General features: G+C 34.9%; 5 protein-coding genes and 1 non-coding gene across 10 annotated transcripts in view; 4 read left to right on the forward strand and 2 right to left on the reverse strand.

The window, feature by feature from the left end:
* Positions 1 to 15,471: 15,471 nt before the first annotated feature.
* Positions 15,472 to 86,644, forward strand: LOC136026556 (secreted frizzled-related protein 3-like). Its single transcript, XM_065703241.1, has 7 exons — positions 15,472 to 15,613; positions 53,812 to 53,984; positions 57,087 to 57,294; positions 61,642 to 61,755; positions 72,991 to 73,152; positions 82,329 to 82,438; positions 86,487 to 86,644. The coding sequence occupies exons 1-7, from the start codon at positions 15,538 to 15,540 to the stop codon at positions 86,571 to 86,573; spliced, it is 930 nt and encodes a 309-aa protein (XP_065559313.1). The 5' UTR covers positions 15,472 to 15,537; the 3' UTR covers positions 86,574 to 86,644.
* LOC136026721 (U5 spliceosomal RNA) lies at positions 30,431 to 30,542 on the forward strand. The gene has a single exon (XR_010617403.1). It is a non-coding gene; the product is annotated as a U5 spliceosomal RNA (small nuclear RNA).
* An 11,608-nt stretch (positions 86,645 to 98,252) lies between the features above and the next one.
* Positions 98,253 to 134,878, reverse strand: LOC136026557 (uncharacterized). The gene is made up of 5 exons (XM_065703242.1): positions 134,752 to 134,878; positions 117,302 to 117,413; positions 112,835 to 112,982; positions 105,641 to 105,719; positions 98,253 to 98,539 (listed from the first exon to the last, which is right to left on the reverse strand). The coding sequence occupies exons 1-5, from the start codon at positions 134,756 to 134,758 to the stop codon at positions 98,439 to 98,441; spliced, it is 447 nt and encodes a 148-aa protein (XP_065559314.1). The 5' UTR covers positions 134,759 to 134,878; the 3' UTR covers positions 98,253 to 98,438.
* Positions 134,879 to 145,889: 11,011 nt separating this feature from the next.
* LOC136026558 (transcription factor 12-like) lies at positions 145,890 to 165,562 on the reverse strand. 4 transcript variants are annotated; one of them, XM_065703244.1, is made up of 2 exons: positions 165,533 to 165,562; positions 145,890 to 148,215 (listed from the first exon to the last, which is right to left on the reverse strand). In XM_065703244.1, the coding sequence occupies exon 2, from the start codon at positions 147,844 to 147,846 to the stop codon at positions 146,302 to 146,304; it is 1,545 nt and encodes a 514-aa protein (XP_065559316.1). In that variant the 5' UTR covers positions 147,847 to 148,215; positions 165,533 to 165,562; the 3' UTR covers positions 145,890 to 146,301. The 4 variants fall into 4 exon arrangements, with proteins under 4 accessions (XP_065559316.1, XP_065559315.1, XP_065559318.1 ...); XM_065703243.1 differs by having other exon boundaries at positions 165,328 to 165,551; XM_065703246.1 differs by having other exon boundaries at positions 165,419 to 165,549.
* Positions 165,563 to 171,636: 6,074 nt separating this feature from the next.
* LOC136026560 (S-methyl-5'-thioadenosine phosphorylase-like) lies at positions 171,637 to 213,760 on the forward strand. Of its 2 annotated transcripts, XM_065703247.1 has the most exons (7): positions 171,679 to 171,735; positions 180,548 to 180,640; positions 189,596 to 189,741; positions 195,730 to 195,897; positions 201,467 to 201,722; positions 205,754 to 205,963; positions 213,622 to 213,760. In XM_065703247.1, exons 1-7 carry the CDS (start codon positions 171,724 to 171,726, stop codon positions 213,673 to 213,675), a joined length of 939 nt encoding a protein of 312 aa, XP_065559319.1. In that variant the 5' UTR covers positions 171,679 to 171,723; the 3' UTR covers positions 213,676 to 213,760. The 2 variants fall into 2 exon arrangements, with proteins under 2 accessions (XP_065559321.1, XP_065559319.1); XM_065703249.1 differs by lacking the exon at positions 180,548 to 180,640 and having other exon boundaries at positions 171,637 to 171,735.
* A 13,890-nt stretch (positions 213,761 to 227,650) lies between these two features.
* Positions 227,651 to 288,358, forward strand: part of LOC136026561 (uroporphyrinogen-III synthase-like) — a 69,392-nt gene continuing 8,684 nt past the window's right edge. The window contains exons 1-3 of the mRNA XM_065703250.1: positions 227,651 to 227,878; positions 271,236 to 271,457; positions 277,602 to 277,774. Coding sequence (XP_065559322.1) covers positions 227,659 to 227,878; positions 271,236 to 271,457; positions 277,602 to 277,774 — 615 coding nt within the window. The 5' untranslated portion in view covers positions 227,651 to 227,658. The remainder of the gene's footprint in view (positions 227,879 to 271,235; positions 271,458 to 277,601; positions 277,775 to 288,358) is intronic.

Consider the following 288,358-nt stretch of genomic DNA (forward strand, 5'->3'; position numbering starts at 1 on the left):
ATAAAAAAAATTTACCACTGGTACTTTTGTTTAATTTAAACTATTCACTATTTGGCACTTTTAATTGTTCATCACTTATTATTTTGGAATATTATTTTCACACCAATCACAATTTTCGTGTCCTTGCCCTATTTACTGATTGAACTAATATAATGTCATTTATTAATCGATCACCTTTAAGTGTTTTTGTTTCTTAAAAATTAGCAATTGTAAGGTCTGTCTTGTTTTTATGCTAAAATGGGAAGTGCAGGACTTGGAACACCTATCCCCAGCAGTTGAAGTACAAAAGTACCGCCGGTACTACGGCTCTTCCATCCCGTTCCCGCTCTCTTCTGCATTTTAAGCGTTATTTTTATTGTCTTTAATTCAATCGACTGAGGTAGTATTTAAGACCTTACTTTGTGGTTGATTCCTAAGTTTTTGAAACTAGGATTTAGGATGTTCTCTTATAGATGTTCATCTGGGTCTGTGACGTTGCTGATATTGGGTTTCCATATTGAATTAGGCTATCATCTGTGGTGTCTTCGTGGGTATGTTGTGGTTGTACCCGCTGGCTGGATGTTATGTCTTCTCTAGTCTACATTTCTGGGTCGTAAAAATCATTCCTCTATTAGCAGACGTTCCTCAAGGGTTATTTATTATACAATGCATACATTGTACTTTTTATATGATACAAATCTGTTAGATAAATGCCTATTCGTGATTTTCACTTTCGAAAGTCACGGCTAGCAATTTTACCCCTCAGAGTTTTGTTGTTTTGCCAGGTACTAATTTTTGTCTTTTTGTTCATACGCACGGATTTAAGCTTTCAAATTTTAAGTTTTTAGGATGTATATTTATTACAGAATTAGTATTTTTTTATGGCACGACGAAGCTAAAATTTGGTAAGATTAAAATTTTTTGCGCTTTTATCTTTTCCGTGTTACTCCCCTTTATTTTTGTTTTAAATTCGCGTCTGATTTGGTGATAAACTGTGGGTTGAACTTCAAACTGATTTCGTAAATATATATGCTATTTAAAAAAAAATAAGAATTTTTATGTATATACATAAAAAGGAGTTCAATTTAAAGATACTCAAAGTTTTTTAAGGCTGGCTTTTATAATAATTAGGTTATTCAGTTTTATTTATAAACGTATTTGGTTTGCGAGGTACTTATTTTTATACTTGTAAACAAAATTTTAATTGTATTAAAAGACTCATATAGGTTAGTTACTATGCCATTAGTGACGTCAAGAATTATTAAGCTTATAGCAATGATATATATATATATATATATATATATATATATATATATATATATATATATATATATATATATATATATATATATATATATATATATATATATATATATGTTATAACTAATCCCCGTTTATAGTTACCTGCTAATTGTATTATCTATTATATTTTCTCGTTCCAAATTCTTACAGATTTCTTTAGTTGTTTTTTCGTCGAATTTAATTTCGGTTAATATTTCATAATAATTTTCTTCGTTTTTTGGACCGTGCATAGAGCAAAATTGGATACTTCCTGCGGATTCGACTCCAAATTTTATATTTTTAAAAACAGATGTTATGGATGTGTTAAGTTTTTTCGCCATCCTTCTTAACCTAGCGACTTTTCTTATGTTCATTAAAGTCAAGTGAGGCTTCCAGCATTCCTGGTTTGCGAGTTGTATCCCGCTTTTACTGACTTTTTCAGTAATTTTTTCTAAAACAGGACTTAAGTGAGCTTTAAATTCTGCCTCATTATTTAACTGGGCATATAAAATTTGTTCAGAAAATTCTCCGACACCTTGAAAGTCGAGTAGTATTTGATTCTCGCTAAATTCTAGTTGAAAAGCAGATATTGCTCTTGTGAAAGCATTTTTCATTAGTTCAACTTCACTTATATTTTTTAGGTGCATAACCTTTAATGTAACATGGAAAGTGCTGTGTTGAATTAAAGCCTGTGATAGACTAGGATCGATATTAATCAAGTAGTTTTGTATCTCTGAGGCCTTTCTCTTTATTTGCGCGCTTTTTAATTCAATTGCAAAAAAAATAATTTGGTGGATGGTTACTCATTTTCCTTGACTTTCCTTGACAGATATCACCCAATTTCTAAAAAAAATTAAGTTACATTAACTTAATGGTTTTTTAGGTTGATACTTTAATCCAAATTTTTTGAACTTCCAATGTATAATTTGTCGAAAAGTAATACATTTGGTATCATAGCCTTTCAATCATTATGCCTTGGAATATTTTCAACTCGGAAATAGAGTAGTAAAATTACAGGATACGACCTCTTAGATCTCTTGCACATAAGAAAACAAAGGAACGAGTTTTTTTGTGCTTGTTGGAAGTCTATATTTTTTTTCGTTATGAAAGATCAACAATTACCGTAAAAGAAATTAATTTATTATTAACCTACTGTTTAAAAGTAATAGTAGTTAGATTAAATTTGAACAGTCTAATTCATGGTCATATGGAATACTTAATATTGGCCTGTGGCCTGAAGTCTGGTTTATTTCAGATTTTAATAGGTGTGGAGTCATAAATGTCAATCGATATTCTTGGCTGCTATTTCTATGAATATCTTCGACGTGTAGTAAATAACGTTTTAGGGTTTCCGGGAGTGTTAGATTAGCCAAAGTGTAGTGAATGTCTGTTTTTCCCATCATTACACGTATGTTTTTTCTACACAACTGCTTTAAACTTGAGTTACTTGGAGTAATACGGACTCTTTTGAAAATCAGTTGTTTATGGAAACATAGCGGACTTGTGCAGTTTATTATTTTTTCATATATTATAATATCTTTCCCTTTTACTAATTTTGACCCAATGATTTCGTCTATTGTATAAAACTTACTAACTAAACGTTTTAATCCTTCGTACTGTCCTAGATATAAGTAATGAATCGAGTTATTAATCCAGTAATAATTGTGTATATTATTATTTTCGTAGATTTTAGAGAGAAGGTTCTTGTCAAATATCCTATAATCTACCTCCATTAGCATTGTTAAGAATTTTAAAGGCCAAGGTAACTCATAATTTTCCTCTGTAAGTGGTGTTAACCAAAAATTTTCACATATTAGAGACGCAATTAACGGATATTTTTTTGAGGGCATTGAACAAAGAAGTACTGCAAAATTGTAGAGGGCAAATCTATGTCTGTATCCATAGTATTTTCTCATTACCTCTGGCGAAAAGGTACCTATTAGCAATATAACCATTATTTCAATTATCAAATTATCACTTGGGATAATCGGAACGCGCAGCAAGGAACGGAGAATATCGTAACGCAAGTTTCTTACTGCATTTTTTATAGCGGATTTTTTCGTTTGCCTCATGACTTATTTTTGAAAGATCTGGTAAGATCTGGGTTTTATTTGGAAGCCAAAAGTCTCGTCTTGTGGGTGCTTGGTTTTGGACGAATTCCAAAGGTCTTAAAACATTAGGATCTGTATTGTATAAGGTTCTTTTATACGACATTTCCCCTGGTTAGTATAAGCGGTTAGTTGAGTGGATCTTTACCTGATTTGGGTTCCTTCTGGTTACAAATCTAAAAATAATATTTTGTACTTTAGAATTTAAAATTTTTTGGAAGGCAACACGTTTTTATATGCGTCTTTTTTTGATTGTTTAGATTTTTTTCGTTTTAAGAAAATTTTATTTCCCTTTAAGGCATATTCTTGTGCGCTCGGGTCGTATAAAAACTTTGCGTAATGCCGGATTTCCTATAATGGATGATGTAGCCCTTCATATTTAGTGCAATTTATATTTTCTTCGATTTTATAGCATATTTCGGGTTTTTACATTTATCAATTAAAAGGAGGTCTGTTTGGGTCGGGCCTCTGCAAAACTAGTAGCAGATATTAAATTTTTTCTGCAATTTTCTTATTCTTAATTGTAGACTTGTTAAGTTCTTCCCTTTTTTGCTTTTGTTCGAGTATTTGTTTTTTACCTCCTCTCTTGCGGGTCAATATTTTGGGCTGTTTGCAAATTTTAGCCCAAATTTATACGTATGAGGTTTAAATTTCGTTGAATCATAATTTAGGTACCAGCTTTTCGCGAATACTTCTTTACCATTTTCGTCTTGAACTAACATCGCGGCCGAATAGATTATATTTTCTTTAGCATGTATAATTGAAATAAATTCTGTGTCTATAATTGCTTTAGCCATAATTACGGAGCAAATGAGATAATTAATTAATAAAGCTGGAATTAGTAACTAAGAAAATTGATATTGAAAAAGTATTTATGCACGACCTTAATATTTTGGGGAGGATTGGATGGGTTTTCTTAGGAGATTTTTTGTGTGAATAATAAGTTGTTTTTACTTTGTCGGGTAAATTATCCGACAATAATTTCAAAAGGTTCTATATTCGAGTAGAATTACGAGTCTTAATCTTACTTGAACAAAGTAGACTCGATGCCAAATGTGAATGCCTGTTAGGTATCGCAAGTTATAGCTGCATTCAAGACGTTTTTAGTTAAAAGTTAATTTGTCTGATGCCACTAATTTATTCAATAGCAAGAAAACGAATCAAGAATATGCCAAAAGGGAGTGTGGGAATAATAATTAAAAAGTATTGCAAAGTAACTTGGAACAAATTTGGCTTTGAACACAATTCACGAGGACGCTTGTTGTCACTTGACTATTTGTAATTTATTAATTTTTTTGTTTAAGGCTACTAATGAGTTATAGTTGACTATGTTTGATGGTAATCTCTATAAGCCTTTATGTTTTGCAATATTTTTATTTTTACGTTAGATACGAGGACAGCGATTCCTGAAGGGCAAGTATTAGTTATAGTGGTGTTAATAAGCTTTTGCGTTAAGGAATTATTTTTGTTAACAAAATAGTAGCACTTTTATTGATTATTCTTGTTTAAAAAAATAATTCAGGACCTACTCACAATATTGAGCGCTTTTTGATAAAGCAGGCCAATTTTTCAATTTTTGAATAGGCAGACTTCCTGAAAAGTATTTTCTTTAGGGATATTTTATTACGGGGTGGTTTCTTAGCGAAACCAATTAACAATTAGCGAAAAAAAGACTATTTTTTCTATTTTACTCCAGGCTGATAGATTGCTTATTAAAAATCTAATTTATCTGGTTTTTTGACAACTCGGCCAGATCGCGTTCTTACTATTTCTTCAGTAGACTGAGTTTTTTTCTTTGGTTTCGCTAACGATATTAAATCAAATTTTCTATATTGTCTCTTAAGACCTTTCAGTTGTGTCTTTTTAGCCTGGGCAGTTGCACTCTGTGGTCTTATTCCTTCCACGTCTTTGAGCTTATCTGCGCCTGATTCACTGTCAGTATCTGAGGAACTAGTAGTTTAGATTTAGTATCTGGTTCTCTTGAAGTAGAAGCTTGAGATTTAGGTGTCGACCCAGCCTGACCTTCGTAAATTTCTTCTCCTCGCGAAGTAGAGGGTTTACTGATTGATTCGTCCTGTTGGTTTCTTGGCTCGGGAGAATTGAAGGATTCTTGGGAGCTTTGGGAGGATTCAAATGTCTTCTTGGGGTGCCTCCATTGCTTGAAAGCCATATCTTCCGGGGGGTGGGGAACTGATTGCATTAAGGTTTCCTTCCAGAGATACCCAGTCCTTTGGTTTTGCCTTTGAAACGGTTATATCTCGATACTGGTGTTCATCAGTAACTGTATTAGTATTAAATGTACTTTGTCTAGTCTTAATTGGGTAATTAATAAGATCCATGGCTTCTCGTAACGTTTGCCTTTCGGGCTGGTTGCCCCTCTCTGACTCTATGTCCCTAGGAGTCTGTATAGCCTTATTTAATTCATCGTGTAATGATAAAGGTCTGTCTATCGGTGAAACAGGGTTTACCAAATTGTCGGGGAAACGTTTTGGAGGATAAGGGGTTGAAATTTTATTCGGAAAAAATTGTGTTTGTGGAGAAATCGTATAGTCCAATGCTTCCGACTCCTCACTTGAAGATGAATCACTTTCCTTCCGTCTCTGCGTAACGGGGGTACTTTTTTGGGGGATAACGATATTTGTCATTGTTAGAAATTCATTAAATTTTTCCTCGTCACTACTCTTCCCAAAATATCCTTGTTTAAAATTAAAAGGTTTAAGCTCACTTAGTCTAGAGCGAGGTGGATCACTATCGTCCTGCGAGGTATTTGATGTTGAAGGTTGAGGGGTCCATGTTTCTGTGAATTTTGCCCTTTTTATACGACTAACATGCGTTTTATAGGTTTTTCCCGTTTTTGGTTTTAATAGTTTAAATGTAACATTATTTTCATATCTCTTAATTATTCTGTAAGGGCCACTGTATCTATTAGAGAGCTTTTTGCCGTCCGATTTGGTTTCATTTTTTAAGTAAACGCAATCTTCTACTTGAAAATCGAGTTCATCTTTAATATTTAGGATATTTTTTGCTTCTTGTTTCCTTTTTGATTTTTCTATTTCTTGTTTTACGAGTTTATAAGTTTTTCTCATTCTATTGATAAATTCTTGTTTATAATCTTCGGAGTCATTATAGTATTGTCTTGATTCTATAATTTCATTATACGGGATTCTAAAGTCTCGTCCGAATAATATATAAAATGGGTTATCACGTATAACCTGAGAATAAGCTATATTAATGACGTTTGTTAAATAAGGTAAAGTTTCGTGCCAATCCCTGCGATTTTCTTTCGTATAAATGCTTAAAATATTAGAGAATAGCTTGTGTCTGTTCTCGATTTTTCCATTGGCCTGGGGGTGATAGGGGGTCGTTACCAATTTATTTATTTGAAGAAAAGACATTAAATCCTTGGTTACTTTTGATACAAAATTAGGGCCATTGTCGCTTAATACCGTATTAAGAATACCGAAATTAAGAAATATTTTAGCAAGAGCTTTTGATGTCGTGTAAGCGTTCTGATTTTTTAATGGTTTAGCAAATGTGAAACCGGAAAAATGATCGATTACTGACAGTACGCAGGTGTGTCCTTCATTAGACGTGGGTAATCCTCCGCTAGTACCATATAAATCAAAAGAAACTATATCAAATGGAAACTGGACCGTAGGCGTTCTTCCTATCGTGGGATTAGGGTAGACTTGAGGATTTTTTCTTAAATTACATGTTTCACAATTATTAACATAATTCTTTAACTTTGTTAAGGCTGAAGTGACAAAGAAGTATTGTTTTAATTTATGGCAAGTCTTATCTATTCCCAGATGACCTCCCACTTCCGAATGAAAAAATTCAAAAGCGGGTTTTTCTAAAATTTGGGGTAAAACTGGTACAATGGAAGTTTGATTTCTGTTATTGTCAGTCATTATTCGACATAGTATTTTTTCATCTATATCATAATAATAATTATCAATTTCTTTTTAAAAAGATTTCATTTCATCAGGTAGCTCTTTATCATATAAGAAATATTCTATTAGAGCGGCACAAGTATTGTCTTTCTTTTGATATATTTTTATAGAATTTAAGGAAAGTGAGCTTCGTTTTCAGTTTCTACGGGGGTATTATCTGGAAATCCACTTAGATAATCACATGGGGCGTTTTTTTCCCTTAAGATGTTCAAATTCATAATCTAAATCTTGAATTTTTAATATTCATCTCGCGAGTATTCCTGTTGGCTTTTTGAAAGTTTGTAGGTATTGAAGTCTTTTATGGTCGGAACGTGGTTTGAATTTCCTTCCTACCAAGTAATGTTTAAACTTTTCTAAATGGTGGATAATCGATAATAATTCAAGTTGTTTCGCAGAATAATTACTTTCTCCGGGTGTAAGAGTACGAGAAGCGTATGCTATAACTTTTCCTCCCTGTTTATTATTTGGGAGAGAATTTAAGGAAAGTGGGCTGTCTTTCTATTCTTTTTCAACCAAATTATTCTTAACCGATTTTGTTTTTAAACCCTTATTCTTTGGAACATATTTTGCTTTTATTGTGTTGACTTCTTCGTTTTCATTTTCTACGGGGGTACTATCTGGAAATCTACTTAGATAATCACATGGGGCGTTTTTTCCCTTAAGATGTTCAAATTCATAATCTAAATCTTGAATTTTTAATATCCATGTCGCGAGTATTCCTGTTGGCTCTTTGAAAGTTTGTAGGTATTAAAGACTTTTATGGTCGGAACGTAGTTTTAATTTTCTTCCTACCAAGTAATGTTTAAACTTTTCTAAATGGTGGATAATCGATAATAATTCAAGTTGTGTCGCAGAATAATTACTTTCTCCGGGTGTAAGAGTACGAGAAGCGTATGCTATAACTTTTTCCTCCCCGTTTATTATTTGGGAGAGAATCGCCCCGACCCCCTTGGCTGAGGCATCCGCTGTAACAACGAATTGTCCTGTTTGGAATTCGGGTAATGATAAAACAGGTTCTGAAGTTAAAGCCTTTTTCAAATGATCTAATGAATTTTGAGGTATTTTAGACCACGTAATTTTTTGTGGGTTTCCTCTAGTGAGGTCCGTGAATGGTTTTGCTACTTGTGCATAATTTCTTATAAATTTTCGAAAATAACTCATTAAACCTAAGATTCCCCGTAATTGTTCAATGGTTTGGGGGGTTTTATATTTTTAACAGATTTTATCTTTTCAGGGTCTGGGGAAATTGGTCCTTGTGTTACAACTACTCCTAAAAATTTTAGTTTGGTTTGAAAAAGATTTACTTTTTCAGGTCTACATTTAAATTTCCTTCTCTGAATTTCTCAAATACTTTTGCTAGGGTTACTAAATGGTCTTCCGTATCTTTGTCCATAGCTATGACGTCGTCAACAAAATGAATTATGTTATTTAGACCTCTTAATAAATGAAGGAGGGGTCTACACAATGCGCTTGAACTGGTTTTTAGTCCAAACGGTACTCTTAAGTATTCATAAGAGCCACAATCTGTTGTTGAAAACGCTGTTTTAAAAACATCCCCCTCTGCTATTTTTACTTGATGATAGCTTTGTGTCAAATCTAGGGAAGTAAATGTTTTATTTTTATTTGATATGGAATCTAGAATTTCGCCTATTCTAGGTAGGGGAAATTGGTCACTAACTTCCTGTTTATTTAAAGCTCTATAATCTACTACTAATCTAAGGTCATGGTTTTTCTTTGGCACTAATATAAGGGGGGCAGAATATGGACTTACGCTCGGTCTTCCGATTTGGTTTTTTTCGAGTTGCTGTATTTTGTTTATTAGCCATTCTTTATGTTTATAAGGAATACGGTATGGTTGTTTTGTCACTGGCAGCCCCGTAGTTTGGATTGCATGTTCATAAAATGGGATAAGTCCTATGTCGTCTTCAGATGTCGAAAAGACATCTCTGTATTCCCATAATAAGTCGCATAATTTTTGTTTCAATGAAATGTCGGTTATGTGACTTAGTTTAAATTTTTCAAGAAATTGAGGTCTTGTTAGGGGGTATTCCTTGTCAACGTGAACATTGATATTATTCACTAAGTTTTTTCCGAATTTTTCCAATTATTAATATCGGCTTCCGATACTACTTGTATCTCTACTAAGCGTGTTCCTTTGCTTAGTGTAATCAGGTCATTTTCGTGGGTGTTCGTTATCCAAATGTAACCTTCACCCTTTTCGTAATTTATAATTTGTTCTTCACGGAGTATATATTTTGGGATATCCGCCGACGATGCTACCAAAATTTCATTTTTATCATTAACTGGTTCTAACATTTGTGATATTTGGACTCTCTGCATTGATTTAGGGGGAACCTTAGTTTTTCGCACTACAAATCCATAATATTTTTCGTTATTATTTTCTTCTATTGAATTTAGAATATTATTTGCTGGTTTTTTCCTGGGAGCTTCTATATTTGCTAGTTTTCTCCATAAATAGGAAATTTCTTGAATTTGTTTCTTTCTATAATCCTTTAAGTTGCCTATGTTTTCCTTTACCTTGTTTGCTTGTATATAATTTATTTCTGATTTGGTTCTTGTCGGATATTTAAAAAAAATTAGCTCCCATTATCGCCTTGTATGGACAATTCTTACAAACTATAAATCGAGTATAGAAATTTCTGTTATCTTTTCGCAAGCCTTGGTACAGAGTACCTTTTACATCCAGATCATGTCCAGTTACGCTTGATAAATTGGGACAGATATTACTCGTTCGTCGTTTAATATAATTGGCTAATTTGTTAAATACTGATGTATTTATCACATTTACTGTTGCCCCTGCATCTATAAGGGCTGAGAAATAAATATTTCCTGCATTAAAATTTTCAAATACTGGTAACATATTATTATTATTTGCACTCAAAAATGGTATAATCACTGGTGGGGACCTATAAATTATTTTGCCACCAAATTTTGGTCCTATGAATTTTGGAGGCTTGTGTCGTTTCCCTGGGGTTCCCAGATTTCAGGAGTAGAGTTTTCATTTGTTCTGCTTTGGTTTTCTTGATCATTAATTGAAATTGAGCTGTTATATTGGTTCCGTCGGCTGATATAATTACCTCTTGTGTTTCTATTCCAACCATTGTTAGGTTGGTTTGTCCTTTCGCGATACCCTCCGCGATACTGATTCGTACTGCGATGGAAATTTTGGTTTTGGGTTGGGTAGTTACCTCTTTTTAAAAAGGTGTTCCCTCGATTGCCTCTAGGGGCGTACCCAGTATAGTTTGTCCCCCTAGACAAACTGTTGCTCGATCCCCTAAAATAAGGGCGATAATTATTGTTTGTAAAACGATTTCTGGCAATATGGCCTATTCGGTTACAGATGTAGCACCTTAGTTGTTCATTATTGGTTTGTGCTCTCATTTGATTATTTGGGGCGAAACGTACTTGTCTTTGAGGTGTGGTGGTTCGAATTTTCTTTCGAATGGGTTTTGGCGATGACTCTCGGGAGAAAAATCGCGAAGAGGAATCTCTTGATTTTATAGCTGTTTTGCTTTCTACTGCATTCATTGACAATTTTTGATGCTGCAGGACTATGGAATCTATTTCCACGGCTCCCTCTATTTCCTGAACTGCCAGTTCTAAGTCGTCGATATTTTTGGAAATTAAGAGACGATATAGTTTTGGGTTGAGTCCCTGTTTAAATGCGTTTAGTGTTATTTTTTCATACAATTCCCCTTCACCTGGACCGTATCGCGCTTCTGTTGCGATTCTAATTTTATTTAAATATTCTCTGACGTTTTGGGTTTTTTCGAATGTTACTAATTCATGTTTTAGTTTGTTCAATGAACTAGTATCGATGAATCTCTTTTGAAAAGCCTGTTGCAATAACTCTATTGAGTTAATTGACGAGGTGGCTTCTGTTCCTACGGTATTTTCAATTTGTTTTAAAAACGTCAATGCCTGTCCTTTTAGTCTTAAGAGTAGCATGTTTTTTAATACTTTTAAGTCAATTTTTGTCATTTCTACAAATTGTCCTAAATGGATGTTGAATTGATCTACATCCGTATCCCCTTCATACTCAGGTAATGATTTGGCAATTTCTGCCGAAGTTGCAATAATTTGTTGCGTTTTTAATAATTCATCTTGTTCCTGAGCCATACTTGTTATTTCAGTTTTTCTTTAAAGAATTATTAAAGGTATGCGGTATATAAATTTTTTTTTTTTTTAAATTTTATTGGTATTTTATTTTAACTATTAAAGGTTCTAATTATTTTTAGATGGGATACACACAAAAAAACACATAATTAGAAATAAAATTATACTGCACTTAAATAATTTAAAATTAAATGTACTTAAAAATCAAAAAATAATCTGTAAACAATCATATTTGTCTAGGGTAGCAGGCAATCATGTTGCCAGGTATATACAGTTCCTTTAATGTCTTTATTGAAGGCTGCGCCACTGTTACGGGGGGGGGATTACTTATAAAGTTATTTTATGTGGATGTTCGGATCTGAACATGGGAGCTTAGTAGTTAAGGATTTAGATTGGGAGGGTTCAATTGACAAATCTCTATAACCATGGAGACAGAATCATTATTATGATGTTCAGGTCTCCCGAGTTGGGCAGATTCCCTTGGGAACGATCCAATAGATATTAGGAACTTTACCTGATACCTTGACTCAAAGACAAACACAATTATTGACAATAATTTTATTTTCTTACTTCATATACAACTTCAGGTAAAATGACTTCAATGTGAGTTAGCAGTATAATACGCATCAAAGACAGAGTACTGAATACTGAATCATCTCCTGACTTCCAGGTCCACCTTATATATCCAGAATCAACCCGGATTTCTAAATTGAGCACTGGGTAGACTGACCTCAGAAATGTTGCAATACAACTCTTCTTTTAATTATCCAGCATATGGCCTAACCTCCTTGCAAAATATTTATTACAACAAGGATTTTCACCTCTAGTTCGTTGACCAAACCAGTAATAGAAATCTGGTTTCTAATTGGCTTTAATCAAAAGTTACATTTTATAATCCAATTTTGATAGTTTAAAAAATATTATTTTTGCTTGCTGTAAAACTTATGCCAAAGGTAAAAAGCATATTTTTTGCTTCCTGTAAGACTTGTGCCAAACGCGCAAATCCTATGAAATGATGAATTTACATTTTAAAATCTTTAGATGTATAAGAGATTCTTTTTTTTAAACTTTCTAAAGTGAACAAATGAGGGACTAGGTTCTGAGTTCTGTAAGGGGGAGGGGGGTTGCTGGTCCATATGTTACACTATATGCAAACACTGGTCAAAGTTTGTAACTTGCAGCCCCTCCCACGGGGACTGTGGGGGAGTAAGTCGTCCCCAAAGACATAGTTACAAGGTTTGTTGACTACGTTGAATAAAATGGCTATCTCAGAATTTTTATCCGACGACATTGAGAAAAAATGAGCTTGGGATGGGGCCTAGGTGCCCTCTAATGTTTTCTGTCACTTAAAAAGGGCACTAGAACTTTCCATTTCCGTTCGAATGAGCCCTCTTGCCAAATTCTAGGACCACTGGGTCGATATGATCACCCCTGGGAAAAGAAGAAAAAAAACAACAAACAAATAAACACGCATCCGTGATTTGTCTTCTGGCAAAAAATACAAAATTCCACATTTTTGTAGATAAGAGCTTGGAACTTAAGCAGTAGGATTCTCTGATACGCTGAATCTGATGATGTGATTTTCGTTAAGATTCTATGACTTTTAGGGGGTGTTTCCCCCTATTTTATAGAACACGGCAAATTTTTCAGGCTCGTAACTTTTGATGGGTAAGTTTAAACTTGATGAATATATTTAAAATCGGCATAAAAATGCGATTCTTTTGATGTAACTATTGGTATCAAAATTTCGTTTTTAGAGTTTTGGTTACTATTGAGCCTGGTCGCTCCTTACTACAGTGTGTTACCAAGAACTGTTTGACTCTACTTTTTTAAAACAGTAAGACACTTTAGCGTAAAGAGCGGGGCGTTGATGAGGAAGCAGCCCTTTTCATATACGAAGTAATTTCTGTTCGTTTTAAGTGTTTATGTTGCTCCTTACTTTCTGTTAAAAAAACTTGTTTTTTTATTTAATTTCAGAACATTTTGAATCAATGCATGTTTTGATTTTTGCTCTCCGCAGATGAATAATTAAAACGAAACTTGCATATTTATTTTTTTGGCTAAATGGCTTTTTCATTGTTTTGATCGAACGATTTGGAGAAAAAAGCAGCGGGGGAGGAGGCCCAGTTGCCCTCCGATTTTTTGATTACTTAAAAAGGCAACTAGAACTTATAATTTTTTACGAATGTTTTTATTAGTAAAAGATATACGTAACTTACAAATAAGCTTACTTAACGAACTTCTCTATTTTCATGTTTTTATTACGTATATGAAGGGGTTCACCCCCTCGTCAGTACCTCGCTCTTTACACTAAAGATTAAATTTTTCCCAATTTCTTAAGAATGACCCCTGAATCACAAAAGCTGTAAAATAAATAGTTGAAATTACTAAAAATAATTTACTATAAAGAGCGAGATATTACAAGAAGGTGAGCCAATCATATGCGTAATAATTTCTGTTCGTTTTAAGTTTTAATGCTTCTACTTACTTTCAGCTAAAAAAAACTTTTTCATATTTATTTTTTCATTTTTTTAAAATAATGCTAGAAAATCCAACGCTCCCTTCATGAAAATTTTCTTCCCCCATGACAAATTTCTCCAAGGGAAGTTCTCCTAACAAATCCTCCTTTTATCAACCCTCCCCCACAACCTTAAAATCCCCCTGAAAACATCCTTACACTTCCAAATAACCATTACTATATGTAAGCACTGGTCAAAGTTTGTAACCTGTGGCCCCTCCCACGGGGACTGTGGGGGAGTAAGTCATCCCCAAAGACATAGTTATAAGGTGTTTTGACTACGCTGAGTAAAATGGCTATCACAGAATTTTAATTTAGTGACCTTGGGAAAATAATTAGCGTGGGAGGGGGCCTAGATGCCCTCCAATTTTTTTGGTCCCTTAAAAAGGGCACTAGAACTTTTCATTTCCGTTAGAATGAGCCCTCTTGCAAGATTCTAGGACCACTGGGTCTATACGATCACCCCTGGGAAAAACAAAAACAACAAAAAAAACAAACAAATAAAGACGCATCTGTGATCTGCCTTCTGGCAAACAATACAAAATTCCACATTTTTGTAGATAGAAGCTTGAAAATTCTACAAAACTGTTCTCTGATACGCTGAATCTGATGCTGTGATTTTTGTTAAGATTCTATGACTTTTAGGGGTTGTTTCCCCTATTTTCTAAAATGAGGCAAATTTTCTCAGGCTCGTAACTTTTGATGGGTAAGACTAAACATGATTGAACTTATATATTTAAAATCAGCATTAAAATTCAATTCTGTTGATGTAGCTATGGATATCAAAGTTCCATTTTTTAGAGTTTTGGTTACAATGGAGCCGGGTCACTCCTTATTACAGTTCGTTACCACGAACTGTTTGATTGAACTAAGCTTGGATACCATCTATCCACATTTATCGCAAACAAAGCATTAGAGTTCTGTGATAAAAATAGCTGTGATCAAGATTGCCCTGGAGCATGGTCTCCGCTCCCTAAGGAACACAGTGCAATTTTTCTCATCTTCATTGTGATCCCCTTAGACCAAGGATTTGAGAATACAAGTTTTGACCTGAATCAGAGAGATCAGTTCTTTGGCCTTTTTTACTGTTAGTAAACTGTAGAATACAAAAGCAACGTTCTAAAAGACATGGTTCTTCAAGAAGGGGACGGGACCGCGATAAGATACATTACACATCTCTGAAGAGACTCAGAAAAGAAGATTATAAGTCTCTTGCAGTCCTTCTCCCTGGTAGGAAAATCACCTTTCTTGGAATGTTAGTCGTGTGGCTATGCAATACACTAACAGAAAACAATAAGCAAATTACCAAGATACTTCAAAGCTTCTTTTTGGAAAAAGGCCAAGGTGGGTTGCCCCAAGAAGTATCATAGGAATCCTTATTTTATCCATTCCTTAATTGATGCATAGTTCTGACTTCTTGACATAATAACGTATTTACATGTCGTCCTATCTCTGAGATTCTATTAATATATAAGGCTTCTTATTGTATCGATGTTTCCGATTTCGCTACTTCACAAAGAAAGAAGAGTGTGCAGTTGAGTTATTTTTTCCTGGAAGCTCTATGAATAATAAAAAATTGATAATGGTTTTTGTAGTTAGCTGTGTTACAACTCCTCCTTTATCTGCAAAGAAAGAAGGTAAGTCTTTTTCTGTGCTGCAGGACTATCCGTGATATGGGAGGTCTTTCGCGAACTTTTCCTACTCATGGCCCTTTTGAGGGTTTAATGTTCTTTTTCGAATCCCATCCCCTTCCTTACTAAACGTGTTTAGATCATAGTGGAGTAAAACCAACCCAATTTTCTTATTTTTGTAACGTATCAATTTCTTAATTCAAATTCCAAATACATTATATTTGTTACTTAGTCACCGCTTGACAACTACGCCATGATAAAGGTAAAAGGCGTTATAACCATGTGAAACGATGCTGTAATGATGGCAAAAGATGCTAATGATTTAGAAGTTTACTACTCTTCAAGAGTATTAACCATTGTTATTACCCGTATTTACCGTATTAACCGTATTTATTAACCGTTAACCGTAGTTATTCAGTATTACCGTATTAAGAGTATTACCGTATTACGTATTACCGTATTAAGAATATTACCGTATTAAGAGTATACCGTATTAAGAGTATTGACCGTAGTTATTCAGTGGGATTTTTCTCAAATAGGTCTTAACCGACTTCCTTAGTTTTTAATACCAATACTGAACCTAAAAAGTTAGTGATAGCCTCTAAAATTGTGTCTTGTGAGACAGAGAAAATCCTGAGTGACGAAAAGACTACTACGATTCCATAATTCGGGAATATTTAAACTAGTTTTCAACAGGTGAAATGTCAACTTAATTTAGAAGTTAAACAAAAGAAAACACATTTTTTTTTAATTAAAAGTAAGGAACAACATAAAAACAAAAACGAACAGAAATTATTCCGCATGCGAAGGTTTGCCCCTTCCTTGACGCTAAGGCTGTTAATACTTTTTGAAAATATTCCTATTTTAATTATATGGTCCCTGTGTTTCAATAATCATTCTTAATAAAATGGGACAAACAGTCGAACTTTAGTGTAACGAGCAAGGTATTGAGGAGGGGACAACCCTTCATATACGGAATAATTTCTGTTAGTTTTGAGTTTTAATGTTGCTCCTTACTTTCAGGTAAAAAATAGGTTGTTTTGATTTAATTTCTGATCTTTTTTCAAATAATGCAGGTAACTCTGGCTCACCTTCATAAAATATAACCCCTCCTCTCAAGAAAAATTCCTTCCTGGAAATTTCATCCAATGTAAAGTGCGCCCCAAACCTGTCAAATTATCTCCAGAAAGTTCCTCCCCGAGGAACCCCCCCATCCTCTAAAATTTCTTCCAGACGATTCAGCCTGAAAAATTTTCTTTGGTTTCATTTGAAAAAGACTGTAATTTCTAATCGGTTTCACGATCACTCAGGAAATGCCCGTTCTGAGGACATTTTTCTCCAAAAATCCAAAACTCGCGATAAATAGCCTCCATATAATTCCCTTGGAACATCTCCACATGTAAAATTGAGTTGGCAAGGGTAATCAAAAACCAATTCATAAAGGAATTCTGTCAAATTTCTTCAGAGTAAAATTGCCCCCAGAAAACTCACCCCCTAGAAATATTTCTCCCCATTTTCCCTATGGAAATCCACCCCAAGCACAAAATCCCCCCTCCTAAAAAAATGTCTGTATACTATCCAATGACAAATACTATACGTAAATAATGAGCAAAATCCATAGCATACAGGCCTCTCCTCACGGACTTTGGGGAGTCATTTTATTACTATAGACATAATTGTTTGGTCTTTCAAAGATACTGAAAAAATAGATATTTCAGAAAGCTGAATTGAGCCATATTTTCCGTAGAATTTATTGGTTAGTCAGTCGGGTGACGAAAATAATGTGTTGGTGATCTTTGGAAAACATCCACAAAATCATTCTCCGTCTTTTGAACTACCCATACCTCATTGCTGTGGCTTCTAATATTTTAATCTTGCTCCGCTGAATTATATTTCTACTCTTCTAGACTTTTCCCCTAAGCCCATTCCTTGGACACTAAATAAGCTTCTTTATTTTAATATTGCTCTTTGCTTTCTTTTCATAAAATATGTTATTTAATTTATTACTAGTTCAGCTTTAATGCCACACCAAGGGGTTCTTTCGAAGAGAAATTCGCCTTTTCTGTTTCATTTGGGTGGAATTATACCATAGAAATGCTAGTCATAAGAACATGGGAAAAGGGACACATTTTTGGCTTTCTACTAAAAAGAAGCATATTTCTTGCCAGTATTTTCATCAGTCTTCAGGTTCAACCCTAATCATTTAAGTCCTCTCCTAGATTTATAGAACCACTTCTGCCATAAGAACTGTATAAGTTACAACCGTTTCCCCGGCCTCTTGGGGATTTTGACCCCAACATTTTTGCTATCTGATCATTGGACTATTTTGAACTAGCTGGGCATCTCAAAATTTTGATCGGATGCGTTTTGGGAAAAGAGTGTGTGTGTGGGTGGGTGGGGAAAGGGAAGGGGGATAGATGCACTCTGATCGCTTTGAATAATAAAAATGTAGCTATAACTTTCGATTTCCAATCAAATGAACCACCTCCAAAGTTTATGCGACGTCCCTGTCATAAAAACCGAATATGTCCCCAGGGCATAACTTAAAACACTTGCCCCAGGGTTCTGGGGTCTAGTGTCGACCCCAAACCTTTTATTATCAGACATTTGAACTATTTTTAATAAAATAGCTATCTCAAAATTTTATCAGATGCGTTTGGGGTAAAAAGGGTGTCGAATGGGGGGGGGGCTCGTTGCCCTCCGATCTCTTTTGACTCTTTAAAAGTGAACTAAAAATTTGAATTTCCAATCAAATGAGCCCTCTCTAAAATTAAATTGAGCATCCCTTCTATTGGAACCATATATGCCCCAAGGCATAACTTATTATGCCTGCCCCAGGTCCTTGGGGGTTGTGTCGACTTTAAGTTTTTTCTTTTTTATTTGATCTTTGAACTATCTTCAATACAATTGCTATATGAAATTTTTTTGAATGTATTTGGAAGGGGGGAGAAAGGCGTTAGGGGTAGTTGCCCTCCGATCACTTTTTACCCATGGAAAGGGCAGTAGAACTTCTGATTTCCAATGCAATGAGTCCCCTTTAAAGCTTATAAAGCAATCCCTTCAAAATGAAATGCCTCTAGAGAAAAAAAATCTAAACACTAGAGCCGTATTTTTTTCGCTTCTTCTTTCTCTCTCTCTCTCTCTCTTTCTCCATGTGGTCCATAAGAGTTATTGAAGTTGAATTCCTTCTTTTTTATTAAAACATAAAACGAACAGAAATTATTTCGTATACAAAAGGGGTTGTCCCCTCGCACATGACTAAATAAAACGAAATTTAAATTTTGCCAATACCTCACTCTTTACACTAAAGCTTTAATTTTGTCCCACATCTTTAAGAATGACCCCCGAATCACAAAGGCCATAGAATAAATCGTTGAAATTACCAAAAATACTTTAGTGTAAAGAGCAGGGAATTGTGGAGGAGACAAACCCCCTTATATAAGTATTATTTTATGTTTGTTTCAAGTTTTAAGCCTGCTCGTTACTTCCAGTTGAAAAAAATGCATTTATTTTCTCATTGTTTTTTTTTTAAATAATGCTAGAAAATCCTGCATCCCCTTCATGGAAGTTTTCTTCCCTCGTGATAAAGTCACCCATGGAAAAATCCTTCCACGTAACCCCCTTCATCCAACCCACCCCACCCCAACGCGAAAAATTCCCCCCTGAAAACGTCTGTACATTTTATAATATCAATTACTATATGTAGACAATAATCAAAGTTTCCAACTTGCGGCCCCTCCCACGGGGACTGTAGGGGAGTAAATTGTCCCCAAAGCCTTGTTAGGTTTTTGACTAAGTTGAACAGAATGGCTATCCAAAGTTTTGATCCGGTGACTCTGGGGAAAAATGTGCGTGGGAGGGGGCCTAGATGCCCACCAATTTTTTTGTCACTTAACCAGGGAACTAGAATTTTTAATTTCTGTTTTAATTAGCCCTCTCGAGACACTATAGGACCACTGGGTCGATACAATCACCCTTGGGGAAAAAAAAACAAACAAATAAACCCACATCCGTGATCTGTCATCTGGCAAAATATACAAAATTCCACATTTTTGTAGATAGGAGCTTTAAACTTCTATAGTAGGGTTCTCTGATACGCTGAATCTGATGGTGTTATTTTCATTAAGATTCGATAAGATGAGATTCGGCAAATTTTCTCAGGGTCGTAACCTTTAATGGGTAAAACTAAACTTGATGAAACTTATATATTTAAAATCAGCATTAAAATGCAATTCTTTTGATGTAACTACTGGTATAAATACATTCTGAGACCATACTGGCTATGCATGACGAGTGAAAACAAAGAAAGGAAACAATAAATGAAAATAGAAAAATCAAATACGAGGATTTTATCAGCCAGTAGCAAAATATGAAAAACAAGCAAATATTTCGACAAGGACCTGGCCAAGTCGTCCTCAGTGCAAAAGACAAAAATAAGAAAGAGGAAAAAGAAAAAAAAGAAACAAAGAGGAAACAACAACAAAATCTAACCTTCTTAAGTGAACTGTACGAGAGGAAAAAAGACACTGAATCAACCAAACAAAAACCAACTTGAAATCAATGAAAGAGAAGTTACCAATTAGATTGAATAAGTATCCTTTGCCTTGCAACAGATTTCGCCTGTCTACAATTTCGGTTTTCATTAGATATGGGGACAGGTTGTCTTAAATTAGACTGGGCGAAAATATTCATAGTCTTCTATTATTAAATTGTTGCAAATTGGGCTTAAGGAAATATCTCCCGTGTCTCTATAGCCAAACATCTATTTATATGGTTTTTTTTTTATCTCAATTGCCTCTTTAAAAGATTGTGGTAGGCCATTTACGGTAGATATTAAAGTTGCCTCTTCAAAAAGAACTAAATGGTCAGGATTTTCGTATATATGCTGAGCCAGAGCTGAATCAAAGTTGTCATTTTTATTCTCCAATCTCAGCGACTTATCTATTGAAATTTTGTGTTCATGCAATGGTTCCCCTAGTTGTCGATGGTTCCTGCCAATGTACAATTTCCACATGAACACGGGACTCTGTAGACACCATTACCTAGTATAGGGTCCGTTTTATCCTTTCCCAAGTTGAAAAAGTGGTCAACTTTTTGTTTAGCTTTGAAAGAAACAGAGAGATTATGTTTTTCTTAAATTTTTCTAAGTTTGTCGCTGAGTTTCGAGACGCATGGTAATGTAGTGAAAGTTTTGTTTCTCAATTGCCAGTGTAACTGAATCAAGGGGGACGGGCTCCCAATTTTCCTGTTTTACTTTTTTTAATCGTCTATCTATTATGTTTTCAATGAGACTGATTGGGTAGCCATTTCAGAATAAAATATCTTTAACATAATCTAACTCAGATTTTACGTGATTACGTGAACTTATTTTTAGAACCCTGTCGACTAAAGAAATTACTATCCCTCTTATTACACAAGGAGGATAATTTGACGAGAAATGTAGATACCGATCATTATGGGTAGGTTTTCTATATATAGAAAATTCAAGGCTAGGAATATTTTTTATAATCAAAACATCCCAGAAAGGGAGCTTTCCTGAATCTTCTAGTTCTATTGTAAATTGAAAATTCGAATCAAAAGAATTCAAATGTGCCAAAAGATCTTTTAGAGAGCCCTGACCATGTTCCCAAACAGCAAGAATATCATCAACGAAACGAAACCAGAGAGAGTGTTTTAAGGGGAAACTATTCAAAGCAGACTCTTCTATGAAATCCATATAACAGTCTGCTTTGAATAGTTTCATCCCAAATAGGATGCATCCCAAAAAGTTGACCTTTTTGAAAGAGTCATCCATTGGTTTGATGCTAATTGCTTTGGCCTAAGTGCTGCTAAGTCAAGTTTCTTATATTTTTATGGCACTTGGTATTAACCAAGTAACAAATAGCAATCGCCAATTCTGTCGGTCTGTCTGTCTGTCTGTCGGTCTGTCTGTCTGTCGGTCTGTCGGTCCCGGTTTTGCTACTTTAGGCACTTCCAGGTAAGCTAGGACGATGAAATTTGGCAAGCGTATCAGGGACCAGACCAGATTAAATTAGAACTAGTCGTTTTCCCGATTTGACCATCTGGGGGGGGGGAGTGGGGGGCCGGTTAATTCGCAAAAAATATAAAAAATGAAGTATTTTTAACTTATGAGCGGGTTATTGGATCTTAATGAGATTTGATGTTTGGAATGAAATTGTGCCTCAGCGCTCTTATTTTAAATCCCGACCGGATCTGATGACATTGGGTGGAGTTGGAGGGGAGAAACCTAAAGTCCCGGTTTTGCTACTTTAGGCACTTCCAGGTAAGCTAGGACGATGAAATTTGGCAAGCGTATCAGGGACCGGACCAGATTAAATTAGAAATAGTCGTTTTCCCGATTTGACAATCTGGGTGGGAGTGGGGGCCGGTTTTTTCGGAAAAAATAGAAAAAATGAAGTATTTTCAACTTATGAGCGGGTGATTGGATGTTAATGAAAATTGATGTTTGGAATGATATTGTGAGTTAGAGCTCTTATTTAGAATTCCGACCGGATCTGATGACATTGGGGGGAGTTGGAGGGGGGAAACCTAAAATCTTGGAAAACACTTAGAATGGATGGATCGGGATGAAACTTGATGGGAAAAATAAGCACAAGTCCCAGATACATGATTGACATAATCGGAACTGATTCGCTCTCTTTGGGGTAGTTGGGGGGGAGTAATTCTTAAAAATTAGAAAATATGAGGTATTTTCAACTTACGAACGGGTAATCGGATCTCAATGAAATTTGATGTTTAGAAGGATATCGTGTCTTAGAGCTCTTATTTTAAATCCCGACCGGATCTGGTGACGGGGGCGGGGAGTTGGGAGGGGGAAATCTAAAACTTGGAAAACACTTAGAGTGGAGGGATCGGGATGAAACTTGGTGGGAAAAATAAGCACAAGTCCTAGATACATAATTGACATAACCGGAACGGATCTTCTCTCTTTTGGGGAGTTGGGGGGGGGGCTAGGGTTAATTCTGAAAAAACAGAAAAAATGAGGTATTTGTAACTTACGAAGGAGTGATCGGATCTCAATGAAATTTGGAAGAATATCGTGTCTCAGAGCTCTTATTTTAAATCCCGACTGGATCTGTTGACATTGGGGGGAATTGAGGGGGGGCCTAAAATCTTGGAAAACGCTTAGAGTGGAGGGATCGTGATGAAACTTGGTGAGAAAAATAAGCACAAGTCCTAGATACGTGATTGACATAACCGCAACGGATCCGTTCTCTTTGGGGGAGTTGGGGAGGGTTAATTCTGCACAAATTAGAAAAATGAGGTATTTTTAACTTACGAAGGAGTGATCGGATCTTAATAGAATTTGAAGTTTGGAAGTATATCGTGTCTCAGAGCTCTTATTTTTAATCATGACTGGATCCGGTGACATTGGGGTGAATTGAGGGGGGGACCTAAAATTTTGAAAACGCTTAGAGTGGAGAGATCGGGATGAAACTTGGTGGGAAAAATAAGCACAAGTCCTAGATACGTGATTGACATAACCGGGACGGATCCGCTCTCTTTGGGGGAGTGGGGGCGAGGGTTAATTCTGAAAGATTAGAAAAATGAGGTATTTTTAACTTGCGAGTTAAGAAGGAAACATGTTTGAGAAGGAAGCATGATAAGAATACAATATGCATAACAATTGTAACAAACAGATTTTGCATGGAACTCCCTATATTTTATCCCCACCCCCTTAATGTGTAAATATACAGTCAAAATTATATATTTCCCATCTATTCTCCCAATGCGTCTCTCTTGTTTCATACCTTGTACTTATTAATTGAATTAACTGTTTAAAAGAAGAACCGGAAAACAAGTGATGGGTGACAGAATGCATTGGTTTTATATAATTTGGACTATATATTTGCTTTTTAGGGGAAGGTGGGTTGGCGGTAAAGTATAGGGGGGATCCATGCAAAAGGTGTTAGCTACAGCTATTTGCGTATTATGAAATGTTTTCTTAACATGTTTCCTTCTCTAGGCTTATACCCCTAAGCTGTAACTATTGCTGACGAAATTGGAATTCCCTAAGAAGCAAAGTCCTGCGGATGTAACTGTTCCAGTCATCTATGCAGTCAGCACAGTAAAGGGAAAATATTTTTACACTGTGACAGTCATCAATGATGATTTTACATTCATGAACTTAGCTATTGACTTTTAATTACTTCCCATGTCCTTTGGGCACAGACAACACGGACCCCAGTTATTGCTCACCTGTTTCAAAGGCCGCCTTTTAAAATGCGCAATTAAAATACGTATTTAAAACGTTTTCCATGAATTTGATGAGCAGGTCATTCAAAGAATCTATGTCAAAAGATAAGGATAAAATTGTAACTGAAATGTATGAAAAAATTCCTACCTATAAAGAACGGTATCGATAATTCAAAAGGGCAAGGTAATCATTTTTGATATTATTCTAAAGTCGGGTGTTGAATATTTCCATAGCCTTGCAGACTCAAAGGACTGCAGGTACATACACAGGCTCTTGGTTCGTTTTTTAGGGGGGGGGGTGATTAACTTAAAAAACAACGAAAATTGGTTCTATTAGTCTGTGGCCTTTTGAAAGAAAATTACTGGTACTTATGTATAATACCTAACCTACTCAGGAAGTGTAGTTATGTTAATCATAATGAAATACACCAAAACATGATGTAAATATAATACTTTAGTTTATACAATAGTATAATTGGGGCTATATATTTGCAAATTAGGGGAGGGGGAGAGAATATATCTCAGAAATGGGTTAAAAACCTAACCTTACCCCCACCCCCTGCCTATAATACCCCAAATTTCACGTCTTCCAAAATTTCCGGTTTCCCCCTCCAACTCCCCCCAATGTCACAGGATCTGGTCGGAATTTAAAATTAGAACTTTAAAGCACAACTTTAAAGAACTTTAGGCGATGGGCCTAAAACTTGAAAAAAACCTAAAACTTGAAAAACACTTAGAATGGAGGGATCGGGATGAAACTTGGTGGAAATCATAATCACGAGTCCTAGATACATGATTGACATAACCGGAACGGATCCGCTCTCTTTGGGGTAGTTGGGGGAGGGGTTAATTCTGAAAAATTAGAAAAAATGAGGTATTTTTAACTTACGAACGGGTTATCGGATCTCAATGAAATTTGATATTTAGAAAGATATCGTGTCTCAAAGCTCTTATTTTAAATCCTGACTGGATATGGTGACGTTGGGGAAAGTTTGGGGTGGGGGAACCTAAAATCATGGAAAACGCTTAGATTGGAGGGATCGGGATGAAACTTGGTGGGAAAAATAAGCAGAAGTCTTACATACGTGATTTACATAATTGGAACGGATCCAATCTATTGGGGGGGGGGTTAATTCTGAAAAATAAGAAAAAATGACGTATTTTTAAATTACAAAATCTCAACCGGATCAAGCGTAATTGGGAGGGGCAGTTGGGGGGGGGGCGGAAATCTTAGAAAATACTTAAAGCGGTGAGATCAAGATGAAACTGGATGGGAAGAATAAAAACCTGTCTAAGATACGTGACTGACATAACCGGACCGGATCTGCTCTCTTTGGTGGAATTGGACGGGAGATAATTTTGAAAATTGAGTTATTTGTAACTTACGAAAGGGTGACCAGATCTTAATGAAATTTGATATTTAGAAGGATCTTGTGCTTTAAAGTTCTTATTTAAATTCCGACCAGATCCTGGGACGTTGGGGGGAGCTGGAGGGGGAAACCGGAATTCTTGGAAAACGTGAAAATTGGGGTATTTTCATCTTACGAATAGATGATCGGATCTAAATGAAATTTGATTTTTAGAAAGAACTCATGTCTTAGAGCTCTTATTTTAAATCCCGACCAGATCGTTTGGCATTGGGGGGAGTTGGAGGGGGAAATCTTGGAAAAATACTTGGAGTGTAGGAATCGGGATGAAGCTTGGTGGATAGAATAAACAAATGTCCTTGATACGTGATTGACAGAATCGTACTGGATTCGCTCTCTTTGGGGGAGTTGGGCGGAGGGGTTCAGTGACTTGGCGAGTTTGGTGCTTCTGGACGTGCTAGGACGATGAAAATTGATAGGCGTGTCAGGGAGCTGCAAAATTTGACTTGATAAAGTCGTTTTCCCAGATTCGACCATCTGGGGGGCTAAGGGGAGAGGAAAAATTAGAAAAAATTAGGTATTTATAACTTACGAGTGGGTGATTAGATCTTAATGAAATTTGATATTTAGAAGGACATCGTGATTCAGAGCTCTTATTTTAAATCCTGACCGGCATTAAGCCTCTTATTTTCCTTTTTAAATCAATCTATTGATTTATAGAATTTTGTTAGACCTCATACCATATGATCTCTTGGCTCTTAGCTCTTCTCGCCTCGTCACAAGTGCCATATGAGCTCTTAGCTCTTGTTTTTTCCGTATTTCTCAGGCTTGCCAGTTAACTGATAACCAGTTGTCAAGGGGTTCTCTTTGTATACCAAAGAATAAGACGTCCTATTTCTTGGTATCTTTTTAATGAAAACCTTGCATTTAGGATGCATCTCATGTTTGGTACTTTCAAAAGAATCTTAAAAAAAAGATTTAAATGTCTTGATGACCTATATTTATTAATTATTTGATTTACCTTTATTATTAATATTATTATTTTTATTATTATGGGACGGACGGCTCTGGGTCGAGTTAGAAATTTTTGCTTTTAGGTGTGTTTGGTATATGCTTTTTATGCTGCGTTTTACGCTAGAAAGATTATTTTACGTGAGTGTCTGCTCATTTTCGGCTTAATGAAGCTCTTTACTTTTCTCTGAAAAACTTTTTTTGTTAAAAAATATTTTAAATTAATTGAAAAAAAATGGCTACCAAAAAATTTCTATAGGATTCATTTGGGGAAAAGAGAACGTAGGGGGAGGACAACTAGGCAGCGCTATTGCGCTGCCTAGTATTTCTGATCATTTTCCAGATATTGAAGGGAAATCTGGCACCAATAAGAAAATGCCTTACCTCATGGGAAACTCTTCCTTTTAAATTGGCTCCCACGTAAAATATCCACCTCGGAAATTCCTTCCAGACAGTTTCATCCCTGCTAAAAATTCTCCCCGTACAATTCATTGCGGATGATTCTGCCAAAAAAATTTTGCTAAGCATACTTTTATTCAAAAAAATCTTGAATTTATAGTCATGTTTCAAATCATCCTGGAAATTCCCCTTCTTTGGAAATTTTTTCTCAGAAACCCCTTTCCCCCTAGTTTGAAATTACTCCTTCGAAAATTTCCCCACTGAGAATTTCTCCCGCAGAAAAATCCTTCAGACAATGCCAGCTACGCTTAAATTACCGTGGATGATTCTCCTGGAATATCTCCACATGGAAAATTGAGTCAATAAAGAGAAATATAAGATAAATAAAAGGATTTTGTGCACAATTATGTACACTTCCCAATAACAAATACTATACGTAAACAATTAGTAAATTTCATAATTCATGGTTTGTTCCAGGGACTCTGGGGAGGGGATTTCATTCCTAAGTGTCTAGTCGTTGGATCTATACTAAACAAAATATGTATTAAAAAGTTTGATCGGACGACTTTTGGAGAAGAAAAAGGGCAGGAGGGGGGCGAGTTGTCCTTCAGTCCATCTTGTTACTAAAAAGGGGCTATATAACACTATATTTCTGTTTGATTTAACCCACTCATGATTATCTAGGATCATCGATTCGATACCATCACCCCTGAAGAAAAAAAAAAAAAAAAACGAAAAAAAGAAAAAACAAAAAACAAAAGAGCTCGCATTCATTCTTCTGGCAGAAAAAAATCCACAGTTTTGCTGATGAGAGCTTGAAACTTCAAACATTAAGGGTTCTCTGATACGCTGAATCTGAAGGTGCAATTTTCGTTAAGATTTCTTGAGTTTTTAGGGTGTTTACCCGCTTTTTCGAAAATCAGGCAATTTTCTCAGCTTCGTATCTTTTGATTGGCAACACTTTTGGATACTTTTCTGTTATAGCGACCCCACTCAAGAATTACGCTGTGTAAAATTAGAGAACAAACTAATAACCGGTTTTTCACCTTTCTGTATTAAGAGACGATTAGCTTACGCTGAGTGAAAAACAAGCGGTAGGTGACAGAATACATTAGACTTATATAATTTGGAATATATATTTGCACATTAGGGGGGGGGGGGTTTCAAGTATTTGGACAGCAGGACGTTGGAAAACAATTATTATTTCATAATATGTAGAATAATTGCAGCTGACAAATTTTGCATGGAGACCCGCTATACTTAATCCCCATCCCCTATAATGTGGAAATTTAAAGTCCAAATTTGTTTCTGAGGTACCATATTTTCCACTTGTTTTGTTATTTTTCATTAGGATTAACCTACCTTCACTTCTTGAGTGATGTTGCTATAACAGATAAGTACCGTTTTCGAATTAGCATAAAAAGCCGATTCTTTCGATGTGCCTATTAATCTCAAAACCCTGTTTAATTGAGTTTTGGACACTATTATACTTAAACTAAGTTACCACAAACGGTTTTATAAATTTATGTACAGTGCGGTATAATAGCGCGGCAGATTTTGTCAAACGTTACTGAACTTGAGACATTAAAATCTGAAGTTCTTTTATCTACATTAAAATGTAAAATCCTAAACAAAAAAAAAAACGTACTTTTCAAGTTTTAGCGGTGCAAAATTGACAAAGCGTGTCGTTTGAATCACTGCAAAGTAAAAATGTTTCAAATTCACTAGTCTGAAGACGGCTCAAAATAACTGTCCTTACATCCCCCTTAGATGAATTCGCTTCATTAAGCAATAGGTACAAGTCAGCAGTTATGTATGCTCAATTTCGTTTCCTTAATTCCGAAAAAACTTTAAAAAATCCTAAAAGATATCCTCAGCTCATTTTTAAAAATTCTTCACTTCACTTTACTACCCCCCCCCCCCGCTAATGTTCAAATATATATATACACTTTGTTTTCCATCCATTTTACTGTCTCTTGATTTCGCTAACATGGCTTCTTTGCTATGAAATCTATTTGAACAAAAGAGTGACGCCTGACGAAACACATGGAGCGTTTACAATAGGGGTTGTGTATTTGCAAAATAGGATAAGAAGAGAGATTAAAGTACCGTGAAGGGCTCTTAGGAACGATACAATTTAGGTTTTTAGAGCAATATAATATCAAGTTATATTACTGTGTTTGATCAGATTTTTATTTGCATCTAAATATTAAAAACGAATGTTTCAGGGCCTTACAGCAAGGACGTTCAATAGGGTTGGGGTCTAGCCATCCTGTGCTTCCACGCACCCTTCTTGTTTACCTTCCCAAAATCTCTCCAGGTACCAATTTAGAGCTGGGTCAACTTTGGCTCAGCTTACAGAGTCACGCCACTGACCCCCCATTTAGTCCAAATAACAAGCAGCAACATCAAATTTAGCGCGCTAACAACTCGGCTATCTCTTTAAAAAACTAGTTTAACGCTCATATATTATAAATATTCGAAGATCTTCATTCAAAATAAATCGATGATAGCCTAATTTTCTCCCCCATTCATTTTTTTTTTGCTGTTTTGTTACTATAGCTCAAACTACCTTAGAATATCCAAACATGCTAGCCTACTAATTGAAAAGATTACCTTGATTAGGGATTGGCACCTTGGAATTTCTGGTTCTAACTCTTCTACTTTTGCTTCAATTGCTTTCATTGGAATTGGTTTCAAATATTCAAATATTCAACGCCACTTTCCCAATCCATTGCCAAACAAAATTTTATTTTTACTTTGTAACCAAATCGGAAAACCAAGGCATAACATAACGGAGTAACGATGAGTTATCAAACCAGATTTTGTTTTCTTTAAATCGTATATTCTGCGATTCTTTTGCCAAAATCTTAACAAATCCGTAATAAAATTATTTATTCTGTATTCAAAGAATAATATTAAAAAACTGTATATTTAAAAATAATTTGCTTCTTCCATTAATGGTATGTTACAGTATCAAATTTTTCTTATTGTTGTCACATGGAAATCAAAGTGAACAGGGTTTTCGCCGTTGCTTTATAGGACAAGTATTAAAATTACATCTATCAATTGCCATTAATACTGAAGATTAGAGCCCTATTAAACCTATTAATTAATAAGCTGAAATATTTGAAATATTACGGAGAGAGTTTAGCGTATACTCTACAGAAAATGGTTCTGGAATTTTCTCCTGAACGTCTTTTAATAAACATATTTTGTTTTTCTTAGTCTTGCGTTAAGGCAAATGATGGTATCAATGACCAATTGCCATAATTAAATTAAATTGCCGAAACTGATTGAATGCCTGATGCATTTTGTTTTTGAAAATACTCTTTAATTATATTACACCAAGTTTCAAATTGAACTAGGAATCAAATTAAATTGCTGAAATTTAGATTAAGTCACAAAGGCTAGTCTTAAACAGTGAAATGCCCTTGTTCACAACACATTTCATCAAGTCAATTGCATTGGTAACGTATCAAACTAAGAATTCCGTCGCTACCGCTAAGCTTCTTGGAATATTTAAGTAGGGGGGTCCTTGGCTACAACAATTGTTCAACTTCTCAGTTACTTTACAATTAATTTTTGGGCCTGTTTCCTGAATATTTATGTTATTTTCTTTGGATGTAGTTTAAAGTACCATTTCATTAAAGTTGCCCATGAATTGCTGCTCATTGAATATGTTTTCTCATCATATGATTTTTTGGTCCGTATTTAATTGATTGAACATTGAATTTTTTTATTGCTTTTGAACCTTGTTAAAAAAAAAACAAAACAAGATTTACTAGGATTTGTTTTTATATACCTAAGTCAACCTTGGCAATTGTCATATCTCTGGCCTCTCCTCAAATCGAATTAATCTTTCACCTTTTACTAAAGATTACCGTGGGGAGGGGTACTTGATGAGTCTTAAAACATTTTTGAAAGCCGACAGGCAGACTAGCCTATACTGTTGAATGTTTTGATATTTTAAGATTACTTATTTGTGTTGCGAGAGTAACACTGTAATTTTGTCCTGTTTTTTTTTCCCATGCCGCCGATCTCAGCTTATTCCTGGAAACTGGTAAGGGTCTAACCTGTTCGGTTTTTACGGAAAGTGTGGACCTTAGGCAGGATTGATGAATATGAAATTACATTTTGGAAACCTCCGCAAAACTCTTACCTTGGGCCAAACAGGATGGTTTTTGCTTGTCCACGAGAAAGAGTTTATGGTGTGCGAAGTGAAGTGGAGTTATGCAGCCTATGTCAGAGAGGACTATCTGAAGTTGTGCAGCCAAGCTTTCGCTTCATCAAACCATTTTCTGCTTTCGAGTAGAAAGCTCCATTCTAGCAGGCAGGCACCAATTTCCAATTGAAGATAGACTAAACTCTATAAGTGTTAACTATATGCAGCAGTTACCCGGCCCCACAGCCAATATATCTTCTTTGAGTGATAAATAGAAAAATTTACAGAAGCAAAAATTTGGCATTTTCCCACGGGTCCGAAAGTGCTGCCATCTATTATTTCTACCCATTTCTGTTCGTGATTTCAGCTGAGTTTATCATTTGGTTTTTCAAACTTGGGATTACGGGAGAAATGGTATCAGATATGCCTAATAAACTTTAAAAGTTCTCTCATTGCTAAATAAATTGGAGCTTATCCTTTGCTCCTTTCTAAGTGGTGACTTTAGAAAGTTGGCCTACGGAAAAAAAAAAATCAACTTTTGAACTAAGACAGATAAAATTTTTTTTTGACGGCAATCGATAACTCTTAATGAGCTGATCCAAATTGTGAGACATATAGATAACTTGTAAGCAACAGTCGGCTGTAAGGTAATAATTACCTTCGGCAGTGAGGGGTTGGCAACTTTTGCTAGTTGGTGTATCTATTATTTGTTCCCAGTGTATTTGATGGTAAAACTAATTTGGTTCCGGTGATAAGACATATAGGGGACTTGTAAGTAATAATCTGCCGTTAGGCTACAATCAACTTCAGTGATGAGGGGTTTACAACTATGCTAGTTGGTGTACCAATTTATTTGTTTCCGGTGAACTTGATGCCTATCACGGGAGAGGGACTTATAAGTAAGAATCGGTTCACTCTTGGTAAGAAACAGCTGTTAGCTCATAAGCATTTTCGGCAATAAGGGGTTTGCCACTTTTGCTAGTTGGTGTACCTATTATTTGTTTCTGGTGTATTTGATGGTTAAACCAATTTGATTCCAGTGGTAAGACGTGTAGGGGACTTGTAAGTAATAATCGGCTGTTGGCTATAATCATCTTCAGCGATGAGGGGTTTGCAACTTTTGCTAGTTGGTGTACCCATTTATTTGTTTCCGGTGAACTTGGTGCTTATCACGGGAGAGGGACTTATAAGTAAGAATCGGTTCACTGTTGGTGAGAAACAGCTATTTGCTCATAAGCATTTTCGGCAATAAGGGGTTTGCCACTTTTGCTAGTTGGTGTACCCATTTATTTGTTTCCGGTGAACTTGATGTCTATCACGAGAGAGGGACTTGTAGATAACAATCTGTTCACTTTGGGCTAGAAATTTGCGCAAATAGGTGCCTATTGTATTTGATCTCTTTAAGTCTAATAGAATTAAGTGTTTACGCAAGGGGTAAAAACGATAACGTGAAACAATGAGGTAGTTTTGTAATAATTAGTGTCACCTATGGTATTTTAATCCTGAAAAGTTACGGATAGCTTTATAATACCAACTAGATTATATAACATATTGTTCCAAGTCTTGATCCGTCACGATGTCTACGATTGAAAAGGATAAAGTTCAACTGGCTGCAAAGCCAATTAGTCCCTTCTTTCGATATTCTTTTGTTATTTTTATTTTCAACGCTGAGGAATAGCCTTTGATCATGTGATTACTGATCACGTTCTTCTTTGAACATAGCTCGGAGCTGATAAAAAATATGTCATAGTAGTTTCTTCATAATTAATAGTGTCATTTAAGGTATTTTTATCCTGAAAAGTTACAGATAGCTTTATAATACCAACTGGATTATATAAGATATTGTTCTAAGCTTTCATCCGTCACTTTGTCTACGATAAAAAGGTTAAAGTTCAACTGGCTGCAAAGTCAATTTAATCCCTTCTTTCGATATTATTTTGTAGTAGTTGTTTCTTCAACGCTGAGGAATAGCCTTTGGTCATGTGATAACTGATAGTGTTCTTGTTGGAACATACTGTTTTAAAAACTTTTATAGGCTGACAACTTCATCATTTAACCGATAAAGAAGAAACAAGCACAAACGAAAATGTAAAACGATGAGATAGTTTCGTAATAATTAATGGAATGTCATCTGTAGTATTTTGATCCTTAAAAGTTAGGGGTAGCTTTATAATACCAACTAGATTATATAAGACATTGTTCCGAGTTTTCATCCGTCACCATGTCTACGATTGAAAAGGATAAAGTTCAGCTGGCTGCAAAGTCGATTTAGTCCCTTCTTTTTATACTATTTTGCTGTTGCTTTTTTAACGCTGAGGAATAGCCTTTGATCATGTGATTACTCGTCGATAGCAAAGAAACAAAACCAAAGTGTTGCTCTCGCAACACTTTAGTCGGCGAAGCCGGACAAAGGTTGCCGCAACACTTCACGTTTCCCGGGCAACATAGGTCTAGTTTCTTGCTTAGGGTTGTCAGACAAGTAGCCCCTGAAAAAGCAGGACAATTGGAGTCATATATGAACAAAAATCCAATCTTTTCAAAACTATAAAACAAATTGTGAAGTTATGGGCTTATAGCAGAAAGACTGATTATGCTTATCCACTCTCCCATCTTCTATTATATTCGGCGTGGATCTGACAGGAGGAGGGCGTATACATTAAAGTAATCAATCAGTGCTAGGTTAACATTCATGCATAGATTCTGAAACTCTTCGTGAATATACCAGAAAAGACATACGGAACAAGTTACATGCACCTTTTTTCGTGGTCGAAACTTTGACAACAATCTTGTCTACAAGCCAAACTACCCTAACTAAATAAGAAAGTATATTTATGGCTGTGGAAAAAGATTTCGGACATAAAAAACAAAAAAAAATGAATAATATTCAAAACAATTAATACAAATCTTTTTGTATGACGGTTCTTTTGTTTTTGCCTTACTTTTCTTGTTAATACATATAAATATTTGCAAGTTTCTATAACAAATCAATTTCTCTTCTTTAAAACGTATTAAATTTTTGAATAGCTTCTCGGATAAAGAGGTGGATATCTCCCGCCTCTTTGAATGAAGCTTCAACTGGACTGTCAAGTTTGATGACTATGCTCTGTAATTGCCAATATTTGCTAGTGCAATCAACAGTGGTTGAGTGGTACAACTGTACCATTTTGGTGCATTTCTCCTCTAAAGTACATTCTGATCAGTGTTTCTCCTTCATGTCCGCAAGTTCTTCGTTTTGGTTGAACAAAATTCTGACGACTAAGAACAAAAAAATCCATAACAAAAATCTGTTCAAATAGAACTCTTGTGGTAAGCAGTTGTTACAAGTAGAACAGTATGCTCTGCTGAAATACTTCCTGGAGTTCAATACTGCCTTCAAAGAAGATTCCACCACTCAGTGGGCAGTCAAACAAGAAAAAAGGAGCTAAAAATTAAATTTATTCATCCCTTGAAAAAGGTGGTGTGAACGGGGATAGATAAAAGGGTTTGACAAATACTGCGCTGGCTATTTGGATTTAACCTGAAATATCGCCAAGCCGAATTGCGGATTAGTAAGTGCGTTCTTACCCAAAGTTTTCTTCCGAGTTCGCATCTCGTTTCTCCCTTTTTGTATTTTTAACGTAACTAATGATCCCCCCCCCCACGAAGATACCAAAAGGGTTGTAACACTGATGTTTACAAGTTAACGGATACTTTTCATATAGTCCAGAATATCGCATTTTTCAGTTTATAGACTAGACTTTCTATCTGATCGTACAGCTCGAACATATAGTATTCTTTTAAGTGGTATACGAATTAGCCCGTTGTCTGAATAATTAGGCAAATAAGCTAACTCAGTAAAGATTGTCCTTTTATCGTGATAGACCACGATCTGCAGTTACTTTGGGCTAAAAGAGCTCTAAAAATTTGATTTTTTACTATAGATCTGTTAAAACCCATGAAGGCCAATAACTCGGAAGCTAGCTCCTTTGAAAGCCTCTAAATTTTGAGAAAATACACGCTTAGTGACTAGAACGGATACGGATATCAATTAACTATAATATATAATGCTGTATAAAAAAACAAACAACCATTTTCGAGGGTACTGGGATACAAAAGAAATCAGCTACCACTACATGTCAGTGGTGACATCAGCTCCGGAAACAATAGCTTCACGATGTATATTAACTAGTGTTTGACACTCTTCAACAGTCGCGTTTGCCTTGACCGACATAATTCTTTTGGTCCACTTTTTGTCCAGGGTAATCGATTTGGATTGAACGTTCATCCTTCTCATCCCTACCTTCGTTTGCATTCAAGTCTTTAGCGAGATGGATGAGAAACGATTCCAAGAATCAGTTTTGATGTTTTTCTAGGACACTCAACGACAGCGGTTGAGAATGAGAGCGAAAGCAAATGCCTAATCACAACCATGAAATTTGCAAACCTCGGACTTCCAGTATTCATCTCGGAAATCTTTTAGAAGTCCCAAGTTTCAGTAATCTTGGGGAGGTCTGAGACCAGCATTTCCCGCCACTCGTCATGAGTTCTTTTAGCACTCCAGTTTGGAAGCTTGTATTTGCAAAGAAATTTTGATAGTTTTATTGGAGCAGCCGAGTCGGTAGCCATCATATGGTCTAAAAGATCAGCGTATACGAACTTTTCGTCGTCAAATATGAATCTTCCTGTATCTGATTAATCGCCTCAGCGTAAAGACAATAGGCTCACTCATACATCAAATTAACAGAAACGTCGTCAGTGCGAGTTCTTCAGTCTGACTGCAACGTCTCCAGAGATTCATACGCGTGTATCCTAAGATATACCTCTTCCAGAGCAAAGTAATCCTGAAATTTTCAGGGTTCAACTCTAACACAAATGTCCCTCTGACGTAGGCTGCTCTCATAAAGCTCATTGCCAATTTACGGATCAGCAGCTCCACTACTGATTTTATATGATGGAAGAGCGGCTTCTTGCTCTGGAAGAGTTTGTTAAAAGCATTGAATCATTCAATAGCATAGCTTTCAAATTCAAACTGGATTCTCAGAAGTGGGTTAGTCAACGTTTGTGCAGCTCGATCGTTAGCGTGAGTAGGGTCTTCGAGAGTTATATCTTGGAAGTAGAGTTGCAAATGGCTCCACTGTTTAAGAATCCTATCAACGCACAATTTAAGTAAGAGCCACCGTGTCTGCCCTGGCGAGAGCATTTGATAGATAGCTGTGTCCGTAAATGTTTGGAAGGCAACAAAGTCGCTCCTTCTCTTAGCGCTCACGTTGAAATGGGCATACATGGTGCGACATACTTCTTCTAACCCCTTTGGTAGCCTCTTACAGGCATAAGATGGTACTAGATGTATCATATGGCTACTACACTTTACACAGGTTATCAGGGATACTGTGCCTTGATCCTGCTGAAAACTGAATTGTCGGAGCCAAATATGGTGTTGCATGTATCCAAACAATAGTCGATCCAGCTCTCGAGTGGTGTCTTTCTATCTTTGATAGCTTTCTCAACTATCTCAAACGCTGTCTCTGCTCTTAAGTCAGGACATTCAATCATGTCCAGCAGGTCAAATTTGTTTCAAGTTCTGATTTGCAAAATATGACGGCAACAGCAAGTAGTTTCAACACACTGACATCAGTGGTCTCATCAATAATGACCGTGAACTGAGTTGACTCGAGTTTTCCACAAAGCATCTAATTGAAATAAGGTCTTAGTCCTTCATGAACAATGTTAGTTGCTGTCTATTTTCCAGGAGCAATCTTTTTAGTTACAGACTTATTTAGCAGGCTTTTCACAAGTGGTACTAGCTTCTCTATCAGGGAGAAAGCCAAGTCATTCTTGAAAAGGAAGCCAACCAGTTTGGTTTCTGTAGTCTCAACGTCTTTACAATCAACTACAGACACATGATTGATGGGGACAGTGGCTTTTTTCGCAGAGTCTATACTCCTCACTAGTTACTGATGCTTTGCAGATTTTGCATGTTTACCAAGTTTAGTTTCTCCACAAATAAAGCTCTTTTTACAGTGCGTACAAAATCCCTTTTCGTCACTGACTTTATTTCTTGTAAGCCAAGTTGAAAACTCGGGCATTCTCAGCCAACTAGACTGAAATTTGGACCCCGGTCGGGCATATTTTGTCTTAGCTTACATTGTTTCTCTTCTTCTTCTTCTTCTTCTCACATCTTCTTCACAACCTATCTCTATCGCACTAGCTGCATCTTCACCGTAATTAGTATCGGCCTCATTGTCAACTATGTTTGAAGACATGGTAGCTATATTTTGCATCTAGACAAAATAGGCTACTTAGGAGTGTGGAGTGTACTCTGACAGTTACAAGGACGTAGGAGAAAAAAAAAAGGTGCATTAGATAATAAGAAGTATAACTGGTCGAAGTTGAACTGAATTAAAGCTGAGCCCCATTGCGAGGGACAAATCCGCAATGAGTATATACATTTTGCAATTTTTAGAAGTAAGTATAGTCAGTAAAATCAGCAAACAATTTTGAAGTTCATTAAAATGTAAAAAAAAAATTACGAGAGTAAATTATGCCCGGAATGTTCTAATATAAAATGCATAGAATCCTCTTCTTTGTTCTTTCCCTGAAAAATATCCCTTTTTTTTACCAAAATCTAATCAGTACTAATAGAACAAAATCACACTGAAAGATCCTATACCATTTTGATGATCGAAACATTAAACAATTTGACATATTTGCAAAAGGGATAGACCCATTTCGCTACTCCAATTTTTTCCAAGCTACCAAACTTTTCACAGTGATACTTTATCTAACCCTGCTCCAAAAAAAAACATTATAATAAACTGTATTTGTTATGGTAGCTAAGGTAGCTGACTACACAACAGCTGATTAGATTAGAGTATAACTAGGCCCTACAGCCTAGTTGTATTGCGAGAGCAACAGTCGGGTTTGTCCCCCCTTTTTTTCTATGCCGCCGATCTCAGCTTATTCCTGGAAACTGGTAAGGGTCTAACCTGTGCGGTTTTTACGGAAAGTGTGGACCTCGGGCCGGATTGATGAATATGACATTACATTTTGGAAAGCTCCGCAAAACTCTTGCCTGGGGCCAAAAAGGGTGGTTTTGCTTGTCAACGAGCCAGAGCCTATGGTGTACGAAGTGAAGTGGAGTTATATAGCCTATGTCAGAGAGGAGAATCTGAAGTTGTGTAGAGCCAAGCTTTCGTTTCATCAAACTATGTTTCTACTTTCGAGTGGAAAGCTCCGTTCTAGCAGGCAAGCAGGCAGGCACCCCTTTCAAATTGAAGATAGACTAAAATCTATAAGTGTTAAATATATGCGGCAGTTACCAGGCCCCAGAGCCAATATATCTTCTTTGAGTGATAAATAGAAAAATTTACAGAAACAAAAAAGTGGCATTTTCCCACGGGTCCGAAAGCGCTGCCGTGATTTTGGCTGGGTTTATCATTTGTTTTTTTGGGCTTGGGATTGAGATAAAGAAATTTTATCAGATGTACCTCTTAAAGTTTAAAAGTTCTGTCACTGCTAAAGAAATTGGAGCTTAACCTTTGCTCCTTTCTAAGTGGTGACGTTAAAAAATTGGCCTACGGCAAAAAAATCAACTTTTAAACTAAGACAGATAAAAAAAAAATTTCGACGGCAATCGATAGCTCTTGATGAGCTGATCAAAATATGTGTCATCCAATCTTTGGTACAGAAATTTCTTCATGAGATATACTAGTTAGAAAGTTTCAAGGGGTTGACAACTTCAGTAGTAGGGTACACACCGAAACCAAAAATTGGCTGATACCAATTGCGAGACAATTAGAGGACCTGTAAGCAACAGCCGAATGTTAGACTATAATCATCTTCGGCAATAAGGGGTTTGCAACTTTGGCTAGTTGGTGCACCTATTATATGTTTCCGGTGTATTTGATGGTAAGACCAATTCGTTTCCAGTGGTAAGACATGCAGGGGACTTATAAGTAAAAATCGTCTATTAGGATACAATCATTTTCAGTGAAGAGGGGTTTGTAACTTTTGCTAGTTGGTGTAGCCAACCCATACTCACTGTAACCTAGAATTAAGTGTTTAAGCAACGGGTACAAACAAAAACGTAAAACAAGGGAAAGCACTAAGGGGTTTGTAACTTTTGCTAGTTGGTGTACCCATACTCACAGTAATATAGAATTATGTGTTTACGGAACGGGTACAAACGATAACGTGAAACAATGAGGCAGTTTCGTAATAATTAATAGAGCTTCATCTATGGTATTTTGATCCTCAAAAGCTACGGATAGCTTTATAATACCAACTAGATTACTTAAGATATTCTTCCAAGTCTTGATCCGTCACGATGTCTACGATTAAAAAGGATAAAGTTCAACTGGCTGCAAAGTCAATTTAGTCCCTTCTTTTGGTAATATAGCTCGTGATGAGCTGACCAAAGTATATGTCATCCATTTTTTGGTACAAAAATTCCTTCATGAGATATACCAGTTGGAGAATTTCAAGGAGTTGACAACTTCAGTAGTAAGGTACACACTGAAACTAAAAATAGGCCGATGCCAATTGTGAGACATGTAGGGGACTTGTAAGGAAAGGTCGGCTGTTAGCTCATAATCATCTTCGGCAATGAGGAGTTTGCAAATTTTGCTATTTGGTGTACTTCTTATTTGTTTCCAGTGTATTTGATGGTAAGACCGAGTTGGTTCCAGTGGTGTGACATGTAGGGGACTTGTAAGCAATAATCGTCTGTTAGGCTACAACCATCTTCAGTGAGGAGGGGCTTGTAACTTTTGCTAGTCGGTGTAGCCTAACCATATTCACTGTAACCTAGAATTAAGTGTTTACGCAACGGGTACAAACGATAATGTAAAACAACGAGGCACTCTCGTAATAATTAATAGAGTGTCATCCATGGTATTTTGATCCTGAAAGTTACGGATAGCTTTATAATACCATCTAGATCATATAAGATACTGTTTCAAGTTTTCGTCCGTCACGATGTCTACGGTTGATAAGGATAACGCTCAACTGGCTGCAAAGTCAATTTAGTCCCTTCTTTCGGTATTATTGATAGCTCATGATGAGCTGATAAAAAATATGTCATAGTAGTTTCTTCATAATTAATAGTGTCATTTATGGTATTTTTATCCTGAAAAGTTGCAGATAGCTTTATAATACCAACTGGACTATATAAGATATTGTTCTAAGCTTTCATCCGTCACGATGTCTACGATTGAAAAGGATAATGTTCAACTGAATACAAAGTCAATTTAGTCCCTTCTTTCGATATTCTTTTGTTATTGTTGTTTTTTCAACGCTGAGGAATTGTGTTTGATCATGTGATTACTGATCGCGTTCTTCTTTGAACATAACTTTTTAAAAGCTTTGATAGACTGACAGCGTTTAACCGATAGCAAAGAAACAAAACCAAAGTGTTGCTCTCGCAATACTTTATTCGGCGAAGCCAGACAAAGGTTGCCACAATACTACACGTAGCTCAGGCAACGTAGGTCTAGTTATCTCTAATAGATCTATGTAGCAAACTTCTGCGACTGAAAAATAAAATAAAAATAAAATATTAGATCCTAGCTCAGTGCTTTAGTACCTTGGTTACACTGGTAAAGAGTGTCCTTGAGACTCAGTGGTTGATCCAAGAGGGGGAAAGGGTGTGGTCTCCCCTCCCCTTAGACACCCTGATTTAATTCTTTTGTATCTTGGCTAGAATTTTTTCAGTGCGCAGATTGGACAAATCTTTTTATTGCATTACTCGAATATTAAAAAAGATTTCTATTTCAATTTGTTTTGTCAAAGCAAGTTCAAGTGAAATTCAGTGCTTCCACTTGTTTGTCTTTAAAAATCTTGCCGGGAATCTTAGAAATTCTGAAAAATCCTACTCTAGAAGTTCAAAAATCCTGTAGAAACTCCACTTTTACAGAACTTTGATAACTCTGTTGTGTGACTGAAGTATTTGAAAGAATATACTTCTTTCTTTTTTACCAGGAAATTACCTATGAAATCAGAAAATTTCATGAATTCAGACATCAGTTAATGATACTGTCCACTTAATGAAATGCAATAAATAGACTAATAGTTGGCACTACATAGAAAATAGCTTCTAGGCCTCATATGATTTGTAAGCCATGCTTATGATAAGCACTAAGCAGATGAAAGCAAAATTAGTGCAACCTTTCTCTTCTATACAACCTTGACACAAAGCATAGCACAAGATAAAATAAAAGTAAGCATCGTTGTATTTTGATTTTGTTTACCATCTTTCCACTATAGGTATTTCAAAGTAGTGAAATAGTCCAGGTAATTCACAGATTTTCAGATTTTTCCGCGGTCTTTTTGCCGTACAGTTAAAACTGGACAAAGAATTAACATGGAGCTTCTGTTATGGCTACTTTTCTTACTAAAATCCTAATTCTCGCTGCAAACGGCATTCTGTATTTTCAAAAATCAAAAAAAAATCCTATCAAGGTCCAATAATCCTAAATATCATGATAAATCCTGGAAAGTTGAAGTATATCAGTGTATCTAATGGTCAACCACCATAACAATATATTCAGCCTCTACAGTTCAGGGTTACCGGGTGGATAAGATACCAGCCGGTTAATACCGGCTAAAAGGTGATTTCTGCCGGTATGGTTAAAATCAAGTGGCACGGATAAAATCAAATAACTGGCTAGAATCAAAATTATACCTGCTACTATGTGATTTTGGTAGCATTCCACTATTCTATAACTGTCATACTTCTTTCAGGTATTGAAGAAACCGCGTATAACATACTGTCAGTAAACAAGAAGGAAAATCTATGAAATTACAAATTAAATTCGTGAAATAGCATGTTTACTAACCGCGTATTGTATCAACGTATACAACAAAACGCCCTCTCAGTTTCCAATAGCTTCCTCGCTTTAATATAACACAAATAACTCCCGGTATAAATAAATCGAGGGAATCAACCTGACCTGATGACTCACTGCATAGCTCACAGCTGCTTGAAAAGTGCATGCGACTTGAACATGCTAATCCCAAACCGGTTTCTAGACTGGAGTAGGCGAGCTAATTAGTCCGGGAATCAACCCCTGTTGAAAAATAGTCGGAACAGGAAACAGCAAAGAAACAACAGTAAAGACTGATACATAGAAAAGATCAGTGTGATTTGAGTTTGAGAATTGAAAATAAAAACAACTAAATTTAATTCTTGCGTAAAATCTTTGAAAATCCGGAAATCCAACGAATATACTTCTTATCCATCGAAGACCCAAAAAATCTGTTTTTGACGGAAAAATCCGTCAAAGTGAAAACGCTGATTCTGGTACAATCACAAACTTCCCGGTACATTTTACAAAATCTGGTACAATAAGATTTGACTGGACGTCAGACATAGAGTTATAAGTTTTCCTTTACACATTTATTTAAGTGCTTGTTGTAGGCCTCTTGCGGTCACAATATAGTGTGAAGCAGCACAGCCATCTGTATGGTAAGTACAAAATAGGTGGAAAGCGGAAAACTCTAAATTCAAAACTCAAAAGATATATAACATTGATGGTTTACCGCGCGGTGTTTATCTAATCAATGAAAGCCACTGAAATAGATTACAAAAAATTGAATGCAAAGCACAAAACCTTGACATAGGCACATTTATTATTTTTTTCAATCCAAGTAGTTCCTATGTCTCTATATTTTGTTTCTTGGCAATTAACTAATTTCTTTCTAACCCTCATGAAGCCCGACTTTGTTATGCAGATTTGAGGTTGGATCCTATCCTGTAAGTTCCATCAGTCATCATATAACTTTTTGATGGAGATTTTGCGGAAGTGGCCATACCATTTACTTAACATAGCAGTAGAAATAGTACCTAGGCTAGGAAAATCAGGATTTTTGTAGGGAAACTCAGGGTCAAAACCAGGTATCAGTTCTAGTTCATCTGAGATATTTATTTGCCCTCTTAAAGTCTCAAATATGATTTGTAGTCCACTCGGGCTGAAGCAAGATTTTGCTAATTTGTTTATTCTGCCTGTGAACTTGTTGGGTACAGCATGAAAACCCTGACCCATTTATGTTCACTAAGCTGAAGAGTTATGTTATTTTTTGATTATAAAAATTATTTTAACCTTTCTTTGATATTAGGGTGTCCACTGTTATAAAACAACAATATCAAAGGGTTGACTAAAAATGTGAAACTCTTTGACTCTATAGGCCTACGACAGTCTATAAAATACATTGAAGGAAATACGCTACATTGAAGGAATTACGCTTACATGGTAATAAAAGAAAACTGTTGCTCTTTATTTTCTTCTTCTTTTTTTTAGATAGCACCAACCGAGATCTGGTTTTTGAGTTTTCTAGTCATAAGTTTTATTTACTATATTCTACAACATATACCAATTCAATTGGTCTAATTAATCATAACTCCGGTAGCTAACTAACTTATTTCATTCAACAGAGCACAATTCACCACTCCATTATATCTGACTTTTTAGTCTCTCGACACGAAACGTGATCTATATAATAAGTTGGCAAATTATTTTAGATAAAATTACCACAACCGAAAACCCCTGATTTTTGGATACCCTATGCCAAACTCTAGGTATATCTAGTGTTTGACATAGCCTATGCTATGTCACCCTCCCCCATATGTGTAAATTTGAGCCTATATTTGGAAATGTTAATTCAGTTTTGAAGATAAAAAACTAAGGTCGTTAATTGTTCGTTATTGAATAAAATTTCTGCCATTTGCAGGAATGACGCCAAAATGGTCTCTGCTGGGAAAAAGAGATCTTCCAAATATCTTTGAAAGAAAATATCTGATACTTTGTTCTCTTTATTGTAATATACTTTTCTGATCGTTCGCGTGTTGCGTGTAGTGCCAAAAAAATTTTGCGTCTTGCGTGTAGCGCAACACACAAAAAAATAGACATGTTACTATTTTGATATCATTGGTACAATTCTATGGCGTATGGCGATACTTTTTCTTGCAAGGCATTGGCAACACTGCTTAAGAATCTTATGAGATATATAATGCTTTAAAACCATTTTTAAAAGTTGACTAAACTTGAAGGTAGGTGATACTATCATGAAGAGTCAGCCACTGAAACTTCTATGAAGACATAGTCGGATTATAGTAGTTAATCACAGACAGCAGCGCCGACAAGGTTAGTTCGTAAAGTGCTATAAATACCCAGACTTTCGTGCTATGCACAATTTTGCCACCTGTAGCATAAAAGTGCCTTTTTATCGGTATTTATTCTATGTGTAACACTTGCTGTGAAAAATACCACGAAAGTGCTATTTTAGCATTACAACTGTCTTTTTTTAAACTAAAGCACAAAAAATGGCTAAGTAACGCACAAATTTAGGAAATTGTAGTACTTTAGTTACTGACCTGGGTGGCAACCGTGGCCAAACAACAATTTTCGGTTTTAGAGTTCAAAAATTATTTGTTCGTATCTTTGCGTGTGTAGCGACACCCGCATGGTTTGTTTCAGTATGCTTGGATTAGTTTTGGTGTAATTTTTTTTTTATTGTAAAGGAGAAAAATTCTATCCGGAGCTGATCAGAGTGCAAAATGAGAAAATATACGTACACAGGCATATCCCGTATCTAAGTGTATATAGGTTATTTTCACGCATAAAGCATGCTCCGACATATGTTTTAATGTGAGACATCCTGTAATTGCAGTCTATATTTTCAATCTTATAATATAAGAGAAAAAGTGCTATACTCAATGAAACACTTGCTAATCTGCTACAAGTGATGAAATCGTACTAAAATAGCATTTTTGTGCCAAAGGGGACAACCCTATTCATAGGACAACCACTGTCGGTGATCGCCTTAAAAACCAGGGATTTTTTCATGAAATCGCTTATTTGTTTGTGCTGCAATAATTAATGTTTGCACACTTCTAATATTCATCTTGTAGTCGTAGCATTTGTTTGAGCATTTAAAGAAAGTCATTAAATGTTGTCAATTCAAAATTTTTTTCTTTTCAGTTCCAAATCTAGTATAATTTATTGCGTTCAGTTCAAGAAGAAGTAGGAAAGCCGTAAATACAAGTCACATCCCAGTTATATCTACTATGTTTTCTTAAATAAAAAACGGAATGACGTTGAGGTCTTGTTCAATGAATTCATTTTTTAGCTCCTCACTCATTTTCTTTTATTTGGGTAAAATATTTCATTGGATAAAGGTCAAATTTAACAGTATGTATCTGTTATTTGGAAGTTCCTCTATTTTTATGCCGAGGACTATTTTCTTGGACAAAGATAAAGTGTTGGAAAGGTATTTTCAATATTTTCCCTGGAAGTCTGTTCCGCTTTTCCTAGATTAAGTGACGAGCCAGTTCTCTCAAAAAGGACACTGCTGGGGTATAGCAATATTGTTTTGTATTTGTGAAGGGGGTTAACGCCCTCAAAAGTCAGTGAATCGTAATGAAAATTGCATCATCAGGTTCAGCGTATCAGAGAGCCCTACTGTAGAGGTTTCAAGCTCCCATCCGAAAAAATGTAAAATTTTGATTTCTTTTTCTTTTTTCCAGAAAAATGATCATGGATGTGGGCTCATTTCTTTTACTTTTTTTTCCCAGGAGTGATGGTATCGAGCCAATAGTCCTAGATAATCACAAGTGGGTGCATTCAAACGGAAATACCAGGTTCTAGAGCCCCCTTTAAGTGACCGAATAGATGGATGGGCAACTTGCCCCCCCCCCCTCTACCCTTTTTTCTGCAAAAGTCGTCCAACCAAAGTTGTTTTTAATTTTGTTCAGAATAGGTCCAATAACTATGCCATTAGAGATGACATTGCACCTTCCCCTCCCCACAGTACCTGGGTAAAAGACCGAAAATTATGAATTTTACCAATTGTTTAAGCATAGTATTTATTATTGGTAATTATAAAGACATTTTTTGGGGAAGGGGGTAGAATGGAATTTCCAGCTTAGGGTGGGTTTCTATAGGGAGAAATTCCGTGGGAAGGGAAGTCTCCTGGAGAGAACTTTCCATGACAAATTTACACCGGGGAATTTGGAGAAATTCCTATACGAAAATGATTTTATTTGTATTATATTTCTCTTTGTTAACTCAGTTTTGCATGTAGAGCTGTTCCCGGGGAATCATACGGGGGAAATTTTAAGCGGAGTAAGAATTGTTTGAAGGGTATTCCTGCGGGGGAAATTCTCCATGGGGACATTTTTTCGTGGGAGTAAATTTCAGCTAGGGGGGGGGGGGAGGTTTCGGGAAACATTTTCCAAAGAAAGGGAATTTCAAGGACGATTTGAAAAATGACTTTAAATTAAAGGTTTTTTTGAATCTAAGTATGCTTAGCAGAATTTTCTTGGCGGAATCTTCCGTGTGAAATTGTACAGGGATAATTTTTAGCAAGGATGGAACTGTCTGGATAATATTTTCCGAGGGGGGAATTTCACGTGGCTGGAAATTTACAAGGAAAAGTTTCCCCTAAGGGTAGGTAGTTTCTTATTGGTACCAAATTTCCCGGCATTATCTGGAAAATGATCAGACATCATAGGCAGCGCAAAAGCCCTGCCTAAGTAAAGAAGGGTGTTGGTGAAATATATTATTTATCTAATTTTTTTGGCTTTCAGACCAGGATGCTTCGTATGGAAGGAGTTGTGGTAGAAACTAAGAAAGGGACTCATTTACTTTGGAATTGATAGTTTTAGTGCCCTTTTTAATTTTCAAAAGTAATTCAAGGATTACCAGTTCCCCCCAACCCGCAATGCCAATCATTTCTTCAAACACATCCAATCAAAATTTTGAGATAGCCAGATTGTTCAGCATAGTTGAAAGTTCCAGGAACTACATCTTTGATGATGACAACCCTCCCGACAGCCCTCAGGGTAAGGGATTTAAGTTACACTAGTTGTCCATTATTAACATATAAGATTTTTACTGAAGGACCAGTTGTAGAAACTTCAAAGTGTGCTGATTGGATTGGAAATCAGGAGTTATAATGTCCCCTTTAAGAGTTAGAAGTAATTGAAGGGCAATGGCCTCTCCCTACGTCCTTCTCCTTATATGTTATTAACATATAAGATTTTTATGGAAGGACCGGTTGCAGAGACTTCAAAGTGTGTTCATTGGATCGGAAATAAGGAGTTATAATGCCTCCTTTAAGAGTTAGAAGCAATAACACCCCCCCGTATGCCGTCTTTGCCCCAAATGTATCCTATAGAAATTTTGTGATAGCCATTTTGTTCAATTAATTAAAAAATACTTTATCAGCAAAAGAAGTTTTTCAGAGAAAAGTTAAGAGCTTCATTAAGCCAAAAATGAGCAGAAATCAAAGTCAAATAATCTTCCTAGCGTAAAACACAGCATAAAAATCATATATCAAACACACCTCAAAACAAAAATTTCGCAAACAAAAAGAGTCGCACCCATAATAATAATACAAATAATAATAATAGGTGTAAATCAAATAATTGATAAACATCAGTCATCAAGACATTTAAATGTTTTTTTTTTAAAGTACCAGAAAAGTGATGCATCCTGAATGAAAGGTTTTATTGGAAAGATACCGAGAAAGATGACATACGTCATCTTTTGAAAGTACCAGACAAGTGATGCATCCTGAATGAGAGGTTTTTATTGGAAAGATACCGAGAAAGATGACATACGTCATCTTTTGAAAGTACCAGACAAGTGATGCATCCTGAATGAAAGGTTTTTATTGGAAAGATACCGAGAAAGATGACATACATAACGTCTGGTATATCAAGAGAACCCCTTGACAACCGGTTATCAGTTAACTGAGGCCAATAGTGAGAGATGAGCAAGAAAAAAAAACTTGACTTCGCAGGACTTAGGCAAAGGCGATTAGCACCCAACCAACGGATGACTCTCTAAAAAAGGTCAACTTTTTGGGAAGTATCTCAGGCTCCATTCCTACTACAATAGCAAGGGTACTGTCGTCAGCGAAAGCAACCAGAGCGTCCTCCTCCTGCGAAGGTGATGGACTTTTTGAGCATTGAAAGATTCAGGATTAAAACTTTGCTAAATTATAATTAATAATTTCGGATTTCCATTATTTATCAGAAGCAATGCTATAGTGTTGCCTATAGTAACGGCAATAAGGCTCTAATATTTTTTTTATATTTTCGATCAGATTCAGTGTATCAGAGAACCTTATTGTAGAAGTTGCAAGCTCCTATTTACAAAAATGTGGAATTTCGCATTTTTTGCCAGAAGACAGATCACGGATGCGTGTTTATTTGTTTTTGTTTGTTTGTTTTTTTTTTCAGGGGTGATCGTATCGACTAAGTGGTCCTAGAATGTCGCGAGAGGGCTCATTCAAACGGAAACTAAAAGCTCTAGTACCCTTTTCAAGTGACCAAAATAATTGGAGGGCACCTAGGCCCCCTCCAACGCTCATTTTATCCCAAAAGTCACCGGATCAAAATTCTGAGATATCCATTTTATCCAACATAGTCGAAAACCTAATAACTATGTCTTTAGGGACGACTTACTCCCCCGCAGTCCCCGTGGGAGGGGCTGCAAGTTACAAGCTTTGACCTGTGCTTACATATAGTAATGGTTACTGGGAAGTGTACAGACGTTTTCAGGGGGATTTTTTGGTTTAGGGGGGAGAGTTGAGGGGGGAGGTTACGTGGGAAGATATTTCTATGGAGGAACTTCTCATGGGGGAAGAAAATTTCAATGAAGGGGGCGCAGGATTTTCTAGCAATACTTGAAAAAACAATGGAAAAATAAATATGGAAAGTTTTTTCTATTGAAAGTAAGGAGCAGCATTAAAGCTTAAAACGAACGAAAGTTATTACGCAAATGAGGGGTTTACCTCGTCGTTATACCTCAACCTTTACGCTAAAGTATTTTTAGTAATTTCAACTATTTATATTACGGCATTTGGGATTCAGAGGTCATTCTTAAGGAATTGGGACAAAATTTAAGCTGTAGTGTAAAGAGCGAGGTATTGACGAGGGTAGAACCCCCCTCATATACGCAATAAAAACATACGAATATAGAAATTCGTTACATAAGTTGATTCGTAGTTACATATTTTTTTTTACCAATGAAAATGTCTGTAAAAAATTAAAAGTTCTAGTTGCCTTCTTAAGTAGTCGAAAAACTGGAGGGCAACTAGGCCTCCTCCCTCGCTCCTTTTTTCTGAAAGTCTTCCGATTAATTGCAATTAATTAATATGCAAATTTCGTTTTAATTATTTATGTACGGATGGCCAAGATCAAAACATGAATTAGTTCAAAAACGTCCAGAAATTAAATAAAAAAAACAAGTTTTTTTAAATAAAAGTAAGGAGCAACATTAAAACTTAAAACGAACAGAAAATACTCCGAGTAATCTCAAAATCTTCCGATCAATTGCAATTAATTAATATGCAAATTTTGTTTTTATTTTTTGTGCGCGGAGAGCCAAGATCAAAACATGCATTAATTCAAAAACGTCCAGAAATTAAGTAAAAATAAACAAGTTTTTTTTAATGAAAGTCAGGAGCAACATTAAAACTTAAAACGAACAGAAAATACTCCGTATATGAAAAGGGCTTTTCCTCCTCAACACCCTGCTCTGCTAAAGTTTCTTACTGTTTTAAAAAGTATAGTTAAGCGAAAGAGTCAAACTTTAGCGTGAAGAGTGGGACGTTGAGGGAAAAGCCCCTTTCATATACGGAGTAATTTCTGTTTGTTTTAAGTTTTAATGTTGCTCCTTACTTTCATTTAAAAAAACTTGTTTTTTTATTTAATTCACGGAAAAGGTGGCCGTATGAACTACAAAAGAGACACAAATAATTAGGAATTGAAAGTTATTATTCCCTTTTTAAGAGTAAAAAGTTCTTCGATGGTACCTTGCCCCCCCCCCCACCACCGAACCTCTTTTCCCCAAATACATTCGATCAAATTCTTTATGCAGCAATTTTGTTCAAAATAGACCAACTCAAAATTTTGACCTGATGCATTTGGAGAAAAAAAGGGTGGGGGTCTCTGGTTGCTCTTTGATCATTTTTAACTTATTTCCAAGGGTTAATAAAACCATATATTGTAACAATAAGAAGCTTGCATAACTTAGGGCCCTTACCATGGTGGCTGGGATGGGGGTTTCAACCCTGGAAGCATAGTTATTATGTCTTTAGAATATTATGAATAAAATGACTATCCTCGAAATTTGATCGGACGCAATTGGAGGTAAAAGAGCACGAGGAGCTGACTGCCCTTTGATTACCTTGGGCGCTTGAAAATAAAACTACGACTTTTGACTTTCAATCGAAGGAGGCCCTTCAAAGTTTGTATGACCCCTTTCCATGAAAACTACATAGATAGAGAGATGAGTGTATTTCAAAAGCCCATGGGCCATTTACACACAAAAATATAAATAAATAACAAACAAGCAAGGAAATTAAACAAAAGTACAAATTACAAAGACGTGCAGAAACAGAATATAACGCGAAAATACCTAATCTAACAGCAAAAGAAATTAATCATATAAACTTCTTCTTCTTAATAAGGATTTATCTATATACACTCCCACCCGAAATATTGCGGTTGGTTTACTATTTTGCAGAATACTAGGAAGCATCAAATTAATCCCATGCAAATAATTTTCCCGTAAATCAAAGAGCAACGGACATTTCTGGAGAAAATGATCAAAGTCTTCATCCGTATCTTTACAAAGGGGATAAACATACCGCCTATCAGGACCAGCTATAATTTTTTTTTTGTCAAACATTTTTTGCCTGTTCTGGATTGGAAGACAATTCGCCCTAAGCTGAATCCAACGACGTAGAATCATTGCCGGTAAATTAAATTTAAAATAAACCTCATTTCCAAAACTAGATTTTGCCTGATTATAATGTTGCAGAGTTGTAGAATTTAAAACCAGCGCTTGCCGATGCTGAATTTCCTGACTCTGTAATAAAAATCTTACCTGGATTTCTAAATATGTTGGTATATCACTGGAACAAAGATCATTATTCCATAAGTAAGGTATTCCTACTTTTTCTAGTAATGATTTAATTTGAGATGGCCACGAGGTTTCTAAAGCCACTTTTCAACATCTGATCATATGCCATTCTTGCTAGTCCATCTTCATTACTCTTAGTTAACTTCAACCAGAATCTAAGCATCAAAATATACCTACGTAGCTCTACAGAAAACAGGCCCATATCACCTTTCAGAATCTGTGAATGAGTTGTCTGATGTAGACCAAACACTCTTTTATAATACTGAAGCTGAAGGGACTCCAGTTGCTCCAGAATCTGTGAATGAGTTGTTTGATGTAGACCAAACACTCTTTTATAATACTGGAGCTGAAGGGACTCCAGTTGCTGCTCCGTTTCTCCAATCCATATCTCTGCTCCATATTATGTCACGGGTAAAATTTTTGTATTAAATACTCTTTTATGCATTTTTAAGTTTTAATCCCCATTATCGTCGGGTTTCTAAAAATTGCAGACATGGTCACTTTACCTCTCTTAATTATTTCATCAACATGACTCTTTAGGCTTTCATTTTCCAATAAGATAAAGCCTAAATATTTTATTGTTTTACTTATAATTAGTTCCTTATTATTAAATTTAATCTATACTTTTCTTCGTCACCTACACTCTTTTTTTAAATAAAAACTTCGCTCTTTTCAGTATTCAGCCTTTTTTTATCTGGGAATATTCTTCTATGAGGTTCAAAAGCGTATGTAGATCTTGCGGTTTATTAGCCACCAAAGCAATATCATCTGCAAATAATAAAAGAGATAGTTTTTGAGTCCCTAGACTAACTTTTGGAGCCCATCTATTCTCTAAAAAGTTAACAACATCATTTATAAAAATAGTAAACAACTTAGCAGAAAGGGTGCTGCCCTGTTTTACTCCCAGCTTAATATCATAAATACTTCGAAAACCTATTACCACCTTGTACGATTCCACTCACGCAAGTATACATGCTCGCTATCAAACTAACAAATAAATGGGGAAGGCCAATTCTTAGGATGGCATCTTTCAATAACTCTCTGTCGACACTGTAGAAAGCCTTATGGAGGACCAGAAATCCCACATAAAGACAAGTTTTTCCCGTTCCGTGTTTATCTGTTAATGCCTTTAAAATAAACACACTATCTGTCGTCCCATACCCTGTCCTGAAGCCTCCTTGTTTCTCATGTATTAAATTGTTTTTATTTAACCAATTGGAAAGCCTGGTATTTAATACCTCACTTAAAGCAGGGACAAGCACAGTTAAGCGATAATTCTCAAGAGCCTTCAGGTTTTCTCTCCTAAAAAGTGGTATAAACAATGATGTCTTCCAAGTGCTTGGCCATTGCCCTGACGTTAACATCTCATTACAAAGAAAAACAATTATTGGCATTATAATACAAGGAAAATTCTAAAATAACTTTATTGGTACATCCGCTGCGGTACCACCTTTTAAATTCTTAAATTTCAACTTTATCTCTTGGCCATTCGTGTTACCCGCTAAATCACAATCATATTCTCTCATAAGATAACTAACCATCTCTGGGGCATTTGCTACCTCCTGAAGATCTACATAATCACCTTCAAAACTTTTTAGGTACTCAGGCCATGAATCAGCCATGAACCATGCTGGGGCCCGGCAGTGAAGCCGCCGGGAACCAGCACTGTCTGCGGTTAGAACACAAGGGACAATGAGATTCCATATATAGAAGCCTGCCACGTGCCATGCTGGGACCCGGCGGCGAAGCCGCTGGGACCCAGCTAGTCTATATATATATATATATATATATATATATATATATATATATATATATATATATATATATATATATATATATATATATATATATATATATATATTATATATATATATATATATATATATATATATATATAAATGTAGAGTCCGATACATTATCGTTATTACCGTTACACGAGCTAAAAAAATTGAAACTCTTTTTAGATTTTATTAAATTGCTTAAAATGTAAAAAACTGGTGACTGCACAAATATTTCAATAAATTTTGACAATGGATTAAAGCAGTTCGAAAACCTTACAACAGAAAACCAAAAGTTTGAAGTTTAGTCTATAAAATCCAAGTAATTCGAAAACCTTAAAACAGAAAACCAAAAGTTTGAAGTTTAGTAGAAATTGTTGAAGTTTATAATGCTTGCTGCTCAAAGAAGATTTGTAAAACTGTCAATTAACGTCAAAAAGAAATTATTATTAAACTGCTTAAAATGTAAGAAACTGGTGATTGAACAAATATTTCTATATATTTTGACAATGGATTAAAGCAATTCGAATACCTTAAAACAGACAACTAAACCAATTTACGGCATTAATTCGATCCAAAAATGACATATATATATATATAGAATACATATATAGAAGCCTGCCGCGTGCCATGCTGGGGCCCACGGGGACCGGTGGCAAAGCCGCTGGGACCCAGCACTGTCTGTGGCTAGAACACAAGGGACAATGGGAATCCATATATAGAAACCTGCCGTGTGCCATTATGGGGCCCGGTGGCGAAGCCGGCGGGACCCAGCACTGTCTGCGGTTAGAACACAAGGGACAATGAGAATCCATATATAGAAGCCTTCTACGTCCCATGCTGGGACCCGACGGTGAAGCCGCCGGGACCCAGCTAGTATTATATATATTTTGACTATTCAAACATAAAAAAAGAAAATAAAAAACAATACCCAATAAACCATTCTTACTTACACATTTTTACATTTAAAACTTTAATTTACAATTATCTAACAGGGGAGGAAGAACCTGACAATTTTTACAATACAATTCATGCATTGCCATGCACCCACATATACTACACCATTCATTATTTTACAAAACATTAATTAGGCCAGTATCCTTTACATATTGTCCTAAATACTTAACTGTCTCTTTTTGTATATCCTTTGCAATCTTTCCTAACAGTTCTTTTATTCTGAACTGAATACCTCTCTTTTCTGCTTGTTCCTTTAGTCATGACCTAGCAGTCTCATGCTTTTCTGCATTCCATAATTATATGTTGTAAATTTTCCTCCACTCCACATACATTGCAGTCAGATGAGTCTGTCATATTCCTGGAAGAGGTTCGATATTGTAAAGACCTTGTTGTGTTTTAGGGATGAAATCGGTTGGTGATCGATGTCAGCCTATAGAGGTTCCAATGTGTCGTAACATGCCATACAACCTGACAAGCTTTCCCAACTTTCTTGGCCACGAAAACCAGGCTGAAGTAATGATTGCAATGGAACAATATTCTATTTCAAGTTGGACAAACTGCTCTCCCTATTTGGTAGGTTTTCCCTTCCTTATCAACTCGTTTCCTAATATTTTGTTTCTTGAAAGAGAAGGATGAAGTCGATTTCTTCCAAAACACGTCTGATATTTATTACATTTTGTATTTATTTTTTAAATAGCTATTATACCATCTCAAAAACATACAAAATTTAAATTTGATATTTTATCATCCAGGAAAAAAGTTCGCTATAGTAGTAGCAATAATTTTATTTTTTTTAAGTAGTATTTATTTTGTTAATAACTACTATACCAATAAAAATCCCAGGATTTGATATTTTACCATACAGGCAGAAAGTTCAGTTTAAGTAGTAGTAATATATATTTTTTTTAATCAATCGGAAGCACATCAAAAGTTTGGCTGGTGAAGATGTACTACTAGCAGGAAAATAGTAATAACAACTAGTATACAACTAGTAACAACTAGTAACAGCTAGTATACCCATAATAAGTTGGAGGGTGAAATCGTGTAACGAGAAATACAAACGTGAATAAATCACACAAGATAAAACTACATAACATTATCATTCCAAAGCAACAATAGTTATAAATTATTAGTAAAAACAAACAACTCAACAAATAAAACATGTTTATCTAATATATTTTCATAAGTTTTATACCCATTTAGTTTCAATATGTTTTGAAGGTATGTTTACTGTGCAGCCCCATACACAGCTCGGATTTAAACTGACCAATGCGTAATTATTTAATGCTAGGTTTAAGCTTATTTCAAAACTGAGCCCTTCTATGAATGACTGAAAAAGACATCTTATTTGAAATTAAATAAAAAAAAACAAGTTTTTTTAACTGAAAGTAAGGAGCGACATTAAAACTTAAAACGAACAGAAATTACTTCGTATACGAAAGGGGCTGCTTCATCATCAACGCCCCGCTCTTTACGCTAAATTTTGATTCTTTCTCTCAACTCTTCTTTTTAAAACAGTAAACAACTTTAGCGTAAAGAGCGGGGCGTTGATGAGGAAGCAGCCCCTGTCGTATACGAAGTAATTTCTGTTCGTTTTAAGTTTTAATGTCGCTTTTTACTTTCAGTTAAAAAAACTTGGTTTTTTTTATTTAATTTCTGAACGTTTTTGAATCAATACACGTTTTGATTTTGGCTCTCTGCAGAGGAATATTTAAAACGAAATTTGCATTTTTTTTCTGGCTAAATGGCTTTCTCATAATTTTGATCGAATGACTTTGAGAAAAAAAAGAGTGGGGGAGGAAGCCTAGTTGCCCTCAGATTTTCGGTTAATTAAAAAGGCAACTAGAACTTTTAATTTTTTACGAATCTTTTTATTAGTAAAAGATATACGTAACTTATAAATTAGCTTACGTAAAGAACTTTTGTATTCTCATTTTTTTATTACATATAGGAGAGGGTTCGCCCCCTCGTCAGCACCTCGCTCTTTACACTAAAGCTTAAATTTTGTCCCAATTCATTAAGAATGACCCCTGAATCACAAAAGCCGTAGAGTAAATAGTTGAAATTGCTAAAAAACACTTTACCGTAAAGAGCGAGGTATTAGGAGGAAGTGAGCCCCTTATATGGGCAATAATTTCTGTTCGTTTTAAGTTTTAATGCTGCTCCTTACTTAAAGCTGAAAAAACTTTTCCATATTTATTTTTTCATTTTTTTTTTAAGTAATGCTAGTAAATCCTGCGCGCCCTTCATGGAAATTTTCTTCCCCCGTGACAAATTCCTCGATGGAAAGTTCCCCCAGCATATCCCCCTCTTCTCAACCCCTCCCCCAACCAAAACATCCTCCTGAAAACGCCTGTACACTTCCCAATAACCATGGCTATATGTAAGCACTGGTCAAAGTTTGTAACTTGTAGCCCCTCCCACGGGGACTGTGGGGGAGTAAGTCGTCCCCAAAGACATAGTTATAAGGTTTTTCGACTACATTGAATAAAATGGTTATCTCAGAATTTTGTTCCGTTGACTTTGGTAAAATAATTAGCGTGGGAGGGGGCCTAGGTGCCCTCCAATTCCTTGGTTACTTAAAAAGGGCACTAGAACTTTTCATTTCACTTAGAATGAGCCCTCTCGCAATATTCTAGGACAAATGGGTCGATACGATCACACCTAGGGAAAAGAAAAAAAAACAAATAAACACGCATCCGTGATCTGCCTTCTGGCAAAAAATACAATATTCTATATTTTTGTAGATAAGAGCTTGAAACTTCTACAGAAGGGTTCTCTGATACGCTAAATATGATGGTGTTATTTTCGTTAACATTCGTTAAGATAGGGGGTGTTTCTCCCTATTTTCTAAAATAGCGCAAATTTTCTCAGGCTCGCAACTTTTGATGGGTAAGACTAAACTTGATGCAACTTATTTATTTAAAATCAGCATTAAAATGCGATTCTTTTGATGTAGCTATTGGTATCAAAATTCGATTTTTTAGAGTTTTGATTACTATTGAGCCGGGTCGCTCCTTGCTACAGTTCGTTACCACGAACTGTTTGACTAGACGAGAAACTTCAGTATCTTTTGTTGTCATAGCACCATGATAAAGAATTCTCACGAAACCCAATCAAATAACTATAGGCTATTCTCATGTCAAAATCTATGCACGTACAGGCAAGTTCGAACCAGTATTTAAGATCTAGGTTTTTGCTAAAAGGATGAAGTTTCTATGGAGGATAGGATGCCTTTTATAGGATAGGAAACATTATAAACTGTTTCCTATGCCTGAACTATTTTCTAAACTGTTTTTGATTAACTAACATAGTAAACTAAGTGCTGCTGGATGGAAGCAATCCAAAGCGTACAGGCCTACTATGATTTTACTTTAAAAACTCAGCTTTTGCAACTAAATCCTGAACTCGTCAGCTGGTGTCAAGGTTTGAACTATAAAAAGAAAAAATTAACATGATAGATTATTCAAGATTCCTAGACTAGGGACAAATTCCACATTCGAGTTAATTCAGATCTATAAACTTGATGATGATTTACAAAAATTTATGGAAAAGGGTGAAATTACATAACAAGAATGTCAACAAAATATTTTCTGAGGAGAGAAATAAAAAAAATCACAAGAAAAGGATCGCTACCGTTAGCCGCCCTTGCAAAAATAACATCTTTCCTTTCAGACGTTTTTACTGTGTTCCTTCTATATACCCCTTTGTACCTTCGATTTCACGTCAAAGCCAATACCTCCATGTAGAGAAGTCTGTGAAGCTGTTTTAGAAGATTGCAAAGATATCCAAGGGCTTCTTGAATTTCCTCTGCCATCGAGAATTGATTGTGACAGCCTACCTCCCAAAGATGGAGATGTCTGTATTGCTCCCGAGACTCAAGGTTAGTAACTAGTATTACGAAGGAGCCGAGGAACTATTTTTAATTATTCTCAGAACCGAAGTCCTTTTAGATCTACTTACTGGCTTAACATTTTGTACAAAAGAATCAATAAGGAAGATTTATTTTTTTCATTCTTACTAATAGCTTAAAATGTCACGCCAGAGTGCTTATGAGATGAATTTTACTTACCGTTGTTTTTGCTGGGCTCCAGGTTTCAAAAAGAGACACAAAAACTTCATTTTCTGCCACACGCTTAAGGACATATTGACAGTATACTATAACGTATACAAAATACGTTATAGAGTTGCGTCTGTAATATTTTTTGATTTAAGTCTGTAAAATTAAACTAAAGCCCATTTTCTAATCTTGAACTATTGTAATAAAAAACCTCTCTTTTTCCCTTTACTAGTATCTTAGCATTAGCCAATATATGGTACATTATTCCAGTAATAACAAATATATAGTAATAGCGCAAATACGGTGTATTATTCAAATAATCTCTTTTTATTTTTTTTCGTACCTTAGTATTAGCTAATATATGGCGCATTATCATAGTATTAATCAATATATGATGCATATGTGGTGCATCAGTGAAATAATCTACTAATACTTCTACTAATAATAATAACTCCCTTGCAGCACCAAGCCACCTGAGGCCAACACAGCTACGCACGCTCCTCCTCCGACCTAATCTATTCAAGGCCTCCCTCTTTACAGCCTCCCAGGAAGTTCCCATCTCCTTTAAATCTATATTTATGACATCGTCCCAATCTAGATGAGGACAACCTGCTTTCCATGTAGCCAAAGGCGGTTAGCAAAAAGGACAATCTTCGGATATCTGTCATCCTTCATCCGCAGAACGTGGTCTATCCCTCTCAACCTTTCTTTCATTATAGCCCAAGAAAGCCCTAGAATTTACTAGTATCCTAGTAGTAGACCATATCTGGTGCATTGTCTTAGCCTTAGACTAATCTATTGTGCATATTATGTGCATTAGCAGAATAATCGCTCATTTTCTATTCACTAGTATCCTAGTATTAGCCAACATATGGTGCGTATATTATGCGTTAGTAAAACAACATCACTTTTTCCTTTTACTATTATCTTAGTATTGGCCAAAATATTGTGCATTCTCTTAGTATTAGCAAAGATATGGTGCACTAGGGGAAGCACCAAGCAATTTTAGGTTACCCTAATTAAAACAATGTATAAGAAAGGCGATAAGAGTGAGTGCGTTAGTTATCGAGGCATGGTCTCTGTAAATAAAAAATTACTTAGTTATATGATACTTTTCAAACAGTTCGTGGTAACGAACTGTAGTAAGGAGCGACCCGGCTCAAAAGTAAACGAAACTCTAAAAAACGGCTTGTCCCCTCCGCAATCCCTCGCTCTTTACGCTAAAGTTTGACTCTTTGCCACAATTCTACTTTTTAAAACAATTAAAAGCTTTAGCATAAAGAGCTAGGGATTGCGAAGGGGACAACCCATTTCATATAAGGAGTAATTTCTGTTCGTTTTAAGTTTTAATGTCACTCCTTACTTTTAGTTAAAAAACCTAGTTTTTTTATTTTTATACTGAGAGATGAACAGTGATAAGAGAAGAATAGTGTGGTTTTAGAAAGGGCAGAGGGCGTGTCCACAAAATTTTCACTCTTAGGCTAAAGTGCCTGAGTTATCAAACACCTTTGGTTCTCAGTTTATAGATTATGAATAACACTAGTGGGGTTAAGATAGACAATGAAGTTAGCAGTTGGTTTCGTTTTTAATCAGGAATTAAGTAGGGTTGTGTTCTATACCCCTTTATATGGATCATTTTGATGGACTTTGTCTTAAGGAGTACAGGAAAGGCAATGGGAAAACACGGAATCAAATATAAAGGACAATTTTCGTTGGACTTAGAATATGCTCAGATTAAGCATCCTAGAGGAAAATTTAAGGAAAAGGAGTGAACTTTTAGAGATTTTTCGAATTCAGGGTGCTACAAAAGGTTTGAAAATTTATTTTATGAAGACAAGTTAAGACAAGTGAAGACAAGCTAAGGCTAGGAATTAGTGAAGATGAAAAGGTTACGTTGGGTAACGAAAAGATTGATCAGGTGGACAGGTTCACTTAACTTTTTAGTATTATTAGTAAAGAGTATATTAGTATTATTAATAAAGGTGGGAGCAGTGAAGATGTGAAAAATAAAAGTAGAATACTCAAGGCCTAGGGTGTTTTTTCACAGTTGAAAAAAGTTTGGAAGGAATAAAACCAAGATTAGAATATGTTCAGATGACAGTGATTGTCATCACTACAGTGATGACAGTGGTCAAATATGGTTCTGAAGCATGGCCACTCCGAAAAACGGATGACTATTTGATAGATATTTCCCCGAGAAACTGCCTACAGATCGTTCTGGGTACCCGGCTGACTGATTGTATTTCAAACAGTACTGTACAAAAAGTGGAGTTGAATCCCGCTCTCTAGGGTTGTAATGAGAAAAAGTATGAAATGGCTTTGGTATATTCTGCGGGTGAAGGATGACAGATTGCCGAATATTCCTCTTTTTGATCAGCCGTCAAAGGCCAAACGAAAAGCAGTTCATTCATGATTAAAATGGAAGTACGCATAAAGAAAGATTTAAGAGAAATGGAAACTTCCTGGATATGGGTAAAGAGGGAGGTTTGAATAAATTGGGATGAAGGAAGAGTGTGTGCAACTGTGTCGCCCTCAGGTAGTTTGGTGCTGCGGTGAGTTGTAAGTACTAGTAGTAATAGTATCTCAACATTTACTTCTGTTATGGTTTTCCGAGCTGAAATGTTTGGAGTAGGACAGGCAGCTTGACGATTTTTTATCGAAAAATTGCATTATAAATTATTGTTTCTATGTAAGTGATCCATATCCGACATTTTAGGACAAGTGGTCCCTGAAAGAAACTCATCCATGACCATATTCTCGGGACAAGATCAATAAGTAATCATTTCCTTTGCAATTCAAGCGTGAAATCACAATTTAAAAACAAATTAAATGTTGAAATATGTAAGTGGGCTTTTACTCACTCAACTCTCCTGTTTCTTTTGCAAAAGTTTGCTTTTGTTTAGCTCACAGAGCTTAAATTTTAACGGGTGTTTCAAGCATTTAATTACAGATTTCATCTACTGATTGGATTAAAAAACCAAAGAAAATTTTATTGTTTGAAGCATATTCGAATAAATATGTCTTTTTATTCTCAAAATTTCATGGAAGCATATTTAAATGACGCTCTACTTGGAAATACTTGGCAAAGTCCTGGATTTCCTTCCATCTCTCGCAAGGCTAGGTGACAACTTGTCCGTGTAAAAAAACAGCACCTGAAATGCTAAATTGACGTCCTATAAAAATATTTGGATAAAGACGAGATAATTAGCTTTCAAATGGAGTAATCAAATTGGGACGGAAAAGACTAACAAAAGCTGGTAAAGAATTTTATTTGTCTTTACTGTCATTCAAATTTTTATGAAGATATCTCATTAGCTATTCTTAGCTCTTTACGCTAAAGCTTCCATAAAGAAGGTTTACCAAAAGGAACATGCAACAAAAATTTTCAAAAGGCATATTATTTTCGAGAGCAAAAGGGCATATTTGCTCTTGTTTGCTATAACTAATAAAATTATTATAATAAAACCTACGCTTTTGCGGTTATATCGCAGCAACATAAAAACTTCTCATGATTAACTGCCGTGATAGTGACTTGCCAATATAATTCGCCAATATAATGACTTAATAGAGCCAATATATATTTCGCCAATGCCAATTAATTCGCTTAATGCCAATATAATTCGCCAATAACTTGCCAATATAATGATTCGACCAGTTAATTAAAGTTAGTGCATGGCGGTCTTTTCGCCATGTAAAGCCAATAAAGCCAATATATAATTCGCCAATGCCAAATAATTCGCTTAATGCCAATATAATTCGCCAATAGCTTGCCAATATAATGATTCGACCAGTTAATTAAAGTTAGTGCATGGCGGTCTTTTCGCCATGAAAAGCCAATAAAGCCAATATATAATTCGCCAATACCAGATAATTCGCTTAATGCCAATATAATTTGCCAATAGCTTGCCAATATAATGATTCGACCAGTTAATTAAAGTTAGTGCATGGCGGTCTTTTCGCCATGTAAAGCCAATATATAGTTCGCCAATGCCAAATAATTTGCTTAATGCCAATATAATTCGCCAATAACTTGCCAATATAATGATTCGACCAGTTAATTAAAGTTAGTGCATGGCGGTCTTCTCCATATTACACGTTTCTAGCGTTATTTATTATTGATTTATTTACCATTTATTATTTCCTGAGCTCATTCCATTAACTTTCGTTTAGAGTTGCCTCCAGACAATGCAATGATCATCAATGATGGTTTTGACTTCGAGTGCCGGTGCTTCAAGATACAACGGCTAAAAAAGCAGCTATATTACAAGAGCCACTTCAAATATGGTATGTATTAATTAAGATAAAATATTTATTTTGAAAAATTTCTATCACAAGCCCGGAAGGATCGAGTTTGAATTGTGGAGTAATAAGAAATAAAACATTAAAAAAACAAAAGAAATGAAAAAATGTCAAATAATGCCAAAACAACAATAAGAGAATGAAAAATCATTCTTTAGTCAAAATAATTAAAATGTAGTGTCAGATTAAGCCGCAAAGGTAGAAAACTGATATAGGGATGACAAACTAGATAATATATATAATTAAAAATATTTGGAATAATAGATAAGAAAGGGGGGTGGGGACAAAAGAAGCGAACCAAATACAGAACTTGGGCAACACCAGTACGAAAGAATAAAAAAAAGGAAAAACTAGAGGAATATCTTGTTAATTTTTTTTGCAATGAACGGAACAAATGTTTTTTTTCACATCTGCAGATAAATCAGTAAATGAGGGAAAAGATGAGAATGAGTTCAGAAGAAACCTGAGGTGGTTGGAATCTGATTGGGGAGTGTCTATATATTTAAGATGTGGGTTGACATACAAAGTATTAATCTTTAAAGAACTAAAATAAAAAAAAAACAAGTTTTTTTCTCTAAAAGTAAGGAGTGACATTCAAACTCAAACGAACAGAAATTATTCCGTATATTAAAGGGGATGTCCCGTCCTTAAGGCCTTGCTCTTTATGCTGAAGTTTGATTCTTTCTCACAACTCTACTTTATAAAACAATAGTAAACCTTAGCGTAAAGAGCGGGACGCTGAGGAGGGAACAACCCCTTTCATAGAAAGAATAATTTCAGTCCATTTTAAGTTTTAATGTCACTCCTTTCTTTCAGTTAAAAAACTTTTTTTTTTGTTTATTTTCTGAACATTTTTGAAATAATGTAGGTTTAAAATTTAACTCACCATACATAAATATTTAAAACGAAATTTGCTTATTAATTTTACTTTTTCAAACTAATAATAACCTTATAATAATCTAATTTTTTTTTCTAAAAACAACCTAAGTTGTTTGAGAATTACTCCTGAATCACAAAGGCTTTTAAATTAGAATAATAAAGAAATCTTAAGAGTTAATAAAGAAATATTAGCGTAAGAGAGAGCTACTGAGGAGAGGCTCATATACGTAATGTCTCATATACCATCTCATATACGTACTATTTTCTGTTCCTTTTAAGTTTTAATGCTGCTTCTTGCTTTCAGTTGAAAAAAAACTTGTTTTTATTTGATTGCTGATTGTTTTTAAATAATGTCAGGAAATCCATCTCAACCTCGTTGAAAAATGTCCTTCCCCCATGAGAAATTTCTGCATGGAAAGATTCTCCCACGTTACTTAAATTAGGGATATTTGCGTATTCGTTACGTAACTAATATTATTGATGATAATTTTAATGTTCCTCAGTACTTTCAGTTGAAAAAAAAATAAAAGGAAGGATAAGAACCTTGCATATAAGGATTCAAAGCTCTCTGCTTACTCATTCCGAATAGTAGCAGTAATTTTTTTTTGGCTCTAAAAAAAAAATTGCTCCTTTTTTCTCTGTTATGCACTCATCTTTAATAATGCCTCTTAATAATGCCTTTAATAATAACTCATCTCTGTTATGCACTCATCTTTTTAATAGCCTAACGGCTCTATAAGAAATGATCATAATAGAAACTTTTTCATATAAATGTGCTATTATTCCGGCTAATCTGCTTTATTAATTTTCCTGAGCAGCGAATCAGAATCTTGCAGTTTCTTTGGTACTAAGCTTCGGGAGTACAGGGTTCAAATCCGATACCCCCCCCCTAGACACAGTCTTGCATGCATATTACCTTTTTTTCTCTTAGGCTGCTAATTTATAGTATACTGCCTCAGATCCTAGTCATATATAATTTCTGAGACCACACTGGCTAATCATGATAAAACATAAAATCGCGATGAAAGGAAGAGAAAGAGGACAATAAACAGCCAATGATAAAATTGAAAGATTATGCAAATATTTCGGTCAAGACCTCCACTTGACCGTCCTCAGTGCAAAATAAAATGGATTAAGTATAAAAAACCAAACCTTACAACAAAACACAAAATCGTATATATATATATATATATATATATATATATATATATATATATATATATATATATATATATATATATATATATAAATGACGACTTATACTTATTGACGACATGACTGCCTGTCCATGGATTATTCTTTATGGTTGATTGTGTGTGGCTATGCTGTTTGACCTATGTGATTGTATGGATGAGTAGGGTTAAGGCCTCATTCAAGTGCTGGTCTATATTAATCACTAATTTAGGAAAACAGTCTTCCTTTTCTCCTTCTGTCTCTTTTTTTTTTTTTTTTTTTTTTTTTTTTTTTTTTTTTTTTTTTTTGTGTTTGTGCTGTAGCATTGGTGATTTCTCTTTTCATGATAAATATACATATATACATATTACTCCGTATATGAAATGGGTTGTCCCCTCTGCAATCCCTCGCTCTTTACGCTAAAGCTTTTAATTGTTTTAAAAAGCATAATTGTGGCAAATAGTCAAATTTAGCGTAAAGAGCGAGGGATTGCGGAGGGGACAACCCATTTCATATACTAAGTAATTTCTGTTCGTTTTAAGTTTTAATGTCGCTCCTTACTTTCAGTTTAAAAAACTAGTTTTTTTATATAATTTCTGAACGTTTTTGAATTAATGCATGTTTGATTTTGGCTCTCCACACATAAATTATTAAAATGAAATTTGCATATTAATTCCTTTTTTGGCTAAATGGCTTTCTCTTATTTTTGATCAGACGATTTTGAGAAATAAGGGATGGGAAAGGAGGCCTAGTTGCCATGCAATTTTTGGGTTACATAAAAAGGCAACTATAAATTTTAATTTTTAACGAATTTTTTTATTAGTAAAAAATATACGTAACTTAAGAATTAACTTACGTAACAAACTTTTATATTCATTAATTTTTATTATGTATATGAGGGGGTTTGTACCCTCGTTAATACCTCGTTCTTTACACTAAACCGTAAGTTTTGTCCTAATTCTTTAAGAATGACCCCTGAATCAGAAAGGCTGTAGAATAAATAGTTGAAATTACTAAAAATACTATAGCATAAAGAGCGAGGTATTTAACTCCTCCTAAATACCTCGCTCTTTATGCTAAAGTATTTTTAGAACCCCGCATATGTCTGTTTTAATCTTTGTCCGTTTTAAGTTTCAATGCTACTCTTTACTTTCAATTGAAAAAAAATTCCATGTTTATTTTTTCATTGTTTTTTTATAGTAATCTTAGAAAATCCTGCGCCCTTTTCATTGAATTTCTGTTCCCCCATGACATATTTCTCCAAGAAAAGATCCTCTCACATAGCCCCCCCTCAACCCCAGCCCCAAAACCAAAAAAAAATCCCCTGAAAACGACTGTACACTTCCCAATAACCATTATTATATGTAAACACTGGTCGAAGTTTTTAACTCGCATCCCCTCCCCCAGGGACTCTGGGGGAGTAAGTCATTCCCAAAGACATAGTTTTTATGATTTTTGACTATGCGGAACAAAATGGCTATTTCAAAATTTTGATCTGTTGACTTTGGAGAAAAAATGAGCGTGGGAGGGGGCCTAGGTGCCCTCCAATTTTTTTGGTCACTTAAAAATGGCATTAGAACTTTTCATTTCCGTTAGAATGAGCCCTCTTGCGGCATTCTAGGACCACTTGGTCGATACGATGACCCCTGGGGAAAAGAAAAAAAAAAAAATAAAAAATAAACACGCACCCGTGATTTGTCTTCTGGCAAAAAATATGAAATTCCACATTTTTGTAGATAGAATATTGAAAATTTCACTATAGGTTTCTCTGATACACCAAATGCGATGGTGTGATGTTCGTTAAGATTCTGTGGCGTTTAAGGGGTGTTTTCCCCTATTTCCTAAAATCAGACAAATTTTTTCAGGCTCGTAACTTTTGATGACAAAGACAAAATTTGATGAAACTTATATATTTAAAATCAGCATAAAAATCTGATTCTTTTGATGTATATTTTAGCATCAAAATTCCGTTTTTAGTTTTGTTTACTATTGAGCCGGGTCGCTCCTTACTGCAGTTCATTACCACGAACTGTTTGATAAAAAAAACTAGTTTTTGAGACTGCAGGTAAGGAGTGACATCAAAACTTAAAACTAACAGAAATTATTTCGTATATAAAAGGGGTTGACCTCTCCTCAACGCCTGGCTCTTTACGCTAAAGTTTGACTATTTCTCTCTACTCTACTTTTTAAACAATAAAAAAATTTAGCTTAAAGAGCGAGCCGTTGAGGAGGGGTCAATCCCTTTTATATATGGAATAATTTCTGTTCGTTTTAAGTTTTAATGTCGCTCCTTAGTTCTTTACAGTAAAGTTCTTTACAGTAAAGCTTGAATTTTTTCCAAATATTTAAGAATGACCCCTGAATCGCAAAAGCCTTAGAATAAATAGTTGTAATTACTAAAAATACTTTAGCGTAAAGAGCAAGTTATTGTTATACGCTATGTTCGTTTTAAGTTTTAATGCTTCTCATTGCTTCCAGTTGAAAAAAAAATATTTATTTTCTCATTGCTTTTTTTTAAATAATGCTAGAAGATCCTGCAACCCCTTCATAAAAATTATCTTCCCTCATTAAAAATTCCTCCATGGAAAGATCCTCTCACGTAACTTCCTAACCGAGACCCACCCCCACACCAATGCGAAAAAGTCCCCCTGAAAACGTATGTAGGCTACACTTCATGATTAACAGTTGCTAACTGTAAACAATGGTCAAAGTTTGTAACTTGTAGCCCCTCCCCCGGGGACTGGGGGGATAAATCATCCCCAAAGACATATTTATTAGGTTTATCTCAAAATTATGATCCGGTGACTTTGTGGAAAAAATGTGCGTGGGAGGGGGACTAGGTGCCCTCTAATTTTTTTGTCACTTAAAGAGGGCACTAAAACTTTCAATTTTCGTCAGAATGAGCCCTCTTGCGACATTCTAGGACAACTGGGTCGATACAATCGTCCCTGGAAAAAAAACACAAGCATCGGTGATTTGTCTTGGCAAAAAATACAAAATTCCACATTTTTGTTGATAGAAGCTTGAAAATTCTACAGTAAGGTTCTCTGATACGTTGAATCTGATGGTGCGATTTTGTTAATATTCTGTAACTTTCAAGGGATGTTTCCCCCTATTTTCTAAAATAAGACAAATTTTCTCAGACTCGTAGCTTTTGATGGGTAATAAAACATAATTATTTAAAATCAGCATTAAAATGCGATTCTTCTGATGTAACTATTGGTATCAAAACTCCGTTTTTAAGAGTTTCGGTTACTATTGAGCCGGGTCGCTCCTTACTACAGTTTGTTACCACGAAATGTTTGATGCAAGTCTCGGAGCCTTTCAAAGAATGCTGAGAAAGGACTACTCGACGATACAAAGGCCTACGTAAAATCTTTGTGATACATTGGACCAACGAAGTAATCAATGGCTAGATAAGGGCAGATACAGAACAACCACCGGTGACCGACAAGATCAGAATAAGAAGATGTGACCCATATGAGCAAAGGATGCCTCCCATACAATGTAGGGTGTAGGACTCCACCCGGCATTTGAAGGAGTGGAAAATAACGCAGTACAGTTGGTCAATCCCTGGAGAAAGAGACGATGAGTCTCCAAACGACACTGAATGAACTTTGGTCTTTGGCACAAGATCGGCCAATTTTGCGGTCAACCGTCGCTCCCCTATTCACCCCCAGACGTAGGAGGATCTAAGTATCAGTAAGTCTAGGGAAAGGACTGTAAGCTACGGAGAGTGCCCACTGTTTGCATGAGGTGTTTTTTATTGGAAAATATACGGAAATTTTGCGGAGGGGAGGGATTTCTGTGGTAAGGGATATTAGAGGGATAATATATTGCTGAGAGCAGAGGGATTTCCCGGCTAGAACTGAAAAACGATGAGAAATTGAATATATTTTTTTTTATTGAAAGTAAGGAGCGATATTAAAACTTAAAACAAACAAAAATTCTTCTGCCTATGAGAGGGGTTGTTCCAATTTGTAATCTCTCCCTTTTGCGCTAAAGTTTGACTTTTTTTCCACTTTTATAAAATCAATTTCCGAAATTCAAGGGTCGTGTATTTAGAATAAGAAGCTTTTTTAAAGCGCCAAGAATTTTTGATAACAATCGAGAGACTGAGGAGGGGACAACCCTCTTCATTTAAAAACTGGAAAACAAATTGTAAATTTTAACTTTAAGTTCCATTTGTTTTGCTGCATAAGACTGGAAATTTTTTAGTCACTTTTCATTAATTTTTCTTTTTATAAAAAAAAAAACATATTGGAGCGAACTAATTTAAAGCAAACAAATTTTTTCCATGGGAAACCAGCTTTAGAAGCTAAAAACTGGGGATTATAAACTAGTTTAATTAATCAAAAGTTAGAGGGTTTTAATTGAAATATCTACTGGTTAACTTTTTGTATTTAGGCATATGCATGGGGAAAAAAATCTCATTTTCTTGTAAACATTCTGAAAAAAATCACATATTGAGACATTAGATTCCTACCCTTAATTTAAAAGACAAATCAGTATTTGCTGCTGTTATTTGTTTTTTGGGGTGTTTGGGGGGGGGCTATTATTTTGTCAACACACATCTTTATTGATAATCCGCAAAATTTCTATATTGTTGAATTAACTCATGTTATAGTGGCGGAATGGATAAAGGCCTTTTGTTTACGACACCGTACTTTTTCGTAACACATAAGGTACACTTCGCACGACCCGTCAACTGTGTATAATGTGCACTATTTGGTGTACACAATTTTTTAAAGTAGACAACCCATCATAATAAATTTCTTGTTAAGTTGGGGTCTCTGCCAAATCCCCCAAATATAATAGGTTGAATCAACTGATTAAGTTTTTTTCTTTATTTGTTGTGGTTCCTAGGATTTAGGTAGTCTATTTCCTTAAATGTGTTATTAGATATACTTTATGTGAAATTTTATTAGTTCAGGAATTCTTTATTACAAGCGATACGTACTTTCAAACTATTAATACTTTTTACTATAATAGTAAAAAAATTCATCTATCAAATTATCCTTTTGCATGAGATGAGTTATCAAGGTAGTAGCCCCTGGCATGGCTAAATTTACAAGTTTGAATTTTCGACAAAATGTGTTTATTATTTGAAATAAAAAAAACTATTGGTGCTATTGCTTGTAATAAACATTTTATAAATCAATAAAATTTTATTTGAAGTATATCTAATGGTTGACGTTCAAAATGATGCTTTATTTAGGGTTTTTGGGTATCTAAAAACACTTGAAAAGGGACATATAAATACATATACGTTTTCAAGTATACCATTCTTGCCTATAATGAGTTTAGTACAATTTTTGAAGAGCTCTAATATTGAGGAAAGGCCGTAAGTCCGATCTCTGTCAAATTAGAGTTCTGGCATGATCCAATCTAATCCATGCCTTAATTCAATTAATGTTTTATTCTTTATTAGTTTAATAGCTTAAAATGTCTGCAACCATAATTGGTGCCATCGAATCAACGATAAATAATTTTTTTGCTTATTTGAGTCTAAAACTAAGATTGAATATCTCTAGAGAAAAAATAATTTCACTTGAATAATTTGAAGGTTGCAATTGATAGCCTTTATTTCTCCTAATCCACCTAGTTTGTCAACTTATTGGAAGTAAGGAGGTAATAACACATTTGAGGACATTTTTAAATCGTAGGAACCACATAAAATACAGAAAACCAACTTAATCAGTTTATACAACCTATTAAATTTGGGGGTTTAGAAGGAAACCCCAACCTGACAAGGATTTTCTCATGAGGGGCTGTCTATTTTCAAAAGCTGTGTACACCAACTAGTGTACATTATACACAGTGAAAGGGACGGGTGATGTGTACCTTGTGTGGTGCAAACAAGTATGGTGTTGTAAACAAGCGACCTTTATCCTTTTCGCCACTATAACATGCATTGATTCAAAAATATAGAAATTTTGCAGATTATCAATTAAGATGTTTGTTGACATAATGATAGCCCCCTCCCCCGTCCCAGAAAAAAACAAATAACAGCAGCAAATACTGATTTGTCTTTTAAATTAAGAGTAAGAATCTAATGTTTCAATATATGATTTTTTTAATGTTTGAAAAAATTCGATTTCTTTTTTCTAATAAAAGGAACATTAATAAAAGCGGCTAAAAATTTCCAATCTTCTGCAGCAAAACAAATGGTACTTAAATTAAAATTTAGAGTTTGTTTTCCATTTTTTAAATGAAGAGGGTTGTCCCCTCCTCAATCTCTCAATTGTTATAAAAAACTTTTTGGCGCTTTAAAAAAGCTTCTTATTCTAAATCAACGGCCCCTGTTTTTCAGACATTGTTCTTATAAAATCGGGACAATAAATGTCATACTTTAGCGCAAAACAACTAGAACTTCAAATTTCTTACAAACGTTTTTATTAGTAAAAGATATACTTAACTTACGAGTTAGCTTACGTAACGAGCTATCCCAATTCCTTTTATTCACAAAGGCAGTAGAATAAATAGTTGAAATTACTAAAAATGCTTTAGCGTAAAGAGCAAGGTATTAGGAGGAGATGAACCCCTCATATGCGTAATAATTTCTCTTCGTTTTAAGTTTTAATGCTGCTCCTTACTTTCAGTTGAAAAAAATTTCGTATTTATTTTCTCATTGTTTTTTTTTTAAATAATGCTAGAAAATCCTGCACTCCGTTCACGGAAATTTTCTTCCCCCTTGACAAATTCCTCTATGGAAAGTTCCCCGAACATATCCCCCTCTTCTAAACCCCTCCTCCGACCACAAAATCCCCCTGAAAACGTCTCTACACTTCCCAATAACCATTAATATATGCAAGCACTGGTCAAAGTTTGTAACTTGTAGTTACTCCCACGGGGACTGTAGGGGAGTAAGTCGTCCCCAGAGACATAGTTTAAAGGTTATTCGACTGTCTTAAATAAAATGGCTAACTCAGAATTTTGATCCGGTAAGCTTGGGAAAATAATTAGCTTGAGAGGGGGCTAGGTGCCCTCTAATTTTTTGGTCATTTAAAAAGGATACTAGAACTTTTCATTTCCGTTAGAATGAGTCCTCTCGCAACATTCTAGGACCTCTAGTTCGATACGATCACCCCTGGGGAAAAAACAACAAACAAATTAACACGCATCCGTGATCTGCCTTCTCGCAAAAAAAAATTCAAAACTCCACATTTTTGTAGATAGGAGCTTGAAACTTCTACAATAGGGTTTTCTGATACGTTGAATCTGATGATGCGATTTCTGTTAAGATACTATCGATTTTAGGGGGTGTTTCCCCTTATTTTCTAAAATAGGGCACATTTTCTAAGGCTCGTAACTATTGATAGGAAAGACTAAATTTGACAAAACATATATATTTAAAATCAGCCTTAAAATGCAGTTCTTTTGATGTGGCTATTGGTATCAAAATTCCGCTTTTTGAATTTTGGTTACTATTGAGCCGGGTCGCTCCTTACTACACTTCGTTACCACGAACTGTTTGATAGTAAACAATTTGCGCTTAACAACAAAAAGGAAATTTTCAAGAGCTCTTAGGGACCATAAAATCATGCTGATACTGAAAAATGTAGACAATATAGCGAGTAATCCTTCCCTTTTGCGAAAAAGTTTTAAACATTCCGAGCAATTAAGTGGATTGATTATTATAAAACTGATTTTTCGTCACTTGATCCGTCAACTATCTTGGCTAAAATCCAGCGGTCTAACTTCTCAATTACTCCTTGTGATGTAAAGTGCGCTTTAAGAAAGATCAAAATATTTTGTTGATCTGTTGATCTGGTCTCTGCTAAAAATTTTGAAAATGCTAGTGATTTGCTTGTGCAGCACCTCTCGCTGTTGTTTCAATTGTCAATTTCTTCAGGTGTGGTGCCAAAATAGTTTTGCATTGGCCAGATCACTCATATTCCCAAAAGGGGAAAAGAGATGTTGAAGATTGTCAATAATGCCGCCCTATAACCGTTTCGTGTACCTCGTTCAAAATTTTTGAGTCTATTATTTTCAGTGAAATTTCTTGTAAGTGTTATGCTCCTCTCATCAGTTTGGTTTCCAGAAAGAATTAAACCGGGGGCATGCTCTTTATGCCCTTTTGAATGTTCTAGCTGATGTGGAAGGATTTGGTGATTTCCTTGTTCTTTGCGCACTTCACATGACTAGAGCCTTTGATTTGTGTATATTTGCCCAGATTTTGTCAGAAGTAATAAAAAGAGGGGTTGATCCTTCTTTTATTAATTGTCTCCGTTATATGTATAGTCATCTTAAAGTTAAAATCTTAAGAGGTTCGAATGTTTTCAACATATTTAAGGGTGTCAGACAGGGTGGTTTAACTTTCCTTGCTCCTTTTAATAACTCAGTTTCTGCTGACCAATACTCTGTCGAGTGCACGTGTGCTTATGGTTGAATTCATGTTTCGTTATTTACAAAGGCTGATGATATTTTGAATTTAAGCCGCACCTTTTTGAGAAGTAAGGGAACTTTTCCTAACTCCAGCATCAGTATCAGCAAATCAGTCTGAATTTTAATGTTGATAAAACTGTAGCATTCACTTTCAATCTTTTGGGTAACTCAGACATGCAACTTGAACTATCTGAAACATCTATTCCACTTTCTGATAGCCTTATTTATCGTGGTATGTCCATTGGAATAAGTATTAAAGAAACCATTAAGCTTCTAATTCGAAACCTCGCTAAAAAGATTCGAATTGCATATGCTTATCTAATATCACAAATCTTAGTCGGTTTCACCTTTCCAAACTTTACAACAATCTAAATGTGCCCAATCTTCTTGCTATGTCCCCAATTTGGAATTTTTTCAAAAACAGCTTCAAATAGAAAAAATTAACCAAATCTATTTTAAATTCGCCAAGTATCTGCTGCATCTGCCTCATTGGATCAGTAATTCTTCTCTAGTACAGAAATTTAAATTGATTCTGCCTGCAAACATTATTGATACAAGAGTGGAAGATTTCAAGTCCTCCGCTAGAAAACTCAACCACCAGTGGTCTTCCCTCTTCGTATAACATGTAGTTATGTTTGTGTTTGTTGATTGTAATCTCTCTTTTCGTTGATTGTTTATTTTCTCTTTTTATTTTTTTTGTCTTAATCTGTCACTAGGGCTTTGGCTCTTTTTGGCTCTCTCTCTCTCTCTTTTTCTCTTTCTATTTTTTTCACTTTCTAGCGATCAGAGGTCGTTGTAAGGCAATACAAGTTTTTGGTGACTTGACAGTGACGAATATTCATGTATACGACGTATTTAAACAGTCGAAAGTCAAGATTATGCCCAACGCTGAATATACCTTGTGGACAAACAGTTCCTGTCTATGCCCTAGAATTGAGCTAGGTAAGCTATTTAATTAGACTTTGAATTCATATTTGGGTTCTAAAATAGATTTTTAATTATTATAATAAATTCCTCAGTTCTTTATTTAGTTTCAATTTTAAAAATATTTTTTTTTAAATTAAACTGAATTATAAAATAACTAATTCATTTTTTTTTAATCTCTTTTATTCGTATAAACTAGGACCCTAAATTTTTTTACTTTCCCATATATATAAATATTTCTCTTTTTTAATATGTGAGTTACTTTTCATTTTGCCAAAATTTATTTTGGTTACATATGCTACTTATTTTGTTTACTTGTTTGGTTTTATTTAAATTATGGGACACAATTCCTTTCTTTGTGCTTTCTCCCCTGAACAATATGTAATCTCAGTTCAAAAGGAGCAATATTTTTACTTTTAATGTGCTTAAAAATTTCCAAAAGATTTAGCTAGAATAACACATTTACTTCAAAATAAACATTTTAGATGTAAAATGACGACAGCATTGCTGATAACAAGACTGGACTTTATCCATATCCCTGGAAAATAAAACAACAGAAGACTCACATTTTTGTAATATGAGACACAATTTACTATTTCCATCCCAAAATCTTTATTTTGAAACCAATCCTCTTCTTTGAAATTTTTAAGCTTCCGTTCCTTCCGAAAAAATTCTTATAATCACAATTCCCCTGGAAGTACTTTTGAGGGCATCTTTGGGTGACAATTAAATTAATAAGAAATGGATAAAAGGAATATAGGAAAAAAATCATTTATTTTTATAGGGCAAAGAATATTAAGAAGCGGGGAGATTATGTGAAAGTGTCTCCATATAAACCCAAATAAGAAAAAGAAGAATATTGATGTAAAACAATTTATAAATTATTCGACTGCAATGAACCATGTTATAATTTTTTTTCAGAAGTTAAAATTAGCCTAATCCCTCTTAAAGCTTGTGAAAATTTCAGAAAAACTAATTTTTCAATCGTCAAATAATGTCATACTATATGTTTTTACCATTTTGTCAGACTATGCAAAAATCAGTTCAAAAAAATCAGTCACAATGATCAATTGTCAAAATGAGCAGATTTGAGATTTTCCCCAAATACAAACTTGTATTTATGATGGGATTTACCTCATACAATGTGATACTGCGTCTGAGATTTTTAGTTTTGGGCACAATGTGATAACCCATTCACAAAAATCACTCACAATAAAGTGAATTTGTCAAAATAAATGGATTTGATATCTTGTTCTCTCTATTTAGAAATTTGTGCTTGTGACGAGATTTATTACCTGAATTGAAAATTTGCCAAAACATTTTTATTTACTCACATGAACTAAACTGAAAATATTTCTGAAATCTATTTCAAATTTGTTTCAAAATAATGAAGATCTTCTGGAGCCAATGATGACTAATAGGGTGTCAAATCGACGTTCCAGTTGCTAGGTCTTTTTTATAAGGACAGGTAGTAGGCATATCCCCCAACCTTTTGGCAGCGGGCATTGAACCTTTGATGCCGTTTTGGCAAGCAGAGCATCAGCCCACTTTCCTAACGCAGGGTGAAAATATCTTTAGTGACACTATAATTGTGAGTATATTTCAAACTTTGGGAATATCAGTAAGTAATCAAACTTGTGTTTTTTAAACACATAACTGTATTGTGTGTATGCCGATCAAATAAAATAAATTTTTATATTTATAAATAAAATCCATATTGTGAATATAAATAAAACACGAAATAAAAAACTCATCAGTTATCCATCTGCTATAATCGTTTGACTATCGAACCTGAGCAGAGACAATCCCGTTTTTTGTATGTTATTACATAAAAAAAACTAGTTTTTTTAACTGAAAGTAAGGAGCGACATTAAAACTTAAAACGAACAGAAATTACTCCGTATATGAAATGGATTGTCCCCTCCGCAATCCCTCGCTCTTTACGCTAAGGCTTTTAATTGTTTTAAAAAGCAGAATTGTGGCAAAGAGTCAAACTTTAGCGTAAAGAGCGAGGGATTGCGGAGGGGACAATCCATTTCATATACGGAGTAATTTCTGTTCTTTTTAAGTTTTAATGTCGCTCCTTACTTTCAGTTAAAAAAACTAGTTTTTTTATGTAATTTCTGAACGTTTTTGAATTAATGCATGTTTGATTTTGACTCTCCACACGTAAACTATTCAAATGAAATTTGCATATTAATTCCTTTTTTGGCTAAATGGCTTTCTCTTAGTTTTGATCATACGATTTTGAGAAATATGGGATGGGGAAGGAGGCCTAGTTGCCATGCAATTTTTCGGCTACATAAAAAGGCAACTATTAATTTTAATTTTAACGAATTTTTTTATTAGCAAAAAATATACGTAACTTTAGAATTAACTTACGTAACAAACTTTTATATTCTTTAATTTTTATTATGTATATGAGGGGGTTTGTACCCTCGTTAATACCTCCTTCTTTACACTAAATCGTAAGTTTTGTCCCAATTCTTTAAGAATGACCCCTGAATCAGAAAGGCCGTAGAATAAATAGTTGAAATTACTGAAAATACTTTAGCATAAAGAGCAAGGTATTTATCTCCTCCTAAATACCTCGCTCTTTATGCTAAAGTATTTTTAGAACCCCTCATATGCGTAATAATCTCTGTTCGTTTTAAGTTTCAATGCTACTTCTTCCTTTCATTTGAAAAAACGTTTTCATGTTTGTTTTTCATTGTTTTCTTATAGTAATGCTAGAGAATCCTGCGCCCTTTTCATTGAATTTTTCTTCCCCCATGACAGATTCCTCCAAGGAAAGATCCTCCAACATAGCTCCCTCTCCTCAGCCCCACCCCCAAACAAAATCCCCCTGAAAACGTCTGTACACTTCCCAATAACCATTACTATATGTAAACACAGGTCAAAGTTTGTAACTTGTAGCCCCTCCCCTAGGGATTGTGGGGGAGTAAGTCATCCCCAAAGACATAGTTATTTTGGTTTTCAACTATGCTGAACAAAATGGCTATCTCAAAATTTTGATCCGTTGACTTTGGGAAAAAAATGAGCGTGGGAGGGGGCCTAGATGCCCTCCAATTTTTTGGTCACTTAAAAAGGGCACTAGAACTTTTCATTTCCGTTAGAATGAGCCCTCTTGCGACATTCTAGGACCACTTGGTCGATACGATGACCCCTGGGAAAAAAAACAAACAAAAAAAACAAACAAATAAACACGCACCCGTGATTTGTCTTCTGGCAAAAAATACAAAATTCCACATTTTTGTAGATAGGAGCTTGAAACTTCTACAGTAAGGTTCTCTGATATGCTGAATCTGATGGTGTCATTTTCGCTAAGATCCTACGACTTTTAGGGGATGTTTCCCCCGATTTTCCTAAATAAGGCAAATTTTCTCAGGCTCGTAACTTTTGATGGGTAAGACTAAACTTTATGAAACTTATATATTTAAAATCAGCATTAAAATGCGATTCTTTTGATGTAGCTATTGATATCAAAATTCAATTTTTTAGAGTTTTGGCTACTATTGAGCCGGGTCGCTCCTTACTACAGTTCGTTACCACGAACTGTTTGATTACATAAAAAAAATGATTTTTTTAACTGAAAGTAAGGAGCGACATTAAAACTTAAAACAAACAGAAATTACTCCATATTTGAATTGGATTGTCCCCTCCGCAATACCTCGCTCTTTACGCTAAAGCTTTTAATTGTTTTAAAAAGCAGAATTGTGGCAAAGAGTCAAACTTTAGCGTAAAGAGCGAGGGATTGCGGAGGGGACAACCCATTTCATATCTGGAGTAATTTCTGTTCGTTTTAAGTTTTAATGTCGTTCCTTACTTTCAGTTAAAAAAACTAGATTTTCTTTATGTAATTTCTGAACGTTTTTGAATTAATGCATGTTTGATTTTGGCTCTCCACACATAAATTATTAAAATGAAATTTGCATATTAATTCCTTTTTTGGCTAAATGGCTTCCTCTTAGTTTTGATCAGACGATTTTGAGAAATAAGGGATGGGGAAGGAGGCCTAGTTGCCATACAATTTTTGGGTTACATAAAAAGGCAACTATAAATTTTAATTTTTAACGAATTTTTTTCTTAGTAAAAAATATACGTAACTTAAGAATTAACTTACGCAACAAACTTTTATTTTCTTTAATTTTTATTATGTATATGAGGGGGTTTGTACCCTCGTTAATACCTCGTTCTTTACACTAAATCGTAAGTTTTGTCCCAATTCTTTAAGAATGACCCCTGAATCAGAAAGGCCGTAGAATAAATAGTTGAAATAACTAAAAATACTATAGCATAAAGAGCGAGGTATTTATCTCCTCCTAAATACCTCACTCTTTATTCTAAAGTATTTTTAGAACCCCTCATATGCGTAATAATCTCTGTTCGTTTTAAGTTTCAATGCTACTCTTTACTTTCAATTTAAAAAACTTTTCCATCTTTATTTTTTCATTGTTTTTTTATAGTAATTTTAGAAAATCCTGCGCCCTTTTCATTGAATTTCTGTTCCCCCATGACATATTTCTCCAAGGAAAGATCCTCCCACATAGGCCCCTCCTGTCAAACCCCACCCCTACAACCAAAAAATCCCCAGAAAACGACTGTACACTTCCCAATAACCATTATTATATGTAAACACTGGTCGAAGTTTGTAATTTGCAGCCCCTCCCCCAGGGACTGTGAGGGAGTAAATCATTCCCAAAGACATAGTTATTATGGTTTTTGACCATGCGGAACAAAACGGCTATCTCAAAATTTTGATCTGTTGACTTTGGAGAAAAAATGAGCGTGGGAGGGGGCCTAGATGCCCTCCAATTTTTTGGTCACTTAAAAAGGGCACTAGAACTTTTCATTTCCGTTAAAATGAGCCCTCTTGTGACATTCTAGGACCACTTGGTCGATACGATGACCCCTGGGGAAAAGAAAAAAAAACAAATAACAAATAAACACGTACCCGTGATTTGTCTTCTGGCAAAAAATACAAAATTCCACATTTTTGTAGATAGGAGCTTGAAAACTTTGCTATAGGGTTCTCTGATACGCCGAATGCGATGGTGTGATTTTTCGTTAAGATTATGTGACTTTTACGGGGTGTTTTCCCCTATTTTCTAAAATAAGGCAAATTTTTTCAGGCTCGTAACTTTTGATGACAAAGACTAAATTTGATGAATCAGCATGAAAATCTGATTCTTTTGATGTATATTTTAGCATCAAAATTCCGTTTTTTAGAGTTTCGTTTACTATTGAGCCGGGTCACTGTTACCACGAACTGTTTGATTAAGTAAAAAAAAAAGTTTTTTTAACTGCAAGTAAGGAGCGACATACGAATAGAAATTATTCTGTATATGAAAGGGGTTGTCCCCTCCTTAAAGCCTGTCTCTTTACGCTCTTTCTCAAAAAGTAAAAAATTTAACTCTTTCTCACAACTCCACTTTTTAAAACAATGAAAGACCTTAGCGTAAAGAGTGAGGCGTAGAGGAGGGGACAACCCCTTTCATATATCGAATAATTTATGTTTATTTGAAGTTTTAATGTCGCTCCTTACTTGCAGTTGAAAAAACTTGTTTTTTAAATTTAATTTATTAATGATTTTGAATTAATGCAAGTTTTTATTTTGGCTCACCGTACATGCATAAATAAAACGAAATTTGCACATTATTATTTTTTTGCTAAATGGTTTTCTCATAGTTTTCATCGGACGATTTTGATAAGAAAAAGGGGTGGGAGAGAAGGCCTAGTTGCCCTTCAATTTTTGGTTACTTAAAAATAAACTAGATTTTTAATTTTTTACGAACATTTTTGTTAGTAATAAACATGCGTTCCTTACTGATTAACTTACGTAATTAACTTCAATATTTTTGTATTTTTATTACGTATATAAGGAGGTTCGTCCCCTCGTAAATTCGCTCTTTACACTAAAGCTTGAATTTTGTCCCAGATCTTTAAGAATGACCCCTGAATCACAAAGGCCGTAAAATAAATAGTTGAAATTACTAAAAGTACTTTAGTGTAAAGAGCGAGGTATTTAGGAGGAGATAAACCCCTCATATGTCTAATAATTGCTGTTTGTTTTAAGTTTTAATGCTAGTCCTTACTTTCAGTTAAAGAAAACTTTTTCATATTTGTTCTTTCGTTGTTTTCTTTTAAAATAATGCTAGAAAATCCTGTATCCCCTTTAAGGAATTTCTTCTCCTCCATGACAAACTCCTCCAAGGAAATATTCTTCCACGTAGCTCCCTCCCCTCAACCCCTTCCCCCAAACCAAAAAAAAATCTGCCTGAAAAAGTCTGTACCTCCCAATAACCATTACTGTATGTAAATATTGGTCAAAGTTTGTAACTTGCAGCCCCTCCTCTGGGAACTTCAGGGTATTAAGTCGTCCCCAAACACATAGTTATTGAGTTATTGACTAAGTTGAACAGAATAGCTTTCTCAAAATTTTGATCCGACGACTTTTGGGACAAAATGTGCGGAGGAGGGGGCTAGGTACCCTCTTGGTCACTGAAAAAGGGCACTAGAACTTTTAATTTTCATTATAATGAGCCCTCTCAGGACATTATAGGAACACTGGGCCGATATGATCACCCCTGGAAAAAAAACACGGGTCCGTGATCCGTCTTCTGGCAAAAAATACAAAATTCCACATTTTTGTAGAAAGAAGATCAAAACTTCTCTAGTAAGGTTGTCTGATACGTTGAATCTGATGATGTGATTTTAGTTAAGATGTTATGACCTTTAAGGGGTGTTCCCCCCTATTTTCTAAAATAAGGCAAATTTTCTCAGGCTCGAAACTGTTGGTAGGATAGACTAAACTTGTTGAAAATTATATATTCAAAATCAGTATTAAAATGCAATTCTTTTGATGTAACTATTGGCATAAAAATTCCGTTTTTTAGAGTTTCGGTTACTATTGAGCCGGGTTACTCCTTATTACAGTTCGTTACCACAAACTGTTTGGCTCTACTGTTTTCAGTTCTTGTGTATTTCAACATGTAATCGAACGTTGTTTAAAATTGTTGATCATAAAAAAAAAACGGATCACAAAATTAAAAATCGACAACCGCGTTACGTTTTTTTTAGTGAGCGGAAATATTAAATAATTTCTTACGAAATATCATTGCTGATACTGTGAATTTTCCACGTGAATGAATAGTAGTAACACCTCCCATTGTGCTACAGTGGGTCCAATCTTAGCTTGGTAATGATTACTCATCAGATAGCCAATTCACCATACCAATATATTTTTTGGACTGAGAAAAAATAATAGCATTATTCTTTAAAAAAAACTGCGACAGTTTCATTGCAGTCCTTGGGAATTTCTGGTTGCAATCAAAGCTGATTTCAGTATTGATGCTCACTGAATGGCAAATTCACAACCAGAATGATATAACACAGGAAATGAAAATTTTCTTACACACATTTTTATGTAGTCATGGATGACTTAAACAGTTTCTTTGGTATCTAGGCCAGTGCTCCTCGAAATTTATGGGATTGGAGTTTATCAATTTCAGAACTCAACGGCGTCTAAATTCGCAATAAAAACTTGTTAATTCTGGTATCCTACTAAGTCTACTAAGTCTACTATATGTCTACTAAGTTGTGTTTCAATCCTAACAACCATTTTTTTTTGTCTGGGCTCTAAGGGGTGGGACATATTTTCCTCTAGAATTTTTAATCAGTTAGAATTCCTACGGATGCTTAATTGCACATTTAAACATTTATTCCCATGACTTTATTTTTTTTGGTTCTTGGATGGCAGAAGATGTGTCGACAGAGATCCATCCCCAGTTTTTTCATCTATATTATAGACTTGTTTTATCAGAATATAAATTTTTTAGATCGTAATAATCCTATTGGTACCTATAATCAGCATCGAATTTAGCAGCCGGCATTCTCAATTTGTGCATTGAAATTAGCAAATTTCTGCCCCGATTTAAATTCATTGAGTTCTGACCGGGGAATCGATGCACCAACTTTGGCTTTTTCGATTGAGTTTTTAAAGTTGTTGAGCATCTGTTTGCATTTAAAGTAAAATTAATATTGGAGTTCACCAAATAACAAATTAATAACCGCAATACGATTTTCGGACTTATAAGAAAATAATATGATTTTTGTGGTAGTTTTTTTTTAATCACAGTCGTTGGAATTATGTGCTTGTTAACAAAGTTTAATTACTATTGCAGCTTGCTAATTCAAATAATCCGAAATGCGTTACCGTTTTTTTACTCAAAAGAGCAAATTATTTTAATTTCTGAAAAAAAATTTGCTGTCGTTCAAAGTTGCTGTTTGCACTAAAAGTTGAAACAGCATTGGACCTTATCTGATTAAAAATTTACAACCAGAAATACGGTTTTGGACTGAGATGGGAAAATAGAAAAAAAAACATTTCTGTACATTTTTGCTGCAGTCGCTAGGAATTAGACCCAATTAATGACACCAATTAATTAGACCAGGAATTATATCAATTAATAAGCAAAGATTTTTAACCAATAATAGCGAAGAGGGAAATGCAGACGTTTTGAAGCTAATCTTCAAGAAGATAATGTAAACGAATATGGGCAGTTATAATAAGAAAAGGAAAACTCGGGTGCGATATAAGCCACTATATACATTATTTCTCTAATTTTCGCTTATAGCTTTGTGAAATACTAGCCTAATTAAGGAACTATTCGAAATTCACGGAAAAACTCTTTAAGTTACAATCTTTCTGCGTGGCATTTAAAGTAAGTGATATGCACGAATTACAATAATCATATTGTAAAGTAATTAGAATAAAAATACCTGCCTAATACGCCTAAAAATACGCCTTATGAGAGGACTTGATTACTACTGTTTCTTTGTGCCCTATGCATCGAATAAGGTGCTTCAGTTTCTACTGGTGTGGCAATCTAATACCTAACTAACGTGCTTAAGATCATCAGAGGGGATAAGAATAATATGGTACCGCGTGTTAGATAGTATATTCTTTTCAGCAGCTGAATGGTTCTTTTTCGACCTGAAAATCTTTTCCTTTTTTACCAGATAATCGAAAAAAAATATCGGCAAATCAATAAAAAACAATTCCGTTGGTAACATAACGACGAAATACTTAAGTTATATATTCTTACATATTTTAAATCTTTTAATGTTGTGTATATTTTTTGGACACTAAGGTGTCATGCTTTCTATTAATATAACTGAACAGTTCTTCATAGGACGCGAATATCTTCTTCTTGGTTTTGAAGATATTGAAAATCAGCGTCTTTTACATCTTTCAAATAGTATTGCTCTCGAATGGCATAAACAACATGCAGAAAAAATATTGGTATGGATGCCTTATTTTTTAGTCTCATTTTGCCTGTATTTTGTCCTGGACGCTCTCTCCCTCCTTCTGTCTTTCCATCTCTTTCTCTCTCTCTCTCTCTCTCTCCCTCTCTCTCTCTCTATCTCTCTCTCTCTCCCTCTCTCTCTCTATATATATATATATATATATATATATATATATATATATATATATATATATATATATATATATATATATATATATATATATATATATATATATATATATATATATATATATATATATATATATATATATATATATATATATATATATATATATATATATATATATATATATATATCTTTATCTCAATCTCACTTTCTTTCCCTCTTACTGCCCCTCTCTCTCTCCATCCATCTTACTCTCTCTCCCTCTCACTCCCCCCCTTCTCCCTCTCTATCTCTTATGCCATTCTTATATGTCCCATTTTGTGTAGTAATATTAAGTTTTCATATTTTAGTTTCATTCATAATTTCTATTTCAATTAAAATAAGTTTAGTTTAGTAATACCTGGGAATATTTTCCACCCTTTTTTGTATCACTTTTTTGTCTAAAGTTGGTATCTTCAGATTTTGAATCTTATCTGTTGGCTATACCTGCAGTCTAATAAATAAGGAAGCTTAGCCAACACCAACCAAAAAAAAAACATGTTTAACCAATTTTTAATCTTAAAATAATTGTAATTTGACACTGATTCAGAAATAGTAACTACTTGTTAAACTTGAGAAAACAAGTAAAAAAAAAACAAATAGAAAATTGTTGATAAAATTGTGGAAAAGCACAAAGAGCCTGTATTTTTCTGAAACCCGAAATAGAGTGGCACAAAATCAGAAAATTTGAGTTTGCACGCTGATTCAAAATTATCGAAAAACAATCTGTTGAACCTTTCAGTTTCAGAGGCAGTAGCACGTTGCGGAGGCAAATTCGTTCCTAGTGAGTCAAATAGTCCATACAAACAGAGCAGTTCCTAGCCTTGGTGGTGCCCGGAGAAAACTTAATTGCGGCACCCCTCCCGACACTAATATAAGCAGAAAAAGCCGAGTCAAAGCAAAAAATTTGATCGAAGTGGGCAATCCAATTTTTTCTGAATACCTCCGATCAAATTTTTTAAATAACCATTTTGTTCAGAATAGACCAAGTAAATCCTTGATTACCCAGTATTAGACTTTTGCAGTTGAAGAAGCGCACAGTAGCTAAACTCTTGCTTATATTGAAAATTGCATGTGTCTTGAAAAGTCTTGTGTGTCTTTAACTAATAATATCAAACTCAACATTTGATGTATAATGATATTAATTGCTGAAAGCTCATCAGTTCAAGATTTTGTTTTATTACAATTTTCATTTTAAGCTCCATGTTGTAATAAGTACAAAAGAAGATATTTATAATATATTTCGTTTTCGTAGGTTTGATTACATTAATTCTTTAGTAGTAATTTCTAGTCGTTAGCAGCTTAAATTATTTTAATTTAAAAATTCTTTTTAAAATTTTTTTAATCAATTAAAGAAAGAACTCCACTTTCAATAATGGCTATGCTAGCAAAAATGTGTTTTTTTACAAAAGTAAATCCTATTTTAGCGATATCACTTTTGAATCTTTAAATGAACAGTGCAACTTTCAATTGCCAATCAAATAAGTCATTTTCTAATTTAATTGTTGCTAAGCTCGTTTCTACGATAGCTCCTTTGTTTCGTAGCGTTTTTGTCCCACTGTTGCTTCTTGAGTTCATTACAGCATTTGTTTCGGTATTCGTTTTTCTGTTTGTTCATATGCTTGTGTTTCTTCCTGTGATGCATCACTTTTGTGTTCCTTTCATTCCTGCCTTGCTCCAGTGTTAGGTTCTCTGTTTCCTATTGTCTTTGCTATTGTATTCTTTTGCTTTTCTGTTCATGGCTCTTTTCCTATACTATTTCCAACTTTTCATTGGAAGTGTTTCCAACTCTTCATTACTTAGTGTTTACCCTCTGTTTTCACTAAGAATTTAACAGGAGGGTATTATGGCATGTGGCATGATCATGCATTTTACTCTAGTCCTGTTACTTTTAACCCTTAAAACAGCTCTAAAACTTTAAATTTACAATCAAATTAACCATATTCTAAGTTTCTACAAGCATTCTTTTATATGATGTGCCCTGAAAATCGTGATTGTAGCAATAGCTGAAACCTAGTGAAAACGAACACATCCCATATTAACCAAAATAATTAGCCCAAAACCACTAAAAATGGTGTAAGCTCACATTGAAAATTACGCCACTGAAATTGTCTTGGCTGAAAAAAATATACAGGAATATTAAAGCCCTTTGGGTTGAACAGCAAGGAAAATCTTGGCATGAGCAAGAGGGAATTTTTTTTTTTTTAGCATGAAAATTACCATCACTTGCCTCTTTTTTTCCTCCGCTGCTAGTGGAGCACTGGAACATCATAGAGGGATATTTAAGAGCTTATTTTAAAGACAATAACAGATCGAAGCCAAATTGTTCTTTTCGAAATACTCTCTGCTTGGTTTTTTGGTACTAAATTGGTTTTTGGTACTAGGTTTTTAGTTTTTTGGTACTAATATTGATCGACGACTTTAACTAAGTTTTCAAAGTTTGTCCAAAATATAAACTATGATACAAAATTTGAATTTTGAATCAAAATACTGAAGAAATAAATATTTTTAATATTAAGCAACAACAAAACCACATTAATTAAAAATAAACAAAATTAGTATACCAAAACTTTTCCACACAGAAAGTATTTCAATGAAGATTAAAAAACCGCATGGCTTTTTAAACCAAAATTTCCTATTGTCGAATTTTGGTCAATATTACCACGAACCGTTCTTGACCTACTCTTCATCAGCGTCGGCTAGTTGACAGTTTAGCCAACTAGTTTTGGCAATTTAATTTTTTTTTTTAGAATATGATACACGACCTTTGAGTGTGACGACAGAGACAATTTGCAATTTGAATTGAGAGAAGACTCGTAAGAACGGAAATTAAAAGTTCTCGTGCCCTTCTTATTTAAGCAAAACAACTATGCAACGGAAAAAAGGATGATTCTGCCATTTTGAGACAATAAATTATGATTTTGCCCAATGAATGATCAAGTTCTTATTGATTGAAAATTCTGAGATAGCCAATCGCTTTTAAAGTATAAAATACCATAAATTGATCTTATAATAAAAATATACAAAGCGGGCTGTATATTGATCCATCATAGGATGGGGGTAAAGTGAAGCCATTCGCCTTTAGGAATAAGATATAAGTATTTATGACTCTTTTAAAACAGCCATCAGAATCTCTTAGGGATTTCTTCAAATGTGTCCATAATCTTTTACCCTCACCAAAATTTGCTCTGACCCTTTGGTTGACTAATGAGCCATTCAAAGGCTCATTGCTATTACAAAAATATGTTCAGATTTTTTTTTGTGACTGTATTTTTGAGTATATCTTACTTGAAATTTCGCTGTCGATGAATTCTGTGCTATTATATTCTCTCTAAAATTAATTTAAAAATACATCTTCCTAAAAATTTTCATTCAAAAAATGCCAAAAAATATCCTTGCCCCTTTACCTTTTTCGTTGAGTGACACCCTGGGTAAATCACATATCCATTTTCTAATTGAAAATATTGTCTCACAACTGCTGACTATCTGCATAAAAATTTTTACAATATTGCAGTTATGTCAAATACCATATTTTGAAATACCTTAACCAGCATATCTCAAAACGCAAAATTGTTTTTCTGCCTTCCAAAAATGATTCTTATTTGTATGTTTTTAAATAATAAGTATAATGAGAAAATACAATAATAATAATAGAAATAATATAATAATTAAACATTATAATTTTAACGATAGTAATATAATAATAATAATAATAATAATAATAATAATAATAATAATAATAATAATAATAATAATAATAATAAGAATAATATTAAAATAAGGGCGGTTGATTGAATTAGATTACATTGAGAAGCGTATCAAATTTTGTAACCTAACTATGGTCAGAATTTTTTTAAATTTGTTTTATTGTACTCTAGAAATGGGACAAGTTGCCATCTGCTGGTATGAGGGCTAACACGCAGAGAAAGAAGAAGCATAGAAGGCGCAAACAACTTGAGGAGTGATATTCAGTGTTTTTTTTAATGTGGACAACAAATTTTGTAAGTTCAGGGTACAAGAAAATATTTAGAATTGATGTTAAGAACATTAAGTCACTTAGACTAAGAATGTAGAATTGTTTTTTGGGGCAGAGTTTTTTTTCTAAGTTGAAAAGAATTTTGGAGAACCGGGAGATATTATTTTAGAGAGCTTATTACCTTTGGATATTTCAGTCCCATTCATTTTTCATATAGATTTTTCATTATCTTTTTTCCTATACAATCCGAAACAGAAGAATAGATCAATAGAATTAAATCCCACTTTTTAGCACGGAAGAATAGGGTAATAATTTTTTTCTCTGGCGATAATAACTTTTTTTTTAAATTCCGAATTTAACCTTTGGGTTCACAAAAAGAGGCTGAAGGAAATTCAAGATGAAGATGAGTTATATTTTTCATATTTTTTTTAAATTTAAGTACCTAACAAATAGTTAATAATATATAGCAAAGACATACGCGTTGAAAAGGAACGACTCCAATGAAATAGCAACCCCATTTGTTTTTCATATATGTTTTTCATTATTTATTTTTTCCTATACAATCCGAAACAGAAGAACAGATTAATATAATTAAAGCCCACTTTTTAGCACGGAAGAAGAGGGTTATAAATTTTTTCTCTAGTGATAATAATTTTTTTTTCAAATTCTGATTTTAACCTTTGGGCTCACAAAAAGAGACTGAAGGAAATTCAATATGAAGATGAGTTATATTTTTTTTTAATTTAAGTACCTAATAAATAGTTAATAATATATAGTAAAGACATACGCGTTGAAAAGGAACGACTCCAATGAAATAGCAACCCCATTTGTTTTTCATATAGGTTTTTCATTATTTATTTTTTCCTATACAATCTGAAACAGAAGAATAGATTAATACAATTAAAGCCCACTTTTTAGCACGGAATAATAGGGTAATAAATTTTTTCTCCAGTGATAATAATTTTTTTTTTCAAATTCTGATTTTAACCTTTGGGTTCACAAAAAGAGACTGAAGGAAATTCAAGATGAAAATGAATTATATTTTCATTTTTTTTTAAATTATACTTTTATTTGACGAAGGGAAAAAACGCTCAAAATGTGTTACGCGAATTAAAAATTTTTGAATAAAATTTAAAGCAGAGCGGAACCCTTATAAGGAGGCAAAGGTAAAACAGAAGAGACTTCATCTGAAAGAAGAGATATCAATAAAACATCTGTCGAACTTGGTTTCTTTGATGAAATCTTTTTGATCAGCTTGGAGAGACGACCGGATAGGCTTACAAGGACGGAATATAATATGAACCTGCTTAGCCTCAATTTTATGCGAGTCAGTCCTGTTGACAGAAAGAAAGAAGTTTATTTTTTATCTTTTTATTACAGGGCATCTTTCACCTTAATATAGGCATATGGTTTTTAGAAATCCAATGTAGGGATAATTTTTTCAATAAAATGAAACTCTTGGTTGAAAATAAACATAGCCACTTATCAAGAGCAAGGAATAAGTTTTCTTTTCCCTTTTATTAGAAATGAGAGATCAAGACTAAGTTTAAGATATAAAATTCCTGAGATTGCAAATAAATATAAACTACTTGATTTAATAAGTGAGTCACCATCACTCTATACATATAAAAAGAAATTGAAAGAGATAGTTCTTTCTGCCTATAATAGTGGGGACTGAATGTAAAGTGATTTATTTATAAATTAGTTTAAAAGTCCCAATCCGTGTCTACATGAGTCAATTTTTTTTCGCTTCTCTCTCTCTCTCTCTCTCTCTCTCTCTCTTTTATGTACTCCGTGTGAGTTATTGAGGTGTAACTCCTTCTTCTTTTTTCTCACTCTATTCTTAAAGGAGACAAAACAAGTTGCCTCCCTATCTCCTGTGTATAAGATTTATGTATATCGTTTCTTGTTTAATAAAGTCAAATCAAGTCATCCCATTCATCTCTGTAATACTAAATATTTGGACTATCTTAAACTATCGACTATAATAATCCATGAAATGAATTTTGAATGGAAATTTCTGGAATTATTTTGTTCCAACTGCAAACACTGAATTGTAATATCTTAAAAAGATTTATATAATTTCTTATATAAGATGTCTGTGTGGTTAGAAGAGGCTTGAAAATTGTGGCTAAGAACCTTCCTACACCTGTAGCTGGTGAACTATAACATGCTACGACAGGACGTGACGGAGTACCCTTCTTATGAATTTTGGGTAAACCATAAAATTTTGGGGCTGAACAATCTTTGGGGTGAAATTTTCTGTACATTTGAGGAGTGGTTGGTCTATTGTATTTTAAAATATCTAATTCTTTTTTCAACTGCTGTGTGTATTTATTTATCTGTGGAATCAGTTTTTATTTCTTTGTAAGTAGATTTATTCAATAAAAGGGTATTTATTTTATTTTGATAATCTTCAGAGTCCTTAATCACAACTGTGTTTCCTTTATCCACTCTTGTAATTACTATTTTTTTTATCTTTTTCAATTTTCGGAGGATTTTAATTTATTCCTTTGATTGAGTTAAAAGAGATCATGACGGCTTATAATCAAGAATGTCTTTTACTATTTCTCCTCTTAGTAGGCCTGGATTTTCAAATTCACTGCGAGAGCTAAAAATACTGGACTCCACACTCGTAATAATTTCTTCTTTTTTTTACATGTGTCTGAACCTTTACAAATTTAGGTCCTTTAGATAGAATACTTACCTCCTTGGGTGTGAAAACCTTGGAGGATAGATTTTCCAAAGGAGGGCCAGGACAAAATCTAGGAAGGAAAATCCGTGTTTGTTAACAATGTTGAAATTCGAGTTTTGAAAATGTTTCTGATAAGCGAGTTTCGCTAAATTGAAAACCTGTCGAAAAGACCTTTGTGAGATATTTAAGATTTGGGAACAGATAAAGCCTGATGTAGTAAAGATTCGAAATTAGATATTTTATAACTAAGGACACATCTTTTGAGTTTATAGTCTCTTAAAATATGAGTTAGAGTTTTGAAACTCATTCTCTGGATAAACGGGCCTTCAGATTGTATACCTAAGCGTAAATTGTAACGTAAAGAAAGAGGAAGGAATTTGATTTCTTTTGCAGGTTTCGAAGAAATTGAATTGACAAATAAGATTTGCGTGTTTTATACACAATTTAAAAAATTCAAAACAATATTGGTCAAATGCTCCCCGTAAGCTTCAGGTAAATGCGTTCTGAGACCATACTGGCTATGCATGACGTACTAAATCAAAAAAATAATAAATGAAAAGAGAAAAATCAAATCGGTGAAAAAAGAGGATTATGTCAGCCCTTAGCAAAATATGAAAGACGAAAATCAAGCAAATATCGAACAGTTCGTGGTAACGAACTGCAGTAAGGAGGGACCCGACTCAATAGTAACCAAAACTCTAAAAAACTGAATTTTGATACCAATAGTTATATCAAAAGAATTGTATTTTAATTCTGATTTTAAAAATATAAGTTTCATCAAGTTTGATATTACCCATCAAAAGTTACGAGCCTGAGAAAATTTGCCTTATTTCAGAAAATAGGGGGGGGACCCTCTAAAAAATATAGAATCTTAACAAAATCGCACCATCAGATTCAGCCTATCAGAGAACCCTAGGGTAGAAATTTCAAGCTCCTATCTGCAAAAACGTGGAATTTTGTATTTTTTCCAAAAGGCAGATCACGGATGCGTGTTTATTTGTTTTTTTTCCCAGGGGTGATCGTATCGACCCAGAGGTCCTAGAATGTTGCAAGAGGGGTCGTTCTAACGGAAATAAAAAGTTCTAATGCCCTTTTTAAGTGACCCAAAAATTGGGGGGCACCAAGGCCCCCTCCCACACTAATTATTTTCCAAAGTCACAGAATCAAAATTCTGAGATAACCATTTTATTCAGCATAGTCAAAAAACCTTATAACTATGTCTTTGGGGACGACTTATTCCCCCACAGTCCCTGTGGGAGGGGCTGTAAATTACAAACTTTGACCAGTGCTTACATATGGTATTGGTTATTGGGAAGTCTACAGATGTTTTCCGTTTTTTTTTTGGTTTTTGGGGAGGGGTTGAGAATAGGGGGATATGTTGGGGGAACTTTCAATGGAGAAATTTTTCATAAGGGAATAAAATCTCCATGGAGGGAGCGCAGGATTTTCTAGCATTGTTTAAAAAAAACAATGAAAAAATAAATGTGAAAAGTTTTTTCAACTGAAAGTAAGGAGAAGCATTAAAACTTAAAATGAACAGAAATTATTAAACATATGAGGGGTTCACCTCCTCCAAATACCTCGCTTTTTGCGCAAAAGTAGTTTTGGAAATTTTAACTATTTATTCTACGGCCTTGTGTGATTCAGGGGTCATTCTTAAGGAATTGGGGAAAAATATAAACTTTAGTGGAAAGAGCGAGGTACTGACGAGGGAGTGAAACCCCTCATATATGTAATAAAAACATACGAATTCAGAAGTTCGTTACGTAAGCTAATTTGTAATTTGTAATAAAAAACTAAAAGTTCTTGTAGCCTTTTTGAGCAATCAAAGACATGGAGGGCAACTAGGCCTCCTCCTCCGCTCCTTTTTTCTCAATATAATTCGATCAAAACTATGAGAAATCGATTTAGCCAAAAAAAAAAATAGTATGCAAATTTTGTTTTAATTATTCTTATGCGGAGAGTCAAAATCAAAACATGTATTAATTCAAAAACGTTCAGAAGTTAGATTAAAAAAAAAACAAGTTTTTTCAACTAAAACTAAGGGGCGACATTAAGACTTAAAACGAACAGAAATTACTTCGTATATGAAAGGGGCTGCTCCTTCGTCAACGCCCTGCTCTTTACGCTAAAGGTTTTTCCGGTTTTAAAAAGTAGAGTTTAGAGAAAGAGTCAAACTTTAGTGTAAAGAGCGGGGCGTTGAGGAGGGATCAGCCCCTTCCATTTACAAAGTAATTTTTGTTCGGTTTAAGTTTTAATGTCGCTCCTTACTTTCAGTTAAAAAAAGTTGTTTTTTATTTAATTTCGACAAGGACCTCCGCCAAGTCGTCCTTAGTGCTCAAGCAAAAAAAAAGAACAAAAGAAAGAGAAAACAAAACAACAACCAAAATCTAACCTTCTGAAGTGAGCTCTGCAAGCTGCGACAAGAGGAAACACACTGAATTAAAAACAAATATCCTTTGCCTTGCAACAGATTTTGCCTGTCTATAATTTCAGTTTTCAGTAGATATGCGGACAGGCTGTCTTAAATAAGACTGAACGAAAATATTGATGGATTCTTTTAATATCAAGTTGTTATAAACTGAGGTTGAGGAAACATCCCCCGTGTCTCTATTTACAGCCAAATTTATGCTAATATATATTTTTATATCTCAATTGCCTCTTTAAAAGATTGCAGTAGGCCATTTACGGTAGATATTAAAGTTACCTCTTCAAAAAGTTCTAAATGGTCAGGGTTTTCGTATATATGCTGGGCCAGAGTTGAATCAAAGTTATCGTTTTTATTTTCAAATCTCAGGGACTTATCTATTGAAATCCCTACCAATGTAAAATTTTCAACATGAACAAGGGAGTCTGTAGACACCACTACATAGTATATGGTCGATTTAATCCTTTCCCGAGTTGAAAAAATGTTCAACTTTTTATTCAATTTTGATAGAAACAGAGAAATTATGTTTAAAAAAAAAATTAGTTTGACGCTGAGTTTCGAGACGTATGGTAATGTAGTGAAAGTTTTGTTCTCAATTGCCAGTGTAACTGAACCAAGGAAGACGGGATCCCTATTTTCCGGTATTACATTTTTAAATCGTTTATCTATTATGTTTTCAATGAGGTTGATTGGGTAGCCATTGCAGAATAGAATGACTTTAATGTAATCTAACTCAGATTTTACGTTATTGCGAGAACTTTTTTTTAGAACCCTGTCGAATAAAGAAATTACTACCCCTCTTTTCACAAAAGGAGGGTGATTTACAAAGCAACTTTAATATCTACTGTAAATGGCCTACCGTAACCTTTTAAAGCGGTAATTGAGATATAAAAAAGATTTAAGCTTTAAAAATATACTAAACGTAAATATCCAAAGGTGTGAGCTCTACAAAACAATATCTTCCGGTTCTCCAAAACTCTTTTCAACTGAGAAAAAAACCTCTACACCAGAAAACTCTAATGTTCTTGATTGGTATTCTTCAAATTTTATTGCTTTGAATGTATCAAAAACTAGTTTCATAATTTACGGCAGAAAGTCAAATATCTGCCCTCGTATTACCCGAGTTACATCTTCAAAATATCTATTATCAATATCTCGGGTGATAACGATAAAGTACCTTGGACTTGTGATTGACGAAAACTTATCTTTTAAAACACACATTCAAAATCGACGCTTAAAGATTTCAAGGTATGTTGGTTTAATGCGAAGGTTGAACCTTTGTTTGCCCTACTCTGCTTTACGAAGTATAAATTTTACTCTGATTCAGACTAATAATAATTATTGTTCTCTAGTACATTTGTCTACAATTAAAAGCCATATTAAGCCAAAACAGATTTTACAAGATAAAGCCCTAAAAATCTTTAAACTTTTTGTTCCATCACCTATTGAACTTCCAAATGAGTCTTCTGCAGCATCTTTATATGCTTATCTAGACATACTTCCAGTTTCTCAACAATTTATTTTTGGAGTAATTCTTTTCAAATTCAATTATGACATTAAGAAATTACCGCCATATTACCTCAATCAAAGTTAGTTCTCGCAATTTAAAATATATAAGTTTCATCAAATTTAGTCTTACTTATCAAAAGTTTTGACCCTGAGAAAATTTGCCTTATTTTGGAAAATAGGGGAAAACACACCCTAAAAGTCATAAAATTCACCCTAAAAACACACCCTAAAAGTCATAAATTTTTCACCGTTTTAAAAAGTAGATTTCAGAGAAAGAGTCAAACTTTAGCGCAAAGAGCGGGGCGTTGAGGAGGGAACAACCCCTTTCATATACAGAGTAATTTCTGTTCGTTTTAAGTTTTAATGTCGCTCCTTACTTTCAGTTAAAAAAAAAACTTGTTTTTTTTAATAGTACTGAGAGATCTGAATTCGCTCCGTTTGTGTCAATAGCTCGGTGCTGGGATGCTCACAAGGATCTTATTGATAAATTTTCTTCTATCCATATAATAAAAAGAAGACTTAAATTTCATTTAGTTCAGGATTATTTTCAATTAAGCATCTTTTTAATAAGGCAAAGTTATTTGTAAGGTTTGTTGCTCTGGTTGAATGTGGGCCTCTCAGCTATCTTCTAGAATTAATTTACATAATATTGAAATATTTAATTTTTTTCAATAATATTAAAAGATCCTGGGCTAGCTGCTACTTTCATATTATTGTTGTGTTATTTTATCTTTACCGTCATGTTTATCTGTGTATTATAATGTAATTTGTTATTGTATCTTTTTCTAGCCCTAGTTTTTCGAGCATGTCTCCCCATGGGCCTATGTCATATACATACATGTATTTGTGATTAATAGATAAGTAAAATTGAACATACAGCAGTCTATCACCACATACATATTATCAAATTTCTACAGTTTTGATTTAAAGGTAGAGTACACAAAGCTATTAGCTACACATTCAGTGAATTAGATTTCTGAAAAGATTATTAAGTTAATATATTATATATATACAGATTTGACTTTTGATTTGACAGATTTGACAGATTGACTATATATACAGATTTGACTTTTTGCCGTAAATTATGAAATTTGTTTTTGATACATTCAAAGCACTAAAATTTGAAGAACACCTATCAAGAACATTAGAAAATGCAGTATCCAGTTGTGCCTCCAACTCCTCGTCATTCCTCTCAGAAATTGAAACTGCCGTGTCATCAGCAAAATGTGTGTTGAGCCACGGGAATGTAAAAGCACGGTGAACATCACTTATATAAACTAAAAAAAGCAGAGGACCTAGGACAGAGCCCTGAGGTACTCCAAACTTTAAAGACTGGGATACTGGCGAAGATAGGAAATTGCCTCCACCTAATCGTTGCTTCCTCGTATCAAGATAAGATTTAGTAAGACCCAACGCCGGTCCGCGCACACCACATTTTTCCAATTTACAAAAAAGTTTACAATGGAATACTGTACCGAATGATTTTTTTAAATTTAGATATATCGTTGCTGGAATTTCACCTCTATCTAGGCATTCATGAATATGTTGGATGTGTGAGCAACGTTAGCATCTTCAGTATTGTGTCCTGACTGGAAACCAAACTGGACGTTTGTGAAGAAATTAGACGATTTAAGAAAGTCATAAAACCTCTTATAAAATGCCTTCTCATATATTTTAGAAAATGCTGACAGAATAGAAATAGGGCGGTAATTAGATGGGTTTTCAAGGGAGTAACCTTTGTGAAGCAGAATTATCCGCGCTTCTTTAAGAGCAGATGGGAAAACTCCAGTTTTAAATGAAAGATTAATTATATGCTGTAAATGGTAATATTACTGCAGACAATATTTCTTTAACAATTATGGAACTAGACCCGTCAATTCCCACTGAATTAACTGGATTTAGATCACAAACTATTTTCCTTATTTCACACTGAGCAATAGGTCCAAGAAAATTGAATTACTTTGAGGAGATGGAAGATATGAAGAAAAATGTTTATTACTACGTGAATCAAACTGGTTCATTATTGATGAAACAATTTTCTCTCCTATATTAGCAAATTAAGTATTGAAAATATCAGCCACTTTCTCTGATTTATTAGCAGTCGATACATTTTCTAAACTAATAATTTCAGGAAACTTAGACTTCCTTTCTTTAAAAAAAAATTAATTAAAGAGCACGTTTTGCACGGAGAATTTTGAGCTTCTCCGAAAGACTCTTTACAATACCTATGTTTCGACAATCGTATCAGTGTAGTTAATTTATTTTTGACAATTCGAAATTTTTAATATTATAATCAGTTGGATTCTTTAACTGCTTTTTAAATAACTGATTTTTTTTCTTAACTGATATCAAAATTCCAGACGTTATCCATGGCCTTGTGGGAAATTCTTCTCTACAAATTTTATTCGTAACAAATGGGTAACTAGAATCAAGGCAGCAATTGAAATTTCTTAGAAAATTATTAGTTGTCGCATTTGTATCCTCCGTGGATATTCTCCGTGGATATCCTCCGTGGATATCCTGCCAATCCAACAGTCCAAGGCTTTCGTTCAGGTGCTTTAATATTATTTTATTTATTAACCGTACTTGACGTTCCTTACTTACCTGTGGTATTTAATAAGTAAAGGCTAAATCTGAAACCAGCAGGAAATGATCCGATATCACTTAAAACAGCAAAATTTGCTTGAAATGGGAAAGATATAAAAATATTATCAATGAGAGAAGCAGAACTAGGTGAAATTCTTGTAGGTATCAGGCAAGTAGGAAGCAGATAAGCAGAAAAGCAAGAAGACAATAACTCAACAGAAGATTCATTTGAAGTTTCTAAAAGGTCAATCTCTTGAAATCTCCAGAAAGGATAACATCTTTACTTTGAAAATGAGGTTGATGCAAAAAATCATGGAGTTTAGAGAGGAAAGATTTGACTGGAGAAGAAGGCGGTCGAACACCATTACTTCAAAAAGCATTTCCTCGTGAGAACCTTCCAGACTTACAAGGCGTCGAAAAGAGACACCTTCTTTAACTAATACCGCTAAACCACCTTGGTGCCCAGTCAATCGGTTTTTAAGAATAAATTGATATTCAGGAAAAACAACCTGAGGAGTCAGGTCTGTAAGTAGAGTCTCACAAAATAGAACGACATGACAAGATAGTTTATGAACTACATCGACAAGATCATCCTGTGAATAAAAAAAACCTACAATTTAAAAATCCTGTTCTCACAAAACCGGTCCCGGGAAGATCAGAAACTTCGGAAGTTAATTTATGTTTACAATTTGGAAAATTAATTAGCCCCCATCATTTATCCCATTTCCTGCAAATTTATCATGGCTCTGGAATATGGAAAAATCAAAAGGATTAAACTTGAGGTATCTCGGTCTATCCCCAATACAATTATCATCCAATGTGCAAAATCAGAATTATGATCCGAACCAACAGAAAATTTCGCAAAATGCACACCGTCTGATTCTTAAAGTAGCAGAAACAACTGAACCAGACAGAACTCGAAAATAATGAAAGAAAAAGAAATTGCTAGAAAATAAATAGAAACAAGAGAAGGAAATGGATCATATTCATTGTAAGATGAAATGCAGATACTGAAAAATTATTGGACTCAATTACTTCATATAAATAAAAACACACACTCACAAAAAAAAAACAAAAAGACATACAATAAACTCGTAATAACCTACAGAGGGACACACAAGAAAAAATAGGATCGTATGAACAGAGAAACATTAAATATTGTAAAGTAATAAAAATAATCTCACCAAACAAAATGTCATTATTAATCACCGTAACTAGTCAATCTTAGCCCACTGTGAAGACGGAGACTTTTCACATTCAAACCATAATTTTCTCCGTTTTTGTTAAATATGCGTAAGATGAACCGAACCCGAATCACACATGTCTTTTCCCTTAGACAATAGCTCATTCTGTAGAAAATTTAGCTTTGGTGAGAGATCACTGCAAAGGCGAATTCCACTACACATCTACTTATCTACCTCACTGAGAATCGACTGAATCCTACGATCCGTGTCTAGCGATATAAAACAGGAGCCGGTTGAACACTAGTTTTCCTACAAGTAATGTTTGAACTGCTATTTCTCGTAAGGCAATAACACTTGGTAAGAGACATGTCCTCGGTAACTTGTAATTTGTCAGGTAGAAGAGACATTACGTTGATACTCACTGATTGATTATGCTTTTCAGCAGGAAAACCAGGAACAATTAAAGTTAATCTCCTTTCTCTCACTTCCATGTCCAAAAGCCTACTCTCCAAATCGTTGTTCCGCAATTTGTCTTGTTTCAGATCATTTCGAAGCTTTTTTGCTTCATCTCGTATATTAGCATTTTCTGCTGATATTTGCCTAACATCGTCTTGAAGGGCAACTCTTGAGACAGAGAAACTTTTCTGCTCTGCTAATATTTTATCCAGTGACGCCTGAAGCGGTTTCATACCTTCATCAAACTTTACTTGAGTGACCACCTTAATAAATGCCATAATCCACATGTTGAAGTCTATACTTGCATCAAAATACGTAATAGGAAAGTCTAAAACAATGTCAAATTTAAACCTTTTAACTTGAAAAAAAAAATCCGATTATAGGAGTTCACTCTTCAATCGCTAGTGAATGACTGATAGATCATTCCTTTATGCCCGCAAGAAGGTTTTTTTTTAGGAAAAAAATTAATATTCCCGGTGCGGAGGGACATTCTAGAGAAGAAACACCAAAATAGGCGAATAATACAAAATTAATAATAATAACAAAAAAAAATTAACAATTGTAAAGTAAATCCTAACCAAATCAGAATAGGGAGGTTGATACGGACCCGAAGCACTACACACTGCTTTTTGCAGTTCAAATCATTGTAATTTGGTTTGCATCATTTTTGAACATGATGGGTTAGACCTCTCTAAATTAAAAAATCAGTCTGTTTTGTGCAATAAAATTACCTAACTAAAATTACCAAAATTACGAAAAATTACGCTATGAAATTATCGAATTACCGAAATAACCTAAACATATGTTAAACAAGTTTAATAAGGTCTTTAATGCAAATTATTCATCAGCAAACTAAAAGGAGAAAAAATAAGCAACAAAACAAACTTGACTGAAAAAAAAACACTTCGTAGGGAAAAGAGAGGAAGGTACAGCTTTTGTAATTCCTTAAGGGAAAAGATTCAGGAAGTAGAAGATTCACGAAGCTTCTAGTTGAGTTTAAAACTTGTTTCCCTTTTTCTTGTAAGGAGAAGCTACTGGTAAATCTTCGATGGCAATTGAAGGACTTCCAAGCGATTGAGGCTTCAACACATTTTCCGCTAAAAACAGACAAGTATAAAACCATAAATTGAAACTGCATTTTTTGTGTTTTATTTAAAAGTAATATTTTGGTTTAACTGCATTATCACCAATTTAAAATTCTTGACCTGATGAAGACCTGACTGAAGCCCATTCCGGACTTCTTGAATTTTTTTTATTAATAAAAAATTTAAATTATTGTAATATACCTTCGAGCAAAACACCTCCATATATTTGTTGAACATGCAAAATTTCTCTGAAGTGATGAAAAAAGCTCATTGTAATTTTGCTTTTACCACATGTTTTTGGTCATTGCAATTGTTTCTGCTCTGTTTTTTCTGCTTAAATTTAAAATTTGCCACTTTGATGTTGAGTAAACATGTTAGCAAATTCTTCAACCAAAGAAAATGCAAAAAAAAGCAAAAAAAGATCAAACAGAACTGAAGAAACGGAATTTTCAATTGACTAATCTAGTCAGCTTTACATCAATAAAACTTGAAGTGGAATCATGACTTCCACCGTTTATTAGATGATAGTATCATCATGATACTAGGGGTTATTTAGAATACTGTGACATTGACGTGGCCTAGTTTTTTCAGAATGTGCTTCAGGTCTAGCTTGATCCTCAAATGGAATGAACAATAAAAAAGGAAAAATAATATGTAGACTTCAGAGTCTAAAAGTCGGCAAATAAAATATTATTTTGAATTAATTTCATATAACGTTAGGTTGCCTCAAAAGATAACGAAAAGAGGACTTCAGAGGTTTTGCATGTCCCTCTAACAATAAAAAAGATAAAACCGTAAGCTCTCAAATAAAAAGCAAAAAAAATAAATGGAGGTTCATGCAGAACCACGCTGAGCTTCAAAGATTTACAGTCTTGACGTATTTTAAAAGGTTTCATAAATTTCATACGTTACTCTTTTCACTTCCATTCAAAAGCAGAGCAAGAATTGGCATGAATTATTATCAAAAATTTGCAGCTCCAGGTTAACAACCAAATCTCAAAGCCAAATTTAGCATAGTCTTCTCCTTATCCCTATTCCCTATCTCCATGCTCACAAAAATCAAAATACATTTTTAGAATAATGAAGATGGCGATGAATACTGATAAGTAACATCATTGGTGTGGAACTCCGAAACTAGATCCAAGGGCCCATTATGCATGAAAAACATGAATTATCCTTATTGGGTACACCAGTGCTCAGAAGTCAATGTTTAGTGTTTAGTGCTCAGAAGTCAATGCTCAAAGCGCAAAAAGTATACACAAAGACAGAGGCAAACAGTAGAGTAATTTCTTTAAAATCCTGGGGGGGGCTTTGGGGCTAATTTTCCCAAATGAAGTGAAAATGACGGTAAAAACTGAAAAATGATCCCTTTGGCACAATTAAGATACTATAAAGATACTTTATAGTACTATGGAAGTAAATATATGTTAAAAAAAAACCTAACCCGTTCCTGTTGATGCTTCAATTATGCAGGCTTATGTTAGTTTTGACAAGATTTTCGAAGAGACTACGTTTCAGGTGGGGGAGGGGGAAGCAAACTTAGATCTGAGGGCAGGTCTATGAGGGTTAGCTTTGCCCACCCTCCTGCCCCATGGCATTACGCCTTCTGGAGGCTAAGCGGATATTAAGGTATTCTTCGCACTTTGAAGTAACACGAAATATTTTCAATGCTCACTAGTTAGTATAAAAATTCCCCTCTTTGCTCACTCAATACTTAAGCCCTCGTGATATGCGTTTAGCAGATGGTGAAGAGGGAAGCGTCTCCAATGGTTTTATCACATAAATAAAAATTGTCATTAAAAATTGGAGGGAAGCTCAATTGATTCGAATTTAAAATTTATAGCCCTTTGAGATATCAAACCGATAGGGTGGCAGCCACCCATTTTTAAACACTTTTGCAGCCCCGTGTGGCACCGAATCAGTTTTTTTGGAAGGGTCCGAAAAATGTGCTTCTAAGGCTAAAAAAGTACTTGCGGCAGAACGAAAAGCGCCCAAACTCGTAAAAATAACCCATATTTTAATAAAGTATATTAAATAACCTTGTTTTTTTCCCATAAATATTTTCTTCTTTTTAATCAATCATCAGTTTAGTTTTTTTTTACAAAAAAACCTATATCTTTTATTTTTTTTTGTGTTTCTAGTATAGTTTTAAAGTTAAAGATAAAGAATGCATGAAACCATCCAAGTGTGGCTTGTAGAAAATGTTATTCAATTTCGTAGCAGATTTTTCCACTGTTTTTTTTTCTTGTTATATTTCCCTCGTACTATTGTTTCTTTTTTTGCTATATTCATTCCACCATTGCATACTTTGTAAATTTTAGATAATAAATAACATACATCAATTAATCTATCATTCTGAATGCTGTTTAATGGGCAAATATGTATATAGTTCGACTATTGTTTCTCCAAAGCCCTCATTTTAAATAGCAAATAAGCTCACTATATGTTTCACAAAGGGCATTTGGTTCAAATTTTTGTGCCAGTAAGTCAAAACTTCTCACAAATAACATCACCGATGGTTCAAATCTACTTCTAATAAATCGTCACAGCACGAAGCACAAATCTCTCTGCTCTTTAGCTCAACACAAATGTGCAGTATCCTTGTCAACTCTATTACCCGTCTTCTCCATATTTACCCTCTCATATCACCCCCTTCCCCATATTCACCTTCTCATATCACCCTCTTCCCCATATTCACCCTCTCATATCACCCTTTTCTCCATATTCACCCTCTCATATTACCCTCTTCTCCATATTCACCCTCTCATATCACCCTCTTCTCCATATTTACCCTCTCATATCACCCTCTTCTCCATATTCACCTCTCAGATATCACCCTCTTCTCCATATTTTATCTTAAGGTTAGGAGTATTAAAAGGCAGGCATATAAGCCTCTTTGTAGCGAAGGTTTTGAGTTGGCAAACTATGCAATGGTTCGTTCTAGATGCCCTTTCACAAAATTCGATCGTGGTAAGTAAAATAAGTAAAATGGTAAGTAAAATCTTCTGCACAGTCTAGATTTTTAGCCAACAGCCTCAAATACGGCAAATCTTATTGATTGAATTCAATCTTAAAACCTAACCTTATTCTTCAATTTTTTTTCTTGAGTCTCAAGAAAATTATTATTGCAAAGTTTTGAAGATAAATCTCAGATTAACTGGTCCTTAATCGTAGAAAAAAAAACAATCTGAGACGCATTTGGCTAAGTAACATGTCATGTTTCGATTGCCGAAGCCAAAAAATGTAGGATAACTATCCCAATCTTATAAACAATGAGAAATTTGATCATTGTCACATCTTACCTCGGTAAGCTTTTCAGAGCTTATAATTTGTGGTACGTTTGATGCTTATAGATATTATGTCGGTTAGTTTCTTGAAATATACAGATTATGGTCAATTTGTTGCTTTTCGGATCTTAGGTGACTTAGCTTCTTGAAACTCATAGACTATGGTATAAATGATGCTTCTTATATCTGACGTCAGATATCTTCTCAGATATTGCAAATTATGGCTCATTTCATTCTAAAAATATTTTGTATTGGTCAGATTCTTAAAGCTCATAAAAATGGTAAATTTGATGTTTTCTCAGGTTTTATGCCGGTTTACTTCTAATATTTTGTAAACTATTGCATGCTTGATGCTTTTAAAATCTTATGTCGGTCAGCTTCTCAGGACTCATTAAAGTTGACACATTCAATCCTTCTCAGATCTGGCATCAGAAAGCTTCTCGGGTATTACCGATTGTTGCGGCTTTGATCCTTCTTAGATCATGCCTCATTTAGCTTCTAAAAAAATCTTAAATCGTGCTACAATTCGATGATTTTCAAATTTGACACCAGATAGCTTTTCATATATCATAATTGTTGCATATTTGATCCCTTTTAGCCCGTATAGCAGTTAGCTTCATAAAATTCTTAGATTATGATATATTTGATGCTTCTCATTATTTGATATTAGATATCTTCTCAGATATCTAATACCATTTCGTATTTTATTTGTATGTGTATTGGGGTTGAAAGCCCTAACAAGCTTTGCTTCAGGCCATTTGCTTGTTTTGTCTTCTTTATCAAGGAGGCACACTCGTGCCTCTTTAAAGAGGCGAACCACGACAATGTTAAGCGATCCAGTGGTCGCAGAGGGATGGGGAGGGATGCATTTCGTAGCCCGAGCTCCAACTAAGAAACCTGCCAAATTTCATCCCCCTCCGACTTTTCCTTCATGGGGAAAATCTGGCCAAAAGTTTCGACCCCCCAACCCCACCCCCCTTTAACGTTGTCCGATCGGGCTGAAATTCACAAGTTAAGGTCCCCTAGGGCCCAGAAGCTTAGCCGCGAAATTTCAGCTCGATCCGATAACTCCTTCCCTGTTTTCCAGAAACCACGCATAGCCACTTAATGTTCATGTTCTCCTTTTGTTTTTTTTTCGCCACGCCTACAGGTCACAGCCGACATCGGATCTGGGTGTACGAAGACTCATTCGACGCGGAATTTTCCGAGTAATTTTGCTTGAAAGTTTCGTCGGAAAATCTTAACCCCCCGATTTTCTAGCTTAGAAAACCCCCATTTCCCCATAAGAGCCCATGTTAAGTTTTTGTTGTTAAAAGTTACGAATTTCAACATTCAGGTACATCAAAATGATCAACTCGACATGGTGAGACTGACTGAAGGCTTCAAAAAATTCTGTCTTAATCCGTAAAATTTTTATTTGAGAAAAATGACAGAAACCCTTTTTTTTCTGCCACGCCTACAGGTCACAGCCGACATCGGATCTGGGTGTACGAAGACTCATTCGACGCGGAATTGTCCGAGTAATTTTCCTGGAAAGTTTCGTCGGAAAATCTTACCCCCCCCCCCCGATTTTCTAGCTTAGAAAAACCCATTTCCCCATAAGAGCCCATGTTAATTTTTGAAATTCTTAAAAGTTCTGAATATCAACATTCAAGTACATCAAAATAATCAGCTCGGCACTGCGAGAATGACTGCAAGCATCATAAAAATCCAGCTCCATTCCAGAAATTAAATTATGTAATTGGAAAATCAATTTGAGCCAAAATCCAAAAAAACGTTGAGTTTTTGCGAAACAACCGTTTTTGAAATTCTTAAAAGTTACAAATATCAACATTCAAGTACATCAAAATAATCAGCTCGGCACGGCGATAATGACTGCAAGCATCATAAAAATCCAGCTCCATTCCAGAAATTATATTGGAAAAAATAAAAATAAAAACTCACCATCATCCGGCAGTTTCCTCTCGGCTTCTACAAATACTTCGTAAAAATTTTTTTTTATTATACTTCGGCTTAGTGTCGAGGATCTCTATCATGAACACAACAAAAAACCTGTACAAAAGAGTCTTTAAAAGCGGGGGGGTTGGGGGGCGGCAGCCACCCAACTTCCTCTCCTAATTCCTGTACGAGGAGTACAGGAATTATTAAATTACATCCACCATGGATTGTAGAAAAACGTACAGAAATAATATGAAAACAACTTCGTTTTCTTAAAGAGTTAAAGAGGCTGCGTCCCAAAGTCGAACCTTAAAACGTACAGGAATTAGGAGAGGCAGTTGGGGGGCTGCCGCCCCCCAAACCCCCCGCTTTTAAAGACTCTTTTGTACAGGTTTTTTGTTGTGGGGGGCTCCCGCCCCCTAACCCCCCGCTCTTGGCTTCGGAAAGGCCCTCTTTTAATTAGCAAAAAATTGAAATGAATGAATAATGGAATAACTTCGAAAAGGAGAACCGAGGACAGGAGAACCATTGCGCCGAAACTAGTAATTAGTAACAATGAAGTTGACCACTCCATTTACATTTTAACATAATTATTGAAACTGTTTCCCAGACACAGAGCACACAAGCTAAGAGCTGGGGGCGGGGGTAGGGTAGCAAACAAAAACCTGTTTTGTATTCTTTGTTAATTAAAAGAGGGCCTTTCCGAAGCCAAGAGCGGGGGGTTAGGGGGCGGCAGCCCCCCACAACAAAAAACCTGTACAAAAGAGTCTTTAAAAGCGGGGGGTTTGGGGGGCGGCAGCCCCCCAACTTCCTCTCCTAATTCCTGTACGTTTTAAGGTTCGACTTTGGGACGCAGCCTCTTTAACTCTTTAAGAAAACGAAGTTTTTTTCATATTATTTATATTAGTAAAACCATCTTACTCTCTCTATTAAAAATTGTTTCATGATTAATCCTTCTCAGATCTTGTGTCACTTAGATTTAAAAAAATTCTTAAATTGTGGCTCATTTAATGCTTCACAGATCTGACATCAGGATAGCTTCTTAAACCTATGAATTGTGGCACATTTGATGATTGTCAGATATACGTCGGTTAGCTTCTTAGAAATCATAGATTGTGATACATTTGATGGTTCTCAGATTTGACTCTGACAAACTTATTGGATATTACAAATTGTGGCACTTTATTCCTTCTCAGATCTTGCGTCCATTAGCTTTTGAAGACTATTAAATTGTGGTACATTTGACGCTTCTCAGAATACAAGTCAGTTACGTCCTTAGACTTTATAAACTGTGGCACATATAATGCTTCTCAGATCTTATGTCGGTTAGCTTCTCTGGCCTCAAATGGTCCGGTAATATATTTGATACTTCCCAGATCTAATGTCAGATAGCTTGTCAGGTCTTAGCCATTATGGGACATTTGACAATTGTGCGTCTGTAAAAAGATAACCAACTGATCAAAACATTTTGTTCAGAAATATACCAATTGCAAGTATAAGCAGTATATTGGAAATTACGTTTAGACAATTCAAGATCCTTTTCTTGGGAGGAGGGGGCGGGAGAAGGTTATCCAGAATGACAGAAATGAGTGTTTAGAGTAATCGGGTACTGAAAAGTGTACATTTGGGAAGAATTTTCACGCTTTGAGACTTCGATTGGTTACTGCTGGCAGATAAGGATATTGGTAAATCCAGCCATGCTGAGGGTCATAGTCTAGTAGAAGGTAATATGAGTAGGTTTTATTAAACGATGTAGACGATTTTTATAGAATAAGATAAACAAAATTATTTTGTCCTATAAAAATTGTTTTTTAGGAAAATATGAGTATATTACACAGTACAAGCATGAGCTTTTCTTGTTTTTACATAAAAAAATAATATAACTTACGTATTTCAAGAGACTCTTTAATATTCGAGCTGGGCCAGCTGAAACTCCTCCTCAGACTCTCTTGCATAGCTTCTCCTACCTACAATTCAACAAAATATAAACACAAAAACGAATAAAAATTCGATTTTGGTGAAAAAAAAACACAATACTAAACACAATTACATTTAGTATACTGAAATTCAATTTCTAGTCAAATTAATAATTGATGAAAACTTCAACAACAAAAATATAGTTTAATAATAAAACAAAAGTAGATATCGCAAAAATGAATACAATGAAAATTCAAATGGATTGAATGTAATTTTATTTTCATAGAGATATACGTTTTATAGATCTGTGTTTAAAAGAATCGTTTGCAGATTGTCCAATATGGATTATAGAGCCTAAAACTCACTTCAGACAGCATGTTTTAGTTAACAGTATTAAATGAAAAATCAATACACTAAAAGTAAGGAGCAACATTAAAATTTAAAAACGAACAAAATATGTTCCGTATATGATGAGGACTACCCCCTCTTCTACCCCTCGCTCTTTACGCTGAAGTTTTACTCTTTTACCAATTCTTGGAACACGACTGCTGAAACACAAGGGCATTGAATTGGAATAAAGATTTTTAAAACACTAAAAAAAATTTTAGAATAACGATGCAGGGGCATAGGAGAAGGCAGCCCCCTCACATATGGAATAATTTCTGTCCATTTTATGTTTCAATTAGATAAATTTTTTTTATTGAAACTAGGAGCGACATTAAAACTTAAAATGAACAAAAGTTATTACGTATATGAGGGGAGGCTGCCCCCTCCTCAACACCTCGCTCTTCGTGCTATTTTTTTTCAGAACTTCAAAAAAATTACTTATTGTTCTAAGTAAATGGTCCTTAGGTTTTGAGGAGGGGACAACCCCCCTAATATACGTAATAATATCTGTTCATTTTAAGTTTTAATGTTGCCTCTTACTTTCAGTTGAAAAAACTTTTTTTTGAAAAAACTTCCATCTCTATTGAAAATTCTCCCCGTGCAAAATCCCCCCAGCAGAAAAATTGTCTTCCCCTCCCCATTCAAACAATGTATTCATATTTCTAAATAACAAGTAGCCTACTATGCGTTAACAACAGACAATTTGTATAGCTTAAAGACCGTTTTTGGGGTCGTTTTACGTCCAAAGACATAGTTATTGGGCTCTTCAACTATGCTGAACAAAAGAGCTATCTCAGAATTCTAATCTGACAAGTTTGGAAAAAACTGGCGAGGGAGGGGGCTTAGTTGCCCTCCAATTTTTCGGTCACTAAAAAGGGCACTAGAACTTTTAATTTCCGTTAGAACAAACCATATTTTTGCAGATAGGAGTGTTATAGCGGGGTTATCTGATACGTCAAAACTGATGGTGTGATTCTCATGAAGAATATATGACCTGTAAGGGGTGTTTCCCTCTTCTTTCAAAAACCAAGCAAATTTTCTCAGGCTCGTAACTTTTGATGGGTAAGACTAAACTTAATGAAACTTATATATTTAAAATCAGCTCAAAAATCTTATTCTTTTGATATGTCTATTGTATCAAAATTCTGAGTTTGGTTTCTATTGAACCTGGTTGTTCCTTACATACAGCTCGTTACCACGAACTGTTTGATATTCCTCCATACTTCCAATTAAAAAAGCTTGATTAATCTATTATCGTTTTTTAAATAATTCTTGAAAATACCCCAAATCGTGGAAAAACAACCCACCAGAAAATTCCACCCCTCGCGATAAATTCTTCCCGCAGAATATCCTCTCCACGAACAATTCACTCTCCGATGAAAATTGTCCCCGAAAAACTTCCCCCGGGCGATTCCCCTGGATAGTTCTCCTCATATACATAATCAAGCAGCCAAATAAAAAGTAAGACGAATAAAGAGAATTCTGTATATGAATGTGGAAATTATTTATCAATTATCTCATATGGTCTAGACTCTAGACAAAGTAACTTATCAGGGATAAATGCGCCATTATATGGCATTACTTTCTCTACAAGTGGGAAGCTCAATGAACAGTTTTTTTTTATGCTCATGAATCAAGCGGCCATTTGTGATTTGTCAATTGATGGCAACTTTGGCCCTTTTTGGGGCGAAAATCGTAGTTTGGTGCCACAAATTGTTCCCGTGGCCATTTCTTCTTGGTGACTTAAAAAGTCACCTGAACAGTCCTTGGAGATAACTATTAAAATGAAACAGAATATTTTAATATAAAGAAATCGAATACTAAAAGCTTAGCAGTTAAAGATTTTATTTCACAGTAATTTTTGTTTTTATTTTCAATTTTTTAGTCTTATTTTCAAAGTATAAAATTATTTTCAAAGTATAAACAACACAATTTGTTTTCAGTAAAGCGCAAGTGACGCAGCAGGGTCAAGACTTTTAGAGACAGGGGAGAGGGGACAGTTGGCAGACTCTTAATTGTAGTAATTTTGTTAGTTTCCAGTAATTTTTGTATATTCAATTTAAGTTTTAATCATTTTAAGATTTATTTATTCATTTATACCTGTTGAATGTTTGTTTCCTATGATTGTTTATTTAATATCTTCTGCTGTTGGTTTTCATTTATTCATTACTAGTAATGTCTGGTCCTTTTGAGTTTGATTATTATAGGTGTTTATTTCTGCTGATCTTAAAATCAATACGGCTCTTTACTTTTTCTTGAAAAATGTCTTTTCATATTTCTTTGTTTTTAATCTCTGTTCAATTTTGATTGCCAAAGCTTCGAGTTTCTCAACATGCCCCATTAGAATATCAAAGTGTCATCAAAGTACCAAAACAAAAGAGTGTTTTTTTCAACATTACAATTTTAAAGTTAAGCATCCCCTTTACATTCGCTGAGAATAGTCACAAGTAGATCCAGTAGCGGTTGCAGACAGTCTCTGTTACAGTTGAAAGTTGCCACATTTACAGTCACAATCAGTCTCATTTGCAGCCGCAGTGGTAGGTGTAGTAGTAGCGGTCCTGAAAGTTTCAACTTAATACCACTACCTGTTCCTAAGAAATTGAAATACAGGCATTTTGTATAACATGGGTACAAATAGTTTTTTTTTCTATTTAGCTCAACATAAACCCCAATGTTTCAGATAATTGGCCACAATATCCTTAGCCTTTTCGGACACACCCAGGATTAAACCTTCCGTCCTTTCACATTGATAAATCCTGCTTTTAAAAATAAAAAAATCGCATAATTTGCCCCAGGGGCTGTTGCACCATGGAATCCCCAGAGGCATAGCTATTTGATTTTGTGAATATTTTGAATAAAATAGTTTTTTAAGATATCTATCAGTATTATGGGGAGAATTTAAAAGGCCAAGAGTTCTATTTCAACATTCCTCTCAACATGCCATTAAAGCTTCAACTTAACACCTTTATTAGTCCTTAGATATTGTTGTTGTGTCTTTTTGATAACCCTCACGCATACAGAGTGTTTTGATTTTGTTTGCATCCCCCTCAATATTTCTTAAAAAGTTCTACTTTAATATTCTTAGCCCTTGCGAAGACTCACGATCAAACACATCCCTTTTCTCAATAAATGACTTTACATATAAGTAATGGGCAAATTATATAACTTACAACATTTTCCCCAGGGACTGTGGGGGTTATGTCATTCCTGGAGGTACATTTCACTTTTTTACTATTTTGAACAGGACGGGTATTCTAAGATTTTGATCAAATGTCTTTGGAAGGAGGGGATCTAAAATGAGGATGAGAGGGGGACTGGTTGACCTTCACATACTTTTTATAATGCTCCTCAAAATACCCTGATAATTTATACTTAGTACCCTTAGCTGTTTTTGTAATATTGCAGATACCCTTTTCTGATAAAAAGGATGTGCATTCTATCTTTAGATTTATTATAACATGCCTCTCAGAATTCCCAAAAGTTTACATTAATATTCTTAGCCTTTTCGAACCCAACTAGAATAAACCCCCTTCATTTCCTAATGATAAATCATGCATGTAATAAAGAATAAATTACATAATTTATCCTTGCAGCGGCAAATGTTCGGGCACTGCATCCCCAGAGAAATAGTTACTAGATTTTTTGATGTTTTGAACAAAATCTCCTTTTCAAAATTTTAACCAGTGATGAAGGAAGGGAGCATCTAAAAAGGGTAATGAGGCTCGGTTTCCCTCCAATAGCTCTTCAACATTCCCTTCAATATACTCTAAGACTTTCAACTTAATGCCATTAGCCATTCCTTGGATATTGATTATACGTCATTCTGACAACAGACACACAAACAGTGTGTTTTATTGTGTTTGGCACCCCTCTCCAAAGCTTTGAGGGGCTACTTCACCCCTATAGGTATAGTTTGTGAAGCTTTTGACTATTTTGAACAAAATATATATTTCGAAGTTTTGATCAAATATTTTGGAAGGGAGGGTAAATAAAAAGGAATTGGGAGGAGGATATCGATCCTTCAACCACGTTTCAAAATCCCTCTCAACATGTCCTGAAAGTTTCAAATACCGTCTGCCGTTCTTAAAATTTTGTAGGTCCTCCATTTTTATAAACTAGATACATACTTTGCGTTTTGAGTATAATATATAATATACACCTAATCATTCTCCAAAGTTTCATTTTAATTCCCATAGCCCTTTAGGATATGCTCGGAATCAAACATTTTTATCGATTCCTAATGGTTAATTAAGGCAAAATCCTGCAAAAAATGTTTTTCAAAGAAAAGTAAAGAGCTCCATTAAACCAAAAATGAACAAAAATAAAGTCAAATAATCTTCCAAGCAAAAGACTACCACAAATCACCATTAATAAACAAATGAAACCCAAAACAAACAAGTTTCAATAAACAGCCGTATCAACGCTATAGCGTTGCCTCTGATTATGAATTCCTGTTAAGCACTATGTTTCTTTTAAAAGTTGCTTTTAAGTTGCTTTAAAAAGTCCTGAAGTTGGCTGTTGGCTATTTTTCTTAATTATTATTTATGTTTCTATGAGCTCATTCCAATTGCCGCAACGATTTTGAAGATACCGGCACTTTCAAGTACCGGCACACCAGCGCCGGTAGACACAAGGGATTACGACTTCTCACATAGTATATGAACCTGCAAATCCCACCGTATAATAGAAAGTATACAACTGTTTTCATTTGGCTTCTGAAATAGACTAATTTAGAAATCAAATAAAGAGAGTTTTAGAATTTCATTTCGCAAAAGCAAAGTCTCCTTTAACAATTTTCGATAAATACTCCACCGAATTTTATGCCAAGGAACTTTTAAGGCAGTTTTCTAACCTTTGCAGCATAGAAAAACTCCTTTCGACTGTGCTGAAAGAAACTGACAGCGTAGCCAATATCCTCAATAGTTCATAGACATTAGAAGAAGCCATGTCAAAGATGTCTAGGGCGTCCACCACATAGTGTAGTCAGCTTACATTCTGTTAGCCAGGCTACATGGCCTTGAAGTATGACCACTTGAAGCTCCCACTCTATTGTTAAAAAGCTCAGCTTGATTTTGGGCTAATAATAAATCTGAACACCAAAAAGCTTTAGAAAGACTTTTCGAATCTTTTAAAGAAAGAAGTTTATGAGGAGGCAAAAAAATTAATTAGAAACAATAATCATCATATTAACAATAAATCCAGCAATAAATAATAGGGGATATTAACAGTATTAAAAGTTTGGTAGTTAATAGGTCAGATCAGTTTTTAACGAAGGAAATTTTATTCTATACTTTTTATTAAGTAAACCACTGTCAATATTGTGTTTTAAAACTTAAATCCAATTTATTGAATTGTCTATACTAAAAAGAAAGTATGTGTTAAATCAAAGAAAAGGCCTCTTTGTGGTTGCCTACGGGTAGAAGCTTCATCTTGTTACCAAAGGCTCGCATTTTTACTCTTCCTGAAGGCAGATTTTCCTTTTATTCATAAGGTTGACATTTTATTTCATTTGACATTTTATTTGACATTTTATACCAGGACACACCATTTTCTTTTCAGGAGTCTAGGAGTCTTTTCTGAAGGGTATACCCGTTAAAAAAGAGAGGGAAAATACAAACAACTTATAAGACAAATTCTTAGATAGTGCATTTTAAAAATTTCTATTCTTCTCCTATGTTGTGGCCTTTGAGGCATTTGTATAGACCTTTTTTTAGCTAGTTTTAAAACTTTGTTTACAGGAAAAGACAGAAGGACAATAGTACAGATTTTAGGCATCAAAACTGAAGCAGTAGTCTTCAGTATAACTTGGCTGAAACATGTCCGAGGAACAACAAATCTATTAAGTTGATGGAAAAACAAATAACAAGACTTGAAATTGCCAGCTTTAAAAGTAAAAAATTTTGCGATTTTCCTTACTGTGATTGAAAAACTGATAGGACTGGTTAGGCGAAAGAACAATATATATCTGGGAAGGGCGTTGGCCCGCTTTTCGTCAAAAATGTTAATACCATATATAAGGGAAAACAAGTTTTAGCCGGGAAAACAAGTTTTTGCCGGGATGGCCTGAAATCAATTGTTTTTATAAGTGGCAATCTTTTTTTGCTGCTAATACGAGGAAGCTCAGGGTATTTTTCTTAAGAGATGGGGACAATGGATTTCCAGAAAAGATTTTAGTTCTCTATTCCGCCTGTGACTAATCTAAGAGTTTTTACATTGTAAATTAATTAAAAACGAACTTTGAATTTTAATGTCTCTTGGGAAGGGGGGATTATTGATTTTACAGAAACAGAACAGGTTCTTAAAGTTTGATTAGTTACTAAATTACGCATTTTAAAGAAGTAAATTGGTAACCTTTTTATATTATGTATAATAAGTTTTACCTACTAATTTTAATTTCAACTTTAAATTTAGTTTTATCTTCCCAGAAAAATCGAAATATACAAACCGATATTTTAAAATGCACATTTATTTTCTAATAAATGAATCGTATATTCTTTAGGAAAAGAGAGATATTTCGTAAGAAGAGAAGGATTTTAGGAAGAGTAAGGGGGAGGGACTAGAATTAGAATACCTTTCATTTTTTCGAGACATTAATGTAATTAAGTAAAAAATACAGTAATTCTATTGCAACTCAAACAAGGAAAATAAAAATGGGGCTGGATCATTCTTTGTATTTACCGCTAAACACAGTCAAACACCTTTTACCCCAGAACGCTTGAAACGTTTTTATAGAGCCTGAAGAGAGGACTCTGCCTAAAATTGTATAAAGAGCACATACATTTTGACGTGACTGAAGAAATGAAATTTCCTTCTGCAATCGGTAAACTCTTTCGGATTCCTTGTCCAACCGGAATTGAAGACTCATAACCTCTTTATTCAAAAGTGCAATGTTGTCAGGTGTATTCCATAGCTGGTATGTAAGAGTCCTAGGAACAAATTTAAGTTCATTTTCAATAAATCTAGAACCTGATATCTACAATGCTGATAGCATGGATTGTACACCTACACTAAGGACATTAAAAGTAGCACATTCTCTATTGACTTATCTCAGGTCTATTTATATCCAAAAACTGTAGTTTTCAAAAATTTTTCCTTTAACTGTTTGTAAATTATGAAAGTTTTCGGGCACTGAAATTTAACAACACTTTTGTAAAACGCAAGAACGTAAACAGGAACATTAACAATCTTTTGATTCCCACATACAGCTACGCCTTCAAGGAAAAGCTACACCGTAAGCTATTTGGTGCCTTGTGTGCCTTTGATGTATTTAATACCATGTGTTGGGAGCCACTACTCCTGATTTTTCACATACTTCTCTTTATTTTTAATCTGTTCACATACTACAAAAAAAACTATACCCCATTCTTATAATAACGTAAAGCTACCGAAAACAGGAGTAGGGTAGGTTAGAGCAGGTAGAGTAGGAGAGGGGGAGAGAGAGAGAGAGAGAGAGGGGGGGCAAAAATAAACGCGCAAACACCCAGAGGAACACACTAACAAACACACAAAGTGAACACAAAAAATCACACATAATTATACAAACGGGCACATAAAAGACTATTACAGAGACAAACAACAAACAAAGTCAGACATACAGGAACAGAGAAACACACAACATAAAAACACATATATAAGTTAAGAAATACAAACACAAGAAATACAGACACAGAAACGGACAAACATACAGTCAGACACACAGGCTCTGATAGAGAGACAAGAAACACACACAAACAAACAGAGTGAGTAGTTGCGCTATAGTGCTTTTTAGGAGACACATAGAGGCAGTACTATTAGATCTACTATCCTTTCATGATGTTATTAGGCGCACCTGGTTCTTATGCAACACTATAGTGTCCATGTCATGGTATAGTAAACCTAACTGTTATGTAATATGGGCTTGTTTGTTTACTTATGCAAATGTTTTTTTTTCAATATTTATTTGGTTGTTATATTCAAAACCTGCGAGGGCCAGGAAAAAACCTTCAGAGCCCATTAGTGGGGAGCCTTCAAGACGCTGTGGCCAAGCAAGCAATTCCAAAGAGCCCCTGGGAGTCAATTCCAACGGGGGACTATTAAAATATTCCGAATATTTCCGCCCCCTCGTCCAGGAGCCTTTCTCAACGGAAAGAAAAACAAACGATAAAAATGAAGAATTTTTTTTAATATAACACACGCAAAAAAACAAAGAAAAGAAACACGACAACTAAACACACGAAAAAAAATAATAAGAAAAACTCACGTTACAAACAAAGCTCCCGGAACTGATGGTAATATCATAAGAAAAAACGAAAGCGAATGTTTATAGTGAAAGCATGGATCTCTCTCCTTTGCATAACCAGTGTATACACTGATTGTGCAGAGTAGAGAGTCCCATGGTTTCACTATAAACATTCGCTTTATTTTTTCTTAAGTAATTACCATCAGTGCTCGGAGCTTTGTTTATAATGTAAGTTGTCCTTATTTATTTATTGTTTATTTATTTTTTTGGGTGTGTAGTTGTTGTGTTTTTTCTTATTGTGTGTGTGTGTGTTATGCTTTAAAAAGCATTTTTCTTCTTTTTTATCGTTTGTATTTTTTCTCCGTTGAGAAAGGCTCCCTGGCGAGGGGGCCGAATTATTCGGAATATTTTTAATTTTTACTTAAAGTATAGTTTTTTTCACTGCTTTGTTGAAATCAAAACCCGTTTTCTTTTGCTTGTTTTTTTACATTCAACTGCTATTTGACTTAATTTCCGCTCACCTTGGGTTTAATTTAAAACTTCACTTTTCCTTGAAAAGTTTTTCGTCGAATAGCAGGTTTTTTGATTAATCGCTATATTAATCAAGATGACTGAAAAAAAATCGGAAATAAACTGAATATTTAATAAATACTGACATTACTTTCCGACAACCTCAGCAATTCAAGATTCAAACTTTTGTTTATCATTTCTTTCATGATTATATTCATAACAATAAAAAAACGTTAACATTACATTGAAACAACTGTTACATTTTCTTGAAATAGCACAATCAACTATTAATTTCTACTTTTTTTGGGATTTCTTAACTCAACTATATCAGTATATCTTATCTATATGATGGATATAATTATTTATTTTAATTTCTGATGCTTTTGGGTATTGTTTGTTCTTTGATAAAAATTTCTGCTCGTTCTTGTTTGAATTATTCTTTGATTCCATCCCTGCCTATCTTAGTTTTGATTTGGCTTTTCAATGTTCTCCGAAACATTTCTTTTTCATACTTTTTTTAAGCTAACTATGGGCAGACTGTGTATTTTATTAGTTTTGCCCCAAGGGCTATCATGGGTAACTTTGGACATGATAAAGTTTTTTTTTTAAATTGATAAGCTAACGACGAGAAGCTCGCGTAATTTATTATTTTTACCCCAAAAACTGTCAAGGGTAGCTTTGGACATGTTACTTTTTTTATTTGATAAGCTAGCAATGGGCAGCGTGTGCAAGTTACTATTTTGCCCCAATGGCTGTCATAGGTACCTTTGGACATGATGATGTTTTTAATTGATGAGCTAACAATGGGCAGCTTTTTTAATTTACTGCTTTTGTCCCAAGGACTTTCATGGGTAACTTTGAACATGATCAGGTTTTTTAATTGATAATCTAAGAATGGGCAGCTTTTCTAATTTACTATTTTCACCCCAAGGGCTGTCATGGGTAACTTTGGACATGATGATGCTTTTTTTATTTATAAGCTAAGAATTGGCAGCTTGTGTAATTTACTATTTTTGCCACAAGGGTGGTCATGGGTAAATTTGGATATGAAGATGTTTTTTTTTAATTGATAAGCTAACAATGGGCAGCTTTTGTAATTTACTATTTTTTCCCCAAGGACTGTAATGGGTAACTCTGGACAAGATGCTTTTCTTATTAATTGATAAGCTAGCAATGGACAGCTTGTGCAACTTCTCCATGGCAGCTTGCCCCAACGGCTGCCATGGGTACGTTGGAACATTATGATTTTTTTTCAATTCATAAGCTAACAATGGGCAGCTTGTGTAAATTACTTTTTTTTACCTCTAGTGCTGTTATGGGTAACTTTAGATATGATGATGTTTTTTTAATTGATATACTAACTATGGAGAGCTTGTGTAATTTACTGAATTTGTCCCATGGGCCGCCATGGGTAACTTTGGATAAGATGATGTTTTTTTTTAATTTAAAATCACCATAAAAAGTCGATTCTTTTGATGTGTGTATTGTTGTCTAAACAATGATGTGTGTATTTTTTTAGAGTTTCGGTTAAAATTCAGCTGAATCACTCCTTAATCAGACTTCAGTTCCTGGAACTGTTTGTTTAAATACTTCGATTAATTTTCATGGTAGTCAACTAGTCTTGGCTTAAAAAATAAATGAAATAGACCACTGGTTCCCATGAAAAAATGCCATTTCCCTGTTTTTCAATATGAAGGACGACTAAAATCTCTTAGGATTTCAATCATTGCCATTCTAATAGTGCACTTTCCATTCAATTCACCCTTGTTCCGGAGGTCGGTATCAACTACTACTACTATTACTAACTATTCGTGGTAGTACCGTACCGCCAGAGGCCAACACAGCTATGGACGGTGGGTATTTCTTTTCAAGAAGCCTCAAGCATTTATTTTCACAGCAAACTTTTGCTAATAAAAAAAAACTATCTAATAGCAACCATTCATCAATTAACTTCAAATGAAAAAAAAATCACACCATACGATTTAGTTTCAAAGTGGGTTTAAAAATTTTCAGGTAATTAACTCTTTAATAGGTTGCAGGTGATGTTGCAACCATTACAAGAGAGAATACTAGGAAAAATTGTTTCCTAGCACTCTTTATGGTTGGCAGAAAAAACTTATGAATTTTACAGTTGAATTGTAATGATAGACTCAATTTTTAAATGAGAAGCAAAAAAAAATTCACTACATATACATTTGAGAAAAAAATATATTGTATGTTTGGAAATTTTTTTAAGGTCTTATAATTATCTTAAAACCCGAATGACATAGGATATAAAATAGCACATTATAAATACATGTTTCACAAAAACAATTACATAAGGCTTTTAAATTTGTTACAGACGGTGCGATAGTATTTGCTTACACAAGGGTGAATACGGAACTAACATTTGGGGGGGCATCATTCAAAGTTGTCTCCCTCATTGGTATTGTTTGCTTCTGCTATTCAAACATGTGGAGGCGCGTGTGCCCCTAAAAACCACGTTCTAGAGCCGTCGTTATGTTTCCATTTACTTACCCAAAGAGAATGCAAGTTAGTGCAATTGAAAAAACAGCAAGTACAGTAGTTAAATTTGATCCTCCCTTTGTCTTGGGGAGTTTTTCCTTCAGTAAAGTGGGATAATTTGATTCTGAAAGAAAAAGTAAATTAATTAAAAAACAACAAGAACTTGGCAATCATCAAAACACCAATTAGGGAGCACATTATTGATTAAACACTTTAAATTGGTTGAAATAAATAAGGTGGGACTGCTCTAGACGTAAGTTCTTATCTTTAGCACTACTATTCTCAACAAAATTGTTGCAGGGTACGGTGATGGTTTTTAACCAAGTAATATGTGTGAACAAAAATTTAGGAAATTTTCATCATTCTATTCCTACTGCTATATATGTATCCGTTTTGTTATTTATTTTTACTCGTCTTATCATTCCATATATTCATTACTGTCTTAGTTGTTGGTATCAATTATGACATATATTTGCAGTTGTATTGTCATTCCGCATTCCACTAGTTGTCAACACTTTTATTATATTTGGTAAATGTTGCAATGCAGCAATGTATTTAGCGTTTAGTTTGTCAAAGGAATGGTTCAATTTGTCTTAGTATGTCTAAGTGGGTTGTGACTTTTTAAAGAAAATATTTACAAACGATAAGGTTATCATTTTATATAATGTTTAAGAAAATTCAAAACATTAAAGAACCACCATAACTCGTCCATCATTAAGCAAAATGATTTGCTTAAATATTAATAATATATTACAAATTTTCTTTATTTTAAACTACCCTCTCGTTAACAATGAATAATGAATTCATCGAATCGTAAATGAATCTGCAGTTAGATGAGAAGTAACAGTAGGAATCACAGAGATTATCTTGGCATTATTTTAATTAACAATGGTTTTCGAGGCTTTTATCAATTCCAACAAATTTATAAGACAAAAATCAACCGACTTGGTGCAACCATGAAATATTTATGCCAGCTTTGCCTTTCACAGAGGCAAATCGATCGAGTCCGTTGATTTTTGAATTATCAACTTTGTGGAAGCAACGAAAGACTTGAGAGACATGGCTGATTAAAGTAAAGCTAAGACAGATAGTCTCTGTGAGGTGTATAGATGGATAAACTCTTTCACAGCTGGCTATACTATGCGCATACAGGTTGTCAAGAAGATGCATCAGCAATGCTTGAGGAATAATTTATGTTGAAAATTAAAAAAAAAATCATGATAATTTTTCTCATATATTTTCATTATAAAAATAATGCTTTAAATTCATTGGTTGGTGTTTTCTCAAGACACCCTGAACTTGATGCCACCCATGGCAATTCATTCCACCATGGCACACTATAGCTGGCAAATAGCACCGTATGACAACCTGAATCATTCCTAATACATTTTTTAGAAGTTTGTTTATTATTAATTATGCTTTATGCTTTAAATAAATAAGCTAGTGTTTTCACAAGCCACCCCCAACATGATACCCCTCATGGTAATCCCTGACTTGTACTCTATGATTAACTGATGATTGACTCTCAATTATATGATTAGCTCTATGATTGGCCTGTGGCAGCCCTCTGGCGTGCAACATCACACCTAAGGCAATCTCATATATTTTCATGATAAAAATGAAAAGCGGAATTGCTTTTGTTTCTTTCTCGTTTTTTTTGTCTCAAACTGGGTCGTTCAACTTTTTTTCCAAAAAACCGTACCAAAGCGGAATTACTTTTGTTTCTTTTCTCATTCTTTTGCTTCAACCAGTGTTGATTAACTCTTCCCAAAAATGCCAATACCAATGCAAAATTGCTCTATTTTTTTCTCGTTCCTGTTTTAAGCAGGGTTGTTTGAATTTTATCTAAAATAGCAATACTAAAGCGGAATTGTTTAGTTTCTTTACTCATTATTTTGTTTCAACCAAGTTTGTTTGACTTTTTATTAAAAAAGAAAACAAAACCAAAGCGGAATTGCTTTGTTTCTTTCTTGTTCTTAAGTTCAAACTGGGGTTATTCGTCTTTTCCCCAACAATTCCAATTCCAAAACAGAATTATTTTATTTGCTTTCTCACTTCATTGTTTCAACTCAGGTTTGTTCGACTTTTTCCTCAAAAATAGAAACAACAAAGCGGGGACAGACACAAACACGGAGTCAGAAGAACACACAGAGTCAGAAAAACAGAAAAAGTGAGAGAGAGAGAGAGAGAGAGAGGTAGAAAGAGAGAGAGAGAGAGAGAGAGAGAGGTAAACAAATAAAATCACCCGTAGAGACACAGAGACGGAGACTGGAAAACAGACACTCAGAAAAAAAGGCCCAGAGAAAAAGGAAAAGTAAAAAAAACGTAAAGACAGACACAGAAACAGGCAAACATACGCTCAGACACACGGGCAGGGTGAGAGAGAGTCAAAATACCAACATAAACACACGGAGTAAGAGATAGAAACAAACAAAGATAGACATTTGGCCACTATGAGTACCAGCCTTTGTTTGACTTTTTATTGAAAAAGAAAACATCACAAAAGCGGAATTGCTTTGTTTCTTTTCTTGTTCTTAAGTTCAACCTAGGGTTATTCGTCTTTTCCCCAACAATTCCAATTCCAAAACACTGTTATTTTGCTTGCTTTCTCATTCCATTGTCTCAACCCAGGTTTGTTTGACTGTTTTCTCAAAAATAGAAATTATAAAGCGGAGACAGGCACTAACACAGAATCAGACACACAGGCACAGAAACAAAGACAAAAGCTCAAACATACACACGCAGAGTCAGACGATAAAACACACAAAGAACATTACAGAGACAAAATCGCACACGCAAAAACATACAGAGTCGGACAAACAGGAAAAGTGAGAGAGAGAGAGAGAGAGAGAGAGAGAGAGAGAGAGAGAGAGAGAGAGAGAGAGAGAGAGAGAGACAGAGAGAGAGAGACAGAGAGAGAGAGAGAGAGAGAGAGAGAGAGAGAAGTAAACATATAAAATCACCCATAGAGATACAGATACGGAGACTGGTAAACAGACACTCGGAAACACAGGCCTACAGAAACAGAAAAAGACAAAACACGTAAAGACAGACACAGAAACAGGCAAACATTCGCTCGGACACGTGGGCACAGTGAGAGAGAGAGTCAAAATACCAACAAAAACACAGAGTAAGAGATAGAAACAAACACAGATAGACGTTTGACCACTATGAGTACCAGCCTCCCTCGGGTTGGGTACCTACAACCAACCTATAACTAACTCGAGTCACCCGTAACCAGCTTGTTGCACCCCGAGTACCTAAGGCCACCCCGTTTTAACAGCTTGAACAACATTGTTGTTCAGATGTGTATTTCATGCAAACTCCCAGCGTTTTTAAGAATTTAACATTTTTATTACGTGCGACAAGGTTAGGTTAACCTATACTACGGTTTTGAGGTAACTTGCGGGCACACTTGCAAAATTCAAATGAACCTAGCTTAAAATTAGTTAATAATATTATTTTGTATTTCGTAGGAATAATTTTTTTGTTTAGTTGGAATTGTTTCTTATATGTTTCAAATTTTTGTATTCTAGAAGAAGTATTTCGGATTTTAGAAGTTTCGTGTTTTGTAGTAAGTGTTTTATGCTGCAAGCCATCTATTTTTCATTCTGTTAAAACTATTTTAGAAACGGGCAAAGTATTTTTGTATTTAGAAGAATTATTTCTGTTGTGTTGGAATTATTTTGGTTTGTGTTTTCAATTTTTTAATTGTATAAGAAGTATTTTGGATATTTATAATTTTATATTTTGTAGCAAGTATATTGTGTTGCGTACCAACTATTTTTCATTCTGTTAAAACTGTTTTAAAAACCAGCAGAGTATTTTTGTATTTGGAAGAATTATTTCTGATTTTCAGAAATTATTTTGGATAATATTCGAACTTTTGTATCAAACAGTTCGTGGTAACGAACTGTAGTAAGGAGCGACCCGGCTCAATAGTAACCAAAACTCTAAAAAATGGAATTTTGATACCAATAGCTACATCAAAAGAATCGCATTTTAATGCCGGTTTTAAATATATAAGTTTCATCAAGTTTAGTCTTACCCATCAAAAGTTACGAGCCTGAGAAAATTTGCGTTATTTTAGAAAATAGGGGGAAACGCCCCCTAAAAGTCATAGAATCTTAACGAAAATCACACCATCAGATTCAGCGTATCAGAGAACCCTACTGTGGAAGTTTCGAGCTCCTATCTACAAAAATGTGGAATTTTGCATTTTTTGCCAGAAGGCAGATCACGGATGCGTGTTTATTTTGTTTTTTTGTTTTTTTTTTTTTCCCAGGGGTGATCGTATCGACCCAATTGTCCTAGAATGTTGCAAGAGGGCTCATTCTAACGGAAATGAAAAGTTCTAATGCCCTTTTTAAGTGACCAAAAAAATTAGAGGGCACCTATGCCCCCTCCCACGCTAATTATTTTCCCAAAGTCAACAGATCAAAATTCTGAGATAGCCATTTTATTCAGCGTAGTCGAAAAACCTTATAACTATGTCTTTAGGGACGACTTACTCCCCCACAGTCCCCGTGGGAGGGGCAACAAATTACAAACTTTGACCTGTGCTTACATATAGTAATGGTTATTGGGAAGTATACAGGCGTTTTCAAGAGGATTTTTTTGGTTTGGGGGAGGGGCTGAGAAGAGGGGGATATGCTGGGGGAACTTTCCTTCGAGAATTTGTAATGGGAGAAGAAAATTTCCATGAAGGGAGAGCAGGATTTACTAGCATTATTTAAAAAAAAAAACAATTAAAAAATAAAAGTGAAAAAGCTTTTTCAGCTGGAAGTAAGGAACAGCAATAAAACTTAAAACAAACAGAAATTATTACCCATATGAGGAGCTCACCTCCTTCTAATACCTCGCTCTTTACGCTAAAGTATTTTCGGTAATTTCAACTACTTATTCTACGGCTTTTGTGATTCAGGGGGTCATTCTTAATGAATTGGGATAAAATTTCAGTTTTAGTGTAAAGAGCAAGGTACTGACGATGGGGCGAATCCCTTCATATATGTAATAAAAACATGAGAATACAAAAGTTCTTTACGTAAGCTAATTTATAAGTTACGTAAATCTTTTACCAATAAATAAAATTAAAAGTTCTAGTTGCCTTTTTAATTAACCAAAAAATTGGGGGGCAACTAGGCTTCGTCTCCCGCTCTTTTTTTCTCAAAACCATTCGATCAAAATTATGAGAAAGCCATTGAGCCAAAAAAAAAATATGCTAATTTCGTTTTGATTATTCCTCTGCAGAGAGCCAAAATCAAAACATACATTGATTCAAAAACGTTCAGAAATTAAATAAAAAAAACAAGTTTTTTCAACTGAAAGTAAGGAGTGACATCAAAACTTAAAACGCACAGAAATTACTTCGTATATGAAAGAGGCTGCTTCCTCATCAACGCCCCGCTCTTTACGCTAAAGTTTTTTACTGTTTTAAAAAGAAGAATTGATAGACAGAGTCAAACTTTAGCGTAAAGAGCGGGGCGTTGATGAGGAAGCAGCCTCTTTCATATACGAAGTAATTTCTGTGCGTTTTAAGTTTTGATGTCACTCCTTACTTTCAGTTGAAAAAACTTGTTTTTTTTATTTAATTCTATAAGAAGTATTAGGGGTGTTGTTAGTTTTTTTTTTGTTTTTTAGCAAGTATTTTGCTTTCTGCACCAACTATTTTCCATTCTGTCAGAAATATTTTAGAATTGATCAAAGTGAGTTAATATTTTGTAAGAATTATTTTTAGTTTGTAGGAATTATTTTTCATTGTGTTTGAACTTTTTGTATTCTATTAGAAGTTTTTAATGTGTTATGAAATTTTTGTATTTTAACAAGTATTTTTCATTGTGCACCAACTATTTTTCATTCTGTTAGAACTATTTTAGAATCGAGTAAATAATTTTTGTATTTCGGTTGAACAATATTGGTTTCAGGAATTATTTTGGAATGTTTGAACTATTGGTATTTTATAAAAATATTTGGGGTGTTGACAGGATTTTAAAGTTTTTTTTTTATTATTTAGGATTTGTAGCAAATATAGCAAATATGTAGCCTTTTGTAGCAAATATCTTGTGTTCTGCACCAACTATTTTTCATTCTGTTAGAACTATTTTAAAATGTATAAAGTATTTTTTAATTATGTTTGAACTTTTTCCTATTCTATCAGAAATTTTGGGATGTCTTTAGAATTTTTTTTGTAGATAATATTTTCTGATCTGCATCAACTACTTTTCACTCTGTTAGAACTATTTTAGAGTTGTGAAAGTATTCATATTTTGTAAATTATTTTTGTTTTGTAGGAATTATTTTACATCGAGGTCGCAAACTCTTTTGTCGATTTTGTATGAAGTTTTTCTATTCTATAAAAGGTTTGTGGGATGTTGTTGGAATTTTTGTGTTTGTAGCAAGTATTTTGTGTTCTGTATCAGCTATTTTTCATTCTATTAGAACTATTTAGTATTTTGTAAAGTATTTTTTTATTTTGTGAGAGTTGTTCCTGTTTTGTAGTAATTACTGGGAATAGACTTGAACCTTTTTTTTTCGTTTTTTTAAGCATTTGGAATGTTGTTAGAATTTTGTGCTTTTTAGAAAATATTTTCTGCTCTGTACCAACTATTTTTCATTCTATTAGAACTATTTTAGAATTACGCAAAGTGTTTTCTTTATTTCGTAAGAATTATCTTTTTGTTATGTAGGGATTATTGGAATTAGTTTTGAAAGTTTTTATTCAATAAGAAGTATTTGGGGTGATGTTAGAATGTCTGTGCTACCAAGCATTTTGTGTTCTAAACCAACTACTTTGCATTTTGTTGGAACTGTTTTGGAATTAGTATTTTTTTTTGTAAGTTATTTCTTTTTTGTAGGAATAATTTTGTATTATGTTTTGAACTTTTTAGTATTCTATAAGAAGTATTTGGGATGTTGTTAATATTTTTGTGTTTAGTAGCCAGTATTTTATGCTCTCGATGAGCTACTTTTAATTCTTAAAAAACTATGTTAGATCGTTGCAAAGAATTTTGTATATCTTATGAATAATATTTGCTTTGTAGGAAGTATTTTATACTATGTTTCAACCTTTTGTATTGCACTATGGTATTGCAATAGGCTCAGGTGCCCGTAATAACATCTTGCTGAGCGATTAGCTCCAATAGTATATCCCCTATGGATGTCGTGAAATCCATCCCCCCCCCACAACTTGATTTCTATATATTGATTTCTAAGGATTATTCAGGATTTCTACTGTTTGTGGGAACAAGGAAACGGCATATTCAAGAAAACGTTTTAAATTATATGTCCTTTTAAAATAGTTCGTAGTAACAAACTGTAGTAAGGAGCGACCCAGCCCAATGGTAACCGATACTCTAGAAAACGGGACTTTGTTACCAATAGTTAAATCAAAACAATTTTATTTTAATGCTGATTTTAAATATATAAGTTTCATCAAGTTTAGTTTTACCCATCAAAAGTTACGAGCCTAAGAAAATTTGCTTTATTTTAGAAAATAAAAACCCCCTAAAAGTCACAGAACCTTAACGAAAACCACACCATCAGATTCAGCGTGTCAGAGAACCCTATTGTAGAAGTTTCAAGCTCCTATCTACAAAAATGTTGAATTTTGTATTTTTTCCAGAAGGCAGATAACGGATGAGTGTTTGTTGTTTTTTTTTGCTGTTTTTCCCCCAGGGGCGATAGTTTCGACCCAGTGGTCCTAGAATCTTGCGAGAGGGCTCATTCTAACGGAAATGAAAAGCTGTAGAGCCCGTATTAAGTGACCAAAAAAATGATAGAGCCTTAACAAAAATCACACCATCTGATTCAGCCTATCAGAGAACCCTACAGTAGAAGTTTCAAGCTTCTATCTACAAAATGTGGAATTTCGTATTTTTTCCAACAAGACAGATCACGGATGCGTGTTTATTTGCTTAATTGTTTTTTCCCTGGGGTGATCGCATCGACCCAGTGATCCTAGGATTTCACGAGAGGGCTCATTCTAACGGAAATTAAGAGTTCTAGTGCCTTTTTTAAGGGACGAAAAATTGGAGGGTACCTTGGCCCCCTCCCAAACTCATATTTTCACAAAGTCACCGGATCAAAAATCTGAGACAGCCAGTTTACTCAACATAGTCGAAACACCTTATCACTATGTCCTTGGGGACGACTTACTCCCCCACAGTCTCTGTGGGAGGGGCTGCAAGATACGAGCTTCGACCAGTGTTCTCATATAGTAAGGGTCACTGAGAAGTGTCCAGACGTTGTCAGGGGGATTTTTTGCTGAGGAGGAGGGGTTGAGGGAAGGGGGTTTTGTGGTGAGCACTGTCCATGGAGGAATTTGTTATGGGGAGGAGAATTTCCATGAAGGAGGAGGCAGAATTTTCTAGCATTTTAAAAAATATTTTTGTCTTGAAAATCTATGAAAAATATTTTTGGAAATGAGTGGCTCCGGGGGCTGTCGTGTGGCGGCCATAGTTTGCCACGTTGGTGTGAATCCCCATTTTGGACATCACATAGGAGGTGGATTGCCAAAACACAAACCAATGGATTTAAAGCATATTTTTATCATGGAAATATCTGAGGGTACTTTAGGAATGATGTAAGGTACCAAAGGGTGTCATGTGCGAGCCATAGTATGCCAGATGTTGTGAATTGAGAGAAAATAATACCAACAAAGAATAAAAAACATGAAATTAAGTCAAATGTCTTCTACCCCGCTTGAATCTACCTCTAATAACTCAAGTGTCCTCTCAATGGATCTAGACTTATTGATTAATAGTAATGGTTTTCGTGAAATATTATATTTTGATGTTGTAGATACACTTATCGTGAATTTCTCACCATTTATGTTGGCAATCCTCGATTGAACAACTTTCTAGTTGAAAATATGTCTTTCTCGCCCATTAAATATTGATTTCAGTGCCCTCAGTATAATGTGTTTTTGTAAATTTGTTTACTATTAAAGCATGTATGTACAATAAAAAATCTTTGTCTTTTAGATTCCTTGCTCTGGAATGAATGTTCAATATATTTGACTAATTCAATTCATGGACCTTGTCACCTTTGTACATAGGAATGCTCGTTCATGATTGCCTCTAATATAAGTGTAAAATTCTATATAGCGAAGAGAAAAAGATAAACTTTTGTCCGTATATGAGGGTGTACTATGTTCTAGCCATAATCATGCGCTTGGTTTTGTTTCACCTCTGATAGCACATTCAAGATCAAATAGAGTGCAATATTTTATTTAAAAAATCTTGAAGAAAAAATCCCAACGAAAAACACACCTTGAAGAAAAACGCATTGAAGAAAATGTAATTTTGAAGGGAAGAACATCCCCTAAAGTATTCCGTAACCTCCCACGTGCGCACCATCATTTCATATGTAATTACATATTTCACCTTGGAATTATATCAATAAAAATAATTCACTAATAAATGGAAAAGTGGTCAATTTATTTATCAGAATTTCAAAAAATTAAAACTTGTTTTGATGCAAAACAAAAATGTGAAGTGCGAGTAACGCATGCAAAAGTGAATGAATGAAAACCTGTTAATCTATTACTACATAAAAGACAGGTGACCAACATATCTAACTACTTTTATATTAGCTACTTCAAAATCTTCCAAGATTATTGTTCTTATCTCTTCTTGATAAATTTGAAATAAACAAAAAACTTGACTCTATTGAATACTAAATTAATTTATTCCCTCTTCAAAAACTAAAAAAACAGATGTTTTAGGAAAAAATTTACCGAATTCGAATAGAAAATGGTATTGTTGCCAAGAAACCTGTCAAATTATTGTTTAACAGACAACAAATTGAACAAATTGAGCAGCGGAAAATGAAGAATAAAGATGTCTATATAATTATATCTTATCATCAACTAATTAAAATGGTGGCTTACTTCCAATTTGAGTACCATTAGCAGCTGTAAAAATTCTTTTCAAATGAGTACTTGTGAAACAACTTCTGAATCCTTCATTCGATATAAGAATTCCGTGAAGAAATTCAAAGACGCGTCAGAAACTCGTACGCAATCGTTTCTGACTTGTTTAATAGAGCTCTATTACCGAAGCTCGTTATTATCTCATTATTAAGTTATGAATTAGTCCTATTGATTAAAACCCAAAATATAGAAAGAAAATAGTATTAATAACTTATCTGTAATAGAATAAAAATTTAAAAAAAAACACATGAATTATTAGGCATGGTAAAAAATGAATAACGGCCCCCCATTTTGTTATCAGTTTTATTTTGTTCTTTATTTCAATAAATTCCTTATGGTTTTCAATAGATAAATTAATAGAATATAAATCAATTAAAAATTAAGCAAAAATATCCTTTAATTTTTTTTACAAAACCCCTTCCCCAGGCTCGTATAAAATTTTTTTTGATAATGGTGATCTCATATCAGCCTGGATTCTAAGAAAAATACCGCATAGTTTTTGTTTGGAGGCAAGGCCCCCCGCTTCTTATTCCTTGATTTAGACCTCCTGGTGTGATCGTATTTACACCATCAACTGAAACCGATGATAAGCCCATCGCTTCACCAGCTCACCCCTCCCGGCCTTCAAGGAGATTTTATTTAATCTTTTGTGTTTCATTTGACAGGCTTCTTACACGGGTTTGGATTTCTTCCCAGAATTTTGAATGAATTATTCTTTCGAAGAAAGCTAGAGGTAATTTACAAGAAAAATTTATTTCGATTTTGAAATTTATTTAATACAATTAGCAAACAAGAAATGGAAAAACATTCAAGCGAAATGAAAATGAAAAGTAAATATAATCGAACTATTAGGAAAGAAGATTTAGACATTGGAATGGAATACACGATTACACGAATGAAATGTGTTACAAACAAAAATGGAAAGAAACTCGTTATCATTTTTTTGGTTTAAATGGTTGATTAAAAGGCGAAACGGTTTATTTATTTACATCTAAAAGTTTTGATTCTAAAGCAGCTGATATTGAAAAGTACTTTGAAAAAATAAATAAATGTATGATCTAAAAAGTTATTGAAAGAAAACATGAAGATATATTGATATCGAAATATCCTGAAAAATTAAAATATTACGTTTCATCGGTGGTAAGGATAAAATAGAATATTATTAAACTCTTATTTCACAAATCAATCAAATTATTATTTCAGAAGGCCTTTGTCGATCTTAAAGCTCAAGATGCGAAATTAAGAAATGTCAAAAATTATCATTTAAAATAATGTAACCTCAATTTAAAATGTTATAAATAGATGGATTTATCTAGGTTGGGTCTAGAACCTGTATTCACATTGTGAAATGAATAAAAATGATACCACATTTGATTTCCAAGGACCTGTTTTCATGTTGAATGTATGGTTGGTAAACGTTCAAACAGTGCAATGTTTGAGGTTAAAATGATTTAAAATGGATTGAAAATAATGTAAATTGATTGAGTGATCTAGGTGAGGCAGAATTGGAAATTACTATGTTACTGCTAGGGCCCCGGTAAAATCCGATGTTAGGGCCCCGTAGGCATTGACTGCTTGGGTCCCGTTGGAATTTACTCGCTATGGTCCCATCGGAATTGCTCACTAAGGCCCCCGTTGGAATTTCTTGTTAGGGCCGCCGGTGAAATTGGATGCTAGGAGTTGACTGCTAGGGTCTGATGTATTGAAGGTTCCCTATTGGTGGACCCTGAAAGTTTTCCCTCGCATCCTTCAGTTTTTAAATCATTAAAGAAAAGACTATGATATAACGCCTACGTTTACATCTTGATTAGCTGGATCTGAAGGTTTTTGCTATCCCTCGCTGGTTTTTAAATATTTCACATAACAACAAAAGAAATCTCAAATAAAACATTTGCATAAGTAAACAAACACCTGCATCTTGAAGAAAACACCCCTATTACGTAACAGACATCAGCGTCTTGAGGAAGTTAGAAAAAAGTGTTGGGAGTGGGATTCGAAGGTGGTGGGCTCAGGCTAAACAGATTGAGGCATCACCACTTTTATGCTGGTTTCCAATAAGACATCTCAGAGAGCAGAAACGAACAGAAATTAACAAATGAACAGAAATTAACAATCGAGCAGAAATCAACATGAGTAGGGCTGACAACCCCCAGGGCTTCACTAGACCTGAATATAATTTGCACTTTTTGAAAAAACAATAACCGTATATGAATTGACAGTTTAATACATATACTGATATTCATTCCATAAAGTTTTAATAGCTTTTGATTTATTAAAGTTAAAAAAGTTAAAACATTTAATATGCATTTTGTTTTTAATAAAGTATAAATTAATCTCTGGTCTTCAGAAATCATGGGGGGGGGTCTCAGCCCTATTCATGTTAATTTCCGCTCCTTTTGAGTTTGTCTCGGCTGTTTACTGAAATTTCTGTTCGTTTTCGGTATCATTTATTTATATATGTTGATATGTGGTCGTTTTACGCCTTGAAAATTATTTGACTTTATTTTTGCTCATTTCCGATTAAATTGGACTCATCACTTTTCATAAGAAAAACTTGTTTTTTGGAAAAAGTGTCAATATGATAGAGACACAAGGAAATTGAACTGATATCTATATTTAATTTAGGCTAAAAAAAAATCCCTTCCACCTTATCCCCATCCAAATATTCTCGCTATATCTCGTAGAGGCGCGCACAAAATTGCAGTCTCTCTTTTCATATTGAATTAACTCCTTCTTAAAAACTGATTTAGCAATATTCTACATATATATGACTCCGATTCAACAGAAATATGAGTTCGAATTAATGGTCAACATCCGAAGAGTCGTAAAATAAGAGATTCGTTAGCAAAATTCAGTCGCGAAAACTGCTGACACATTGAAGTGCTTGAGTAGAGTCTCCAATATTATCAAAACAACATGAAATAGTTGTTTTTTTTTTAATTACTGGCATAACAATACTTTTAAAAACATGCAGATTAAAAGTATTCTATTGGCACTAAATACTAAATAAGTAAGACACAATGAAATCAAAATTGGTAATGTGATTCTTCTTAACAGGCACTTAGTCAAATGTAAGTGGATCCGCTTTCTATTGGATATGAGTATTTCCTTTGTTTAAGTGGCAGATTCTTTTGCGTTTAAAACCAGTAAAGTAAAATTTTGTCGAGAACACAGCTTAAATACCAATACAGTTATGAAAACTCCTATCTTGCCCTTTAGAAGCTTTTGATATAGAGCTCTGAACTTGGCGCCTCCTCCAAGCCTACGCTCCAACGCACAGATCATACTACAACACCATAGGCGAGAACGCAATTTTTTTTTTGTTGCATTCACAGCTTATATACCAATACCAGTTTTCTGTTACCAATTAGATACCACTACCAGTTTCCTGTGTTCAGCCGCTAGCATCGCTACCGCGCACTGTGTCCCAAAAATAAATCGAGTTTTCATAACTGTATTGCTATCTAAGTTGTGGTCGAGAGACGTGTTCTTAAATTTGACTTGGTTGAGTTTGGTTGACTTATACCCCAAAAATATCCTTTGGAGCAGCTATCAAGACGATACAACAAATCTCAGTGCCTCAGCCAAACCAGAATGAGAGGGATTTTGTGCGGTTACACCAATGAGACACGACATTCAGGGCCTTTTGGATACCCTAGGTGGCTCTGCTGGCGCAATAAGATCTAAGGTCTAAGGCAACGTTGGTTATGATCATTTTTGTCTTTTTTTACAAGTCAAACCATAGCTTGGCAGTCAAAGAGAAAAATTGGGGTAGGGAGGTGCGGCAGATTAGTGAAACCTTGGGAATGTTTTTTCAGTTCAGGCGTTTCTGTTGGTGGATTTGAAAAATTCAAAGTCTATTTCATCCATCCTGTCTTTAAGGAGGATAAAACATGAGTATTTCAGGCAGTGGGGTCAATTTGGGAGTAGGACGGGGGTTTTACCCTCCTAGATTTTGAAAAATGAATTTTTTGGGGTACTTCACTGAAAAGTGCTTTTATTTGGCATTTTCACAAACGAAACTGAAAAGAAGACAAAATGTCCCCCTCAAAAATAAAAATATATCTATTCTAGTCCCCCTCCCCCCGAAAAAAATTCAATTGGTGCCACATCCCTTAATTTCCAGACCAGGGATAGTGGACGTCAGACCGGATAGATAAATTCTAATAAGGGTATAATAAAGCACAGCTAGGTGACAATCGGTATTTACAAAAGAGTATCAATATTTTCAGGCATCGTATTGAAGCATCGATACTTTCAAAAACTATGCATAATTCTGTTCAACTATAAGTTAATTTGTTGGTGGCCATTTTCTTAACTTCAACTGCTAATAAATTAAAAAAAAAACTTTTCCAATCGAAAATAAGCGGCAACTTTAAAACTCAAAAAGAGCAGTATTTATTATTTCTATGAAGGGGTTGCCCCCTCCTTAATACTTTGACCATCTCGCTAAAGTTCTTAGCCCTTTAGAAAAGATTCCTATTCTGATTAAACGGCCATTGTGTTTCAGAAGTCGTTCTTAAAAAATTGGGATTCACACTCTAGCTTTAGATAAACAGCAAGGTATTGAGGAAGAGGCAACCCCTTCGTATGCGGAATAATTTCTGTTTCGTTTTGAGTTTTAACGGTTGCTCCTTATTTTCGGTTGAAACCTTGTTGTTGTTTTTTTACTTCATTTCCGATGGTTTTTCAAATAATGCCTTTAAATCTAGCCCACTCTTCATAAAAAGTTTCTTCCCCTCAAGGGAAACTTCTCTTGGAAAATTCCTCCCATGTAAAATACAATCCCCTGTATAATTTCTACCGGAAAATTCCATCCTCTCTCAAAATCCCCCTCCCCTCACTGAAAATTTCTTGCCAAAAATTCTTCTTTGCACACTTTTATTTGAAAAAGACTTATGAAAAAGACTAAAGATGCTGTAATTAGTTTTACCCCGGGCACCCTCAGACGTTATGCCGAAATTAGAATTATTGGTACCAATAGAATCTTCTAAAAGAATAACCGTCAAGGGCAAAAGTTCATTTTGTCACTTTATCAGCATCTCCTGATGGGGAAGTGATGACAAAAAATTCTACTCGTTTTTCTGTTCACTCCAGAAATCTTTTGTTCAATGGAAATTACTTTTTGGAAATCCAAACACGCAGAAAATAGCTGTCGAACAATTTTCCCGGAACTTCTCCACGTGCAAAAGTGAAAAGTGAATCTCCTGATGGGGAAGTGATGACAAAAAATTCTACTCGTTTTTCTGTTCACTCCAGAAATCTTTTGTTCAATGGAAATTACATTTTGGAAATCCAAACACGCAGAAAATTGCTGTCGAACAATTCTCCCGGAACTTCTCCACGTGCAAAAGTGAAAAGGCAAAGACAAAGTAAGACAAATAAAAAGAAATTCTCATAGGAATTCTTTCAAATCTCTCTGGTGTAAGGTTTCCCCTGGAAATTTCCCTCCAGACAGAATTTATCCCCATCTAAGCCCATCCCTAACACAAAACCCCCCTCCCTCCCAAAAAATATCCACATATTTCCAAATAACAAAAGCATGGGTAAACCTTGGACAAATTTTACAACTTAAAGATCTATCCCTAGAGGGTTAGTCTAGAGGGTTAGTTCTCTCAGCTTAGCGCACAGCTTAAATATACAGTACAGTTATGAAAACTCGATTTATTTTTGGGACACAGTGCGCGGTAGCGACGCTAGCGGCTGGAGACAGAAAACTGGCAGTCTGAATCTAAAAGTCGGAGCAATTGGACAAAGAAAACACCATTGCGTTCCCTCCTATTGTGTTGTAGTACTATCTAGGAGGCGCCAAGTTCAGAGCTCTGTACCAAAAGCTTCTCATGGGCAAGATAGGAGTTTTCATAACTGTATTGTATATCTGAGCTGTGTCTTAGCTTGAGACAAGACAAAAATAAGTTACACAATAAATGGGAAATATATAAGTTGTGCTATATACTTGCACATTAGGGAGGCGGAGGGTAAATTATTTGGACAGTTTGAAATTAGAAAACAATTCTTACTTTATAATCTGCAAAATCATTATACCTAACACATATTACATGCAGACCAGCTATTTTACCCCCTCCCCCCTAATGTGCAAATATATAGCCCAAATTTGTTTCTAAAGTATTATATCTTCATAATATTTTGTGATATTTCATTTGGATTGAGCGTCAAACAAACAGGTTCTAATTAAACGAAGCACTTGAGTGAGTGTACAATTAAAAAGTACCAATTTATTATTGTAACTATTTATTTTGTTATTATGTTTAGAATTGTTGATATTATTATTTATTGCATTTTAGATTGAAACTTAAAGTGGCATGAGTGGAGTAAAAGTTGAATTAAATCTATTAATAATTGATGGTGGTTCGGGACGGAAATTGGAGGAGACATGAAACCGCGCTGTATTTAGAGTGTGCAATTATTACGGGCCCATACGTGCATCAATGTACAAGCAATTGTGTTAAGTGTATGTTTATGTTTTTTTTTAATTAAAACCCATATTCAACTTATCCCAGTTAGTTTTAAAGAGTGCTTTTTGCATCTTCATTAGAAAAAAAAATAATACAAAGGACTAATTTTGTGGTTGGCCTCTTCAGAAGGAAACATGTTAATAAAACAATTCTGATACTTTTCTATTATAGCGATCCCACTCAGTATTACGTTAATACTAACGATAAATACCAAAACATGGTGAAAATATAATAGTTTAGCAACAAAATTATGGAAACTACAACAAAGGATTATGAAACGGAGAGGGGGGTTAGTCCAGACCGCATTATATTAAATAATTAACCTAAACTAACCTAACAAAAATACCAAATAAACATTAAACTAAATTATAACTACAATTTAGTTTCCCACCGAACCGAAGCTAACTGTCTGGTATAAAGACTGTGAAAACCGATTGTTGTCTCATGTTTGCGCTACAAATTTTCGAGTGTGTACCAGCTAACAAGGAGGTAAAAAATATAACACTTAAGAAACAAATTTAGGATATATATTTACACATTAAGGGGGGAGAGTAAAGTACAGCGGGTATGCATGCATAATGTGCCAGCTACAAATATTCTAGATAAGCTATTTGTCTCTTAATACAGACAGATGAAAAACCGGTTCTTGGTTTGGTCTCGAGTTTTACAAAGAATTTTTGAGTGGGGCAGCTTTAATAGAAAAGTACCTAATTATTATTCCATAAAATGCAGATAACTGATGTAGATAGATCGGATATTTTTTTAATCACTTTCACAAGCCCACAAAGGGCTGAATTCGGAGAACAGATAGTTACAGAATAGGAGAACAGATATTACGGAGGACAGAAACAGATATTACAGGTGCTTCCACTTTCATTCACTTTCCCCCGATTTTTTTTAATAAATGAATTCTTGCTATAAATTCTTCACAAGTCGACCCTTTTCTTCCAATGCATCCTCCTCTTTGCGTCTTCAAGGGTCGGTCCGCCTTATAGCGACATAAGAAATAATGTACTTGAAACATATATGAAAAAAGAGCAAAAACAAATTTTTACCGGTCATTCTATGATAGTTTGTACAACAAGCGTTTTATCCAGAGACAAGAAGACAGACTGCCAAATTCATCACTTATTTTGGCTGAGGAGTCGTTTTTATTAGCTGTGTGGGAGGAGACTGCATATTGTAAACAGTTTTAAAGGCAAAAGTTAATTTTGGGTGTATGTACGATGTGTTTTATTCAGTTTTAGTAATTATCTCTAACAATTTGGTTAGAAATTTGATGAAGCATGAAGACGTCACGAAAGTAACTGACATACTGAAAGAAGTTCAAGAAGTTTCCAGACAAAAGTGGTTACAGGTCAAATGACTTTGACTGATGTAATAAAACGTGCTATGTCTTTCCTCGGTGATTTGACAGGTCTGAAGTGTGAGTCTTGAGGCGATTCTGAGGAAAAATTGTAGTGGAATGGATAATGACGCTAAAAAAGCGAATTATGATTCTTCTAAAGAGGCAATAGCCCCTCATTCTGAAGTAGGAAAAGAGAACTGTTGGAAAGAATAATGTGAGGTTTTTCAAACAGTTCGTGGTAACGAACTATAGTAAGGAGCGACCCGGTTCAATAGAAACCGAAACTTTAAAAAACGAAATTTTGATACCAAAAAGAAAAATTTTTAATATATATTTAAAAATATAAGTTTCATCAAGTTTCGTCTTACCCATCAAAAGTTACGAGTCCGAGAAAATTTGCCGTATTTTAGAAAATAGGAGGTAACACCCCTAAAGTAATAGAATCTTAACGAAAATCACACCATCAGATTCAGCGTATCAGAAAACACTACACTAGAAGTTTCAAGCTCCTATCTACAAAAATGTAGAATTTTGTATTTTTAGCCATAAGACAGATAGGATGCGTGTTTATTTGTTTTGTTTTTCCCAGGGGTGATCGTATTGACCCATTGGTCCTAGAATGTCGCAAGAGGGCTCATTGTGACGGAAATTAAAAGTTATAGTGTCCTTTTCAAGTGACCCAAAAATTGGAGGACACCTAGGCCCCCTCCCATGCCCATTTTCCCCAAAAGTTACCAGATCAAAATTCTGAGATTGCCATTTCATTCAACATGGTCGAAAAACCTAATAACTATGTCTTTGGGGACGACTTATCCCCCGCAGTCCCCGTAGGAGCCGCTGCAAGTTATAAACTTGAGGGGAGGGGGTTATGTTGAGAGAAACACGGAGGAATTTGTCATGGGGGAAGAGAATTTCCATGAAGAGTGCACAGAATTTTCTAGCATTTAAAAAAAAAGAAAAAATAAATATGAAAAAGTTGTTTAACTGAAAGTAAGGAGCAGCATTAAAACTTAAAACGAACAGAAATTATTACGCATGTGAGGTGTTCATCTTTTCAACTGTTGTATCTAAAGTGCACTCTGCTGATTTGGACATTTTCCAATATTGTGATTTGGACATTTTCCAATATTGTGAATATATTGGTTTTCAGAGTTGCACTAGCCGAGATAGAAGCAATGTTAATATTATGTCCTCACTATCAATGATGAACAGAGTAACGTATAATTTGAGCCACCTAAAGACGAAAATAAATACAAGTAAGCCGAGCAGAAAATATACAATTATGTACAATAAAACTGAACTGTTGATGCCCACACCTAATTCGACAAGATTTATCATATGTACTATTATTGTGCAAAAAAAAATAAATGCAAAAGTAAATCAGCGATACAGAGATATACAGACACAAAACCTGAAAAATTGTGTCATATAGAACCCGCTAAAGTTTGACTCTAAAGCTTGACTCTATCCCCAACTTTATTTTTTAAAATAGTAAAAAAAAATTGCGTAAAGAGCGGGACGTCGAGGGAGGAACAGCCCATTTCACATACGAAGTAATTTCTGTTCGTTTTAAGTTTTAATGTCACTCCATACTCTCAGTTAAAAAAAAACATTTTTTTTATTTAATTTCTGAACGTTTTTGAATTGATGCATGTTTTGATTTTGGCTCTTCGCACATGAATAATTCAAACGAAATTTGCATATTGATTTTTTTTTTTGGCTAAATGGCTTTCTTATAGTTTTGATCGGATGACTTTCAGAAAAAAGGAGCGGGGGAGTAGGCCTAGTTACCCTCCAATTTTTTGGTTATTTAAAAAGGCAGTTAGAACTTATAATTTTTTACGAACGTATTTATTAGCAGTAGTGTGCTCATATTGCCGTTTGGTGAGATAATCTTTCCCTTTATGTATTCTTTGGAAGTTTCAACTTAACACGCAAATCAATTCTGGAGTTATACTATTTTGACAATTTACATGCACATGGTGATTTTTGATTTAGTTCGTATTTCCCCCTTACTACTATAAATGGAGTAGTGGGGGTAGTTGTAGTACTATTGGTAGCATACAATTATTCCTTTTTGATGACCTCCCTTATCATTTCCTGACAATCCGCATACACATAACCAGTTTTCAGTTATTTAACCCTCTCATTAACATTCTCTGAAAGGATCACCTGTATACCCTTCGTCTTCTTGGAGAGTAAAGTTCAAACATGCATACCTTTCTCAATAACATATACTATGTGTATACAATGAACGAATTGCCTAACTTATAACCCATGTCCTGAGGACTATGGGGAGGTTGACATCCCCATAGACATAATTCCTGGACCTTTCAACAATGCTGAACAAAATAGCTGTTTTACAATTTGATCGGATATGTTTTGGGAAATGAAAGGCATGGAGGGGCTGATTGCTCTCCATTCACTTCTGACTATTAAAAAGGACACTAAGACTTCCAAATACCAATCAAATAAGCTCCATCCGATACAAAATTTATACAACTACCCATTCCATAGGAACTTTATATGCCCCGGACATAATTTACAACCCTTGTCCAAGGGCTCTGGGTGATTGTGCTCATCCTAAAGACATTGTTATATGATTTTTGGACTATCGGTAACAAAATGAGTATCTCGCAATTTCAACTGAATGCGTTTTGGGAAATGAGGATGTCAAGGGGGGGGGCTAGTTGCTCTCCATCATATTTGACTCTTAAAAGGGAACAAGAAATATACATTTCAAATCAAATGAGCCTCTTCCAAAGTTCACAGGACCACCCCTCCATAGAAACCTTATATGCTCCTGGTGTATAACTCAAAACTCATATCCCAAAACTCTAGGTGTTTCGTCCACCCTAAAGGCCTCATTGGACTATTTAAAAGATAAAGCATCTTTGGACTATTTTTGAACAAATTGCTATTTAAATTTTTCGGTTTTTCGATTGAGGAATTTCTTTAAAAATGAGCAATCAGACAACTCTCTACGATACTCCAGTGCCCAACTAGCTGTGGATGCAAAAAAAAATTAACTACGAGCATACAGTTTTTCACACACAGGAAAAACTTGTCGTCTTTTTCTCCATTGGAATCTAGTAAAGAACCAATTACAATGAGAAAGGCTATTGTGTCTAAATTTGTTTTAATAGCTCTCAACATTATAATAACACTCTTTGACATGTTGTTTTTCCCTGTCGATCTTCTTCATACCCCTGATCTGTTGAATATCTTTTTTTTTCTCTGTCATATTTTACTTTCTTAGAATTTTGATCACAAGACAACTTGACAGTCATCCTTCTGTATGCTCAAGATTTGTTCCTTTCTGTGGCATTTCAGTTGCATTCAGTTCCTTTCAGTTGCTGCAGTGCTGTTTTCTCGATTTGATACAAACAGGACAAGCCTATATTTTTTTTTCTTCTTTTTGGAATAATATAGACAAAGCTCAGAGAATCAGGCACCGAGGTAAGTTAGGTATGGCACCATACCCAAGAAAAGTAATTTTTCACTTGAGGCATCTTAGGTTAATCATCTGTAAAATTTAGTGTATTTAAGCTATCAGTTCAAAATCTCTGAAGTTATTATGTAATCATGGTTGTGGTTGCAATGAAAGACGAGTCGAAGCCCATAGTAAGGAAAACTATTAACTAAAAGTTAATATAGTGCAAGTATCTTCTAAAAATTTGCTTTTCTGGATCATACCGCCATATTTAACTTACTTAGCTGCCTCATTTTCTGAGGTTCGTTTCTTGCAATTCAGACTTGTAAGGTAAAGAATCAAGGTTGCAGTGGTAGCTTCAACCAAGTACCAGACGAACACGTCCCATAATAACAAAATCAATATCTCAAAACTCTTAAAATGGTGTCGCATCAAAATAAAAAAGTTCATCATTAGAATCCCCATTTCTGGTAATCTTACATAGGGAACTTACAGTCCTTTGGATTGAACTACCACTACTATGGGCTGGATTTCGTTCTTTATGTTAAACCTCTTACTAGGTTGCAGCTAACACTGCAGCCATGATAAATCTGCATAAGGTCTATCTAGGCTGTGATATTTATTGGTTAAATAACAACGAAGACCACATTGCCTTTCCATCACAAACACCAAAAACAAAAAAAAACAATAGGAAATTCTTTTCGTAATACAATGGAATGCATTTGGAATAAATATTTTTTTTAATTTCATTTTCATTTTATTAGTCGTAAGTTGTTGTAATTTTTTCTTCTTTTACATAGTTATGTTTTGCTGAGGACGGGCCTTGAACATAGTGAACATTCATTCAAATTAGATTTCCATTGTCTTACAAAAGAATTCCCCATTGTTCTTCTTGTTTTTGATGTTTGTGTATTTACTGGTTATGATTGGACATGATTTGTTTTTTGGGTTTTTCAGCAGCACCTACAACCTAGTATGAGGGGAACACGTCCCTTAGAAACAAAACAACAGCCCAAAACTCTTGAAAACGATGTCACATGTTCCCTAAACATAAAGTGCACCATTAGAACCCTCTTGTCTAAACACCTAGAGATATAAGATTACAGTCCCTTGGCTTTAACAATAAAGAAAATCCATTGGCTTGAAAAAATAGGAAAGTGGCTGAATCCACAATATTCTGCATCAAAAGCATATTTTTTTCGTTTTTTTTATCCGCAGCTAGCGGGGCAATGGAGCATCATAGACAGGTGTCTTATTATTCATATTAAAATAAATTGCTAAATCTAGTGTCGTCAGCAGATATTATCATCAGTAAGTTGATTGATCAGTAGATATTATCAGTAAGTTGTTTGAACGTTGATTGTGAGTTTAATATGCTCACATTGATATTTATTCCTTTTGTTAATACTGATACTGTTTCCAACTATACTGAACAAAACAGCTATCTCATGATTTTGATTGAATATGTTTGGATAAATGGTGGGTATGAGGGGTACTTACCCTCCAATCCCTTGTGACTTAAAAAAGGCACTAGAGCTTCAAAAGTTTCTAAAGGCATCTGAAGTTTATATGACCACCCATTCGATAAAAACCTTTTATGCCCCCGAAACATAACTGACAACCCTTGACCCTGGGCTCTGGGGGTTATTTCAACCCTGGAGGGATTACTATATGTTCTTTGGACTATTTTGAACAAAATGGCTATCTCACAGTTTCGATAAGATGAGTTTAGAGAAAAGAAGGTGTCCGCAGGGAGGGGGGCTAGGTGTCCTCCATCACTTTTGACTCTTAAGAGGGAACTAGAACTTTCAATTTTCAATCAAATGAGCCTCTTCTAAAGTTTATACGACTACCCCATCCATAAAACATTACATGCCCCCGCGACATAATTTGAGACAGGTGGTCAGGGGGCCGGGCGGCTAGCTATTCTCCATCACTTTTTACTCTTAAAAGGGAACTAGAACTTTCAATGTCAAATCAAATGAGCCTCCTCAAAAGTTTATACGACCACCCCATCCAAAAAAGCTTATATAACCCCAGACATAACTTACAACCATCTGCCCCAGCCTCTGGGGGGGAATATTTCAGCCCCAAAATCTTGTTATATAATCAAAAAATTATTTTTAACAAAATGAGTACCTCAAAATTTACAGCGGATGCATTTGGGGGAAAAGATGGCGTAGAGAAGGGGGGAGGCTAGTTGCCCCCGATCACTTTTCGACTCTTAAAAAAACACTACAACTTCTTACTTTTAATCAAACAAGCCCCCTCAAAAGTTCATTCGGCAACCTTTTCCACAAAAATCTTATAAGCAAATAATTGGCAACAGGAGTAACTTATAGCACTTGACATCAGAGATGTGGGGGGGGGCTATCATTCCCAATGATATAATTACGGGATGTTTTAATTTTTTTGAACAAAATGGCTTTCATAAATTTTGATTACATATATTTGAGGAAATTATGGGCATAGAGGGGAGGAGGGTCTGGTTACCCTTCAGTCACTTTTTGCTCTTGAAAAGGGCATTAGAATCTTCAGTTTCCCATTGAACGACTCTCTTTCGAAGCTTCTTCAATAATTCCTACTCTACTAAGTCCCGTGGTTAGAAAAAAAACACATTATGATGAAGTCGCTCTCTACTTAGGCAGCGCTATTACGCTGGCTATGATTAGTAGGCACTGCAACTGTCGTTATCGTATATTGTCACTATATGCAATTTTTTTCAAAAATTGCATTATATTTTAAATATCAGGCCTTTTTTAATTTCAAAAGCACGTAGATATTTAAAAAAAACTTGCACGTAGATATTAAAAAAAATTGTTTTTTTAGATTTAATTTCTGTCATGCAATTAAAGCGAATCTCTTTCGTTTGATTCAATGCTATTTTCATATCTTAAACAGTATTCAATATGTTTCTCAGGAATTAATATTTCTCAATGATAAATTTCATGTTTATACTTCGGAGAATGATTAATGCATTGAGTGTTCTAGTCCTCTTTTTATAAGTAAAAAGTGATTGGAGACCCGCCAGCCGCGGGGGTATCTTCAAGGGGGTAAACGCAAAGACCCATAACAGAGCACGAGAAAAAGAGTTGCGTTTGACTGAATCCTCTGTAGAAAGAGCTACTTTGTTGTGCATATCTTCATTGACGGCTATAGAAGTATAAAGAGACATCTAATAGAAAACGAAGAAGAGGCATTGACTTATTCACCTCCTCCCCCAAAAAATTTCCCCCTGTTGACATTCACCTCTATGGAAAATCCTACGGCAAAGACAATTACCCCCTAGAAAACTCCTAAATCTGTAAAATTGAGCGTTTTATGGGAAAGTAAGACAAATAAAAACAAAAGAGGATTCTGGACAATCCTGTCTATATTCCAAAATACAGGAAGAATATATGGTATAAAATATCCTATATGTATTTTTTCTTTTTGCCTCGTTTTATCGTATTTTATGGGTCCGGAATTGAGCTTTGCTAACAGGTATGAAATAAAGAGTTCTGTACGTCAAAATTTTCGTATTTCTGACTTGGAATTAGACTCCACGTTATTCAAATTAAAAAAGAAAGAAGGATATTAAAGGTACTTCGGATGAAAAAACCTTCTCTGTATGCCTATTATCTATTACATTATATCAGTACGCATAGTGAAGAATTGGGAACAGTCTTATAAACAGAGCTGTGAAAAATTAAAGATTTTACAGTTGTGACTTATCTTGTATTTTTTGTTTGCAGATAATTGCAAATTTTATTTATGAAGTGTGCCAGCATTTAGATTAGCTATATCAATTACGAATAGACATTATCTTTTTATGAATTTTTTTTTACTTTTTCCTTTTTTTAATTTTTATTTTTTTATTTTTTAGTATTTTTCATTTTTAGTTTTTTTTTGTTTTTTGTTTTTTTCTTTGTTTTAGTTTTCTTTTATTTTTTTTCAGTTTTTTATAGAAGATAGTTCTTTCCTTTTTATGGTTTTCTTTTAGTTTTTTTCAAGTTTTTCCCCTTTTTTAGTTTTTTTTTTCTGTTTTTTTTTTATAGAAGATAGTGTAACAGACGGACAGACGGAAAGACAAAACATTTTTATTTATATAGATAGAAGATAAGCAGGTCGATTCATTTCAGTTTTACCGAAAGAATATCTTTCTTTCTGTCCTAAGTTGCCCTTGTTTTACATTTGATTACCGTAGTCGTTAAAAAAAAAAAAAAAAAAAAAAAAAAAAAAAAAAAAAAAAGTTTGCTTGACCCATGGGCTTAAGGATACAAGTTCCAAACTGATCAGGTAAAAAAACAAACACCTTCCCTTGCGGTTCCCATGAACAACCCCTTCTCAATAAAATTGTGGTCATCTGTAGGCTCAAGATATGATCTATGAGAGTTTTAAGCCAAGAGCCAGGATCAGGTCTGTTCATCCTTTTTACTATGTAAACAGTGGGCATTTGGCGTAATTCAGGGTCTGGGGCCGCAGAGGTTATGCCGTTTGCAAAGGGTATGTTTCTGGGTAGACCAGCAATACAGGTAGAAAATATGGTTTAGAATATCCAACAGAATTTATTGTTATATTTCTATATGCTTATTCTGTATTTGATTTGGTATGATTTTATTTTATTGTTTTTTTTTCTTTTGTGGGGGGAAGGGATAGGGTCAAGTTATCACAGCAGAGTAACATAAATGCTAAAGAAAAGGATTTACTTGCTTATTTGAAATAAAGAGTTCTGTACGCATTAAATTTTCTTGGTTATGGTGAAGGTCCAACCAATATATTGACCGGCCAATATTATTAGGCTGATATGGGGGTCAATGTGATTATCAGAAATTGGAAACATACATTAGGTATTGACCTTTTTTTCATGCACAACTCATCCAGAAGATGACGCCAGATTTCCTTAGGTAATTTTTGGTTGTCCATTTCTTGGGGGCGGAGCCATCAGCTTGATATTAAAATCAATTTTGAACTTACTTTACTAAAATCTAGTATACTACTAAAAAACAAATACACTTGCTGTTCTATCTGGAGAACCTCTTGATGTCTCTTTTTCTAGGTTATCCAGTTCAAAAAATGGCGCATGTAACCGTTTCCCTAATAATTTAGTAGCTTCAAATTGCCATTGCTTATAACCAGAATTCTGCATTAGAATAACTTAGGCTGTTTTGTCTAACTCCAAACATGTCTCCCAAAACTAAGAAATAAAAACAACAGCTAAGAGCTCATATGGCACTTGTGACGAGGCAAGAAGAGCTATGAGCCAAGAGCTCATATGGTATGAGCTCTAACAAATTTCTAAGAACAAATAGATTGATTTAAAAGGAAAATCAGAGGCTTAATGCCGGTCAGGATTTAAAATAAGAGCTCTGAGTCACGATGTCCTTCTGAATATCAAAATTCATTAAGATCCGATCATCCACTCGTAAGTTATAAATACCTATTTTTTTCTAATTTTTTCTCTCCCTTTAGCCCCCCAGATGGTTGAATCTGGTAAAACGGCTTTATCAAGTCCATTTGTGCAGTTCCCTGAGACGCCTACCAATTTTCATCGTCCTAGCACGTCCAGAAGCACCAAACTCGCCAAATCATTAAACCCCCCCCCCCCAAAGAGAGCAAATCCAGTACGGTTCTGTCAATCACGTATCAAGGACATTTGCTTATTCTATCCACCAAGCTTCATCCTGATTCCTCCACTCCAAGTATTTTCTAAGATTTCCCCCTCCAACTCCCCCAATGTCAAAAGATCTGGTCGGGATTTGAAACAAGAGCTCTGAGACATGACTTCCTTATAAATATCAGATTTCATTAAGATCCGATCACCTATTCGTAAGATAAAAATTCCCCAATTTTCACGTTTTCCAAGAATTCCGGTTTCCCCCTCCAACTCCTCCCAATGTCATAGAATCTGGTCAGAATTTAAAATTAGAACTTTAAAGCACAAGATCTTTCTGAATATCAAATTTCATTAAGATCTGTTCACCCTTTCGTAAGTTACAAATACCTCAATTTTAAAAATTGCCCCCCCCCCCCAACTCCACCAATTAGAGCAGATCCGGTCCGGTTATGTCAGTGACGTATCATAGACAGATTTATATTCTTCCCATCCAGTTTCATCCTGATCTCTCCCCTTTAAGTATTTTCTAAGATTTTCGACCCCCCCCCAACGATGCTGGATCTGGTTGAGATTTAAAATAAGAGATCTGAGTTACGTGTTCCTTCTAAATATGAAGTTTCATGAAGATCCGATCACTCCTTCGTAAGTTATCAATACGTCATTTTTTCTAATTTTTTAGAATTAAACCCCCCCCCCATAGGGGCAGATCCGTTCCAATTATGTAAATCACGTATAAGACTTCTGCTTATTTTTCCCACTAAGTTTTATTCTGATCCCTCCAATCTAAGCGTTTTCCATGATTTTAGGTTCCCCCACCCCAAACTCCCCCAATGTCACCAGATCCAGCCGAGATTTAAAATAAGAGCTTTGAGACATGATATCCTTCTAAATATCAAATTTCATTGAGATCCGATCACCCGTTCGTAAGTTAAAATACCTCATTTTTCTAATTTTTCAAAAGTAACCCCCCCCCCCAACTACCCCAAAGAGAGCGGGTCCGTTCCAGTTATGTAATCATGTATCTAGGACTTGTGCTTATTTTTCCCACCAAGTTTCATCCCGATTCCTCCACTCTAAGTGTTTTCCAAGATTTAAGGTTTCCCCCTCCCAACTCCCCCCCCCAATGTCACCAGATCCGATCGGGATTTAAAATAAGGGCTCTAAGACACGATATCTTTCTGAATATCAAATTTCATTGAGATCCGATCACCCATTCGTAAGTTAAAAATACCTCATGTTTTCTAATTTTTCAGAATTACCCCCCCCCCCAACTACCCCAAAATAGAGCGGATCCGTTCCGGTTATGTCAATCATGTATCTAGGACTTGTGCTTATTTTTCCCACCAAGTTTCATCCTGATCCCTCCACTCTAAGTGTTTTCCAAGATTTTATGTTTCCCCCTCCCAACTCCCCAACCCCACCTCAATGTCACCAGATCAGGTCGGGATTTAAAAAGACAGCTCTGAGACAAGATATCCTTCCAAACATCAAATTTCATTAAGATCTGATCAACTGTTCGAAAGTTAAAAATACTTCAATTTTTCTATTTTTTCCAAATTAACAGGCCCCCTACTCCCCCCCCCCGATGGTCAAATCGGGAAAACGACTATTTCTAAATTAATATGGCCCGGTCCCTGATATGCCTGCCAGATTTCATCATCCTATCTTACCTGGAAGTGCCTAAAGTGGCAAAACTGGGACCGACAGACAGACAGACCAACAGAATTTGCTATTGCTATGTCACTTGGTTTATACCAAGTGCCATAAAAAAGTATACACAAATCAAAATGGAAGTTCAATTAGTGGCATGCCAAAATCAAACTTCTAAAATTTAATTTTTTTTACATTTGATTAAGTACAAAAATGAAAAATTCCGCAAAAAACAACTTTATAAAAAAGATATTACATTGCAACTATAAAATCCAATTAAAGAACAATATGTCTTTCCAACCAAGCTAAGCACTCCAACTAACAAAGCAACTCAATATGTCTTTCCAATCAAGGAAGTATGCAAATACCCAAATTATATTCAGAATAGCCCATGTTTTCTGTCATCTTTTCCATCTCAAATGACACAAGGGCAATCCTTATTTTACAATCTGCATTATCTACAAGAACTTTTTGAACATTTTTCAGTGTGAAACCATGACGAATATATTTTTTTTACCACAAAATGAAAATTGTTTGGCAATAATTTGTATAGAGGGCATAATAGCATGTGGATTTTGTCAATGTTGTTGACCAAGATGATAAGTCCCATCTGAGGGCCTTACAGCATATTGCATGTTCATTATTTGTGGTTCCGGGACAACTGGGGTTCCTGACGCCACAACAAAACTTTCTGAAAGACAATCATCATCTTTGTCTTCCTCCCTTCTTTTTAAACAGGCTGCTTTGGGGTTTAGGTTTCTTTCTCTTACACGTTGCTCTAGCTGAGCTATAACATCTACAGCTTGCTGTATCACGCCTAGTTTAGTTTGAGCTTTGTCAATTTTCAGATGCATTATACACATTTTACCAAGCTCTTTAAATGCTTCATTAATGTCTCTCACTCTAATTCTTTCTCTTACATTATTTGCCTGCCTTCTCTCTTTTTCCTTTACAACTTTTACCTCTGGGTTGCCTTCAAGAATGTCAATATTGGTACTCTTGGATCTTTTGGAAGCTTTAGATGATGAGGGGAGAGTAGGAGCTGGATCTGAAACAGGAGAAACTATTCCTTTCTCTTCAAAAAGATCAGATTTTTTTCTTTTACAAGGTTTATTGGAAGATATAATGGGGTCAGGTACAGGTTGGTCTAGCTTATACTGTTCACTGCTTTGATCTAAGCCTGTACCATAGCTGTTCTCAATAACTCCAGTCTGTGCTTCTGTGTCAGCATTATTTATTATCAAGTGTACACCCTCATCAAATCTTTCTTCAATATGGCCATAGCCAAACTGACAATTAGGACCACTCCACTCTTGCATGTCAGGGGTGAAAGATGAAACAGAAGGATTTGGAAATGGAACTCTATGATTGGGACCATACAAATGAGCTTTGGAATAGTCAACTGATTGAGGAACAAAGGACTCTGAGTAAAAAGAGTTAACTGAACTGGAATTAACAGGTAGATGCATATTTAGACTGGAAGCTGGGGCAAATGTAGACATAGATGGCAACACAGTAGGGGTATGAGGATCTGCAGATACTCTAGGCATAGCATAGCTTATAGTATCTACCCCAGGATTTGGGTTATTCACAGACTGCCCAAATGATTGAGAAAAATGAGAACAGCCTGATGGGATCATATGAGAGCTAGTGGCTACCAGCATGCCAGGATCAAATGGATTATCATATAACGGCATTGTAGCAGGATTATTATTCCATACACTAGCCCTATTCAAGACATTATCAGGCAAGAAATACTGGCTATTATAATATGCACCATTGCCATCTTTTGGCAAGACATGTCTCTGAGAATCTTGATTTATCCCATATAGCCACTGAGACTGTTCTAGCATATCCATAGGGCTATTGCCTGTTTCCTTATTCTTTTTATCAGAATTGGTAGATAAAGGAGGTTTTAGGGAGTCATAGGCACATAAGGGTGAGCCGCTTCGGAATGATGCATTTGGACTTTCTCCATATGTGGAACCAGAATAAACATCATTTAATTTTCCTTGTTGGGGGGTTATTTTGTCACTCCCACCCTGTTTATTTGCTAGTTTATTAAAACAGTTTTCAAACACATCACAGAGCATCATAGGGTCATCTTCTGTTGTAGCCATCATTAATTCACTTATATTTTAGAATGGGTTGGACAAGATTATTTATGGCAATCAAACAGTTTCACTACAGGGGATCAAATACATACTATAAAGTTCAACTATGATGCATTAAAAATAATATAACTAACGTTATAGTGGGATGAAAATAAATTTAATTTGGGTTGGCAGCATGGGTAGGATTAAAAACTAAATCTTTTCTGAGCATCTAAGTTGTAGTCCAAGTTTGGCTTATTGTGTCTTAATGTAACTGCAATCTTATCACTGATGTACTGCTCTTGATTTAGTGTTTGTTATCATGTTACTGATTATTCTCTAAATCGAAGTTTGATGACACTCAAATAAGCAGAAAAGAGCCCCATGGTCTTTTGTATCCTAAAAGGTAAAATAACAAAATTATAGTTTAAAAAATTATATTTCCCTGGAAAAGAATACACAGTGGAAATATTTTGTGTCAATACAATATTTTGCATTGACAGGAGGTTATAATAGGATCAAGAAGCTCTCATCTTTTGCAACGTCACCCAAGAGCATTATTGTTAGAAAAGCTCATTTATATAACATTTTGAGAATTATAAGGTAATAGGGAGCATCAATACAGTAAGAGAACATTGTCCAACCCGTTCAGCACTTTCAAAAGGATGCCTTTCCCCTGGTAAAAAACACTGCCCCCAATGTGGAACCTCATACATTAAGCATTCCTGAAGGACAGTTCTTGGAAGAAAATATCAACTTTTCCTCCCTTGTTGTTTGTATATACAGGGCTGTATCCAGAAGGGAGCACCCTGGTTTACCTCTCCCCCCCTCCCCTACGAAAAAATTCCAACTAATACAAAAGTAACAAAGATAAAAGGAAACAAATTGTTGCTACATTTTGTAAATTCTTGTTGCAGTCCCCCTCCCAGACATAAATCCTGGATATGACCCTGTAAATGTAAATGTAGAAACTTATTTCACCGTTTATTACAAAAAAAACCAAGGGCAATGGTCCTTTGCAGGAAAGTATTTAGGGTTGTGTTCCTCAGACCAGTAGCCCCCCTCCTGTGAATATATTTTAATTTTTTCCCACAATTTCCTTTATCTTCCGTAAGTTTTAATAGGCCTATACCAGGATCAAATTAAAAAAAAAAAAACATTAAATACCAACATTGATAAAAGTAAACACAGAAGCACTGATATACAAAGAATAGCAGAAATTGTAATTATTACTAGATTTGGTTCAAGGTAAAACTTAATTGTTAGTGAAAAACTGCATATTATTGGTAAAATTAATAACATTAACAAAGGCACTAACATTTTTTCTTTAAACACAAGAATTTTCAAATGGCAAAATTTTCAAATGGGCAAATACAGTCTGTACAAAAATAAGCTATTTTTAATAAAAACCAATAATGCCTCAAGCATGAGAGGAAAAAGTGTTTGATATGTTTGATCAAAGTTCCTTTTGTTTTTTTTCCATGAGTTTGATCAAACTCATGGAAAAGAAGCTTGGCCTTTTACTTTGATTCTCTTATTGTTTTTACATGACAAAAATTTATTTTCAAAGGCAAGAAATAAGATATTTCTTCAAGAAATAAGTTTAAGAAATTAGTAACTGAGATCATAAATGTGATAATAGCACTATCATTATTAACACAAAAACACTTAAGAGCTTTTTAGATGTGATTGAATCAGAATAAAATGATTTGCTTGTACATTATGAAGGGGTGTACAAGTAGCTGTACCCTCCTACAAGTGAACTCCCATGCAACTCAACATCATTTAACTGAAGTTCTGTGTAACTGGACCCCCTTGCAACTGAACCCTAGACTTGAGTTGTTCACTATTCTACAATTATGAGGTAATATTCATGGGGTAAAAGATTAAGTTAGAATCTTTAGATGTTCAACTTTGTTGGAATTTTTTGTTTCCAAAGTCATAATATAAATGCCAGTAATGACCATTCATAAAAATGGATTCAGGATGAAAAAGGATTCAACAACCCCCTTTTCTTGATAAAAAAAAAGTTTTCATGTTAACAGCAGGCAACTTGCATAACTTTTGGATAACTGTAATTTTTGCATGACAAAAATTACAGGATACAACTACTATGACCACTACAAAAGTTAAGGGTATTTATGTGAAAACCTCAAGGAATGTTGATAGAAAAGTTGAACTAAATCAAAACACTATGTGTATGTAGTTGAAAGGGGTGTATAGGAATACCATGTGAACTGATTGATAGGGATATTAAGCTAACTCAGAGGCAACATTCTCATACTGCAAATTTTACTTCTGCAACAACTGGCATCTTCCTATCTTTAACATAGACAAGTTCATATTGACTGTTCCCTCTCAATTTATTAACATGCCAGTACAAGATATTACCATTATGCCATCTGACTTCATCTTCCACATCTTTGCCAGTTTCATCCATGGCCTGGCCTCCACTTCATACTTCCTTAATTCACATTTTAATGCTTTCTCTACTTTGATTACATTCTTCTTATTTTCATATAATTTATCATGTATATAATTCTTGTAGAGGCCCCTCCATCTCTCTATTAAGCATAAAGAATTTTCAATAATATTCCTAGTTGTGTTTATAACTTTATTCCCTAAGACATCACCAGCAGCTTTGCAAACAGTTTTTTCTAAAATTATTTCATTAATCCACTGTATTGTCAAATTTTAAATTCTTCAGTTTTGTATTTACCTGTTCCTAGAAAGTTTTACTGAAATTCATATCTTGGAGTCTATTAGTATTGACAACCAAACAAGCTTTCTTATGAATCATCTTGACAGACATTTAGTTAATGACGGTTGAACATGTAAAGATTTTAACTTGTGTTTTACCACATGGTGTTACCTCACATTTATAGAATACTGTAAAACTGAGAATGGGGGTTCAGTTAAATGGGGTGGAGTTGCAAAAGGGTTCAGTTAAATATAGTTCAGTTTTATAGAGGAAACTTCTGAAAGACAACATAATCATAATCATTGGTTTTTAAGGATTTTTTGCTGATCAGACATTCTGATTCCTTCAAAGGGTTTAAATGTATGACTCCAAGGAAATAACCCCATACTTTATATGGTTTTCAAATGATAGGATATATATACATCAAAACTAATACTATTTGAAAGTGACATAGAAACTACAACATTTCATTTTTCCCCTTAGTTAAATAGGAATATAAAAATAGAAAATTGATGAAATCAATGTTAAAATGTTGGAAAGTTAGAATTCTGTTACTGTAAGTGAAAAAGAAAGTCAATTCCAAAATTATAAGAAGCAGAGTTAAATAGTTATCTTTATAATAAAGCCCGACAAAACAGAAGAAAATTTTCTATATCTAAACTAACAGAACTCTCAATATTTCTAGAGATTGACAATTTGGTGCAGAAAAGTTCAACATCAAGATTAGATAAATTTAAGAAATTACAAGAGATTTGTAAAACAAGAACAGTTTCATCTCCTAGTGACATTAATATGTTGTGGATCACTTAAAAGTTTCAATCTTGAAATAAAAATGTTAATTGGAATATTCCAATGAATAAAGTATGATTTGAAGCAAGAACATCAAAAATTGCATGCCTTAAAACAGTTAGCCTAAGTGTAAACCAAAGTGACTGAACTGACATCCCAAGTTCAGAATCAGTGCAGCCATTGACATCAATAGGTCCATGGTTAACAACAACCATTTTCAAATTGCAGCCAAATCTTAGTCATTGGATCTTAAAGTTGGTCAGTGAGGACAAGGGTTTGAGTCCTGGGTGTTTGGTTTTGAACAGGGGTCAGTGGCATGACTCTGTAAGCTCAGCCACATGAACCCAGCTCTAAATGGTTACCTTCAGAAACTTGGGGAAGGTAAAATGAAAGGGTGTGTTAAAGGGCCAAGAAACAGAGACCACCACTGTAAAGTTCAATGCCACAAGCATCACTTTTTTGTTAGCAGAAAGTTTTGTTAGGATACTGAAAACATTCAATTAACAAAAACTATTTGCCACCTATTTTCAAACACATGTTAATTGGATTAGAAAACAAAAACCACATTGGAAATAGCTTTGAAAATTTCAAGAAGGGCAGACAATACGTGTTCTAAGAATATGTTAAATGTAAGAAATATTAGCTGTACTAAACTCTATCATTGGTATTAGGATAGAAACTATTCATCCTACTCTGCTACATTGTCTAGTTTCGAATAGGGCACTTAAAACTTTTCAATAATGTTTTAATTTGTCACAGAAACTCTAAAAATAATGTTAGCAGACAGTTTTTGCTTGGACAGAATTTTCGATTGCAGAAACATCATAGTGATTTGCCTATTTCTTGAATGTTGTACTCAAATTTTGTTAAAATAATTTTTTAACAATACTAGCTAATAGTTTTTGGTTGGAAGGCAGAAAAAGCATCAAATTATAGATGGACTGTAGGGTAAAATGCCCATTAGTTGAACGGTTAATCACCACTTGAAGAGTTAATCACTGTAAAATCTATTGTACCACCTAAGAAACTTGATTGTTTCATTATTGTATTTGCCTAAATTTTCATATTTAGTATACAATTAGCTTAAATATTTTAACAAAATACAATACTGACAATTTTAAATGCACCGGTAGTCAAAACAAGAGCCTAATCAAAGACATATACTTTAAGCTTGGTCCTAAGCTTGACAGCAGATTTCTTTGGCAGATTCTAGAATCAATTTGTCTCCCTGAGAAATACTGCATACTCTTCAGAGCTCTACACCAAGGTACAGAGAGATGTGTTCAAGTGAATGGCCAGTGCAGCTCTTTCTTCCAAGTCACAACAGGACTGCTTCAAGGATGTGTAGTGGCCCCAGAGCTCTTTAATACCATCATAGACCACATTATGATAAAGGCAACTTCACATCTAAGTTTTGGGCCCGAGTTTTGACATTGTGTTATCTCAAATGCTGATGTTGCCAATGACCTTGCCATCCTAGCAGATTCCATGGATCAGTTGCAGGAAGCACTTTGGATCTTACAAGAAAAGACTGAAAGCATGTTACCATACTGCAGATAAACTGAACAAAATGAACATCATGGCTATAGACCCATCTTCTCCTACTGTTAATTCTCTAGTTAGCCTAGACAGAACAACTAGCATTGAAGTTGTCCAAAAGGTTCATCTACCTGGGATCTACAATTTCCTCATATAGACTGCTTCTCCCCAAGCTATAAGCAAGGAAATCCAAAGAATCTTCCGCCATGGGCAGGCTGAACTGTCATCTTTGGCAAAAAAAAAACAGAACTGCAGACTTTCAATTCCCATAAAACTGCAGATTTTCAATGCCCTTGTTGGTTGCATCAACTACAACACTAAAGGCCATCAATGTATTCTAGACAAAGAGCCTGACAAAGATTGAAGGTCTAAGATGGTTTGATTTCATGAGTAGCAAGAAGCTGCTGCAGCTCATGAAGCAGTCTTAGTTTTCAATTTGAGCAGCTGAGCATACCTTGCAATGGTCTGGATACCAACTTTGAATGCCCCTGCACTTACCCAAATATTTGTATTTAAATTACTATATTTTGATTAATTTTAATGTAAAAAAAAAATTACCTAAATTATAGTCAGCCAATCCTAATACACATTACATTATGTGAAGCTTTTGGTTTAAATGCTTTTTGGCAGTGACCTCTAGTGGTTTGATATTTTGAAGGCTGAAAATACCTTTCAGTGCTGAGTTTTTCAAGTTTAGTTTTTGCTTTGCATATTTATGTTTGGTCCCATTGTTTCTGTCTCTACGTTAGCACGGCTATTCCTAGGGTTGGTGGCATCCAGGGTGAAAGAAATTAAAATGCCCATCTCCTAACTCAAAAACAAGAGCTAAGAGCTCATATGGCACTTGTGACAAGGCTGGAAGAGCCAAGAGCTCATATGGTATGAGCTCTAGCAAAATTCTAAGAATCAATAGATAGATTAAAAGGAAAATCAGAGGCTTAATGCTGGACAGGATTCAAAATAAGAGCTCTGAGTCACAAGGTCCTCCTAAATATCAAACTTCATTAAAATCTGATCACCCACTTATAATTTAAGTTACCTCATTTTTTCTAATTTTTCCTCTCCCTTGAGCCCCCCAGATGGTTGAATTGGGGAAAACAACTTTGTCAAGTCAATTTTGTGCAGCTCCCTGACACACCTACAAATTTTCATTGTCCTAGCATGTCTAGAAGCACCAAACTTGCAAAGGCACTGAACCCCACCCCCCAACTTCCGCAAAGAGACCAGATCCAGTCCGGTTACGTCAATCACGTATCTACAACATTTGCTTATTCTACCCACCAAGTTCCATCCCAAACTCTCCACTCTAAGCATTTGCCAGGATTTCTGGTTTCCCTCTCCAACTCCCCCCAATGTCAACAGATCTGGTCGGGATTTGAAATAAGAGCTCTGAGACATGGGTTCCTTCTAAATATCAAATTTCATTAAGATTTGGTCACCTGTTCTTAAGTTAAAAATACCTCTATTTTTTATTTTTTCCAAATTAACACCCCCCAGCTCCCCCGAAGAGAAAAGATCTGTTCCAATTATGTCAATCATGTATCTATAACTTGTGCTTATTCTTCCCATCAAGTTCCATCCTGATCTCTCCACTCTAAGTGTTTTCCAAGATTTCTGTTTCCCCCCTCCAGCGCCCTATGTCCATGGATCCAATTTGAATTGAAAATGGAGCATCTGAGACACAAGATCCTTCTATATATCAAGTTTCATTAAGATCCAATCACCCATTCGTAAGATAAAGATACCTCAATTTTCACATTTTCCAAGAATTTTGGTTTCCCCCTCCAATTCCCCCAATGTCACCGGATCTGGTCGGGATTTAAAATGAGAGCTCTAAAGCACAAGATCCTTCTAAATATCAAATTTCATTAAGATCAGATCACCCATTCATTAGTTACAAATACCTTATTTTTTTGGAATTACTCCCCCCCCCCCCCTCCCAACTCCACCAAAAAGAGCAGATTATGTCTGGTTATGTCAGTCATGTAACTTGGAATTTTGCTAATTCTTTCCATCAAGTTTCATCCTGATCCCTCTAATATAAGTGTAATTCAAAGATTTTAGGTCCCCCCCCCAATGTCACCAGATCCAGTCGGGATTTAAAAAGAGCTCTGAGACACAATATCCTTCTAAATATCAAATTTTAGTAGGATCTGATCACCCACTTGTAAGTTAAAAATACCTCACTTTTTCTAATGTTTCTGATTTGACCGTCCCACCACATGGTCAAATCGAGGAAACAACAATTATCTGCAATAGCCATGTCGGAGAAATTAGTTTGGAATGCGATTTTGAACTTTTTAAATCGTGCTCGAAAAGCTGGAAATAAGAGTGACGAGATAAGTCGTAAAGCATGCGAGTTTTTTACAAAGGACGATATAATCAAGGCTAAGGAGATACTGTGGTCTTCTGCTCACTACACCAATAGAGTGTCAATTAAAAAAAGTGCCGAAGACAATAATAACGAAATGTTAAAGGTACTTGAACTTTGTGAGCAACGTAACGTTGAGCTGCCAGTCTTTGTGATAGTTGAACCTCACGAAGTCCCTATCTGTCCTGGTGAGATAGCTGCGGTAATCACCAGAAAAGCTACAGAAGTTTGTAATAAGCTAGACAATTTCATGAATAAGGACCCTCCCGCCCCCTCGATTGTTCCTACAGTTACTGAAACAAAGCCCTCATATGCAGTGGTACTCAAGAATTTGCCCTCTGACCTCACGAAGTCCGATTTGAGGAAAGACTTTTTGCAAAAAATGTGTGGCAGAGAGTGCTCTAAAATTGTCGAAGTTCAGCCCAGAAAAGATAATTGGCGAGTTGCTACAGCTAGCAAGGCTGATGCAGAAACTCCTGTCGGGGTCTTTCAGAATGGTGATAAATCTCTTTCTGCAACAATCAGGAGCCCCTCTCACCTCGGTATTGCTCGATTTGTCCCCGGCAATATAAATGACGATGAACTTCGCGCACTGATTCCTAAATGTGTCAGTTCAAGACAGATTGGCAACACCCACTCGTTTCGATTGAAATTTGAAACCAAAGTTGATCTTATGAATGCCATAAAAAATCCCCCAGTCATGGATTATGAGAGGATCAAAGTGGCTGAGTATCTCTCCCTCCCAGTAAGATGTTTCAAGTGTCAAGCTTACGGACATATATCCAGTAGCTGCAAAAATGAAGCTATTTGCGCAGTCTGCAGTGACCATGGTCATTCAAGCTCCAAAACATCTCCTTGTCAAAGGCCCAAGAAGTGTGCATTGTGCAAATCACAGGATCATCCCTGTTACAGCTTCAAATGTCCAGTCGCCCAAGGACTTTTAAGTAAAGTTAAGTCAGCATAATGGCTCGAGCCTTAAGTCTCTTATCATGGAATATCAATGGCAAAGTGGTTGACAAAGGCCTAGTCCTCTCTGAACTTTTAAGTACAAATGAAATAATTTTTCTGCAAGAACATTTTTTGTCTCATGAAAGGAAAAATTTACTCAGCATTTCACAGAATTCTTATCTCTTATTTCACCCAGCGAAAATGAATAAGAGCCGTGGCCGACCTTCAGGCGGATTAGCTATTATTTCACAATCTCCTTGAGTTGAATGACCATTTCATTGCTGCCGAATTTTCGGACCTAATCTGTATAAACGTTTACCTGCCAACTAATTACTGCTCTTTGCAATCAGAGAATAAATTCATAAATGCTTGCAAAAAGCTAGCGAGTTTTGTGAAGGGAGTTTCAAAGCATCCAAATGCTCGAGTTTTGATTGCAGGAGACTTTAATTGTGACTTAACAGACAGTTCATCGCCAAGAACCTAACTCCTTCTGAATTCCCTCCCCCCTTCCTACTCAGTTGCTGACAAAACAGAAACTTTCACGTTTATTGGTGTCCTGTCAGCGACTTCTAACCTTGATCATTTTATTGCATCTTTCCCCTGTGAAACTGTCGAGGTAATTTGTGATGGCTTTTATTCGGATCACCTTCCAATAAAGTTGAAAATAAATGCTTCATTTCATGCCCCTAAACAGCCAGATAAAAAGTGGTTTTATATAAAAGACTGGAAAGAAGTTAACCGCGAGATGTTTCGTTTTGAATGTGACAGAATATTAAATAAAATAAAGGTGCCCTTTCATTTGTTGTGCACGCACTCTGGCCTTAGAGAAAAAGAAATAGCCATCGGACTTACCACCTATCTAGCTGAAATTAACCATGCATTAAAGTGTGCTGAAGCTTCAGCTGTCCCGTGCAAGCGTATTAGGAAAGGCTCTCAACTTCAGGGTTGGTCAAAAAACCCTTCCCTTATTTCTGCGTGCGAGTCTTCTAAAATTTGGCTGAATATTTGGAGGGATTGCGGCAGGCCTAAGTCTGGGACTATAAATGGTCTTCGGCTACGTTCTAAACGTTTTTTTGCTAAAGTGTTAAGAAAACATAAGGTTGATCTTATTGAGAAAAACGCTCATAAAATTGCAGAGAACCCTTCGAAGCTCTGGAAAAAATTTGAACGCCCTTGTGAACACATTAGTGCAAATATTATTCCTGAGCTTGAGTGGATAAATTATTATAAGCATGAGTTTTCTTCTCCCGATCCTGCTCTTGAGTCAAAATTTGAAAAAGAATTAAGTGCTTGTGTGAAGAAACACGAACCCTCGACATTTATTATTAAGCCAAGTGATGTATCGTTTTATTGTCAAAAACTATCATTTGATAGTTTTTTTTTGATTTGAAAAATCAAATGTATCGTTTATTGTCTTTTTAATCATTTATCTCTACTTTTTCAAATGTCTATTGAAAACGGAGTTGTTCCTTATCAATTTACAGTTGGTCAAATAACCCCTATCCCGAAAAAAGGCAAAAAGGATTTTACTTCGTGTGATTCGTTCCGACCTATAACAGTTTCTTGTACTATTTTTAAATTGTTTGAGTCGGTTATTTTGGATGAAATTGTTTCTAAATGTTATGTCCCACCCCACCAGTTTGGTTACCAAAAAGGTATTAGCCGGGAGCATGCCCTTTTTGCTTTAATGAATGTTCCTGTTGATGCAGAAAGAAGTAGATCCCATATTATCCTTTGTGCTTTAGATGTTGCTCGTGCTTTCGACTCTTGTATTTTTTCCCAAGTTTTATTTGAAGCGTATAAAAGAGGGGTAAATTTTTGTATAGTGAAGTGCCTTCTGTATATGTACCATCACCTTAAGGCGAAGTTAAAGGGGGGATCTTCCCTTTTTAATATTTTGAAAGGAGTCCGTCAAGGTGGCCTTACCTCACCTTCTTTATTTAATAACTCTGTTTTAAATGCCCAAAATTCTGTTAATTTTAGTTGTATTCACCGTGGATTTAACTTGTCTTTAATAACTTTTGCAGATGACGTTTTGAATCTAAGCCGTACTTTTAGTGGATGTGAAAACGCGTTTAATCAGCTTTATAATGAATATAAAAATATTGGGCTTTCTTTCAATGTTGATAAAACTGCTGTTGTAGCTTTCAATTTTAAAGAGACAAATGGCCCTATTTTTTTTATCTTTAGCTAATGTTCATGTCCCCCTTTCTCAAAAATTAGTTTACCTTGGAATGCCTATTGGAAAAAATATGAAAGAAACTGTGAATTTATCCCTTGAACTTTTGAAGAAAAAACTGAGAATTGCTTATGCTTCAATTGCATCTAATATTAAACATATTGATAAATTAAATCTTGCGAAAATTTATAATAGCCTAGTTGTACCTCATCTCCTTTCTCTTTGTCCGGTTTGGCAGTTTTTTAGTGAACCTCAGAAACTATCTGTTCGTAGAGTATATTTTCGTTATGCTAAATTCCTTCTCAGTTACCCTCCTTGGACTAGAAATAGTTACTTAGTGAACAAATTCCGCCTAGTTTCTCCTACATCTATTATTGATAAAAGGCTTCATGATTTTCGTTCTTCTATGTCGATAGTGTCTCACCCATGGTCAGCATTACTTATTTAATTGTTTGATTGTGTTGATTTGTATTTATTTGTACCTTTTTTTCTCTTATTACTCCATCTTAAGGGCGTTCCGCCCTCTTTTTGTAGATGGGTTATAAATAAATTGAATTGAATATATATATATATATATATATATATATATATATATATATATATATATATATATGTCATGAAAAGAGAAATCACCAATGCAACAGCACAAACACATAAAAAAAAAAGAGAGACAGAAGGAGAAATGGAAGACTGTTTTCCTAAACTAGTGATTAATATAGACCAGCACTTGAATGAGGCCTTAACCCTACTCATCCATACAATCACATAGGTCAAACCGCATAGCCATACACAATCAACCATAAAGAATAATCCATGGACAGGCAGTCATGTCGTCAATAAGTATAGGTTGTCATTTACCAAACAATAGAAAAAATAATATAGACAAATAAATCAGAGGCAACACCCAACACAAGGGTTCATCAGGAGAATACACTGGCCTATATAGGGTTTCGCCACCCTATATATATATATATATATATATATATATATATATATATATATATATATATATATATATACCAATATATATAATATATATATATATATATATATATATATATATATATATATATATATATATATATATATTGCCTATACATATATATATATATATATATATATATATATATATATATATATATAGCCTATACATATATATATAGGCCAATAGGTAAACGTATCACAGTTCATATAATTGACTTAGCAATAAAGTGAACATACCACTTGATGCCTTTTGTATGCTCTTTAAGAATATAGTAATTGCTTCTATCACAAATTCGAATTTAATCATTTTTTGACCTAGCATAACCTAACTATAAATAATTTTGGCATTGAAAAAATATAGCATTATTTTGTCAAAAATGACCAAGAAAACAGCACTGAGAAAATGTAGTATTATTTTGTCAAAAGCAACTGATAACTCATACTTTAATAGAAAATTCATCATTTTTAAGAGCTCATGTATGTGTATATATATATATATATATATATATATATATATATATATATATATATATATATATCATGAAAAGAGAAATCACCAATGCAACAGCACAAACACAAAAAAAAAAAAAAGAGACAGAAGGAGAAAAGGAAGACTGTTTTCCTAAATTAGTGATTAATATAGACCAGCACTTGAATGAGGCCTTAACCCTACTCATCCATACAATCACATAGGTCAAACAGTACAGCCACACACAATCAACCATAAAGAATAATCCATGGACAGGCAGTCATGTCGTCAATAAGTATAAGTCATCATTTACCAAACAATAGAAAAAATAATATAGACAAATAATTCAGAGGCAACACCCAACATAAGGGCTCATCAGGAGAATACACTGGCCTATATAGGGTTTTGCCACTCTAAATTCTCTACCCAGCACAGTGTTGTGGCTACCACAGAATATCCATGGCATCCCCGCGTCAGGTATCACCCCCAAAATACATGCCTATGAAAGAAAAAAAAAACAGCAAATGTAAAACAACCAAGTAAAACCAAAACAAGCTTATCCTGTTAATATATCCCTCCCTTTAGCAACAATAGGTAAACTAAATATTATAAATTTTACCAAATCACAAATATCAACACATTGCAAAAAAACCTGAATAAACTAAACAATTATAGAATTCATCTTTACCATGTGGCTAATTTTTAAGAAAATCCACTCAATTAGAAACACAATTCAAAATAAATGGCGCTGTGACAACATTTCTCAAACCTCCAAAATTAGTTGAAAATTTCTTTATGTATTTCTAGATAATTCTTTCGATATTTATTTAAAAGTTCGTTATAATGAAAACTAAATTTTTTAAATTGCCAAGTTAATTTATTTGCAGAAAAACCTTGTGATATCAATTTTTGGCTTAAGATTTTACATCTATTTTTAAAATTAATATAATTACTACAAATCCTTGCATAACCAAGTAACTGTGAGAAAAACGCTGAATATGTGATATTTGAGTGTATATTACTTTCAGGGAATGGGAAACTAATCACTTCGTTAACTGTAGTATTAAAGCAATTTGTCCATATAGCTTTTTTATTATAAATGTCTATTTTTAAGAACCTTTTACTAGATAAGAGGAAAGATTTCTTAATAACAGTTTTTAAATTATCAAACACTACATTAAGTGATAAATTAGTATACATTGTTGCAAAATCAAAAGACTCAATTCTTTTAGCTGAAACCATTGTTAAAGAATCTATCACCTGCAGTGAATTATTAACACTCCAATATGGATTAAAATTCGAAAATTTTTTAATACCAGAACAATAGGTTTTAAGTTTATTTACAATTTCCTTTAAAATTAAAGAGAGGTCAGTAGCAGCAATGCGGGTTGGACATTTAGCTGCTCCAGCAATAAACCGTGGTTTAGGGGGATTCTTATGAAATTTTACAGTCCAATATAGGAAAGGGAACTTTTTATCATTGTCATTTATTTTAATATTAAAATTTTTAAAAAGTATTTCTTCAGTCTTTTCAATTAAATTCTCATCCTCTATATTTACCTTTTTGTAAACATTAGTTGTGCATAACTCCCTTTTTAAGATATCACAATACAGCTTCTGACAAATTATGGCAAAATTATTATTAGCTTTATCCACTGGCACAATTACAAATTCATTCTTTAGATTAGCAATTGCTTGTTTAATCTTTGCATTATAAAATAATGATTTAGTGTTACTATTTTTTTAATTTAGAATATATTTTATCTCTTATTTTACTAATAATTAAATTCTTCCAACTTTGAAAACTCTCTTTATTTTTATTCTCTTTCTTATACCACTTATCAATAAATAAATCAAAATCATTTTCCAAGCCATCAAGAACACTCAATGGTTTCAGATGATGAGAAAGACGGAAATTAGCCCCTTTATTCATTATAATTCGAAGATCATCTTGCTTTATTATTGACAAGTCCCCTGTTATAACATGTTTGTAAGTAGGATTTACAATTGGCCAAGTTGCTTACAATTACAAACCGGTTTCCAATTTATATCACTATCTAGTCTTTTTAGTATTAAAATATAATTAAAAATAATTTGCCCAATAGTTTTTGAAAATTTATAAGTTAAAACTGGACTATCATTATAATTCAAATTACTAGGAAGGGCCTGCATGCCACTGATTTAAAATTTCTGGTAAATTAATATCTTCAATCTGCTTACAAGTAAAATTAATAGGTAAATATAATCTGTTATCCTTATTACTAATCTTATTGAACTTTTTCTTTTTTGAAATAAATTTCGTTTTAGTTAGAATGCAAATTGTATCACATATTACTTTAAAATTATAAACAAGAGCTGTATTATTCTTAACAATCCAGAAAAGTTTGATTAAATTCCTCTTGGATAAATTATTTAGACATTTTATTACAGAAATCATACCCCTAGATTCAAGTAGCTGGCATAAATCTATAGAAAGCATATGTACATCTAATTCATTTTTTCTATTATTTTTCCTATGTCCTCTCAATCGTTTCTTACGTTTAGTAGGACAAGTAAAAGAAGGATGGTCCATAAAACCATCAATACATTTAACAACAACATGAGACATGTCACTATATTTTGCTACACGATCATTTAGCCCAAAAGGATAAGCTGTACCAAGAGTATGGATCCAGAAATCCTCCTGTTTATGTAGTCTATTATTCTTCTCTTCTTTATTTAAATTTTCTAATTCTAAATTTTCTAAAATTGTGACAGTTATATCTGATATGGAACATATATATATATATATATATATATATATAGTAAATGTTGGTATTACAGAAACATTTTTTGGGTCATGAAACTATTGTTCACAGATGCATTTTGACCTTTTGAACATCTTTTCTCTCTTGCAAAACTACTACAAACTCACCATTATGTAGTTATTCCAGTCCAAACGTTCTTGTATTTATACATATAGAATTGCAATCATTTCCATTTTTGTTTAAAGAGTTTTAAGATGTTTTAAGACTGAAAATTGCTCTGTGGCTCTTTTTGAGAAAGAATACTTTTCTTCAACATTCCAGAAAAATAGAGATGGGTGTTTTGCCTTCTTGGTAAAATTTTCACCAATAATTTATCATCATAAATTCAAAATATGGTTACTGTTTTGACCACCAAAAAAGAAAATATTATATCTAATATTAATGATTTGTAGAATAGCCTAAATATCAAACAATAAAAGTTAAATTTTCAAACAGTTTGTGGTAACAAACTGTAGTAAGGAGCAACCTGGCTCAATAGTAACCAAAACTCTAAAAAATGGAATTTTGACACCAATAGTTACATCAAAAGAATTGCATTTTAATGCTGATTTTAAATATATAAGTTTCATCAAGATTAGTCTTATCTATCAAAAGTTACAAGCCTGATAAATATTGCCTCATTTTAGAAAATAAGGGGAAACACCCCCTAAAAGTCATACAATTTTAACGAAAATCACACCATCAGATCTTTCCATGGAGGAGCTTCTCATGGGGGAAGAGACTTTCAATGGAGAGGGTGCAGGATTTTCTAGCATTATTTAAAAAAAAACAATGAAAAAATAAATATGAAAAGTTTTTTCTACTAAAATTGAGAAGCAGCATTAAAACTTAAAACAAACAGAAATTATTACACATATGAGGGGTTTATCTCCTTGTAATATCTTGCTCTTTATGCTAAAGTATTTTTAGTAATTTTAACTATTTATCCTATGGCCTTAGTGATTCATGGGTCAGACAAAATTTAATCTTTAATGTAAAGAGCAAGGTATTGACAAGGGGTGAGCCCCCTCACATAGAAGTTTGCTATGTAATTTAATTTGTAAGTTATGTATATTTTCTACTTATGAAAACGTTTGTAAAAATCATAAGTTATAGTTGCCTTTTTAAGTAATCAAAAAATTGGAGGGCAAATAGGCCTCCTCCCTTGCTCCTTTTTCTCAAAATCTTCCAATTAAAACTACAAAAAAGCCATTTGGCACAAAAAATAAATATGCAAATTTTGTTTTAAGTATTTATGTGCAGGAACCAAGATCAAAATATGCATTAATTCAAAAATGTCCAGAAATTAAAAAAAAACAAAAAAAACAAGTTTTTTTAAATGAAAGTAAGGAGCAACATTAAAACTTAAAATGAACAGAAATTACTCCATATATGAAAGGGGCTTTTCCTCCTCAATGCCTCACTCTTTGCACTAAAGTTTTTATTGTTTTAAAATGTAGAGTTAAGAGAAAGAGTCAAACTTTAGCATAAAGAGTGGGGTGTTGAGGAGGAAAAGCCCCTTTCATATATGGAGTAATTTCTGTTCATTTTAAGTTTTAATTTTGCTCCTTACTTTCATTTTAAAAAACTTGTTTTTTTTTAGAATCAAAAGACTATCAGATTTCTGGTAATATGTGAATAAAACTGAAACATTAAAAGGATATATAGATCAAAATAGGATATATTTTATTTACAAAAATAAATCCCTTTTGCAGGGCTTCATTTGGGGGGGGGCAGTTGACCCCCCTTAACAATATTAAGACAAAAATGATTTGCATATCCCATGTCCATTGACTATCTGGATATGACTCTTGCTCCCTAATAAATATACTGGAGATTTGCCCTTCCTTTCTAAGTAGCCTAAGTCAATAAACTAATATTTTTTTGATGCTAGATATTTTTTATAATAACAATATTCATGTGTGGTCTAAATTTATAGCTATTAATTGATATATACAATTCTTATTTGGTGACAATATGTGAGGATTTGAGTTTTACTCTATTGCATAGGCCTAGGCTACTGGTTTTCTACCTATGGCATCATCAGGGGGAGAGCATCCTAGCAACAATGAATGATGCTTGAAAAGAGCATAAAATAAATAATTGGTAAAATTCTAGTTAATTGACTTCTTGCTCTATCAGAAAGGATTTAGGTTAGGAAAATGAAACTTTCAGGGATGGGTCTACAGGCTAAAATAAGTTCCCAGGAAGGTATTTTAAAGTACACACCTCCACTCCTTCTCCCTCTAGACAGTCCTGAAATTTGTCTACATGACAATTACCTATTGGAATTTTGACAAAACAATGTTTACCTTAATTTTCAGTTACTAGTTGCTTTTTCTCTGCCTTTAGTTCTTAAAATGCAATTCCTGTTAATTGAGTAGAATTTTGAGCAATATCAATGTTTTTTTTCAAAATTTAGGGAATGTATTTGCATATATTTAAAACCTTATAAAATGGAATTGAGCAAAGTTATGAAGCTGAAAACAATTTTGTTGTACTTCAATTAATTAGAAGATCTATTTTGCAAGGTTTCACTTTTATAAGACACATATTTTTAAAGGGCAGGGCACTCTAGAGGAAGAAGGAGTGGAGGTAGTTGCTTCAAAAAGCCTACCTTCCCAGGACATACTTTAAGTCTGTAGATTCATTCCTGAAAGTTTCATTTTCCTAATCTAAACCCTTTTTGAGATAGCAAGAAGTCATTTAACTAGAATTTTACCTAAAGAATCTATTAGTACTAACTTTATTAAGTGTCCTTCAGAAGAGTGTTTGATTTTGATCAAAGCCTAGAATTTAAAACAAGACACAACTAGACTGGAATCAAGCACTGGACCTAGAAATATCTGTCATCTTCCATAGTCGTTATTTCAGATTTTTTACTCTGCTAGGGCAGAGTAAACAGGTGTGTTTCACCATTAATTCTTTTAATATATTGTAATATGAATACCCTTTTGTACCAATATTGCTGATGTCCAGCTGAGTTTTCAATTGAAGAAATCCCTAGATTGTCAGTTTAAAATTTCACAGCCATGGCATACACCCAGCAAGCCGACAATCTACCAGCCTAATATTAACAGTTGACAATAAAAATAACAGACTTTTTTCTTAAATTTTAAACTGTCTTTTTATATTTATGCTAATGTTTAAAAAAAGATTTAAGATCAAATAATTAAGCGTCATGAGATAGCATAGCTTCCTACATACTCTTGGGCAAGGGTTGTAATTATTGCGAGTCGACCATTGTTAACCTTTAAGGTTCGCTATTGGGATAAAGGGACAAGTCTAATCCAGGGTCTCAAAAAAGAACTAGGCTATTAAGGTGAGATTCTCAAGAAATGTTGAGGAAGACCTCCGACAAAATCAAATCACTATTTCCAGGATGGCTGTCAAAACGCCGTACCAGCAATATTTAAAGAGTGAATGAGGGTATTATTTTGAACATTTCAGGATATATTAAGGGGAATGTTGAATAGTAAACTTGTAACCCCTTAGTCCTTGAAACAAGTGAATAATCCCTTAGTTCTTTAAAAACCAAACATATAAATGGGAAACAAGCAATTAAGAAATCAAATAAAGATAGATAAATAAAAAAAAATCAAAATATCATAGTTAAAAAAAAGAAATCAGAGCCAATAAATTAATAATTACCAGCAAAATGTAAAGAAAGACAGTGAAATTGAAACATTGCTTTCTAAATATTCGTACCTCTTAATTTCCGCACTTGCTAACTATATGTTACTTTTATCGTATAGGGGGAATGTTTGATCGCAGTTGTGACCGAAAAGGCTAGTGGTGTCGAGCTGAATTTAAAGAAATTTGTGGTGGTGGGGGGGTTAATGAACTAAACCAGAAGACACTACGTGTATCTTTGTTATTAAAATGCGTATCAGCAATATTTTAGGAACGGGTAATGATAAAAACTTGAAAGATACTAGGCCAATACCACTGCTACTGCTGCTGTTACTGCAAGTGTGACTCCAACTACCTACATTGCTACTACGATTACTTTCGAGTGTCACTAAGATTACTTGGGAAGCTGACTGTTTGCAAATGTGAATACTTACAGATGTGACTGCAATTTCTTGCAAGTTTAACTAATTTTACTTGCGATTGCTTCAGGAAGTATTTAGGGGAATATTGAGAAAAATAAAAACGCATTATGTGTATGGCGGTTGTCAGAAGTGTGTATCAAAAATTTTTAAGGACGGTTGATGGTACTAAGCTCAACTTTCAAGGCATGTTGATAGGGATATTAGAAAATGATCATAGAGCAGCCAGCCCCTCTCCCACTTTTTTTTTCTCAAATGCCTCCACCTCAACACTCATAGAAACTAAAAACAAATTTTTATTAAACATAGTCTAAAGGTCCAATTTCCATAACTTTGTGAATGCTAATACTCAACAGCCTACGGGGCAAGAATTATAAACTGTTCAATTTACCCATTGTTTACAATTAAGATGTATGATTGTGAAAGTAAGAATATTTCCTGGGTATGCCTGAAAAACTAAATTCAATAAAGTAATACCCTTTAGGGAATTATGAGTGGGATGCTGGAGTAAATAAAAAGACGATATGTTCATCCAGGCCATAAAAAGTATCTACAACATCTTAAAAACCTTCAAGGCCACTACTACTATTATGGGTGTAACTGGAACCAGCTGCTACTGTGACTAAGACTATTTTTGACTACTTTCACGAAATATTAAGGGAATGTTGAAAAAAATCAAAGTACGCTGTGTGGATGGTGGTTGTCAAAACGGAACATCAGCAACATCTCAAGAACGACCGAGAGTATTACATTGGAATTTTCATGGTTTCTTATAAAGTTCTTGGATCAGAAGCTACCTCCCCCTGTCCATTTTCTACACCCCCTCAAAACGGATCGTAGTCGCAAAATAATCATTTTGTTCAAAAGGATTCAAAGGTATAATAAAGACTACCGTGTAATGTAGTCAATAAAAAAAAATAAACAGGAATGGAGATAGGAAACATCCCTGTTGGACACTAGATGTTATCTAGGAGAAACGTACATCTCTTACATTTATGTACAGAGTACAGCTCTTACCTTTTTCAAAAAAAAAAAAAATTGCCAGCCGATTACTATAACATGGGCCAAAAATTAGCCAGCCACGTAATAACATTGGACTTTTAGTCCACCCAACGTGCCAATATCTTGCTGCGACTTTGGACGGAATGCTGCCCGATGGAACACCAATTGAAGTAAAGACAGTACATAACTTACCACAAGAAAAAACTAAGAGGACAAAACTCATATCAGAGGTATAATAAAGGGATTCTGTCTTAAAATGACTACTTTAAGACTCCAGCTAAAAGTAAACCACAAATACTATGGCCAAATTCAAGACCAGCAAGAGATTGCTAATCAAGAGCAATGTCGTCTACTGGTCTACAGTAATCGAGAAGACTGGAAAATAACAATAGTTGAACGACCAAGGTAGTACTGGGCAAAAGTGTGTCCGAAATTTGAGTGTTTTTGGATGGATTGCTTGTTGCCTGAAATATTTGATTCAGGAATGGATAGGAGCCTGGAAATGAGAGAGCCAGCATATGTCACAATGGCCATAGGTCGGAAACAAGCAGTAACTTCTAGTTTTTATTTAAAAAGAGCATCAAATTCTGAAGAGGCAAGCAGAAAAAAGCGGAAGATTGACAAAGATTTGTCAGAAACCAAAGATCTTTCACTGATTAATTGATCGGAATCGGATAATGAGCAATAGTTTTCTATTTTAATTTGTTATTAAAAAGGATAGCCAGCAGCTTCTACTTTTGTGTTTTATCCGATTTCAACATCTTAGAGATTTTTTTTTCCTTTGCATATATTTAATTAATAATGATCTGCCACGTCCTTACTCGAATCAAATGAAAAAAAAACAAGTTTTTTAACTGAAAGTAAGGAGCGACACTAAAACTTAAAACGAACAAAACTACTCCCTATATAAAAGGGGCTTTGCCCTCCTCAACGCCCCGCTCTTTACGCTGAAATTTGACTCTTTCTCTTAACTGAACTTTTTAAAACAGTTAAAACTTTAGTGTAAAGAGCAGGGAGTTACTAACATTTGCAGTTTTGGTCTGAGGTACATGTCTCTCAATAGGCTAGAAAAAGTGGTTAATAGATGGCTGTTCTTTGCTTATCTAAAACAAACAAAAAATAAAAGGAATATTTCCCAATCACTTATCTTTATTATACTCAGTACATTCAGTCAGGAGTTATACCAAACAAGTTTGGTTTCAAGTTACCACCTTGAGCCTACACTAATTGCTATGACTGATGCATATGGCTATTCAGGTCCAATTTTACAATGTAACTAATTACTTACGCAAAAACTGAAACAATGGAGTTAATACAAACTAAATAACATTGGTAATGTTTCAAGGTGGAGTTTGAATTGAAAATAGCAAGAAAATTCATATTGAGATGACATTTTGGCCTACGGGCCCTATTTTACAGCCCTCTTGAAACGTACAAGAAACTGAAAGCTCACAGAACAGAATTCTAGAAACAGTCAAAATAAGAAGAGCATATTGATCGACAATGGTGATAATAGTGAAGAAGACGAAAGCTCAGATATTTCGACAAACATTAGAGACCAATCTTCTCATCTCGTTTTGATGAGGGTGTTTGCAGACTCAGAGGTGAGGCAGTTTGTAAGTCCTTACATAGAAAGAGAAACGGAAGATCACCCTGAGACCTCAACTGTAGACGCTGTTGTTGATAGTCTCAGCAGCACTTCCCAAGACAAAGAGCCTTCAGTTTCTTAAGAATTGGTTGCAGAATCTCATTGTCAAAAGGCTTCTGTAGCGAAGAGGGGTGCCAGAATTAAAAAATTAGACAAAAGAACACTGATATCTTACTGGAATATTGACCCCGAGGGTAAATATTACATTGGTAAAGAGCCCACAGGAATGCCGCGCTGCATTCTATGTAACATTGACTTACGAAAAACTTAATAAAAATCATGGAGGAACTCCATAAAACATTGAAGAGGGCTTTTCCCGACTTTGAAAATGCAAAGGAAGTTTAATGTGATCGTACAAAAACCACACACCTAATCAATTCGATAATTGGAAAAGCTGTGTGTGATGACTTGTGCCACCTCATGAAAAAATTATTTCTCAATAATAATCGAAGTGCCGAAAGCCTAGTGGTTTTAATTTGTTACGTTGATAAAATGAAGGACGATCTGAGTGGTGGATGGAAGAAATTTGTGAAAGACTCATACTTGAAGCTGATTGAAGTACATCAGTGCACAGATGGAGATGTACACACACCATTCACAAGCCTTCTGCTTAAAGAAATGGAAGGACAAGGGGGGTGGTGTGCAAGCAAAGCTTTCGCTTGACTTACCGAACCTATTTGTATCGGGGTGTGTGTGCTATACAATCCATTTGTTTGCTAGTGTAGCAAGTCAAAAGCTATCAGAAGACACTGAAGAATTCTGTCAGGACATCTATAATTACATTAGCAGAAGCCCCAAAAGGAATGGAGAGTCCAAGCAAAAGCATAAATTTATGGAACTTGACAAGCATAGGATTCTATACCATGTCACAACTAGGTGCTTTCCCGACTCCTAATAATTCTACGCTATCTCGAGCAATGGGAATGATTGATACTTTTCTTTCAGAGTGAAAACTTAAAGGAAGGAATCAAGCCATCCAAAGCCACAGCTATTCTGGAAGAATTGCCGTCACTGATCTTCAAAGCCTATTTGACTTTCCTAGTATACATGCCACCGTTGGCTACAGACCTGATTATATAATTCCTGTCGGAGGGGACACAATTTCTCATTTTCTACAATCGAGTTAGTGAGCTATATAAAGTAATTGTCAATCATTTTTTGAAACCATCGTACATGGAGAAAGCAGAAGAATCTTTGATATAGCTTTGGAACCCACATCATCTCTGAGATATGAAAGAAATAGATTGTGGCAGTCGTGAAGATGTTCTATTTGTCAACGAAAAGATTTTGTTATCAGCTGCAACTTCTTTCAAGAGAACATGCAGAAAATACTTGATGAAACTGAGCGAAGAAATAAGAAAAGGCTTTTAGTTCGAAGTACTCGACGACTAAAAACCTGGACGGACTAGACCCGAAGATGGCAATGTCTTCCGACCATCGAAACTTGAGCACTGTACCATACTCGCCTAGTTTCCAATTTTGGCAGAGGAAAGTGATGCAGAAAATTTTTCCTAGGAATGGGAATGGCCATTTGGCTCTGATCTCAAGAAATATATGGACCGTGACCAGCTTATTTCTGGTGTCAAGCAGTACAACGGTTCGATAGTCCTCAAATAGAAATTTTTCCGTTCTTGGGTGAATTCATGATAAAAATACTAATCCTACCTCATTATTTTACTGATGCTGAGAGAAAATTTTCTTTTGTCAATATAAACTACAGATTTGACTTTACTACCCTGAATACACTTCTGAGCGCTAAGAAAATTGTTACCAAGGACCGGAAACCCGCAATGAGCATGCTGACACATACTAATTGGAAAAATACTGAAAGAGGATATAATAAATCTGCTGCTGCAAGTGACCTTGCGGTTTCTGACTTGGGTGATGACGTTTAGTGCTATATAGGCTTTCGATTGCATTTTTGTCCGCCCGTTGGTCTCTCCGTGTTTTACTTTCAGTTCTTGTTTATCGTTTTTTTATGTAGAATAAGTCAAAGTTCCTCTAATGTAATTGATTGGTTGTGTTTTGTATGTTAAACGTAAATTTGGGTCTATATTAGGAAATGTCAGTTCGGTTTCCAAGATATTACTAACGTAGTTGATTGTTCATTATCAAATAGAAATTTTGGCATTTGCAGAAGTGAAGCCATAATAGTCTATGCAGGGAAAAAGACATCTACCAAATATCTTTGAAAAAAGATATTTGATAGTTTGTTTCCTTTACTATAATGTATTTTTCCGATCGTGTACGTGTTGCACGCAGCGCAAAATTTTTTTTGCCTTGCGTGTGGCGCAACACGCAAAAAACAGACATGGTACAATTTTGGGATCGGCGGCGCAATTTTTGGACGTTCTGCGGTACTTTTTCTTCCCAACCGTCGGTAACATTGCAAATGATTTTGAATAAGTGAGGCCGCGGACAAGAACTGGAAATACCAAAATGAAAATAAAGGTAACTAATTCCTCGGTTCTCATCAGTTTATGTGTAAATTCTAAAGGGTATATCAAGGGATGAAGATAAGCCAGATATAATGCTTGTGTGACTGAAATCTTACTAGTAAATGCTGGGAAGAGTCTTCTAGGCCCTAATCCAAAATGTAGTCTAGTCACTGTGAAATATGCTAGGCTAAGTCTACCTTAAATCGCAGCTTGGAGCGATATGGAACTGGAATGATATCAAATTTATTAGAATCTCTTGCTAAGTAGTGCTTAAGATTGTGGTAACAGTATAGGCAAATTTATGACAGTTCATATTATTGACTTATCAATAAAGTGAACATACCACTCTATGCCCTTTTTGCTCTTTATAAATACCATAATTGCTGCTATTGCAAGTTCAAATTCAAGCATTTTTTGAGCTCTTAAAAATGAATAATTTTCAGTTTAAGTAGGCTATAAGTTATCATTAGTTTTCCAACAAAATAATGCTATGTTTCCTCACTACTGTTTGGTAAAATTCTAGTTAATTGACTTCTTGCTATCTCAGAAAGGGTTTAGGTTAGGACAATGAAACTTTCAGGGATGAATCTACAGACTAAAGTGTGTCCCAGGAAGGTATTTTGAAGCAACTACCTCCACTCCTTCTCCCTCTAGAGGGCCCTGACCTTTGATGACCTTTAAAAATATGTGTATTATAAAAGTGAAACCTTGCAAAATAGATCCTCTACTTAATTGAAGTACAACAAAATTGTTTTCAGCTTCATAACTTTGCTCAATCACATTTTGTAAAGTTTTAAAGATATGCAAATACATTTCCTAAATTTTGAAAAAAAAACATTGATATGGCTCAAATAATAAAGAATTGCATTTTCAGAACTAAAGGCAGAGAAAAAGCAACTAGTGACTGAAAATTAAGGTAAAATGTTGTTTTGTCAAAATTTCAATAGGTGACCTGTCATGTAGGCAAATTTCAGGGCCCTCTAGACGGAGAAGGAGTGGAGGTGGGTACTTTAAAATACTTCCTGGGACATACTTTAGCCTGTAGACCCATCCCTCAAAGTTTCATTTTCCTAACCTAAACCCTTTCTGGGATAGCAAGAAGTCAATTAATTAGAATTTTACCTACTGTTTTCTTGGTTGGTTTCAACAAAATAAGGTAAAATTCTAGTTGTTGACTTTTGGCTATCTTGTAAAGGGGTTGGATTAGGAAAAATAAAACTTTCAAGGGTGGATCTAAAGGCTAAAGTATGTGCCAGGAAGGTATTTTGAAGTACCCAACTTTACTCCTTCTCCCTTTAGAGGCCTGTGAAATTTACCTACATGACAGGTCTATCTATAGGGGAGAGTCGGGTAAGACAGACCCCATTTTGGTTTTTCGTCTGCGGAAGAGGTTGGAAACAAGCAACGACTGATGAAAGGTGTCTAACTTGTCCCCAAAACATTGAGTTACGTAAAGAAACCTTCTTCACACATAAATCAGCCGTATTTCTGGGCCCAGATAAAAAAAAACTGAAGTTGGTCAAAAGGTCCATCTTGCCCACCCCATAGGATAAGACGGACCAGTCCTTTGGGCAAGACGGACCCAATTGCTCAAAAAGATTGATTGTCTCTAAACAATTTTATTTCGAATACTTAAAATACTAGTAGTAAGTAAAAAAGTAAAAAGTTAGCAAATAACTATATTTAAACACTGTACAAGGCCAAATCTACGTGAAAAATGAACTGAGCCAACTGTCTCGTCGTTCCGCCCGAAGGGGTTGGTTTTGGCAGCTTCATGATGACCTCTTCTTTTCGCACAAAGTTCATCTCTTCAGTTGCCGTGAATTTGCTCCATGGAGCTAATCACTTCCAAAACTGAACTTGGAAACCATCAGATTCACAATCACACACAACTCCAACATAATTCCTGAAGCTCTTCTTGGTCGGCACTTTCACAACCAAGAAATCCCCACTTTTTGGCTCAGTTCCATCAAGAAACCCCTCCTCCTCTGAACCATCCAAATACAAGCTGTCATCACTTTCATCATCCAGCGTGATATGTTCATCAAAGCTGTCTTCCCTGTTCCCAGGCTGTTTGGAGAGGTTTCTCTTTTCAGGCCGTTTTCTTTGAGCTTTCTTTTCTGATTTTTTTCTTTTCAACTCAAATTCTTCTTCCAGTCTGTTTTTTTCAGGTGTGTTCGTCAGAATTTTGGACTTTGTTCTCTTCCTAGACGTTTTTCCGTCTCTTGCATAGAAACTCGCCTTAGGGTGAGGACGAACCAACTCTGGAGTCACTGGTATAGTCGCAGAAATCACTAAGCTACTGGTAGTTGGCAGCACGTTGTTATTCAAGCTCTCGTCGCCAGGGCTGGTTGACGGAACTGCAGACTGGCCTGTCATGGGAGACGTCTTTGGTGCTGGTCGGTCTGTCACAAAGGCACTGAGAAAGTCGTGATCTTGGAAAACGTTCCTATTGAAAGGGTATATTCCTGTTTTTTGGAACCCGCTTAGTACGTTTTCCATGACAAAAGCTCTTGGAAAAGCAATTCCAATGAATATTCCGATTTCATAAATGGTAATCCTCCTGTTTGGGTTTCAAAGCATCCACGAGTTAGCTGCTTCATTGTAGTATCGCTTGAATGGCCCATAAACAGCAACATCAAGAGGCTGCAGCTTGTGACTGCAATGTGGCGGAAGCGTTAAGACGTCAATGCTGTTTTCTCTGCAAAGATTAACCACGCTCAATGAGACGTGCGAATCATGGTTATCCATAATCAGCAGAAGTCAACTTGTGGGCGAGCAACTGGTTTGGGAGATCAGATGGCATATCATATCTGGGAAGATTTCGGCTGTCATCCATCCAGACGGCTGGCATTTTCCTGTGCTTCCAGGGGGCGTGCCATTGAGAAAACTTTGAAGCCGGTTCACTTGTGGAAAGACAACCAAAGGGGCTATCACCTGGCCAGCTGTGTTGATACACCCTATGACTGTTACCAGCGTCCCTCGCTCAGCCGAAGTAATGCGTCCAACTTGCTTTGATCCCTTTTCTGCAACCACCTTTGGTGTCTTCTGAACGGTGGTTACTCCAGTCTTGTCAAGATTATGTATTCTATTTGGCGGATACTTGTGCTTTATAAGCAGCTCTTCTAAATTATTGAAGAATTCGCTGACATTCGTCCTGTTGAAGCTGGTGGCTCTGGCAAGGCTTGTCGTTTTGGAGGACCTTAGGGAAAGCCCAACACGACTCATAAAGCTATTCATCCGGTCTTTTCCTGCACACTTATTTTCAGTCCAGTTCTTCGGCATATTCTTCCCTTTGGCCTGGGCATATTCATATGCAAGCTGACCTGCTTCCTTTTTCGTAAGTCCATGATGCATGTGCTGTGCCATGATCATATAGTCCTTCAGAAGTATCTCTTCGTTTGCTGAGAACACACTTTTAAAGTTGAAGGTAGTTGCCAACTCCACTGATTGGGGATCTTCTGCTGCGTCGAGTTTTGCAACTGCTCTTCACACTGTGCTTCGTGGCAAACCAACCTCTTTCGAAACTTTGCGAAGCGGCGAACCAGATTTAACTCGCATAGCAGCTGCTCTCAGTAAGTCCTGGTCGTGGAGACCGTGGGTGGTTTTCCTAGTATACTTTCCCATTCTGCAAAAGAGAGACAGCTTAATATATTTCTAATTGACATGCGGGAACAATAAATGCAACACAATATTCACAAAATATGTAAAAAAATAATAACTTCGAAAAAGATCCCAGATGATAGGGGGCAAGACGGACCGGTCCGTCTTACTTGCTGTCTCTGTGGTCCATCTTACCCTAAACCTGCTTTTTCGGAATAGTTAAAAATTATAACATAAGATGGCGCTGCAATGAAAAAAATTAATGTCTCACACACTCTCCTAGACCTCCATATTTGTAAGAAAAATTACCACAGTATAAAACAGAACGTTAGAAACACCAGAAAAGAAAAACATTTACCTCAAAAGCCGGTTTTGAGAATATGAAAATGAATAAAAATATTTTTCTCGAAGACAAGATTGGCTTCAACTCTCAGACTTCGCTCCGAAACTTGCCACTAGATGGCCGTTGTTTCTAGCTCTACAAGTGATAAAAAGGTGATGCTCAAGTCGAGCAATGACTAAAGGTCCGTCTTGCCCCCGGTCCGTCTTACCTGATTCTCCCCTACCTATTGAAATTTTGACAAAACAACATTTTAGCTTAAATTTCAGTTACCAGTTGCCTTTTCTCTGCCTTTAGTACTGAAAATGTAATTCCTGTTATTTGAGTAGAATTCTGAGCCATATCAATGCTTTTTTTTTTCAAAATTTAGGAAATGTATGCGTATCTTTAAAACCTTATAAATTGGTTAGGTCATCATAAGACCAAACCTTGACTTTAGAAACTGCATAGCCACTCCCCAATATAAAGGTGACACAAGACTTCTTGAGGGCATGCAGAGGCATGCCACCAAGTTTATAATTGGGCTGAAAGACCTCCCCTGCAATGAAAGACTAAACAAACTCAAATTACCCACTCATGTACTGCCACAGACAAGGTGACATGCTGCTTACCCATAAACTCTCTAATGACACATCTAGTCTCCTCAATCTGAATATGTCCTACCAATCCCATACAAGAGGCCATTCAAAGAAACTTCCTAAATGCCATGTGAATACTAGAATGCATCAAAACTTCTTCTCCAAAAGAATTGTCAATGACTGGAATTCCCTCTCCAAGTCTACAGTGTCAGCAACCTCACCTATAACTTTCAAGAAGTCAGTGGATAGCAAGTGGTCATGCAGGAACTGGAAATACTTCTGGCAAGATCCAGATCAGTAACAGATGTCAGTCATCATCACTCACAGAGAAAAACAGATCCATTGGACCTTATTATTATCAGTCTTCATTCAGTCTTTGACCTATATGGATGAAAACCAGTTTATATTGGTTGGTTAACTTACAGAGGATTATTGTTTGGATATTTATTTCATTGCGCAACTATTGAAATTGTGTACAATGCTATATAGTGCTGTGAACAATTTGCTTTTGATAATTGGATAATTAAAATCGTGTACGCAACTATTTAAGTTGTGTAACGTGCTGTGAACAATTTGCTTTGAATAATTGGATTTTGGATAATTAAAATTGTGTACGCAACTTCTGAATATATATCTTGTGAGTATTGCTACCTGATTTGCTATTGCTTTTACTGACAACTATTGTGGCCCCGCCCACGAATTTTGATGAAATTTGATCATTTTACCGGATGATGCCAGGTGAAAGACTTGTCTTGAATCCCGTGTTGAATTTCATTTCACGGGCTAGAAATGCAGGTTGTTCAGCTGATAATATCGTAAAAATTGCTTGTGATTTTTTCAAAGGAGATATGTTAATTGAAGCAAAGAAGATTTTGTGGGCTGACGCCTCTATTACTAGGGTAACTGAGCACCCCAAAGTGACTGATAATGTAAGTGATATGGTTCGAGCCTTTGATCTTTGTGATGAGAAAAAGATCAGCCTACCTCAGTATCTGATTTTCGAGCCAGATCAGGTCCCATGTGTGCCAGGGGAGACAACAGCTACGTTAACTCAAAAGGTTAATGAACTCTACATGGAATTTAAAAGCTTCGCTGAGCACCATAAAGCAAGGTCAGTCGTGCAAACTATTCCTGATATGAAACCTCCCCCACCCGCAAAACCGTCCTATTCATTTATTGTGAAAAATCCACCAAAAAACTTGAATAATCCTGACGCTCGAAAAGATTTCCTGGATAAAGCTTGTGGGGGTGTCAGTTCAAGCATAGTTGTTTTGAGGCCTAGGAGGGATGCATGGCAAGTAGTTCTGTCGGACAAGGGTGCCGCCAATACTTTGGCAGATGCATTAAGCAAAGCAGACCAATCCATTAATGCTAAAGTGAAGAGTCCTGCCTTTTTTGGTATAGTACGCCGAGTGCCTGACTGAACATCTAAAAGTGACCTATGCGATCTCGCTAATAACTGTATAGAAGTTGTTCAGTTAGGAAGTACGAGGTCTTTTCGATTAAAGTTTGAGTCACATGACCACCTAAACTATGCCACTGAGAATCCCCTTGTTATTGGTTACGAGCGTCTACCTATAACTGAGTACAAGTTTTTCTCTACCCAGTGCTACAAATGCCAGTGCTACGGCCATACTGCAAATAACTGTAAAGCTTCCCCGAGATGCTCTAAATGCGCTGGTGACCACCAGAACTCCAAAGAAAACCCGTGTCAACTTGTCATGAAATGTGCTCTCTGTGGCTCCTCCGACCACCCCTGTTATTCGTATAAATGTCCAGAAGCACAGAAACTACTGCTTAAGAAATGAACAGTCAAACAAACACAAGTACAAGAACTTTGCAAGATTTTACGTTTCTTAATAATTTGTCACTGTGCAATAATGTTGTTTTTAATTATTACGATGACCAATATAATCTGTCCACCAACACCTTAGCTAGCCCCGATAGCCCTTTAAACCAAATTAACTGTAAATATCTCGACACTTTTGATTTTGTGAAAAATGTGAAACCTAAGCTAATGGAAGAGACCAAACTTAATGTAATTTGCTTTAATATCAGAAGCATACGGGATAAGTGGGCTAATTTTAAAGATTAAATTTTAACAAATGGTTACTGCCCTTTCGACATAATTGGAATAACGGAGACGTGGCTTTCAGAAATTGATGATACTAATGAATTTTCCCTCACTGGCTTTCAAGCTATTCATATTGAAAGAAAATTAACCAAGTCCTCTGGTGGCATTTCTCTTTACATCCGATCAAGTCTAAAATTCACCAGACTATTCGATTGTGAATTCTTGTTCTCGCAACCTATAAATAATAGATGCATTTATTCAATAATCGTCGACATAAGTGTAGACGAGAATTCTTTTATTTTTTCGTTATTTTATAAACCACCCTCATTTCCGACACCTTTCTTTTGTAATCAGTTTGATGATTTTTCTAGTTTTATTAATTTACCACAAAAGAAGGCAATAGTTTTTGGGGACTTCAATTGTAATTTATTAAATGTTAGCAATAACAATGATAGTGATACCTTCTTTGAAACATTTACCTCAAGTGGTCTTCTTCCCACAATCCTTTTTCCTACTAGAGTTGATCCCATGAGGTCTACCGCTACTTTAATTGATAACATTTTTGTATCCACTTCCCTGGGAAACCACCTGTCCTCCAAAATAATATTTTCTGACCTGTCAGATCACTTTCCAATCTATCTTTCCTTACCCTCCCTATCAGCTACTCAACCCTGTAGAACTAATACCCCTACGTCTAATAGAATATATAATACTGTGAATATGAACCGGTACACGGATTGTTTGAAATACTTCGACTGGTCCAAGACTTTGGATTGTCAGAATGTTAATTCAGCCACAAGTAGTTTTACACAGGGATTGAGTGATCTTATTAGTTCAACCTTTCCAGTTCGTAAATCAAACCGAAAAACTACCCATATATGCCCCTGGATGTCAAATAGCCTGATAATCTCTTCATACCGAAAAAATGACCTATATAAGTTAGCTTGCAAAACCAGTAGCGTTATTGACCTGACTAATTATAAAAAAATACAAAAACATATATACCAAACTCATCCGGGAAGCAAAGAAAAATTATTATTATTCAAAAATCTCTCACTGCAAAGGGAACTTGCAAAAAATTTGGTCTACAATAAATGAAATCCTTTAAAAAAAAAGGAATTCAAGATCTGTTCCTATTAACCTTAGGGACATCAGTGGCAGATTAATTGACCCAATTTTAGTACCGGATGCTTTTAATAATTATTTCACTAATATTCCAAATGCTAACTCCTGTTCCTTCTCACAGTCAGTACACCCTAGCAAGAATCCCAGATCCCTGTTTTTCTCTCCAACTGATCGCAAAGAGGTGCTTCAAGTTATCGAATCTCTCTCTAATAGTAGTACACCTGACTTCTTTGGCATAAGTAATAAGCTTCTTAGGACCGTATCTTCCTATATTTGTGAACCCATTGTGCACATAGCAAACCTGTCTATGACCAATGGAGTCTTCCCAGAAATATTTAAATCAGCAATTGTTATCCCGATTCATAAAAAAGGCGATCTGTCTGAGATAAGCAATTATCGTCCAATCTCACTTCTCCCAGTTATATCTAAGGTGCTCGAGAGAATTATATTCCGACGTCTTTCTCCCTTTGTATTTGGGAATCAGTCATCAGTTCATTGATTTCTCCTCATCAATATGGCTTCCGTGCCAAATTTTCAACTGCTCATGCGCTAATAGACGCCACACAGTTTATACGTTCCCAACTTGACCTTAAAAATACTGTATTGGGCTTATTTCTGGATTTTTCAAAGGCCTTTGACATGGTTGATCACAGTTTTTTTTATTAAGTAAACTCAATAACCTAGGGATTCGCGGAGTTCCTTTCTCATGGTTCGGCTCTTATCTCTCTGGTAGAGTACAGAGTGTGAGACTGGGCGGGGTGACTTCACATCCCCTACCTGTCCGGAGGGGCGTCCCACAGGGCTCTGTTCTTGGTCCAATACTTTTTCTCCTTTATATTAATGATTTGATTACGGACCTGGGCCCATCAGTGCACCCAGTACTTTTTGCTGACGATAGCAACTTTTTCATCACCGGTCCTAATTTACCATCCGTCGTCACCTCTACTCAAACCCTTCTGAATAGAGTACAGGAGTGGTGTCTCGTTAACTGCATGACCATTAACAGCAAGAAAAGTCAGGTGGTATTATTTCAAACCCCTTACAAAAAAAAAATGAAGTTCAGCCAGCACTTGGCCTAAATTATTCTACCAATCTCCTCCCGCAGGTCGAAGTTGCCAAGTTTCTTGGTGTCCACATAGACTCCTGCCTATCATTTGCAACACATGTGTCCTATATCAGAGCCATAATTTTGCGACAGGTAAGTATAATTAATCGTGTGAATTATTTTCTTCCTCCCGATATCCTTGTCACCCTTTATTATTCTTTTATTTACCCATATATCTCATACTGCGGATCTGTATGGGGCAATACTTATCCTTCAGTTACCAATAAATTAAAATCTGCACAAAACTGTGCCGTCAAAGCAGTTTTTCGGTTGCCACGACTATATCCCACCAAGGACTTGTACTCCGATTTTGGTATTATCCCTTTTGAACAAATCATCAAAAAGTTAAATCTATCCCTTGCATACTCCGCTTACCATAAAAATCTTCCTCCCCACTTATTAACTTATTTTAATAGTAATAATTCTGAAGGCCACTGTCTCCGTTCATCCAACCGTTCCTTCATTGTCCCCAGGTGTATCTCTAGTTCCGCCCAGCGATCCCCAATTTATAAATCTATAATTCAATGGAATGTAATACCCTCCAGTGTCGAGCTATCCACAAGTTTTCGGACGCTATATAACAATGTACTAAAATCTTGATATTATATTTCTCTAAATGTTTGTTCAATTTGCTTTAATTACCCTTGTTTTCTCTTTTCTTTTCTTTTTTTTTCTTCTCTCTCTTTTTCATTTACAATTTTTTGTTGTTTTGGTCCTTAACAAGTTCGCTTCTAGGATCTTTATTATTATTGTTGTTATGTGTTTTCTTTTCTTTTTGAATAAATTGAATAATAAATTGAATAAATTGAATTGAAGTGCAAATTAAGGTAATAATTAAGGTAATTGGGATAGAGCAAAGCTGTGAAGCTGAAAACAATTTTGTGGTACTTCATTCAAGCAGAAGATCTATTTTGCAAGGTTTCACTTTTATAACACACATATTTTCGAATGTCATCAAAGGTCAGGGCCCTCTAGAGGGAGAAGGAGTAGAGGTGGGTACTTCAAAATACCTTCCTGGGACTCATCCCTTAAAGTTTCATCTTCCTAACCTAATCCCTTTCTGAGATAGGCTAGTCAAAAGTCAATCAACTAGAGTTTTACCCAAAATAATACTACATTTTCTCATTGCCAAAATTATATATAATAAGGTTGGGTTAGGTCAAAAGTGCTTAAATTTGAATTTGCAATAGAAGTGGTTATTATATTTGTAAAGAGCATAAAGATCTATATTCACTTTATTGGTAAGTCAATACTATGAACTGTCATAAATTTACCACAGTATATTAACAGTTCAAATCAACAAAAAACTGATAAAAGAAGTACCTTTAATCTATCTGGAAGCTGTCTTTCCCAGATAGACTATATTTGCATTTGTGACAATGTTCTACTCACTTGTGTTCCCAGCTATAGCTCTACATTATAAGGTAAAATTGTAGACAAGCTATATTTTGTTATCTTGGAAAGTGGCTAGGTTAAGAAAATGAAACTTTCAAGGATTGATCTGCAGACTGCAGGTGTAAGCCTAGGACAGCCCTTTCACATAAGGAAAAAACTTTAGAAAACACTTTTGACTTTATAATACACAGAATAATCTTAGTTAATACATTTTGCACAGGGAAAACCTTTATCTTCACTTCTCTCCTTGTATTTCCACTTTTTCTGTCATGTTTCTAATATTTGGGTGCATTCTCTAAGTCTTTAAAAAATATTTCTAAACAAATATCTTCTAACCTAATCTACAACTATTTTTCTATGGACATGTGATGTGAGAAATAATTTGATGGCACTGGTGGTGTTTAATTAGATAGATATAGTGTTTGAAAATGAAAAAAAAAACAGTCAAATTCATGTTTATTTTTCAGAACTTTGTTTAAAAAAATGATACAACAGTGAAAGAAATGAAGATAAAGATTCTGCCCCTGCAACATGTATTTACTATGATCATTCTGCATATTATGAAGAAGGAATGTTTTCTTGAAATGTTTCCTCATGTAAAAATGCTATCCTAGCCTTACACCACTACTTCCACTCCTTCACCCAATAGAAAGCACTGACCTTTGGTGACCTTTCAAAATTTTTAAGTATTTGCCTAGTCAATAGTTGGGGAACCAGGGTAAATGGGGTAAAAACAAAATTTTTGAAAGTAAACATTAAACTTTTGTGATCGAAAAGTATATATTTTTGAATTGCTATTTTATAAACCTGTTAGTGTTTTTTTTGAACTTATACAATTTAGCAACATATGCTAAATTGCAAAACTACAAAAATCTTCTTTCAAAACTACAAATATCTACTTTCAAAAATAATAAATAATGCTAAGATAGAACTTTATTTTGATTCTTTTAGTGAAGTAAGTAATTCACCAAAGAAAACTTGGAAGCTAATCAATTCATGCTTAAATTGATTGCAAACAACTTTTACACTATCAGAAATAAAGGGCACTCATGGTAATATAATTGAAAGGGAGCTAGAAATAGCTAATTACATGAATTTGAATTTTGTGTCAATTGGTACAGTTTTGTCATCATCTACAAGCATTATGTAAGCTATTTTATGAAGTATTAATAAAGTAATGTGTCATTTAATAAATCTGTCAGTTAGATTGGGAGCTTTTCCAGATTCATTTAAGAAAACAAAGGTGCTACCACTGTACAAAAGCAGCAACCAGAGTAATTGCATGAATTACAGACCAATATCAATTCTTTTGGGTTTTTCTAAATTAATGGAACAATGTTTTTATAATCAAGTGTATAATTTCTTTAGTTTGAATTATTGTTTTTCAAAAAATCAGTATGGGCTTAGAAAGGGACATAGTATTCAGGATGCTATCCTGACTATGGTCCAATTTACTCACAAATGTCTTGATAAAAAAAAATGATTCCAGTAAGTATTTTTTTTGGATCTTGAGAAGGCTTTTGACCCTTTTTTGTCATTAAATAAAAAAAACTTATTTTTTTAAGCTGAAAGTAAGGAGCGACATTAAAACTTAAAACGAACAGAAATTACTCCGTATATGAAATGGGTTGTCCCCTCTGCAATCCCTCGCTCTTTACGCTAAAGCTTTTAATTGTTTTAAAAAGTAGAATTGTGACAAAGAGTCAAACTTTAGCGTAAAGAGTGAGGGATTGCAGAGGGGACAACCCATTTCATATACGGAGTAATTTCTGTTCGTTTTAAGTTTTAATGATCGCTCCTTACTTTCAGCTAAAAAAAATTAGTTTTTTTTATTTAATTTCTGAACGTTTTTGAATTAATGCATGTTTGATTTTGGCTCTCCGCACATAAATTATTAAAATGAAATTTGTATATTAATTGTTTTTTTGGCTAAATGGCTTTCTCTTTGTTTTGATCTGATGATTTTGAGAAATAAGGGGTGGAGAAGGAGGCCTAGTTGCCCTCCATTTTTTTTGTTACTTAAAAAGGCAACTAGAACTTTTACTTTTTAACGAACGTTTTTATTAGTAAAAAATATACGTAACTTAAGAATTAACTTACGTAACAAACTTTCATAACCTTATATTTTTATTATGTATATGAAGGGGTTTGTACCCTCGTTAATACCTCGCTCTTTACACTAAATCGTAAGTTTTGTCCCAATTCTTTAAGAATGACCCCTGAATCAGAAAGGCCGTAGAATAAATAGTTGAAATTACTAAAAATACTTTAGCATAAAGAGCAAGGTATTTATCTCCTAAATACCTCGCTCTTTATGCTAAAGTATTTTTAGAACCCCTCATATGCGGAATAATCTCTGTTCGTTTTAAGTTTCATAGCTACTTCTTCCTTTCATTTGAAAAACTGTTTTCATGTTTATTTCTCATTGTTTTCTTATAGTAATGCTAGAGAATCCTGCGCCCTTTTCATTGAATTTTTCTTCCCCCATGACAGACTCCTCCAAGGAAAGATCCTCCAACATAGCCCCCTCTCCTCAGCCCCACCCCCAAACAAAATAAAATCACCCTGAAAACGTCTGTACACTTCCCAATAACCATTACTATATGTAAACACTGGTCAAAGTTTGTAACTTGCAGCCCCTTCCCCAGGGATTTTGGGGGAGTAAGCCATCCCCAAAGACATAGTTATTATGGTTTTCCACTATGCTAAACAAAATGGCTATCTCAAAATTTTAATCCATTGACTTTGGGAAAAAATGAGCGTAGGAGGGGGCCTAGATGCCCTCTAATTTTTTGGTCACTTAAAAAAGGCACTAGAACTTTTCATTTCCGTTAGAATGAGCCCTCTTTCAACATTCTAGGACCACTTAGTCGATACAATGACCCCTGGGAAAAAGAAAAAATAAAAAATAAACACGCACCCCTGATTTGTCTTCTGTCAAAAAATACAAAATTCCACATTTTTGTAGATAGGAGCTTGAAACTTCTACAGTAGGGTTTTCTGATACGCTGAATCTGATGGTGTCATTTTTGTTAAGATCCTATCACTTTTATGTGTTGTTTCCCCCTATTTTCCTAAATAAGGCAAATTTTCTCAGGCTCGTAACTTTTGATGGGTAAGACTAAACTTGATGAAATTTATATATTTAAAATCAGCATTAAAATTCGATTCTTTTGATGTAGCTATTGATATCAAACTTCAATTTTTTAGAGTTTTGGTTACTATTGAGCCGGGTCGCTCCTTACTACAGTTGATGAACTGTTTGATAAAATATTGTTGTATAAATTAAGCCATGGCATGATATGAGGACTAGTGCACGATTTTATTGCATCTTACCTTACAGGTTTATCCCAAGAAACAACTATTAATAAAACAGTTCTTAGATCCATGCCTGTTGTTTAATATTGGTGGCCCTCAGAGTTCAATTCTGGGACCACTGCTCTTCCTAATACACATAAATGACCTTCCATCATTGACAGGAAACAACAGTCTGAATGTCCTTTTCTCTGATGATACCAGATCAACACTTGCAGAGCAGTTGGAAGAGGATGTCAAAAAGAAGCTGCAAATTGTCTTTTCCCAACTGATTGTATGGTCAAAAGCTAATCATTTGTCATTGAATGCTGCAAAAACAAAATTCATCATTTATAGTGGAATTGGACACAAAGCAAAAGGAATTTCAACTATAAGTGATCAGGCTACAGACATTCAAATTCAAAGGGTAACTTCACTCTGGTATCTGGGTACAACTGATGAAAATCTGTTGTATAAAGAACATTATAATAGATCACACATTAAAGCTGCCCAAGGAGTTGGTGTACTGAGGAGGCTTCAGCATTTTTTCCCGCATGAGATTCTATGCCTCATTTATTTTGCCTTGGTATATTCCTATCTTCCATATTGTCCCCTGATTTATTTGGCAACATTCAAATATCACATGAAACTAATACAGACTCATCAAAACTGGGTGCTTTCGAATTTTGTACAGATATTTTCCCTGTTTCAGAATTATTCCCTGAAACAGGGAGTAAATTTAAGTTTATATAAGTATAGACCTGTAAAGTAACCACATTTCTAAGACATAAATCAGAAGAGGGTGAACATAGTAGCTTGGCAATACCTTCCCAGAGTATGCTTTTGGTACTGGATTCATTACTGAGGGTTTTATTTTTATTAGCCTACCAACTTTCCAAAATTACAAAAAGTAGCTTGTCTAAAATCTTACCAGCAGTGTATTTATTTGTTGCTCTCCATCTTGATGTGTTGTAGCATATTTCTTGTTATGGGTAGGTCTACCTGCATCCCTGTCCTGTTACAAACAAGCCTAGGCTATGTCATTGTAATAGAATTGAATGACATATATTTCATTTAAATAAATATGATTCCCGATCAAGGATCTTTCAGAAGGGAACATTGTAATAGCAGCGAAGTAATATCCTTTAAAATTCCATATTGGTGGTTTTTCATTTACCCACCCTCAATTTCTTACAGCCCATTTGGGTCTTTACATGCCAGCTGAAAATTAATGAAAAACTATTGTGGAGAGGGGGGAGTTTCCCCCCAATAATTTTGAAAATAATGTAAATGATTTAGTAAACTTAAATATGAGAATTGGTAAGAAACTTGCCAGTTTTTTGTGTCAAAACATAAAATTAGATTATGTTAAAAGATTTATTCTAAATTAACTCTCCATTTATTTACTGATGGTCTAAAAAATTCTGATAATGCTAGTTTATTTGAAATTTGATGGGGTAAGGCACTTAATTGTGCTTTTATTTGAATCAGGAGACTAGTTGTACAGCTCTTGCTGGTGCTACGAGGTGGCTGATGGTAAGATTCCATGGGGCTCAGTTATGGATCTTAATTGACTGAAGTGAAAATTAAGGTAATTAAATAAAAGAAATGGTCAGAGAAAAAACAATTTCAAGCCAGGAAAGATCCCATTGACAATGACATTTAAAGGACCAGGAGAGACAGGAGCAGCAAAAGATTATTTCAAGGTCAAACTTCTGTTCTAAATGTTGTCCCATTACTTCATTTGGGACGTAGAGCAACATTAAAAGTTAAAACGAACAGAAATTACTCCGTATATGAAAGTGGCTTTTCCTCCTCAACGCCCCGCTCTTTAGGCTAAAGTTTTTTACTGTTTTAAGAAGTAGAGTTAAGAGAAAGAGTCAAAATTTAGCGTAAAGAGCGGGGCGTTGAGGAGGAAAAGCCCCTTTCATATACGGAGTAATTTCTGTTCGTTTTAAGTTTTAATGTTGCTCCTTACTTTCATTTAAAAAAACTTGTTTTTTTTTAATTTAATTTCTGGGCGTTTTTGAATTAATGCATGTTTTGATCTTGGCTCTCCGCACATAAATAAAAACGAAATTTGCATATTAATTAATTGCAATTAATTGGGAGATTTTGAGAAAAAAGGAGCGAGGGAGGAGGCCTAGTTGCCCTCCAATTTTTTGATTACTTGAGAAAGCAACTACAACTTCATTTTTTTACAAACGTTTTCATTGGTAAAAAATATGCCTAACTTACGAATTAATTTACGTAACGAATTTCTATATTCGTATGTTTTTATTGCGTGTATGAAGGGGTTCAACCCTCTTCGATACCTCGCTCTTTACCCTAAAGCTTAAATGTTGTCCCAATTCCATAAGAATGAGCTCTGAATCACAAAGGCTGTAGAATAAATAGTTTAAATTACTAAAAATACTTTAGCGTAAAGAGTGAGGTATAACGAGGAGGTAAGCCCCTCATATGCATAATAATTTTTGTTCGTTTTAATTTTTAATGCTGCTCCTTACTTTCAGTAGAAAAAACTTTTCAAACTTATTTTTTCATTGTTTTTTCAAATAATGCTAGAAAATCCTGCACCCCCTTCATTGAAATTTTCTTCCCCCATGACAAGTTTCTCCATGGACATTTCCTCCCACGTAACGCCCCCTCAAATTACCCCCTAAACAAAAAAAATACCCCTGAAAACGTCTGTACACTTCCCAGTAACCATTACTGTATGTAAACACAGGTCAAAGTTTGTAACTTGCAGCCCCTCCCACGGGGACTGCGGGGGAGTAAGTTGTTCCTAAAGACATGGTTATTAGGTTTTTCGACTATGGTGAATAAAATGGCTATCTCAGAATTTTGATCCGGTGACTTTTGGGAAAAATGAGCGTGGGAGGGGGCCTAGGTGCCCTCCATTTTTTGGTCACTTAAAAAGGGCACTAGAACTTTTAATTTCCGTTAGAATGAGCCCTCTTGCGACATTCTAGGACCACTCAGTCGATATGATCATCCCTGGGGAAATAACAAAAAACAAACAAAAAAACAAATGAACACGCATCCATGATCTGTCTTCTAGCAAAAAATGCGAAATTCCACATTTTTGTAGATAGGAGCTTGAAACTTCTACAATAAGGTTCTCTGATACGTTAAATCTAATGGTGTGATTTTAGTTAAGATTGTATGACTAGGAGGTGTTTCCCCCTATTTTCTAAAACGAGGCAAATTTTATCAGGCTTGTAACTTTTGATGGGTAAGACTAATCTTGATGAAACACTTATATATTTAAAATCATCATTAAAATGCGATTCTTTTGATGTAACTATTGGTATCAAAATTCCATTTTTTAGAGTTTCGGTTACTATTGAGCCGGGTCGCTCCTTACTACAGTTCGTTACCACGAACTGTTTGAAAATTATAGGACTGCATCATCAAATAAATCCTATCTAACCTTAAAATAAGAGCCATAGTAGCCAGGGGTTTGTGTGCTAGACTTGGAATACCTGGTCCGTGAGAATGGGGGTTCGAGTCTTTTTTTTTTTGCTGGTTATTTGGTTTGGAACTGAGGTGAGCGGTGTGACTCTATAAGCTTAGCCAGAGTCGAACCAGCTCTAAATGAGTAGCTAGAGAAATCCAGGAAAGGTAAACAGGAAGGGCGTGCAAAAGCATAGGATGGCTGCCCCCATTGCACTTTCTGGCTGAAGGATCATGAAACGAAAATCAGCACTACCAGGAGGGACTGTAAAGTTCAATGCCGGATTCTTTTTATTTTTTAATCTTAAAATCTATTTTCGATCGTTTTTAGTGGCATAGCTGTGGGGAGGGAAGGGGTCACACATATTCCCTGGTGGAACGCCTGCCAAGGGGAAACCAACATTGCCCCCAAGTTCTGAAAAACCTAGCTATGTTTTTGTTTTATGAAGTTAATTAATATGGCCACTCAAGTGCTCGATTGTGCCATCATACACAGTCCAAAATTGCTGTTACTTGTAACATGTCATCTGTATGGCAGAAGGTTGACTCCTTGTGAAGAAAAAAAAATTATTCTTTTTCTTACCTACCTACAGGACCTGAATAACACCACACATAATCCACCACCATACTAGAAAGACATTTGGTGAGCAGTACATATAAGGGATAAATGGCAGCTCTTCTTGAGTGCCTCTGGTGGCCCAGGATGAAATCAGTTCCACAGACAATTGCAAATAATTCACATTCCATCTAAATTTATTTTAGGTTTTATTGTACAGTATAATAGACATCTATCGTCTTTTTATTGTACAGTATAAAATTAAAGAACCACTAGGGTTGTGATTGATAAACTATCTTCAAAAGTTGTCAAAAATCATATCTAACCCATTCAAATCTTTAATTCAGGTTGGAATTATTGGTGGCTCTGGGTTGTATTCCCTTGATTGTTTAGAGAATGCTCAAGACGTGGATGTGTCCACCCCTTATGGAAAGCCATCCGATAAAATTTCTGTTGGAACAATTAATGGTGTCAACTGTGCTGTTCTGGCAAGGTGACAAGATTTATTATGTACTCAATTCTATTTATTTCTCTTTCTCTCATCCTTTTTCTGTTTTCTTTTTCAATTCCTAGATATTTTCTTATGTTCAATTTTCAACCAATGTTTATTAAAATTACTGTGGGAAGGGAAATAAAAATGTTTATTCCCACCACTAGCTTGCAACAACCATTTTTATTCAAGTGACTTATGCTAAATATGGTCCTTAAAGGCATTTAGTGTTAGCATACAGGTCTACATATATTTTTGTTATTGAAAATATGCATTTTGTTTTATTTTAATATGTGTATATCATTAAACATTGCATTAATGTAGCATTTGGTAGGCACTGTATGGCGCCTATGGGGGGAGCGGAGTTAAAGAAGTCTTCTTGCGTGTCAAATAATTAGTCCTTGGGGGTTTCAAATTGCAAAAAAAGTATTGTCACATGATTTTTAAAATTACTCATTAAATTATTAGGCCTATTAATATAATTACTTATAAATAATTAATTATTGGTTATTACAGCAAAATAGTTAATACAGTTAATAACTTTTCAACATTTGGCCAGTGTAAGAAATTGGTTATATTCATGACCAAATTTCCACTGTCGATGCGTACCCTACTGACCAAGAAATGGCTGAGTACCATTGTAATAGACGAGATGTAATCTAAAAGTTACTGATAAGAGAATCTGGTGCAAGCTTATGAACTTTAAAATTTTATTAATAATATGTTAATAAGTAGATCCAAGAAAATTCTAAAAGTAGAGATCTAATAGGGAAAACACAGGAAAACCCTATTTTTGAAAAAAAAATATAAAAAAACGCAATGTGATGATGCTAAAAGTGGAAGAACTGGTAGATATTTCATACCCACTTTTACTGTCCATACTCATTGCCCTAAAAAGAAAGTGTGCTGATAGAAGAGAAACAAAAAAGACTAAATAACGTGTCTTTCTTTTTAATTTTCTCGGTTTTATTGTCCCCGTTTCTTGGTTGTTGAATTTTCTATTCTTCAGTTTTGTTGTTTTTACTTGCTCTTCTTTCGTCAACTACTGAGGAAACTGTATAATTCTATCCAAAGTATCAACAGAGCTGCAAAAAGAGAAAGAAAAATGACTAAGTAACCGTGTATTCTATTGTTTTTAGTTTAATCTTTTTTGTTTCCTAGATTTTTAATCCTTCTGTCTTGGTTTATTAATTTTCTATTCCTCTGTTGTGTTTTTTTTACTTGCACTTCCTTTATTAACCATTGAGTATGGACTATGAACTTCTTTCCAAATATCTCCTTAGCTGAAAAAAGACAAAGGAAAAAGACAGGTAAAAGGAAAAAGGAGAAAGGAAAGGTAACTGTGTATTTTCTTTGTTGTTGAATTTTCTATTCTTTTCGTTATTTTGTTTTCGCTTGCACTTCCTTTGTCAACCGTTGAGGATGTGCTATCTACTTCTATCCAAAATATCTACCATTTCTTCTTGAATTTTAACGTTTTCATGTTGTATTCTATCTTAAAATCGAAGAATTTCTTACATATGTTTTGCTGTTTGTGATTGGCTAATTTAACTTTTAAACCTATTGTTAATGATAATACCATTATGCTTAAATTGAAAACTACTCTATATCATAGGCAGCACAATAGCGCTGCCTAACTAAAGAGCAATGGGTTTTTTCCAGGGTGCTTTGTATTGAAGGAGTTGTTGTAGAAACTACGAGGGCTCATTTGATCGGAAATTGAAAGGGCCAATGCCCTTTTTAATAGTCAACAGTTATTGGCGGGCAAACAGTCCCCCCCACGCCAATCATTTCCCCAAACACATTCAATCAAAATTTTGATATAGTCATTTTGTTCAGCGGATTTGAAAGGTCCGGAAATTATGTCTTTGAAATGACCACCCCCTTCCCCACAGCCCTCATGGCAGAGGTAGTAATTTATGTGTTTGGGGTATATAAGGTTTGTTTATATAAAGGATGGTCGTATAAACCTGAGAGAGGAGTCATTTGGTTGATAATCAGAAATTCTAGTGCCCTTTTTGTGAGTGAAAGTGATGGAAGGATAGCTACTGCCTACCCTTCCCCCCTACACACATCATATTTTCCCGAAATGTATCTAATAGAAATTACGAGATAGTCATTTAAAAAAAAAAATAGTACAAAGATCATAGGCAGTGCAATTGAGCTGCCTAAGTAAATGCACACCCCCCCCCCCACGCCATCATTTCTCCAAATAAATCTGTTCAAAATTTTGAGATAGCCATTCTGTTCAGCGTATTTGAAAAGTCTACTAGTGATGTCTTTTGAAGATTAACCCCCATCCCAGAGCCCTCAAGGGAAGGATTGTAAGTTATGCCTCGGGAAATTTAAGGTTGTTATGTAAAGGGTAGTGGGCATTAACTTTGGAGGGGGGCTCATTGGATTTGAAATCGAAATTTTTAGTTTACTTTTTAATACTCGAAAGTGATTGGAGGACAACAGCCCCCCCCCCCCCCCCTCCATCACCTGTCATTTCCCCAAACACATCCAATCAAAATTTTGAGGTAGCCATTTTGTTAAGCATATTTGAAAGATCCAGTAATTATATCTTTGGGATGACAGATCTCAGGGCAAGGGCTATAAGTTATAGTAGTTGCCCGTTTTTTACGTTTAAGGTGTTTATGGAGAGGGTGATTGTAGAAACATCGGATGTGGCTCATTCAGTTGGAAATCAAAAATCCTAGTGTCAATAGTGATAAGAGTCAGAAGTGATAGGAGGTTAAGTAGCCCCACCCGACGTGTTTTTTCTCAAATGCATCTGATTGAAATTTTGAGGCAGCTATTTGTTTAAAATGGTCTAAAGATCATATAAAAAGACCTTTGGCGTTGAAATAGCCCCTCAAAACCTGGGGGCAAGGCTTTTAAGTTATGGCCGCGAGGCATATAAGGTTTTATGGAATGAGTGGTTTTTGGATAGGGCTCATTTGAGCGAAAATTCAAAATTATAGTGCTCCTTTTAAGAGTCAAGGGAATCGTGGGCAACCAGCCCCCTCTCCCACGACCATCATTTTTCAAAACAAACATCCGATTTTGAGGAGTTTTGAGGAGTGCATTTTCTTCAGCATTGTTGAAAGATCTTGTAATTACGCCTTTGGGGACGTAAACCCCCTCACAGCCCCCAGAGCGAGGGCCATAAGCTAGGCAATTCGTTCACTGTTTACATATAGTATATGTTATTGAGAAAGGTATCCATATTTGACGTTTACTTTCCAAAAAGACAAAGGGAATTCAGGTGAGCCCTTCAGATAAGGCTGTGGGGAGTATTGAGCTAAATCAAAACAATTTATGTGTATACGGGCTTTCAAAAAGGTTTAACTCAAGAATGACTGAGTATATTAATTTGGAACTTTCAGGAAATGGTAAGGCGGATGATCAGTTAACTAAAAGGCAATATTTGTAGGCTACTACTACTACTACAAATACTGCCACTACAACTGCTTCCACTACTACTTCTACAACCAGAGTACTACATTTAAAATAGTGCGTGGAAATTAAAACTAAAACAAAAGAGTGTGTCTCAAGAATGGATTTGAGCATTAAGTTGGAAATTTTAGAAAATACGTAAAGGGGGAGAGCAATTGACCAAGAGGCAATACTGCTGCTACGCAAGGCTCAGAGCATTAAGATGAAAATCACCAAAGTATATTAATATACAGATTATAAAAAGGATGAATCAGCAATGTCATAGCAACGGCTAATCGTATTAAGATGAAACTTCCATGACTTGATAGGAACGATTTTAAAATCACCAAAAGACAATATATACACTGTTAATGCTACCACTACAGTTACTGTAACTAATGACGCTATGTGTATTATGTTGAAACTTTTAGAAGACGCTAAGGAGGAGTTTCAATTGAACGTAAAAATTATGTGCATGCAGATTTTCAAAAGGGTATATAAGAAATATTATAGGTAGTGCTGCTCTATAATAGATAGAAATATAGTTGAAGCTTCTAAAGGGGGCTAGTTCGGTTCAAGATCAAAAGTTCTAGTGCCCTTTTCAAAAGTAAAAAGAAGCTCCCAGGCCCATTCATTTTCCAAAACACATCCACCCAAAATTTTGAGACAGCCATTTTGTTCAGCATAATAGAACAGTCCAGCAGCTATGTCTCTATGCTATAGGGTATGTCAACCCCCAACAATTATGCCATTGGCCCAAACGCTTTAAAACTAAATCAAAATGCAATATGTGGATGTTTGCCAATAAGAAACCTTAGCAATGGGGTATTAATTTGAAAGTTTTGGGGCTACTGCTGTTATCACTTTTGCTCTTGCAATTTAAATAAATCAGAAGAGTGTAAGTGTGTCCAGGGTATCAAAGAGCATAGATAGAATGTTTTGGGAATGATAGTAAGTCTAATTTTCAGGTCAACTTGAGGGGGTATAAACTTAAATTAAACAATACTGTTTGTGTCAGGATTAAAAATTGTTGAATAAGTTGTCCAACATACAAACAGCTAGCCAAAGTATGGATTCATATAGAAAAAAAACAGAAAGATGTAATATTTTAATTTGCCCATGTAAAATACTATGTCAATAAAAAACGAACAGATATTAATTTAAAAAATTTCCACAAAACAAGTTTTTCAAAGAAAATCAAAGAGCTTCACTACGCCAAAAATAAGCAGAAATAAAGTCAAATAACAGTCCTAGCGTAAAACTACCACAAATCACCATCAATAAGTAAGTGAAACTCAAAGCGAACAGAAATTACAATAAATAACGTAGTCAAACTGAAAACGAGCAAAAATTGACATGAGTAGGGCTGATGAACCCAGTGACTTCTCAATACTAGAGCAGAATTTGGACTTTACTGAAAACAAAATACATTTTAATTTTTTTTTACTTTAATAAACAAAAAACTATTAAAATTTTAAGGAATAAATATCACTATATTTATATTACACTGACAATCCATGGTCATTTCTTCTTCTTTTTTTCAGTGAAGCGCAAATTATGTTCTGGTCTTGAGAAGCCATGCTGGTAGTCAGCCCTACTCACGTTAATTTTTGCTTGGTCTGAGTTTGACTACGTTATTAATTGTAATTTCTGTTCGTTTTGAGTTTTATTTATTTATTGATTGTGTTTTGTGCTAGTTTTACGCTTGGAAGATTTTTTGACTTTATTTCTGCTCATTTTTGCCATAGCGAAGCTCTTTACTTTTCTTTGAAAAGCTTGTTTTTTGGAAAACATTTTTTAACTTAAAACTATAATAAAAATAGTATTATGAAGCTACTATATTTATTAATATTAATATTAGATTGATAATTAAGTTAATAACGTAATATTAATCCTACTACAAAACTACCATATTGAGCTCAAAGTACCAAATATAATAAAAATATGCTTAAAATACTTATTTTGCATTTTATAGGCGTGGAAGAGGCCATAAACTTGTGCTAAGCCTTAGTTGTACTCATTTTTTATTTTCCACTACATGTTTAAGCACTCTTAGATATGGCATTGACAAGAAATGGGCCCCTGCACTAGATAATATATATAAAAAAAGTTTTGTATGAAATCAGTAGGCCTAGGGGTTCTGGAGTATCTGGACTATGAGTTATCGTAATTTTGCAATAATAGAATATTGAATGTTAGAAAAACCTTAAAAAATATAAGAGTTTTGATTAAAGACTAACAGGATAGGGCAGTAATAGCGCCAGAAAAGGTAGGTGATAGAGTCTGCACTTTACTCTTAGCATCAAAAGCTTAAATTTAAAGAAATACTAAAAATGATACTAAGCAAATGTGTTTTTTCTGGATTTTCAGTCTTGCTTTCTAGGTTGTTGATTTATCATTCTTCAGTTTTTAGTTTTCACTTACATTTCTTTTTTTGTGCCAAGATGTAACTTGCAGTTGTAGTTTAACCCTCCTTTTTTCTTGTCGTAAATTTGAGATTTTCTTGGATTTTTCTGATTCTACATTATTTGGCAATTTTTTTAAAGCTACAATTTATTTTCCGTTTTATAGGCATGGAAGGGACCACAAATTTATGCCCAGTACTGTCAACTATCGTGCCAACATTTGGGCATTACGTGAACTTGGCTGTACTCATATAATTGCATCAACAGCTTGTGGTTCTCTTCGAGAAGATATAAAGCCCGGTGAATTAGTTCTGCTAGATCAGTTTATTGATAGGTAAGTCTGAATTTTATTTTAAAATGTCTTTACAAGTAGACAAAACTTGACGAATTTTGGATTCTAGAAAAATGTATTGAGAAGAACATCTTGACATTGCGTCTATGTCAGAACTTTACAAGTGTCTGTGCCAGCGCTGCCAATGTGGTAAAATTGTACCATTCTTGGTGTATTTAGAGGCCCTGGTACAGTGCCTTACATTTGGGAGTTTTTTGCTACGGTCAAACTTTCCAGTACATTTTGGTTCACTTGCTCATTTCTGACTCAGATATCTGTTCAAGTTTTAATTTATCGAAATTTTTCTTATTGTTGAGGCAAATTTTTGACCTACTATTTCTATGGTAATAATTAGTCTCTCATGTACAATTTTTGTCATAAAACCAGCATAGTTTATTTCAAAGCGTTGGCAACGCTTATGCAGTATCCTCCATTAGACAAACTTTTGAAGCTCATACGTGGCAGACCTTTATCGATTAGATATACTGGTCACATTCCTACTCGTCAGGGATAGCTACAGTAGGGAGCTTCCCTCAGAGTACGTGAAAGAGAGCCTTTTTTATGGGCCATTGCCGTTTGGCCATGACTTCCAAGACCTCGAGGCCATGACGAACTGTTAAAATGACCTTTCAGCAGTAGCTATCCCACAAGCACCGTCTTTCGGTGTTTTAAGAGGAAGTATATAAATACTTCAAAACTAAGCGAAAAGGTTAGTTGCCAGGATTAGCAGCACATCACCAGATGGTGGCACCACTTAAAAAAAATATGCTTTGGCGGAATAGTACTTCTTGACCAGTTTATTTATAGGTAAGTCTAAACGTTATTTAGGCAAGTATTGACAGGTAAAAAGATAGAAGATTGCGGAAAAGTAAAATTGTATCAATATCTTATTTGGGGCTATTTAGGATTTTTTGTTTGACCCCGACTAAAACTTGACTTCTGTATATAGGAATTTCTGATCCTGCAGAAACTAAATAGCTCCTCCTGTTATGTTGATGGCCCAAACTGGATCCATAGATGTTTCATGAAAATTCTATTTAACTGGTGTATCCCCTTTCCCCATTGGCCGTGAGGCTGCTGAAATCGTATCCTGGACTTCCTATTGTCAAGTAGGGGTCGTTCCAGTGCGCTACCATAAGTCGAGCTTCAGATCTGTCCAATGGGAATGGCCCTGAGCAATCAGGAAATATTAACGCCGTTGCTTTTGTCTTGTAGTAAGTCAGTTCTATTGGTGCCATTCATGCTGAAGTCTGTTCCTTTATATTTTTATGCTAATAAATGGATGAATGATTATAAGAGGGATCTGTTGACGGATAAGGTTTAAAAGTCCCTGTAATTTTTGAAGCCAGAGTTTCTTTTCTTGATAAATTATTAGACGAATGGTTAATGGGGAAATGAATACAATGTTGACGTTTTGCTTAATGACTCTTTGATTTTCTGCCTGTGACAATACTATACTTTATTATGTACTTTATACTATTCTTAATACTTTTCTTATACTTTTAATACTTATACTTTACTTATATACTTATACAAAGTATAATACTTATACTTTAATAAAACACTTTTCTTAAAAAAATTTTTTTGTATAACTATACTTTATACCATACTTTTCTTATGTAACTACACTTTTGCTTTAAATTTCACGGTAAAATTGCCGATTCATAGTAGATCTTGATGATACATAATCCTCTGGGAGAGTTCGCTTCTGGGCTCGTTTCCCTTGTGACGGTCAGTCGACGCTGAGGCTCGCAAGACATAAGGTCCCCTAAAGGGAAGCGTTGTGAAAGAATTCGTTTCTCATTATTTGTTATCTTTTCAACCAACTTCGTATTAAAGGTGTGGTTGTAGGAAAATAGGAGGAGGCTCATTTTCTGCATTCATTTCTACTATAAAACTAACCACAGTCAAGGGAGGTTGTTGCCTTCACAGCGGTTGACAGATTCTTGTAGAAGTAAGTATAGATTGAACAAAACTAAGCCGCTCCCAAGCCCAAAGGGGACGAGGCTGCATTCATTTTTCTATAACTGTAAGAGAAAACTAAGCAAAGTAAATAGTATAGAATTCAAGGGGGAGAAAGTGGGGGGGGGGGGGTAATGACAGTTCTTAATAAATTACAGAAGTGAAAACAGATAAAAAAAAATCTTAGCAAGAATATACAAATTTTAATAAATTATCTATACTTAAGCTAATATAACATATTTGCCATATTTTTAAATCTAACATTCTTTAACAAGTCATATTCAAATAATGATTTTTTCTTTAACATTCTCTCTATTTCCTTACCACTAGATGCAATGGAAACCGGCAGGAGGGAGGGGTAGGTAACAATCCCCCCCTAGAGAGGCAAGAAGGCATTAAAAATCAATATTAATAAGAAACAGAAATATTTGCACATAACTCTTGATTAAAACAAAACTATTGATTGCAGTTGTCCTGGCTTACAATTGAGAAAATGTTAGAAATAGGAAACTTAAATATTTCCACATAACCCTTTTTGTGAATAAAACTCCTGGTTACGCTGCCTGTTCTCCCGGCCCCAGCGAATTTTTTATAGTGGTCTCATTGATACTTACGCTTTTTGATACTTGTTGTCTTGTTGAAATATTCAATTTTAACAAGTCATTAACTCTGACCAACCCTCCAAAAAAGAGCATTGATCAGTGTCAACTCGATTGCATAGATACCCTTTTTCAAAGGGTATTTAGTTTTTAATTCTTAAAGTAATTCTTACGTCTGGATCTTTCAAAAGATAATTGGAGTTGAAAATTGTGATATATCTGGTGGCTGCTCAACTAAGCAACTCCAAGCCCAAGAAGGGTGGGGCTGTATTTATTTTCCTATAAATGTAAGAGAAACTGCGCTAAGGAAATTCTATTGCAGCCAAGAGGGGAAAAGGCGGGCACTAACAGCTTTGAATTAATTACAGAAGTGAATACAGAAAAAAAATATACCAAGAATACAAAACTCTGGACAAATTATCTATACTGTATAGCATATTTACCATATTTGTAAATCTAATATTCTTCAAAACATTGTGCTCAAATATATATTCTTTGTTTACATTCTTTCCATTTGATTATTACTAGGTACAATAAACTCTGGCAAGAAGGGGCGAATAATGCCCCCCCCCCACCCGGGAGGCAAGGTAACATTAAAAAATGTATAAAATAGAAACAGAAAAATAATTGCAAATATCTCCGGGTAAGGACGAAGCTCCTGGTTGTTCCGGTCCTGAATCTCCTGAGAAATTTGTATGGTGGTTTCCATTTTAGATAGGCTTCTCAATCCATATTGACTGCCTGAAATATCCAATATAAATAAGACATATATTCTGACTAACTCTCGGAGGGAACAATACCCCCCCCCCCCCTTCACCCGGGAGGTAAGGTAACATTTAAAAATGTACACAAATAGAAACAGAAAAATAATTGCAAATATCTCTGATTAAAAACGAAGCTCCCGGTTGCTCCGGTCCTGAATCTCCTAAGAATTTTATATGGTGGTTCCCATTTTAGATAGGGTTTTTGATCCATATTGACTGTCTGAAATATCCAATATCAGTAAGACAAACACTGTGGCTAACTCTCCAAAAAAAGAGTTGAGTCCAAAGGCAACTCGATTGCATAGCTTTCCTTGTTTAAAGGGTGTTAAGTTTTTAACCCCTCTGAGTAACTTTTGCTTCCTGAATTATCGAAACCTAATTAGAGTTAACCATCAAACGCAGTAATCTATTGAAAAAAGCTGAAATTTCTATTCTGGAATTTTTCATTGTTTTGAAATGTATTTTGCTGAACTAACTAAAGGTCAGTTCCTACTGTTAGTTACTGTTATTACTGTTAGTTACTGTATCAGTTCCTACTGTCCTGATTGTTAGTAACGATTAATAATAGCAGTATTCCTTTAGTTCCTGGATAATAATTTGTTGATTAGAAAGGTTTTTTTTATCGCTAACAATTCGTGGAAATGTTTTGATTGATTTGGAGGTTTTAAAATAGGAGTTTTGTATGTAAATCAAGATTTAGGACAACACTTTAAGGTTTGTATTCTCTGTTTAATTTTAGTATGTCATTCTTCTGTTCTCCTATGGTTTCTATATATCAACGAAAGATGACAATTTTGATATCATTCTATAGATTGGATTCAACTCTATCTATCTGTAGAGTTACGTTTTTGGAATTTGGTCTACCTTAGTTCTACCCTAGGATGGATGATAGACTACCGTTAAAAAGTGAAATTAATCATTTTTTATACAACCCGGGAAAAGTTAAGCCAGCTTTACCTCTCACAGGGACTATCTGTCTTCGCTTTACTCTAATTAGCCATGGCTTGTTTCTCAAGTGTTTCATCACTTCCACTAAGTTGATCAAATTTGAAATTGAACAAATTGGTTGGATATAGCTTGAAAAAAGGGACAATTTTCCGATTTTTCAAAGTTAGTCTCAGCCTTTTCCCAAGGAAAAGTTTGAGTAATATTATAATTTTTGCTCGTTGAATGGATAGCTCTGAGAATAGTAAATTCAACGATATACATGTCTTGTCCTTTTTGTGCAGGTTACAGCTACATACTTCTCGTGAAATCACTTGCTTCAGAGGGAACTTTAAACCTCACTTAAACCTCACTTTAAACCTCAAAACAAGCGTAATAATACGATACAAAACTGAAACGTAAAATTTATCGATAATTTAAGAAGAGATTAAACTTCTGCTATTTGCTACTCCAGAGAGGTTTTGATTTACCAATTTTTATCAGAGAAGTTTTGCCCTTCCTATTTATAGTATCATTGCCAAGAAACTCTGGTGACCTGTTCATAATTCCTTCTTAAATGAAGAATTTCACATGCTTTATTTTTATTCTTCCTTCCGACTTATTGCATTAATCCTTTCATTTTTTACTATTTTTTATTTACTTGCTTAATACTGCATTCCAGTTTTTTCCTTTACTTTCTGCTGCAACGCTATATAGGAGTACAATTTTGTGAAATAAGGCCGAACTTATAATATTTCATTTCATCGTCACCGTGGGGGCTAATTTTGGTTAGGTATGTACTTAGCCAAAACCACTCCTAACGTAACTTTTACTGAGAACATTTCTTCTCATCTTCTCAGTAAAAGAAGATTGGTACCACGGCTGTCAGCTGGAGGGCCTTCGAGTCTACCCTCCTCTTCTTAAATTTTCACCCATATTTTTCATATATTTATATGTTTTCCACACACTTTGCTTCGCTATATAGTCCAACTCTTTGGGAAAGAGGAATTAATAGCTTATCCCCTACCCCCTTCCAGCTGTCGATTTACCTTTTATTTTATGTAATTATGTTTGTTGATGCAGCATATAGCCTATTGATATTTCCACCATAAAGGGTTTCCTTTTATACTCTTATTAAGTTTATCTGCAAACGAGGTCTGGGGAAAGTTATATGGAAACCTGCCCCAAGACTCATCCAAAGTAAGCTCCTTTAAAAAAAAAAAAAAAAAAAAAAAAAAAAAAAAAAAAAAAAAATGGAATGCCTTGTTCTTGAACAAGCATTTATTTTTACTATTGGCCACTTATTTGTTTTTGTTTTTACAGGACAACAAAACGTGAGCAGACTTTCTACGACTGTGCTCCTACATCACCTCGTGGTGTATGTCATGCACCAATGGATGAGCCCTTTTGTTCAAAGACGAGACAAATTCTTTATGAAACTGCTCAAGAATTAGGGATTAAAGTACATGCCAAAGGAACTTGTGTGACAATTGAAGGACCACGATTCTCTTCAAAAGCGGAAAGTCACTTATTTAGGCGTTGGGAGGCAGATGTTGTTAATATGACGACGGTCCCTGAGGTATAAATGTTCCGATCCAGTAAACTAGTGAGCCTAAAGGACCCAAGAGAGCCTAAAGTTGAGATAATAATGTGCAATTCCGGAACCCGGTAAAAACTAATTAATCAATCCGGCATGACAGTATCTTCTTGTACATAGGGTAGGACAGCCATCGATGCTCATTAGGCAAAATAAATGTTTAATTGTGTACAACACCTTTTTGTTGTTAATACGAAGACGATCCCTGGCGTATAAATATTCCGATCCAGTAAACTAGCGTGGTAAAAGAGTGGTTTAACGTAAAGAAATGGATAAAGAACCAGCTTTGCCGGCTCTTAGCATAGCGACAAAAATGGGGAGGGGAAGTGAATACAAAGTAAAAATAGTGATTTGGAGGGCGGGCGCGGTTGAAATGGGTTTAATCTGATATTAGTTTAAAACAGGCTTTTATACAGAAAAGTAAAGAGCTTTACGTCTGATACTACCAACTCGTAACAGCTATGCACGCTCTTCGTCCATCCTAATCTATTCGTAGGCTCCCTCTTGACACCCTACCAATAAGTTCCAACTTCCCTTAAATCTTTCTTTACGATTTCCTTTCACCCTATTTGGGAACGACTTGCTTTTAGTCTGGCCATAGATGGTTGGCGGAAGAGGACGATCATTGGTAATCAAACATCCTCTATCAGCAGAATGCTTCCTGGTCATTTTAATGACCAGGAAGATGGTTAAACCTGGCCATAGATGGTTGGTAGAAGAGGACGATCATTGGTAATCAAACATCCTCTATCAGCAGAATGCTTCCTGGTCATTTTAATGACCAGGAAGATGGTTAAACCTGGCCATAGATGGTTGGTAGAAGAGGACGATCATTGGTAATCAAACATCCTCTATCAGCAGAATGCTTCCTGGTCATTTTAATTTTCTTCCGTTAGATTTTTATTAATTTTGGTGAAATTTTATCAAGTTCAGCAGTTCTTGTTTTATTTCTTAGATTTAGTATCAAATTTGTTGCAATTTTGGATTGTTAAACTGATCTGGATCAAGCCAACCCTAACCCCTACCTAGTAGAGAATACCTCCACTGATTTCTACCAAATACTGTGGAACTTTTGACAACCAGTTTTGTTGTTGGAAATTTGGCAGTATTTCCACTTCAAAAGTTGCCACTAACTATTTATTGGACAGATCTACTAAAATTTATGAGGATTTCCCCAAAAACTGGTATTCACAATCACGGTTAAGTTAGTTGTGGGATGCTAAAAATTTTATTCGTGATGTAGTTAATCCCTCATCTGTTTTTCTACAACCGCCTGTTCTGATGAAACCAGAAGAAAAGAGGGAAGCACTTACATTGAAGCAATCAAAATGAAAATAAATAGACTTCTTTGGATCCGGTTGTATTAGCAAAGTAAACTAATCTCTGTGAAACTGCTCTGGCTGTTTGAAATAAGATATAGGAATTTTTTTTAGGAAAAGGGAATTATTTATTATATATTACAAATTGGGATTAAGCAAAATTTATGATTTTGAACAATTTCCTTCACTTTTGATTATTTGTGCTCACTGCTTCTATCTTAAGAAATTTGAGCAATGAAAATCCCAGTGTTCTTCGGAAAAAATCCTAAATTTGTTAAATTTCCCAAAAGATCAATCACTTATTTTTAATGTGAGAAAATTTGCATGTGTTTTTTTTTTTTTTTTTTCGTTCCTTCTTTCTCTTATTCTAAGTGTTTCATTTTTAGTGGTATATCTCAATCTCAAAACTCTGATAAGATAATTGACGATAAATTTATAAAATACTATCTTACCCGTCGTGCGTCGCTATTATCTAAAAAGAAATAAAATTCCAGGAACATTTTCACCTGGACGATTCCTCCCTAGAAATTCCTCTCTCAAAAAATTTCCTCTTCCCCCGTGAAAAAACTCCCCATAGACATTTCCCATTCTTAAGGGAATTGAGTCCTTTAATCAAAAAACACGAAAATGCACTAAATCAATAAAGGCAAACATAGATTTTTCCAAACGTCATGCTTTCCGCTGTAGAGTTAATCCCAGACTGAATAAATTTACACTTTATCCTACATTTAAATAAATTACCTTATTTATTTATCTTGATTAATGTGCAAAGAGTCGGAAAAAGATATACGAATTCGTTTTATTATAAGAAATCCCCCCTCCTGAGTGGAATTCACCCGTGAAAAATCTCCTTCGGAAAATCCCCCCTGAAGATTTTCCCCAAGCGTAAAATAACAATAGTAGCTTATTTTTTAATTTGAAAAGTATTAGGTTGAATATCTGTTGCATTAACGTTGGATCAATTAGATTTTTATATAATAAAGGTCTTTTTAGTATAAAAATTTAATATTAAGTAATTGGATGAACTAAGGAAACGGTTGAACACCAAATTCAGACAGTTAATTGAAAATAAAATTGTAATTTTGGAAGTGTGTTTGGTGAAAGTTCATGATTAACCACAGTATAAATATATACAAATTTATGTATATATTTATACTTTGATAATTACCTAACCAATTAATTGAATATCCGTAAGTGTGAATAATATAACAGGAAAGAATTTGTCAATCATTTATGTTGAGGGGTCTCTAGTTTCAGTCAATAAGAATATAGGTTTTTGTTTTTTTTTTCGTTGTTTTTTCGTATGTTATTTATACCCAATTCTTGAACATAAGGACATGAACATATCAATGGAATATTGTTTCAGTCCTTAATTTCAACTTTTAACTGAATTTGGTGTTAATTTTGTTTGTATAATTTTATTTATATATGGTGTTATTTAAGGGTGTAAAGAGGGGAGCTTTAAATACATTGGGATAGAGGTGAAGAATACGTAGCTGTGTTGGCCTCAGTCAGTTTAGTACTGCATTAACTTGTTTGTAGCAGTCATTGTAGCACCATTGGCATTAATAGCTCTTTAATCACTGGGGACCTTGCGGTTAACTCTGTTCCCACTTGAGGAGGGGTGCCCTCGAAGAAGTCATAGCCTAGTTGCTATATATCAGCCATAGCCTAGTTACGTGTGGGGAAAACCAATAATTTACTAATTTTTGTTTCTCTTTAGTTGTAATAATAATGTGTGTGAAAATGTCACTTGGAGGGGAGGGGTGGTTGATAAATCACTGGAGGGGCTGGAGCTTTAGGATGATAAAACTATCTTTTATGTTGATTACGTTGATTTACGTGATTATCTTCTTATGTTGATTTTTGTTTATGGATATCGTTTCAACTGTTGGGAAAATTCTGTGCTCCTGATTCTACGTTGAGCATTTAATGTTTTCAACATTTTTATGTAGATCGGTATTAAATGTATCGGTATTGTAGATGGTTTTTTAATTTGTAGATCGGTTTTTTACGGGGTTTATCGTTATATCGGAAATTTGAATTAAACAAAGCTTTATGTGTTTAGAAGAAAATCCCAAATCCCCTATATTCAACAAAAACGATATATTTTGTACTTTTTAAGATAATTTTTAATAATATAATTTAAAAAGTTTTCTATTTGTGCTTTTTGTTCCTTGTTGAAATGTCTTAGCAGTGGTTTCCTTCATGAAATTAGAAACTACTTTGAAATAAATTTGTATTATTTGTCTTTTTTCTTTATTTCCTTATTTTTATTATCTTATGTATCATTTTATAAAGATTATATTTATATCTTCTGTTTTTATCTTAGGAAACTTCGGTTTAATGGGGGTTTCAGGAACCGTAAGCACTTGTAAGAGGTGAGTGGGGTACGCCAAGTATTTGATTTCAATATTTGGTTTTAAATCTCAAAAGAAGCTTTTTTTCTTATTTCCTTTTGTGCGTCATAGAGTTTTATTTAGCTATCCCCCCTCCTCCCTCGGGAAATCGGAAATTAATTACAAACGAGCTTATTCTTTATTTGCTTTAATTCATTAAACATAATTTATTCTTTTTATTTCATATATTTTCTTTAATTCATTATTTATTATATATTGTTTTAGTTCATATATTGTAGTTTTTTACATTTTTTTTTACATTTAAATTGAAATTAATATGCTTTATTTGGATCAGGTTGTGCTAGCAAAAGAAGCCGGTCTGTGTTATGCTGCTGTGGCTTTGCCCACTGATTATGATTGTTGGCGAGAGAGCGAAGAAAACGTCACTGCCGACCTTGTCTTAAAAATCTTTGCTGAAAACGTATCAAAAGTCACACGTATTTTTATTGCTGCACTCCCAAAAATTGCACAACAAGACTGGACTCAGTATATCACAGATCTCAAGGTTTGTTCATTAATTATTCAATTGTTTTTCATTTTATTTTAATATTTTTTATTATTTATTATTGTTATTTTTATTTATTATTGTTATTTAGTTTTATTTAATTATTTTAGTGATTTTTGCCTTATGTTTCTTATGTGGACAAAAAACAAATGTCATGTATCTGCAACGACTAGTTTTTTCTTCTGTCTTAAACGTATACAGATACAACAATCATCAAAAAATTCTTAGATTCAATTCGTCCTTGCAGGGGGCCAGGAATATAGGTGAGTAACAATTTTAATGGGTCCTTTCAACCTAAAATAAACATTAACGTCGTATTCAATTCCATAATACATTTTGAGACTCTTTTGTTTTGGGTTCGATTCTATTTTTGTCAGGGTTTTATTTGGTTTCAGTTTGGTTCAAGGTGTGTTTAATTATTTTTATTACCGGTTCAAAAGTATGAGCAAAATGAATGAATTTTTAGAGGTTTTGCGAGTTCAGGATGCAGGTTTTGCAAGCTTTTACGAAGCAGGGTTGTGTTCTATCCCCCTTTACATGGATCATTTTGATGGACTTCGTCTTATGGAGCACAGGAAGAGCAATTGGAGACCACGGAATCAAATTGGGAGGAAAAACGCTCCTGGACTTAGACTATGCTGATGATTTAAGCATATTAGATGAAAGTCTGAGCAAAATGAATGAATTTTTAGAGGTAGGCTTGAAAATTAATGTTAAGAAGACTAAGTCACTAAGGCTAGGAATAAGTGAAGATGAAAAGGTGACGTTGGGCAACGAAAAGATTGATCAGGTTGGGAGCTTCAATTACCTTGGTATGTTTATCAGTAAAGATGGTGGGAGCAGTGAAGATGTTAAAAGTAGAGTAGCTAAGGCTCAGGGTGTTTTTTCACAGTTAAAAAAAGTTTGGAAGAATAGAAAGATAGTCTGCAAACCAAGATACTACAGTGATGACAGAAGAAGAAGCTACAGTGATGACAGTGGTCAAATATGGCTCTGAAGCATGGACACTCAGAAAAGCAGATGAAAATCTACTAGATGTTTTCCAGAGAAATTGCCTACGGATTGTTCTAGGTACCCGGCTGACTGACCGTATTTCAAACAGTAGATTGTACGAAAAATGTGGTTCAATCCCGCTTTCTAGGGCTATAATGAAAGAAAGGTTGAGATGGCTAGACCACGTTCTATAGATGAAGTATGACAGATTACTGAAGGTTGTCCTTTTTGGTCAACCGTCTGGGGCTACATGGAAAGCAGGTCCTCCTTGTCTGGGTTGGGAGGATGTGATAAATAAAGATTTAAAGGAAATGGGAACTTCCTGGGAGGGTGTAAAGAGGGAGGCTTTAAATAGATTAGGTTGGAGGAGGAGCGTTCGTAGCTGTGTTGGCCTCAGGCGGCTTGGTGCTGTAGTGAGTTATTAGTAGTAGTAGTAGTAGTTCAAAAAGTATAGGTAACTTTTAAATGTAGAAACTGGCGTAGTGTTGACGAGAAAACATAAACGCCATCTAGCCTTTGGTGTCTTGACATTTTTCTCAAGCATACTAATTGTGTATTTCTCAGAAACTGAGATCAGACAGTTAGTACACATTTTTCCATTGGTCATCTTTCTCTTCAAATAGATTTACTGGCAAAAAGTAACGATGCCGAAATCAAGAAATGGAAAAATGCATGTAGGTTTGGGTTATAAATTTGCAAATTAGGGAGCACGGGTGGGGTAAAGTAAAGTGAAGTACTTCTAGGGATGATAGAAGTAAGTTTTTGAGAATTTTTTAGAGCTGTTTTCAAAATTTTAAACTGCTTTCTTCTGAGGAGGAGTGATTTCAAATCATACCTAAATTCAAAATTTTAATTGAAAAAAAATATCAAAATTTCAAAAAAATCAAAACCAAGTTCAAAATTTCTGTTCAAAATTTTAAACTGCTTTCTTTGAGGAGGGGTGATTTCAAATCATACCCAAATTTTGCCATTTGCACTAACTCTGCTTTGTTTATATACCAAGAAATGCCAAATATTAGATGGTGTTGGTGGTTTTTACCGACACTAGCGCCACTGTCCACTTTCCCAAGTTACCTATACTCCTTAGCTAGGCTTTTAGAAAAGACAATCAAGCAAAAGTGGCCGTGTCGCCTCGACACGACCAACTGTCCATAACACTGTCCACTGCTTCCACCGTCCATGACATGCACGTGAATCTTTTAACCATATCGAAAATGCAGTCTATTCCTTGTCTGTTATTTATTATTTGGTTCTGGCCCTTTCTAAATCCCACCAGCAACTATTTCTTTTTAAAAGAAACTTGTTTAAAATTGGAGAGTATCTAGTTTTGTCAGGACTGCAAAGTGCAAATATAAGTAAAAACAAATACAAATATAAATCAAAGTCTGCCTTACTTGTAATGGAACTAACCTGGGAGAAAAATTGAACAATAAAAAACAAACATAAAAATAAAAAGCAGAAATTTTTTTCAGCGTATCGCCTCCGTATTTCAAGCAAAAATCTGAATTCCTTGAAAAAAAAATGGCTGAAAAAAAAATTGGCTGCCACCACCTGGTCACCACTAGCTATCTATCCTATCTCTAGCTATCTCTTTGGAAGGTAACTGACCCCCCCCCCCCCCCGCCTTGTCGATATACTTATGACGGTGTTTCTCACGAACTCTTTTTCTACCCTGCCTGGGTTTGGGGAGAATAATCTTACACGGTTGTAGAAAATAACTCGCTTGTATTCTTCCATTTTACTTGAACACATAAAAGAATCATAATATGGTGTGGGGTGGGTGTGGCTCAGTGTAACGTAGGCCAATCTAATGTATCAATCCCCTCATTTGAATTTGCCCTAAGCATATATTAAGAATCAATGGGCTGAGATCTAGAAAGCCCAGTCAAGTGATCTGTAGTCCTGTCATGTTATTTTCTTTTGCGAAATGGTTGCCTTGACGACGAAAATTAAGCTTACAATTGAACATTATATTTTGAGGAAATCTAAGCAAATGTAATTAAGAAAAGGAAAACAGGTCACTTATCTGAAAAAAGAAAAGAAAAGGGGGTGGAATTCCAACAGTGTTATTTATTCTAACCGATCTTTTCCTTTTTGATATGGTGCTCGTTTCTACCAAAACGGTGCAACTGATTCGTTCTGTTAGGTTGATTGTAACAATAAAGCTATGGTTGACTTTTAAGTAATTTGCTTTTTTAATAATAATAATAATTTATTTGTAACCCACAAAATACATACAACTGTGGAGTAAACACAAAGAAAGAAAAAAGCATAACAACATAAATAACATAACAACATACAACATAAATAAATTACCTCAATTCAAAAAATGGCCAAAGAGGGCCAAAAACACCAATCATTTGCTGAGTTTTACGACATATATACATAGATATTTGTTAATTCGCGAGGGCGCATCAGCGATGTCAAATTTAGAAACGACTGTATGATTCCGATACCACCGAGGCAGACGCAGCAAATACTTGCAAGACTTAAAATATCCTAAGTGTATTTTCTTTGTATCCTTCTTGCGAAAGAGGAAAGCAAAACCAGAAAGATAAAAAACAGCAGGGGCACAAAAACTAGAATAAAGACGGCAAAGATCGGTTTCCTAAGAAGAAATTATTTTCTGAGAATTTTTGCCTTCTAGCAGTCGTGTTTCTTCTAGCTTAAGGGCAAACATGTAGGGCAATGAATTGACAAGGGTAATTGTATTAACGAAGGGTAAATTATGTTTCATAAACCAAAAGAATTAGTATATATAATCTTTTCTCTATTGACCTTATAAACTGTAATGTTTGCAATTTCCTTTGTGTTTACATCAGTTTTCTTGATATCACATATTTTGTTTTCTTCTTATTTGTTTTTGCTTTTCAGTTTTTGTTTTTTCTGTTGTTCTTTGTTGTTGTTTTTTTTTAAACAAAGCCATTCTTGCTCAATACTAATCCTAATATTTTGTTTTATTTTTCCAATTGTTTTGTTTTTCTTCAGTATATTTTTTCTTCTTTTTTTTATGACTAAATCAATACTGTTCTGTGAATAATTCTGAACTCTCACGGTCAGTGAATATTTCAAATAACTTAAATCAGTCTAAAATTTGCTTTTGCGGTATTATATTCCAAACGCAGGGAACAAAATTTCTTATTACAAAAGAAGCTCTAGTTGTTTTTCTAAATTGATTTACACCTGGACTGGGACCAAAATAATGGCTTTGGACAAGACACCATGCAGCCCCTTCACATCTATAGCAATGTGTGGCCAAAATGCTGAGACAGTCAAGCAGTTCACCTGCCTTGGTTCAATTGTCTTCTGAAACGGAAATCTTGATGTAGAGATCTGAGCAAGGGTGGCAAAGGCAAGTGGTGTTTTCGGCCGTCCTCTGAGAACAATTATTAAAAAAAAAACCAGATCAACCGTCTCACGAAAGCTCGTATCTGCTCTGCTACGGTATCTGCTCTGCTGCTCTGTTGCCAAGTGCTGTACTGTACTCGTCAGAAACATGGCCTTTGACTCATTTACAGATGATGAAAGTAGATCCTGTCCAGACCAAACACCTCCCCAAAATCGAACGCGGTAGATGGCTCTACAGGATACGGAACTTGAGGATCCTCTAGTCCTTTAAATTGCCACCCTTGTCTGAACAGCTTGAGTGCCGCTCGCTCCGTTGGCATGGTCATTTGCTTCGCCTACCCACTTGAATACCTTTCAACTTACTTTCCACTTTAATACAACTGTAAATGGCTGGACACGTTCCAGAGGTAGACCACGCACGAGATGGTTGAATATCATCTGCAGTTGACTCACTGCGCGATGCATCGACTCCAACAAAGCTCCTATCCTCGTCCAAAGCAGGCTACTCTGACGACGACTAACGGCGCTGACGTCTTGTCTCCTCGACGCTGCCAAGCAAGAGCTTTAAGTCAAGTAAAGTAAAGCATTAGCTATCTCACAACTCGCATCTCCATTAAACAAGGGGGGAGGGACCCATCTTATTCCATTTAATAAATTCAAATTATTTCTATTAGACTTTCAGAGTTATCTGTATATTTTTGGCTTTGTTTTTTAGTGAATGAATCAGTATAAAAAAAAAAAAATAAACAAAAAACTTAAGATATAGCTATAAAAAAGGCTTTGGTTTTGTTTTATAATATCAAAATATTTCAAAATTATTATTTACTGTTTTCTGTATTTGGCACAAAAATCGTCAAACAGCAATGAACGAGTACACTAGAAAACTGCTATTGAAAATTGTACTGGCAATTTCTTCTGTGTAGTTTTTTATGGTCTTATAAGTAGCTTTACTTTTTATTGCTATTCGAAACTGCCTTTTAGATAATTTTTTTCCATTAAGGGTAACAAATTCTTATTTTGTGTTTGTTTTAAGTTGAAATATGAAGGAATTTGGAGTAATTACGCAGCATGGGAGGTAGGATCACTTGTTTCTTTTAAGAATAAATACAGATACGTCGCATAAGATGAACTTTTAATTTTCGTCCAGAGAATTTGCCAGTAACAATTTCAGACAAAACTTTTCTATTGCAAATAAATGAAAATTATGGAATATGAACAAATTATAAAAAGTCGAGTTTCTAAAGGGGTAGAGGGCACTGAATTCGCCTGGCTCTATCATATCTATCACATAATGTAAACACTTATCAGCTTTTAGCTGGGGATAAGTGCTTTTTTTGTCATTTGAGAATCAATTTATAATTTGAGATTGATAATAATAATTATAATAACAAAAAAAATAACTTCAAAAGGCTCTATAGCGTCCATCACAGTCCAATTTTAGTAGAGTAAATCCTTGACATCGAAGCCTCTGTATTAGTTGTTTGGTTTCACCAATCTCAGGGCCGTTGATGTTGACGTTCTGTGTAAAATGGATTTTAAATACACTGCAGGACGTCAAGACCTATGTGGACGTAAAGCGGTACATATTCCTGGAAAAAGGACAGACGTAAAAAAGGAAAAGCACGGCTGTCAACTACCAAGTCCAATATGAAGCCCACTGAGACGCAACTTGTCATTTTTCAATCATCCTTTTTATCTTTTTTTCATTGTCCTTTAGATAAAACTTGTGCGTTTTCCCACAACTTACAGGACTTACAGGAATAGGAGGACGAATCAAATTAGTGCCATGACGGCACTGTTTCTACTGCATACCCCCTTTTAAGGGTCGGAAGATGATATACTGCTTGAAGATGAACTACTTGCCCCAGGCCTAAGACATTGGGGAAACAGTCTGTAAAAACCATTTCAATTGCTTCTCATTTTTCAATCGTCCTTCAGTTAAAACTCGAGGAAGAACTGCCTTCCTGCATGAGTGCAACTTTCAAGAACAAATCACCGAATCAAATCAGTGCCATGATGACACAGTTTCAACTCAGTGGCGTAGGAAAGGGTTTTGGGGGGCACTCTGGGGGCTATCTCTAAGGGTGATATTTGGTCCAAAAGGCTGTTTTTTTTGTTATTCATGTTTATATGTCATTTCGTTGTCTTCATAGAACTTTGCTTTCAAAATAGTTTTTATTATCATCACCTATTCGTTTTAACATGGATCGCAGTGATAGTAGTTTGAATTAGCTATTTCGATTTAATATGCTTCCATTAATAACTGATTGATCACTTAGCCACGTATAATAATAATAATTATTACAACATTGATTTATGATAATGTTAACAGGACTACTATGTTTAAGAATATCATATTTAGTTTTTGCTTTATTATATATTAAGTTGTTAAATTTAAATGTTTACATATAAATGCTTTAAAATGAGCAACTTAATTTTCCTTTCACTTCTTTCCTTCCATTATGTAAAGACTTCAATGAATTCTGTTAATTGTATGCTTAACAGTTAGGAAAAAATGTCAGCAAAACTATAGATGTCTATATCTATCTATATAGATCTATATAGATTCTATATCTATAGAATCTATATCTATAGATATAGATTTCTGAACCCATCTATACAAATGAGGAAATGGTTGATATTACAATAACCTTCTTGAAGTGGGACCTAATTTTTTTTTTTAATATCCCTGATTTCACATAGCATATGAATTGTTGGTGTAAAAATATGGAATAGTTGTGTTTCAGGATTTAAATCCCTTCTTCTGACATTTGGTTTGTAAATCCTTACGGACCTTTGGTTAGTACGTCGACTTTGGTCAGTAGATCCATTCATGTAGAACAAGAATTGTCTGTGTATATAAAAAGGAAAGAAAATAGCAAGAAACTGGAAAGTAAATAAGACTGTATATAAAGTAGATAAAGATCATGTTTTCAAATGCTTTATAAAAAAAAGTTTACAGTATATAAAATTTGCTTATATAAGCACATAATTGTATATAAAAAGGAAAGAATTTTGTTAATTAAAAAAAATACAAAAAGAAAGAATGTATGTCGGAAGTTGGAGGTACATTTTTGTGATCTAGTTTGTAAATGAGATCCCGAAAGATCTGTTGAAGTAGCACAAGAATTTCCCGAGTTAGTGAGAACCCAATCCTGAGTTTGTATTTTTTTATTTTTTTTATGTATATATTTTTTTTATTAAAACTGTTTACGATTGTATTTGATGCCTATTTCAGGTGCTTTAAAATTCTATTAGATGGAATGAATATTAGTTAAACATAAAGCTTTCTTTCTGAAATCTAATTTTTCTTTCAGGCAAAAATTCTCTCCAGTGTTGTCATTCACAAGTCTGTGGTTTTAGAAAAGTAAGGATGGACTTGGTTTAAGTCAATTTACTTCTTAAAGATTGTGTTTTATCTGGCCACATTTTGAAATATAAGAAATCGAAAAATAATCTTTTTAATTAGATTAAATATAGCTATTAACTAGATTTATCTATTTCAGAAACGTCAATTGAAGAAACGTAAGGGGGGGCACAAATTTTCCTTCATTTTTTTAATGAATTAAAATAAAAGGTATCAGGAGGAAGGGCACGGTTGGTTCTTTTGATTTTTCCAAGAAAAAGACTCCCAAAAAATGTATTTTCAAAGTAAGTCCCTATCCCTCCAGTTCGTGTCTGTAGCTTATCTATTATGTTCTGGCTAAAGAACTTATAATGCTTATTATATCAAATGTTACTATTTTAAGCGGTTTCTCATTCTCTTTTCTCTGGTTGACCAATCCTCACCGCCCCAGGGGCAAGGGCTGAAAGTGATCTTAGGGTACCTTGCCCCCCTTCCCCCACCCCCTTTTTCCCAAATGTGTCCAATCAAAATTTTAAGATAGTCATTTTGTAGAATATAGTCCAAAGGCCAAATAATTATGCTTCCAGGGTTGAATTTTCCCCTAAAGTAGCGTCCCGAATTTATCTGTTTTGTTTTGCCTAAAGAATTCAGAATACGGAATTGACTATTTAAAGTGATTTCTCTTTGTATTTTGTTTCTGGATAGAGCACACCTTAAGTAATCAAAAGAGCTCTTATATTAGATGCATTTGTTTTCTAAATTTTTGCAATTATCCCCAATTGTTTTCCCAATTGTGTTTTCTTAATTAAATTTATGAAGCTTATGAAAGAAATACTTCGAGTTAAGATTATTAAATTGTGTAGATCACCATTCATTTCCCCCCCCCCTTTTTTTCTTTTTTTTTTCATTGTCAAACCCAATAAAGATGGAAAAGTCTTACCAAAACATCTTAGGAATGAGGAAAACTCTAGGTGTTTAATTGATGTTAGAGAAGTCAATAAAGGCATTAAAGATAGCTGATGGAAAATCCGGAGAATAAAAGTTATTACAGATAAGGCAGGAAAAGAAAACAGTTTTCTACATTGTTATCAAACACTCTTTTTGTGCTTATCGATGCTTCCTGAGAAATAGGTATCTGATTATAATTTTACTGTAGCATTATCAATTGCAGTTATATTTGTGATAATTGAAGCAATGCTTGTAGTAATTATCCGTAATATTTTTTACAATCAATACATCTTTGCCCAAATTTATTCTATTTGGCACTTGGGAAAAAGTGCCAAATTATTTTTTACAATCAATACATCTTTGCCCCAATTTATTCTATTTGGCACTTGGGAAAAAGTGCCAAATTATTTTTTACCATCAATACACCTTTGCCCAAATTTATTCTATTTGGCACTTTGGGGAAAACTACCGTCATGAAGATCTGCATGGCTGCATTTTTATTAATCAGCCAATGTTGCTAAATTTTTAGAGATTTTTGAAATGTTTGAATTTTTTATCAAATTTTGCTAAATTTGATAATCTAAAAACGAGAAAAATGCCTTTACTTTTTCGGAAATAGTAAAAAAAATTCTAACTTTTCGTTTGAAAAAATTCAATTTTTGAAAAAATTCAATCTGATATTTTTGAAAAAATTCAAAAATTCAACTTTTCTGAAATATTTTTTTGGGGTCTGATTTATCTGTTTGTTCTTCTTTTTTTCGATAAACTTTTTTCTAGGAGTATAATTTTTGTCCAAGTTATCTTTTCCTTATGATCATTTAGCCCCATGGAACTTCACTTGCAAATATCTATTATAATTCAGAGATCCTGTGGGTCCTTTTGAAGTAAAAAGGTAAGAAAATTCTCCTGATTTATATTGGAAAGAAGAAAATCCATGCGCTTCGGAACCACCTTTGCCAAGCTGTCCGAGTAACAGAAAACTAATATCGGAAAAGAAGAAAAAGTTCAAAAATAAGTTCTAGAAAGGTGATGAAAAAACAAAATCTAATTGAAAAAAGATTTAAACAAAAACTTTTTATCTGGCCAGGAATATCACTATTTTTTTACCAATTTGTATTATTATTTTTTTCGACTTCCGTTTGGGCTTATTGCTATTTCTTATCAAACAGTTCGTGGTAACGAACTGTAGTAAGGAGCGACCCGGCTCAATAGTAACCAAAAGTCTAAAAAATGGAATTTTGATACCAATACCTACATCAAAAGAATCGCATTTTTATGCTGATTTTAAGTATATAAGTTTCATCAAGTTTAGTCTTACCCATCAAAAGTTACGAGCCTGAGAAAATTTGCGTTATTTTATAAAATAGGGGGAAACGCCGCCTAGAAGTCATAGAATCTTAACGAAAATCACACCATCAGATTCAGCGTATCAGAGAACACTACTGTAGAAGTTTCAAGCTCCTATCTACAAAAATGTGGAATTTTGTATTTTTTGCCAGAAGGCAGATCACGGATGCGTGTTTATTTGGTTTTTTTTTTTTTTTTTTTTTTTTTTTTTTTTTTTTTTTTTCAGGGGTGATCGTATCGACCCAGTTGTCCTAGAATGTTGCAAGAGGGCTCATTCTAACGGAAATGAAAAGTTCTAGTGCCCTTTTTAAGTGACCAAAAAAATTGGAGGGCACCTTGGCCCCCTCCCACGCTAATTATTTTACCAAAGTCAACGGATCAAAATTCTGAGATAGCCATCTCAGATAGCCTTTATTCAGCGTAGTCGAAAAACCTTATAACTATGTCTTTGGGGACGACTTACTCCCCTACAGTCCCCATGGGAGGGGCAACAAGTTACAAACTTTGACCAATGCTTACATATAGTAATGGTTATTGGGAAGTGTACAGGCGTTTTCAGGAGGATTTTTTTGGTTGGGGGAGGGGTTGAGAAGAGGGGGAAATGCTGGGGGAACTTTCCTTAGAGAATTTGTAATGGGAGAAGAAAATTTCCATGAAGGGAGAGCAGGATAAAGGCTACTAGCATTATTTAAAAAAAAAAACAATTAAAAAATAAAAGTGAAAAAGCTTTTTCAGCTGGAAGTAAGGAACAGCAATAAAACTTAAAACAAACAGAAATTATTACCCATATGAGGGGCTCACCTCCTTCTAATACCTCGCTCTTTACGCTAAAGTATTTTCAGTAATTTCAACTACTTATTCTACGGCTTTTGTGATTCAGGGGGTCATTCTTAATGAATTGGGATAAAATTTAAGCTTTAGTAGCGAGGTACTGACGATGGGGCGAATCCCCTCATATATGTAATAAAAACATGAGAATACAAAAGTTCTTTACGTAAGCTAATTTATAAGTTACGTAAATCTTTTACTAATAAAAATATTCGTAAAAAATTAAAAGTTCTAGTTGCTTTTTTAATTAACCAAAAAATCGGAGGGCAACTAGGCTTCCTCCCCCGCTCTTTTTTTCTCAAATTCATTTGACCAAAATTATGAGAAAGCCATTTAGCCAAAAAAATGCAAATTTCGTTTTAATTATTCCTCTGCGGAGAGCCAAAATCAAAACATGCATTGATTCAAAAACGTTCAGAAATTAAATAAAAAAACAATTTTTTTTAACTGAAAGTAAGGAGCGACATTAAAACTTAAAACGAACAGAAATTACTTCGTATATGAAAGGGGCTGCTTCCTCATCAACGCCCCGCTCTTTACGCTAATAACTGTAATATAACTGTAATCATATAACTGTAAATTGTTGTACTTACGATTGAACCTTTTTTGAATCAAAAGTTTTTCTGGGCAGCAGAATAAAAAACAATTATATTTGTACCTAGAAATAAAGTGTTAAAAAAACGTATTTCGAATAAATTTCATGATGTCTCACAAAGTCTAAGTTTCATAAAATTCTAGTGGTTTTGAGTTTTTGTTGGACGAGAAAGGCCTGAACATGTTTAAAAAAGTATAAAAAAGATTAATTTGGCGCCCGCTGCTACCAAAGACCACATATCCCCATATATTCGAATGTATAAGCTCGAATTTGAATGTTTATTAGAGCTGTATAAGAATGTATATACGAATGTATGAGTATAAGCTCAAGCTATTACTTTCTTTATAATAAAAGGTAAAAGATGAAGAGAGAAAGAAATCTTACAATGAACACAACAAATGTGACCATGGCTAGTAGAACAAAAAGACAAAACTAAAGCGACGGCGAATTACCTGTTTTGTCGTCGACGCTAAGAAAACAAAATTAGAACTAAAATAACCTAAAATCGAAAACCAAGATTTGAAATCAACAATCCCCAGGGAGTTCTAGTTTTATTTTATAAGTCAAAAGTGATTTGAGACCAACCATCTTCTAAGGGTGTTTTCCTGGGGGGGGGGGGTAAGCACCTAGGACCGTAGTGGACAAACGTTCTTTAATTTTTGAAGTATTACCTCATTGAATGAGGTAATACTACAGCTTGAATGAGGTAATATGAGGTAATTTGTCCGTCCGTGGCCGAGTGGTTAACGCGCCGAACTCACGAGCGAAGGGTCGCTGGTTCGAATCTCGGTGGTGCCGACCGTTTGGTTTTAGGACGAGGGTTAGTGGCGTTTCCCCGTAAGACAAGCCAAAAGTTTACCCAGCTTCAAATGGGTACCTAGAGAAATCTAGGGAAAAGCACGGGAAAGCGTCGGATGACTTGCCCCCAACCACGCATTGCACCCCGGCCGAGGGCGGAGAATCAGGAGATCGGCACCTGCGCTACGCGAACCCTAATCGGTTTGCATGCGAAAGTTTGCTTTTTGCTTGTCATTGAATGCACGGATACAAATTTAGTTCTTGAACGCGGAGAACTATTGAGTTCCAGAAACTTCTACAGTAGGGTTCTCTGATACGCTGAATCTGATGGTGTGATTTTCGTTAATTCTATAACTTTTAGGGGGTGTTTCCCCCTATTTTCTAAAAAAAAAATATTCTCAGGCTCGTAACTTTTGATAGGTAAGACTAAACTGGATGAAACTTGTATATTTAAAATCAGCATTAAAATGCGATTCTTTTGATGTAGCTATTGGTATCAAAATTCCATTTTTTAGAGTTTTGGTTACTATTGAGCCAGGTCGCTCCTTACTACAGTTCGTTACCACGAACTGTTTGATGAGAGCAACATTTTGGTTTTATCGTTTTTTTTTGTTTTTTTTTTTCTAGCACCTCGATTTCAGCTTATTCCTAGAAAGTGGTAAGAGTCTAATCTCTGCACTTTTTATTGAAAGTGTGGACCTTAAGCCGGATTGATGAAGATGACTGCATGTTGGAAAGCTTCGTAGAACTCTTGCCTGTGGCCAAAAATCTATTGTTCTACCAATTTCTGTTCGTGATTTCAGCTGAGTTTATCATTTGGTTTTTCGCACTTTGGATTGAGGTGGAGAAATGGTATCAGATGTGCCTCTTAAACTTTAAAAGTTCTCTCATTGCTAAAGAAATTAGAGTTTATCCTTTGCTCTTTTCTAATTGATGACGTTAGAAACTTGGCCAACGGCAAAAAAGTCAACTTTTGAACTAAGACAGATAATTTTTTTTTTGGACGGCAATCGATAGCTCTTGATGAGCTGATCAAAGTGTATGTCAACCATTTTTTGGTGTAAAAAGTCCTTCATGGAATATACCAGTTTGATAGTTTAAAGGGGTTGACAACTTCAGTAGTAAGGTACACACTGAAACCAAAAATAGGGCGATATCAATTGTGAGACATATAGGGGATTTTGAAGCAACAGTCGGCTGTTAGCTCATAATCATCTTCGGCAATGAGGGGTTCGCAACTTTTGCTAGTTGGTGTAACTATTATTTGTTTCTGGTGTGTTTGATGGTAAGACCAATTCGATTACTGTGGTAAGACATGTAGGTGACTTGTAAGTACTAATCGGCTGTTCGGCTAACAGCCAATTAGGCTAATCAAACCAATAAGCATAAGTTCCTCGTTTCTCTTTCGTAAAATCTTTATTTTAAGGTTTGAGGGATCCTTGCTAATCATTTTCTCTTTAATCATTTAAGGGGGAGGGATCCTTGCTAATCATTTTTCTCTTTAATCATTTAAGGAGGAGGGATCCTTGCTAATCATTTTTCTCTTTAATCATTTAAAACAAAGATTTTACGAAGGAGAAACGAGGAACTTATGCTTATTGGTTTGATGCAGCCAAGTGTATATTGGCCGTGAAGCGGCAGGATAACAACTTTGTCTCTGTTGCATCCAGCCATCTCAGTCTATATCCATTAAGACCAGTAGAACGAAGAGTGAAGGGGCAGATAAGAAAGACTGCATCAAAGCAAACACATCCATTCATTTAATACAATCGGTATATGAGTGGAGTTAATTTACATGACTGGCTTATCAGTAAGTCTGCTGTGTCTATTAAAGGAAAGAAATGGTTTGGGCTCAGTTCATGCGACTGTTAGACATGGTAGCTGTCAAAGCTTGCAGACTATCCAGTATGGTTGTTGACAAATAAAAGGAAATGACTCTTGTAGATTTAGACGGGAGGTCACACAGTCCCTTCTGGAAACCAATTACAATAGAGGGGAATCAAGGCCTTAAGCGTTTAAAGGAAGACAAGTTTCTTTGCCACCAGTCAGCCCAAAATCATAAAATAGATATGATAGAATAAGACACTTCTAGAGAAGAGCGAAAAGCAACGACTATGCCAAGGCAAAAACTGCAAGAAAAAGTTACTGAACTAGTGTGAGAAATGTGACGTTACCCTTTGCACTGGCTGTTATGCGTCTGAGCACACGAAGTATTGATTTGTTTTGGTTTTGCATTGCATTTAATTCAATTTTCGGCATTAAAATATATTTAATGAAATCCTGTATATTTTGATACCACAAGGGCCCATTGTCCTATGAATAGGACACCTTGTATATCAGAAACCGGAAACAGAAAAAATATGTAAATGCATTTTCGGCTTAGTTATGCGATAAAAGAAAACGAATGAAAAGGACTACTAGAATCTTAGACACTTTTTCCTTGGGTCTTAACAAGTTAAGCATCTGGATGCCTGAAGGGTTTTTTAGTTCAGTTTAACATCCCCCGCAACATGCCTTGAAATTTGCATATGAATGCCTGAGATATTTATAAGATATTGCAAATATGCAAACCTGATAACCTGGATATATATAGTTTCTTTTGATGTAGTTCAACATCTCCTGAAAATGCCCTAGAAGTTGAAATTAAAAAACTTAACTGGTCGTACCGTTTACTAGATGTCGCTGATATGCCCTTTGACAACTTTGGATACACGCATTGCCTTAGGATTAAACAAAAAATCCCCAATAGGATGCCATGAAAGATCCAAAGTAGTAGCCTTAGCTGCTACTTTAAGTTATTAACTTATTTTTAAACTTATTATATAACTCTTTTAAACTTATTTTTATATCCTCCTTATCTTTCCCATAAAGTTTCAGCTTGGTGTCTTGTTCTGTTACTAAAATATTGAATCTGTCTGCCATTTAGATAACCCGGATGCGGTTAAATTCTTTTGATGTAGTTAAATAGTTATATTAGTAGTAAAAAGTAGCCGGAGTTACAAATAGTCAAAGTCACATTTCTGAGTATACGAAGGAGCAAGAAGTTGCAGCTGCAACAAATCACAGTCGCAAGTGGTTGCAGTCACAAATTGTCGTAGTTACGAGTAGGTACATCTACTAGTAGTTGCAAGTGCTTGTGTTACAATTTGCAGTCACAGTGGTAAGTGGTCACAGTAACAAATGGTCGGAGGTACAAGTAGTTGCAAGCGCAAGTAGTTAAGTCACAGTCATTAGTAGTCACAGTCGGAAGCTGTCGGAATTGCAAGTTTTAAAACTAGAATATCTTTTGGTTAGTTCGTCCTTTTGCTCAATATGCTTCAAAGTTCCAAATTAATATTCTAAGCCGTCCCTGAGATTTTATTCATACACCCTTGTGACGACCTACATGGCAGTAGTTTTGTTTTCATTTATTTCAAAACTCCCCTCAACATTTCTAGAAAGCTTTACCCTTGTAACCTCAGCCTTTGTCGTAGTAGTAGCAGTATAAGCAGCGGTAGTAGCAGTAGCTGTAGTAGGCACATAGTTCCTGTTGGCATCCCCTAATACCCAAAGCTATTCTTGAAATATTACTGATGCGCCTTTTTGACAACATCCATGCCCATAGTGTATTGTGATTTGGTTCACCATCCGACTCAAAATTCCCAAGAGATTTCATGCTTATAGCCTTAGTCTTAGCAGTGGTCGTAGTAGTTGTACTACGAGTAGTAATAGTAGTTGCGGTATGAGTAGTAGTAGCATGTACACGGTGCCTTTTAGTTAGTCCAACATCACCCTCAACAGTGCCTGGTAGTTTAAACTTAATATTCTTAGCCATTCCTAAGATATTTCTAATAGGCCATTTTGAGAACCGGTTTTCCCTCCAAAGTTGACCCTTAATATCCTCAGCTTTAGTAGTAGTTGTCTTGACAATAGCAGGCGTAGTAGTAGTAGTAACAGTGGTAGCAGTAACAGTAAGATATAGATCCTTTTGGCTAGTACAACATCCACTTCGACACGCCCTGAAAGTTTCAACTTAATACCCTAAGCTAATACTGAGATTTCGCTGAGGCACCCTTTTTATGACCTTCATACGCATAGTGTCTTTTGATTTATTTCAACACCCATTAATAACTCATTGAAAGATTCACCTGAGTACCCTAGCTTTTTTGGAGATCAAGGATTAAACATGACCTACTTTCCTAATAATAGATTCTATATGTTAACAATGGGCAACTTGTATAACTTATGTAAGGTTTGTGAGGGGTTGTGACATCCGCAAAAATTTAGTTATTGGACTTTTCAACCATGATAAACAAAATGGCTATATAATTTTTTTTTGGTCGGATGTCTTTGGGGAAGGGCAGCAAAAGGGGTAGTGGGAGGGGGCTGGTTGCCCTCCAATCATTTTAATCTTAAAAAGGGCACTGGAACTTTCGATCTCCAATTAAATGAACTCCCTCCGGTGTTTAAAAAAAAACATTAGTTCGATATGATCTCCCCTGGAGGAAAAAACAACAACAAACAAACAAAATTAGATAGAGCCCAATACACTCTTTACGTAGGCTGCACTATTGCACTGCCTATGATTTTGTGTTTTCATAAATGAAACTGACCCTTGATATGATTTAGCTTGTTTACCAGCCAGTTGTCACCAAATTACAAGTTATTAACAGTTAATAGCGGCAAACACTGTAATATAGGAGCCGTTACAATTGAAAATTCGTGGCTACCAAACGCTAAAATTTTAATGTTATCGTCTGTTGCGTCCAAATGACCGAATCGTTGTAATTAATGGACATTATCAAGATAGCGGTAGATATTCTGTCAGCAATACCATCTATTATTATCAGTGGTATAATTATTTTTTCAACTTTCACATTTTGACTAATTCCGGCACTGAATTAATAAGATCATTGCACTTACTGAATGAGGATGAGATTTCAAAAGGCCGGAACTTCAATGATTGTTACATCAGATCTTTTCTCTTCATTCATTCTTTTAATCTTTCATGTTTTTATCATTCATCATTTATGTTTCATGTTTCTATCATTCTTCTCTCATTTTTCTTTTTCGGGCATAAGTCAATAAAATTTGACTTATTTTTGACGAATTTCTAAAGCAAAATCAAACATAAAGTCTAGATCCATAGGATTAAGTGAACCTGGCTTGATCAGAAATAGATGATATTATTTGGTTTTTTATCTTATTCCTTTTGGCATGGATGAATGATCCCGTCGTGCATTCCAACTAAAAAAGCTATAGTAAATTAGTAGGAATTAACACGAATGAAACATTGAAGGAAAAAGTCGTGCGAATTGCAACTATAGCGTATTCAACCTTCTACGGCAGCATATACTTCCTTGCGTGGAAATTGTCTCCACAAGTGCAGAATACCAAAACTAATTTTGTTCCAAATGAAGCGTCAACTTATTATTTTTTTGGTTGAATTTTTGCTGTATTTGTTACACTAGGAAGCTTACTAATAATAAACTTACTTAACCAGAAAAAAATCACTGAAAACGAAAATAAACTAGATTTACGTTGCATGGGCGACGTGAGGTGTTGTGGCAACCTTTGTTCGGCTTTTCCGAGTAAAGTGTTGCGAGAGCAACACTTAAGTTTGGTTTCCTCGCTTCGATTAAACGCTGAAGTTGTTAATCTGCAAGGATCTTAAAATAAATACTAGGTACACCAATTCGCAAAAGTTGCAAACCCCTGATCGCTGAAGTTTATTGTAGCCTAACAGCCGATTAGTACTTACATGTCCCCTACATGTCTTACCACTGTAACCGAATTGGTCTTACCATCAAACACACCAGAAACAAATAATAGTTGCACCAACTAGCAAAATTTACGAACCCCTTATTGCCGAAGATGATTATGAACTAACATCCGAGTGTTACTTAAAAATCCCCTATATGTCTCACAATTGATATCGGCCTATTTTTGGTTTCAGTGTGTACCTTACTACTGAAGTTGTCAACCCCTTTAAACTTTCAAAGTGGTATATCTCATGAAGGAATTTTTCCACCAAAAAATGATTGACATACACTTTGATCAGCTCATCAAGAGCTATTGACTGCCGTCCAAAAAAAGATTATCTGTCTTAGTTCAAAAGTTGACTTTTTTGCGGTAGGCCATGTTTCTAACGTCATCACTTAGAAAGGAGCAAAGGATAAACTCCAATTTCTTTAACAATGAGAGATCTTTTAAAGTTTATGAGGCACATCTTATATCATTTCTGTATCGGCCTATTTCTGGTTTCCTGGGGGACCCTACTACTTAAGTTGTCAGCCCCTTTAAACTTTCAAACTGGTATATCTCATAAAGGAATTTTTTCACCAAAAAAATGGTTGACATACACTTTGATCAGCTCATCAAGAGCTATTGATTGCCGTCCGAAAAACAAATTTTTTGTCCTAGCTCAAAAGTTGACTTTTTTGCCGTAGGCCAAGTTTCTAACGTCATCACTTAGAAAGGAGCAAAGGATAAACTCTAATTTCTTTAGCAATGAGAGAACTTTTAAAATTTAAGAGGCACATCTGATATCATTTCTGTATCGGCTTATTTTTGGTTTCTCTGTGTACCTTACTACTGAAGTTGTCAACCCCTTTAAACTTTTAAACTGGTATATCTCATGAAGTAATTTTTACACCTAGTTTTCTGAGCCTGATCCATCATTCTCAAATCAAAACTAGATCTACGTTGCATGGGCAATGTGAGGTATTGTGGCAACCTTTGTTTGGCTTCGCCGAGTAAAGTGTTGCGACAGCAACACTTTGGTTTTGTTTCCTCGCTTCGATCAAATGCTGATGTTGTTAATCTGTAAGGATCTTAAAATAAATACTAGGTATACCAACTCACAAAAGTTGGAAACCCCTCACTGCAACTGCAACAAGTTGCAAGCCCATCATAACTGAAGTAGCCTAACTTGATTGTAGCCTAACAGCCAATTATTACTTACAAGTTCCGTACATGCTTTACCGCTAGAACCAAATTAGTCTTACCATCAAATACACCAGAAACAAATAATAGGTACACCAACTAACAAAAGTTCCGACCCTCTCATTGCTGAAGATGATTATGAGCTAACATCTTACTGTTGCTAAAAACCTCCCTATTTCCCTCACAATTGGTATTGGCCTATTTTCGATTTCAGTGTGTACCTTACTACTGAATTTGTCAACCCCTTTAAACTTTCAAACTGGTATTCTCATGAAGGAATTTTTTTATCAAAAAATGGATAAAATATAGTTCGATCAGCTTATCAAGAGGTATCGACTGCCGTCGAAAAAAAAATATCTATCTGTCTTAGTTCAAAAGTTGACTTTTTTTGCCGTTGGGCCAAGTTTCTTACATCATCACTTAGAAAGGAACAAAAGATAAACTCTAATATCTTTAGCAATGAGAGAAATTTTAAAGTGTAAGAGGCACATCCGATACCATTTCTCCACTGCAATCCCAAGTGTGAAAAACCGAATGATAAACTCAGCTAAAATCACGAAAAGAAATGGGTGGAAATAATAGATGGCAGCACTTTCGGTCCCCACTTTTTGTTTCTGTAAATTTTTCTATTTATTCATTTAAGCAAAATATGTTGGCTGTGGATTCGGGTATCTGCCGCATATATTTAACTCTTATAGATTTTAGTCCATCTTCAATTTGAAACTCGTGCCTGCCTGCTTTTCTACTAGAATGGAGCTTTTCACTTGACAGCGGAAACATGGTTTGATGAAACAAAAGCTTGTGTGCATAACTTCAGATAGTCCTCTCTGACATAGGCTATAACAATCCTCTTCACTTCACACACTAAAGGCTCTGGCTCAAGGACAAGCAATAATCGTCCTTTTTTGCCCCAGGCAAGAGTTCTAAGAAGCTTTCCAAAATATGAAGTCATATTCATCAATCCGGCCTAGGGTCCACACTTTCTGTAAAAAAACGCAGAGGTCAGACCTTTACCACTCTCTAGGAATAAGCTAAAATAGGGGTGCTAGGAAAAATAACACAACAAATCAAAGTGTTGCTCTCGCTACTTAATGAAAGGGAGCTTGACATTTGCTTTTACCACTCAATTGATGAGATCAATGCTCGATCTGCGGCTACTGAGTGCATTTTTAAGCTACAAAAGAAAGTTTCTCGTGGTGTTATTGGCCTTTGGGCAAAGTGTTTAAGATATGGGTCCCCTCTCCTGACTGAGCATCTGAGCTTACTCTTTCCGGTTATATTCTGACATAGTATAGTTCCTAATTTTTTCAGTAGTGGAGTAATAACCCCAGTATTGAAAAGAGGAAAACCCCTGGACCAATTTTCTCCTTTTAAGCCAGTTACTTCGTCACTGGTTTTGTTCAAAGTTTTTGAGTTACCAATTATTGACGAGACATCTGATAAGTCTTAGACACCGGATACTCAGTTCGACTTCAAGAAAAGAAGTAGGCAAAGCCCATGCTCACCATTTGATTGCTAATTAACTTCTACATGCTCGTGAAAATAATAAGGTATTATACTTTGCTGGATTAAAAGTATCTAGAGCTTTTAACATGGGTGTACATCCGCATGTCTTATTTACTGCTTATAAACGTTGAGTATATATTTCGTCATCAAATCGATACGTGATATGTATAAAAAGCTAAATGCCAGAGTTATGGTCACCATCTCACCTGGTAAGGTAGAAATTACTACATCAATTCCTGCAAAAACGATATTAGACAGGGCGCTGTTACTTCTTCATCCCATTTAACAATACTGTAATTATGCCACAACATAATGCTCTAACCACATGTATATTTAAAGGTGTTAAAGTTTCGCTAACCAGCTGTTCGGAGGACGTCCTAAATATTAATAGAACAGCCTTTGGAATTAAAGAAAATTTTGAATTCTCTGTAGGGAGTATAGACGTATTGATCTTCGATTTAATGAGAGTAAGACTAAGTTCCTGGTGTTCAATCAACGTTCAGATTGCCTGATAAATGTTCAGTTGAGTGAACATGTTATTAAAGCACGAGATACACTGATGTATTTTGGTGTACCAATTGGGTTAAATCTTCGCACCACGTGTCAACTTTTGAAAGAGTTTTTTTTTGCCAGAAAATCTAGGAATGTGTATGGTTTACTGGCCGCGTTAAGATTTAAATTTAACTGCTGCATCTTGTCTAGTGTTTATATTCCATTTGCTGTTTCGTATCTGCTCGCCCTTGCACCATTTTGGTCTCTTCATACTGCATCAGGTATTTAGGGTTACGGAATTCTTTCTACAAGTGTGAAAAATATTTGCTACGGCTACCTCTCAGGACTAACAACAGCTCCCTATCCTCGCGATACAGAGTTGTTATTCTAGTGTCCTCGGTCCAGAAAAGAAATGATAGATATCAAAGGTAAATTATTGGAGTTCATTTGGGAATCAAACCTGAATAAAGATGCAAGGGTAAATTATTAGTTTAGCGGTTTTCCGCTCATTCAGTAGCATTTTCTCAAGAAATATGTAACTTTCTTTTCTTCTTATGGTAACACTGACAAATGTCAGGCGTAATTTTTAAGTCCTGCAAGTGCGTAAATATGAATAAAAGTGTTTTACTTCTTAAATCTAGTGGTGCTCCTCAATCACAAGACGCTGAGGATGCTTATATATTTGAATTGAAAGATTTATTTATTCCTTTTCTTGTCAATACCCTATCTTTCACATTCTTTGCTTTAGACCAGTTATGGGGATTTATTCAACATCCGGAAAATTATTCAGGTAAGTAAAGTATAAAAATTTTAAATTTAAAAATGAAATATAATTAGTTCATCATTTAATACTCTTTCAAAAATACCAGAACTAGGTCAGGCCTAATCACTGGTAAATCAATAAGCTGCTCTTTCATATAGGCTAATGTAACTAGGGAGAAAGTGAATAGGCCTGTATCATGTGATGCCTTTTTATATTCTTTCCATATATAATAAGCACATAATAAATGCTTCTTGTCAAAATTCAATCTTGAGCCCTAAAGGTAGGCTAATTAGGCCCATAGGATAGCCTAACTTATAGCCTAGTTTTTAAACTGCATGACCTACCAATAAAGTGAACATACTACTTGATGCTTTTTTTATGTTCTCTACAAATATAAGGTAAAATTCTAATTAATTGACTTCTTGCTATCTAAATGACAAATTTTCAAAAAAAATTATGACAGTTCATGTAACTGACTAACCAATAAAGTGAACATACCATGCAATGCCTTTTTTATGTTCTTTATGACAATAATAATCACTTATACCATAATTTGAAATTTAAGCACTTTGAAACCTAAACTAAGCTTATTATAAATAATTTTAGCACTGAGAAAATGTAGCATTATTTTTTCAAAAATGATGGAAAAAGGGTAAATTTATAGCAAACAGTATTACTGGCTTTTTTATAAAGTGAATATACCACTTGATGCCTTTTTTATGCTCTTTACAAATATAATAATTGCTTCTACCTGAAATTCAGATTTAAGCACTTTTTGACCTCTTAAAAATGACCTAAATATGGGGTAGCCTATAAAAAGGCTCAGAAAATTGGTCTCAAACCTTAAATACCTTATAATATTGATCTCAAACTTACTGTTATAAATCCATTTTTATTTTTATTTTATATAATCCACAAGCACTGATTTTCCAATATTAATTTGGATAAATTCATTTTTCTAATCTTATGATGTTTTCTTCTTCATTGACATTGAATTTTAAATAAAAGCATGCACTTTTGGTCAAAAATATGAAAGCTGGCTATTATGAATGCCACTTATACTGTTTGTTATAAATTTAACTATATTAAGTACAGCAATGGTTAGTACAATTTTAATATATGCTATGCTTTACCCCCACCCCCTGATGCACAAATATATAGCCCAAATTTGTTTCTAAACTATTACAGATTTGCAATTTCAAATATCCTATTATTTTGTAAAAAACGACTGAAAATGCATGCTTTAATTGAAATTTTGGCAACAAGGAAGAAGAAAACACCATAGCATTGATAAAATTTATTTATCCAATTTAATTGTGGAAAATCAGTGCTTGTGGATAATATAACATTAAAAAAATGGATTTATAATGAAACAGTAAGTTTGAGTCCAATGTTATAAAGTTTGAGACAAATGTTTTAAGCCTTTTTTATACCCCTTATTTAGGTGAGGTCAAAAAGTGCTTAAATCTGAATTTCCAGTAGAAGCAATTATTATATTTGTAAAGAGCATAAAAAAGGCATCAAGTGATATATTCACTTTATACAAAAGCCAGTAATACTGTTTGCTATAATTTACCAGAAAAAGATAGTGGTGTGAAAATGTAGTATTATTTTGTCAAAAATTTATTGATAACTCATACTGTAATTGAAAGTTTGTCATTTTTAAGAGCTCAAAAAGTGCTTCAATATTGAATTTGTGGTAGAAGCAGTTATTATATTTGTAACAAACATAAAAAAGGCATTGAGCGGTATGTTCACTTTATTGGTAAGTCAGTTATATAAACTGTCATAATTTTACCCAACTCTCTATGATGTTTCAGTTTGCTGCAAATAACAAGAAAAAAAAGATACAGAACAAAAAAAGAAAAAAAAGGCCAAAAGATCAGTGTTCCATGTGCAGTGATTTGATTTTCCTTTTTGTTCAAGGTGAGGCTACACTAAAAACAAAACAACAAATAAATATGCATCTGTGTTCTTCCTCCCCCCCCCCCCCCAAAACAACAAAATTCTACTTGTTTTTAGATAGGAGTTTCTTTTGTATAGTGATACAGATGCTGTGGTTTTTGTAAAGATATTGACATTGTAGGGGGTGTTTCCCTCCTTTTCTAAAAATCATCCAAATTTTTTGAAGCTAGTTGCCTAGCTTTTGATTGGCAGCATTAAACTAATTTAATTTTTATATTTCATATTTATATTATTTTTTTATATTTCATATTTTGATTTTTATATTACATAAAAAGCCAATTTTTTTTATGCATATATCATTATTGAAATTGTCTTGTCTGGAGTTTCTGTCTATACTTAGTCAAGTTACTCATTACTTGTAGTTCTTTACTGTGGAGTGTTTGATTATAATTTTCTACAAAGCTTAAGTCAGTTCATCTTTCAGTAAAATAATATATTTTAGAATTTGACTGATGTTGATAAATATTGTAATTGAGTTTATTTGAGTTAGTTTTAGCCTATATCATTTTTTTTACTTTCCTGTTAAAATTTCAAAGCAGAAAAAAATTGTTATTTGAATTGATTTTTGATCTTTGTTTCAAAAATACACTCTATATTAACAAAAGGGTTTTGTGTACCATGGAGACAAAAGTCAAGAACATACATGATATTTTTTTATTAGATAAGGGTTTTATATCTGGGATTTCTTAAAGTTTTGCATTAGATATGTGCAACTTTGCCATTTAAATAAATATTCTGATAGCCTCTGGTTAAGGATATGTTAAATTTTTTGCAGTTCATATAATTGACTTACCAATAAAGTAGACATACCACTTGATGCCTTTTTTGTGTTCTTTACAAATGTAATAATTGCTTCTATTACAAATTCCAATTTAAGCACTTTTTGACCTAACCTAAACTAACCTTATTATAAATAATTTTGGCACTGAAAAAATATAGTATTATTTTGTTGAAAATGACCAAGAAAACAGTGCTGAGAAATGTAGTAATATTTCAAAGAGATTATTATATTTGTAAAGAACATCAAAAAAGGCATCAAGTGGTATTTTCACTTTATTGGTAAGTCAATTATATGAACTGCAAAAAAATTAAAACCATGAAGATCTCAACATTACCTTTTTATGATTTCTAGTTTTTCCACTCTAGAAATGACACCAAAAAGTGTTATGTGGCAGGAGTGCAAAGTCTTACCCAAGAAAGGAGTATGTCAGGAAATTTTTGTATCTTAGAAAAGTATCTTAATCAAGAGAAGTAAAAAAGAGATAGTGTCTCAATTTTGTTGCTAAAAACCTCTCTGTGACCTTGGGGTAGCTTGCTACTCCAAAAACTGCTGGAAAAATTAATATTTACCCTTACTTAACAAAAATATAGCCATCATTTTAAGGAATGACAAGTTTTATTACAATAAACACCATCTAGCAAGCTTAATAAACAGCTAGCTAGTATTGTGCAAGCATTCCCCCTCTCTTGGAAAACCATCTAATCCCTGAAACTCTACAAGATAAAATCCTGGAATAATTCAGCAAAGCAATTAATAGCAAAAATACAAAAACTAAGCAAAACTAATATTTGTTTTGCTGATACTCCAATTGATCTAATAAAAGCATTCCTTGGTAAAATATCAACACACCTTGTTAGAGTTTTTAATGATATCTTTAATTCTGGATCTCAAAAACCTTGAAAACCCTGATACTTGGTTGAATCTTTTATTAATTGAGCTTCAGAAAGTGTTTACCTAATTGACTACAGTTCTGTTGTGAATAAACTGCTGATGGAGTTTTATGTACTTTTTCTAGTTAAAATTGTTGTTTCCTTTTTAACAAATCTTCCCCAAGTGATTAGATATAAAAATGTTTATTCTGTTCCCCTTCCTATGTTTTGTGGGAGTCCCCTGGTAAACCCTGAAGGGTCCCATTTTATTCTTTATAATGGTTAATAGCCTCATGACTGACTGCACAGAGAAATGGAAGTATGTGAACAACCTATCTGCACTTGAGGTTTATTGACAAAAAATATTAAAAGCTTAGTGATGACACTACTTGACGATTTCACACAGGAGGCTTATTTGTTGAAGATGAAAGTTAATGCTAATAAATTGTCTATATCCCCCTTCTCTCACAAACCCCATTCCTCCCAAAATCTCTGTCACATTCATTAAACTACTTGGGGTGACAATTACTGCTGATTTGAAGTGGGATGTCCATGTTCCAAACATCCTGAAACAAGTTTCCCCTCTAAAACTTCAGTCTAAAACTTTCAGTCTTCATTCAGTCTTTGACCTATATGGTTGAAAACCAGTTTATATTGGTTGGTTAATTTACAGAGGATTATTGTTTGGATATTTATTTCATTGCGCAACTATTGAAATTGTGTACAATGCTATATAGTGCTGTGAACAACTTGCTTTTGATAATTGGATAATGAAAATCGTGTACGCAACTATTTAAGTTGTGTAACGTGCTGTGAACAATTTGCTTTGAATAATTGGATATTTTGGATAATTAAAATTGTGTACGCAACTTCTGAATATACATCTTGTGAGTATTGCTACCTGATTTGCTATTGCTTTTACTGACAACTATTGTGGCCCCGCCCACGAATTTTGATGAAATTTGATCATTTCACTGGATGATGCCAGGTGAAAGACTTGTCTTGAATCCCGTGTTGAATTTCATTTCACGGGCTAGAAATGCAGGTTGTTCAGCTGATAATATTGTAAAGATTGCTTGCGATTTTTTCAAAGGAGATATGTTAATTGAAGCAAAGAAGATTTTGTGGGCTGACGCCTCTATTACTAGGGTAACTGAACGCCCCAAAGTGACTGATAATGTAAGTGATATGGTTCGAGCCTTTGATCTATGTGATGAGAAAAAGATCAGCCTACCTCAGTATCTGATTTTCGAGCCAGATCAGGTCCCATATGGGCCAGGGGAGACAACAGCTACGTTAACTCGAAAGGTTGATGAACTCTACATGGAATTTAAAAGCTTCGCTGAGCACCATAAAGCAAGGTCAGTCGTGCAAACTATTCCTGATATGAAACCTCCCCCACCCGCAAAACCGTCCTATTCAGTTATTGTGAAAAATCCACCAAAAAACTTGAATAATCCTGATGCTCGAAAAGATTTCCTGGATAAAGCTTGTGGGGGTGTCAGTTCAAGCATAGTTGTTTTGAGGCCTAGGAGGGATGCATGGCAAGTAGTTCTGTCGGACAAGGGTGCCGCCAATACTTTGGCAGATGCATTAAGCAAAGCAGACCAATCCATTAATGCTAAAGTGAAGAGTCCTGCCTTTTTCGGTATAGTACGCCGAGTGCCTGACAGAACATCTAAAAGTGACCTATGCGATCTCGCTAATAACTGTATAGAAGTTGTTCAGTTAGGAAGTACGAGGTCTTTTCGATTAAAGTTTGAGTCACGTGACCACCTAAACTATGCCACTGAGAATCCCCTTGTTATTGGTTACGAGCGTCTACCTATAACTGAGTACAAGTTTTTGCCTACCCAGTGCTACAAATGCCAGTGCTACGGCCATACTGCAAATAACTGTAAAGCTTCCCCGAGATGCTCTAAATGCGCTGTTGACCACCAGAACTCCAAAGAAAACCCGTGTCAACTTGTCATGAAATGTGCTCTCTGTGGCTCCTCCGACCACCCCTGTTATTCGTATAAATGTCCAGAAGCACAGAAACTACTGCTTAAGAAATGAACAGTCAAACAAACACAAGTACAAGTACTTTACAAGATTTCACGTTTCTTAGTAATTTATCACTGTGCAATAATGTTGTTTTTAATTATTACGATGACCAAAATAATCTGTCCACCAACACCTTAGCTAGCCCCAATAGCCCTTTAAACCAAATTAACTGTAAATATCTCGACACTTTTGATTTTGTGAAAAAGGTGAAACCTAAGCTAATGGAAGAGACCAAACTTAATGTAATTTGCTTTAATATCAGAAGCATACGGGATAAGTGGGCTAATTTCAAAGATTTAATTTTAACAAATGGTTACTGCCCTTTCGACGTAATTGGAATAACGGAGACGTGGCTTTCAGAAATTGATGATACTAATGAATTTTCCCTCACTGGCTTTCAAGCTATTCATATTGAAAGAAAATTAACCAAGTCCTCTGGTGGCATTTCTCTTTACATCCGATCAAGTCTAAAATTCACCAGACTATTAGATTGTGAATTCTTGTTCTCGCAACCTATAAATAATAGATGCATTTATTCAATAATCGTCGACATAAGTGTAGACGAGAATTCTTTTATTTTTTCGTTATTTTATAAACCACCCTCATTCCCGACATCTTTCTTTTGTAATCAGTTTGATGATTTTTCTAGTTTTATTAATTTACCACAAAAGAAGGCAATAGTTTTTGGGGACTTCAATTGTAATTTATTAAATGTTAGCAATAACAATGATAGTGATACCTTCTTTGAAACATTTACCTCAAGTGGTCTTCTTCCCACAATCCTTTTTCCTACTAGAGTTGATCCCATGAGGTCTACCGCTACTTTAATTGATAACATTTTTGTATCCACTTCCCTGGGAAACCACCTGTCCTCCAAAATAATATTTTCTGACCTGTCAGATCACTTTCCAATCTATCTTTCCTTACCCTCCCTATCAGCTACTCAACCCCGTAGAACTAATACCCCTACGTCTAATAGAATATATAATACTGTGAATATGAACCGGTTCACGGATTGTTTGAAATCCTTCGACTGGTCCAAGACTTTGGATTGTCAGGATGTTAATTCAGCCACAAGTAGTTTTACACAGGGATTGAGTGATCTTATTAGTTCAACCTTTCCAGTTCGTAAATCAAACCGAAAAACTACCCATAGACGCCCCTGGATGTCAAATAGCCTGATAATCTCTTCATACCGAAAAAATGACCTATATAAGTTAACTTGCAAAACCAATAGCGTTATTGACCTGACTAATTATAAAAAATACAAAAACGTATATACCAAACTGATCCGGGAAGCAAAGAAAAATTATTATTATTCAAAAATCTCTCACTGCAAAGGGAACTTGCAAAAAATTGGTCTACAATAAATGAAATCCTTTCAAAAAAAAAGGAATTCAAGATCTGTTCCCGGGACATCAGTGGCAGATTAATTGACCCAATTTTAGTACCGGATGCTTTTAATAATTATTTCACTAATATTCCAAATGCTAACTCCTGTTCCTTCTCACAATCGGTACACCCTAGCAAGAATCCCAGATCCATGTTTTTCTCTCCAACTGATCGCAAAGAGGTGCTTCAAGTTATCGAATCTCTCTCTAATAGTAGTACACCTGACTTCTTTGGCATAAGTAATAAGCTTCTTAGGACCGTATCTTTCTATATTTGTGAACCCATTGTGCACATAGCAAACCTGTCTATGACCAATGGAGTCTTCCCAGAAATATTTAAATCAGCAATTGTTATCCCGATTCATAAAAAAGGCGATCCGTCTGAGACAAGCAATTATCGTCCAATCTCACTTCTCCCAGTTATATCTAAGGTGCTCGGGAGAATTATATTCCGACGTCTTTCTCCCTTTGTATTTGGGAATCATTCATCAAATTCGTTGATTTCTCCTCATCAATATGGCTTCCGTGCCAAATTTTCAACTGCTCATGCACTAATAGACGCCACACAGTTTATACGTTCCCAACTTGACCTTAAAAATACTGTACTGGGCTTATTTCTGGATTTTTCAAAGGCCTTTGACATGGTTGATCACAGTGTTTTATTAAGTAAACTCAATAACCTAGGGATTCGCGGAGTTCCTTTCTCATGGTTCGGCTCTTATCTCTCTGGTAGAATACAGAGTGTGAGACTGGGCGGGGTGACTTCACATCCCCTACCTGTCCGGAGGGGCGTCCCACAGGGCTCTGTCCTTGGTCCAATACTTTTTCTCCTTTATATTAATGATTTGATTACGGACCTGGGCCCATCAGTGCACCCAGTACTTTTTGCTGATGATAGCAACTTTTTCATCACCGGTCCTAATTTACCATCCGTCGTCACCTCTACTCAAACCCTTCTGAATAGAGTACAGGAGTGGTGTCTCATTAACTGCATGACCATTAACAGCAAGAAAAGGCAGGTGGTATTATTTCAAACCCCTTACAAAAAAAAATGAAGTTCAGCCGGCACTTGGCCTAAAATATTCTACCAATCTCCTCCCGCAGGTCGAAGTTGCCAAGTTTCTTGGTGTCCACATAGACTCCTGCCTATCATTTGCAACACATGTGTCCTATATCAGAGCCATAATTTTGCGACAGGTTAGTATAATTAATCGTGTGAATTATTTTCTTCCTCCCGATATCCTTGTCACCCTTTATTATTCTTTTATTTACCCATATATCTCATACTGCGGATCTGTATGGGGCAATACTTATCCTTCAGTTACCAATAAATTAAAATCTGCTCAAAACCGTGCCGTCAAAGCAGTTTTTCGGTTGCCACGACTATATCCCACCAAGGACTTGTACTCCGATTTTGGTATTATCCCTTTTGAACAAATCATCAAAAAATTCAATCTATCCCTTGCATACTCCGCTTACCATAAAAATCTTCCTCCCCACTTATTATCTTATTTTAATAGTAATAATTCTGAAGGCCACTGTCTCCGTTCATCCAACCGTTCCTTCATTGTCCCCAGGTGTATCTCTAGTTCCGCCCAGCGATCCCCAATTTATAAATCTATAATTCAATGGAATTTAATACCCTCCAGTGTCGAGCTATCCACAAGTTTTCGGACGCTATATAACAATGTACTAAAATCTTGATATTATATTTCTCTAAATGTTTGTTCAATTTGCTTTAATTACCCTTGTTTTCTCTTTTCTTTTTTTTCTCTCTCTTTTTCATTTACAATTTTTTGTTGTTTTGGTCCTTAACAAGTTCGCTTCTAGGATCTTTATTATTATTGTTGTTATGTGTTTTCTTTTCTTTTTGAATAAATTGAATTGAATTGATTAAATTTTCTTGCCTCCCTAAGGATCTTCTCCAAATTTATTGTTCTTTTGTTTACCTAATACTTTCAGTTCAGTTCAGTTTATTAACATCAAAATAAGTGGACAACAATAACTTTCTACCCCTACAAGGCTCCTTACTAGAGTTTGCAATACTATAGATATTATAGAGTATATAATTACTATAGATCGATATGCTATAGATCTAGTATAGAGAGCAATACTAGAGTTTGCTTGTCCAGTGTAGCATTTTGGTCTTTCTTCAGAGCATATTTACAAGATTGAAAATGTGCAAAAACAAGCACTTAGAATCATAAATGATGAAGGGAAGGTTCCATACCATTATCTACTAGGCAAGTTCAAGCTCATCAAGTTGGCTGAGAGAAGGAACCTCCTTTGCCTTCGTCTCAATACCAAGGCCCAGTCTGTTCCCTGAAGAAATTAAATAAAAAAAAGCAAGTTTTTTTTAACTGAAAATAAGGAGCAACATTAAAACTTAAAACAAACAGAAATTACTTCGTATATGAAAGGGGCTGCTTCCTCACCAACGCCCCGCTTTTTATGCTAAAGTTTGACTCTTTCTCTCAACTCTTCTTTTTAAAACAGTAAAGAAAATAGAATACATTGTAACATTGTCTGTGAATTTCTTTGTGCATGATGCAATTTTGCCAGCAAAGAAACTTCTTTATTGTGAACTTGCAGCTGCCAAAGGCAAGAAAAATATGCCAAGCTTTGTTATTTTCAGTTCCTCTGAAACCCCAGTCATTTGTGATGCTGTTTCTGCTACCCTTGCTTCAAAAGTAAACAAGATTTCCCAAAACATAAATGCATTTATTGATTTCATGACTTGTGCTCTCTTAAATGTGAACTCTTCAAATACTGAAAAAATTAAGAGTGCATCTATCTCTGCTACCTACAATTTACAAAGCATAAAGCCATTGTATGCTGTAGTGCTAAAAAACGGTCGACAAGATATCAGAGATCCTCATGACCATAAACAGTTTAATGACAGCATATGCAAAGAGGCTTAAAATGACGTTACACATCTTAAGCAATCAAATAATGACTGGAAAATTGTTTTGCATTCCAAATCAGCACCTAACAAAATAGTTGAGAGTTTGAAAACCACTCAGCCATCTATGAATGCTTCTGTGAAAGAACTAGTCTTTGTAGCTGTTGTTAAGCAAGCTCCCAATCCTTGGACTTTTCTGACCTTCAGAAATTAATCCCCTAAAGCACAAAGATAATACAGTATGGCGCTTCCCACACTTTTAAAGTGCTGTTTAAGACTTGTAGTGGTTATGAATTTACTTCCTGTTTTGGAATTTCTCTTTCCTCTCTGTTGATGCTTTAAGTGTCATGAGGTAGGTCATATAGTGATGAATTGCCTATCAGTTGCTAGTTGTGGTCAGTGTGGCTCTACTAATCATGTGTCTAACCATTCAAAAATACTCACAGCAAGTATGTTCAGAGTATTTTGCAAGGCTGGTGGCCACACCTGTTACAGTGTGAAATGTCCAAATAACTGCCCAGTCAAGATTCAGCTTAATCCATATGGTTGAAATGCCAACAGTAAATCGTAATTTCAATATGGGGGACTTAATTAAACATTAATGGTGGGTTTGTCCAAAAGTCTTCAGTTCTTGATGAGCTTGTGTCAAAACATTATCTGATTTAATCACTAGAGCATCTTTTAAGTCTGTTAAACCCTAGTCTTTTGGATACTAGAGATTCATTCACTTGCTATCCATCTCCTGGAAAGCAAAATAGAGCTGATGGTAGACCATTGAGCAGTCTTGTGACTTATGTGAATTCCACTTTACCTTCACTGCTTGTATAATCCTATGATTATTTTCTTGCTGTTAAAGTTGATAATATATTTATCTATGCTGTTTATTTGCCAACTGATTTCCATAAATGATATGTCTGAATGCTTTTTTGCTCTTGCCTCTGAATAGTTTTGAAGAAGCATTTCAAGCATTATTTCTAGTAATTCTGCATGTCTAATTGTTGAAAGTTTTAACCCTAACCTAACTGCTCCATCTGCCCACTCTTGTCTGATTGGTGAAATATTTGATAATCATTTGTATGTTGTTCATAAACACCAAGATTTCACATACATTCACAATTCCTCGTCCATATCCAACACGACCACGCTGTTGCTTCTCCCTTCTTAGATGTCTATCAAACAAAGGTTCTTTGTGGTTATTTGATATCTGATCAACTGCCTCTATTGTTTTCCTTCTCCCCAAATCAAACTTCTCAGATACCCATTAGTCACCCAAAACCACTGAATCCATTGAATGTATGTATTTGGGTTTTAATTAACCCGGAACTGTATCAGGAAAGTGTTTTTACAATCCTTTCTGAGATTAAGGTTCCATTTGTCCTGCTAATCAATCACACACAGGTTAACGCTGAGGAACTACGCATTTTCCTTGACATTTATAGTGCAGACATATGTCATGCTGAATCTTGTGCTGTTCCATTGAAGCGTTGTCATCCAGGAATAGTTCCCAAGTGGCATGAAAACCAACGTATCTTTCAATCTTGTGATTCATCAAGGTTTTGGTTACATCTATGGATTGAATTTGACTGACCACAATCCAGCTCTGGATTGTGTCAATCCAAATTCTGATTACCTCGTTATATAATCACCTTTTCTCTATATACATTATATGCCCCAATGGCATAACTTACAATTCTCACTCTGGGGGACTTTCAGTCCTCAAAGACACATTTTCTGGGCCTTTCAATTCTGTTGAACAAAATGGCTATCTCAAAATTTAGATTGGATGTTTTTGGAGATATTGTGGGCGCGGGAGGGGGGTTAGTTGCTCTCCAATCACTTTTTACTAAACTAAAAGGGCACTAGTCCTTCCAGTTTCCATTTGAATGAGCTCTTTTTGAAGTTTCTAAGACAACAAGTTTCCATCTCAAAATTTCCATCAGATGCATTTTGGAAAAATGCTAGGTGTGGAGTTATATCCACCCTATGATCACTCTGAATCTTAAAATGGCACGAGAACTTCTGATTACCAATCCAATGAGTCCCCTCCAAAATTTATACAACCACCCTTGCTATATACCTTGTATGCCCCCAAGGCATTACTTACAACCCTTCCCCTGAGGGCTTGGGGAGGGGCGTCATACTCAAAGACATAATTTCTAGACGTTGAAAGAAATAACGATCTCAAAATTTTGATTGGATGTGTCAGGGGAAATGGTGGGCGTGGGAGGGGGGTTAGTTGCACTCCAGTTACTGTTGACTATCAAAAAGAGCACTCCCTTTCAATATTTAATCGAGAGAGCTTTTTTCGAATTTTCTACGACAGCAAATAGCCATCTCAAAGTTTTTATGGGATGCATTTTGGGAAAATACGAGGTGTAGGGGGGGGGACATCCACCCTTCAATTACTCTGAATGTTAATAAGAGCTCTAACACATCTGATTTCTAGTCAAATAAGGCCACTCCAGAGTTTTCAGAATCACCCTTTCTATACATACCTTATATGCCCCAAGGGGATAACTTACAACCCTTGCTCTAAGGGCTGCAGGAGGGGATGTCATCCTCAAAGACATATTTTTCAGACCCTTCAATATGTTAAAACAAATGGCTGTCCCAAACTTCTGATGTAATTGGAAATCGGTTGGCATTGGAAGGGGTTGGTTACCCTCGATTCACTTCCGACTTTCCAATTTCAATATCCAATCGAATGAGCTCTTTTCGAAGTTTTTAGACAACAAATGGCCATCTCAGAATTTCTCTCTGATACATTTCAGGAAAACACGAAATGTGTGTGTGGGGGGGTATCCACTCTCTGATCACTCTGAATCTTGTAAAGGACACTAGAACTTCTGATTACCAATCCAACGAGCCCCCTCTGAAGCCTATACGATCACCTTTTCTATGTATACCTTATATGCCCCATGGTATAAGTTACAACCCTCTCCCTCAGAGATATGGGGATTGTTATCCTCAAATACATAATTTTCAGACCTTTCAAATCCGTTGAACAAAATGGGTATCGCAAAATTTCAATTGCATGTGTTTGGGGAGGTGGTGAGCGTTGGAGGGGAATTAGTTGCCCTCCGATCACTTTTGACTATGAAGAAGGGCTCCAGCACCTTGAATATCTAATTGAATGAGCCCTTTTCGAAGTTTCTACAACATATCTTTCAATATAAAGTGCCCTGGTCTAAAAAAAAAAAAAAAAAAACAAATAAAAAAAAACAAATAAATAATACAGTGTGCAACATTACTCTTTACTTAGGCAACGCTGTTGCACTGCCTATGATTAACTTATCTTATTCTTCATATAATCTCTTACAATGCTTCCTAGCTACTGCTGCCATCTTAATGTGCCAAAGTTTGTTCTTTTCCAGGTTTCAGCTATCTCTGCAGCCATGACACCAATGAAACTTACATAATTTCCCCTTATAACTATAACGATCCTTTATACAAAAATGAAATAAAATTATTGTGTATTTCAAAAATTTTACCAGTTTTTCTAGTTTCAGTTCAAAAATTACGGTATTTTATACAACTATATCTGCGTGCTTCTTATAATGTTAAAAATACCTATATCAAAATGCCTTTTATAATGATGTTGAAAATGAAACCTCATTTTGATCTTTATATGCAAGACGATGTTGATAATATTTGTTTGTCCAGTGTTTTAAAATATGGCATTGCACCCTAGAAACGCATTACTGAAGATAATGCTGCAACTAAGCTAAGGCTAAAACTAGTAATTAATATTTCAGTTACTATGAGCTAGTGATCGTTTTTTATTATAATAATATCTCGGTTACTATGATTTTAGAATTTGTTTTTTATTATAAATTGTTGTTCAAGCCAAGGTACGGAAAGTTTCCTATATAGGAGTTTTGGACAGGACGGTTCTAATAATGTACTTCTATGGGGCGTGGTTGTATCTTCCTAGGTTGCTAGCTACTGCTGCGACCCGGATTAGTTAAAATGATTACAAACAGGAAAAATGCCCTGGTTTCTTTTTCTTATTCTAATGCTTTTTATGGCACTTGGTATTCACCAAGTGACATATAGCGATCGCAAATCTGTCGGTTTGTCTGTCTGTCCTGATTCTACTACTTTAGGCACTTCCAGGTAAGCTAGGACGATGAAATTTGGCAGGCGTATCAGGGAACGGACCAGATTAAATTAAAAATACTCGTTTTTGCGATTTGACCATCTGCGGGGGAGTGTTGGGGGGTCGGTTAATTTGCAAGTTATAGAAAAAATGAAGTATTTTTAACTTACGAACGGGTGATGGGATCTTAATGAAATTTGATGTTTGGAAGGATATCGTGTCTCAGAGCTCTTATTTTCCTAATTTTTCCTAATTTCCTTATTTTCCTTTGGTTGTATCTTCCTAGGTTGCTAGCTACTGCTGCGACCCGGATTAGTTAAAATGATTACAAACAGGAAAAATGCCCTGGTTTCTTTTTCTTATTCTAATGCTTTTTTATGGCACTTGGTATTCACCAAGTGACATACAGCGATCGCAAATCTGTCGGTTTGTCTGTCTGTCCTGATTCTACTACTTTAGGCACTTCCAGGTAAGCTAGGATGATGAAATTTGGCAGGCGTATCAGGGAACGGACCAGATTAAATTAAAAATACTAGTTTTTGCGATTTGACCATCTGCGGGGGAGTGTCGAGGGGTCGGTTAATTTGGAAGTTATAGAAAAATGAAGTATTTTTAACTTACGAACGGGTGATGGGATCTTAATGAAATTTGATGTTTGGAAGGATATCGTGTCTCAGAGCTCTTATTTTAAATTCCGACCAGATCCAATGACTTTGGTGGGAGTGGGGGGGGGGCTAAAATCTTGGAAAACACTTAGAATGGAGGGATCGGGATGAAACTTTGTGGGAAAAACAAGCAGAAGTCCTAGATACGTGATTGAAATAACCGGAACGGATCTGCTCTGTTTTGGGGAGTTGGGGGGGGGATAATTCTGAAAATTGGAAAAATGAGGTTTTTTTAAATTACGAAGGATTGATCGGATCTTAATGAAATTTGAAGTTTGGAAGAATATCGTGTCTCAGAGCTCTTATTTTAAATCCTGACTGAATCCGGTGACATTGGGGAGAATTGAGGGGGGGATTCTAAAATCTCGGAAAACGCTTAGAGTTGAGGATCGGGATGAAACTTGGTAGGAAAAATAAGCACAAGTCCTAGATACGTGATCGACATAACCGGAACGGATCCGATCTCTTTGGGGGAGTTGGGGGGGGGAGGGTTAATTCTGAAAAATTAGAAAAAAATGAGGTATTTTTAACTTACGAAGGAGTGATCGGATCTTAATGAAATTTGATTTTTGGAATGATATCGTGTCTCAGAGCTCTTATTTTAAATCCTAAATAATCCGGTGACAATTGGGGGGGGGGAGTTGGGGGGTCATACAATATTTGAAAACGCTTAGAGTGGAGGGATCGGGATGAAACTTGGTGGTAAAAGTAATCGTAAGTCCTAGATACGTGATTTAAATAACCGGAACGGATCCAGTCTCTTTGGGGGAGTTGGGGGAGGAGGGTTAATTTTGAAAAAAATGAGGTACTTTTAACTTATGAAGGAGCGATCGGATCTTAATGAAATTTGATGTTCAGAGCGATATCGTGTCTCAGAGTTCTTATTTGAAATCCCGACTGGATCCGGTGAAGGGGTGTCCGGTGAAAATGGTGTCCTAGGGAAGAGTGCTAAGACAGCAACTAGGAATATTAGTGAAAAAGCTTTAGGTTTAATAGAGAGTAGAAGGGGTTTGTATGAGAATTATCTGAGTGATAGGTCGTATGAAAACAAAAGGAATGTAAAGAAACTGGAGAAAGCATTAAAATATGAAATAAGGAGATGTGAATTGGAGGCGATGGATAAAATTGCTGAGGATCTGGAAGATGCGGCTAGACGGCATAATAGTAAAATATTATACTGGCTTGTTAATAAATTGAAAGGAAGTAGCCAATCTGGACTAGTCCCAGTTAAAGATAGAAATGAGGCCACAATTAGTAATAAGGAAAAAGTTAAAGAAAGATGGATGGAACGTTTTGAGAATGTGCTAAACCGAGATACAGTTGCAGGAAAAGATAGAGATGAAAATGAAAAAGTTTGTGATACCTTGGATGTGAAGGAAGATTTGTTTAGTGAGGAAGAATTAGCGACAGTACTAGAAGGATTAAAAAATAATAAGGCCCCAGGTGCTGATAGTATGATTAATGAGTTCCTTAAATATGGTGGCTCTGAGGTTAGGAATAAGCTACTGAAAATTATGAACATGATTTTTGAAAAAGGGGAAGTACCCAATGATTTTAGGAAAACCTTAATTAAACCACTGTATAAGAAAGGTGACAAGAGTGAGTGTCGTAATTATCGAGGCATTAGTCTGGTCTCTGTAGGTAGCAAATTACTGAGTAATATGATACTCTTAGACTGAGACATGCTGTAGATAAAGTTTTAAGGGAAGAAAAATGCGGTTTTAGGAAAGGTAGAGGATGTGTCGACCATGTTTTCACTCTTAGGTTAATAATTGAGAAGTCCCTTCGTTGTCAAACACCTTTGGTCCTTAGTTTTATCGATTATGAGCAAGCTTTCGATTCTGTTGATAGAACAGTGTTAACAAAGGTCTTATCGTTATATGGTATACCAGAAAAATATATTACAGTGATCTGCGCTATGTACGAGAATAATACTGCTGCGGTTAAGGTAGGAAATGAGGTTAGCAACTGGTTTTGTATTAAATCAGGAGTTCAGCCGGGTCGTGTTCTATCCCCCTTTATATGGATCGTTTTGATGGACTTCGTCTTAAAGAGCACAGGAAAGGCAATTTTAGACCATGAAATCAAATGGAGAGGAAGAACGCTCCTGGACTTAGATTATGCTGATGATTTAAGCATATTAGCTGAAAGTTTGAGCAAAATGAATGAATTTTTAGAGGTTTTACGAGTTCAGGGTGCTAAAATAGGCTTGAAAATTAATGTTAAGAAGACTAAGTCACTAAGGCTAGGAATAAGTGAAGATGAACAGGTGACATTAGGTAACGAAAAGATTGATCAGGTCGGGAGCTTCAGTTACCTTGGTAGTATTATTAGTAAAGATGGTGGGAGCAGTGAAGATGTTAAAAGTAGAATAGCTAAAGTTCAGGGTGTTTTTTTCACAGTTAAAAAAAAGTTTTGAAGAATAGAAAGATAACCCTACAAACCAAGATTAGAATATTGGAAGCTACAGTGATGACAGTGGTCAAATATGGCTCTGAAGCATGGGCACTCCGAGAAGCAGATGAAAATTTACTAAATGTTTTCCAGAGAAATTGCCTACGGATTGTTCTGGGTACCCGGCTGACTGACCGTATTTCAAACAGTAGGTTGTACGAAAAGTGTGGTTCAATCCTGCTTTCTGGGGCTATAATGAAAGAAAGGTTTAGATGGCTAGGCCACGTTCTAGGGATGAAGGATGACAGATTACCGAAGATTGTCCTTTTTGGCCAACATTCCGGGGCTACACGGAAAGCAGGTCGTCCTTGTCTGGGTTGGGAGGATGTCATAAATAAAGATTTAAAGGAAATGGGAACTTCCTGGGAGGGTGTAAAGAGGGAGGCTTTAAATAGATTAGGTTGGAGGAGGAGCGTACGTAGCTGTGTTGGCCTTAGGCGGCTTGGTGCTGCAGTGAGTTATTAGTAGTAGTAGTAGTATAGATACGGGATTGACATAATTGGTACAGATCCGATCTCTTTGAGGGAGCTGGGTTTGTTAATTTGGAAAAATCAGAAAAATTGAGGTATTTTTAACTTAAGAACGGGTGACTGGATCTTAATGAAATTTGATATTTCGAAGAAATTCATGTCTCAGAGCTCTTGTTTTAAATCCCGACTGGCACTAAGCCTCTGATTTTCCTTTTAAAGCAAACTATTGATTCTTAGAATTTTGCTAGAGCTCATACCATGAGCTCTAGCTCATGGTATGGGCTCTAGCTCATGGCTCTAGCTACACCTCGTGCTCTACCAGCTCTACCACCTTGTCACAAGTGCCATATGAGCTCTTAGCTCTTGTTCTTGTTTGGAATAGTATATCAGAGAATCTGCCAGCTCAGTGTAACCACAGTGCCGCTGTGATTTGTTTTTTACAAAAATTTGTTTTTGTGATTTGTGATTTGTTTCAGACATATTTGCCATTCCACCACATTTTATTTAATTAACTGTACCGATTGTTTATATAATTAAATAAAAAAAACTAGTTTTTTTTAAACTGAAAGTAAGGAGCGACATTAAAACTTAAAATGAACAGAAATTACTCCGTATATGAAATTGGTTGTCCCTTTCGAAATCCCTCGCTCTTTACGCTAAAGTTTTTAATTGTTTTAAAAAGTAGAATTGTGGCAAAGAGTCAAACTTTAGCGTAAAGAGCGAGGGATTGCGGAGGAGACAACCCATTTCATATAAGGAGTAATTTCTGTTCGTTTTAAGTTTTAATGTCGCTCCTTACTTTCAGTTAAAAAAAACTATTTTTTTTATTTAGTTTATGAACGTTTTTCAATTAATGCATGTTTGATTTTGGCTCTCCGCACATAAATTGTTAAAATGAAATTTGCATATTAATTCTTTTTTTGGCTAAATGGCTTTCTCTTTTTTGATCAGACGATTTTGAGAAATAAGGGGTGGGGAAGGAGGCCTAGTTTTACTCCAATTTTTCGGGAACTTAAAAAGGCAACTAAAACTTTTAATTTTTAACGAAGGTTTTTATTAGTAAAAAATAGACGTAACTTAAGAATTAACTTACGTAACAAACTTTTGTATTCTTATATTTTTATTATGTATATGAGGGGGTTTGTCCCCTCGTTAATACCTCGCTCTTTACACTAAATCTTAAGTTTTGTCCCAATTCTTTAAGAATGACCCCTGAATCAGAAAGGCCGTAGAATAAATAGTTGAAATTACTAAAAATACATTAGCATAAAGAGCTAGGTATTTATATCCTCCTAAATACCTCGCTCTTTATGCTAAAGTATTTTTAGAACCTCTCATATGCGTAATAATCTCTCTTCGTCTTATGTTTTAATGCTTTTCCTTTCTTTCAATTGAAAAAAAATTTCATGTTTATTTTTCATTGTTTTTTTTATAGTAATTCTAGAAAATCCTGCGCCCTTTTCATTGAATTTCTGTTCCCCCATGACATATTCATCCGAGGAAAGATCCTCCCACATAGCCCCCTCCCCTGAAACCAACTCCCCCCCAAAAAAACAACCTAAAAACGTCTGTACACTTCCCAATAACCATTACTGTATGTAAACACTGGTCAAAGTTCGTAACTTGCAGCTCCTCCCCGAGGGACTTTGGGGGAGTAAGTTCTCCCCAAGGACATAGTTATTATAGTTTTCGACTATACGGAAAAAATGGTTATCTCAAAATTTTGACCCGTTGACTTTGGGAAAAAAAATGAGCGTGGGAGGGGCCCAAGGAGTCCTCCAATTTTTTTGGTCACTTAAAAAGGGTACTAGAACTTTTCATTTCCGTTAGAATGAGCCCTCTTGCGACATTATAGGACCATTTTTCTATTGGGTTCTCTGATACGCTGAATGTGATGGTGTGATTTTAGTTAAGATTCTGTGACTTTTAAGGGGGGTTTCCCCCTATTTTCCAAAATAAGGCAAATTTTCTTAGGCTCGTAACTTTTGATGATAAAGACTGAATTTGATGAAACTTATATATTTAAAATTAGCATAAAAATTCGATTCGTTTGATGTATCTTTTAGCATCAAAATTCCTTTTTTTAGAGTTTCGTTTACTATTGAGCCGGGTCGCTCCTTACTACAGTTCGTTACCACGAACTGTTTGAATTTTTTCAAAACGCATTTATTTTTTTTTTACTATCGGCTGCGGTTTCGTTCTCTACTGTAAGTTATTTTTGTTTATCGGGGCTAGCAGGCTATCAAAACATCATAAAGATGTTTAAAAGCTCATATTTGAATGAAATTTGTATCTGCAGAAACAGCTGCAACCTAATAAATGATGAAGACAACCAATTCCTGTTTTAATTATTAATGAAAAAATGTAAAAGATGTTTCATGGCTCATTAAAAAAAATTGCTGCATATAGTACCTTCGATAATAAACAAAAAACTTTTTTTTAACTATAAAGATTTAAAAAAGATGATAACATGCTTTATGATGCGATAAATACTTATCTTTTGACAAGGTTTTTCAACCCAACATATTTTCTTTGTTGTTCAAGCCAAGCGAATGTAAGTTTCCTATGTAAGAGTTTCGGACATGGCGGTTCGGATAATGTATTTTGTGTTTTGATCTGACATGATCTGCAACTATTTTTAGGAATTATGGGCTATTGTATTTTTTTAGTATGGAACGGGATCGTCTCTTGCTAAGTTGCTAGCTACCGCTACAACCTGGATAAAAGAGACAACACAGGGGTTCAGGTAGCAAAGTCAATCAAACATGGCACCTCACTCCAAAAAAAAAAAACACTTTTCAAAAGCTGCTTGTGTTATACTTGTTAAAAGAGAGTGTGTTGCACCATCGACCATCGACCTTAACAAAACACATTTTTTCAAAGATAATTACAAACAGGAAAAGCCTATACCTTTTTCTTAGTTGGAGCAGTAAGAGAAAAACCTAAGAGAATCAGGGAGTAATATGGCTAAATGCCCCAGAAAACCAACTTTTCAAAAGCTGCTTATGTTATACTATCTCGTCTAATGAGAAGTGTGTTGTATAATCAACCATATAATGATTTAGAATTCCATAGTCATGATTAACTTTATGTATAGTTATGCTTAACGACACACATTTTTTCAAAGATAATTACAAACAGGAAAAGCCTATACCTTTTTCTTAGTTGGAGCAGTAAGAGAAAAACCTAAGAGAATCAGGGAGTATTATGGCTAAATGCCCCAGAAAACCAGCTTTTCAAAAGCTGCTTATGTTATACTATCTTGTCTAATGAGAAGTTAGTTTTATAATCAACCATATAATTATTTAGAATTCCATAGTCGTGATTAACGTTATGTATAGTTATGCTTAACGACACACATTTTTTCAAACAGGAAAAGCCTATACCTTTTTCTTAGTTGGAGCAGTAAGAGAAAAACCTAAGAGAATCAGGGAGTATTATGGCTAAATACCCCAGAAAACCAGCTTTTCAAAAGCTGCTTATGTTATACTATCTTGTCTAATGAGAAGTTAGTTTTATAATCAACCATATAATTATTTAGAATTCCATAGTCGTGATTAACGTTATGTATAGTTATGCTTAACGACACACATTTTTTCAAAGATAATTACAAACAGGAAAAGCCTATACCTTTTTCTTAGTTGGAGCAGTAAGAGAAAAACCTAAGAGAATCAGGGAGTATTATGGCTAAATGCCCCAGAAAACCAGCTTTTCAAAAGCTGCTTATGTTATACTATCTTGTCTAATGAGAAGTTAGTTTTATAATCAACCATATAATTATTTAGAATTCCATAGTCGTGATTAACGTTATGTATAGTTATGCTTAACGACACACATTTTTTCAAAGATAATTACAAACAGAAAAAGCCTATACCTTTTTCTTAGTTGGAGCAGGAAGAAACAAACCAGAAGGAATCAGGGAGCTATCAAAGTCAAATATGGCTCAATACCCGAGAAAAACTTTTCAAAATATGTTTGTATTATATTAACTTTTAGTTACTATATATTGTGGTCTACTCTTTACTAGATATCAACATCTCTGCAACCGTGATGCCGATGTCTCTTTTTATATTGAATATACCGATTCGTTGTTTAACTATAGGCTGGAGTTTGTTCTTTACTATAAACAGAGAAGCAACTTTTCAAAAGATACTTTTGTTATATTATTACTTGGTTTCAGCTATATCCGATGAAACTTACATAGTCCCCATTTATAATGAACTCTATCGAAAACATTTTTTTATTTTTCATCGTCTTTTTTCTAGACACTGTAAAATAAGGAGTTATACCGATCCTTTTTGCAATTATGTTTTATATTTACTTTCAATTGCTACGTTCCATGGTTTGTTCTCTGCTATGTTTCAAATATCTCTTCATCCATAACATAGATGCCCCAATTTATATTGCTTTACGTAACCATAGGCTTTTTATCATTCTTTACTAAAACTCTCAGAGAATACTTAAGTGGGGAAAATCAATTGACAAAAGGATAATATATGCCTGTCACTATAGCACTACTACTACTACTTCTACTGATACTAGTACTGCTTTTAAACTGCTTTATTGACAGTAATAAGTTCAAAATTTTGGGGTACTGTAGTATTATCAATAGTATTATTGATTCTGCTCTTAGAATAGAACGAAATCAAAAGAGCGTAAGTGTCACCAGGTTGTTAAAGAGTATAGATAATTTGTCGGGGAATGGTATTAAGTTTTGTTTTTCAGGTCAACTAGAGGAAGTATAAAACTAAATTAAACAATAGCCTACTATTCGTATCAAGATTTTAAAAAGGGTTTGTGTTGTTAAGGGTTGCTGAAAAAGATTGTCCAGGATACAAATAGCTGACCAAACCGTGAATTCTAATTAAAATAAAACGAAACATTTAAACCATTAATTTCTTAATTAATTCCTATTAGTTTTCTTCCTGAAAAGGACTATTTAACAGTTCGTGGTAACGAACTGTAGTAAGCAGCGACCTGGCTCAATAGTAACCAAAACTCTAAAAAACAGAAATTTGATACCAATAGTTACATCGAAAGAATCACATTTTAATGCTGATTTTAAATATGTAAATTAAATTAAAAAAACAAGTTTTTTAAGGTGAAAGTAATGAGCGACGTTAAAACTTAAAACGAACAGAAATTACATCGTATATGAAAGGGGCTGCTCCTCATCAACGCCCGCTCTTTACGCTAAAGTTTGACTCTTTCTATCAACTCTGCTTTTTAAAACAGTAATTGTTTACTGTTTTCTAAAATAAGGCAAATTTTCTCAGGCTCGTAAATTTTGATGGGTAAGACTAAACTTGATGAAACATATATATTTAAAATCAGCATTAAAATGCGATTCTTTTGATGTAGCTATTGGTATCAAAATTCCATGTTTTTAAGTTTTGGTTACTATTGAGCCGGGTCGCTCCTTAATACAGTTCGTTATCACGAACTGTTTGATTACATCAAGTTTAGTCTTACCCACCAAACGTTACGAGCCTGAGAAAATTTGCCTCATTTTAGAAAATAGGGGTTAATACACTCTAAAAGTCATGGAATCTTAACAAAAATCACACCATCAGATTCAGCGTATAAGATAACCCTACTGTAGAAGTTTCAAGCTCCTATCTACAAAAATGTGGAATTTTGTATTTTTTACCAGGAGATAGATCGTGGATGCGTATTTATATATTTTTTATTTGTTTATTCATTTTTTCCCCTGGGATGATCTTATCGACCCAGTAGTCCTATAATGTTGCGAGAAGGCTCATTCTAAAGGAAATTAAAAGTTCGAGTGCCCTTTTTAAGTGACCAAAATATTGGAGGGCAGCTAGGCCCCCTCCCGCGCTCTTTTTCTCCCAAAGTCACCGGAATAAAATTTTGAGATGGCTATTTTATTCAGCAGTATCGAAAAACTTCATAACTATGTGTTTAGGGCTGATTTACTCCCCCACAGTCCCCGTGAGAGGGGCTGCAAGCTACAAACTTTGACCAGTGTTTACATATAGTAATGGTAATTGGGAAATGTACAGACGTTTTTAGTTTTTTTTGGTTGGGGGAGGAGGGGTTGAGGAGAGGGGGTTAATTGGAGGGATCTTTCCATAGGGGAAGAGAATTTCCATGAAGGGTCGCAGGATTTTCTTAGCATTATTCAAAAAACAATGAAAAAATAAATATGAAATAGTTTTTTCAACTGAAAGTAAGGAGCAGCATTAAAACGTAAAACGAACAGAAATTATTACTCATATGAGGGGCTCACCTCCTCCTAATAATTCGCTCTTTACGCTAAAGTATTTTTAGTAATTTCAACTATTTATTCTACGGCCTTTATGATTCAGGGGTCATTCTTAAGGAATTGGGCCAAATTTAATTTAGTGTAAAGAGCGAGGTATTGACAAGGGGGCAAACCCCCTTCATATCCTATACGTAATGAAAATATACGGATATAGAAGTTCGCTATGTAAGTTAATTCGTAAATTATGAAAATGTTTTACTAATAAAAACTATGAAAAAGCCTATCAGCCAAAAAAAAAATATGCAAATTTCGTTTTAATTATTTGTGTGCGGAGAGCCAAAATCAAAACATGTATTAATTCAAAAACGTTCAGAAATTAAATAAAAAAGGTTTTTTTTTTAGCTGAAAGTAAGAAGCGACATTAAAACTTCAAACCAACAGAAATTACTCTGTATATGAAAGGGGTTGTCCCCTCCTCAACGCCTCGCTCTTTACGCCGAATTTTTTTACTGTTTTGAAAAGTAGGGTTGAGAGAAAGAGTCAAACTTTTGCGTAAAGAGCGGGGCGTTGAGGAGGGAACAACTCCTTTCATATGCGGAGTAATTTCTTTTCGCTTTAAGTTTTCATGTCGCCCCTTTCTTTCAGCTAAAAAAAAAACTTGTTTTTTTTTATTTAATGTCTATGTAAAACGAACATAAATTAGTTAAAAAAAAAATTCCTCTAAAAAGGTTTTCCAAAGAACCACAAAGAACAGACAATTTTCTGGTCAAATAGAGGAGGTATAAAACTAAATTAAACAATATTGTTTGTGTCAAGATTTTCAAAAGGGTGTATGCTGTTAAAGATTGCTGAAAAAGTTTCTCCAGCATACAAATAGCAGGGCATATTATAAATTCTTATAGAATAAATGAAAGGATTTAAACTATTATTTTCTTTTTCCCTGAAAATGACGATGACTATCTAGAACGATTATAAATTAATCTAAAAAACTTTTTTCAAAAAATAAAGTATTCAAAGAAAAGGAAAGAACTTTATTAACCTTAAAATCAACAAGCAAAAATCAAATAATATACCACGCGTGAAACTACTGCAAATCTGCACCAATAAATAAATTTAACCAAAAATGAACAGAATTTACATTAAATAACCGAGTCAAACTCAAAATGATTAGTAATTAATATGAAATTGCTCTTTACTAAAAAAAAAAGTGCAAATGAATGTGCTTTGTCAGTTTAATACACAAGTGCTAATATTAATTCTAAAGTTTTATTAATTTTGGTCTTATGAAAAATATTTAAAATGCACTTTTTTCAGTAGAGTTTCAATAAACTTGTAAAGCTTGTAAAATGTAGTTTTTTTTAAAGATTGCTGAAAAAGTTATCGATTTATGAAAAAGTTTATAGAAAAAAGCGAAAATATTTAGACTATTATTTTCTTCTCTGAAAAAAACGATAACTTTATAAAACGAACAGAAATTAATTTAAAAGCCTTTAAAAAAATAAGTTTTTCAAGGAAAAGTAAAGAACTCGATTAAACCAAAAATGGGCAAACATAAAATTAAATAATCTACCATTTGTAAAACAACCGCAAATCAGTATCAATGAATAAATGTAAAAACTAACATAAATTACAATAAATAACCGAGTCAATCTCGAAACGACAAGAAATTAACGTGAATTTGTACTTTACTGAAAAAATATAAATGAGTATAAATATAAAATATATAAAAATATAAATATATAAAATATATAAAAATATAAAATATAAAAATATAAATATAATGAGCTTTGGCAGTTTAGTACACATGTGCTCATATTATTTCTGAAGTCTTAATAATCTTGGTTTATCAAAAATACTTAAAACATAGTTTTTTTTTTAGTGAAGTGCAAGTTGTGTTCTGGCTTTGAGAAGGCGTTGGTTTCGTGAGTCCTACTTATATTAATTTCTGCTCGTTTTGAGTTTGATTCGGTTATTTATTGGAATTTCTGTTTGTTTTGGTTTTCATTTATTTATCGATTCTGATTTGTTGTAGCTTTACGTAAGATAGATTATTTGATTCTATGTTTGCTCTCTTTTGCTTGAATAGACCTCTTTATTTTTCTTTGGAAAAATTATTGTAAAAAATGTTGTTTTTTTTATGTTAACCTGGGTAAGTATCTAGGACTGTCGATAGGAAAGCAATTATTTCAGAATAATAACATGATAAGATGATATCAGCTATTTCATTTGCATCACGGTCGGCTTCAAACTCAAGCGCAACAGCAGACTTCATACATAATTTTTTGTTTTATTTCAGTATTTCAGTTAGGATATCAGAACTTCAGTCTTCTGATTTCTTGCTCACGTAATTTTCGGACTTGACATTCGCTATCGCCGCTGCAAGCCTCTGAAATACATGACCACAGACCAGTGCAATCGGAAAGAGATATGTGCTCTTTGTTTTTTATGGCAATTGGAATTAATCAAGTGACATATAGCAATCACAAACTCTGTCGATCTGTTGGTCTGTCTGTCTGTCGGTCTGTCGGTTCCGGTTTTGCTACTTTAAGCACTTCCAGGTAAGCTAGGACGGTGAAACTAGAAATAGTCGTTTTACCGATTTGACCTTCTGGGGGAGGGGAGTGGGGGGCCTGTTAATTCGGAAAAAATAGAACAATTGAAGTATTTTTAACTTACGAACGGTTGATCAGATCTTAATGAAATTTGATTTTTGGAAGGATGTCGTATCTCAGAGCTGTTATTTTAAATCCCGGCCGGATCTGGTGACATTGGGGGGGGGATTTGGGAGGGGGAAACCTAAAATCTTGGAAAACACTTAGAGTGGAGGAATCGGGATGAAACTTGGTGGAAAAAATAAGCACAAGTCCAAGATAAATGATTGACATAACCGGAACGGATCCGATCTCTTTAGGGTAGTTTGGGGGGGGGGGGGTAATTCTGAAAAATTAGAAAGAATGAGCTATTTCTAACTTACGAACAGGTGATCGGATCTCAATGAAATTTGATATCTAGAAGGATATCGTGTCTCAGAGCTCTTATTTTAAATCCAGACCGGATCTGGTGATATTGGAGGGGAAACCTAAAACTTGGAAAACACTCAGAGGAAAACACTCACTTGGAAAACACTCTTAGAAAATACTTAAAGCGGTGAAATCAGGATGAAACTGGATGGGAAGAATAAAAACCGGTCCAAGATAGGTGACTGACAGAACCGCACCGGATCCACTCTCTTTGGTGGAGTTAGGGGGGAGGGGTAGTAATTCGGAAAATGAGAAACAATGAGGTATTTGTAACTTACGAAAGGGTGATCAGATCTTAATAAAATTTGATATTAAGAAGGAACTCATGTCTCAGAGCTCTTGTTACAAATCCCGACCAGAACTTTTGATATTGGTGGTAGTCGGAGGGGGAAATCTTGGAAAACGCTTATAAACGTCGTAGATACGTGATTGATGTAACCGGACTGGATCCGCTCTCTTTGGTGGAGTTAGGTGCTGGGGTTCAGTGCTTTGGCGAGTTTGGTGCTTCTGGACGTTCTAGGACGATGAAAATTGGTGGGCATGTCAGGGAGCTGCACAAATTGACTTGATAAAGTCCTTTTCCCCAATTGTACCATCTGGGGGGCTGAAGGGAGAGGAAAAATTAGAAAAATTGAGGTATTTTTAACTTAGAGTGGGTGATCGGATGTTAACGAATTTTAATATTTAGACGGACCTCGTGACTCAGAGCTCTTATTTTAAATCCCGACCGGTATTAAGCCTCTGATTTTCTTTTAAAGCAATCTATTGATTCTTCGAATTTTGCTAGAGCTCATACCATATGACCTCTTGGTTCTTGGCTCTTCCGACCTCGTCATAAGTGCCATATGAGCTCTTAGCTCTTGTTTTAGTATTGGAAGTGATCGTCTCTTACTAGGTTGCTAGCTACCGCTACAACCCGGATATTCAAGTACTTTAATTACTATTGGCTATATTTCATTCTTTAATATAATGCAGTTTACAATGTTTTGCGGTTTCTTTGCGGATATCTTTTATTGGCATTTTCTTATTTGGATTAGTAAGAGACGAGCTTCAGAGATTGAGGCATCCAACTAAACCCAATATGTGCCATGATTTGTTCTTTACTAGGTTTCAGCCATCTCTACAGCCATGATACCGATGAAACTTACATAATCCCTACTTATAATTAACCCGACCGATTCTTTATACACTTTTTTAAATTCAATATCATGTCTTATATGTGACATATTTTTCATAAGTCTCCGACAGCACAATTGTAAGCATACCCACTTGTCATGAGAGTGACTGGGGCTCAGTTCCCTGTTGGTGGGAATTTTTAATATATTGACTTTAAATATAATCTTACAAGCTTATGGCAAAAAAATAGAATTCCACATTTTTGCAGATTGGAGCTTGAAACCTTCACAATAGGATTCTCTGATACGCTGAACCTGGTGATGTGATTTCTATTCAGATTCTGTGACTTTTAATAGGCTCGTAACTTTTGATGGGCAAGACAAAACTTGATGAAACTTATATATTTAAAGATTAGCATAAAAATCTTTTCTTTTGATATAACTTGTAAAGGCTTGAAAGGTTATATTTAAAGTCAATATATTAAAAATTTCCTCCAACGGGGAATTGAACCCTGGTCACCTGCGTGATAAGTGGGTATGCTTACCCTTGTATTGTCGGAAACTTATAGAAATACCTACCTATATATCTTCTATATATATAAAAATAAGTTGTCTGTCTGTGTGTCTGTCTGTCAGGTGACGTCATGTTTCTGTGTCGACTGACGTCATGAAGTTAGTTGTCGTCATTTTTGTTATGACGGTGACGTCATTAATGGTATTTAAGACATGCGTTCACGGAAAAATGTTTAATTGTAAAATGACTGAAGAACCTACAATGGCAACAGCCGAGGAAGCTGCTCAAAGAGTCTATGCCAAAAAACTTGCTGCTGATAGAGAAAGTAAGAAAAGAAAGCGTGGATATAACCGGGAATATAAATGACGACCGGGACACAGGGACACAACTACAACGGGGACGCTGGGGGCACAGGCGGGATATATAATTGACGACTGAGACACAGGGATTGTTTGAATAGAAATTACAGACCGGGACACCGGGACACAAATGACGACCAGGACACTGGGACACAGGGAATATAAATGACGACCGGGACACTCAAAGAGAAATTACAAACTGGGACAACAGGACACAAATGACGACCGGGACACAGGGAATATAAATGCTATTTATATGCACAGACAATGGGACAGCGAAGAATGTTGTATATTCGCATGTTTTACGTAGTTAAAAACATATATTTATATCTATCTCTATTCACAGGTGGGACACAGGGACACAGCTACAATGGCGCGTAACTAATATGGCGCGTAACGACTTACGCGCGCGGGGGGGCTTGGTGGGGGCGCGAAGCGCCCCACCAACTAGGTGTTGGGGTGGCGCGAAGCGCCACCCCAACAGCTAGTATATCTATATAAAAATGTAGTGTCTGTCTGTCTAGTCCGTCTGTTTATAGTCTTCTATAAAAAAGGGAAAAAACTGAAAAAAGGAAGAAACTAAAAAAAAAGCACAATTTTTGTTTATCCGTGGTTACTTTTTCTGGTTTTGTAAGTATTTTCTTGGAATTCCGCTATGGTTCAAAAATAGTTATATTATACGAAAATTCGGAATATTTGATATTACTGCTACAATGGATCAACAATACGACCGATTTCTTAGAAGGTCTAGAGAAAATAGAATAAATTTTCCCCTTAATTATCTCATTTAATGGAAAAGCAGTTTTGTCGTTATTTCTGTAATAAAATTGATTTTTATGCGCTAAGTTTATGGGTGCTATTTTATGAGTTATGTTATTATTTATAGGTTCTGTTTTGTGAGTGGTTTTTTGAGTTATGTGCAAAAAAAAAAACCAGCTATGATTTACAGATTTTCATTACAAGTGGTATTTTTATATTTTTCAGTTTTCTTTCCATACCTCTGTGTACATCTTTCGTATGTAAAGAGGGCATAAATAATTTATTATTATTATTATTATTAAAACTAGAAAAAACAAAAGAAAACTAAAAAAGGGAAAACTATCTTCTATAAAAAAGGAAAAAATACTGAGAAAAAGGAAAAACTAAAAGAAAACTAAAAAAAGGAAAAAACTAAAGACTAAAATAAAAAACTTAAAAAAACTAAAAAGAAAAAAAAATAAATAAAAAAACTGATAAAGAAAAAGGTTAAAAAAAGAAGAAACTAAAAAAGAAAAATCTAGAAATAAAAAAACAAAAAAGATAAAAACAAAAAAAGGGAAAACTACAAAAAAATAAAATAAAATAAAAAAATGAAAAACTAAAAAAAAAACTTAAAAAAAGTAAAACAGGAAAAAAGAAAAAAAATAAAGTAAAAGAGAAATAAAAAAAAAACTAAAACTAAAAGAAAGCTAAAAGTTAAAAAAGAAAAAGAAAAAGAAAAAAACTAAAAAAGAAAAAAGCTAAAAAAAACTAAAAAAGAACAACTGAAAAAAATAGGAAAAAAGGAAAAAAAGAAAAAACTGTGTCCATCGGTTAAACTATCTTCAATAAAAAAAGAAAAAAGAACTTAAAAAAAATTAAAAAAAAACTAAAGACTAAAAAGAAAACCAAAAAAGGAAAAAAACTAAAACTCTTCTATAAGAAAAAATGTAAAAAACTGAAAAAAATAAAAAGAAAATACTAAAAAAAATAAAAAGAAAATACTAAAAAAAATAAAAAGAAAATACTAAAAAAAGAAAAAAGTTAAAAAAGAAAAAAAATTGAAAAGAAAGAAAAAATTGACAAAAAAGGAAAAAAATAAAAAAAGAAAAACTAAGCTCAATGGCAAACATTTAAAAAACTAAAATTTTCCATTTTCTCTACCACTATATTAATCGAGTATTCAATAATATAATCTGTATTAACAGTGAGTCCAAGTCACTTTGCTGTAATCTATATGTGTAGATATAAAAATATACTGTTTGTTTGTCTGTTACACTATTTACAATCTATTATAAAAAACAAACAAAAAAAAATATATAAAAAAAGAAAAACTAAGAAAACTAAAAAAAAGAGAAAAAATAAAAAAAGGAAAAAAATCTAAAAAAAAAATATAAAAAATAAAAAAATGAATAGAAAAAACAAAAAAATAAATAAAAAATAAAAAAAGTATATACGACGTCATATTCAAAATGACTTCATTGCTTTTTTTTAAATAAAAAGTATTCAAAAAAAACTTGAGGCTCTTTAAATTTTATTAAATTACTTAAAGAGTAAAAAACTGGTAATTGCACAAATATTCGAATGCATTTTGACAATGGATTAAAGCAATTCGAAAATCTTAAAAAAGAAAACCAGAAGTTTGAAGTTTAGTAGAAATTGCTCAAGTTTAGAATGCTTGCTGCTCAAAGAAAAAAGTGTCAATTAATGTCAGAGAAATTATCCTACAATGTTACCAAAAATTGAACACCAGGACGAAAGACCGGAGCCACGCAAAACCAGGCTTGCGGCTCAAAGAGAAAGGGCCAGATTAGAAATGTCCAATTTACGTCAACGAAGGCGTGTCGAGAAACCACGAGAGCAACGCGATACCAGACTTGCAGCTGACTGAGCAAGTAAAAAAGGAAGGCGTATAAAGGAACTACCAGAGCAACGCAAAACCAGGCTTGCGGCTCATAGAGATAGTAAAAAACGAAGGCGTGTCCAGGAACCGCGAGACCAAAAATTGAACACCAGGACGAAAGACCGGAGCCATGCAAAACCAGGCTTGCGGCTCGAAGAGAAAGGGCCGGATTAGGAATGTCCAATTTACGTCAACGAAGGCGTGTCGAGAAACCACGAGAGCAACGCGATACCAGACTTGCAGCTGACAGAGAAAGTAAAAAAGGAAGGCGTATCAAGGAACTACCAGAGCAACGCAAAACCAGGCTTGCGGCTCATAGAGATAGTAAAAAACCAAGGCGTGTCCAGGAACCGCGAGAGCAACGCGAAACCAGACTTGATTCTGAAAGAGAAAATAATAAACAAAGGGGTGTCGCTGTATTACAAAAAGCAATGCGTGTATAATCGCCTTGCATTAAAGTATTGCTCTTCCGATGATTATAGCATGATTCAAGATATTCAAATCTGGACTATGTCCGAAATTTGTCCCTCCTTGAAATTTAATGGTGAAACAATGGGAATGTGTTGCGCCTCAGGAAAATTTAAGCTTCCTCTACTGGCTGCACCACCAGAGCCATTGAAAACTTTGCTTACTGGGTATACGTCTAAATCGAAGCGTTTTTTTTATCAAACATCAGGAAATATAACTCATGTTTCCAAATCAAGATCAAGGTCATTTTATGCCTATTTTCAAAGTAAAAGGGGAAATTTATCACAGAGCAGATTCTCTTCTACCATTCTCAGGTGAGCATCACAAATTTTTGCAATTGTACTTCATCAGTGATAGCAATGCTGAATTGAATGCACGTTGTGAAATTTTTCCCGATGTTGAAAGGACTATCGAATCCTAGTTGCATTATCTTTTCCACGAAAATAATAATTTAGTGCGTCTGTTCAAAACAGCAATCGATTTGATGCCTACTGATACGCATAAAATTGTTATTTACCCTGACAAAACGCCTACTGGTGAACATGTGCGTAGAATACAATGCTCCAATTATCAACGAAGGGGCAATCGTTATGTTCGGTTATATTCAAAAATCTTAAAAAAAGAAAACCCAGAATTTGAAGCTTTGTAGAAATTATTGTTATAAATTGGATTTGCTTTAATAATCAAATATCTTTGAAAAAACTGCAATTTGATAGAATACAAGGGAAATGAGAATCCATATATAGAAGCCTGCCACGTGCCGCTAGCTGGTGCCAGGCGGCGAAGCCACCTGGCTAGCTAGTGTTACATATAAGACGTGATAGTAAATTGGTTAATACACAAAAAAATTATATAAGGAATTCGTCCGATTACTTATAAATGGGGATTATGTAAGTTTCATGGCTGTAGAGAAGCATTTCGGGATCTTTTAAGTTCAGATGTATTGTTTCTTCTCTTGTATTTCTTTAGCTTCGACCGTAAAACTGTCATATGCGAAAGCAGATAAAAGGGTTTGGATATTTCCCTTCTGGAACGATGGATTGGATAATGGAGAAAAGAATGTAAAACGAGAGAAGGGACAAAATGAAACGAAAAAAAAATCGAAGAAACAACTGCATAAATAATTCAGTTGGGTAGTGAATTAGCTGAGGAACATGATATTCTTCAAATATTAGTTGTTCCTTTGGTGTGCATAAGAAAAACATGTTAATTTTCCTCACATATTTATTTGTTTTCTGCTGGTTAACCTAAATATTTGTTGCTTCTTCATCGCCAGATTTGGTATTTTGTGTTGACTCTTCAATTTCTTGTTGTAGGCCCTCCGGCCAACTACTGTTATCCTCTATAATATCCAGAAGGGCCATTTTCTCATCTATCTTAATTTGATATTCCTCTGGTTTAAGTTCTCCAAATATTTTGCTATTAAACTTTTCTTCTATCTTTAAAGCGTCAGCAAATTCGTCAAAATCGCTGGCAAACACGTTACATGGATAATTATATCGTTCAAGTTGAGCATAAACAGCGTAGCGCTGATCTACATCTGCATTATCTCGTATCCAGGATGCAATATGGGGAGACGGCTGTGCGGTCTGACTAAAACTGTTTAAGTAAATTTCATCAATTCCCTTGCCAGGGAAAATTGGTTTCGTAAAGTCGATAGTGGCAGATGGCGTGATACTTTCCATTTCGATCATTTTAGATTTAGATCCTGTGACCAATCGAATTTCTATTCTTTTATCTAAGTCAATAGTGAAGTGAAATCCCAAATATCGAGCTAATCTATGGTAGTCGTTTGAGTTTTTTTTCAATGCCTCAATATTTTTTCGAAAATCGGGTACTCTTCGAAGGAAGTAGTACGGGGGATACCCTATGTCCTGATCAGCAATTTTGTTCGGCTTTCCATTCTCAATAGTATATACGTCAACTCTGTCTCTGAAAAATACAATCTCGATTTCATGTGTCCTATCATCACAACTGAATTTAAAACTCAGGCCCTCGATTTCAGCTGATACCATTAAAGCATAATTCAGTTTTCTTTGCCCTCCATACGAAACTTCGTAAACTAAATCTTCTTCGCCTCCATCTTTTGTAACTTTAAGAGCCTTGTGTCGACAACGGCCAGGGCAGCTGAGTATAACTGGAACGGGGGCCAGTTTATCATTTTTTTTCTCACTTCCAATTTTAACCTTAAGTCTAAAAAAATTAGAGTTCATTTCTACCCCTTTAAACTCTTTTAGGTCTTTTCCTTTTTTCCATTTTATGTATCCATTTTGATCAAATATGTATGCTTTAGTTTTTTCCACAGTTGCAGAAGTGTATTTTTCATTTTTATGCAAATAAATTGATAAGAAATATGGAACCGCTAGATTATTTAAACTAGCGGTTCCATACATTTTCCCACCATCTTTACCAGATCCAATTGTGTAATCAATGCTCGCAGCAGGGTCTTTAGGGTCTTGCTGTATACTCAATTCCAGGCTAGATCCAATGTTATTGGCTATTTTCTTTAAATTGAGAAGCTGTATGTTAACTTTAGTTTTGCTCTCAGAATCGCCAAGAATAAATATTTTAAGTCTCTCTGCAGCAGAAGTCCTTGGGTCAAAAAACAAATATGTAGCATGATAGTATTCTGGATATAACTCGTTGTTAGGAACCGGTGAATGACCGACACGAAGGCAATGTTCCATGTTAATGGTCATTAGCAATTCTTTATCAGCTCTAGGATCGGTTTCATCGAAGCCATTTATAAACTGTATAAAAAGTAGTACATACGTAATACTTATATTATACTTAATATTCATCTTTTTGATATTCAATGTTCAGTTCTGCCCATAAGATAACGTATCGAGTCATTGAAATCGAACAAAAAACAAAACTAATTTAAAAAATTTTAAGATACTTTCTAGTTTGAATGAAAAAAAAAATTAAATTATTGCTCGGACACCACAAATGTTTTTGCAGTTTATATAATAAATGCAGTTTGTCTTATTTGAGAGTTCGCTTGATAAACACCTTATTTTGGATATAACCTATTAATACAGTGAGCTCAAGCTGGTCTGATTTCCCTATAGACATTTATTGAAACATCATTCATAATCGGATTATTTTCATTTGTTGGCTAATTGATAGTTTTGTTATTTGAGTGCAAATTCCCTTGGGACTTAGTGATTTATTAAGCAAAGAGATTTTCGTACAAGGACTTAAGAACTTGAATATATTTCAATGACATATTATCTGCAATAGCCATGTCGGAGAAATTAGTTTGGAATGCGATTTTGAACTTTTTAAATCGTGCTCGAAAAGCTGGAAATAAGAGTGACGAGATAAGTCGTAAAGCAATCGAGTTTTTTACAAAGGACGATATAATCAAGGCTAAGGAGATACTGTGGTCTTCTGCTCACTACACCAATAGAGTGTCAATTAAAAAAAAGTGCCGAAGACGATATTAACGAAATGTTAAAGGTACTTGAACTTTGTGAGCAACGTAACGTTGAGCTGCCACTCTTTGTGATAGTTGAACCTGACGAAGTCCCTATCTGTCCTGGTGAGATAGCTGCGGTAATAACCAGAAAAGTTACAGAAGTTTGTAATAAGCTAGACAATTTCATGAACAAGGACCCTCCCGCCCCCTCGATTGTTCCTACAGTTACTGAAACAAAGCCCTCATATGCTGTGGTACTCAAGAATTTGCCCTCTGACCTCACGAAGTCCGATTTGAGGAAAGACTTTTTGCAAAAAATGTGTGGCAGAGAGTGCTCTAAAATTGTTGAAGTTCAGCCCAGAAAAGATAATTGGCGAGTTGTTACAGCTAGCAGGGCTGATGCAGAAACTCTTGTCGGGGTCTTTCAGAACGGTGATAAATCTCTTTCTGCAACAATCAGGAGCCTCTCCCACCTCGGTATTGCTCGATTTGTTCCCAGCAATGTAAATGACGATGAACTTTGCGCACTGATTCCTAAATGTGTCAGTTCAAGACAGATTGGCAACACCCGCTCGTTTCGATTGAAATTTGAAACCAAAGTTGATCTTATGAATGCCATAAAAAATCCCCCAGTCATAGATTATGAGAGGATCAAAGTGGCTGAGTATCTCTCCCTCCCGGTAAGATGTTTCAAGTGTCAAGCTTACGGACATATATCCAGTAGCTGCAAAAATGAAGCTATTTGCGCAGTCTGCGGTGACCATGGTCATTCAAGCTTCAAAACATCTCCTTGTCAAAGGCCCAAGAAGTGTGCATTGTGCAAATCACAGGATCATCCCTGTTACAGCTTCAAATATCCAGTCGCCCAAGGACTTTTAAGTAAAGTTAATTCAGCATAATGGCTCGAGCCTTAAGTCTCATATCATGGAATATCAATGGCAAAGTGGTTGACAAAGGCCTAGTCCTCTCTGAACTTTTAAGTACAAATGAAATAATTTTTCTGCAAGAACATTTTTTGTCTCATGAAAGGAAAAATTTACTCAGCATTTCACAGAATTCTTATCTCTTATTTCACCCAGCGAAAATGAATAAGAGCCGTGGCCGACCTTCAGGCGGATTAGCTATTATTTCACAATTTCCCGTCAATCTCCTTGAGTCGAATGACCATTTCATTGCTGCCGAATTTTCGGACCTAATCTGTATAAACGTTTACCTGCCAACTAATTATTGTTCTTCGCAATCAGGGAATAAATTCATAAATGCTTGCAAAAAGCTAGCGAGTTTTGTGAAGGGAGTTTCAAAGCGTCCAAATGCTCGAGTTTTGATTGCAGGAGACTTTAATTGTGACTTAACAGACAGTTCATCGCCAAGAACCCAACTCCTTCTGAATTCCCTCCCCCCTTCCTACTCAGTTGCTGACAAAACAGAAACTTTCACGTTTATTGGTGTCCTGTCAGCGACTTCTAACCTTGATCATTTTATTGCATCTTTCCCCTGTGAAACTGTCGAGGTAATTTGTGATGGCTTTTATTCAGATCACCTTCCAATAAAGTTGAAAATAAATGCTTCATTTCATGCCCCTAAACAGCCGGATAAAAAGTGGTTTTATATAAAAGACTGGAAAGAAGTTAACCGCGAGATGTTTCGTTTTGAATGTGACAGAATATTAAATAAAATAAAGGTGCCCTTTCATTTGTTGTGCACGCGCTCTGGCCTTAGTGAAAAAGAAATAGCCATCGGACTTACCACCTATCTAGCTGAAATTAACCATGCATTAAAGTGTGCTGAAGCTTCAGCTGTCCCGTGCAAGCGTATTAGGAAAGGCTCTCAAGTTCAGGGTTGGTCAAAAAACCCTTCCCTTATTTCTGCGTGCGAGTCTTCTAAAATTTGGCTGAATATTTGGAGGGATTGCGGCAGGCCTAAGTCTGGGACTATAAATGGTCTGCGGCTACGTTCTAAACGTTTTTTTGCTAAAGTGTTAAGAAAACATAAGGTTGATCTTATTGAGAAAAACGCTCATAAAATTGCAGAGAACCCTTCGAAGCTCTGGAAAGAATTTGAACACCCTTGTGAACACATTAGTGCAAATAATATTCCTGAGCCTGAGTGGATAAATTATTATAAGCATGAGTTTTCTTCTCCCGATCCTGCTCTTGAGTCAAAATTTGAAAAAGAATTAAGTGCTTGTCTGAAGAAACGCGAACCTTCGACATTTATAATTAAGCCAAGTGATGTATCGTTTTATTGTCAAAAACTAAAGAAAAGAAATTCGGTGGGAGTTGATGGAATTACTGCCAGACATTTTGATTATGCAAGTGCTCTTCTTTTTAATCATTTATCTCTACTTTTTCAAATGTCTATTGAAAACGGAGTTGTTCCTTATCAATTTACAGTTGGTCAAATAACCCCTATCCCGAAAAAAGGCAAAAAGGATTTTACTTCGTGTGATTCGTTCCGACCTATAACAGTTTCTTGTACTATTTTTAAATTGTTTGAGTAAGTTATTTTGGATGAAATTGTTTTTAAATGTTATGTCCCACCCCGCCAGTTTGGTTACCAAAAAGGTATTAGCCGGGAGCATGCCCTTTTTGCTTTAATGAATGTTCTTGCTGATGCAGAAAGAAGTAGATCCCATATTATCCTTTGTGCTTTAGATGTTGCTCGTGCTTTCGACTCTTGCATTTTTTCCCAAGTTTTATTTGAAGCGTATAAAAGAGGGGTAAATTTTTGTATAGTGAAGTGCCTTCTGTATATGTACCATCACCTTAAGGCGAAGTTAAAGGGGGAATCTTTCCTTTTTGATATTTTGAAAGGAGTCCGTCAAGGTGGCCTTACCTCACCTTCTTTATTTAATAACTCTGTTTTAAATGCCCAAAATTCTGTTAATTTTAGTTGTATTCACCGTGGATTTAACTTGTCTTTAATAACTTTTGCAGAAGACGTTTTGAATCTAAGCCGTACTTTTAGTGGATGTGAAAACGCGTTTAATCAGCTTTATAATGAATATAAAAATATTGGGCTTTCTTTCAATGTTGATAAAACTGCTGTTGTAGCTTTCAATTTTAAAGAGACAAATGACCCTATTTTTTTTATCTTTAGCTAATGTTCATGTCCCCCTTTCTCAAAAATTAGTTTACCTTGGAATGCCTATTGGAAAAAATATGAAAGAAACCGTGAATTTATCCCTTGAACTTTTGAAGAAAAAACTGAGAATTGCTTATGCTTCAATTGCATCTAATATTAAACATATTGATAAATTAAATCTTGCGAAAATTTATAATAGCCTAGTTGTACCTCATCTCCTTTCTCTTTGTCCGGTTTGGCAGTTTTTTAGTGAACCTCAGAAACTATCTGTTCGTAGAGTATATTTTCGTTATGCTAAATTCCTTCTCAGTTACCCTCCTTGGACTAGAAATAGTTACTTAGTGAACAAATTCCGCCTAGTTTTTCCTACATCTATTATTGATAAAAGGCTTCATGATTTTCGTTCTTCTGTGTCGATAGTGTCTCACGCATGGTCAGCATTACTTATTTAATTGTTTGATTGTGTTGATTTGTATTTATTTGTACTTTTTTTCTCTTATTACTCCATCTTAAGGGCGTTCCGCCCTCTTTTTGTAGATGGGTTATAAATAAATTGATTGATTGATTGATAATAACTTTAACGATCCTGAACTGAGAATTAAAATAAAATTTATTGTGGAATTCTCTTTTTTCTATGACATTATTCCTATGGCTTCTTGGATTAAGCACTATTCTAGTATTTTCACTGTCATTAACTATGCTCTGCGCTCTCGTTTCTTGTATCTCCTTAGTGGTCAAGTTCCCTTGAAGCTGAAGGAGAAACATATAATCCCAGTATCCTGAGAACTAAAATAAAATAAAATTTATTGTGAAATCTTCTTTTTTCCTATGAAAATATTTTTTCCTATGACGTTATTCCAGTGGCTTCTTGGGTTAAATACTATTCTAGTATTTTCACTCTCATTAACTATGCTGTGTACTCTCGTTTTTTGTATCTCCGGTTGTGGTTTATTTCCCTTGAAGCTGAAGCAGAAGCATATAATCCCAGTCTCATGAGAAATAAAATAAAATATAATTTATTGATAAATTTTCTTTTTTCCTATGACGTTATTCCAGGGGCTTCCTTAATTAAGCATTTTTCTAGCATTTTTCACTGTCATTAACTATGCACCGCACTCTTGTTTCCCGTATCTCCTTAGTGGTTTAGTTCCCTTGAAGCTGAAGGAGAAACATATAATCCCCCTCTCATGAGAACTAAAATAAAATAGAATTTATTGTGAGATTTTCTTTTTTCCTATGACGTTATTCTAGGGGCTTCCTTGATTAAGCATTTTTCACTGTCATTAACTATGCTCCGCACTCTTGTTTTTCGTATCTCCTTAGTGGTTTAGTTCCCTTGAAGCTGAAGGAGAAACATATAATCCCCCCCTCCTGAGAACTAAAATAAAATAAGATTTATTGTGAAATTTTCTTTTTTCCTATGATGTTATTCCAGAGGCTTTTTGGATTAAGCACAATTCTTGCATTTTCACTGTCATTAACTATGCTCTGCGCTCTTGTTTTTCGTATCTCTTTAGTGGTTTAGTTCCCTTGAAGTTGAACCAAAAGTGTATAATCCCAGTCTCCTGAAAAGTAAAATAGAATTTATTGTAAAATTTTCTTTTTTCCTTTGAAAATGTTTTTCTACGACGTTATTCCTATGACTTCTTTGACTAAGCACTATTCTAGTATTTTCATTGCCATAAACTATGCTCTGCGCTCTCGTTTCTCCTATCTTCTTAGTGGTTTAGTTCCCTTGAAACTGAAGCAGAAGCATATAATCCCAGTCTCCTGAGAACTAAAAAAAAGTTATTGTGAAATTTCTTTTTTTCTATAAATTATTTTTTCCTTTGGCGTTATTCCAGCGGCTTCTTGGATTAAGCACTATTCTAGTATTTTCACTGTCATTAACTATGCTGATCACTCTCGTTTTTCGTATCTTCTTAGTGATTTAGTTCCCTTGAAGCTGAAGCAGAAGCATCTAATCTTAATCTCATGTGAACAAGTGCTTAAAAGCATTGAACAACTTAAACCGAGATCTGTTGACCATGATGGTATTGCTGTCTCCCGCCTTCGAACGGAGTCGCAAGATTTAGTTTTCCACCTGTAGCTGCTTTTCCAAATAAGCTTGGCATCCTCTCTGATGCCTGACTCCTTTCTAAGCGGCGCAGTAACCTCTATGTTAAAGCGTGGAGAGGATCCTTTAAGTTGTGATTCCTTTCGACCCGTAACTGTGGCCTGTAATGTTAACAAAATTTTTGACTGCGTTTTGTTACCTTTTGTAGTAGAAATTATGGATAACAGTCAAAATCAGTTTTGATACAGGCGGCGTATTGGTTGTCAGCATGCCCACCGTGTTTTAACTTATGTCCTTTTACAGGCTGAAGCCAGTGGCTCTGAGGTGCATTTTTGTGCTTTGGACCAGTCGAAAGCTTTTGACAATGTTTCACATGCTCAAATTATGTTTTCCCTTGTCTGTTCTGGAGCTTCAGTTTTGGTATAGTAAATCCCATGTTCGGCTAAAGTTTAATTCTAATTTTTTATGGGAACATTTCAATCCGTTCGGGAGTGCGTCAAGGTAGTGTTCTTTCACCGTATCTTTTCAGTATTTGTATCTACAGTGTGCTATCCAAAATTATGCCCCCCCTTTTTTGTGATTTGGTAAATGTCTCTTACGGTATTGGTTGTTATACCTACAAAATTACAAAAGACTTTAGCCATTATTTTTTTTCTTTTCCTACACCAAATTTGCCTCAGCTAGGATACCATCTATCCCTATTTTTACCAACCTGGGCGTTAAAATCTAGTAAAAACAACATATATCTAGCTGGTACCCTGTCTATTTGCTCCTGTAGCTGTAAGCAGAATTCATCTGAGTCACTAGTGTCTGCGTCAGTCGGTTCAACAGGGACATATACTACTATAACTGGTACCCTGAACTTCTTAGTCATATAGAGTAATTAGTATTCTATTATTAATACCTTCCCAGTCTAAACAAGACGTAGCAGCTTCCTTATTCGTCATGAGCCCTACTCCCTGTCTATGCACCCCATCCTTCCTGCCTGACTAAACGAATTCTATAACGAAAGTGGTACCAAATATCAGATCTAATTTTCAGTATAAAACCTGGTTAAAACAAAGATATAGAGTTAGCTTAAGTTAATGGTTTTCTTATGGATAAGGCACCGGTGTTGCCAAAGCATGGTTGATAAAATGCTGATCAGACTGATAAAATGCTGTTCAAACAACAATCAAAAGACTAGGGTATATAGGAGTACTGTTATTAATGTTAAAAGAAAAGATCATCATCTGGCAGTATATGGAGTTAATCTAGAGTGCAGAAAAACTACCTTCTGGGAAGTTATAACGCTGTTAAGCCTCCATGATAAGAATCTGAAAGAAATTTTCCATGAATTTTGTCAAAAGGTAAGTGTGTTGTATGATCGCTCATATGATTACATATTATAATATCTCAGTTACTATGGTTATAGTTCGTACATTACTATAATTATCAGCTGGCAGTTTTGTTTCAAAACAGGTTGTTTAACTTTTTGTTGCTATGGGCTACACTTCGCTCTTTTAATAGGTTGCAACTGTCACTGCAGTCACGCTCTTGCATACAAAAACGCACTTTTGTTGTAAAAATTGATCTAAAATATTGTTTTTTGTTCATTACAAAAGTGACTAGCCTATATGTAGCGATTTTCTTTAAAATGAGCCATCAAACACCCCTCAATGATTTTCCAGTGCCCCGCTAGCTTCAGAGCCAAAAAATGGCCAAAAAGGCGCTTTTGTTACACAATTTTGATACGCAATACCCGCTGCTGCCACTTCCCTTGTCTTTCAAGTTAATGGAATATCCGGCGTATTTGATACGCAATATCCGGCTGCTGCCACTTCCCTTGTCTTTCAAGTTAATGGAATATCCGGCGTATTTGATACGCAATATCCGACTGCTGCCACTTCCCTTGTCTTTCAAGTTAATGGAATATCCGGCGTATTTGATACGCAATTTTGATGCGCAATATCCGGCTGCTGCCACTTCCCTTGTCTTTCAAGTCAATGGAATATCCGGCGTATTTGATACGCAATTTTGATACGCAATATCCGGCTGCTGCCACTTCCCTTGTCTTTCAAGTTAATGGAATATCCGGCGTATTTGATACGCAATTTTGATACGCAATATCCGGCTGCTGCCACTGCCCTTGTCTTTCAAGTTAATGGAATATCCGGCGTATTTGATACGCAATTTTGATACGCAATATCCGGCTGCTGCCACTGCCCTTGTCTTTCAAGTTAATGGATTTTCCTCGTCGTTCAAACCATGGGACAGTAAGTTTTCTTTATAATGTTTTCGGACGAGGCAGTTCTAATTGGGTCATGTCTGTTTCGGTCTAACACAATTTTTAGGAGTTCTGGGCTATTGTTTTTGTTACTATGTTACTTGTTTTTCTTTTACTAGGCTACGATTTGTAAAGAATTATTATTTTTGTTAATTATAAAAGCTTGCTGATGCTGCAATTTACTTTTTACATAAGCCCGTAAGCAGCTCTCTAAGATGATCCAGTCCCCATCTAACTGCGGAAGTAGAAAAAAAATGTTTTCTATGCAGAATGTCGTGATTTCAGCCACTTTCCTTGTTCTGCAAGCCAATAGATTTCCATTCTTGTTCAAGCCAAGGGACTGTAAATTTCCTAGATAATGATTTTTGGTCAATTGTCTACAAATTGCGGTTCCAATTGTGTATTTGTGTTTCGATCAGACACCATTTTTAGGGGGGTTTCTGGCAATTTTTCTTCTTACTATGGGAAGTGTTCGTCTCTTACTGGATTACAGCAGCAACAACATTTCGACAGGCTGTCCCCCCCCCGTCAAAAATGCGTTCCGTTTTATTCTTATCCATTTTGATTTCTAGGTATAATTCTTACAAGCCCCCGAGCAGTAGAAGCTTTAAAGATAGCCATTGACGAATTTGGCATCCAAGATTATGAGACAAAGCTACTCAGCATATGGAAAACTAAACTCATATATTGTGTTGGTGAAGCAACTCAAAGAAATGCCCTTTCCACATTAGGTCTTGAGGGAGTTGGAGGAGATACAGGGAATGCTGCAACTCTTGGAAGTTTTATTTTAAGGAGTTGGTACTTTTATACTTTACTTAGGATTTTGAGTATTAAGATAAACGTAACTCACAAAGAAATTTACGTATTATGATGATTACATTTAATTTGGATATAATATTTGAACAAATAATAATTATGGCCTTATTTAAAATAATAAAGATTATTAACAAATTTGTTATTGAATAATCTTTAATAATTAAATTTGAAAAAGTATATGTTGAAATGGATATTGCACGTGTTCTGATTTGTAGCTGTTTGGAGATCATTTAGGAAATATATACGGAGTGTTCGAATCAGGGTACTAGACCCGAGGTCCCATCAGTCTCCTCTTATCCAGGGAATTACCTTTGGCTATCAATCCAAGGATGTCGTGCATTGACAGAGGGTAGGGTTTATGATGAATGAGAAAGCTGTCAAGTTTTGTTTAGGCTACGAAGGTGTCAATAATAGAATGCTACTTGCTCATTTTATGACTAAAAAGTGCACCAGTCATTGTAGTGTGTGTCCCCGTAGAACCAATTGATGGATATCATAGTGACCCCGATAAATTTTACGTTCTACCAGAGTAATAAATAGACAGTATTCTGGTCTATTGGTAGAATGGTCTATTGGTAGCTCCCTGTTAGGAATGTGGTATTTTTACTTGGTGATTTTAACACCCTGGTCGGTAGAAACAGAGATAGATAGTTTTCTAGTCTAGATAAAGTCTAGTTTTCAGTCATAGTAGTGTGTGTCCCTGTAGAATCGATTGATGGATATCATAGTGACCCCGATAAATTTTGCGTTCTGCCAGGGGAATAAATAGACAGTATTCTGGTCTATTGGTAGCTCCCTGTTAGGAATGTGGTATTTTTACTTGGTGATTTTAACACCCTGGTCGGTAGTAACAGAGATAGATAGTTTTCTAGTCTAGATAAAGTCTAGTTTTCAGTCATAGTAGTGTGTGTCCCTGTAGAACCGATTGATGGATATCATAGTGACCCCGATAAATTTTGCGTTCTGCCAGGGGAATAAATAGACAGTATTCTGGTCTATTGGTAGCTCCCTGTTAGGAATGTGGTATTTTTACTTGGTGATTTTAACACCCTGGTCGGTAGAAACAGAGATAGATAGTTTTCTAGTCTAGATAAAGTCTAGTTTTCAGTCATAGTAGTGTGTGTCCCTGTAGAACCGATTGATGGATATCATAGCGACTCCGATAAATTTTGCGTTCTGCCAGGGGAATAAATAGAACGGATTCTGGTCTATTGGTAGAATGGTCTATTGGTAGCTCCCTGGTAGAAATGTGGTATTTTTACTTGGTGATTTTAACACCCTGGTCGGTAGAAACAGAGATAGATAGTTTTCTAGTCTAGATAAAGTCTAGTTTTCAGTCATAGTAGTGTGTGTCCCTGTAGAACCGATTGATGGATATCATAGCGACTCCGATAAATTTTGCGTTCTGCCAGGGGAATAAATAGAACGGATTCTGGTATATTGGTAGAATGGTAGGATCGATCTGGTCTATGGTAGGATTCCGGTCTATTGGTAGCTCCCTGGTAGAAATGTGGTATTTTTACTTGGTGATTTTAACACCCTGGTCGGTAGAAACAGAGATAGATAGTTTCTAGTCTAGGTAAAGTCTAGTTTTCAGTCATAGTAGTGTGTGTCCCTGTAGAACCGATTGATGGATATCATAGTGACCCAGATAAATTTTACGTTCTACCAGAGTAATAAATAGACAGTATTCTGGTCTATTGGTAGAATGGTCTATTGGTAGCTCCCTGTTAGGAATGTGGTATTTTTACTTGGTGATTTTAACACCCTGGTCGGTAGTAACAGAGATAGATAGTTTTCTAGTCTAGATAAAGTCTAGTTTTCAGTCATAGTAGTGTGTGTCCCTGTAGAATCGATTGATGGATATCATAGTGACTCAGATAAATTTTGCGTTCTGCCAGGGGAATAAATAGAACGGATTCTGGTCTATTGGTAGCTCCCTGTTAGGAATATGGTATTTTTACTTGGTGATTTTAACACCCTGGTCGGTAGAAACAGAGATAGATAGTTTCTAGTCTAGGTAAAGTCTAGTTTTCAGTCATAGTAGTGTGTATCCCTGTAGAACCGATTGATGGATATCATAGTGACCCAGATAAATTTTACGTTCTACCAGAGTAATAAATAGACAGTATTCTCTGGTAGAAATGTCGTACTTTTATTTGGTGATTTCAGCACCCAGGTCGGTAGAAACAGAGATAGATAGTTTTCTAGTCTAGGTAAAGTCTAGTTTTTAGTCATAGTAGTGTGTGTCCCTGTAGAACCGATTGATGGATATCATAGTGACCCCGATAAATTTTACGTTCTACCAGAGTAATAAATAGACAGTATTCTCTGGTAGAAATGTCGTACTTTTATTTGGTGATTTTGGCACCCAGGTCGGTAGAAACAGGGATAGATTGTTTTCAAGTCTAGATAAATTTGATGTAGAAAATTGAAACAGTAGTGGTTATAGACTGCTACAGTTTTGTAGTTATAATAATTTAGATATAAACAATATAGTATTTTGTTATAAAATGACCCACAGTATTCACATAATGGTAAGACAGATTGGTTACGTTATTGTAAATCGAACACTAGCATGATCGATACAAGATACTTGAGTATATAGGAGTGCCGTTACTGACGTTAAAAGAAAAGATCACCGTCTAGTAGTATCCAGGATTAATGTAAAGCTGAAATTTAGGAAGGATAAATACTTCCCAGGAATCTGTGACGTTATCAGACTCCAGGTTGAAGATTTGAGAGAAAATTTCCAGGAATAGCTGAATATCAACGTGAAGAGTTTAAAATTTGACCATTTTGAAAATTGATTGAATAGTTTTGGGAAAATAGTCTGTGAAGCCACTGATGATCTCTTAGTTGTAATGTAATGTTTATTATTTAGCTTTTAATTATTAGTTTAAACTAATAGTTAGTTTTTATAATGTGAAAATGCTTTAAGGTTTAATAAGTATGAAGAGGGGCCTGTACAAGAACTTTTGAGTGATAAAACATATGAAAATAAAACGATAATTTAAGGTCTTTTCATCTCCTTTAAAGTAACATCGAAAAATTGTTTCTCGGGGATGTGATGTCACATATGAGGGACATTGTTACGTCATTCCATGTAACGTCGTAAGGTCTCTTGAAATCTCTTCGTAAAAGGATTTTCCGAATTATGTCCATTACATAATAAATTCCTTAATGTCTTTTTGTTTTAAAAAATCTACATATTTATATATCTATACCAATATGTTTATAAAGGTATTTCATAAATAACTTGATTTTTTACATGCAATTTCTCAAATATACCGAGGCTGATTTTCTTCTTCAACTCTATGTGACAAAATTGCAAAAAAAAAAAAAAAAAATTACGGAAAGTGAAAGTTTAAGAAAAGTGTGAAGTAAAACATTGATCTACTATCCTATTTAATAAAAATTCAAGTTGACTTCTTTAGTTGCTGTGCCTAAGTTTGGCAAAAATCTTTTTGCAAGGTTTATTGTCTAAATTTTTTAAACCTAAAAGTGAACAAAAATAAATTCGGAAAAGTAATGTTTTTGTTATCTACTCTCTTTAAATGAGCAATTATTATATATTCATGTATATTTTTTATATATCGAAAACGGCTCGAAAATCTTTCTGAAAATTGGCACACCAGTGGTGGACCCAGTGGGGTGTGAGGCCTCCTCCCCTCCCTGGACGTTGTGGTGGATTTCTGGTAAGAATGGCTTGCTCTGGTTTGGGACGAAAGTAAATTTTTGTAATTGGATTTCAATAGTTGAAGTGCTGGATAAGTTTTTAATTATTAAGACTGTTTCTTTTTGTAGACAAGTTTGAAACAAGATTTCTTCTATCTTATGCGGTCTCTGTTAGATTTTATTAATGACGCATACCGCCAAAAAGTATTTAATTAAATTTAGGCGTATCAAAAGAATCTGTCCGTATTACCACAAAAGCACATCCAGGAGGCTAAAATCTTCATTTCGTTATAACAAGGAGTACAAATTTAAAATCCTAACTTTCTTTAGGCTGTTGAAATGATATTTCAAGATTGTGCTGTCACAACGAGGCTGAAAGGCAAAATATTTACTTCTTTTTACTGCCAAAATTTGTTTTCGAGTTTTTGACTGTCTGTTTTGGTTTTTTGGGCTTGCTTTTTTGTGAAGCGTTGTGGTTTCTACAATTTTGTTGTTTTTTAGGGGATTTGTATAATAGAAAGTAAATGTATGAGAATTGCAAAAATTATTAATTTAAGTTTTGAATTTTGGTGAGCAAATAGTGGCTACTTTACTGCCTAATTTCATCTAATTAAAGCTCTGCATTATATGACATTTCACCTCCTCTGTTCATCCTAAAACATAAAAATGAAGGCCTAAAACATCAAACATTTACTAATAAAATGTCAATAAAAAGTGGAAATTCATACAACTTGAGGTAACCACGGAAATGGAATGCAGATACAATATTACTTCAGAATTTCTCACCTCAATACCAACTGGTCACAAAATATTGTTATTTTTTGTATAGGGATTGCATATATTTGTCCATAAAATTGTCTAAACTGCTATATATACTGCTGACGATTTTTATTCTTATTTTGATGCATGCCACCCATCATATATCCACGATTAGTTGTTTATAAATCAAATTTTTACAGGATAGTTTTCTTACTTAATGGTAAATTTGAGTCTAATTTTTATTTTTGTGCTTGAAAGTCATATCGAGATTTAAACTTTGAATTGAATATCTGAAAATCTCAAGATGAAAAAAAAAAAAATAATTAGAATTCTACCACAGCTTGAAAAGGAGTATTTCGACTCATGTACATGGTTTGAAGTACATGCCTACATGCACGAGTTCATATTTTTCTGACGATTTTGGTCTTTATTCGAATATTTTAGGATAAATAGAAAAGGAAATACTAACGAAGAGCTCAAAACTGACAGAACTCTAGACTGACAGGACTAGCCATTATAAACATTTTTCTTTGTTATACCCATTTAATGTTTAATATATCTTTTACGAATATACAAGTTGTGTCATTATCCTCATTTCCTACTCTTTATTACTATCATAGTTACTAAGCGATGCCACAATGTTAGGCGACATGCTAAATGCTTTGACCTACACAAATTGTCACAGAGTGCATAACCCCAAAAGATGGTTCAAGGCCATTTGTTTGTTTGTTTTATTTTGTTTTGTTTTTTATAATAAAAAGCTTAATTCACTCTCTACAGCGGTCAGAAGTGCAAAGGCAAAAAATTAGGCAGAAGATTAAATTTACGACCATTTCCACTACCTACCTACGGCACATAATTGTCTAGGTCCCCTTTTAGTTGCGGGTATTTCTTTGTTCTCCAGTTTATCGAAGTGACCTGTTATGCGCCTCCCTTCTAAAGAAAATCATGGATCTGCCCCTGTGATAGACCAACATTTTCTGGCCGAAAAAACGATTTACATAGGTCACGACTTCGGAAAAATTCGTTTAGAGCCTTAATTTTTGAGAAAAATAAATTTCATATGAATAACGTCACGTTCGTATGTCTTTAATAAGTAACTTAAATCATTTTGTCCCAGGGGTAATCATATCGTTTTTGGTATCTATGATAGATGCAAAATTATACAAAGCAGAAATTATATAAAGCCAAAGGTTGCCTGTAGGTTATGCGACAGCAAGAATCACAGTATTGAAATTAAAACTAAAATATTTCTACAGATAAAATAATAAGTTCCGGTTCATTCACTAGATTTATCTGAGGGACTTCAATAGCTGGGTTCAGTCATAATCTTGAGTTATTGATTATCTTCTTAATATTGCCTACATGTAAGTTGAATTTCTAATGAAGGTGGCAAAATTTAGTTACATACTCAAGAAATGGACTTATCCTTATTTGAACGTGTGTATTCGTAATTGAAAACGAAGTATGGTCTTGGGGAAAAATTCCCATTTTAAGGTATTACGTCAAATGTGTCTCATACTCTCTGAATGTAAAATTGTACATTAAACATCCAATAATGATATGGCTGAAGATGCTGATTCCAGAATCCTCCTGGACTGTCTCTGAATTTTCGTTCTTTTAGCTGATAAGGGATGATGTCCGAACTTTTAATTTTCAATTTTTAAAAAGCCTTAAAATTTCAGCATTCCCCGCTGACGAAAGGAAACCCTTGCTTTTCCCATCAGGGGAACTACGGAGAGAAGAACTTCCAAAAATATTGTCAAATGCCAATCTACCTTTTTCGTCTATAATTGTCTACAATACAACTTCGTCGCCTACTCTGGAGGAGGACATAAAATGCTGTCTCAATAGTAGTGTAAGTGAATACAAGCTTTTGAACTTGTTTTTTATTGTACACTTGCCAGGTTGTAGATGGTGTGGTGACAAAATCCATCCAGCGCGCACGTAGGGTATTTAGATCTTTTGCCTCCAAAGTCAAAAGTCTGAGACTTCCCTCCGAAGTCTTGACTTCTTTTGTTTGGTTTTCCATAAACCGTAAACATATATGATCCTTCCATGCGCGTATTGGTGTATGTACATTATGCACCTAAACTATTAGAGCCATAAGTTTGGATTATTTATGCAAAATCTTGGATCCATGCCAATTACATGTGGCTATCAAAAATAAATGAAAATTCATTTATAAAATGACGTTGTGCAAAGGCCATGAATAATGATTTCACCTAATATCCATGATTTAAGGAACATTAGAATCAAAGTTGCCAGTCTTAGGGCATTGTATAAAGAGCAAAACGTCCCATCGTCAATTATTTGCTTTCTCCGTCCGTCTGTAATGGAGGTTGGTCACTTAAACTTCGAAAAATTGGGTCTGAAATAAAAGTTCTAGTATCCTTTCTAGAGTCGAAAGTGGTTGAGTCAAAGTAAGAAGCAATTTCTCACAAAAACTGCATGTTTTTGGAAGAGTAACCATTATTCGTAATAATACAAAATGATTTTCAACATACTAGGTGGTATAGATCACATAGATGAGACCCGGCGTGAGACGCTTATTATTGTTCATATGGATGGAAGTTCTGTATGACTTGGACTTCTACGTGGATGAAGCCAACACGACCTCCAAAATAGCGTTCTCTGGTGTTTAAGTATTTTTTATACGTTTGTTTACCCATATTTAAATATTGTGTATAGAAAAAGAGCAAAATTACCATTAAAAAGTGGTGAAAACAAAGCTCTTGATAGTACTCGTTACCAACCACCCCCAAGATTTTCCTGACAAGGCCCATGATGCCCCGCTTTGTCTTTTCCCCCTCTGTGCGAGCAGAAACGTAAATGCAATATTTATAGCCTACTACACAAAAAAGATTGTAGCAATTAGGGTGATACTAATACCTCCTCCTCCCCCTCCTTCACAAAATTTATTCAATATTTGTATGGAGGTTAAGGGAGAGTTAGGATATTCTGACATTAATATGAAGTCTTTGAGACACCTGCTTCTTGTCGCTCCTTATTGTAGCTGATGTGTACTTACTCACCAAATCATATACTTTTTAAGAAATGTGAAGAAAATTTGTTTTGTTAATTAAATCTTAAAATAAATATAAGAAACGCTTTTTGTGCTAAAAATTTAGACATCTCCCCATACGGACTTAATCCAAATACGCCACCCTTATCCAGGCTTGATCTAAATGAAGGGAGAAGATAATACTCCTATCTCCCCTAGACTCTTTCTATATTTATTTTAAGGTTCATGGAGAATTAGACGATTTGGTCATTGAAATGTTCTGTTTTAGACAACTGGCAAATTGTTTTGTCTTTTTTTTTTTTTTTTTTAATTTAAGAACATTTAGTCTAATTAAAAGAACTATCTACTTTAAGGGATTTTTCTTTTAATTAAATAAAAGCTGTTTTCCACATTACCTATGAGGTAGAGATCCTGGCGCGTTTTTCCTTTCAAACATTTCGTGGTAACGCACTGTAGTAAGGAGCGACCCGGCTCAATAGTAACCAAAACTCTCAAAAAATGGAATTTTGATATCAGTAGCTATATCAAAAGAATTGCAGTTTAATGTTGATTTTAAATACATAAGTTTAATCAAGTTTAGTCCCACCCATCAAAAGTTACGAGCCTGTGAAATATTTGCCTTATTTTAGAAAATAGGGGAAACAACCCCTAAAAGTCATAGAATCTTAACGAAAATCACACTATCAGATTCAGCGTATCAGAGAACCCTAGCGTAGAGGTTTCATATTTATTTATTTAAGAATTGACGACGCTTCTTGACTACTAAGGTCCCTTCGTCGGCCCTGCAGTGTATTCCTGCAGCGTGATTCGATCTCTGGGTCGCGTATTACCAAGCTAAGGTCAAATCCACTGCGCCACCACAGGACTTTTTTCAAGCTCCTATCTACAAAAATGTGGAATTTGTATTTTTTGCCAGAAGGCAGATCACGGATGCGTGTTTATTTGTTGTTTTTTCCCTGGGGTGATCGTATCTACCCAGTGGTCCTAGAATGTTGCGAGAGGGCTCATTATAACGGAAATGAAAAGTTCTAGTGTCCTTTTGAAGTGACCAAAAAAATTGGAGGGCATCTAGGCCCCCTCCCACGCTAATTATTTTCCCAAAGTCACCAAATCAAAATTCTGAGATAGCCATTTTATTTAGCGTAGTCGAACAACCTTATAACTATGTCTTTGGGGACGACTTACTCCCCCACAGTCCCCGTGGGATGGGCCACAGGTTACAAACTTTGACCAGCATATAGTAATGGTTATTGGGAAGTGTACAAACGTTTTCAGGGGGATTTTTTTGGTTGGGGGAGGGATTTAGAAGAGGGGGATATGTTGGGGGAACTTTCCATCGAGGAATTTGTCATAGGGGAAGAAAATTTCCATGAAGGGAGCGCAGGATTTTCTAGCATTATTAAAAAAAAAACAATGAAAAAGTTTTTTCAACTGGAAGTAAGGAGCAGCAATAAAACTTAAAACGAACAGAAATTATTACGCATATGAAGGGCTCGCCTCCTCCTAATACTTCGCTCTTTACAAAATTTAAGTTTTAATGTAAAGAGCGAGGTACTGACGAGTGGGTGAACCCCCTCATATACGTAACAAAAACATGAGAATACAAAAGTTCGTTACATAAGCTAATTTATAAGTTACGTAAGCCAATTTATAAGTTACATATATCTTTTACTAATAAAAACATTCGTAAAAAATTAAAAGTTCTAGTTGGCTTTTTAAGTAACCAAAAAATTTTTTGCTGAAAGTAAGAAGCGACATTAAAACTTAAAACGAACAGAAATTACTTCGTGTATGAAATGGGCTGCTTCCTCATACACGTCCTGCCTTTTACGCTAAAGTTTTTTACTGTTTTAAAAAGTAGAGTTAAGAGAAAGAGTCAAACTTTAGCGTAAAGACCGGGACGTTGGTGAGGAAGCAGCGCCCTTCATATACGAAGTAATTTTTGTTCGTTTTAAATTTTAATGTCGCTCCTTACTTTCAGTTAAAAAAATAACTTGTTTTTTTTTATTTAATATATATAGGGATCGTCAGTTTCTTCTACTTTTTAATATTAGTCAAAAATTACATGTGAAAGGAAGCGAGTAAGAAACTATTAGCCAACTTACTAGTTTGCTACTGTAGCAGCCAATTCTCTGCTTGATTTTCATTAATTTTATTTATTCAAATTTAATATATGTATATTTTGAAAAGTTTTGGGTACCGTCCACTAAGTGTATATCAGAACCACAAATAGAAATCTCATCCCCCTCTAGAACCTTTCCTACTGAAGGTTCGTGGAGAATTAGACCTACCACCTGTGCCACCCCTCCTTAATAATAGATCACTGAAACGGCAAAAGAAATATGCAATAAGAAGGAAGGTGTCACCTCGCGGCACCCCCGTGGACATTACTCTCATTTTCCATGGAAGAATCTTGGCAGACAATTTAATCTCCGATGAAAATTTATCCTGGGCAATTCCTCCGTAACATTCCCTTTATATGTAATTAAACAAAAAAAATTTCTTTTGAATGAAAGTAAGGAGCGACATTAAAACTTAAAACAATCCGTATTCAGATCTATACCTCATGATTCTAATGATTGCCCTTGAGCTTTGTTGATGGTGATTGCTAATCGAACATTCCCTGTGTCCCGGTCGTCATTTATATTCCCTGTGTCCCGGTCGTCATTTGTGTCCCGGTGTCCCAGTCTGTAATTTCTCTTTGAGTGTCCCGGGCGTCAATTTATATTCCCTGTGTCCCGGTGTCCCGGTCGTCATTTGTGTCCGGGTCTGTATATACATTCGTTTTTGAATTGGTATATGATGAAATAAATTTTAAGTTTTTCCTTTTTTTCTTTTTAGTTTTTTTTGGTTTTTACCTTTTTAGTTTTTTTTTGTAGTTTTTACCTTTTTTAGTTTTTTTTATTTTATTTATATTTTTTAGTTTTCTTTTTCTCCTTTATTTTTCAGTTTTTTTCCTTTTTTAGTTTTTTTTCTTTTTAGTTTTTAGTTTTTTTTTAGTTTGTTAGCTTTTTTAGTTTTTTTTATTAGCTTTTAGTTTTTTTTGTAGTTTTTACCTTTTTTTAAGCCAAGGTTCGAATCTGGAACCTCTTGAACCTAGAATCTGGAACATAACGCCTTACCAACTCAGCTACATCGGCTTGAATACATTCGTTTTTGAATTGGTATATGATGAAATAATTCAGACTTTATATGCGGACAAACACGACGTCACTCGCACACAGACAACTTATTTATATATATATAGATAGATAGATTAAAAAAAACTAAAAAAAAACAAAAACTAGAAGAAAACTAAAAAAAATAAAAAAGAAAAAAATAAAAGAAAAGAAGAAACTAAAAAAAAAAAAACTAGAAATAAGGAAAATCTAATAAAAAAAGGAAAAACTAAAAAAGATAAAAACTAAAAAAAGTTAACAAAAAAAGACGAAAAACAAAAACTAAAGAAAACGAAAAAAAGCTGTAAAAGATAAAAACCAAAAAGGAAAAAACTAAAAAAGAACTATACATGACGTCATATTCAGTGACGTCAAAATTAAAAAAACTAAAAAAGACTAAAAAAAGGAAAAAACTGAAAAAGATAAAAATCTATAAATGACGTCATGTTTGCAACGCGAAACCAGCCTTGCGGCTGATAGAGATAGTAAAAAAAGAAGGTATGTCACTGTATTATAAAAGCAATGCGTGTATAATTATCCTACAATGTCACCAAAAAGGGAACACTAGGAGGAAACTCCAGAGCAACGCAAGACCAGGCTGGCGGCTCAAAGAGAAAGGGCCTGATTAGGAATGTCCAGTTTATGTCATCAATTCGATCCAAAAATGACATAGCGTTGGCCCTTGCATCATCCGGAATAGCCGCAATGTTGCAGCTTGGTGAAAGAACTGCTCATTCCGCTTTGAAATTGCCTCTGAATATGCAGTCTACAGAAACTCCCAGTGCAACATTTCCAAATCATCTGGGATCTTGACTGATAGATTTCAGGCAAACATTACCTGTTATATCTAGATCGACTCCTGCAGACGAAATGAATGCTTGCCTTAAAAATTTTAGCTTATGGGTACACGTAAAGACATAAAAATTAACTATAAATATGCGTGTCCAATTGGAAAACGATCACTCTGCTGAAATATTGTCAGATCAATTGCTGGCAATTGGAAACAGAAAGCTCCCAGTTGACTCAATTTCCGGACATATACAACTGCCTCCTGAATTCTCTAATTTAGTGACATCAAAAAATGATTTGGTTGAAAAGGTATTTCCGAATATTCTAACCAATTATAAAAATCATAAATGGCAAAGTGAACGAGCAATTCTGGCAGCCAAGAACAAAGACGTCCACGAAATCAACAACATTATTCTGACCAAGATTCGAGACCAGGCAGTCATTTACAAGTCAGTCGACACAGTTCTATAATCAAATGAAGCGGTCAACTATTCATCAGAATTTTTAGAATCCCTGGATCTCTAGGGGATCTCTAGGTGTACCAATAATACTGTTATGAAATATTAACCCACCAAAGCTTTGCAAAGGTACGCGACTTCGCAATCGCACGCGAAAAAAAGAAACAATGGAAAACGTAATAGAGGGAACAATCTTGACAGTATCTTTTGAGGGTGAGGCTGTTCTTATTCCTCGCATTCCCATGATTCCAACGGATCTTCCTTTTCAATTTAAAAGATTGCAATATCACCATCAACAAAGCTCAAGGGCAATCATTAGAAAAATGCGGTATAGATATTAATACAGATTGTTAGAGTCGGTAAACCGGACGATTTATTTATATGCACTGACATTGGGACTGCGAAGAATATTGTATACCCACAAGTTTTACGAAGTTAAAAATTAGCACCTTGCATACGTATTGCTTTATGAGGGGGGGGGGGGGGGGTTAGGCTTGCGGCTCAGAGAGAAATTACCAAAAGAAAGCGGGTCGATGTGTTACAAGAGCAACGCAAAACCTGGCTTGCGGCTGAAAGAGAAAGTAAAAAAAGAATACGTGTCGAGGAATTACCAGACTGTATCAGAGGAATTATCAGCTGTATATCCGCAAGTTTTACGTATTTAAAACTTAGCACCTTGCACACGTTTTGCTGGGGCACGTTCCGGAAAAAAAAACTAAAAAGTAAAGAAGAAAAATAAAATAAAGAAAGAAGAAGAAACTATAAAAAAAACTAAATAAAGGTAAACAACTAAATAAAACTAAACAGAAAAAAAAGAAAAGAACTAAAAAAACTAAAAAACTAAATAAAACTAAACAGAAAAAAAGAAATGAACTAAAAAAGCTAAGAAACTAAAAAAAAGAAAAAAACTAAAATAGAAAAAAAGAAAATAAAAAAAACAAGAGATTACAAAAATTCAAAAACCTTAAAAAAGAAAACCAAAACATTTGAAGCTTAGTAGATATCATTGTTAGAAATTGGACTTCCTTTAATAATCAAATATCGTTGAAAAAACTGCAATAGAACACAAGAGACAATGAGAATCCATATATAGAAGCCTGCCGCGTGCCGTTCTGGTGCCCGGTGGCGAAGCCTCCGGGACCCAGCTTTGTATACTGTCTGCGGTTAGAACACAAGGCTTTCGGCTAAAAGAGAAAGGTCTAGATTAGGAATGTCCAATTTACGTCAACGAAGGCGTGTCGAGGAATCACCAGAGCACCGCGAAACCTGGCTTGTTGCTCAAAAAGAAAGTACCAGATTAAGAATATTCAATTTAAATCAAGAACAACCATGTTTTGAATTGTTGTAAACCCTTGTTAAAATATATACAAATATTTTTGCAATTGCCAGTATTTTGCTTTTTCCGCAATTTAATGTCTTTTCATACTGCTTCTGTTCAAACATATTTGATTATTGAAGCTAATTTTTCTAAAATTAGAATAGAATAGGCTTTATTTGCACAATCTCTCGTAGTCATAAAACTAAATGGCGCTTGTGCTTACAAAAAAAGGATTAAATCAAACGACAAACAAAAATCAGATGACAAATAGGATAAAATCAACAATTGTTATACTTTGATACAAAGAAAGGGATGAATGAGTTGGAAAAACGATTTGTGCGTGAAGGAGGTGCTGCTAATCTGTCAATTTTCTTTGACCTAGTACTTTGATGTTTCACTAAAACTGGTGGTAGAATCGATCTATATTTATCACTTCTGAGAAGATATTGGCCAAATTCAAGGATCAAACTGAGACGACGCTCTTGAAGAGAGTGAATTTGTAAAGTAAATAATGCTAACTTATATTCGGTAAAAGCATCGCACAATATTACTTTTACTGGTACTCAAAAATAGAGCGAAAGAAAATGCATAAGTCAATATCATTCTCATCATGAAGAACCAACTTTCGCGCACAAATATAAAGCTAAACTATAGTAAGATGTTTTGCTAGCCAGACGGCGCAAGCGACATCTTACTTCTTAAAATTAAAATTAAGGCTCTTAACGAATTTTCTTAGACTTTTGACCTCTCTAGATCATTTTTTTAATGCGAGAATATTCCAAGGTACCAATTTTCCAGAAAAAATATAGAGTCGTTTCCGAGAACAAAAATAAACATTTATTGCTCGTTTATAAAGATTATTGCATTAAAATTATTAAATTCTGTTTATACCAATTGTCTTCTGGGGCCTAGCCTAAGCTGCCTACCTTATATAATTGTTTTACTATATGATTATATTATATTATTATAATTCTATAATGGTAATAATATTATATATCATATTATACAATTACTAGCTGTTGAGGGGGGGGGGGGCGCTTTGCGCCATCCCAACACCTAGTTGGTGGGGGCGCTTCGCGCCCCCCAAGCCACCCCATGCGCGTAAGTCGTTACGCGCCATATTAGTTATGCGCCATTGTAGTTGTGTCCCTGTGTCCCACCTGTGAATAGATATATATATATATATATATATATATATATATATATATATATATATATATATATATATATATATATATATATATATATATATATATATATATATATATATATATATATATATATATATATATATATGTGTGTGTTTTTAACTACTTAAAACTTGCGAATATACAACATTCTTCGCTGTCCCATTTTCTGTGCATATAAATAGATCGTCAGGTTTACTGACTCTTGAACATGCAACATATAATTGTCCATGGGGAAAACAATCCGTATTCAGATCTATACCTCATTATTCTAATGATTGCCCTTGAGCTTTGTTGATGGTGATTGCTAATCGAACATTCCCGGTGTCCCCGTCGTCATTTATAAATCCCTCTGTGCCCCCCGGTGTCCCCGTTGTAGTTGTGTCCCTGTGTCCCGGTCGTCATTTATATGTCCCGGTCGTGATTTGTGTCCCGGTGTCCCAGTCTGTAATTTCTCTTTGAGTGTCCCGGTCGTCATTTACATTCCCTGTGTCCCGGTCGTCATTTGTGTCCCGGTTTGTAATTTCATCAGTTGACAAACATGACGTCAGTCGACAAACAACTTCATGACGACATACAGCTCAATCCTTATAATGACGTTAATCGAAAAACATGACGTCAGTTGACACATAAACATGACGTCAGTCGACAGACACACAAACAAACAACTTATTTATATATATAATATACTAGCTGTTGGGATGGCGCTTCGCGCCACCCCAACACCTAGTTGGTGGGGGCGCTTCGCGCCCCCCCCCCCCCCCAAGCCCCCCCGCGCGCGTTAGTCGTTACGCGCCATATTAGTTATGCGCCATTGTAGTTGTGTCCCTGTGTCCCACCTGTGAATATAGATAGATATATATATGTTTTTAACTACGTAAAACTTGCGAATATACAACATTCTTCGCTGTCCCATTGTCTGTGCATACAAATAGATTGTCAGGTTTACCGACTCTTGAACATGCAATATATAATTGTCCATGGGAAAAACAATCCGTATTCAGATCTATACCTCATTATTCTAATGATTGCCCTTGAGCTTTGTTGATGGTGATTGCAAATCGAACATTCCCTGTGTCCCGGTCGCCATTTGTGTCCCGGTGTCCCGGTCTGTAGTGTCATCTTATAATGACGTCATGTACAAAGCCTTATATACTTATAATGACGTCATATACAAAGCCTTATATACTTATAATGACGTCATATGCAAACCCACAAACAAACAAACATGCCTACAAACAACTTATTTTTATTTATATAGATATAGTTTCTTTTTTAGTTTTTTTTTTAGTTTTGTATCCTTTTTTTATTTTTTTTAGCTTTTTTCTTTTTAGTTTTTTACCTTTTTTGTTTTTTTACTTTTTTCTAAAGTTTTTTCTTTTTAGGTTTTTTTTTTTGCTTTTTCGCGCCATATTAGTTAAGCGCCATTGTAGATGTGTCCCTGTTTCTCACCTGTGATATATATATATATATATATATATATATATATATATATATATATATATATATATATATATATATATATATATATATATATATATATATATATATATATATATATATATATATATATATATATATATCTATATATATAAAAATAAGTTGTCTGTCTGTGGATCTGTGGATCAGGTGACGTCATGTTTCTGTGTCGGCTGACGTCATGAAATTAGTTGTCGTCATTTTTGTTATGACGATGCTTAGTATATTGTAAAACACATTAATTTGGTTAATAATATACCATTTAAAACACCGAAATGAACATGCTGGAGTAGTCACTCGGTGAGAGAGGGTGTCAGAACGGAGAATGAAGGTCCCAGGTTCAAATCCTGGTTAGGCTAAAAAAGGTAAAAAACTAAAAACTAAAAAAAAACTGAAAAAACTAAAAAAGGCAAAAACTACAAAAAAAAAACTAAAAACTAATAAAAAAAATAAAAAAGCCGAAAAACTAAAAAAACTAAAGAAACTAAAAAAAGGAAAAAAACTTAAAAAACTAAAAACTAACAAAAAACTAAAAAAAAGGAAAAAACTGAAAAATAGAAGAGAAAAAGAAAACTAATAAAATTAAGAATAAAAATAAAAAAAAATAAAAAAGATAAAAACTAAAAAAAAAGTAAAAAGAAAAAACTAAAAAAAACTAAAAAAGCTAAAAAAAAAGGTAAAAACCAATAACTAAAAAGAAAAAAAGGTAAAAAACTAAAAAAAATTTTCATCTAAAAAACTAAAAAAAACTAAAAAAGGTAAAAACTAAAAAAAAAAGTAAAAAGAAAAAACGAAAAAAAACTAAAAAAGCTAAAAAAAAAAAAAAGGTAAAAACCAATAACTAAAAAGAAAAAAAGGTAAAAAACTGAAAAAAATTTTCATCTAAAAAACCAAAAAAAAACTAAAAAAGGTAAAAACTAAAAGAACTAAAAAGGAAAAAAAAACTAAAAAAAGGAAAAAAACTGAAAAATAAAGGAGAAAAAGAAAACTAAAAAAATATAAATAAAACTAAAAAAACTAAAAAGGTA

The sequence above is a fragment of the Artemia franciscana genome, chromosome 4, assembly GCF_032884065.1.
Source record: "Artemia franciscana chromosome 4, ASM3288406v1, whole genome shotgun sequence".
NCBI lineage: Eukaryota > Metazoa > Arthropoda > Branchiopoda > Anostraca > Artemiidae > Artemia > Artemia franciscana.

Coding starts and splice junctions, on each gene's coding strand:
- LOC136026556 (XM_065703241.1), top strand. CDS start 15,538: ATGAATAATAAAAAATTGATAATGGTTTTTGTAGTTAGCTGTGTTACA. Junction 53,985..57,086: donor CAAACTGCTCTCCCTATTTG/GTAGGTTTTCCC, acceptor CTTTCCTTTCAG/ACGTTTTTACTGTGTTCCTT. Junction 57,295..61,641: donor TATTGCTCCCGAGACTCAAG/GTTAGTAACTAG, acceptor ACTTTCGTTTAG/AGTTGCCTCCAGACAATGCA.
- LOC136026557 (XM_065703242.1), bottom strand. Junction 112,983..117,301: donor CTAACTTGCATTCTCTTTGG/GTAAGTAAATGG, acceptor ATTTGTTCCTAG/GACTCTTACATACCAGCTAT. Junction 98,540..105,640: donor TAAAGAGTCTCTTGAAATAC/GTAAGTTATATT, acceptor GTCTGTTTTTAG/CGGAAAATGTGTTGAAGCCT.
- LOC136026558 (XM_065703244.1), bottom strand. CDS start 147,846: ATGATGGCTACAACAGAAGATGACCCTATGATGCTCTGTGATGTGTTT.
- LOC136026560 (XM_065703247.1), top strand. Junction 195,898..201,466: donor CTAGATCAGTTTATTGATAG/GTAAGTCTGAAT, acceptor TTGTTTTTACAG/GACAACAAAACGTGAGCAGA. Junction 201,723..205,753: donor ATATGACGACGGTCCCTGAG/GTATAAATGTTC, acceptor TATTTGGATCAG/GTTGTGCTAGCAAAAGAAGC.